At 45.8% G+C, this 284,941-nt stretch overlaps 7 protein-coding genes and 2 long non-coding RNA genes across 14 annotated transcripts; 3 read left to right on the forward strand and 6 right to left on the reverse strand.

The window, feature by feature from the left end:
- Positions 1-12,268: 12,268 nt before the first annotated feature.
- LOC135386953 (phospholipid scramblase 2-like) lies at positions 12,269-136,530 on the forward strand. 6 transcript variants are annotated; one of them, XM_064616425.1, is made up of 8 exons: positions 12,524-12,607; positions 13,036-13,075; positions 34,974-35,054; positions 42,122-42,211; positions 50,900-51,051; positions 52,322-52,495; positions 53,116-53,238; positions 60,930-61,296. In XM_064616425.1, exons 4-8 carry the CDS (start codon positions 42,124-42,126, stop codon positions 61,077-61,079), a joined length of 687 nt encoding a protein of 228 aa, XP_064472495.1. In that variant the 5' UTR covers positions 12,524-12,607; positions 13,036-13,075; positions 34,974-35,054; positions 42,122-42,123; the 3' UTR covers positions 61,080-61,296. The 6 variants fall into 6 exon arrangements, with proteins under 6 accessions (XP_064472493.1, XP_064472492.1, XP_064472496.1 ...); XM_064616423.1 differs by lacking the exons at positions 13,036-13,075; positions 60,930-61,296 and adding an exon at positions 136,238-136,530 and having other exon boundaries at positions 12,269-12,607; XM_064616422.1 differs by lacking the exon at positions 13,036-13,075 and having other exon boundaries at positions 12,269-12,607.
- LOC135386952 (uncharacterized) lies at positions 33,093-33,967 on the reverse strand. Its single transcript, XR_010420734.1, has 3 exons — positions 33,901-33,967; positions 33,309-33,386; positions 33,093-33,201 (listed from the first exon to the last, which is right to left on the reverse strand). It is a non-coding gene; the product is annotated as an uncharacterized LOC135386952 (long non-coding RNA).
- Positions 136,531-137,733: 1,203 nt separating the features above from the next.
- LOC135389400 (uncharacterized protein K02A2.6-like) lies at positions 137,734-139,309 on the reverse strand. The gene is made up of 4 exons (XM_064619453.1): positions 139,034-139,309; positions 138,548-138,891; positions 138,345-138,447; positions 137,734-138,300 (listed from the first exon to the last, which is right to left on the reverse strand). The coding sequence occupies exons 1-4, from the start codon at positions 139,307-139,309 to the stop codon at positions 137,734-137,736; spliced, it is 1,290 nt and encodes a 429-aa protein (XP_064475523.1).
- Positions 139,310-160,123: 20,814 nt separating this feature from the next.
- LOC135389401 (uncharacterized) lies at positions 160,124-173,472 on the reverse strand. Its single transcript, XM_064619454.1, has 9 exons — positions 173,399-173,472; positions 172,708-172,779; positions 172,580-172,646; positions 172,307-172,354; positions 172,180-172,218; positions 172,045-172,095; positions 171,773-171,969; positions 171,417-171,531; positions 160,124-160,359 (listed from the first exon to the last, which is right to left on the reverse strand). The coding sequence occupies exons 5-9, from the start codon at positions 172,208-172,210 to the stop codon at positions 160,124-160,126; spliced, it is 630 nt and encodes a 209-aa protein (XP_064475524.1). The 5' UTR covers positions 172,211-172,218; positions 172,307-172,354; positions 172,580-172,646; positions 172,708-172,779; positions 173,399-173,472.
- Positions 173,473-188,628: 15,156 nt separating this feature from the next.
- On the forward strand, positions 188,629-189,276 carry LOC135389402 (uncharacterized). The gene has a single exon (XM_064619455.1). The coding sequence runs from the start codon at positions 188,629-188,631 to the stop codon at positions 189,274-189,276; it is 648 nt and encodes a 215-aa protein (XP_064475525.1).
- A 24,260-nt stretch (positions 189,277-213,536) lies between these two features.
- LOC135389403 (uncharacterized protein K02A2.6-like) lies at positions 213,537-214,421 on the reverse strand. Its single transcript, XM_064619456.1, has one exon. It carries the CDS (start codon positions 214,419-214,421, stop codon positions 213,537-213,539), a length of 885 nt encoding a protein of 294 aa, XP_064475526.1.
- Positions 214,422-215,971: 1,550 nt separating this feature from the next.
- LOC135389404 (uncharacterized protein K02A2.6-like) lies at positions 215,972-216,376 on the reverse strand. Its single transcript, XM_064619457.1, has one exon. The coding sequence runs from the start codon at positions 216,374-216,376 to the stop codon at positions 215,972-215,974; it is 405 nt and encodes a 134-aa protein (XP_064475527.1).
- Positions 216,377-226,864: 10,488 nt separating this feature from the next.
- Positions 226,865-227,539, forward strand: LOC135386954 (uncharacterized). Its single transcript, XR_010420735.1, has 3 exons — positions 226,865-226,953; positions 227,031-227,101; positions 227,492-227,539. It is a non-coding gene; the product is annotated as an uncharacterized LOC135386954 (long non-coding RNA).
- Positions 227,540-235,842: 8,303 nt separating this feature from the next.
- LOC135389407 (uncharacterized protein K02A2.6-like) lies at positions 235,843-239,742 on the reverse strand. The gene has a single exon (XM_064619458.1). It carries the CDS (start codon positions 239,740-239,742, stop codon positions 235,843-235,845), a length of 3,900 nt encoding a protein of 1,299 aa, XP_064475528.1.
- Positions 239,743-284,941: the final 45,199 nt, after the last annotated feature.

A 284,941-nucleotide genomic window follows, 5' to 3' on the forward strand; every position in this document is an offset into this window, starting at 1 on the left:
TCAAATGTTTGGTGACCGTTTCCGACGGCTTCTCAAGAAGGGAATTTACCCGTACACCTTCGTCGACAGTTTCGAAGCGTACAATATGCCCGCACTACCGCCAAAGGAAGATTTCAAAAGCGACCTGAACGACCAAGAGATCACGGACGAGGACTATCAGTACGCCCTCGAGATTTTCGAATTGTTCAAATGCAAGGACCTAGGAGATTACACGCGTCTCTACGTCACGCTGGACGCTTGTCAGCTCTGCGACGTCGTACTGTATTTCAGGAAGATTGCGCTAGAGACGGATGGGATGGATATCTTACGTGCCATGTCCCTCGCCAGTTACGCGTGGAGCAGCGCTGTGAAGCTCACCAATGTCAAACTCGAGCTCATGAGCGATCGCGAGATCTATGAAACGATCGAGAAGGGGATCAGGGGAGGCATTTGTAACAGCTTCCACAGATACTGTAGGACTAATCACGAGGGGTGTGACGATTACGATCCCCACCAAGAAAAGACTTTTATCCAGTACCTCGACGTGAACAGTTTGTACCCGTACGCGATGCCTTTTCATCTCCCAACAGGAGGTTTTGAGTGGGTGGATCCTTTGAGGTGGAGCGAGATCGATTTTCTCAACATTCCTCACGATTCGGAAGTGGGTTACGTGTACGTGGTAGACTTGTCATATCCAGAAGAACTGCACGCGCTCACCAGGGATTTTCCCCTGGCACCCGAACACAGGTGCGTGGACGAGAACGAACTGTCCCCCTACCAACGCCACCTGAAAGATGCGTTGTCGCTGAACGCCCCTCCCACCAAGAAACTCTTGCTGACGTGCCACGACAAAGAACGCTATGTCGTTCATTATGCATTGCTCGCTCTGTACGTGAGGTTGGGCGTGAAAATAAAACGTGTTCACAACATCCTCTCGTTCCACCAAGACAACTTTTTGCGAACCTTCGTGCAGAGAAACGTCGCGTTGAGGAATGCCGCGACCACGAAATTCGAGCGACTTCTGTACAAAACCATGTCGAACAGCACGTTCGGTAAGTCGATACAAAATGTGAGACGCATGAAAAGGTACGCTATAGCCTACGACAAAGAAAGCGCGCTCCGAAAAGCTAGCTCCGTCGACAGTCAGCATTTTCACATTCTGAGTGATAAGTGCATCTTATACGAGATGAAGCAACGCCGCATCAAATGCACGCACCCCATTTACGTGGGCTTTGCCATTCTTGAAATATCCAAAGTCCGAATGTACAGCTTCATCTACGAGTCGCTCTTTTCTCGCTTGACATGTCCAGTGCAATTGATCTATAGCGACACGGACAGCATAATTTTTTCTCTCACGTGTGAAAGCCTGGAAGAGCAGCTGATGAAGATTGAGAGTGAGTTAGATCTATCTTCCTATCCGCCGGACCACCCACTTTTCAACGACGAGCACGCGAATCAGATGGGGTACTTCAAAGACGAGACGGGAGGTGGAGTTATTCAGGAAGTCGTAGCCATCCGAGCGAAAATGTACAGCATCCTCTTGGCTGGGACGCACAAACAGATCGCGAGAGCGAAAGGAGTTAAGAAAGACGTGGTGAGGAAACATTTATTGCACGAAGTGTACCGAGATTCTCTGTTCAATGAAAAGGCGGTCTCTCAGAAGCAGTGCACCATCCAGAGTATAAAGCAAACGATGTACACCATTTCGAGACTCAAGAAGAGCTTGGTCCCCTACGACGACAAGCGCTATCTCGTGGATGCCGTAGACTCCTTCCCTTATGGAAGCTGCGAATACGGTAAGCTTTCCTAGTGTTTTGACGCGTATAGGATTACGATAGTGCTCTCTCTCTCTCTTTGTACAGCAACGGAAAACCCGGAAGAGAGCCCGAGAGCGTCGTCGTCGTCAGGCATCGAGTAACCGCGGAACAAAGAGCTGCATGCGCATGTAATCGAGAATAAAAGTTCTAGTCAAGACATGCTTCTCTCTTTCTCTCCCTCAGACAGGAGAAGCACGGGTCATCGTGGCAGTGTGGTAGCGGAATGGGTGTACGAAAAGAATGACCATTCCGTCATCGCGCAATGACGGCGCTGCGATGAAGATTCCCCTTTTCTGGCACGTCTGATCATCTCGTTCTGTTCGTGAGATCAGACAAGGGAGGGAGGGTGCAGGCATCTATTGACCAAGTCCTTTGTATGTATTCAATAAAGATGTTTCAGTGAAAGAACACACATAGTCTCGTCAAAGTTATTCGGACTGTTTAATGCGTTGCATGTCAATAACCAATCGGTATTTCAATAAATCAATGACAAAATTGGCGATGTAGACTGCTTGCAAATGTCGCTGCTTCCGCAGGGCGTGCTTAATATGAGCGATGGCACGAGCCAGAAGGTCCACGATGTCTGCAGCGATGTAGTTGAATTCTGCGTTGGCCAAGCTCACAAATTCGCACATTAGTCCCAGGGGTCCGTCTGGAACCGTTATGCAGACGTTCTTGTAACGGGCGTAGATCCGACGCACCATCTCCTGCAGTGGCCCCGTCGAGATCTCTCCTATATTGCCAAAGCCTACCATGTCTATCACGTAGCGAAAAGCAGTGATGACGAGCTCGTTGCGGGGACTTTCGCCGTTGAAACATTCCTTCTCCACTTCTTCCCAAGAAGCGTGGGTGCGGGAACAATTTTGTAAAGAGTGGTAGCTGAACATCTTCACGTAGTGATGACGCGAGCGCGGTGCGCGCTGCCTTTATAGAGATAAACGCGCGCGCAAAGAAACGAAAGTGAAGCTCAGAAGCCACCCGTCGCCGCTAGGAGCGCGCGCAGCGGAGAGCCGAAACCGAAAACACCCGCGGCCGGCGCAGAGGGAGCTAGCAGCGCGCGCGCGCGCATGCGCGGACGGGTGGAGCAGAGGGCGCGCGCGCATCCATAGCTGCCGCTGCGCGTCGCCTCTCTCAGTTTCTCTCGGACCGTCGCGGAAGACGGACGTGCGCTCCGCGCGCTCGCTCACTTTCTGGCTGGATCTCGTAGAGAGCAGACGTGTGTTCTCCGCGGTCGCTCAGTTTCTGCCTGGAAGTTGCCGCGGGGGAAAAGGTGAGTGATTTGACGCGCTCCTTTTCTCGTATATTTGCCGTGTTTAGCGGTGACCGCGCTCGTGTTAAGCCTTTTCTCGCATGTTTAGACTTGTTTTGCGGTGTCCAAGCCTGTTGACGCATGTTTAGCGATGTGTGGTTCCCGCCTTGTGTTAGCTGCGTAGTGTTGAGGTTATGCCCAAGCGCGCTCCTTTTCTCGTATGTTTGCCGTGTTTAGCGGTGACCGCGCTCGTGTTAAGCCTTTTCTCGCATGTTTAGCGATGTGTGGTTCCCGCCTTGTGTTAGCTGCGTAGTGTTGTGGTTAGGCCTAAGCGATCGTCCCCCCGTAAGCCTTTTTCCCCCGATGTGTACTGTTTTCTGTTTAGCAGTAGCGGTTAGACCTTTTCTCTCGCATGCCTAGACTTGTTTAGCAGTGCTGTCATTTTTACCTGCCGCTAGTATCTTGTTCTCTGTCTCTCTCCTCTAGAGCTATGACGGTGGCGGCATCTGGTGTGATGCCTTGCAACTACGTGGTCACCTGTCGTCGATCTCTGCAACTGCTGGGTGCAAACTACCAACATGGCGGGCGCTGGTCACTCGGGTGTTGCGGAGCGGCTTCTTCGCCGCGGCATCGTTGATTTTCGAATAAATTGTTTCTCTCCACTCTATCTCTATCTTTTCATTTTATTTTCTACCTATTTTTTTATTTTTTATCAGCTCAACTAGCCCACAACTCACACAGTGGTCTGGACACGTCCTAGATGCGCCCCAATTAGTGTAATGACTCCCTGGTGGGTCCTAATTACTGTGGGGGGTCCCAATTAGCTCTAATTGCTCATTAATGGCGTCCAGGCCACTGTGTGAGTTGTGGGCCAGTTGAGCTGATACATTACTACTACTGCTGACATAGAATCGCTACTAGGCTTGCAGTGATAGAGCACCATGTCCAGAGCACTACCAGCGACCGCATAGATCCTACGATTCATATATATCTGCCGACGTAGAAACACAAACAACGGCCCGCTCTCTGCTAAAGAGGTGCAACCTGCGGAAGAACAAAAGTGGTACAAACCTGCGGGCCGCGAGAAGCCCAGCTTGACGCTTCTTCGAACCACGTTGAGAAATTACATGAGGGAATGCCAATTTCTCCCGAATCCAAGCTGTTCGAATTGGATCCTTTCATCGACGAGTAAGGGTTAGTGCGTATGCCGCAGATGTGCAGATCAAGCTGGAACATGCCGAAATGATGGCATGAATTAAATATCCGATCGTTCTACCTTCTTGTCATCGCTTCACTGAACTATTTCTAACCGGCACACACAACCGCATACTCCAAGGCGGAGTTCTAGAAACGATGACCGATATCATAGACCGTTTTTAGATCTCGCAGTGCCGTCAGCTTGTCAAGAGACTAATACGGAAATGTGGTGTGTGCAAGAGGCAGAAGTTGAAGGCGGCCACTGCGCCCAGGGCTCTTTTGGACAGCAAATAAGTAAACAAAGATCATCACAACATGTAAACAAGGTAGTCAAGTACAGCACATCATCAAGTAAACAAGGAACATCCCTTCGCTACACTGTAAATCTTTTCACACCTTTAAAGCTGTAATAACGTGCATGGCGTACGCCTTTTTCGGTGTAATTTTGGTAACATCATAATGGAGCACGGTTTCGCACAAATTTTCTGTCCTCTAAAAATTCAGTCTTGCAACATCTAAACATTGTTCAACAGTATTGTAGACACTTGCGCGTACTCGATTATCGTTAGCGATGCATATATGCATTAGCTGGTACTTACGATATCCAAGACATAATGAAAGCAAGATTTGCACTGACACTTGATCTTTAGTAATGCTTTCCGAATTTTGTAAAATATCATCCTGGAGGTGCAATGTGGCAACCAGGTTGAATGTGCATAGCGCACACCTTTAAAGGTGTGAAAAAGTTTACAGTGTACCGTGGGCATTGATTTTGCGGAGCCTCTTTACGTGGAGGTACAAGAGAGAAGAGCTGCATAGCCTTATTTACATGCGCAATGACACGCGCAGTACGCCTCGAAATCGTGTCGAGCCTGGCGACTAGGAAATTCATGATGGCTCTTCGTCGCCCTACATTGCGACGACGACTACCAGAGGTCATTTGCAGCAACAACGCTATGACATCTAGAACAACAGTGAAAGATGGTTCCTAAGCCTCCCACCCCGACTGAAAACATCACCAGGATTACTGTGGTGTTTCTTGATGTTCCTGGCGTTAACACTAGACTCTTTTGATGTTTGTAATGTGCACATCAAAAATATCTGGTGTGACACCAGGATGATTGTGGTGCTGTCGAGTTCTCCTGATGTCAACACCAGAGTGGCCTACTAAGACACCAGAATGATTCTGGTGCCTTCTAGAATACTTGGTGTGCGCACTAGACAGATATAGTGCGTTAATGTGACCGTTAGAGTGGTCTGGTGTGGTTCACAGACACCAGACCTACAGGCGTCAGAGTACAAGCACTACGCGTTGTTACCATGAAAACCGCTATTTATAATGATCATGAGTTCGTTAGCGCAACTTCTTTTTCAAAGGAATGATATTTCACATCGCTAACAATTCCCTCGAGTGTCGAAATTGACACGCTTTTGCGACTTTCACTCGAGTTTGAAAACGAAACTTTACGCTCCCATTGTCACCTAAGACAGCGCCAGTGTCATCGGCATTAGCGTCTCTTTTGAACTCAACAGGCTCGCCGAGGTGGTTGAGGTAGCGTTCCGTCCTGGTTTTCAAAATAGAAACCGCGCACGAATGTGAACAACTTTGAATATGTGTTAACTGAAGCTCTGCATTATATATCGTAGTTTGCTTTCCAACCTGTGCACAAGTGGAAGTATCAGAAAATATAAGCGATGCATTCGGGGCAGATGTGACGACCGGGTGTGACGTCCTTGAATGTGCGTTTCGTCCGGCACAATGTGGGCTGTGATTATTCATTGGATATGGACTAAAAGAAGAGAGAACGTAAAATGTGACGGAGGACACGATAGAGTATGTTTTCCTAAATCATAACTGTACCGCATGTGATGTATTCACACTTGCAGAAGAAATAACATTGCACCTTTTTGTACTTTTGTATTGTGGTGTGCAGAGGCGGAGAGTTTTCATTTTCCCGGGGGGGAGGGGGGGATATGTTTATTAAGAAAAAAACAAGAAAGGAAAGGTAAGCCAGATGGATGTCGGCTTGTTATTCAAAAATAAAAGTGAAAGGGGGAAGACAAAAAAGGCAAAGAAAAAAGAAAGCAAAAGGAAACAAACAGAAGAAAAGAAAAGGAAAAGAAAAATGAAGAACACAAAACTAAAGCTGAAGGATCACACACTCTGGCGGGATCCTATGATGTATGCAGAACTGGTATAGAAATAAGAGGAAGGAAGAACAGAAAAAAAAAGAAAAAACGGAGAGAACGTAAACAGTGAATGTGTGCACAACTGAAGGCATTACGCCTTTGAAAACTGAGTGCAAAAGGAACAAAATGCATTGAATCCTCTGTGTTTGACCCGAAATGCGCGCAATATAATGAATATGGTCAATGAAATGGAGCAGCGGGAGTTGAACCCGCTCCCAACGGATATGCGTTCCGAAGACTGGCAGCTGCAGGTGCCCTTTCGACTGCTTCGTTTCATTGATATGATTGCTTTGGGCGAAGTTCAGGCTATGTGTTGTGTCATCCTCTATGTTTCTTTGCCTCACTTTCTACTGTGATAATGAGTATGGTGGGCGGATACATATTTTACAAATTGCAAGATGCATTTTGTGGTTGGTGCCTCTTCGCTCTTTTGACCCGGGCGCGCCGAGCCCCAAAGGTTGGTGTCAGTCTCTTAGCGGGAGAGGCGGCGCCCCCCCCCCCCCTAGTTCATGTCCCGAGGTGCAAGGCCCCCGCGCTTTCCCCCTGCAGTCGGCGCCTATGGTGGTGTGCATCCTTCTCCTAAATGTGTATCATCAATGGCAGCGATAATATACACAGCTTTGTTAAACGTACTTTTCTGTTCCGGTTTCCGATTCTATTCAGAATACTACATGCAAATTAGTAGCCTGCTAGCAGCTGGGACACCTTTGGAGTGGAAAGAAACCTTTGATATCTTGTTGAATAGTTGATATCTTCTTGACTAGTGATTTCATGAGTAGCTAACCTTGATGAGTACATCCGAAGCAGCTTTAGCAACGGACTAACGAGCAGAGCGTGTTCGAATGTTGCATATTCATGTATGCATGGCAGGATCCCTTCGTGGTGTTTTCTGATGCGCGACTATTGAACATTATGCTGTTTCACGCGTTGGATCCCGTGAGGTACTTGGCTCCTTAGCGCTCTCACGAGGCTCTGAAAGCTGTGCATTGTTCTGAACGCTTAGAGAAAACCAAACAGGACAGCACTAGCACCGTGTCCCTGGTGTGATGCCGCGCTTCCTCTGTCTGCTTGCACTGTCCTGTTTCTCTCTCTCTCTCTCTCACGTCTTCAACTATTAACGTCGTTTAGTGCCTTGTGAGGTTCCTGAGGAACCAAGTATATCACGGGATTGAACGCATGAGACATCATAATGTTCAACAGTGGAGCATCACAAAACACCAGGGATCCTGCTGTGCAACACTAGAGCAGTGTTTCCCAAACTTTTGGTGGTGACGGACCCCCGGAAGCGATGAGAACCAATTCACGGACCCCCCCCCCCCACACACACACATACCGTCACAGCAAGTGCATAACCAGCAACCTCGTCAGCTGCTGCGTGCTTTCGATACAGCTTCAGAAACTATTCCGGACTGGTTTCTTCTTGTTTGTATGTGTATGACGCGGACAAACGTGCATTGCATACTATCAGAAATTAGAAGCTAGCCGTTGAAGCATGCTTGTAGCAATTTTGGAAGTTCCGGGTGTTTGGAAATCGGGCACTATGTACGAGCGCGTGTTTGTGGGGACGAAAATCCTCACTGAATGTGAGAGACGGTCGCGGACCCCCACGGACACTCTCGCGGACCCCAAGGGGTCCGCGGACCACACTTTGGGAAACACTGCACTAGAGCACACACATCAGAGGTCATGGTGTGGAACATCAGAGAAAAGACACTAGGAACGCCAGCGAATTCTGATGTTAACATCAGAGAAGGAATGTCCCAAATCATCACAGCCACTAAAAACACCAGGATGATTCTGGTGCTTTTTTCAATGGGGACGAGCGCTGCTTATGGCAGCTCCTGAGCAGCCCAGCTGTGCGCGACTTCTGTTGCCTCCACCACATCAGGTGGAAGTTTATTGTTGAGAGAGACGCCTGGTGGGGTGAGTGGTGGGAGCGTATGATTCGTACCGTGAAAACATACCAACGCAAGACTTCAGGCAGATCACGGGATAAATTATGAGAACCTCGAAGCTATAGTTCAGGTAGTTGAGACGATTGTCAACTCCAGTCCAGGTCACTGACAACTATATCGGCCGAAACGACGGAGATGGAGTCGCTAACACCAGCGCATTTTCTAATTGCATCTAATTTTCGCATCTCCATGCGTCCATCTCTACCAGTACTACTCATGCCGCCTGGTGCAAACATCGTCGAGGATATGAGATGCCAACTCCCCTATCACTGACGTGTCATAGAACAGATGGAATAGAATAGATGGCAGGCGCGGGTATTTGCTTCAGTTGCGATCGGCGCACCTTAAAGGGTTTAATCAATAATAACAATAATAATAATAATAATAATAATAATAATAAATTAAAATTTTGTAATAAAATAATAAATTAAATAAAAATAAATTAGACATAATAAATGAAATATTAAATTAAATTATTAACATAATTTAAAGGGTGGAGATGTTGTGATTTTTCATTACAGTAGTGCACCTGAGCTAAACTGGAAGATGGGAGAATTCGCGACCTGTATCTCGGGCGTGACAATAATGTTATGTCTTGCGAAGTAAAATTTCACAACGGCCACTTCCTCGAGAGAGCTGTGCAACACCTGTATCCTCTTGAAATGAGCAAAGCTCATTCGAGGGGAGGATGTGGAAGAAAATAAGCATGTTTCAAAAACAGCAGTGGAGATTTCTCTGGGGAGCGTTGTGTCACCTGACGCTTTTATGACCCAGGGATGTGGTCCGAAGCCTCCATTGGTGGCCGACTTCGCGGTCGCAGGGAGAGAAGCTACCATTTCCAGAAAAAAAAAAAGAACGCAGAATGCTCGTAACGGCGGACTTGATTGGAACTCTCTTCTTCATGCGAGCAGCACTCACTTGTACCCATTTTTGTTATCAAGCGTTTAATTGATGTATTCCTATCTTGGTTGCAGTATGGAGTACGGCTAGTAGAGACGCAGCGTGGGTACTGATGCCCTTTTCGTCGAAACTTTCGGGCAGATGACGTTATGACCTCGGGAAAGTGACCCTCGATGGTGCGTTCATATTTTACTCTGAAAGGTTTGGCGCCAGTCTTCCATTTCCGCGAGTACGAGCCACAGGAAGTTTTTCAGTCTGCCCGAAGAGGCTCACAGTTTATCAGTTGCTCACTTGTGGTGCACCTAATGCAACCAAACAGTGCTTATTAGTGACCGAAACTTGTTCTCTGAGGTAATGCGGATACAGATGTACCGTGAGGGATCTTTCAAGGAAAAGTAATGATCTTGGAGGGAAAGGACGGATAGTAGCAGAAGGTAATCTCCAGTAGTGTTGACCCATACGAGGCTCACAGCATGTTCCTTCTGGCTCACCGGCACGATAAACACGAATAGCTGCGTAAAGAGCAGAAACGGGTTAGCCATGTTAAGAACGTTGCACAGTGCACATTCCCGCCTCCAAAGCGTTGGTGTTGTTTTGAAGCACTGAGACAGGATATTGCAGATAACGTGGTTTCCGTGAGTGCTCAGTAGGGGCGGTGGGATGGGTAGTCGGAGAAGGTAATCTTCACTAGTGTTGATCCATCCGAGGCTCAGGAATGGCAGAGTGCCAGTAGCTGCGGTGGGTTGGACAGTAGGAGAAGGTAATCTTCAGTAGTGCTGATCCATCCGAGGCTCACAGGATGTTCCTTCTGGCTCACTGGCACGATAAACCGGAATAACTGCGTAAACGGCTGAAGCGAGTTAGACACGTTCCTTAAGAACGTTTCACAGTGCCCATTGACACCATTAAAGCCTAGGTGTTCTTTTGAGGCACTGACACAGGATGTTGCAGATAAGGTGGTTTGTGTTATGCTCAGTAGCAGCGCTGGAATGGATAGTCGGAGAAAGTACTTTTGAGTAGTGTTGATCCATCCGAGGCTCACAGAGTGCGATAAACAGGAATAGCTGTGTAAACAGAAGAAACGGGTTAGACATGTTGCTTAAGAACGTTCGACAGTGCCCATTGACGCCCACACAGGCTAGGTGTTCTTTTGAAGCACAGAAACAGGATGTTTCAGATGACGTGGTTCCGTTATGCTCAGTAGCTGCAGTGGGATGGACAATAGCAGAAGGTAATCTTCAGCAGTGTTGATCCATCCGAGGCTCACAGGATGTTCCTTCTGGCTCAGCGGCACGATAAACAGGAATAGCTGCGTAAACAGCAGAAACGGGTGAGACATGTTGCTTAAGAACATTCCACAGTGTCCATTGACGCCCTTAAAGACTAGGTGTTCTTTTCAAGCACTGAAACAGGATGTTGCAGGTGACGCGTTTTCCCTTGTGCTCAATAGCTGCGGCAGGATGGACAGTAGCTGAAAATAATCTTCAGTAATGTTCATCCATCCGAGGCTCACAGGATGTTTGTTCTGGCTCACCGGCATGATAAACTGGAATAGCTGCGTAAACAGCAGAAACGGGTTAGCCATGCTGCTTAAGAACGTTCCACAGTGCACATTGACGCCATTAAAGCCCAGGTGTTCTTTTGGAGCAGTGAAACAGGATGTTGCGGAGTATCAAAGCCTTGGTGTTCTTTTATTTATTTATCTATTTATTGATTGATTGATTTTATTGATTGGTTTATTGATTTTTATGGTGCCCATGAACAGCAGTTGCCTAGGTGATGCTGCACCCCCAATTCAAACACAATCAACAACATAATAGAAACTAGTAAAGGTAATAGGTGGCACATCTAGACCATCTGAGTTACTGAAGTAACGAAATACAGGGTGTGAAGCGGTGGCAGGGATGCGCAGTAATAGTAATTCTTTGTATTATAATACTATTACTGTAATACTTTGGAGTATTTGTATTATGTTTTATAATACTCACCTTTGAAATGTATTTGTATCTGTATTATAATGCACAAAACGAGGTATTACATGTATTATAATACTTTTGAAGGTGTAATACTTCCCCAGAGGTCGTAAGTTCGACCTGCAAAGTGTCACTGGTGCACTTCATCAGTAATTTTTCGTGTCCCACAAACATTTGAACACGAACAAGGCTCCTATTACAGTGTTCCCCTGCCCCAAATTATCCCAAAGCGAGTGACTTTGGGGCCAGAGGTGACAGGAGGTTTCCTCGCATTCCTTCCACTTCAGAATCCGTAAGGATGTGTCATACCAGTCCAAGCCCTTTGTCTTATGAAACAGTGCGTCCAGTGCAGCCAGTCACCCCTGTACGCGGTTGCACTATGGACAGTCACATGTTTTTGAACGGCCCACGTTTTATCGTCCAGCGTGGATGAAATCAAGGCTCTGCCACAGTGAGAGCAAGTTGTTCACTGCGATCGAACTGATCAGCGCTATCTGATCTTATTCGGAAAGATCAGGCCATGTGCAAAAATGTAAGCGTGAATAAACGTCATTGGAATATGATTGTCTCGATAAGTAATGGGCATATATCTAAGTAATTCTTCTGTTCTTTACCTTTCTTACTCGTGTAATACACAGAGGTATTAGTATTATACTACTCATTTTTGAAATGTATTTGTAACTGAATTATAATACCAAATTCTAGGAAGTATTATGTATTAGTATTATAATACGAAATATGAGTATTACTGCCCATTCCTGAACAGTGGTAAGTGAGCAGTCACAATATATTAATCTCAACAGAAAATCACACTAGAGTTACAATTGTAGAGATGAGAGATTTAAAGTACGCAAAAGTACGCAAAATCTTTCGCTTTTGACTCAGACAGTTGACACAGACGGTTGACAGTTGACACAGACGGTTTCCGTCATGCTCAGTAGGCGCGGTAGGATGGATAGTCGGAGAAGGTAATCTTCAGAAGTGTTGATCCATCCGAGGCCCGCAGGGTGCTCCTTCTGGCTCACCTGTGCGACGTCCAGTAATAGCTGCGTACACAGCAGAAACGGGTTAGACATGTTGCTTAAGAACGTTCCACGGTGCCCATTCTTATTTTCACCTAGCCCATTCCATGTTTTCACCTGAACCTTCAGCATGAATAACGATGTCATCGAAAAATATGGGGTTGATGGCATAACACAAAGTGAGAAGAAGAAGCCTAACATCGTGGATTCGCGAGATTGCATTTATGTGTTCGGACTGTGAAGGCTGTGTCACCAATTTTCGCTACTAATGCAAATACAATGTTAATGTCAGGTCAAGGACAGCCATCGTCGACGCAACCACAAGGTAAGTCAACTAGCGTGAGCCAACACTCCCCTTTTCTGGTTCGATTCATAGATCAGTCACCGAAGTAGGTTCAACGTGCTATCAACATCGTGTGTAAATTCGAGACAGCCATAACGCAAGCCTATTGAAAATAATTTCTGAGGTTACCTCAGAGTCTGAGGCCTTGAGGTACTAGGGGACATCTGACGTCTTAAGGTTACGTCAGAGCTTCAGGTCCTGAGGTTACCTCAGCGCTTTGGTTACTGGGGTTACCTTATGTCCTGAGGTTTCCACCGAGTGGACCTAAAGAGAAGAACACAGAGTGCCCTAGCACCACTTCGTGTTCAAATATTTTCTATTCCTATTGAGGTTACCAGGATCTAAATATTTTTTCAGACACTTTAATTTGCCATTGAGTGTCGAACGGACTATCTTCATTTTCTTTCTAGTTTCTTCACCTCGCTACGCTCTACTCTTGAACCACTGAAGGTACGCAGCCAGAAATAAAATTCAAATTACTATTACGGTAAACTGCATTATTCAAACCAAACCGACAGAAAAGCAATAGAAGGACAGAACATAAAGTTATATATATATACAGGACAGAATATAACGTTAACATAAGGCGATAACATACCGTTACCACTCGCTTAAGATACGTAAACGCTCACTTTATCCCGCGTTTGTTGCGGTACTGGCTCACGCCTTGAAGGTTTTCCTATGCGCTTTCGTTCCCTGCTGGCCTTGACGACATCCTGAGTGCCTACCACGAGACATGTAATCTATCTGAAGTGTATCGCACGGAATCGCACTGAAGTGTATCGCACGGAATCTGAAAATACAGTAATAAGAATATTAGGAATTTAAAGTTGCATCTACTTCTAATGTATCACGTTTCATTCACAAGATATTCACGAACGGACGCACACAGATACGCCATCTCCTTCCACGCAGTGTACACAGTGGCGAACGTGTCACAAGCCATACCCTCGACAGATCCACTGGAGGGAGTTGCATCAGCGATAGCTGAATTGGGAAGGAAAGTAGATGTCCTTGTCACCTCTAGCGCGTCGCAGAATGCACCCCATGCTAACATCCCAGGGTGCTACGGCAATCCGTGCGACCTCGCAAGGTCTTGTACAGGGGGTCCACGAGCACAGGCCCACTCCCGGTTTCCCACATATCTGGCAACGGGAAACTAATCGGCGTTCCTTGTTCGGCCTTGCTGGGAACGCCTATACAGCAGGCCACCGGTAACATGGGATGTCTCTCAATCATGATTACAGGCGCCGTTGAAGGTTCGCCAGTTAGGATGCTGCTAGACTCGGGATCCAGTATGACTATACTCAACGACGATATCTGGGAGCAGCTGCCAAGGCGTTCCCCCACACAAGCGATTCTTCTCCAGCCTGTTTACGGCCTCAATGGTAACCCATTGGACGTCGCAAGAGTTTGTGACATGCAGATATCTGTCCCGTGAACCACCACTACCGTTCAACCTGTTTTTTCGTTGTCCGGGGTATACCGCTTGTCTGCATTCTCGGCGTAGACCTCCTCGCCACACACCGTTGCATTGTTGACTTCGACCCTCGCACCCTCAGGGCTCGCTCGCAAACACAAACAGAGCCACAGGGAATCGTATGTCAGTCACTAGATCTCTGCTCAGCGGTCACTACTGTACTGCAGCCACATACGCAGCGCTTCCTGGATGTGAAGACTCCCTCTGCTGAGGCCCTGTCACTCTGTGGCGCAGCCGTTCTCGAGCAGAGACCAGATTTGTACTCCAAGAAAGGGATCTTCACAACCTGGTCTTTAGCGGAAGCTGGTTCGGGAAGTGTTCCCATCTTTTGACGATTCCGTTTACCGAACCCGTTACGCTGTATCGCGGAACTACGTTAGCCGGATTACACCTTCTGAGTAACAACTCGGGGTACTCCTTAGAATCGGACACCGCTAGGAACCACCACCTTGTTCCGGGGCCGTGACCCCGCACAGTCGTCCTTTGGACAAATCAGTACTTGCCTCGTCTATTTCTTGTTGCCCGGACCTGGACATCTATCATCGTGCGTCTCTGGTGGACCTCCGCACAGCTTCGATCACAAGGCGATTGGGAACTTCCATAACTCGTCACAATATTGACAAGGGTGAAGCCACGTCGATCAACCAGCGTCCACGTCGTATGCCTCCCACAGGCCGCCAAGTATTCGCCGAGAAAATTGCCAATATGCTGGACATGGGTTACGCCCGGCCTTCTGACACCCCTTGGGCGTCACCAATCGTAGTTGTTCGGAAAAAGGATGGTAGAATTCGCATCTTTTCGAATACCGTCATATCAACGAAGTTACTCGCAAAGACGCCTTTCACCTTCCGCATATCGACGATACCGTCGAAGTCTTGAAGGGTGCCAGGCACGTCACTACGTTGGATCTTGCTTCTGGCTATTGGCAAGTGCAGTTGGATGAAGCACCCCGACACAAGGCTGCGTTCACGACACATGCCGGTCTCTTCGAATTCAGTGTGCTACCTTTCGGGCGACCTCATGCAGCACGTTGTGGGGAACTCAAATTCTGTCTGTTATTTGGACAATCGTTTTCAGTAGGACCCCAGAACACCTGCGGCACTTCAACGCCGTTCTCTCCAGTCTGCGGTCGGCGCACCTCAAGATCAAACTTCAGAAGTGTGATTTTTTTAAGAACAACGTCTTGTATCTTGGGCGCCATATTGGCCGAGATGGCATTCATAGTTACCCAGCCAAGACTGAGAAGGTCGTGAACTATCCATCACCGTCAAGTGTGGAGGAGCTCCGATGGTTCTTGGGTTTAACATCGTGTTATCGCCGGTTCATCATAGATTTCGAACCATTGCTCTCCTGTCCATTGTCAACTCGAAAAAGGCATCGCCTTTGCGTGGACCGAGGACTGTGAGGCTGCCTTTGCCCACCTCAAACGCCTTCTGACAAACGCGCCAGTCCTCGCCTATCCAGACTTCAGCCTGCTCTTCTTTTTTGATACGGATTCAAGCAACAGTAGAATCGGCGCTGTCCTTTCTCAAGACGGGACCTAGTGAGTCATAGCTTACGGAAGTAGAGTCCTAACCAAGCCCGAGAGGGAGTACAGGAAGAGGAAGCAAAGAGCTGCTGTCACTTGTCTGTTTCACTCGCTTATTGCATCGTTATCTTCACTGCAAGCTCTACAAGCTCCACGCTCGAACAACTGAGTGAGTTTCATTTTTGTTCTATTCACTGACCGGGAACACAGCACCGTATTACCGACACCCTGTCGCGAATGCCTGGATCATCTGCGAATTTTGCACACCCAGCTTTCATGTCAACACACCAGTCGGCACTGTCCCATGCCGATTGATGTGCACACCACATGCATGACCCAGTTCTGTTTGAGGTCATTCGTGCACAGTAGGACGGCATCACGACCCCTTCTCTTTAAACCGAATCTAAGCACTACCTGCGCAACAAACGTTGTTTGGAAATCATCGACAGCTGTTTAGTGTGGAAGAAGAATCCTACCAATCTCCCCGTCCCTGTAGAGTCCAAAAACTTTGGTTTCTGAAATCCTCAAATCTGCACACAACAGCCCCTTCGAAGGCCATCTCGGCAGGAAAAAAAAAACTTCGGAGAAGCTTAAACACATATTCTTTTGGAAATAGCATGAAGTCCAGCGTCTCCGACTGGTGTACATTGTGACTGAAATGCTGCTCACCGAAACCGCCACCCGTAATACCTCGTTCTCCTCTGGTCGCACAGTTGTCTAGCGCTCCCTTTCAACGTGTCGCAGTAGATATTCTTGGCCCACAGCCGCTTACAGAACGCGTAGAGGGGTATAAACTTGTCGTGTCGGACTACTTTGCCAGATGGGTCGAAGCGCTTCCGATCCCCTCACAGCACACAGAAGTTATCGCCACCTGCCTCGTCGAGAGCTTCTTCACCCGCTTTGGCCTGCCCGTTTCGCTCCATTCCCACCAAGGACGGACGTTCGAAACCGCTCTATTCAAAGACATGTCACGAAAACAAGAACGACGGCCTATCACTTCCAGTCGGGTGGTCTGGTGGAATGGTTCACCTGCATTTTACTATGTATGCTCAGCGTTTACGTTGACGAACATCAACGCGGTCCACATGGTCATGATGGCGTACCATACGCGTTTCTGGTATACTTCTCCAAGGGAGTTCGACGCCTTCTTACGACCCAACAGATGCTGCTCCTCTGTCGTCTCCATACCATACTTCTGTGGAGGTTCAAAACTACCTTGGCTATGGGGTGTGCGGCAAGATAGACCAAGGGAAAGGGGTGAAGAATGTTGATAAGCGTCAGTGACGGACCCGATGTCCCTGGCTATCTGCCAAATTCAACAGAAGATTCGGGAACACGGCATTTGGATAACAGAAGTCTATTAACAGATAAAAGAAGATAACAGACAGGGCAATAGCTCTTTTTGTACGGTGTCCTATCATACAGCACAAAGTGCTGTCTTTTAGGAATGAGCTTTTTGTCTCTAGACGGAACAGTGCCATCGAGATGACGGATGAGAGTTGCAGCGGCCTCGTCCTTAAGTTGTTCGGAGGGAAAGGTTCGTGTGTCAAGTTGGGATAAGCACATAATATCTGCGCAAGAAAGCGGTGTGTCAGAGTTTCCGATTCCAAGCGAGCACGGAAAAGGGCATCAGCGTCCTGGTGTTGCCGTCCGGACTTATATTAAACGGTGAAGCCAAATTCTTGAAGCCGTAGAGCCAAGCGCCCTAGATGAGCAGAAGGATCCTTCAACGATGCAAGCCAAAATAACGCGTGATGATCGGTTATGACTGAGAAGTCCCGGTCATAGAGATACGGGCGGAATTTCCGTATAGCCCAAATAACTGCTAAGCACTTCTTTTCGGTTGCCAAATAATTCTTCTCGGCTTTAGTCAACGTGCGGCTGGCATACGCGATGACGTGCTCCATTGGTGCATCAGGAGGTATTTGCGCAAGAACAGCACCCAGCCCAGTGCCACTAGTATATGTGTGTAGTTCGGTGGCAACTGAGGGAGAGAAATGCCGGGACTGGAAAATGAGTATGGGACCGGATGTCAGGGGTCCTTTGAGGCCCTCAAATGGCATTTCAGATTCGGGATCCCATTCGAAGTTCTTGTCCCGAGAAAGAAGGGCTGTGAGAGGTCCCGCAATATGGGCATATCCCTTAATGAACCGTCTGAAATATGACGAGAGCCCGAGGAAACTTCGAAGCTCTCTGATACAGGCTGGCTTTGGAAAATTTTGCGACGGCCTTTTTTCCGGGTCCGCAGATATCCCTGTAGCGGATACAATGTGGCCAAGCATTTTAATTTGTTCAAAGCTGAAGTGACATTTTTTCCTATTCAACTGTAGACCTGTCTTCTCGAACGCTGTGAACACTGATTTGAGGCGACACAAGTGATCTTGAAAGCTGCCGGAAAAGACGACTCCAGCACATAACATAAGCACGTCTTCCACCGAAGCCCTCTCCGTACGGTATCCATCATCCGCTCGAACGTGGCCGGGGCGTTGCAAACGCCGAACGGCATGTCATTAAATTCGAAGAGCCCATCTGGGGTTACAAAAGCAGTCTTGGATTTGTCACCTTCAGCCATCGGTACTTGCCAATATCGAACGAAGATCAATAGATGGAAGTATTTAGCGGCCTGCATGGTGTCCAGGGCGTCATCAATTCTGGGCATTGGGTATACATCTTTTCGAGTAATTTTGTTCAGGCGACGATAGTCAATGCAGAAACGTATGAAACAATCCTTTTTCGGTAGAACAACAGGTGAGGACCATGGGCTTGATGACTCTCGAATTATACCCTTAGACATCATTTGCGTTACCTCGGTTTCAATATTCTGTCTTTCCGCGGACGAAAGTCAGTACGGCCTTTGACGAAGAGGTCTCTCGTGTCCTGTGTCGATAGTATACTCTACGTTACGAGCGACCTTTAATGTAGATTAGTCGGTGCCAAACAAGTGTGCATATTTTTTGAGGAGGGATACGAGTTGAGCCTTTCGTGCATCATCCAGAGAACACGACACCATCTTCTTGAGAAGTTCATCTTCAGGGGGAGAAAAGGACACCGGGGCATCTTCTGATGTGTCCTGAACGACGTGCACAATATCAGAATACATCTGTTCGTAGGTAACAACAACAAAGCCACGTGGTAAAAGCACAGGTTCCGACAGTGCATTCGTGAGAGGAAACAATGTGTCACCGATGCTCATACGTGATATGCAGAATGGACCAACAAGGCACCTTACTGTGGGGACAAGACGATGTCGGGCGCGGACGACGTTACTGGAAAGGAGACTGCTATAAATGATGTAGCACAGAGAGCAAGCACAGTGGCTTCCGTCACATATAGTTTAGGGGCGGTGCAGGTTCCTGGACAGTCGTAGGTGGGTTCCAGCGGCAATGTAATCTCGCTGTGAGCATGGTCTATAATAGTGTCGTTCTCCTCCAGATAGTCACAACCTAATATAACATCGTGAGAAGTCGTCGGCAGCACGCGAAATTCTACAGGGTAGCAAACACCAGAAATTGTGACCCGAGCAGTGCACGAGCCTGAAGTTTGGGCAACTGACTCAGCAGATTTGAGACAAGTTCCACCAAAAAATGTAACTGCGTAATTTCTTGCACATTGCTAAGGACAAAACCGAAGCTGAAGAACCAGTGTCTATGAGCGTGTCTATGACCATCAATCGTGACATGAATAGAATTCCAGGGACGAGTAGGAGGAACCTTTGAACAAAGCGCGATGTGTGCAGTACGACCTCAATTCATAAGCACACACTGCCGGAACGCACAAGGTCTCACAGGGCACGTATTCACAACGTCCAAACGATGAACAGCGATGCTAAAGACTGCCTTAAGCACTCGGTGATCTGTTCTTTTTCGTTTCGTACCCCTTAGAGGTCTCCCTTCCTTGTCCATCTTGCCTGTCTTGCATAAAATGCATAAAATGCATTAAATCAAATATCAGCGATGCGTCTATCCCGATCATCAAGAAGCAACTGCAAGAACTATTATTGACGGTGCCTCCTTTGTAAGACCTTAATTTCCAAGAAATATCATGTAAAGAACACGGTTACAGCAGCGTGCCCTTGCGAATGAGGGGCCAAATATATAGCACATCCACTGTACCTTGAACTCTATCTCCCCAGCAGCGCCAAGGTTACCTGCAAACAGAAATATAGTGGATGGTAACGGTGGTACAGCCCAATACATATACGTTATGATATGTTATGTACCTCAAACGATTAAAATGCTGAAGGCGAAGAGTGGTGGCTTTCAGATCCGGGGCTGACGACTTCACGCTTTGACGTCTCATCAATCTGCTGGTGGTTGGCAGAGTCGCTTCCACTTACAGACTGTGCAATGTCACAGGGTTACGACGACGATACTTTCATACAAAGACGACAATACCAAGCTATCACAGTGCTGCAACCACAGAGGAATAATTATTTAAAGTTCGAAATCACGCGAAGTAAGGGTGACAAATTCAACTAGCGAAAAACACGACAAAACCTGACGAGCTCAGGCTATCGAGATGTGGAAGCCGGAGTAAAACGAGTCCACACTAGACTCCGACAGAAAGGGGAAAACTGTGTTTAATGCGCGGTGCCACTTCGGCACTGCCCGAAAAGAACTGAAAGCTCGAGAGAGAACAATTCTTCGAGGAGTGTGACCATCGTTAGATGGCGGTGGCACTACAGGCTCCCCATCTGGAAGCACGGAGAGCGAGTACACACGCTGCGGTAGGCGGTTTCGAGTCCCAGTGGACCCTGCGAGTCGTTGACGAAACCGGGGTGACAGGGGAGAGGACCCAAGAGACGGGCCGGAAGCGCAGAGCGAGACGGAATGTCCATGTACGCGGGCTTAATGCGATTCGTTGAAACCACATCGGAGCGCCCGTTGATGAGGAGGGTGAAGGACCTCGGACGGCGACTTTGGACGAGGTAGGGGCCGTCGTATGGGTTCTCCAGGGGCCGACGATGGCGTCGTGGCGTACGAAAACATGTGGCGTCGTTGCCAGGTCGGGGTACACAAAGATGCGACAATTGGATGAGGGTCGGTAAGACGGCGCCCGCAGGGTGGCACACAATGAGGAGATGGCAAAATCTTGGATGGCAAATCCGGATGGCAAAATCTTGTGGGTCGGGCAGGGACTGAGTTTCGCCGGGAGCGAAGAATTGACCGGGAAGACGAAGGGGGCCGCCGTACAGCAAATCTGCTGCGGAAACACCACAGTCTTTCATGGCGCTGCGGATACCGAGCAGACCAGGGGCAAGTGCTCGAACCAACGTTCTGGAAGCACGGTGGTCTTCAGGGCTGCCTTGAGCTGTCTATGGAGCCTCTCCACGAGCCCGTTAGAGCAGGGATTATATACAGTGGTGAGACGGTGCCAGGCTCCCAGGAATCTGCATATCGCGGCGAAAAGGCCGAAAGGAAATTGGCGACCGCAGTCAGCGGTGATAGTGGGTGGCGCACCGAACTGGGAGAGCGATGTCGTGAGAAATGCACCACATACAGTAGAGTCGGTGATGACGGGAATGGGGTAAGCTTCGTGCCATAAGGAAAACCGGTCAACACATGTTAGAAGGTAGGTGTTTCCCGAAGAAGGTGGAAGGGGACCGACGAGGTCGATGTGGATGTGCCGGAAACGGGCTTCGGGTACGGGGAAAGGAGCGGAGGGCGACGACATCTGATGGTGCACTTTGGTTCGTTGGCATGCCAGACATGTGCGGGTGCAGTGACATACGTCGTTCTGCATGCTGGGCCACAGGAAGCAGGTGGAGATCTGCGTGGCACGCTGGCACGTGGCAGCGTGGACGCTGCGTGGCACGTATACTGGGTGGGCAAGGCAGTGGAACGCGTCGAGGACCTGGCGTCGAAAGGCCTGAGGGACATGTGGTCTGGGAGTTCCCGCTGAAGAGTCAGAGAGAAGGGGTTATAGCGCCGATAGGCAATGGGGCCGTTTTGATGGTTAGGTTGTTCGGCGTCGCGCAGATCTGCTGGAGATCTGGATCGTCAGCCAGTGCCAGACCAAGGGTAGCATAGTCAAGGGCTGGAGGTGAAGATGAGGCGATCGCCGATACATCCAGATGCGACCGCGTATCAGCTATACTGGCAACGCGCCTGGAGCACCTGCCTCAGTTCCACCTGCGCGGCCATGCAGATAGGCCACCGTCATCGCCTCTCCGTGGCATACCATCGCCGTCGGTCGCGACTCATCTAGACGAACTCCACCTCCTCTACAAACAGAACACTTTCCTAGCGCAACAAGCCAAAAACCGGTCTTGGGAGCAAAAGGAATAAAACGCTATTGATCATGCCATGGGAGACGAAGGACGAAGGTCACCTCCCCGTTCGAGAGAGAAATGGGGGGGGGGGGAGTTGACTGGCGTATTTGTCCAGCGCAACTTCGACACCCTGGCACTTGCTTAGATTTAGCGCTCGCGTTGTGTTTAAATTCAAAGCATTGCAGTTTTTTGGAGACGAAACTCCGTACTCGCAGTCACACGCATCAACATGATGTGTCAGGTGTAGGAAGATCGAGTGACCGAGGGCGCGCATGAAGCAGCATCCTATTCGACGAACACAAATAGCGTTACATAACATTTTGCCTGTCACTTCGTCGAGGCAGAAAAGAACTGTTTGCTTCGTAAAGCGGGCTAGTGTTCTGACGCTACGGAAAACTACATCAATAAATGATGCATTTGCTACATAAAAATGCATGCTACATAAAAATGATGCAATTTCCTTTAGCCCATGGGTGAACGTGTGGACACAGGGCACGACAACGGCGCACCGCCCATGCTGTTTTCGTGTTTTCGCTCATCGTTCAGTATGTCACGCGAACTATTTGGCTTCAAGAATGAGATGTGTTCGGCTGCCTCCGGTGGGCTGGATTTAAACATGCGCTTTCGTGAACAGAGGGCAAGGTGCTTCGTGTTTGTTCATCAGAGAAACAAGGTACACACATCTGTGAGAGACCAGCGGCATGGCCGAGAGGGTTAAGGCGTGCACTCCTTGGTGGCAACCAAGGTCGTGCTTAAGAGTGGGAGGTAGTGGGTTCGAATCCTACCGCCGGCTGTGTTGTCTTAGGTTTTCCCTGGGGTACAGAAGACTTTCCTAAAATCGCTAAACAACGCAATAAAAACATATTTGAGAAAAAAATACCATGCAAACTTTGCTCTCGGTCCGTTTGAAAGGCTTGTGTTAGTAGGCTCGTGGAATGTGCCACCTCCTTAAAGCTCGTACTTCATGTGCACCGCATGGGCGTAACGCGACTCCCATTTGAAGCTGCACAGATCCTTGTTCTGAAACAGTGTATTCCTGGCAAGCCTTTTAGGATATCAGCATAAACAATCACTAAGCAAATTTAAGGCAATCCACAAAATTCTTACAGGGCCTTACAGACGGGTCCTAAGATACCATCAGAATCTCTAGGATAAGACAGCCTTTTGCCTTTTCTGAGGCAACCCCACATGCTCTTTTGGTAACCCCAGGAGCTCTTGAGGTAACCTCAGAAGGTCCTGGGGTTATCCCAGCATTACCCAAGCTGTCCTGGGGTGACCTCAAAGACCCCAGGATTTTTTTTTGGGGGGGGGGGTTACCCCAGACGTATTTTTTTCAATAGCGAATTGATTGAAGACAGTCCCAGTCCCAGTTGCAACTGGACCAGTTCAGCTGGGACTGGGTGAGCTGTGTTATCGAACAGGGACCAGTTCGATCAACTGGTACCACTTGACCCAACTGGTTTCTGGCCGGTCCCTGTCTCAACTGGTACCAGTTGGCCCAACTGGTTTCTAACCAGTCTCAGCCTCAACTGGAACTGGTTGCAAACCTCATTGTTCGGCTGGGACCGGTTGAAGTGGCTTCACTTAGAGCGGCCTGTTCGGACAGAGGTTAGCTTGTATGTAACCGGTGCCCCTTTGCAGGATCGCTGTTCCCAGCAATGGCAGATCCAAAGAACTGCAATGCAAAATTGTATTTTATTTGTAGTCAAACATTACACATATTTTAATGTACATGTAGCGTAACTATAGTGTAATTAAATTATAGCAGTAGATGAACTACAGAGTTACATGGAATAGATAATACTTCATGGTTGATTGGTCCCTTGCTTGACTGCCTTGTGGACATCTTGAATCATTCAACAAAGTATTTGAGATGTTCTCAATAGCACACGATGGATCGATATTTTCCTTTGAGCCCCAGCAGCTTAAGGTTTCTGGAAAGTTGAAAAGGCACAAGTGAATATGCATTCAATCGCAACACGTAATTGTAGTGTGTGCCTGGACAGTCACTCAATTTGAGCAGTCGTGGCCCCGGAAAGTACGCGAATCTCTCAACATTTCCGTTGTGTAGTAGTTGGACCTTTCAACTAAGGGATCCGCCAGCTTTCGGGGGCAATGAGTACTACTCTGGCGCACTACGCTAGTTCGACAACATCCGTGGTGTGAAGGATCTAAAACACGAGAATGAACGAAAAAAAAAGCGAAAACATAAACATGAATGAAAAAAGTTGCTGGTAGCGTTACCATAAACCGGATGTTACTCGTAAAACGGCATGCACTTGCAGGTGCCACAAATGTGACGCGGGAAGAGGTTCTAGTGGAAGTAATATTTCTAAATGGTGCACAAGGCAAAAGCACTTAAGCATATAGTACTCACGATATAAAGCGGTCTCCACAGTTGTCGTCGAGTTGTAATCCTATAACACCCACCCGCCCGGCCGCTGGCGCTCATTGTACTGTCGCACTGTCGTAACCTGAAGACAAATCCTTTAGATTACAAAACCAACGCCTATGTCACACATCACGCTAAAAACATAACGGGCAAAAATCGCTGTACAAGCACGCTGCTAAGCAAGCGACAGTTGCACAGTAAACGCATCATTCATCGCGGGAGCAGGAACGCACAAAATACAAATAAGGGTTCCAAAATAACTTTCGTTAACAGGAACTTTACCAAAAATTGAAATATGACTATTTCTACTAATAAAGTTACTTTCTGATCGTTTTTATAACTTCATCTTGTAATCTTCATATTAACCTGTCCTGGCACTGAAACCGAAACTTCCCCCCAAATATGTAAACTAGTCCAGTTCGAACTGGCACCACCTCACTTCCAGTTGCTACCAGTCCAACTTGAACTGGTACCAGTTCACTTTCCAGTTGCCACCAGCCCAGCTTGAACAGGTTGCACACAGTGCCCACTTGCCACCAGACCAGCTTGAACTGCGGTACTAGTTCACTTTCCGGTTACCACCAGCCCAGCTTGAACTGATACCAGTTCACTTTCCAGTTACCACCAGCCCAGCTTGAACTGGTACCTGTTCACTTCCCAGTTGCTACCAGTCCAGCTTGAACTGGTACCACAAAGTCCCCAGTTGCCACCAGCCCTATTAAAAAAAAGAGGTATGTGGTCCAAAAAGATCCACTCGTATGTGATTATTGAAATGGGCCCAATTCATAGAAATCTTATTAGACCCCATTCAAGGGGTCTTATTGGGCCCTGGTACCTTACCTGTGTGATCTCATTTGTTGAGGTCTCATAAAATGCAATTAGGTGTACTCAATGTGGCCTAATGTGGTCTCACATTTTCCCACTGGGCGCCATTATTTAATATATATATATTCGCGTGGAGCCAATGTTGCCTTCTGCCGGAACCTACGTTCCAAGACCGAAGGCTACATCAGATCACGTTGAAGCAACTGATTCAACGTAAATTGCTGCACGAAGAAGCACAGAAAGTTGAAATATGCCAGCAAATTAACAAGTGACAATGAGCAATAAATTGAAATATTTATTGTATGAGCGTGAGACAGTCTGACTGCAAACGAAGACACTGTCTATGCAAACTCGTCTTACAGCAACGAAGGAAGATGTAGAAAGAAGGTATAGCTAAAACAATGAAAATACCCCTCTGCTTCATTAATTTCTAATGCACACTAATACCTATAACAGGTATGATAACAGATGTATGCTACATATATTTAGTTTACATGCGGTAACAGTGACAACACTGTGAGAAAATAATGTGATATCACACAATTTAATGCAACGTCTGGTGATACATGAGCGAAATGAGAAAAGTCACTTATCGGTCGCTCTTTCTCATTTGTCCGACAAAGTAAGTCCATGCAGTACAAGCGTGACGATGACACGTCACAAAAGCAGTTAAGATACCTATAAATAAATATCGGGTCACTACTACATTTCTTGGTTCAGATTTGAGACTTGAGGATATTCAAAACCGTCCTACCCACGCCGCTTACCCTTTGTCGTAATAATAAAGCTCTTGCACAAATTCAGGAACAAAATGCATAACGGAGCACTTCACTACACAAATGCAAAGACATTCACATTTTTATACTGTCGGAGGAGATGAAAGACAGGAGGAAACAACTAATTTACCAAGGTGCGTCTCAGACGCCGACACGCCAACAGAAATTTCTAAGTTCAAAACAGATCCTGAGTTGATGCCGATGGCGCTTGGTCGCATATAACGACAAGAGCATTATAGCTCTAGTTTCGGTTTGGAAGACAGGGAAAGCCCACGTCTCGCAGGGTAAAACCAGAAACAATCATATCGCATAATCATTTTTTTTTTTGCAACCTACTGAGGTAGGTGGAGTTGTGCGCATAACTTTGCACACTTTTGGATATTTATTTATTATTCAATTTATTTTAATTTATTTTGATATATTTATTTTATATTGAACCATATATGCACACATTTGTGCAACTAATTTCGGCATTGTTTGCTTTATATAAGCCCAGGTTAACTTAACAGCCAGGAATCTCGCCCAATCCAGCGTACTCGCTGGAGCATCCCATTTCCAGCTCTGCTCCAGCAAGGTACCATCCTGGTTTTCGAATGCAAGTTGGATGGTTCCAGAATGGAAATTAAAACTGCAGTAGACCCAGCATGGAAATAGCCTTGGCCAGCCCAGATCTAGCCTGGGATCGCTTTTCCAGGCTGGTTCCACAGTTGGTCCATTCTGTATTTTTTTTTTGTTAGGGATATCAAAATGCGTGTGTGCGAAAACTCATTACACTTGTCTTGTGTGTCCCGTGTGGCCGTCAACGGCCATAGCCAGTGCAAACTGTCGTTTTTTTTTACACGTACGGATCACGCTTCTTGAGCAGTCAACCTGTGCTTGTACACGTGAAATGTGTTCTGTATAAAACTACCTCCAATGACATTGGCAGTCGGCTGCTACTTTGCTATACCAATGTTCCACAGCACTTTTAAGCTGAAAAGCTAACGCACCGGATGGAAAGCACATTTTTAAGAGAAATTTTCTTTGTGTGTTTTCTGGAGGTAGAGCATCAGAGTTGAAAAAACAATTAGACTGAGACACGAATGTCAGAAAGTGATAGTTAAACGAGTCGCCCCGTGAAAATTCTGCTAGCACTTACTACTTTTCTGGGGTCTGCTAAATATAGTTTTGAAGGTGCCTCACAGAACGTAATGTGATGCAATTGGCTTCTTTGAGGTGACTCTTCAATGGGGTTCAGACTTGTGGGGTTCACCTATGGCACTTCAATGATACCCTATAAGCCTGGATGCACGGGATGCACGCTACTTGAGGTCACATACAAACCCCTTGCCTTGCCCTAATGGGTTGCATAAAACACCTTTCGGGTCTTAGGTGGCCCACCAGAAACACATTAAGCCTTATTCGATGATCTAATGGGATTCTAAAAGATTTTTTGATAGGGAGCCCAGCTTGAACTGGTACCAGTTTACTTTCCAGTTGCCACCAGTTGGTACCAGTTGGTTCCAGTTGACCACCAGTTGGTGCGAACTGGGAACGAGCTGGTACCAGTTGACTTCCCAGCTCAAATGTTCCTGGGTACCAACGCTTCAACAGAACCGCAGGGCAGGCGAAGAGAAAGGCGAATGGCGGTTGCCACGGCGTCCGTCGACACTTTGAAACAGTCTTGCGCTGTTCCTGCTTCAAAGCAATAACGGCGTGGGCGAACCTCGTGTGTAGATCTGTAACGCACAGAGCGTACTGATGCCCCCGCGCCGAAGGCGTATCGAAAGGCCCTATCACATCAATATTGACTGCTTGGAACGGGTAGTCGGGACGCGTAAGCGGCGCGATGGGGACGCGATCCGTCACTCTCCGGTCAGAATTAACCTGGCACCCATGGCACGTGCGACAGTGTTCGCGCACGTCGCCCTCAATACCCGGCAAGTAAAAACTAGCTTTAATTCGCGACAGCGTTTTCGTGAACCCCAGGTGTCCTCCCCAAGGGCTGTCGTGTGCGAGCTCCAGTACCTCTCGTCGCTTGCTCTTCGGCAGTACCAACTGCCTTACCTTTTGCCCGGCCACTTTGTCGTCATGGTGTAGCATGTCCTCCAAGCATTTCATGCCGTGCGAGCCAGCCGCTGCCTGCTGCCATGCCTGAGCTAAACTCGGATTTTCCCGTTGAGCGCTGCTGAAAGCTTTTCTTTGTTCGAGTCGCGTTAGCGCATCGTCATAATCATTCGAGACTGCGTTAACCATTATGCTGCCGGTTCGTTATCGGCTAGTTCTCCTTCGTCCCCGAACAAACTCCCTAGCATGTCAGTCGGGTCCTCGCAGCTAACTTCTCGCGTCTGTTCTCTGCCCGCCTCTGTCCTCTGATCTGCCCTGGTGTGGAGCGTTTAGAGCGTTCCACGCTGCTAGCGACAGCAAGCATTCTGTGCCAGGCCCCAACGTTTCTACAAACGCGCAATCGATTGGCACAATGCGATTTACATCACTACCAGCCTCCTCGGCTGCCAACGAAAGGGGTAGAATACCGAGCTTGGCACATGTCCGGTGACCGAATGCTGACACTAACCAAAGGTTGGCCTGTGCATCGCACGCGAACTTGGGGAACATCCTAGCGGGAACTGCTCTGATGTCGGCTCCACTATCAACGCGGGCCGCGAACTTCCGCGTTCCGCACAGGCAGTTCTACATCCCAGACGGTAGCCGTCTTTTGTGGGTCTCGAGCATCTAATCCGCTGACCTTTGCAACTATAGCATGAGGTGCCTCTACCCTTTCTTTTCAGTTGCCCGGCTTTGCGTTATCTCCTCGGAGACCGCCACCCGGTTTACTGCCCTTTGTTTCCCGTTTTCCGTCTGCGCCTCTTTTGGCTTCGTGCCCTTGACCGCCACATGTGTAACAGCCTTTCTCGCCGTTATTCCTTCGGGGCCGCCATTCTCTGCTTGCCGCCGGCGAAGGTCGCACCTGCCGCTCGTTTTCCGGCTGCGGCTCGTTTGCGGCTCGTTTTCCCCCTCACGGGATGACTCGGTGGTCCGCTTCTCTTTGCTTCACCCTACCGCTCTATTCCTTCCTTTTGCGTCCTCAAATTTCTCAACAAATTTAATAAGCTCATCTTCGGACGTCTTAGGCTTTACACATTGAAGCTTTAGGAATTCCTGTGCTTCCTCGCTGAGGGTCTCCAAAACCGATCGGCCACGATGAGCGTAAGGGAAGAGTCATAATCCTCACAGTCCCGCGCTTTTGCGTACGACCCATAGTAACTGCGCAAGCGAGCCCAAAAATTTGGCCATGTTTCGTCGTTCAACTTACTCGCTTCTGCGAACCGTTTGCGGTAGTCACCCGGGGACAATCTCAGCGCTGTCAATACCGCGTCCTTTACAGTCTCGTAAGCGTCTAGCTCCTCTCCTCTGTGGTCAATTTCGCGTAAAGGTGCCCAACGCTACCCGCGACGAGTGGCAGTATCAAGTGACTTTTGATCTCGTCCGGCATTCGGTACGAACTGAATATGGCTTCGATCCTTTCGAACCACACTGGCACCTCACGGTCAGCGGGAAGCAGAAACAGCACACTTTTCAAACATTTGGAATAGAACTCTAAGTTCTCTTCGTGCGTCCGCACGGTTGTTGATTGACCGGAGAGCGATCCCCCGTCACTGGCCCTAGCGTTTTCCAGTTCGATCCTTTTCAATCGAGCTAGTTCCAACTCGATCTCAAGCTGCAAGATCTTGATCCTTCTTTCCTCTGACGCGTTGCTAGCGGCAACCTCGCTACTATCTTGCTCAGTATTATTCATGATCACGGTTGCCTCTATTTTCTTGCTTTTGCTACGGGTTAACATACGCCACACTACAAGCCTCAACCCAACGCGGTGAGCAGTACTAGTTCATAGTCGCTTAGAGAAGCGGCAACAACAACTTCACCAGCACGCGACTTGGTGAAACACCAATCTACGAAATCTACGGTCGTCCTGACTAACGCGATGTACCCTGCGCGGCACTTCAACAAAAGTTCAGCACACGACACTTCCTCGCTCTACTCGGCGAGAAAAAAAAAATCTACAACCTAGTCCTACTCGACTAGCGCCTGACCTAACAAGGACCCTGGAACTAGTAAGGCCCACCTACCTCGCAGACGATGCTTGGTTCCACCCTCGGTCACTTTGTTGTCGTCTTGTGTCGACCGTCTTGACGCCCAGCGCCGCTTTTCCACACCCAGTGCGTCACAGGAGCCCAATGCCCTTCCGATGTCCGCCAGCTCCTTCGCCGAACTCTCGCAGCCCTGGTTTCGCTGCGCTGTCTCGTTCCTTCCCTGCTGCGATGTCACCAACTTGCCCTGGCTTCTTCAAGATACTCGCCGATGGCTTTCCTCACTCCATTTGACGATCCGATGGGGGATATCCTGTCGGCTGCGCCAGTAAAAGTTTCCCTTTCCGGGGGTCCGGGATGTTGAGATGGAAATCCCGATGATGGTTCCTTGATATCCCTGGAGTTGGACCAGTTGGAGTGGACGCAGGACGTCGACGGAACTGAAGTTGGCAGCTTGGTTTATTCTACAATAATTACAGCAGAGGAACGTAGACAGGAATCCGCCGGTGTTAGGGTTAACGACGAGGTCCTGGACTTCCAAGCTGCAAGTCCCCTGGGAGAGTTGTTTCACCAAGGCTAATTTAACATTTTATAGCCAGAGTCTGTGGCCCCGCCTATTATTTGCGGATCCGGAGACGGCCGGTAATATTCGTTCCGGCGTCTGCTACCATTGTTGACAAAAGTTTTTGTAAAGGAAAACATGCCTTAAGTGCCACGGTCCAAGAACAGGCCAAACGTCAACAGTCGTGTGCGTTATTATCCCTTTTTAGTTTGGCGCTGTTAATCCCCGCTATACAGAATGAGGATCCCTTTCAGTACGTCAGAAAGCTTCCAGCTGACCCTGAAGGTACACTCTAAAGTCCGTAACCCATAAATAGAAGTAAAAAACTTGCAAACTTTTTACCTCTATTTCTAGAGGTAACTATGTTACCTATACTCTGAATAACCCTTGTACACTCTTATTTTGATAACCTTAATATAAAGGTAAAAAATTGGAAAAATATACCTTTATCTATAAGTCTACACAGTTGCCTTTGGTTCCTTTAAGCTAGACGTCTACAGCGTTCCCTGGAGCGTCCACTATAGCCGCAAGCTGTCAGCTTACCTGCTTCGGCGCGAAGGCACCGCAGGAATACCGGGTTACCACAAGCAGCAAGTCGTAGTTCGAACCCCAAATGATCGCTAAGAATTTAAATGCAACGCAACCGACCGGGGAATTGTCGCGCGTCCGTTGTTCTCGACTTGTTCGCACGGCACACTTCACATGACAACGCACCTTAGTTGAAGAAAGATAAAGACTCACGTGGAGCGCGAGCGCTCGGACAAGTCACGCGGGCTGTTTTTAGAAGTTGTCACCGTTGCCTTTATTTGCAGGGAACACCGAATTTACAGGTGACGCTGTTTCGGAATGTATTAGGCACCTCTAAAAATGGGCTGTAACCTTTCGCGCCACTCGTTGTAACCGCAATATAGGACTGTAACCTTTCGAAGAGGAAATAGTACCTTTTATGCTAGAAGTTACAGCTTTTTATACGTAACGTTTACGGTTACCAGATTAAGAGTGTACACAGGTTAAGGCATAACCTGTAGTCACTTTCCACGTTGCTGCCCATGTAACTCTTACACATAGGTTAAAGTATAACCTATACCCACCCACTGCGTTGCTAGGTTTGTAACCTTTATCTTAAAGTTATTCAGTGAAGCCATCTACACAGGAAGGCGGAGTGAGGCGTCCCTGAGAACATTGCACGAACTCCTAATAAAAGAAGCACACCACAGAGAAATGTGTCCTAACAGTATTGGGTAATCATAACTATGCGCTCGCGGATGCCGATTCGCCTGCACCTGAAGCAGAGTAAGCTCGACAAGCGCACCTTTTTGGAAAAATAAAAAAAAATCACAATACTAACAAAAATTGTGGAGCTCAGTTGCAAAAAAAAACGAGTAAGAATGGAACCACTGAAAACAAATTAAACGCATGTCACGAGTTTCCAAAAACCTCACGGAACTAAATATCGTTCACTGCATGCCGCTATGTAAAGTATTTCATTAACTAAAAGGTTGTGACACGTTCTCAAGGACACCTTGCCCAATAAAACGCAGGAAATGCTAAACGAAAATATGAAGGTTTTCTTTGCAAACACAGCGTTACTTTATTATTAACGGTTCATACTACATAGTATTCTACGCAAAATACTCGAAAAACATACTGTAAAATTCTTATCATCTTCATATGACACATGAAAAGACCATTCAAAGAATGAATTGTAACATATTAAATAGGAGTAATATTAAAAGTTCAAGATGCAATACACTTTGCACTGAAAGTCAAAATCGAGTTCAAAAGTCTCTTCTTCAGTGGAGCAAAATATCTCCGAAGGATCATGCAGAGAAAAGGCATATATGAAATATCAGTATTACTAAACTGCAGAACACCTTGCACTGAATGTACATATAACGGAACTGAGTTGACAAGTCACTTTTTGACTTTAGCAAAATAGATAATTCGTAGTCATCTTCACATGACGTGTAGAAAAATTATCTAAGTGAAAATTTAATGAGATAAAGAACCCCAACGCATTTTGCACTTAAGGCATGTTACGAAAAATCAGGGGTTCCTCATAATGCAACTTCCGAACCTGATCTGATTTTACCAAAGTGGTGTCAATCTGCACACCCATTTCCTGAAACAATTCCTCTATGCTGCTTACAACGCAATCGACAACCACCTTGGGGCACATGTGGTGGCCCTCTGGGTTATGGCATAAATAGCCTTTTTTTTTTTCAGATTATTCTTCGAACTTTGATCTGTTCTTTCCATCTGCTCAAGTAGCTCACCCATACATTGTGTTGGCTGGCTCATCCTGTCATGTTATGTCATCCTGTACTCGTGTGCTTAACTAAATACAAAAATTCAAATGATGTATGTATCTTTAGATGGTTTCAAACGTTGTTCCACAAGTATCACAAGAAGGGAGAAAGCCACACCCAACACACTGAACAACGTGGTCACAAAAGCACTGGAAATACCTAGTCGACAATCTACAATGTTGGCAAATATAGGTTCGTACATGGCTGGCTGGCTGGGTTTGCGACGAATCCCGAGCTTGCGGAGAGTTGTGGGAAGGACCTGGTTTGCTACTATCTCTCTGAGCCTCTGCAGAGTTATAGACTGGGATTGGGCTGCTGCTGTATTTCTGCTGGACTGTTCGTATGTACTTCTGTGGCACAAGATACCTAAATATAAACCGCAACGTCAAAAGGGGGCGCGCTGATTATTTCATTTTTACACGTATCCCCACAGTTTACGAGTGCAGGAACCATTACCCACATTATTCACTTACCCTCTGCCACAATACTGCCAGGTAACTCATGGCTGTGTCCATCAAATTTGGAACCAGTGGAGCTGCGCTATGGGTTACCTGCGAAGAACAATCTTTTTTACTGCAATATTCTGCACAAATTGCAAGGCCATAATATATCGGGTGCTTTTAGTCCTACCACTTTCCGTGCTATTGCGCCGAATGCAATTGTAACGTTAAAAATGCTTTGCTCATGACGTCTCAAGTTCAAAACAACCTGCGAAGAGCCAAATGATAACGGTTACACAAGTCTGACGTGGAAACGCGCAGCTTGCTTATCCTCCTTTTCGGGATTCTATCATGTAGTCACAGGCAACCAAGTGATGATAACCGACATTTCAGTGCAATGACAGAAGAAGAAAAAATGACCATAAGCGACCGTTAAAATAACTGGTTAGGAATCGACTTAAACAATAGTGAAGGAAAAGAACGAATGTCTAATTCAGGACGAGGAAGAAGCAGTCGCAATTATGATGCGTCTTTGGGATCACTAAAAGCGAATGCATCAAGAAGTTTCACGCAACGCAATCACTTGCTCAACGCATGCATAAAGCGCGTTCCTCGTGTTACTAACCTGTTTCACTCAGTGCTGCATGCTTGGCTCGTGCATGGTGACAATAACAGCATGCTACTTCCAGTGCGTGTCCATTTTCATCCATTTCTCCAATAAACGCATCACGATCACAGCCGGCGTCCGTGCAACGTCCCTGTGTGAAACCTCGAATGTCTGTGTGCGTCCGTCACATCATATATATACCTGCGAGCTTCGCCCATGCAACATTGCACTAACATGAGAGTGAACTACGCAGGAATGTAATAGCAAATGCAGAAGGTTACTTACTATGTGACTTTGAATTCCGTTGTTTCCAATGCAACGGATGTCGAAGCGGCGAGGTACCACACAGCAAGCGAAACGCTCCTCCCGCTTTTTCCTGATACACGCTGTTGCCAACTGCCACTTGATGTGCAACCTCCACCTGCCGACTTTCGCGAAACTGCGGACCACTTCGCTTTTATAAGTAACGCTGGTAACTTCTCGAAAAGCGTAACGCCGTCCTTAGGGGTAACGCCACTGTTTCTCTCGCAATGTAACCGGTAAGAGGGCAGCGCACGTCCGCATGTAACCTTTGAATGGGCTGTAACCTTTACATCGAGCACAAATAACTTGTATTTCACAAGTTAGGTGCGTATCAGAGTAACGTTAGAGGGAACTAGATTAAGAGTGTATAGGGGATGTTATACAGCATTTCAACAACACAGGTGCCAGAAGTTAAAAGCAATTTAGCTTAGCAATAGCATAGATAAGGCGGGTGTCTGGCTACTTATGCCCCAGGTGGCTAGTGACCATGGGACAAAACCATCTTTGGACCACCTAGGCAAGGCTCGGGGGAAAGTGACCTTACAGAGTGCTAAACCGAAACAGAGGAAGTGAAGGTTATTATTCGCTATGTGGAATGCACCAACAAGCCGAAACAGCTGCCTGTTTAATGTTGACAATGTCGTCGAGGCGCGTAGCTGGAAAGTTAAGTACCTTCTGCACATGCGTGCATAACTGTCCCCTCCATAGTAACTTATGTTTCCCGACACGCAACATTATGTGGGAAGATTATGTTGCAGTGGAAGTAACGGGCGATAAATGTTTTACAGAGCCTGGACTAATACCAGAACGGACGGGTCTCGAGAGCCTGGCACCGCTCAACGTAGTGACAATCATACCCGTCAGGCACGGTGAGAAGAACTTGTAATCATCATCGTCATTATTCACATAATATATTTTCAAGGTTAGGAGGACGGTACCATACGGATAATTCGACTATCAGACACAATGAACCTACTGCAGGCTCGTCAGTTGTTTTATTAGGACCGCACAAATGGACAGAAAGAGAGAGGCCATCATGTACAGTATGTTAGTTTGCGTCCCTGGAGGACTTCCCGGGGAACTCCGCCGGCATCTGGAAAACTCAGAGAAACCTTAGATATCACCGCATGGGGCTACACTGAGGGATGTAAAACGGGTAGGAATACTCTATTACACTTAACACGTACAAAACTGGCTTCACTTGATCAGGTTTAAGAGTATTAGACATACAACAGGACATATGCACCAGTAAAAAGGGAGGAAAATAGAAAAGCAAAACACAATGGAAGACACTTCCCTAGCCGAGGGGGATGAAAAAACAATAGTAAATAAAAAGTATGCTAAAGTAAACAGCGAAGCAGACCGGACAGGACCAACAACTACAACACAGGGTACATAACAGGGGAAAATTCACAGCCCGGAGAGGCGAAAAGCGCAAGGAGACCTTTCCGATGCTCCCTTTACTCCGGAGTTTTGGGGAAGGCTCAAAGTCACTTGCGGACCCCAGCCGGCCACGCTGCCAGACACCTCTTCCTCGTCCAACGTTTCGGTACAGAGCATTCTTGTACGGCCATCTCAGTACACGGACGTTTCGCTACGCGGACATGTCGGTGCACGGGTATCTCCGTACACGGACGTTTGGATGCACGGACATCTTGGTACATGAACATGTCGGTACACGGGCATCTCTGGACAAGTATTGTGGCGTAGAGAAAATGTTTGCATGCCAGGTCGTCGCCATTACAGGTTCAAGCATGAGTCTCCTGTCTCTGCTAAATTTTCGCGTCTATCGGGTTCGCCGCCGAGGTTCAGGTAAACTCTCAAGTCAATTAATGTTATATCCCTGGAGTTTTTATTTATTTTTTCATTTTCGGGCTTAGGAGCGCACCTTCCGAACTATTCCAATATATTCGGTTTCGATTTGAGAGCAATCGCTTCGATTCAAAATTCCAAAGTAGTATTCCACATTCGATTCGGATTGTTTTTATTTGGCAATACTGCCGGTACATTTCGAGTTCAAGCGTTTACGTGATAACATACCCTCAAATTGGCAAATAAAGTAAAAACACCGTAACTCCACTCACAAGAAAACGACCTGTAACCACCATAAATTACACACAAGATAACATACAATAATAAACGAGCGAGAAAAAAAAAACAAGAAAAGACCCTCTGTCAGCAACGTTTCTATCCTTTGAAAAAGTTTGGAAGAAATCAGACGGACACAACAGCTGACGGAAGGGCACTCCACCCCTCGAGAGTTTTACAAAACAAAAAAGGTGAAAAAAGAGGAAGAACTCGAATCAAATACACAAGTATTTGATTCGAGTTGATTTGCATATTCAGTATACGCAAAATCCTAATATTAGCACCGCCCTAATAGGCAGAGTTACTGCAAGATGCGCAGGGTGTTTCTTGCAGACTTCTAGAAACTTGTTTCTAGAAACATCGGGAAAATTAGCCGTATTGATATAATATAATATAATATGGCCATACTGACATAAATATGACGGTTACATAATTGATGGAGGAGTCCCTGTGTTCCTTTTCTCCAGGAGATGGCCATGCCGAAAATAAATTTCGGGGCAGAGGTTTATTGTTGTAAAGTAGGCAGAAATGAGCATAAGTATTTTCGACTCATAAAATAACCTTGGTATTTGTTATATAAACATCTCGGTAAGATAATTTATTCCACACAAGTTTTAAACTCTTTTACGAACGCAACGAGCGCAACACACGCGTCCCGTTCCGCGCATGACTTATACCGAGATGCCCGTGTACCGATTAGTCCATGAACCAAGGTGTCGGTGTACCGAGATGGTTGTACCAGAAAGTTCTGTACCCAAAATGTTTTGTACCGAAACTTCCGTATACCAATCAAATAGTCTAAATTAAACGAATTTCAGGGTTAAGAATGTCGGATCTACAATGTAAAGGAATTGGCGTAACTAGACATAAATGTAGAGGGATTTATGAAATGACATGTTTGACAGCGTGTTTCACACTGATCTCGATTGTAAAAGGCTGGATCGCGGATAGGGAGCGCGAGCGTGAAGAAACCGGCCGCCATCTTACGGTACCCACAACAGTCGCCGCAGCGATCATGGTAACTTCTTGCAATTACGGTCGTACCAACCGTACTGGCAAGGTTACAGGGCCTAAATTTATACAGGTGAGTCACTCTTTATCGAGGAATAAATAGGCGTTCATTCTGTATATTTAGTTGACCATTATGAAGTGTTTTTTTGCCCAAAACGAGCACTGGATGCAGGTTGCTTGATCGCTCTTCCGACGTTCAATCGAGCACACTTGCATTTTACTCGGCGGCAAATACAGTTTGAGTGCATAATATGCTTGAAAGAACACGTTACACTACAAAGGTAGTGTTGTCATCAATATATGTGCGAGCACTCGAGCGCTTTTTTGCATGCATTGCTAGCATGGTACACGGTGTTCTCTGCGGAAGCAAGTGCCACATTCATTTCTTTGAATTACCTTCACGCACAAGTTCGGTATTACGTCATAATGAGACCACGATTGTCACCTTTTTTCATGTATTGGTATTGTTTTGTGCCTTGGTTTGATTTGTGACAAAGAATCCTACGTAACGGTGGTGTGGCGCGACTTGAATAATGCCTTTGTGTCTGAGCTGTATCGTCAGCTTGTTACGATAGTAATAATTTGTAGCGTGTCGTGCTATTTGAAGCAGTTTTTAAGGCAAAAGTGGTCTCTCAATACAGGTTTCGTCATGAGGGCTACCCAGTGAATAATCTGTGTAGTGTGATACGGCTGGGTGTACAGGTAAGTATCACGTTCCTCATCCACTGGTTTCTACTTTACAGGAAGGAACAACCTCAGTGCACGCACTGTGGTTAGCCTCTCTCAGTTTTGCATATTTTCTTAGATGTTCACATCAGAAACACACCTTATACTCTAGGCTCCTTCACCCAGCAATATAATAATTAGAGATTATAATTCTTTTTAGAAGAGTTCCCCATATTCTTTTTAGAATGGTTTTTCATCTTTTTTAATTTTTAGAAGATACAGGGATTGTAAACCATGTTGTAAACTGATGTATTAACATTTGTCCAATGCATTTATTAAACAACATATTCATCTTTAACTGGTTGCACCCAAACCAATGTTCTGATGTATTATTTCCTGTGTTGTCGATGCACCATAAAAATTGGAATAATCATCATCAATGCAGGTTACTTCACAGCTGCCTCGACATACTCAAGAAATGGGTGCAGAACCTGCGTAATGCCCACAAACTTTGATTACCACAGCACCTCAAGAAAGTATGTGTCACATGGGATTTTTAAATGTATTCACAGTATATAATACCTTGTATTAACTGTTGTAGATCTAAGCCGTCTCTACAGTACACTCTCAGAAATTAAAACCGTGAGAACTGTGATAATTGTTTCAGTTAATAGGGCATGCACGTATATGCTATAAGAAAATTATTTCTTGAGAATGCACTTCTCTGGCTACTGGTGTTGTTTACATCTACTGTTGATCACATTCATTTATCACATATTATATTCTTATATATATTATTATATTAGCACATATTTGATCACATTAAATTCAAAATTCATCATATATAAGAAAATACCAGGAGGGAAGTTGCTATTCACTGCTCATTCTAACCTAAAATTGAGTGCTACAAATTTAGAGAGAGTACCTGTCCATTGTCATTCCTAAAATATATATTGTCATTGTAGCAAGGTCATAAAACAATAAATGTAGTCTTTTGTGACCTCCCTGCACGTTCATTGTATCCTGAAACGCATAAGTGCAAGAAATAACTTGAATAAACTTGATGTTGTATAAACTTGATATAAAATGTTGAATGATATAATGTATGATATAAAATGTTGAATAATATAATGTACGATATAAAATGTTGAATAAACTTGAACTTGTATATTCTCTTTACTCACCATCAGTGATCTTCTTTACAAAAGCATATCGTGTTAGATTTTTTTATTTACGTTTCACAGACGGGGTACACGAGGGCCAAAATGACAAAATCACAACTGTTTCAAGCTCCAAATCGTCCTGCTGCAATTATCCTGTTGCAGACCATACGTGTGTAGTGCAAGAGGGCCCTTGCACATCAAAATGTAAGATGGGAGTCACAGTTAATGCAAAGTGGTTCCTATGAGAGACTTCGATGCTGAACAAAATTGTGCAAACTGCGGAAGGTGCCATAGAACATATTCAGAAAGCGTGTCTGGTCTCACAACGGTGCTACGACGCTCTCTTTTAGATGACGATGATACTCATTGGAGTTTCAGATGTGCAGCTGCATTTTTTCGAACGTGCTCCACATAACAAGCATGACAAAGTCAGCACTGGATAGCAGGCCCCCGTTCCTAAGCAGCTTTGTTCACGCTGCAGTTGTATTCAGCAAAAGCATGTGAGTACTCGAGAAGGACATTCAGTTTGGCACAACCGCCCCTGCAAATAATCAGAACAAATGAAGGAAGAAACAAACAAACATAGAAGGGCTGTACTTCAAAAAGAGGTAAATCTTGTGTCTCAAGGAGGTGTTACCACTTTTAAGTAACTTAATTGATTAAGCTTACATCACTACCTGATTAACTGTCCTAACGAGCGTGTTCTAATTGCGTGAAGCAATTAGATCACGCTCACAACGTATTTGGGCTGCTTCGGTGTGTCCATATTTGAGAGGCAAAGCACCGCAGTCGTTCACTAAAAGACACTTTCTGCGGCGGTGCTTGATATAAATCATACGAAACCGATACACGGCTAAAACAACGGCTGTGATTCTACAGAACGATCTCTTTCTGCCATGCGAGTATGTCCTTTCCCGGACCGTTCTTTATGGAACAATTTTTGTCCAGAACGCAGCACGGGATATTACATACATGGTGGTTGTTAACCTCACATCGTTTCTTGTTGAAATATTGGCTGGGAAACGTACTGTAGTACAATCCCCAGCGCTGCACTGCTGTGACGGTCTAGTTTCGGAATGCAAAACTCACGACGCTCGGGTGGTATGCTCACAGGAGTACCAAAGACCCCTTGCTGTCTGTAAGGACGACCCACGCATCAGGCACAGACCCGGTGATATGCCGCAGAGCGGCGAGCAGACCGAGCAGCTCCGCATCCGTGGATGACACAGTGTACGGATGTCGGAGGGCAAGGTGTTGCGAGTTTCCTGCAAGACTTAGAAAGCCGCTGCTGCTGATTCATTCGCTACCGACCCATCAGCATAGATGGCGCTGCTCGGCGGATAGGCCGAACTGAGATGTTCGAGCGCGAGCTGGCGGGCTACTGCCACAGGCACATCGTTCTTCCTCTGGAGACCGGGGATACTGGCACAGACTTCGGGTCTGTCGGGTCGGGTCTCGTTAGAGCATATGCGAAAAGGCGTGTAAAATGGCCATACTGTATATGCTCCTTTTTTGGAAGTTTGGGTGGCAGCTTTGGAAGTGTAGGTATTGACATTGATCGGTTGGTTTCTTGTAGAGGTCGGTGATAAGTTTGCTCGATTGTATAGATATATTAGCGTCGATGAAATTTATCGAGGTTAGAATAGTTACAAGTTGTATTGTGAATAGAGTCAACACTTCAAAAAACGAGCGCAGTGAAACTTCATCGCTAGACCAAATAACAAAAATGTCCATGTATACAAGAAAACTAGAGGTTTCGTCGGGAAATAGTCCAGTGCTTTCTGTTCGATTTGTCCTATAAAAATATTTGCAAAGATCGGGGATACATGTGATCCCATAGCTGCACCTTGTACTTGGCCAAAATGCTTGTTATTAAAAGCAAAGTTATTATATTGGAGAACGAGTTGAAGAAGGTCAATAATGACGGAAGTATGAAGGATCTCAGAAGGGAAGGAAGACAGGTAAGATTCGACGGCGCTCAGACTTTCCTCATGCGATATGTTAGTGTAGAGTAATGCAACGTCCATGGTGACGAGAGTCGTGTTACTAAAATTCATAGGTTGGTGCTTTAACGAGTTAATTCTGAACAGGGAATCATTGGTGTGTTTAATATACGATGGAAGAAACAACGGAATGTGTTTTACGCAGTGGTCAACTAGAAGGGATATGTTTTCAGTTGGTGCGTTGATGGCAGATATTATCGGTCGGCCAGGGTTATTCCCTTGATGTGCGCATGTGCACGGACGTCCACCTATGGATCTCCCACAAATATCCGACATACATCCATTTCGGGATATGGACGTTCGGATCTAATTTGTACGTCCGGCGGACATATCCGGCGGAGTGTTGTTAGGGCTGATGCGCCGCGGGAAACATGCACCGACGCCAGCTCGCCCTGCTTGGTCTTGGCGACCGCCTTCGGCGTCGGCCAGCTTTGGCGGCATCGCAGACATCGGTGTGCCGGCTTTGTGATGTCCAGCGGCTATAAACAAACAGCCAGCGCACATTAGCCATGCCATACATTCCGCGAGAGCATTGTTGTTGCGGCTCGACAATCACTTGGCTTTAAACATATACTGGAGAAGATCCATGTCTATTTTAGAGTTAGTTTGTACACTGAAGTCATAATTTTAGTTTGAGACAAAAAGATTAATCCGTTCGGAAAATTTGCTTTAAAAGAAATGATGTCGCATTTGCAACTACGTTTAATACTAAAATAACCAAGTTTAATGCTCTTTTGCACAACGCAGTTTCTAAATAAACTTTCGGAAGCGGAGACTAGCAAATTCCGAGAGAAATAAGTTAGGGTAATAAGTTTTACTGAAGTATTTGCGAGAATAAAAGTGTAAAATGTGGGTGGATGTTCCTCACTATCTTCAACGCTTTCTGACGTGTAGTGGATCGCTTTCCGGGCAAGGTGCAGAGTATTACGTGGAAAGACGAGCAGAAGAGAGTAAAATGAGCTACGCTCCACTTATTCTTGTTTTTCTTTTCCCTTAACAATGTAGCAATGCTGCCCTTATCGAGTGCACTTGTTCGCAAACCCAGGTTCATCGTGAAGGACTATTGGAAACACGACCTCTTTCGTCTAAATGTAGGTGAGTCACTACACGCGGGTGCAATGGTACAATATTTACGCTTTGGAATATATGTTAATAGTTAAGGTAATTATGGTCTAGGAGCAACGCGTACCAAATGCCAACATAAGAACTGAGTCACAGAGGCACGTCTTTGGAAAATTAGAAATTTAGGAACAAGACTCTTCGGGGAGCCCAAATTCGCGCACGCACCAGTGAGAATCACTCTGTTATTCGCTATACTTTAGAGCTATCAATGGAATTCCCTAGTTTGCTTGTTATAGTAAGTGAGGTTAGTCCAGGTTCTCACTCAACCACGGAGGGGTCCACGGACGTCGGATTCATGTCTTTGCATGCGTTAGTGGTGTTGATCATGCTTGTAAGCTGCAGGCAACGTTTGGCACGACTGATTAGTTTTATAACTACAACATCACCCAACATGTGAGCGCTTTGTATTGTGTTCCCGCAACCGATCCCGGGAGCATGATTCGCCCAGCAAGACCTATTTCGCCTCAGGAGAACCACAAAGGCTTCCGGGGTTGCAAACCAACTTTTAAAGCTACCAAAAGTAAGAGGGGGCTATTTTCCAAAAAAAACTAAACCAATACGAGCACCACGAGAAATCACACTACCACAGGTCCCATACACTGCATAGTGTTTTTCGTACAGGGAGTTCCTGGGTGCTGGAAGCATCTGCCACAGCGAAACTGTTTTGGCTATTACTGTCCAGGTAAAGGTCAGCTGCATGCGCTGTTCGTCCTAAAATGCATCGTCCTAAATTATTTTCATTCAGCTAGCATCTAGCTTTCGCTCTGTTTTAAAGCGGCATCCAAGTGGCATCCAATACGGCCAAAATCTGCTGTCATCTTGTAAAGCAGTATGTGCGGCGCAATTACTTTGCACAATCGCTGCCCGTGGTAACAGGTCGGAGCGCTCCAACTGCACCCCACACCCACTCGTGTGACGTTGGTAGAACCACCGTCTGCTACGAACATTGCGAGCTGTTTCTTTGTGACTGATATTCATTACCTGGTTTATAGCATGTTTTCTAAGAACAAAGCATGTGTGCATCCCGACAAAATAAGATTGCGGTCACAACAGTAATATCCGTGGCTTCTCTTGTTGTCGCTCCGCTGTATACAACAGTGGAGCGATGGACGGGCCAGTGAGCCGTTCAAAGCGAGATTATTCCGAGGCGTTTGCTGTAGGGAGTTTCTCCGACGTACTCGCTCATTCCGAGTTCTGGCGAAGTGTGTTTGATCTGTCGCGTACCTACCTACATGAACGAAGTCTGTGACCGTATAGCTCACCAGCGCGGAGTTCAGGATTGTGTGAATAAGAAAAGCACCGCCTGACTGTCGCTTGCACAAGGATCCGCCGAATCAGCCAGGCAAGACGCTCGCTTTAATTCAACGTCAGGATACAAGGTCTGATACAGACGTTCGAATATGCAGTCGATACGTCAGCTAGAGCGATTATTAATCACCGCCGAGCGTTTTTGTCGTACGCCAACGATTGAACAGGAACAGATATTCCCCTGCTCGGTCGGCATGGCCATGTATGCGCCGACACGCCCACGTACATACGTACACGCACGTCCCCATCAGTTGTCACGTCCCGCTGGTGTCGCTGAAGACCTCCCTGGTGCGACAGCACAGTACACAGTAACAGTACTGCACCAGAAAAAGGCACAGGGCGCACTCGCTGCTCATAAAACTCATACTAGCAGAAAGTAAGCAATGGCGGCGCTATTGTGGCGCCACCTGTTAGCCACTGAACTAACTGTGCAGTGAAAACGGTCAGCCAGGCCGCACACTGTCGGGAAACACTGGGGTATCGTCGTACAACCCACAGTAAGATTCGTCTGCGCCAATCGTTCTTCTCGTGGTGTCAGCGTTCCCAAAAAATCGAGGTTGTGTTGGTGACAGCCTTCGAATCATCCGTTTCGGACACTACGCAGCCGGAGGACGGGTAGCGTCTCCGAAGCGGTTGCAGACGCTCCCGTCGGCCCAGGACGCATACTAGCTCTCCTCTCCCCCACTCCTTCCTGCTGTCCTCTCTCCATCTGTCAACATCTGTACGCCGCTCATAGTCTCAGTTGCTTCGCGGCGCTAACATGGAATAAAAAAAAAGCAGATACTCCGCCCTGCGCGGTGTTGCTGACCTCGATCATGTGATCCCAGGTCCAATGAGGAGCGTCCCTATCACTCACGTCACATGGTGATGCGCGTGGCGGCGCTCATCACGTGTCTATCGGTGAAGGCGAAGGAGGGTGTTTCGCGCACGGGAAAGTCGGGGGGCTATTGCAGGCGTCCCAATTTCGCTACGGCTGTACTAATTGTAGGAAATCCATTTTAGGGCGCCTAACATTCCATACCGACCAAAACCGACGCCTCTAGACTGCTCCTTTAAGATTAAATGCTATGTGCTACTATATCAACGATAAGAGAAATCGAGTACTAATGTCCTGACTGCGAGCACGAAACTTGCGCGCCCAAGAAAATGCTGATGCACGTTCACAGCTACACATACACAATAAGTTAAGGAACAGTAAAACAAGCTACGCTGCCTTCTGTGCTAAACCGTTTCTCTGACGAGGGTTTACTTCCTCAAGGGTGCCATGACAGGACCCAGATCAGAGGGCAGGCGCACCTACCCAGGCATATTGGGGCTAAAATACAATAAAAAAAAGTTGAAATAGTTTCAACATTATTGGGAATACAGAAAAACCAAATGTAAGACTATTCACTCGACCAAAAACTGCCACTCAGTGTTAGTGAAGTCAACTCAACTTAAATTTTGGTGTGTGACGCAGCGCCCAGACCTCGACCAGATTTAGACTGAAACGAAGAAGATCGGAAGACCACTGCGGTGCTGCGCTGATGATGGCTCAAAATTAACCTCATACAGTGACCCATTGCAAATGCATGCAGTCCGATGTTCTCCGATTTGTGCTTTGTAAGCCGTGGGCGGTGGAATGTTGAATGTCGCCCCAAATGAAACTTATGCACTCCGCAAACGAACTCCGAAACGAACTCCGAAACTTATGCACAGGGCAGTTCCGATAACGTCACCCGATACGTGTTTTTTGTTTTGTTTCCGCAAGTTAAGGCTCATCTTCGACGCATGAGGCGGCACTGGAGTGCTCCTTCACCCTCTCAAATTGGAGGTGAAAGACTAGTCTCCGAAGATGCGCAATGAAGAAAATAAAGAAAAAAAAAGTGTTCCTTCACGAATTTTTGGCGGACGATCTACCGAACGGATTTTTGTTCTGAAAACGGCTACGATATCAGGTGACCGAAAAGAACAGATGTTCTCATTGGGACAACTTCGTAGCTTTTATAATTAAAAAGTTAATGAACGATTTTTAGGTAATTCGTCATTCCACGGTTGAGCAATAGATGGCCAAAAACGTCCACCGGCCCAGAGATGATAAAAGTGAAAACAGGATCTCTAGATCCCTTATAGTTTTTTATGAAAAATCTGTATCGAAAAAGACATCCTGTATGGGCACTTCACCGAGCTTGAAGTTGCCAAGTTAAACCAAGCCAACCAGCAGACGACCTCAACTGGCGCTTCGCTCCTCCCTGCCAACTATCTATATTTTATTCACTCAGTTTAAAAATTCAGTTTATTTCTTTTGAAAACGAAACCTACTCAATTGGTGTTTCGCTCCTGCAAACTACCAAGGGTTTGCCCAATCTTAAAATAAATCTTAGTTTCGCCCCTGCAAACTATCAAGACTTTCCTCACTCCAAATTTAAAATGTGAGCTGGTTTCTTTTGAGAACGAAAGTTTCTGAATTCCCACTTTGCTCCTGCATATTATTCGAACTTTATTTACTCCTAATTTATTATTTCAGCGTGTTTCTTTTCTAGGTGAAACCTTCGGAACTGGCGTTTCGCTCCAGTAAACTATCAATTTTCGCTCTCCGCGAATTGAAAATTTTAGCATGTTTATTTTGAGAACGAAGCCTTCTGAATTCGTTTTTGCTCATGTAAACTATCAATAGTTTAACATGAGAAGTCTGAAATGAGAAATCCATCTTCCATTATGAATAGTTTGTTCACTCTAAATTTAAAATTCTCTTAAAACAACACCGTCTGAGTTCGCGTTTCGCTCATGCTAACTATTGTTCAATTTAAATGTTGAACATATATAATTCGGAAACAAAACCTTTTGGATTCCTTTTTGCTTTTTTTTTTATGCTGCTTGACGGTCGCCTGTCGCTCGTTATTGATGGTTACGTCTCGGGGAGAAAAAAAAAAAGGATGATCAACTAGGGATGATCAAAGGATGATAAAAAAAAAGGAACATGATCGTAAGAAATGAAATATGAAGTTCATGAAATATGAAATATCGGAGTACATATCTACGTACACTGCTATAAAGTTGGCATTTCTGAGGAGGAGTTAGTGGCCCTTAATTGTCGCAAACCCGTATTACTGGGACAGTAACATAAAGTACCTAACATAACTTACATAACTAGTTTGGTAGCATATGCGGTTGCTCTAAATAATATCAACCGCACGCATAGTGCACAACAATCCACGACATCTCTTTTTTACGTTTTCTGCTTTGTTGGTTTAATGGTGGCGTACGCGCAGAACGTGGAACGATAAAGCTAATGTGATACCCATTTGGAGATGCCATCCAAGAGGAAAACTTCAAAAACAAAAACTGTCGCAAAATAAAAAATTGTCTTTTTTTCGTAAAGCAGGAAAAACATCGAATTCGCAACTGCCACATTCCTGTTGAAACTGCCCTTCCCTGTTTCACGTCTTCCGATGACGTCAATGGCATTGCCGGGGCTGATTGCAATCTGATACCACCTAAACATGAACACAGATGTTCTAGCGACTGTTCGGCAGCATATTGCGAGTCGGAACACCGCATTTTGTGACGGACAGCCTGAATTCATAACCGACTCCAGTGACGTCGGTCGCACACGTACTGTTACCTGGTTTCAGCCAGGAGCGCGCAGCCCGCTACAACTTCCGGTTAATTTCATTTTCCAATGTTTCCGACTGTTCGTTTCGAAACAAAATATTATATTCCAGTTACATGTATCAGGCGCCGACTATTCTGATCGCACCTTCAATTCAACAACGTTTTTTGTCCGGACACCACTTCTCAGCAGAACAAAAACAAAACAAACTCCTCTGTTTTATGTAATCGTGTGTTTTTTATGCGAGCGTTGCGAAATTATTTAAAAATATCTATTGTGCAACAAAAATAAATGCGTTTGGTTAGATTCATAATACAACTGGGAGCAATGTCCTCTATATTTTGGCTTCTACATTTTCTGTGTTCAGCTTATTGTCGATAACTGAAACTATCGATAATGTTGAACAAAATTCTCTATCGTCAAACGAGTACTCATGCCAATCACCGAGAGTACTATCGATAGTGTTCGGATGACTATCGCCCATCACTAAGTTCAAAAGACACGGATTGCCTTCCTTTTTCTGCTATCGCTAGCAGCGGTCGAAACCGTAACTGAACCGTAACCGAAAACCGCAAAAAATCGTTATTTTTGCCGAACCGAACCCGAACCGTAAACATTTTTTTCTGTCCAATTGAACGAACCAGAACTGAACCGAAAAAATATTAAGCGGTAACCGATTCGCCAGACGGTAAAAATGCCCACTCGACTTCCGCCCAGCAGCTCCCTACATCGCTCGGAATCTCCGCCGAATTCATAGAGCGGACAAATTGACAAACCTAGAAGTGAAGAGTCCATGCACCTCCTACAGCCTCACCTCCAAAAGGTTCACGACATCCCTGTACATTTTTGTGGCTCAGAGTGTTAAACGAAAAGAGAGAGATAGAGAAAGGTGTGCTACACGACAGCTACACTTCGCATTGTTGCCTGGGCTACTTGCATTCATTTAGCGTCGTAGTGTGAAGATAACATCCGCAAGCAACGAGGGGAAAGAGGTTGGCGTGTGGTCCGGACCCAGATCATGGAGGAAGGAAACAGAGGTGCGGCTCCCTCTTTTCAACGGGGAACAACGTATCGGCGTGCGCATGGGACACTGGGATACGCCAATCTACCACGTAACCGCTTTCTTTCTTTTTTTTTTCTTTAGAAACTGACGATAGCCTTTTACAAGTGAGCTATTGAATGGTATGCTAGCTGTACGCAATTTCCCAACACTTTTTGGTCCAGTAAAAAATTATCTGCTGTGAACTGCATGGTTCTTTGTACCTATGAATTGTAGAAGCGAGGGAGTAAGAGGTACAAAGAAGGTGCAAGCCATCGCAGGAACCTGATAACTAATTCTCACATGCCGTACACTGATTGCCACAGCACACGTAAACCGGTTCGAACCGATAAACATCGGTTCAAACCGCTATTTGGGTTGCGCTGATCCCGAACGGAACCGATAATCTTAAACCGGAACATGAACCAAAACCCAAAAAATAACGGTTTCGAACCCCGATCGCTAGGGATGCCGCCTTGGCCACCAGACAGCGATGCTCCCACTTTTATCAAGGGTCCAGCCACCCGTATCTCTTTGATTTATTTTCTAATGGTTTCAGTGTTCCTCATGTCAGACACCAAATGGCCCCGTCTAAGCCACTTTCAACTAAGCAACTTTCAAGGGGTCCCACTTCAGTGCATTATGATATCCAAGTGGTTTCAGTTTAACCCACAACGATTCTGGCTAAACGCATTCGGACGTCTAATACCCAAAACGCACTGTCACAGACAATCTGGATCGGTCGGTAATCCTGGTCGGCGCAATCCTGCTGGGCACGCCGTACCGTCCGCACTTCACGTTCGTGATCTTCGTTTTCATTTGCAGCCGTCTGGTGGACGCTTTGCACAATACTTCCAGAAGTTTCAAATTAAAAGAAAACACTGGTCCAGGATGTCTACTTTAAAGAAATTCACATTAATACAAATGCGATTTCATCTGTTTCGGCGTTTGTCGATGTTTGTCGGGCCGCTGTCATAGCCGCCATCTTGCCAACCCGGAACCGGCAGTGCGAGTAGCGAGAAAACGAAGAAGTTAAAGGAAGCCACTGCGCCTGCGCCAACCCTCCTCGAAGTGTGTAATCATGTTCGCGAACGGGGAACACGTGTCTGCGTTGTTGATCTCTGTCGCCGAGACTCGCTTTGTCCGCACTTGAGAACGATCACAATCGCTGCCTAATAACGATTGGATCCTGTGGATCCTGTATCAGTGCGTTTTGGGTATTAGTGGACACACTCTGACCACAAAGCTGTTCTATTTCAAACTACTTTGCCTTCAAACCGGTTCCATGTTGATCCACTTTGCTGGCCAAGTGGTTCCGCTGTACCCCAGTTGAGATTCCACTTTGTATTTGCAACTGAGGTGCTCCTGGCATCTTGAACCGCACTCTCCCTCCCGAACCGCATTCTCCGCGTCCCTTAGTCAGGTGGACACTCTCACCCCCTCTCAAAATTGCTTGGTCCCTGCCCAAATCCAGCCGACCAACGCTCCACCCTAAAAGCTCTCTCGACCTATTTGGAACAACATGACTTCGAACATTATTGTGAAGGGGCTCATTACTTCATTCCTTCCATCACCATCGGCAATGGATAGAGACTAAACTGCCCATGCCCATCCATCATTTTACAAACAAAGTTGTGTGCGTTTCTTACGCACCGCACATGACACAATTGTAGAAAAAGCGTGAAAGGTACTTGGTGTGAAACAAGAACACAAACATCAGACAAACACGGCAGCATGCAAGGAACATGTTCGCTTGGGCCGCATACTTCAAAGGTCACGTCGTTCCCAAGATTTCTGCAAGCAGCACCTGCTGAGCTGCGGGATGCGACGCGCCGTCCATCCCCTGTACGTTCAAGGGGTTGCTCTGCCGTACTTTTGAGATAGCGATGAGCGACACTCTACAGGGATGTCCGTTGCTCGTCCTAGCACGGCGAAGGCGTTCGCCTCAAGCGTGGACATTCGTGCTTCCTTTGCTGTCGTGTGGGCTAAGTTAGTGCAGCTTGTCTCATGGGGGGGGGGATATGTTTATTAAAGATAAAGAAAGGGGGAAAGCTTGTCTCATGGCTATGGTACACTGCCATGCCAGAGTGATTCTCTTCTGCTCTATGTGTGACTTGTCGTTTTTAATGGGCACCTTGCCAGTGCTGAATTTGTTCTTGTCCAATGTTAAGTATGTGGTTCACTCGCCAGCATATAATGTAGACCTCCAATTGAGTATGTCGCATAGGAGAAAATGCCTGGGGGAAGCCGAATCACCGTTAATGTGAATAGCTTAGGTGTTTCCCTGAGGAGTATGCAAGTGTATTCTAAGTATATCATTCGCAACATTTCAACACGCAACACGCAACATTTTCAAGCGTGAAACACGACAAGGCTACTGGGCGTCATAGTATGCCAGCCAGATTCGTCGGCGGAGTTCAAATGCAGGGGATAACTTGTCCCGAAATATGCATTCCTGGAGTATTCGGAAAACTTTTCTCGTTCTGGAGTTCCTTTTCGAGGTGCGTCTTCTTACTCGAGGCAATGTACCACATGTACTGATTGAAGAGCGCGTAGGACCTCATTTACGACTCTTCTGCGTAAACACATGGAAAATCATCCGCATGTGTTGCATTATGGACGTGTGATCTAGCCGTGCCGTAGAATGGGTTGTCCTGGACTCCTCCAAAACACTTACCCGCCAAATGTTTTCCACATGTACTTTTTTTATTTTTTAATGCAGTGAACATCTCATCATGCGACCATTGTTTTGGATCTGCAAACAGACCCTTCACTATGTCGATGTCACAACAGGACGGATGCGTGATGGCCTTCCACCGCCCTCTTCGACTTCAGAGTGGAATCAAAGGGTGCTTTTGTGGTTGCCTTGGACAGGTAAACAGCTTATAACACGTCTTCACGTAGAATGCGCATTTTTTGTTTTGGTTGTAAACAGCGTACTTAAGATGTTGCATAAGTGCTGCTGATACACCTGCTCTTATCGCGAAGCTACAATTAACGTGACAAATGACAATTTCAGATCCGCTGTCTAACGTAATATTAAGAAACATCGCATATTGAGGGGGAATGTCGCCGCATACACGACAGAATTGTCCAAATAACGTAAAATATACTCACTGTGAAACAAGAACGCAGACATCAGACAAACACGGGGGCATGTTGATACGCAGGATATCTTGAAAACGCCGCACGCCACCAATGCGAGCAGGCTCGAACATGTTCGCTTGGGTCGCATACTCCAAATGTCACGTCGTTCCCAAGATTTCTGCAAGCGCCACCTGCTGAGCTGTGGGATACCGACGCACCGTCTCTGCCGTACTTACGGATGTCAATGACCGACATTGATATCCATCAGTTAGTGTCGAGAATCAATACAGTTTTGATTTTGATTCAAGCTGTTGCCCGATTTACGTGTGCTTTTACCGCGGAGTCAGTGAAATTGAGCAATGGTTCTCAAGGATACCCTTTATCGGACACAGATGACATTTTTACGATAATGGCAATGCTTCCCAGACTCTGCTACTCTGTGATCTATCAAAAACATAAAATATCTCCTCGCGATGGGATATACGCGATGCTGCATGCTTTTGGCCTCCAGTGCATGAGCAGTAATGTACAAAACTGAGGCTGACATTTACTTTGACTCTTCCCATAGCGGGAATCGGCTGAAGGATAGAAAACAGAAGAAAAAAAAACGGCTCTCAATAGCAATGACTGTTCCTACTGGCTAATGTGAACGTGTGAGCACAGTTACTCATAACGGAAGTTGAAGAACGCAACTCTTACCTGGTGACTCGGCGTTGAGCTGCAACATGCACTTTGCTTACACCGTCCCCACAGGGAAGAGAACAAGGACTTTCCTGGCTTTAGTATCCAAGTGCGGGCACTTTCCTCGGCCAGAAATTCGGTACGTTTCTGCAGCTTTGCGAGGTCACTGGTCGCGACACCCTGGGGCTCCCACACCATATTGCACACTGCCACGTACATTTCCACATTGCCACACTGTCGCATTTCTTGTGCTCACGGCCAAGAAATGTGGAAAGGAGGCCGAACAGGGAAGAGCGTTTGGTCTTCTCGAATTTCACTGCGTCCGGCCGTCCTCTTCTTCTGATCTCTTCCCATTGTTCCCATTTTTCCGTTTTAGGAGATGGAGATTGAAGCCCCTCCCGGAAGAAGAATAGCCTTCATTTCCGAAGATTTCTCCATGTGGGGTACTTCTTTCACCATAACTGATGCCAGGGGAAACGCGATGTTCAAGGTCCTCGGCCCCGTTCTGTCCACCAGCTGTTTGAGCAAGGCGTCTCCGGACATATTACAGGTGCGCCACCGTGGAAACGAAAATCGTGGAAGAAGTCAGACAAACACGTTTGAGGCACCAATAATAACGATATCCTAATGGTAATCCACAAGTGTCACATGAGCGCCATTTCTGTGCTATTTCTGAGCGCCATTCATTTTTTCATGAGCGCCATGTACACACACCTCTTGACAATCGCCGTATCAGTGCTCTTTGCGGGTGGCTTCTTTGTGGGAACCCCCTCAAGGTCAAGGGTGAGAGAGGAGCTCCAATTATATCACTGATTCTGCTCTGCTGTGTGAGTTTTATCCTGGGTCCCCAGTGACAAGTGACAGTGGCAATACCCCCCAAAGCTAGCAGACTGCAGTATTGCTTCGTGAGTCAATAGGGAATACAAAATAAGCACCAAAGAAATTTCGACAAGGCCCGTTTCTATCTTGTTCCCTTTTCATCCCTATGCTAGTATTTGTTTGTGTGCCAATATGTTACATGAGGTTTGACACAGCATTTCAATTGACGTTCTGCAAACCCAATAAAAGCGGCAATGGAATGTAGGCTCTTCTAATAACTACAAAGCACATAAGTAAGGTTTCACTGTGGACAACCATGGCAGACCCATTTGAATTTACCATTATATTCAGGTGACAACAATGGGAGGGTTCCCAGTAGGCGAGATATGGATTGGTGAGCAAATTACGGTCTCCTTTCTCGTCAACCTGGATGTTCAGCTCAAGGGATGTCTAATCGCCTGTGGAATGCTGGCTGTAAGTCTTCCCTTTGTGTCGGCTCTGTTAATCAGACTGAATGACGTGCTGCGCTGAAGATGGACTATATCTCGTATCTTACGAAACCTAATTAATTTAAGCCATTGGAAACCAGGTGTCTGGCATTCTGTATTCTCCCAAAATATTGTAGTTCTATTTGACACGAAAGTATAATAACATTAATTTGTACTTTTGAGAAGTACGACTTCATATTGTGAGCAATTTCTGTCACCCTGAGAACAGTTGGTGACTGTCTTCCAACGTGGCACGAAGAGCTCGGAAGGTAGCGAGCCCAAAAAGTTTTGATGAACTCGCGTCTACGTTAGCCCCTTTACTGGAGGTGCCGAGTAGGGGCAAGTACCGGAGGAAATGGACTGCCGTTTCGATAGCTGTTTCAGCAACGAAATGCCGACACAGTTTTATTTTTACAGGAAAAGAGCGCTGTATGTGTTTTACAGCATCGTACAACGATATGGGGCGACTTGCGTTTTATCGATGTGTAACGCCGACGACGATATTATGGAACGACGAGTGATGTAAAACAAGATCACATTCTAAACCATTCTGTGGGACTCCGCGTTCTCCAGAAGGCTTCTTTGAATCGCAGACGCCCATGTCATGCAGCAATGCAATAGAGCTTATCATGCCGCGTTGTGTAGCCCGTCACATGCTGCTACAATCTAGCATGTGCTTTTTTATGAACATTGTAGCCGACCAATGTGCACGCGAAAGCTTCACATGCCATGCGATCGCTCACAGTGCAGGTACAGAAAACACCAGGGCACATGTTCGCACCTGCTAATGAGGTCTGAGAAGTGAGTGCATAGCATAGCTCTTTGAAATCAAATCAGAGGGTGCACTCTTTTTGCCTTGTCGAAAGCAGCAATATAAACCCGTGCATGAATTATATCCTGCTGCATAATGCTGTTTCAGCTTACAACTCTCAGGTGGTGTAAAAGTAATACATGCCATTTACATGGCTGCTGTCATGGGTGGCGTCCATAGGTCGGCAAATTCACTCATGATGCCCATCACTGACATCATTCACCATCACATCACTCAGAATGATGTGATGTTGAGTGATGGGCAATGATGCGATGTGATGTTTGATGTTGAATGATTCAATGATGTGACGTGATGTTGAATGATTCAATGAGGTGACGCGATGCTGAGTTTGATGTTGAATGATGGGTAATGCTGTGATGTGAGCTGTGATGTGAATTTGAATTTTATGTTGAATTATGATCAATGATATGATGGTGACAGTAATGTTAAGTGACGGGCACTGATTTGATGCTGAGTTTGATGTTGACTTTTGTGCGAAGATGAGATATTGAATTCGAAGACCATGCGATGGGATTTTCAAGTTGAAATCTGCGGTTTAGGGTGTGGGGTTGACATTAGTCGTGGGTGGGTGAGTGGGTGCATACAACTGCTCATAGAAGTATGCATTGCAAGTATGCACGACAAGACATGAATATGGTACCCCGTTTTCAGCGTACCTGTTCTCGTGCCCTGTGATAATCTGAGCTTAACGGTAGTGGCGGGAAGGCTTCAGTTGTATGTGTGACCTTGTTTCTCGTGGGTGGGAGGGAGAAAGGAGTTTGCAGTTCACGGTTATGTTCAGGCTTTGGAGTCGGGGTCTCAGTCGCTTGGGCGGAGCTGCACATGGATGAATGACAAGAAGCAGGGGACGTGGGCTGACCTCTGCGCGCACGCGCTCTTAGTTTTGCGTCGCCCCAGAGCAGGTGTGGTGTTGTGGGAATGGCTCCAGCATTGAGGAGCGGCGGGCTGTTATATCGGATGTATCATGCGTGGGTGAGGAAGGGCTTGCCGTTCAGCGTTGTATTTAGAGTTGAGGACTCTGTGGTGCTGCACTTGGATGTCATCCGTAAGGGACAGAAAATGTTGTTGGTTTGCATCGCTTCAGCGCAGGTGCGTTGTGGAGGTTGGCACCAGAGCATAAAGAAGCGGTGTGTTCGGGCTTATAAATCGGTTATGAAAATCAGTCTCTTGGCACTCCTTCCTGTTCTTTTTATTACTGCTGGCAAAGAAACATTCCTGGTGTCTGGGCGAATGAGCGAGTACATGGAAAAAAGGGACGGGTATTGTGCAGTATGAACTCGGGAAAAGTCACTGTCAGGTGAACAAAATGACACCATCAATTGCCCGACATCGTTTTGGGAAACAAGAGCAGGGTGTCGAACCGAAACGTTTTTCGTTCCGGTTTTCGTTCCGGTTACATCATAAACGATACGGTACCGGTTCTGCTCCGGAGCAAAAAAATAACGGTTCATACCGGTTTTAACCGGTTCCGCTTCTACTGGGAATATTCATCCCCATAAAAAAAATCAATGTTACAAAATGTAAACCCGTTTATTCCGCATACACGGTATTTAATATCAATAGACAGCTGTGAAATTGGTAGCTCCTGGTTCCTGTAGGTTACTGTCTGTTCAAATGGGCTTTCTCCTTTATTGAAACGCATGCTACAAACGGACTTGTTTGTTGTGATGTCATACGTAAAGTACTTTCTTGCTGGGTTGGAGCGATTGCGTCCCATCTGAAGGTCTGTTGCTACTGTCTAGCCAGCATGCACCACCGCACGAGTACGACGCAAATCGAGCAACACCTTCATTCACAACCGCGCTCGACGGCTCAGTTTTATTTTCTTCGTGTCCTGTCCACAAAAGAGTTGCCACTTTGCACGGGCTTGCCCTCCCGTATACGTAAATGTATTAAACTTAGCTGCTCTCAAACAAGGGACGCGTTGCGCGACATTATCGATAAAGAAGCCGTTATGCAGCCCCCTTGGGTCGCTGTTTAGTTGAGGAGAGTTTTGGGGGGATCAAATTAAAACGAACACTTCGGCACATTGCTAGAGAGTCACATGTACCTCGACGTCTGTGTGCGTGCGCGAACTATAAACCATTACAAAGGGCGCATAAGGGTCATAGTATACCGACATACGTTCCACCGTGACCGTAACCCTCGTATAGTATCCATGACATGACTTTAGAGCACACGACGTCTGTTTCATTCGCCTACCCGTAGTCCAAACCGGCGAAGTTTTTTCTTGAACCGAAAACCGTTAAATATATTTTTCGGTTTTCCTCCTGAGCGAAAAAAACGTATACGGTTTCGATTCCGTTCGGGTTCGCACCAAAATAGCGTTTTCTTCGGTTTTCGGTTCCGGTTCGCTCCGACACCCTGAACAAGAGCATACCAGCTTCCGCCTTATGATTTTTTTTTCAATTTTTTGCAAAAGCAAAATGTAAGCATAAATCAAAAATTGTCCACGGAAGTGTGGCATGAAATTGGGTTGCAAAATTTTGGTTTAAAACCACGCGTACTCTGCACACGTACAGCCGACAACCCAGTATGTTATGCTAAACAGCTTCGTGACGCAGCCCCAATTTTTCATTGCACACAATTTTGTTTTTGTGGTTTTGTTATCAGAGTAGGAAATGGAAAATAGGAAACAAAGTGACGACTGTGGTGGTCCGCAGGTATGGTCGGTGAACTGTATTCGACATGTCAATGAAGTACCTGCAAGATAGATGACTCACATAAAAGAAAATACCTGTAGAAAGAATACCTGTAAAAACGATTCGGCCTCACGTACAGCGTGCTCTCACGCCTGGACATTAATACACTTCGTGGCAATCGCATCGGTATATAGACACTTCGAACTGCCGAAACCGTTGTCCGGCCTGACCTTTCGAGCGCCGTGGAGTTTTTGGTACACTCCAGTTCTAAAATAGGATCACAGATCACTACGACGACCCCAATGGTACCGCGCATGGGTATGCGCGTTTCTTCTAGGTTTAACATAGAGCGTGACCCACATGATATTCACGTTGTTCGGCCCACGTCGTATAGACGATATGAAACCAAACCAACGATGCTTCTAGTCCAGAAAGCCCTTTGGTATCAGTGCTCAAAGCGAAAGCAGGCCCGCGTACTGCCGAACTAGTGGATGCACGAAACATGCCGCCAAAGAGGGTTCGCGCCGGTTGAAGCCGACTGTGAGCGGTTGAATGTAGAACCCAGTGCAGTGCTGCGTGGATGGGAAGCAGACTGGAGAGACGTGTCGGCTGTTTCAGGAATCACGGCTACCCATAGGCGTTCCCAGGATTTTTTTTCGAGGGGAGGGGGGAAAGTGCCAGGGGAGGCAAGCGTGCTATCGCCTACAACCGCTGTTTCTTGAGGCGGACGTTGCAGACTGTGCGGGACCTCAAAGGTTCTTATTATGACATCTGAAAATAATCATTACGAGTTATGTGTAAAGTAGAAACTAAAAAGTGGACACGTAGGTCGCACTGGTGCGACCAGTTGTTCCAGGACGCTTCAAGTGTGAATGATTTAGAAGATTATTTCAGCACGTGTGTCCTTGAGGTAGTTCGCCAGTGCACATCCATGAGACAAAATCCGCCAGACAAGGCCTATTCCATTATCTGTTGCAAAAGGATGCCACCGTGTTCACACATTCAGCTGGGAGATTCAGTGATACATGAACAGCGACTCATCGATAATCAATAAAGGTGTGCTCATAAATATGCAGTAAACTCTGCAGAAGTATGCATCCAACTATGCACAAAAATATGCGCTAAATATGCATTAAAAATTGTTAATGTATGTATTGTTCTTCGTCGTTTTTGGTGTGAAGGTATACAACAAAGAAGGCATCCACCACATACATCATCTGGTTTTTGTACCGTACCAGAGTGCATATTGAATACTAATTGGGAGTAAATTTGCGCGCATCGAAAGTTAGCCCATTTGTGTGAACAGATGCTGCACGTACAGCAGGGTAGGGTTACTGATAATTTCGACCACCCGCGGTACTTTAGACGTGCCAAAGCAATCTTTAACACACCGGTGCTGGAAGCAATGTTTACCGCTCCCACATTGCTACCATTCTCGGTCAGGATTGAACCCGTGATCATGAGTTCGCGGAAAGTGAACACGTTAGCAAGTGAACACGTTACCAACAGAGCAACTGAGGCCGGCAGTGCAGATTGAAATGCGAACGCGGTAATTTTCCTAACTGTGTATAGAAAGCGAAGAAGCAGAGTACGGCCCACCAGACTCAGACGCCATGCTGCTTACACCAGTGCATCTGGAACTACAACAAGACAAAGACACACGCACGCACATCCACACACACACACGTGCGCGCACACACAAAGGCAATTGGAGCAGATGGAAATATACCAAAATACTGTGCGAGTATTTTCCGTATATGCCGTAACGTACGAAACGTTCATTTATACGCACTATAGAACCCACTAATCGGCCCCGAACCATGACCAAACGTGCTTCTATCGTAGAGATACGACACTATATCGAGAGAGAGAGAGCAAGAAAACAAAACACGCATTTGCCTGAAAATCCGCCGTTTCACTGCTAGACATTTGCAATGCACCCCAATTCAAACATCCCAGTTTAAGAGTCCCAGTTCAAACAGCAGCACATAGAAACCTCTCGACTGGGAAAAGAAGAAAAAAAAAAAGGAAATCTCAACGCACGCAGAAAAACAGGGGCGAAGTCACGATACTCCCCTGCACCCTCTATTGGCATATGCCTCCTTCCCATCATGGGAACTGACTACCGAGCACCGACGAGCAGTTTCATCACCCCTCCCGCCTCCCTCCACACAACCGCCACCTTCCACATACGTAGCAGAAGACGGAAATATGCCAGCTCTATGAGCAGCCGTGCAGCGCCAAGAAAGTTGATACCATGAAGCCACCGATGCCAAGGCCAAGACCTGCCATGCCTTTCCTAGTATAAGGATATAAGCAGTCGATCGGCGCGTTTCGCAAGAACCCGCAAACTAGGAGGGCAGCGGCACACTAGCTGCTACGCCACTCGCCAAGCCTCACCCTACGCACCTGGTACCTGGTATTTGCATTCAGGCTTTCAGTACAACCCTATCGCCACCCCGCCCCGCCAAGGCTCGCTCCGGGCAGAGGACGGGCTCCCCGCCAAGCCCCGCCCACCATTGCGACACCACAAACAACACAACACCAAGGGCCCGAAACTCGCCAGTTCGTTTGCTTAATAAAGTGAGGCGCTTCATGCGTTTCACGTCATCGGACGTCGGAAAACGTCATAAATTGAACGTCATGGAGGCATCCGGTGGCTAGTGATTACTGATTGGTTCCCATGAGGATGAATTCGTTTTCTGAGCGATGATTGGCAGTTTTCAAATTTGTTCGCGAGCGCTCAAACAGGCGACAGCGCGTCGGCTGTGCCGGCTGGAACCGGCGTCCACGGACGCGCCGCGTCTGTTTCGGACGGCTCGTGTTGTGTAGCGCCTGGGTTGGACTCTGAGGTCTCATTTTTCCTGTTTAAAAACGTAAGCTGTATCATGTGAGTGTCCTCGAACAGTCACAGCTGCCAGGAAAGATGCCTGCGCAACATTTCTGTCCTGCTTCTTGGTGTAGAAGGCAGGGGCGCCGGAACAGGGGGAGCAGAAGGAGCGACGGCTCCCCCTCATTCACGAATGGGGGAGCACGGCTCCCCCAGTGTCAGCCCAGCGTCGTAATCTTGTACGGTCTAACGGAATGGCCCGTGCGTGAATGTGTTCTTTCGGCGGCCATAAATTTAGATAACAACAAACAGAGTGTGTGCGGAGACCGTTTGAGAAGAGCTACATACCAATGGTGTCAGGTTCACAGGGTTCAGGGGTGGGGGGGACAGAGGCGCAAACGGGAATCGCAAAAGGCACGCAAGACACCAGACATCTGGGGGAAATAAGGATACGAAGAAACCGCCCGGTTGAACACAGAGGGTTGTTATAATGGCGGTTTGCGAGGCGCAGCCACAGATTTCAGTCGGTTGTGGACAGGGTGCCCACTTCGAGCTGGCGTGTAAGACCTGTAATACGTCAAGTGCGATGAACTGAGACGAAACGTCGCACCGGTGTTGTGTTCATGTGTCGGCAATGGCAACGTCGAGGGAGCGCCACCAAGTCCTCGACTGCAGCAGCGTTACAGGATTATTAAATGCCATAGACATCGGAGAAGGCAACACCTCTGGAAAGAGATGTATCGCAGCTTGTTTGTTGTATTTTTGTGTATATCTTCACCCGTCATAGTAGAATATTCTAACTGTTAACCTGATTGGTGGCTCCTCGCTTTCCATCGTACCGATGTCCAAAATTCATCCGCTGTTTTCATTTATCCGGCTTTTCTTATTGAGTCGCCCGGGAGTTATAACGACAGCGTGACACCCAGTCAAAAGGCTGGGTGTCAAAGGGACACATTCTTGCTGAGCTCCAGACCAGCCCAGGAAAGTCTGGTTTATTCGCAGAAGGCTTGCTGATCAGACGATATTCGTTTCCAGTCCCGGCACACGTACATGCCGCGACGGCGATTCCCGGGGACAAGTCCCCGAAGTTCCCTACACATTACTTGCCATAGAGGTCTAGGCACTGCGCAGAAGTAAAAAAAGCCGGATGCACTGAACTCATACGGACTAACCCACCACCAAGCGCTATTTAATTACAGTACTTCTGCAATGTTACTTTAGATCTACTGTACAAATATGCACATGTCATTTGCTATAGTGCACGTTTACAGTTCGTGCAGCAATCATGTATAACGCCAACATGAGCCCTCAAGGAAAATAAGTGATGATGATGATGATGATGTTTAAGGTAGCACTTTTTTTCGCTCCCCCAGTGGAAAAATAGTTCCGACGCCACTGGTAGAAAGTATTCGAGCGTCCGAATGCCCCGTACCCGATACCCGGTCAACGACTGCCGACAGGTAAGTCACTTGTTATTGCTTGATGCCTTACAACACCGCATTCGCTTCGTGTATTGTGAATAAGTTGCTTAACAGTTTCCGTAAATCGGGACTGGAATACGCTGTGACCGAGAACGACAGCGTAGCTTTGCAGATACGATGGTAGACTATATTTCTTTTCGTGAAACTATTATCTAAATGTTATGATTACATACCCGCTCACGTCGTACTGTATAACGGTATGGCGCTACTGTAAGTCTGATTCTCGGTGATTTAGCTCGACAAGTTTCGTCCGACGTTGACTTAGTGTCTGTTCTGTACGTAGCGCCTGAATATATCATTGTGAAGTAGCGCAATAAAAGGTATTTTCTCTACTGTCGCTCATCACACCCCATGGCTGCGAGCTTCTCCCAACCCTACCACCGTTCTTGTTTTTCGCGTTCAATAGCACCTTTATTCTCTATATTTACATTGCAACTTTCACATGCATAGCTGTATATCTGATACTAATTTTCATCTTGCAGCCAGCTCCAGTCCCCAGTAGCAGTCCTTGCGAGAGACAGTCCGACATTATCAGGCTTCTTCAAGCAAATTCCGAAGCAATATTAATGTCATGTTGTTTTCGTTACCGCAGTCATGCTGTGTACGTCTTGCTTGCATAACCGTATATCGCACGATAAAATACTTCACGTGATAGAAAAAACCAAGGCTCCGTCGTATTCCTGTAACTCCCAATGCATTCCGACAAACGCGAACCAAAAAACAGTGAATAAAAAAAAAGAAGACGGGAAGCAGAGCACAGAGGAGGATAGCGAGAGAGAAACGGATGACACGTCATTTACGTCATTCGTGACATAATAAAAAAAATAAAACAATAGGTGGGCTAGTCCTCAGTGATTGGTCCAGCTCCGGAGGTCACGTGAGTTTTCAGCTACAATAGATTTCTACTACAGCTTCGCGCCCCTGACAACACTGCGTAATTTACGAACGTCACTGTAAACGGCCGCCACCCAAAAGATGACATCTGCCCAGGAGTCGGGACGCACGGTCAGCGAAGCCCCGAAGCCAAGTCGTCGCCGAAGCGCAAGCATGCGCAGTATACAAGGCCCTCAGTCTCATAACCGGTCCCTGCAGTTCAGTTTCAAAGTCCATCATACTCAATGAAGTTAAACTCAGAACGAGTTCTGAAGTTGAATGCTGACCTATGATATGATGGGCTGTGATGTCGAATGATGAGTAATGATGTTATGGGCTATGATATCAAATGATAAGTAATGATGTGATGGGCTATGATGTCGAATGATGGGTAATGATGTGATGGGCTGTGATGTTGAATGATGGGCTATGATGTGATGCGTTGTGATGTTGATGTTGAATGATAGGTAATAATGTGAGGAGTTGTGATGTTGATGTTGAATGATGGGTAATGATATGATGAGCTGTAATGTTGATGTTGAATGATGGGTAATGATGTGGTGAGCTGTGATGGTGATGTTGATCGGTGAGTTATGATGTGATGGGCTGTGATGGTGATGTAAAATGATGGGTTATGAAGTGATGGGTTGTGATGGTGATGTGATGTTATGTGCTAGACCGGACATGATGTGATGTTGAATGAGTATTTCGAAAAATGGCAACCTATGGTGACGTCAGTGGTCATCCTGTGAATTAACTCTGTTCATAGAAATGTTTGCACAATGCGGCAACCATTATCTAACGTTTACCATACAAGGAATTCGCCGAATGTCAGGACCTCGCGAGATGCAACCACTCTCAAACATTAGACTACCGCTTACCTTAGTTATACCGTGTGTAAATAGGGGCACGTGTTACCACATGACTCGCAAGAGTTCTTTGTCTTACAGGGTCTGTGTAACTTCACATTCGTTTTTTATATCTCGGCGCAGTACAGTTCCAAAATTAACAAACTGCCCACGATCAAAAATCTCCACGTATCTCAAGAATGGGGCCATATAAAACACTAATAATAGCTGCGTCGAAATGGGAAACCAAAAAAGGAGAAACAAGACTGTCAAGGAGCCCACGATGAGGGAATCACGAACGTAACGTCAGTGTTACGTTACTAATAATAGCCTGGACGAGCAAAGCCACAAAAGGCGAGAAAATTGTGAATAATTGCAGTTCTGATATGTGCAATTATGCGCAATTAATAATGTAACACGTTGCATGATTACGTTGACTGTACGTCAGCTGTAGAGCACCTTTCCATGACCTTATCCGATGTGGCTGCGCTTCTTGTACACGATATGTCTGTCCTTGCACACTCAGCGAGTTAGACCTCACCGGTTGCATCCGTGCTACAGCTGTTTTGCTACCCAACTTCACTAGTGCTGTCAGCGGATAGGAACCTCTTGACGGCGAACACAATGGCACGGGCTTCTTTTTCGACTTGGGAGTAGTTTTGCTCCGTACTTGTTAACGCCGAACCCCTAGTGGTCGAGAAACCCCTTACTCACTTCCTGTAACAATATCGAACACAAACCATACTGAGAAGTGTACCAAGTTAACCGAACAGGCTTACTCGAACAGTGCAGTGTTAGAACATTTGCAGTACACGGCAACCTTTCTGCCGTCTGCAGACTGTTTATACTTTATACAGTCTTGATTCCGAACCCATGGGCTGTCCTTCTCCAACAATTTATCCAATGGCTTCAAATGTAGAGCCAAACGTGGGAGAAACAGCGCATGCACATTTAAGATGCCCACAAAACTACGCAGCTCCGGAGCAGGAGCCCCGGTGATAGCTTTCACTTTATTAGGTCCATACTTTTTGAGTATAGGACCCAAGCAGTTGAATTCTTTCACAAAGAACTTGCTCTTTTCAACATTTAGCTTTGCACAATGTTAAGCAAGTCGTTGAAACCCTTGTTTTACATTAAAAAAAACATTAATCATAGTCCACATCTTCAACTACCAAGTCATCAATGTAGCATGCAACCTGAGGTAACTCATGCTAGATCTTCTCCATAGTGTCTGGAAAAATAGCAGGTGCGCTAGACATGCGGTATGGCAAGCACCTGAACTCGAACAATCCCAGATGGGTATTGATAGTGATAACTTCTCTAGCACAAGCACCGAGCCCAGAGTCCGGGAAAACCTGGTGACCTTTTGAAACAAATTTCGTGCAACAGATACGTAAGCTCACATGCTGTATGCAAATTCCACCTTACAAAATGACACGGTTTTTGAGAAACTGATTCCTCTGCCGACACCGGGTTTCAGTTTTCTCCCTCGCATACTCCTTGCCCCATCTGTCCTTTATGTACGTCACCCCTCACGTGACCATGCAGTCACCGCGCACTGCGGATGTGCGGTGGTTGTTGCTGTGTGGGATGTTCGGTGGAATTCAGTGCATGCGCGATATGTGACGATGGTGATAAGCGATCTTTGTATTGTAGTGATCGAGTAATTTTGATATGCAGTTTTTATCTACTCTGTGAGGTGAGGTGTTCTGTCCGATATGTGTAGTGAACTAGAGGAACATTGTAGTGAACTAGAACATCGTTATACCTGTATTTACATATACGCTACTCTGCATGACGGGTAACGGTGTAATTGCATCTCGAAGGCATCATGATGGGACATTTCTGCAGTACTATCTGGTCTGGCACAACTACGCCGTTTCTAACCAGTAGTGGTGACAAGCTGGTTGCGGAGAGACCACGCCGCTGAGAGGATATTCGTCCGTCACACTTTTGTTGCAACGTAGTGACTGTCGCTGCCAGCTCAAGTCCTCAGCATTAAGTGGCAGCTCAATAAAAAATAACTCAGACGCAACGCATTTTTAATAACCACAGAGCAAGTGATTAGGGACACCATTAGGGAGTTCAAAAGCGCGATTGGAACCATAGGCAATAGAATCTTTCATGCAAGTCTCCCAAATAGCCATCATATGAATGCAAAAACCATTAAACGAAATCCATGCATCAGGTGGGTGTCCCACTCAGAAGTTCAGACATCATGCATGTACTCTGATGCACTCTGTACTCTGATGGCAACTGATGCTGCAAAATCTGCGATTGGCGCGGTCAGTGTACCTGTCGTATGCACTCTAAGAAAAAAATGAGTACTTTTACTCCTTTTGGGGAGTAATTGCATTGCCACAAAAAATAGTCCCTTTCGGGAGTAAATGCACGGGAGTAAATGAATGTCACAGAGTGAAGACCGCATTTCACGCGCTGTTGTAAGAGTCCCAGGTACATAATTGGTGCGCATGCATGAAGATACTTTGAAGCAAACCGTCAACCGTGATATATCGAGTCATATAAAATATTGCCCCATACTAGGGCACAATTTGCGAAGAAAGATGCGCTAACTGTTTCTTACTCTGTGTGGCTGGAAAATTGCTACGTTGTGTGAATTATACAGCCTTATGTCGTTCAAATTGACCAAGCGCACATATTTACGTAGGCTTTTGCATTCAGAAGACCATTCGCGAAGTTTAGTGACAATTTTCAGTCCTGTGGAGTAAACGTTGGGACTAAATGTTGGGTTAGGGGACTAAAATGGGGAGTAATTGCAGACTAGGGGAGTAGAAGCTGCAATTACTCCCCATTTTACTCCTTTTTTTCTTAGAGTGTGGGCTTGCATTGCTCCTGGGCCATTTCAGCTATGGTTTTGGTATAACTTGGGTGAAATTTGGCAGAATTATTTCAAAGCACATGCTTCGTTCCTGACATATCGTCACTCAAATGGATATATAGAAACGTTTGCAGTTAGTTTTGCTAGTCCTGTTTTTGCAGCAAAGACTAATTCGGACATGCTGGAATTAACCATATTAACTGCACTGAGAAAATGTCCCTCACAGTTTGTCTGCCAGGAGATAACTCGTATTTCAAAAGTGCGTGTTCGTCGCCCTTTCAGTGAAAGGACAGGCATGTGCTCCGAAAGTTGTACTAGTGATATTAATTTGACAATAAATGAGTTTTTATCAGACAGTTCTGTAATAAACACTCAAGAGTAGTTGTGCAGTTGGCACAAACTGATAATGAAGGCAGCTTAAACACAAATAACCAAACAACGCGCCACATACAGCCGCAGCTTTCAACCCTTCTACTAGAAAATCACATGAACGAATGTGTCTTGGGGTGCGTTCGTTCACGTGGTGTCCTTTTAAAAGGATTGAAAGTTGGAGATCTATTGTGTGCTGTTCGTATTTGTGTTCCCGCCCCTGCATTGTGATATTCCTGTCATCGATGCGACAGTTAATATCCCGAACAACCAGCATTACCATGACATCACCTGTGTCATAGTCGACGTCCAGGAAATGCCCTCAACGTCCCAGCAATGATCTCCTTAAGACAACTTATGGAGGTTTATGGTTTAAACCTCCATTTGAGAAGACATCTTGATCAGAAAAAGATGGGACATTTCTCATTACGTTTTGCGCACATCATTCGGACGTCCATGAAAAACCGGGATGTCGGGATCATTCCAGGACGTAATTGGGACGTCGGTGGTTGTAGTACCGTTCAATATCCTTGTTACACCAGTGTAGGAAACGTCTGGAGCATATTATATTTTCGAACATTGTCTCGCATCTCGGATAGGCAGGGTTCCTTTACAAACATGATTTCGCAAACAGAAACAACAACATGGTTTTCAAAGCGGTCTTGGTGGACACAGTGCAGGACTCTGCGTTCATTACTGACCAACGTGAGGAAGTAGACGTTATATTAATTGATCTCTCGAAAGCTTTTCGTCCCGTATTACACCCGAAACTCCAATTTCAAATAACGTCAGACCTTAGTTGTCTGTCCGCCATAAAAACCGGAATCATCATCATCATCAAATAACGTCAATACTAGTGAACGAAGTACTTAATTGGTTAAAGATTTATTTTTTTAAGGAGGCAGTGTGCCTCATTTGAAGGTTTTTCTTCCAAACTGCTACCCATGTGCTCGGGTGTTACACAGGGCTCGGTCTTTGGTCCGTGCTGGTTTTTCTTCTTCTTCTTTTTTTTTTTGTTATTTACTAGAGACGGGACGAATCCCGAATTTGCCGAATTCGAATTCGAATCCGAATTCCAGGAAGGTTCTCCGAATACGCGTATCTTACGAATCTCGAATCTTTCGAATCCTTTCTTAGGAAGAAGTGTAAAGACAAAAAACAAAGTAAAGAACGCTTTCACTGAAAAGTGCTTCGAAGCTGAGACCTTTGTTTAATGACAAGCAAATTAAATAATAGTTCACTTTCAGGAGAAAAAATACCCATATACTTAAATGTAATTTGTACAATTATTTAACATGTTGTTCATCGACTACACGAATAAACTACATGAGTAAATTATCGATTCCGAATTGTTTACATAAAACAAAGAAACAATCAAAAGTAAAGCTATGTTACTGTTAAACTTGTAATGTAAGAGTTCCTCCCTGAACTCTTTCAGTCCAGAGCAATGTGGTGGTGGTGCTGGTGCTGGTGGAGGTAGAGGTGACGAAAACAAGAAAACGCCCGCCAGTCAATCGGGCTTTCGGCGAAGTCCGGAGGCGCCAATGTTTAAAAGAAACAGACAAACGTGGTTGGTGGATTCGAAAGATTCGATTCGCCGTTTAGGGCACTGGGATTCGTATTCCCGAATCTCGAACCCCAGCCTAAGATTGGAGAATTCGCTGATTCTGTTGGCACATCCCTATTATTTACGTAAACGGCATTGTAAAAGGGTTGCCAATTGAGCTTCCTTCATTTGAGACTGATTGTGCTCTATGTTCAAATATTAGAAACAGAGGACCAGATACAACTGAACTATTGCATAAGTAAGATAAATGACTGGTGCAAAAAGGTGGCAGATGAATCTGAATTCCAAGAAATGTGCCGTTCTGATAATTTCCCCTAAGAAGAAACAACTCATTTTTGACAACAATGTCAAGGAGGCTTCCCCCCCAACCGTGTTCTCACCAGACACGATCTCACGACATCCCTTGAAACGGGGCTAGCGGGACAAAAGTCGTCCCACGGACACCATTTTGTCAGCTCCTCGAACATCCAAGTGACTTCCCACGGCGGTCCTGTTTGAAAATGCGGGATGCGTGACGGACGACTGACGGAAGTACTCTCTCATTGTGAAATTTAAATGATCTGTTCATTTTAATCATTAATATTATATTAATTGAAATATAGAAATCACTATGACAGACAGAAGTGATTTATTTTTACGCCAGATACATATCCAAGGCACTTGTGTTGCAAAGATGCTTACACCCCGCAGCAGTACCATCCATCAGATGTGCTGCAATATACGGGCGAAAATTGTTTACAAGTTATGCCCGGCGTCACAACTATGGCAGTGACAACCGGCGGCGTCACAACTGCACGCAGGATGAGACGAGACCCAAGGTACATCCTTGAAAGAAGATTCACACAAATCACATTAGGAAATCTAAACCGCACTAATATTCCTCCAAGGTGGAATGCTGGCATATGCTGGTTTTCATGTGTGCCTCTTGATTGAAGAGTGAAGAGACGCTGCTTGCCATAGGCACTAAAATAATTCTGCAGTTCCCTTGAATCATGCGCCTGAAGTGTCGTGCAGTATGATCCTCCTATAGAATAAATTCAAGGGAAATCGAACCAAGCAAAAGATGTACACCAGCATGAAGTTCAGCATGACTGACATTATGACAAGGGAGAATTGCTCGTCTTACATGAAATCAGTCAAACGGGACATTGGTGCTAGCGACTGCAAGCAACTCACCTGAAGTATCCCAGTAAACCAGAAATATCCCAGGTACGTCCCACAAAGGTCGCACACTTCACATATGTCCGCCACGTCTATGTGACGTACATGTACGTCCACAATGTGACTTCAAAAAAGTGCCTTACTTTCTATATCCCTGGGACATCTGGTAGATGTAAAAAGCAAAGAGCAAGCGCGCGTTATGTTTCGGAGATATCTAGGACACGTGACTCCTTGTGGCATGACTTAAGAAAACTGGTAAAAGTTTTGGTTTACTACTTTATTTACCAAGTAGTCACATTATAGGCAGTAGCTTGAGTTAAAAACACGATAATTGCCAGGATGGTGTGTCAGAAACGTTCGCAGGTATACGCTGACGTCGTTTGTAGACTCACAAGTTAACCGCAAAGATGTTCTCACCGTTGCAAGCGTGATACGCCACTGCTAACTACATTAGACCAGAGTCAGCAATGTGCACACACGATGTGTGTCCACAGACAACAGATACTTGATGAACGTACTCCTACAATTTGTATTTCAGTATATGTTCGCTCTGGTCTCTCGTGAAATCTGCGTACGCATTGGAGGGGCCAAGAAGGCAGCCTGCATCTCATATGGTGAAACGCGATAGGACATTTAATGATGAAGGAACGAATAACCGAGAGACACGGGACACGAAGACTCGGTCTCTCGGTTATTCGTTCCTTCATCATCATGCACGAGTTAGTCTGCGCCCTATCTCTTTTAAGGACATTTAATAACGCGCGGTGTGCATTGGTCTTGGATTATGGCCAAAAAGTCGCTGAGCACCCATACTCAAGTGGGGTGTGCTGACAAAAATAGATGCCTTTTGCTTAATTAGTGCGTGCAGCATTCATTTGCTATATCAATCATACTACCATCAATTACAAATTTATTGAAAACAATATAGCATTAATTTTAAAATATCCCTAGAACATCAAAATATCCAAAATAGATGTCTATGCGACGATTCTGGGATATGAAAACTGTAGGAATCTGGCCAGTCGCATGGTTGTACTTTCTACGTAAACGGGCTCTCTGTGAAGCTCATATGGATATCCTAACATTCAATTTGCGATATCTCCAGGATATACCTGGGATGTATATGCCGTGTTTAAGAACATAACATCACTATTTAACCAACTCAAATTCACAGGTTTTCGCATGTGTGTTCAAGTTGTATTAGCGAACATCAACCACATTTTCGCAGCTATTTGACTTAGCAGGGCAGCATGTTGGTCAGTTCAGTATCATTCGGTTGGTTAGTTCGGCGTTTTCAGTGTTATGTGTAGGTTAGTCATAGTTCGCCGTTGGCACATTCCCGCGCGCGACTGTGCATTTTATAGTCAGATAGCATATATTTACACTAGTCAGGTTTTGCCAGTTTCAGTGCACGTTGATACGTCGGCGGGTCCAAACTTATACCGGTGCTGTCGGTCACTGTGTGGTAACCAAACAAAAGGCGCCGGGCACGAATAAAATCCAACTTGCGCGTTTGCGTCGCCCGCGTTGGGAGTCTGCATCGGCTAATTCTCGTTTATCTTGATGATTCGTAAGTTGACCATAAATTGTGGTGGTTTTATGACATTGCTTAGCTATGTGTTGGTCTGTGCGACAGTCAATAGTTGTTCAACGCCTCCCAGTAAACCACTAATATCCCTAGGATATCCCTACAAGTTCGTGAACGTCCTGAATATTTGAAAATCCATGCGATATCTGTGGGACATCCTAGGACAACAATCACGTTTCGTTTCTACCTAGTAAATAACAGATGTCCCAGGTACGTCTGTAGGATATCGCGCTTTGGGTGTTTGAAAGTGAGCGGCCTGCAGATCCCAGGGGTATCCGTGCAAGATATACCCAGACAGAACATCGTGTCCCATAATATTCCCAAATCGATCATCTATGTCCGCATCCTTGGCAAATGTCCTAGGGAAGTCCCATACGGATGTTAATATCCCCCCATTCAAATGGCTGTGATGCTTGACATGTTGTTTCGACGGCAACACTTTTCTTGAGCTCAGAGCAAGCAAAAACTGCTGTGAACATTAAATAGATATGGGGGAACTAGTAAAATCTTTATATATCTATCGTTCACGTCCTGCTGGCCGTGCAACGTATTTATCTGAGCGTAACACCCGACAAGCAACAGAGGAATTCGATCACTTTTGCACCTCCACTCAGCAGGTAATCACATTATAGACAATTGCCTGAATTGAAAACATAATATTAGATAGGAAGGAATGCCAGAAACGTTATTGATCATGCCTTGAATCTGCAGATACACGAGTTAATTGCAAAGATGCACCCCCTCACCTCTACAAATGACTTACGCCCAATGTATTATAATAAACGTGCACAACAATTTGTATTTCAGTGTATGTTCCGGCCATTTCGGCAACAGATGCTATTGTGAATGCTGTGGTTTCTCTCCAAATGCGCGCGGTGGAGGTGTCAAAAAGAGAGACTGCTCTTGTTTTAGGGTGAGAGCACCTTTAAACGCCCTTCGCGTATGTTTGGTAGGTATATCACCGTGTCATCATCACTTCTGATGTATCAAGCAAAAGCCTGGCACGGAAACTTGAGTAAAATTTATTACATTTGAAAAGCAATTGTAAGTAACATCCCATATTTGTCAAAAAGTCTCATGGCGACGTCGTGGGGATGTTCCTGTGATCTACAAAAAGTGCCGGAATCCTGGTCTCCTGGGTCGCCCCTGGATATCCTGGGGATCTGCAGGGTGCTCCCTGTGATATCCTGATGTCCAAAATGGGATATCAAAATCAGGTCGTCCAATCCACGTTTCCACGGAAGACGCAGAGACCGCTCCATCATCGCACTTCAAACCTATTCAAACCGCACGGGCGGTTAGTCTGGTGTTAGGGGAGCATAGCAAGCACAAGTTTCGTACTCACGAAATTTGCAAATGCGAAACATGTGCACAGACACATATTAATAATATCTATTCGTATTCCAGCATAGTGTATTGCAAAATAAATTAAGGAATGGCAAAAAACTCAATCTTACCCTCTACCACCACAATTTCGATTCCGAAACTACACACAGATTAGCATGCCGCATCGTTTCGATTGCGCAATGACTGCACTTCAGAGTGCAACGTGCAACGACCGTGGCGACCCGGCGACACAGCGCAAGTGCATCCGTTTCCAGTCCTGGACGGATCATCCCCGGACAGCTTAAGCACGGCCTAGGGTGAATATTCACATCCGTATGGGACTTCCTTAGGACATCTGCCCAGAATGCAGACATGCGCCATGATCGATTTGAGAATATGGGACACTTAATGTTCTGTCTGGGCCATGTCTGCATTCTGTGCAGATGTCCTTGGGAAGTCCCATACGGATGTGAATATTCCCCCTTGAAAGGCGCGTGCTCAAGCTGTACGACGATGATCCGTCCAGGACTTGAAACGGATGCACCTGCGTCGTGTCGCCAACAGTCTTTACACGTTGCACTGTGAAGTGCATTCATTGTGCAATCGAAACGATGCGGAAGGGCGTAACCTGTGTGTAGTTTCGAAATTGAAATTGATGTGGTAGAAGGCTGGTAGAAGAACACTGTGGTAGAACATATTTCAAAAGTGCTAAGGTAAGATCAGGGAGGGAGTTGCCTCAGGACAGAAGCCGCCGATATTTCGAACAGAGTCTGTTCTTCTTCTGGGCACCGTCCTCGTCATTGGCATGGTATTTAAAGGGTTATGCGTGACGTGTTTAAAGGTTCATGCGAATTGTGGGTCAACAGCCCGGAGGGAAGAAAGGGTCCGTACGGGTTTTTACGGCCGGAGTGAATGGCTGCTTTGTTAGAGTGTGGAGGGGATTATGTGAACGTAGTGATCTAGGCCACAGACCGGTTACAGAAAAATGGAAGGTTCACGAACACGTGGACGAAACGGGACAACCGGCAAGAATTGGCAAGCAAGCGAAAGATAAGGAGGTTAGTGGTTTCGTGGGGAAAATTCCAGAACGAGCAAAGTTTTTTTTTAAATACATATATATATATATATATATATATATATATATACGCTAAAAACTGGAGGTTCGAACGACCAGGATGTTGTAGATAGATAGAGGAAAAAAGACACCAAAGACTGAAGTAGGGAGTGGGGGAAAGTTATTTATTAAGTTGGCATTTAGATTAAGGGTCTGGGGAAGCCTACGTTTCGGCGGAAGCTCCGCCTTCTTCGGGACTAAGACGAAAATCTATGTACAAGGTCTTTTAAAAGGTTACAAAAGTGTCGTCACAGCCGGTACAATTCCACTGTGAGGCAGTCGTCAGTGAGTCATGTTCTGGAAGGCTCCGGAAGGTTCCTGGGTCATCGGCCGGGGAGATTACGTGTCAAAGCCTTGGAGTTCCAGAGAGGTCTGAGGTCGCGCTCGTTGAAAACCTGTTGTCCGGGGTGTTCTTAGCGTCATTGTGTCCAGCTGTAAAGAAACGAAGAAAAGAGGCAGCGGCCACTCCCAGGACACACAGAAAAAAAGTTATCCGCATATGCTTCTTACAGTTGAATGCACTCCTTTATCCTCATTTATTAGAGAAAGGAATTTGTAGATCAAGTACGATTCGCGTTGCTCTCTGCAGCGATCGGATGTGAAATTTGATTCTAAAATAAAGAGTGCGACGTTACTAATGGAATGACCGGGTCGACTAAAATGGCGGGAAACCGGGAGGCTACCTTTTTTCGAAACATCTGATCGGTGGTTATTGAATCGAATCCTAAATGAATTTTTACTTTGACCTACATATTGCGCGGAGCATGTTGTACATTGAATGATGTAAATAATGTTACTGGAGTTACAGTCAAAGTCGCCAATGATTTTAAGGGAGAAGTCAGAGTTTGTACTCTTGACCGCTGCCGTGCTTTGCATTGATTTGCATATTTGGCATCTTTTACCATTGCATGGATGGCATCTCGCCGTGGGTGTTAATGGTTTGGGAACTTTGGAGTTGACTAGTCTATCTTGAATGTTGCGGGCACGTCTGTAGGTAACTCGTGGCTCCTCGGCAAATATTTGTCGTGTCCGTTCAGATTGCAGAAGGATGCTATGGTGGCGGTGGAGGATACTGTTAATATTACCCGCGCCTGCACCAAAGGTAAGGACAAGGTTTACGCGGTCGCCCTTGGGTTCGTCGTTGCGTTTACCGAATAAGTTCCTCCGGTCTGTTTGTCGTGCTTTGAATAGGGCGTCTTTTACTAGACTGGGTTAACGAAGGTCTGCTCCAATTCCGCGAGGTTTTTGTTTAGAACATCGTCGTCCGAGCAGATCCTCCTGTATCGGAGTGCCTGGCTATAAGGAATGGCGAGTTTAGTATGGCGCGGGTGGCAGCTGTAAAGGAAAGGTACTGCTGAGCATCACTTGGCTTTCGGTACAGGTCAGTGGAAAAGCCCTTCTCGGTTAAGGTTACTTTTACATCTAGGAAGCTAACAGTCGTTGCCGAGAAGGAGTGGGTGAACTTGATGGCGGGGTGTACCAGGTGTGACGACACTTTTGTAACCTTTTAAAAGATCTTGTACATAGATTTTCGTTTTAGTCCCGAAGAAGGCGGAGCTTCCGCCGAAACGTAGGCTTCCCCAGACCCTTAGTCTAAATGCCCACTTAATGAATAACTTTCCCCCATTCCCTACTTCAGTCTTTGGTGTCTTTTTTCCTCTATCTATATATATATATATATATATCTATAAATATATATTTGTAATACAAAGTTGTGGCATGCAATAAAAAAAGCAGAAGCAGTGGCCATGCAGAACATAACAGATGATAATGCAGGTAGAAGGGAAAAGCATATTTTATTTGTGAAGTGTTTCTAGGGTGCCTTGTGATTTGTTGATACCGGACGGGTGAAGAGCGTTGAACTTGTATATGAGATAAGACTCCCTATCACGTCTGTCACGTGTGGATCTAAACCTGGTTTCTAGAATATATAGTTTAATGCTGTCAAAATTGTGACCAGGAACGTTAAAGTGTTCGGCGACTGCTTTGGGGAGTTTGTTGGACTTGTCGGTTCTGTGTCCGGTAAAGCGGTTGTTCATTTGTTGGCCGGTTTCACCAATGTATTGCATAGAGCAGTCGCCGCATTCAATGCAGTATATGACATTGGAGCTTGTGCATGTGAATGCGTGGTTAACGGGGTGGGTGTAATTGCTAGCAGTGCTTTTGATGGAGTTAGCGTGTTGAACGTGCTTGCATGTTTTGCAGCGCGGGAGGTTGCAGGGTCGTGTTCCCGTGTACGGGGTGCTCGTTTTACTGATTTTGGCATTGACCAAGGAGTCTGCCAGGTTTCTTGCGCGTCGGTATGTCACCTGTATGGGATTTGTGAATATGTTGCTAAGTCGGTCACTGCTTTGGAGGAGGGGCTCGTGCTTCTGTAGAATGGCTTTCATGTTTGGAAGTGCGTTGGAATATCTTGTGATGAAGCTTATTTGGCACGCGTCGGGATTTTTTCGGTTTTCCAGAACCTCGTTTCGATCGAGTGTGAGTGCCTTGCGACGGAATTCGGTTAGGAGGGAGTCTGGATAGTCACTTTGGGCAAGTGTACTGCAGAGTTCGTCAAGCTTCTCAGCGTAATCTGTGTCGTTTGAACAAACTCTGCGTAGTCTTACACTCTGCCCATTAGGAATTCCAGTGACGCGGGTGGTGACTCTTGAAGTGAAGGTATTGTTGTTGGTCAGTTGGCTTTTTGTACAGGGTTGTGATGAGGTTGTCGTTGTCGAGTGATATCGTGGTGTCGAGGAAGTTAATTAAGTGAGTTGACTGTTGTGATGTGAACTTTATGTTGCTATGCGCGGTGTTCAGTAGAACTACGAACTTTTGAAATTCATGTTCCCCGTGTTCCCATATTATCAGTATATCATCGATGTATCGAAGGTACACCGTGGGTTTTAATGAGAGGGCGCTGAAAACTTTGTTTTCTAAGAACTCCATGAAGATATTTGCGTATGTTGGTGCAACAGGTGTGCCCATACTTGTACCGTGTACTTGTAGGTAGTATTCGCCATTGAACTCGAAGTAGTTCAGTTTAAGGACCAAGTCCATTAGAGCGAGTATGGTTTCCGTGTCTTTTCTGGTGTTTGTTGTAGAAAGGGTATTGCAGAGGGCTGTGATTCCGTCGTTGTGTGGGATGTTAGCATACAGTGATGTCACATCCAGCGTGGCTAGTATTGTGTCCCTACCAAATGTACGAGTGTTTTTTATATCTCTGATTATTCTGAGGAGGTGGGGTGTGTCTTGTACATGCGATGGCAGTGTTGTCGGAATATGGTTTAAATAGTGGTCCAGGAATTTCGAGAGTCTTTCTGTTGGTGTGTTGTTTTGGCCTGCCGGGGATGTCAGCCGTATAGAGCTCGTTGGCGTGTACCTTGTGGATTTTGGGCAGTAAATCGAAACGACCTGCGCCTGTGATGGGGTGAGATATCTGAGGTCATCACGTGTGATGAGCTTTCGTTCGTGGAGGTCCTGTATGGTATGGGTTATTAGAGCCGTGTACTCCTTTGTTGGGTCATGGTCCAGTTTGAGGTAGTGTTGCGTATTGTTGAGTTGCCTATGAGCTTCAGAAATATATTTATCTGTGGGCCAGATGACGATACTCCCACCCTTATCTGCGGGCTTGATAATGATATCATCTCTGTCAGCTAGCGCTTTGATGATGTCACGCTGTGTTTTAGTGAGGTTGTGACCACGCGAGCTTTGGGAAATACCGCGAAGGATGTCGTTGCTTACTTGTTTAATGTACAGGTCTAATGCGGGTTCTCGGCCGTGATTTGGTGTCCAGGTTGATGGTAGTCGGAGGTCGTTGTTGTTTTCTTGTGTTGTATGAGCGAAGAATTCTCTAAGGCGTAGCCGTCTCGCAAAGTCCGATATGTCTTTGTGGATTTCGTATTCGTTAACAGAATTGAGTGTAGGGCAGAATGTTAACCCCCTAGAGAGGACTTGTAGTTCGTCGCTGGTTAGTGAGCGTGATATATCTATTACGGTGCTTGCGTCAGCGTTTTCTCGGGGTGGCTCAGCGATGTTGCGGAGAGTTGTGGTTGTGGTGCTGGAAATGATTTGTTCGGCTGCTGCGTGTGTCGTGTTAGTGGGTCCGGTATCCGTGTCGTTGTTGGAATTAGGTTTTTTGAGTTTTGAGTGTTCCTTGTTAGCTAGCCCGCGGTTGAGTTGTTGAATCTGTAGTTCGAGAGTGTTTGCCTCCGCGTCGGCGAGACTGATATTGTTCATATGGGCATGGATCGTAGCGAGTTGGGCGTGGCACTGTTTCTTTAATATTTCAAGAAACGTACTGGCTGTGTCGTTAAGGGCTGATGCCCACTCTAGCTCTAGTTCAGGTGTCAGTCTTCCTAATGCAGGAACTGTTTTAGGGGTGAGGCCTTGCCAACTGCGTTGTGAGCCAGGTGGTGGGTGTAGATCCGTAGATGATGTAGGTATCGGCTACGTTTCTCCATGAGTTTTCGCATTCGTAGAAAGTTCGTTGACTGCATGGTAGGCTGGTGATTAGATAGTCAACGGTGTTTTCTGCGTGATGTGCGCGTGCGTCGTGTCTGTGGGGTCGGTGGCTGTGGGGTCAGTGGCTGTGGAGACTCGCTGTGTTCCTCGATGTCATCTGTCTGTGTTTGCGTGCTTGTGGTTTTCCGTGTCACAGTTTGCGTGAACTTTGTGTGTGTGCGGGTTGTGTTTGGAGTGTTGTCGTTTGCCGCGTGTGTATGCGTGGGTGCAGTGGTCGTTGTGGTCCCCTTTGATGCCATCGTGTGTTCTGGCGTGTTTGCGGTGCTGGCACTTAAAGTGTAAGCTGGTTGAGGATGTTGTATTTGAGCGTTTGTCAGTGCAGAACGGCATCTATGGACCATTAGGTGTTTGATGTTGTGTGCCATAGCTCGTACGTCTGCGTGGTTTGGGTGGATGCCGTCCCGAGAGAGATGTGCTTCAGCGTGGTATTCGAAAGCTGCGTGTGTGATAACCATAACGTTGGTGTGTACCTGACGCATGTGGATGAGGTGGTTGTTGACAGCGTGCGCCTTCCTGTCGAACTCGTGTAGCCATGTGTCCTGGTATATGTATGCTGGGTGTTTGTTCTGTCTTCGGGGAAGTATCGTTGTCAGTACTATTTCAGTGCCTGGTCTGTTTGTGATGAAGGAAACTAGTGTTTCGAATTCCTGGATGACATGTGCTGTCGACCATGCGATGTCGTTGGTCCCTACGTGGAGTATGAAGTGCGTGATGTTCGGTGGGGCGGCGGTTACATGTGTCATGATGTCTCGTATTCTTGCGCCGCTTGAGAAGTGTATGTGAGGTCCGTGTTCTCCGTGCGGGATGTGTTCGTGTATGTACTTGTAACAGCTATCCCCTAGGACTGCGACATGTGAGAAAGAGAGGACGGGTTGCTCACCTCCTGAGGCCATCGGATCGTCAGTAGCGAACGTAGATGGGAAGAAATCCAGTGAACCGGTAGAGATGTAGGAAGGGAGTTGCCTCAGGACAGAAGCCGCCGATATTTCGAACAGAGACTGTTCTTCTTCTGGGCCGTCCTCATCATTGGCATGGTATTTAAAGGGTTAGGTGTGACGTGTTTAAAGGTTCATGCGAATTGTGGGTCAACAGCCCGGAGTGAAGAAAGGGTCCGTACGAGTTTTTACGGCCGGAGTGAATGGCTGCTTTGTTAGAGTGTGGAGGGGATTATGTGAACGTAGTGATCTAGGCTACAGACCGGTTACAGAAAAATGGAAGGTTCACGAACACGTGGACGAAACGGGACGACAGGCAAGAATTGGCAAGCAAGCGAAAGGTAAGGAGGTTAGTGGTTTCGTGGGAAAATTCCAGAACGAGCAAAGTTTTTTTTTTTTTCATCTGGCCCACAGATAAATATATTTCTGAAGCTCATAGGCAACTCAACAATACGCAACACTAGCTCAAACTGGACCATGACCCAACAAAGGAGTGCACGGCGCTAATAACCCATACCATACAGGACCTCCACGAACGAAACATAACACGTGATGACCTCAGATATCTCACCCCATCACAGGCGTAGGTCGTTTGTATTTACTGCCCCAAATCCACAAGGTACACGCCAATGAGCTCTATATGGCTGACATCCCCGGCAGGCCAATTGTATCTAATAACAACACACCAACAGAAAGACACTCGAAATTCCTGGACCACTATTTAAACCATATTCCGACAACACTGCCATCGCATGTACAAGACACACCCCACCTCCTCAGAATAATCAACAAGAGATATAAGAGATATAAACAACACTCGTACATTTGGTAGGGACACAATACTAGCCACGCTGGATGTGACATCACTGTATACTAACATCCCACACAACGACGGAATCACAGCCCTCTGCAATACCCTTACTACAACAAACACCAGAAAAGACACGGAAACCATACTCGCTCTAATGGACTTGGTCCTTAAACTGAACTACTTCGAGTTCAATGGCGAGTACTACCTACAAGTACACGGTACAAGCATGGGCACACCTGTTGCACCCACATACGCAAATATCTTCATGGGGTTCTTAGAAAACAAAGTTCTCAGCAAAGATACATCGATGATATACTGATAATATGGGAACACGGGGAACATGAATTTCAAAAGTTCGTAGATCTACTGAACACCGCGCATAGCAACATAAAGTTCACATCACAACAGTCAACTCACTTAATTAACTTCCTCGACACCACGATATCACTAGACAACGGCAACCTCATCACAACCCTGTACAAAAAGCCAACTGACAAACAACAATACCTTCACTTCAAGAGTCACCACCCGCGTCACTGGAATTCCTAATGGGCAGAGTGTAAGACTACGCAGAGTTTGTTCAAATGACACAGATTACGCTGAGAAGCTTGACGAACTCTGCAGTACACTTCCCAAAGGGACTATCCAGACTCCCTCCTAACCGAATTCCGTCGCAAGGCACTCACACTCGATCGAAACGAGGTTCTGGAAAACCGAAAAAATCCCGACGCGTGCCAAATAAGCTTTATCACAAGATATTCCAACGCACTTCCAAACAACAAAGCCCCGCGCTGCAAAACATGCAAGCACGTTCAACACGCCAGCTCCATCAAAAGCACTGCTAGCAATTACACCCACCCCGTTAACCACGCATTCACATGCACAAGCTCCAATGTCATATACTGCATTGAATGCGGCGACTGCTTTATGCAATACATTGGTGAAACCGGCCAACAAATGAACAACCGCCTTACCGGGGATCCGGACAAAATGTCCCCGGACAAAACGTCCCCGGACAAAACGTCCCCGGACAAAACGTCCCCGGACGAAATGTCCCCGGACAAAACGTCCCCGAAAATGTCCCCGGACAAAATGTCCCCAGATGCCGTCCGGTTGCACAGCCGTTGGTACCTCAAATGTGACAAATGTTTTTCATGCTATCATGTGCAGGGTTGATTGATTTAAATCAGCCAGATTTAAATCACCGATTTTAATCGCGATTTAAGTCATGAATATTAATCAAGATTTAAATCACCTCCCTTATGTTATGTTTGAATTCGAATAGTAACATTAAACTGGAGACGCTGGGGAAGATGAGACTGAGCCTGGAAATGAACCACAGCCTGAAATATATTATACTTCAGTGACCTTTAGCCCAAACAGCGTCACGTGACCTCTTCAGTTGCTCTCCGGCACACTGGCAAACAATTTGGTTACACATGGCGGGTGGTCATTCCACGAGCGTAGAACTTTTCCAGTTATTTCTTTTTCCTATTACTATTCGGTGTAATTCATAATATATACTTTTCAAATAGAACGCCATTTGCATTAGCTAGTAACTGTTAGCCGCACTGTTAGAAGTCTAGACGCTCTTCTTTGTATGTGCTCAAAAAGTGATTTCGCTACTACGAGGTGGCACACGGAAGCCATGAGGTGAAGATCTGTCTTAGAAGACAAAAATCAACTCAGTGATTTAATCAATATTCATCATATTTAAATGAAAAAAATCTGAATAATTTGATTTTTTAATCACGATTTTTTAGAACCCTGATCATGTGGAGGTAGGCCGTCAGGGCAGTTTGACTTCTTATTTATGACGTACTGCTCTATGTGCGGTTGGGCCCATGTAGTTAAAGCTCCCTCTAAAGCCAGTCTTGGGACTCAAGCAATGAAACATATGTCAAAAGTAGGAGCTTACCAGTTATTGCGACAATGAGTATGGAACTGAACTAACCAAAGCATTTATTTACAATTATTTACATCGCTAAACCAATCTCTCCAAAGTGGGGATGCTGGTCTTGGGACCCATACAATGGAGCATCTCTCAAAAGTAGGACCTTAGCAGTTATTTACATTATTTACAGTTATTTACAATACCGAACGTCTCAGATTACTTCAGCTTGCGATCTAGAAGCGGATCGTCCGGGCAACACCTCGTAGAAATTCTTCAATGTTTTTTTCATTGTTGACGTACTGGCTGCTAAGGTTCCGCAGCCGTGCTTCCAGCTCCACGGTTGCTGGTTTCAGTGACGGCAGCTGGGGGCATTTTGTCCGGGGCCTTTTCGGGGGACATTTTGTCCGGGGACGTTTCGTCCGGGGGCATTTTGTCCGGGGACATTTCGTCCGGGGACATTTTGTCCGGGGACATTTTGTCCTACACCCCCTTACCGGACACAGAACCGACACGTCCAACAAACTCCCCAAAGCAGTCGCAGAACACTTTAACGTTCCTGGTCACAATTTTGACAACATTAAACTATATATTCTAGAAACCGGGTTTAGATCCACACGTGACAGACGTGATAGGGAGTCTTATCTCATATACAAGTTCAACGCTCTTCACGCGTCCGGTATCAACAAATCACAAGGCACTCTAGAAACACTTCACAAATAAAATATGCTTTTCCCTTCTACCTCCATTATCATCTGTTATGTTCTGCATGGCCACTGCTTTCTGCTTTCTTTATTGCATGCCACAACTTTGTATTACAAATATATATATATATATATATATATATATCTTGAAAAGTTGGAGTTGGATCGGACGGCTACGTAATTATAGTTGAAATAAATGGGAGACAGAAGACGAAAGTAGGGGAAGTAACAAAAAAAGAGGTTTATTAAAACTTAAAAATCATAAAAGTTAGGGAGGATGTCTACGTTACGGCGGAAGCTCCGCCTTCTTCAGGACAAAAGAGCTAAATGTGGCCACGAGGCTGATAAGGGGCTTGAGAATGACGTGGTCGGTTGGGGGAAATTCCCGCCACCTGGCGGTTGTCAATTGGGGAAATTCCAGAGCGTTTTTGTGTCAGGTCCAGGAGTGGGGTCATCGTCCTTGTGGGTCAGTGGGGATTTTGATCTGGCTGAAACAAGAAAAGGCAACAGGGTCTTATCTAGGTTGTTAGACTTCTTATTGTTGACAGCATGCCAGGGTCCTCGTTGATGGCCGATCGTAATTTGTAAATTAGGTAAGATTCCCGTTGTTCCCGGGAGCGGTCGGAGGCAAAGTTCGACTGAAGAATAAAAACTGAGGCTTCGTTGCTTGAATGTTCTGGTTGTTTGAAATGGCGTGAGACTGGAAGATTAGGTTTCTTGGTAACATCCGATCGGTGATTGTTGAATCTAATTCGGAAAGAAGTTTTTGTCTGACCCACGTATTGGGCCCGGCATGTGTTGCATTGGATTACATAGATAACGTTGCATGAGTTACAGTCTACGTCTGCGTTGATCTTTGCGGTAAAGTTGGAAGTCGTACTTCTGACTGTTTGTGCGGTCTGCATTAACTTGCAAATCTGGCATCTCCTGCCATTACATGGATGACAGCCCGCCGGAGGGCTAGTGGGTTCGCCTACTTTAGAGCGGACCAAGCTATCTTGTAAGTTACGTGTACGTCTGTAAGCGACACGTGGTGGATTAGGAAATATGTTTTTCGTGCGTTCTGACTGGAGAAGGATACTGTGGTGTGTGGATACAAGTATATATATATATATATATATATATATATATATATATGTACTTAAAAAAAAACTTTGGAATTCTGGAATTTTCCCCACGAAACCACTAACCTTCTTATCTTTCGCTTGCTTGCCAATTCTTGCCTGTTGTCCCGTTTCGTCCACGTGTTCGTGAACCTTCCATTTTTCTGTCACCGGTCTGTAGCCTAGATCACTACGTTCACATTATCCCCTCCACACTCTAACAAAGCAGCCATTCACTCCGGCCGTAAAAACCCGTACGGACCCTTTCTTCCCTCCGGGCTGTTGACCCACAATTCGCATGAACCTTTAAACACGTCACACCTAACCCTTTAAATACCATGCCAATGATGAGGACGGTGCCCAGAAGAAGAACAGTCTCTGTTCGAAATATCGGCGGCTTCTGTCCTGCGGAGGCAACTCCCTTCCTACATCTCTACCGGTTCGCTGGATTTCTACCCATCGCGCCCAGAGCGCCACCCAGAGCGCCCCCTTGTGCGAGGCTGTGGTGGCGCTGCGAGGTACAGGACATACGCTCTCGGTGGCGGCTCTCCACGGCGTTGTTATGGTCTCGTGACCGCGATACGCGGCGTCGGCGGCAAAAGGGTTTTGGGTCCAGCGTTGTGTGTGTACGAGTCTTTGAGCGAGTTTATATTAATCTCACTCCATTTATTGTCCAACTGATGGTTGTTGTTTGAGAATTCAATTGCTATGAAAGATGAAAGACAGTGACATTCATCTTTCATCGTTGATTTCTTAGGCAATTTGAGGCTTTGTTTGTATCTGTCCCTTCTATGTTGTTCCACCCTCAGAACATCAGTTTCTCTCTTGTTCAATTGCTATGCTGTGAGATTGGGGTGTACGGCACGCATACGGCATACGACAATATAAATAAATAAATATAAACAAAAGGACGTGCACGATAAATTACGCCACATTATTATGGCTTCCCATGTTGCTACACTTTGCATTATAAAGGCGCTTTCGCGAACCAGTCCGTTCACAAACAGCCGTGTGCATCCCGTCGTGTATAAATTAGACTTGGATACTTTCCTTTTAATTGCCTAATAACGCTTTTGCGACTCGAGCGCGTATATTAGCAGGCTCCAGACTCGCGCAATATTATTTTGGTGATGGTGCATATGTTCCGACAAGAGCGGAGGAAAGTTGTTCCCCCCTATTTGCTTTATGTATTTATTCACTTCAGTATATCATTCTCACATACTAGTTTAAATTTAATTAGCGATAAGTAATACCGCAGTATAAACAATTTAGCGCACTACAGTGCTGTAAGATATCTTGTAAGCACCTTATGGCTGCAGAATCACTGGGTGGATATCTGTAAAATTTTAGTGCCTTCTTTTCTGTGGCGGTCACTGTAACTAATAGGGATTCAGTTAAGTGTTGTGGCAATTCCAATGTAAACAGTCATCTGCTATATTGGAAAGTGAGTGATTATGGTCAAACAAGTCAAAATAAACATGATACCTTCTACAATACCATCTGTGATTGCTAAATGTCAGTATGACAAGGTATGAAGAAATGTTAACGTAGTGCATGCCATTCAAAGCAAGTTCTTCCACATCACCCCCCCCCCCCATCTACAAACACCCACAAAACAAAAAAAAACAAAAAACGGGTCTTGATTTTGCCTCTGGTAACATAATTTAGCTACACAAATGCAGATATGTGCAGTCAAACACATTTGCAATAAGGAAAGCATAAAGATTATTGCAGTTGCAACGGTCATGTCAGTAGGTCATGTACATCTTGGTATTTTCGAAATTTCTCAAACATTTCCATGTCTTTTACATTCAACATGCTGGACATCTAGTGTGCAACACCTGATGTCGAATCAAAATCTGAGCCAGTATGGGGTCATGAACACACCGGTGTAACATGAGCAACAATAAGGTAGACGGCATGTCAACAAGTTGCAAACCGCTGTTCCATCTTGCACATTTGTCATGCTCATCTAGGTATTTTTGAAATTTCTCAAACATTTCCATATCTTTTATATTCAACGTGCTGGACATCTAGTGACATCCAGCACGTCTAGATGTCTAGATGTCCAGCACGTTTAATATAACAGATATGGAAATGTTTGAGAAATTTCAAAAACATGTGGTCTGCCTTATTGTTGCTCATGTTACACCGGTGTGTTCATGACCCCATACTGGCTCAGATTTTGATTCGATATCAGGTGTTGCACACTAGATGTCCAGCACGTTGAATATAAAAGATATGGAAATGTTTGAGAAATTTGAAAAATACCTAGATGAGCATGACAAATGTGCAAGATGGAACAGCGGTTTGCAACTTGTTGACATGCCGTCTACCTTATTGTTGCTCATGTTACACCGGTGTGTTCATGACCCCATACTGGCTCAGATTTTGATTCGATATCAAGTGTTGCACACTAGATGTCCAGCACGTTGAATATAAAAGATATGGAAACGTTTGAGAAATTTGAAAAATACCTAGATGAGCATGACAAATGTGCAAGATGGAACAGCGGTTTGCAACTTGTTGACATGCCGTCTACCTTATTGTTGCTCATGTTACACCGGTGTGTTCATGACCCCATACTGGCTCAGATTTTGATTCGATATCAAGTGTTGCACACTAGATGTCCAGCACGTTGAATATAAAAGATATGGAAACGTTTGAGAAATTTGAAAAATACCTAGATGAGCATGACAAATGTGCAAGATGGAACAGCGGTTTGCAACTTGTTGACATGCCGTCTACCTTATTGTTGCTCATGTTACACCGGTGTGTTCATGACCCCATACTGGCTCAGATTTTGATTCGATATCAGGTGTTGCACACTAGATGTCCAGCACGTTGAATATAAAAGCTATGGAAATGTTTGAGAAATTTCAAAAATACCAAGATATACATGACCTACTGACATGACCGTTGCAATTGCAATAATCGTCATGCTTTCCTTGCAAATGTGTTTGAGTGCACGTATCTGCATTTGTGTAGTTAAATTATGTTACCAGAGACAAATCCAAGACCCGCTTTTTTGTTTTTGTTTTCTGAGTGTGTGTAGATGGGGGAATGGATGTGGAAAAACTTGGTTTGGATAGCATGCACTACGTTAACATTTCTTCATACCTTGTCATACTGACATTTAGGAATCACAGATGGTATTGTAGAAGGTATCATGTTTATTTTGACTTGTTTGACCATAGTCACTCACTTTCCAATATAGCAGATGACTGTTTACATTGGAATTGCCACAACACTTAACTGTATCCCTATTAGTGACAGTGACCACCACAGAAAAGAAGGCACTAAAATTTTACAGATATCCACCCAGTGATTCTGCAGCCATAAGGAGCTTACAATATATCTTACAGCACTGTAGTGTGCTAAATTGTTTATACTGCAGTATTACTAATCGCTAATTAAATATAAACTAGTATGTGAGAATGATATACTGAAGTGAATAAATACATAAAGCAAATAGGGGGAACAACTTTCCTCCACTCTTGTCTGAACATACGCACCATCACCAAAATAATATTGCGCTAGTCTCGAGCCTGCTAATATACGCGCTCGAGTCGCAAAAGCGTTATTAGGCAATTAAAAGGAAAGTATCAAAGTCTAATATACACGACGCGATGCACACGGCTGTTTGTGAACGGACTGGTTCGCGAAAGCGCCTTTATAATGCAAAGTGTAGCAACACGGGAAGCCATAATAATGTGGCGTAATTTATCGTGCACGTCCTTTTGTTTATATTTATTTATTTATATTGTCGTATGCCGCATGCGTGCCGTACACCCCAATCTCACAGCATAGCAATTGAGCTCACAAACAACAACCATCAGTTGAACAATAAATGGAGTGAGATTAATATAAACTCGCTCAAAGACTCGTACACACACAACGCTAGACCCAAAACCCTTTTGCCGCCGACGCCGCGTATCGCGGTCACGAGACCATAACAACGCCGTGGAGAGCCGCCACCGAGAGCGTATGGCCTGTCGCTCGCAGCGCCACCACAGCCTCGCACAAGGGGGCGCTCTATTTCGCATCGCCATCCAATGCCTCCCGCTATCTCTCACCATACTCCCCGAAGGAGCAATGACGTCATCCGCGGAATGCGACAGCAGCGGCCCCTAGTGGTGAGGCGTTGCTCGTAGCGCCCTCTAGTGGTGTACCCTACACAATGGCTAATCCTTCTATTCATCGGAGATAATCCGTCTATTGGGGGCTGCATTGGAAACAACACCCGTGGATTGGGCCATAATTAACTTACTGAGTGTACCAAAATTTCAGCTTTCATGGCGTTGCTTCTCATGAGAAAAGTCGTGGGTGTGGCCCAATTATGGCCCAATCCACCACGTTGGAGGAATATAAGTACATGTGCTTCAAATTTGATAACGTCATTGGCGTGCATCTTATTTGAAGCTCAATATACCAAAAAAATCTTCTACAATCTGAAGCTACTTTTGATGTTAGGTTTACTTAGGTTACTTAGATGCTAGTCTACTTTTGATGTTAGGCTGCTTCACCTGCCATGACGAGAAGATTCCTGCACAAGGTACAATGCAACGTAGAAGCAATCAAGTCCTGCTTTACAGGATCCACCAGAACACCTGTCGCGAAAGATTTAATGAGTTGGCTACAAGGAAGCACCAAGCTGCACAAATCGAAAGGACTGTACGACTTATTAATGTGTCAGTATGTGTGTCTGTGCAGCGGAACATTTGCGTTGCATGTTGAGCACTCCAATTGTTTTGTCCTCTCGAAAGATGCTTCGAATCGCTTGTAAATATTTATTTCTGGCAAATTTAGAACATACTTTCGCTCTGATAATTTCGGGTGTATTTGGGGAATCGATACTTAGGGTTTAGCATACATTGAGCACACATTTTCCACAAACACTTTTTGTTTCGTTGAAGAGATTCAAGAGCATGTTCATGATCTAGCATAATATCAAGATTTCATCGTTTGGAGTGCTATGATTTTTCATTCGTTATGAGTCAGCTCATATACTTTGCACAGGTTCAGTTTGGCATACGTCGCGGTAGTATTTGTAAATAATTATAAATTACTTCTTTACTCAGCATTATACGCATATTTCTGTGTGTGGGACCGCAAAAATATATGACATACGTGTGCTGGGAATATTGTTCTTCTGTTGTATGTGGTTCTGTTACTTTGTCACAGAAACCCGGTGAGCCCCGGCTTAGAATGCCGCTGAACATGACTGTGGCCGTTTGGCGATCGCACCAAGTGGTCCTTCCCCTCCAACTAAATTCGTGGAGGGCTGAGATCTAATCCACTGGCAATCGCCACGCAACTCCACAGTCGCAAACGCCACCGATTCAGACAAACTCGGAATGGATGAGCAGACTGTCCTAGGTCGGGTGACGTATGCACATGGACAACACACAAAGAGACAACCAAGTCCAGGTGCTGGTAGCAACAACAGAGACATGAACGTTACGGGAGAACTACATTACAGATTACAGCGTTCAAATTGATTTCTAGCATAAGTCCGAATGGGGGTGGTGAGAACAGTTCCAAATACCAAGAATAACAATTAAAGACTTATCTGTTACACTGAAGGCTTCGGTGACGTTTTCTTTTTCTTTTATTTCTTTTGCGTGTTAGCGCCGCGAAGCAACTGGGTGACGTTGTCTTCAATCTTGCGGCGGTGTTCCCGGTCGATGATCTCAGCCCCTTCACCCAATCACATAGGTACAAATGTCGACCGGGGTAGGGTACTGTTTGGACTTACAACTTTGAAGACTATTTCCTAGAGCTGGTTCGAGCACGTCCGTCTCAGGTTACATTTTTCTACTGACCACCACTCAGGCGCGAATGTCCCTGGTTTTATTGTGCAGCCAAACCTTTCTTCTCAAACCATTTCCGTTTCGTTCCATTGAGTTGACTTTTGGGTGTTGGGACACTTAGCTCCAAGAACGGCCCAGTCTGAGTGCATTAGTGGGAGGTGCTTAAAAAGGGGGGTTACTTTGGCATTTCCCTCATATTTTGAAGTTTGGCTATCGTAGAACGTGAAAAAACAACGTGGAATTTTCCGGTGATAACGACTCACAAGTAAAGAGAAAACGGTTGAGAGCACTAAACAGTTTAATTTGCGAAAAAACGAGACTTTCGTGCACCGACGTCTGCACTTTTCAGGTTTGAGGACCTGCTACAAGTGGTCAAGAATATATCAAACACAAGTCACAAAGGAGTAGAGCGCGAAGGTTGAGAAGAATACAAACAAACGTACTAGAAAGGAGGTGACTAGATAAGGTGACGAAGCACAACATATGGATGAACACAGCGGCCAGTTAGGTACAAAGCACAAAAAGACCCTTAGACGTGCGGGGAATTAGGGCTCAAGGACGAAGGGTTGAGGACACCAAGCATCTGGCTGGCAAAGAGCTTCCAGGCCCCGGGAATATGGTGCGGATTGCTTGGTTTACTATTTGGGCAAGATGATGTAAAATGTAAAAGAATTCCAGACTTGTAATGCGGGGCGTATATGCAACAAGCAAGAAAAAAGAAAGAAATCAATTCACACTTTAAAGTATTGTAGTGAGCCGCCATACACATTGATGCCGTGCGGTTGCAAGGTTGCGAATTTTGAAATGAAATAGGATTCTCCGTTTTTGCGTTTCATGTCATTGTTGTAACCGGATTCCAAGATGGTAATAAGTAGATCAGTGTATGGGTCAGGTCCCGGGAAGGGTTAAAATGTAATGCTACTGGGGTCGGCTGGTGGGGCACTACCAACTGTAGTGCCTCTTCTCCGCTTTCTCTGCTGGGACACTTACGTAGAGCTCTTCTATAAGAGTGTGCACGTGTTGCCGCTTCTCTGTTTCGTTCCTTTTCTGATTATTCCCACTTCAGCGAAGCACTTCTGCAGCGTCTCGTATTCCTTTCGATCGCGGGCAAAGTCGTCGGAGTCAATCCCCACCGCGAGTTCAGGGACCTTTAACTTGCGAAAAGGTGCGGCGTTTTCTCTCGTCTGCTGGCTAGTAACGGCGTGGACTTCCAAGTCTACTCTTTCTTCGTTTTGGCGCGGTGTTTTAGCTTCACCTCCGCACACCTTGTGCTGTTCGTGTCCTTCATGGGTGCTCGCGGCTCTCGAACGAGGTTCCTCCCGCACGAACGTTGACTCCTCGTCGTATTCCCAATAAGGGTCTGGATCCTAAGCACCTCGTACCCCTTCGATGTTGCGCAAGACGAGGTCGTACATGGGGTTGTCCATGCACCTGGCTTTTACGCGTCCGGAGAAATACGGCGTCTGCACTGAGATCTCCGCTTCAGGGAGCGTTCTGATAGTCCGATCAATGAGGAAAACAAGAAGCACTCCGTCAGTGCCGCTTGTATCACCGGATATGACCGCTTGGCGTTTCCTTCTCTGGTCCTTTTGTCTGATCATCTGCCCGTGCCCGGCCATTCCAAGTTGTCTGGCCTATCCTACCACATCGTTTACATTTCGGGGTTGGGAAATTTGAAGCCGACCTTCGGCAGTCTTGCGGGCTGTGCCCGATTCAGTTAAAAATATAACAGCGCGGCCGAGCCCTTTCCTTATTTTTGGCTGGTTTCTTCCAGACCTAAATTTTCCTGTCCTGATGATTTCTGCCCTCTTCTTTACCTCCCTTTGCTTTCTTCCTGAAGTTTCTGAGGTGGTGCGCTTCTACATATTTCTCGGCCCTCGTAACGAGCTCTTTTAGATCCTCTCCCTTTCTCTCTCTCTCATATACAGAGTCAGCTTCTCATCGCTGTGTGCGAATAGTTATTGCTTCAAAAGTAACTTATTTACGTCGTCATACTCCTTCTGAGTGTAAGACAGTTCAATCCACCTTTCCCAGCAATTTTCAAGGCTTGTGATATACTGAGACAGAGTCTCGCCATCCTTGGGCGCGGAGTTGCGAAACTTCTCTCGGAAACCGTCCTCGGTCATTCAGAACCGGCGCAATAAGGCCTGTTTCACATTACTGTAATCTATGCAATTGGCCGGTGTCATCGGCCATACACGGATAGTGCTTCTCCCGTTAGACAGGTGCGAAGGGCATTTGTCCATTGGTCTGTAGCCAATTTTTGACCCTCTGCGACCTTCTCAAACCGTACTAGATATGCGTCGAAATCGTCCTTGCGCTCATCGAAGGGTGGTAGGAGCTTGTGGGGACCATTTTGACCAGTCTGAGCTCTCAACAACAGAAGTTCATTCTCTTTTTCCAGTTCTAGCATTTTGCTCTCGGACTCCTCCTTTCTCAGTTCGCGCTCGGTAGCTCGATCTTCTCGCATTCGATCTCTCTCTTCTTTCACCCACTCCAAGAGCTCCCTGCCCTCAAGACCCATGCTTTCGCTCAGGTTGATTAGCTCTTCTGTCAGTTCAGTTTCCATTGTTCCACGCGGACGCTCGAACCCGGCAAATGTCCGAAGCACCTTTCCTTCCATTCAGTGTGTGTCCACAGCCCGTCCTGTCGCGGACGCCAGTTTTGATTAGTCACAGAAACCAGGTGAGCCCCCGCTTAGATTGCTGCTGAACCCGACTCTGGCTGCTTGGCGATCGCACGAAGTGGTCCTTCACCTCCGACTAAATTCGTGGAGGGCTGAGGTCTTATCCACGGCAATCGCCACGCAGCTTCACATTCACCACATTCAGACAAACTCGGAATAAATGGGCGGACTGTCCTAGATCGGTCCACCTATACACATGGACAACACACAAAAAGACAACCAAGTCCAGGTGCTGGTAGCAACAACAGAGTTATATTCAACAACAAGTAAAACATGAACGTTACGGGACAACATCATTACAGATTACAGCATTCAAATTGATTTCTAGAAAAAGTCCGAATGGGGGTGGTGAGAACAGTTCCAAATACCAAGGATAGCAAAATTAAAGTATATCTGTTACACTGAAGGCTTCGGTGACGTTGTCTTGAATCTTGTGGCGGTGCTCCCGTTTTATCATCTCAGCCACTTCACTTCACTTCAATTCACATAGGTACAAATGTCGACCGGGGTAGGATACTGTTTGGAGTTGCAACTTTGGAGAATACTTCCGGGAGCTGGTTCGAGCACATCCGACTCAGGTTACATTCTTCTACCGACCGCCACTGTGGCGCGAATATCCCTGGTTTTATAGGGTAGTCAAGTCTTTCTTCTCAAACCATTTCCCTTCCGTTCCCTCGTGAAGGACGGCACAGTCTGAGTGCATCAGTCGTTTGAGGTTTTTAAGGTTTAAGGTGGTTAATGAAACAAAACAAAAAAGAGGGAATGCATTCTAGCAGCTGTCTCCACTTTGCTCCCATTCGTCATGCCACCTTGCAGAGTTCGTAAGATCACAGACCTGTGCTCTCTGTGCCGTGTCCGACTAGGTTAGCCACCCTCTTCGCCATCTCGAAGTAGTTAAACTGAAGGTTTAGCGCCCTCAGGGTAAAGTCGGGAGTTCGAGGACGCTAGACGAAGGACTCCATTTTGCCCGTTGAGGCGTTGTACAAGATCGGAGGCCGCATAACCGAAAACAAACTGTATGATTCAGTCACATACTTGTCTGAGAGTTGGCGCGCTCTGAGAAAAGGCCCATTCAAACATTGCCTTTTTATGATTGTGTGACATTGTGTGGAGTTTGCCCAAATTTGGCATTTTACGGGACTGTAACATATTCTTGTACCTATATCTCATGCTCTCTATGCATGACAGTATAATTTCATGAGTAACTGTCCTAATGATTTTTGTGAAGTGGAAAATTTGGAACCAAACTTCAAAGACCGTGCACAAGTGGAGCGTACGGGTGCCCGCATGAAAATTTGCATGTTTTTATATCATTGTCCCACGGGTGCTCGGTAAAAAATATCGGAACAATTACTTGTAAAGTCTGCCCAGGAATATGCCGCGACACTCGCAGGCAGACCTTTTGACTTACACCACTGACCTCTTTGTCGTGTTTGTCATTGCACGACACATTTCCCTGATACTCATTCCATTACTTCTGTGTGATGTACAGACATTGTACACATTCATGTTCTGTGCCTCACGAGACTGGATATAACTTTTCAGCAATTTTTCCCGTGTATATTGCAGCACAAACTCTGATTGACGATACTGCTGCGGGGTGTAAGCGTCATTGTGACACAAGTGCATTGCATATGTATCAAGAGTAAAACTAAATCATTTCTGTCATTTATAGAGATTTCTATATTTTATTTAACATAATGGATCAAAATAAACAAAATAAACAAATCATTTAAATTTCAACATTAAAGAGTAGTTCTGTCCGTCGTCCGTCACGCATCCCGCGTTTTCAAACGGGACTGCCGTGGGAAGTCACTGGGATGGTTGAGGAGCTGACAAAACGGTGTCCGTGGGACGTCTTTTGCCCGCTGGACCACTTCCGCAGGATGACGTGAGATCCCGTTTAAAACATCCGTGCGACCTCCATGGAATCGATCTGTTCTGTCTGGGAAGTAAGTCGAGAGGTCTGCCTATGAGTGTCGCGGCATGTACCTGGGCAGACTTTACAAGTAATTGTTCAGATATTTTCCTCGAGCACTTGTGGAACCATGATATAAAAAGATGGAAATTCTCATGCGCGCGCCCATGCGCCCCGTATGTGTACGAGTTGTAATTTTGATTCAAAATTTTCCATTTTACAAAAATCATGAGGAGAGTTACTCACAAAGTTACACTGTGATGCATAGAGAGCATAAGATATAGGTACACTAATATTTAGAGCCCCGTCACACGTCAAATTTGGGCAAACTCCACAGAATATTGAACAATTAATCATAAAAAGGCAATGTTTGAATTGGCCTTTTCTCAAAGCGTGGGAACTCTCAGACAAGTGACAGAACAACATACAGCAGCACAATGCCACATATTTTTGCGGTCCCGCGCCCAGAAATATGCGTAGAATGTTCAGTAAAGAAGTAAATTATAGTCAACTGCAAATACTACCTCAACATATCCCAAACTGGATCTGTGCAAAGCATAATGTGAGCTGACTCAGAACGAATTAAAAAATCGTAGCTTTTCCAAATGATGAAATCCTGATATTACGCCATAGGTCATGAACATGCTCTTAAATCTCTTGAATGACAACAGTTTGCGGAACATGAAATCCTTAATGTATACTAAACCCTAAGCATGAATTCCCCAAATAGACCTAAAGTTATCCGAGCGAAGGTGTGTCCTAAATTCGCCAGAAATAAATAATTTACACGCGATTCGAAGGATGTGTGGAGGAGGCAAAACAATTGGAGTAATCAACATGGAACGCAAATATTCCTCTGTGCACACACAACCACAGACACATGAATGAGTTTTGTACAGTCTTTTCAATTTGTGCAGCTTGATGCTTCTTTATAGGCAACTTATTAAATCTTTCGCGACAGGTGTTCTGATGCATCCTCTAAACCACCACTTAATTGCTTCTACGTTGCATTCTAGTTTGTGCAGGAATCTTGTCATGCAAAGTGAAGCAACCTAAACATCAAAGGAAAGTAGACTGCACTTGATATTGTACACTTATTGTTGGTACGTCGTGCTTCAAAGAACATCCACGGCAATCACAATATCAAATCTGAAGCACACGCACCTATATTCCTCCAAAGTGGCAGATTGGTACATAATTAACTTACTCAGTGTGCAAAATTTTAGTTTTACTTGCGTTCCTTCCGATGGGAAGAGCCGTTTGCCTCAACTGTGTCGGCGGCGTTACAACTGCACCCAAGATGAGATCAGATCCAAGATACATCCTTGAAAGAAGGTGTACACAAATCACACTAAGAAATCTAAAACACGCACTTATATTCCTCCAGGGAGGAATGTTAGTATAAAACTTGCAGCTACACAGCGTTGCTCAAACAATGCCACGATATCTGCTTTTCATGTGTGCCTGTTGATGTGAAGAGTGAGGAGACGCTCTTCATTCATTACACAAAAAAATCATTCAGCAGTACCCTGGAAACGTGCGCCTCATGAACCGTGCAGTGTGATCTTCCTATAGAAGAAATCCAAGGAAAATCGTAGCAAATAAAAGTTGCACACCAGCATGAAGTTCGACATAACTGACATTAAAAACAGCAACCGATGGTAGGCCACTAAGGCGGGCGAAGTTGACTAGTTGACTACCACAAAGCATTACCCCAAAGTGATCTTACATTAGCAATTTTGAAGTATGTTCTTTTCTTTGTGGTTGAAGCTTCATACTACAGCACATGAGCTGACAATGGAGAGTCGCTCGTGTTGCATGAAATCAGTGGAACGGCGCAGGCTAGCGGAAAACAACTCACCTGAATCGCAAGACTGAAAAGCGGATTCCGGAACACGTCAGTTCAATTACATTGAAAATCAGGTCGTGCAATCCACATTTCCATGCCAGATGCTCTCCATCATCGCACCTCAAACCCATTTAAACCACACGGGCGGTTAGTCTGGATTAAATGGAACATAGCAAGCACAAGTTTCATCCCCACGATATTTGCAAATGCGAAAAGTGTGCGCAGACACATAGTAATCACATCTGTTCTTATTCCAGCATGGAGTATTGCAAACTAAATTCAAAAACGCCAAAAAACTGAATCGTGCCCTCTACCACTACAATTTCAATTCCGAAACCACAGACGGATTATGCGCTGCCACATCGTTTCGACTGCACAATGCACTTCACAGTGCTGCAATGACCGTTGCGACCAGGCGACGCGCAGGTGCATCCGTTACCAGTCCTGGACGGATCATCGCCGGACAGCTTGAGTACGGCCTTTGAAGAGGTGAATATTCACATCGGTACGGGACTTCCCTAGGACATCTGTCCAGGATGTGGACATGGATGATCAATTTGGGACAAAATGTTCTGTGTGGGTAACTACCCAGAGCAGTTTTAAAGTATGTTCTTTTCTTTGTGGTCGAAGCTTCGCACACATGACCCTTTGTTGTCAATGCGCCATTAAACTTCGAGACATCACCATCATCATCATCAGACACATGACCTGACAAGGAGGGGTCGCTAGTGTGGCATGAAGTCACTCGAACGACACATGGATGCTAGCGAAAAACAGCTCACCTGAATTGCAAGACTGAAAAGCGGATTTGGGAATACATCGGTTCAAATACATTCAAAATCAGGTCGTCCAATCCACATTTCCACGCCAGACGCAGAGACCACTCGGCAGACCGTTCCATCATCGCACCTCATACCGATTCAAACCGCACGGGCAGTCTGGATTTAGTGGAACATAGCAAGCACAAGTTTCGTACTCACGATATTTACAAATGCCAAACGTGTACGCTCAGACATAGTAAAAATATATATTCGTATTCCAGCATGGCGTAGTGCAAAATAAATTAAAAACGCAGGAAAAACTCAATCCAGCCCTCTACCACTACAATTTCAATTCCGAAACTACACTCAGATTACGCCTTGGCGCATAGTTGCATGATTGCACATTACAGTGCAACGAACGCGGTGCCACCAGGCGAGACGACTCACGTGCATACGTTTCCAGTCCTGGACGGATCATCGCCGGGCAGCTTGAGCACGGCCTTTGAAGGGGGAATATTCAGATCCGTATGGGAATTCCCAAGGATGCGGACATGGGGGATCGACTTGGGAATATTATGGGACCCTATTGCAAGATCTAAAATAGAATGTTCACGTCGAGAGTATCACCGGAAAGCGTTTGTGGTTTTTAATAAGAAACTTATAGCATGCAACTTCCTTCACGAAATTGACGGCTTACAAAACCTATAGCCGTTTCATTCAGGAATATGCACACATTCTACGGGGCCCTTTTACAGAGGATCTGACGAAAAAGGTCGAAAACGTAAAAAAGAAGGCACTCCGGTTTATTTTTAATGCCTATAGAGGAAACTACTCAGTAACAAGCCTACTTATGCGGGGAAGAAAAAGCGGGGAGCCTACTTAATCAGCCAGGGTTACTTTATCTGACAGGCACCGTATTAACAAACTGAAGTTATTTTAAGAAGTAGTTCATGAAAGGGTCCGAATTGCGTCAGACTACCTTTAACCTTTGAAAGAGCTACCTACAAAAATAAAAAAAATATAAGAAACACAAGTGACAGTTTAGGGGATTTCTCCTCAAACTGAGAATTTAAATAGCTTTCCCCCCGCCCTCATATAGATGGGAATAGCTTGCAGGCAGATGCTGTCGATGGCGACAACATATGGGCTATTATTGGCGGATTAGGAGGCCATAATTATGGTGGAAACACATTTTTTCACATTTCTGGACGGTGAGCATATGTCATTGTGTGAGAGTAAAGCACACTTGCTCCACCAACTGTTCCGAGATCTCTGTTGTTGAGGCGGACATCGAAGGAAAGAGGCTGCTGTGGCAACCTTAACCTGGCTTCAGGCTATCAATACAGTGCAGGAACGATGCCACCTCCATTCGAGCTGCATCTGGTTTTCAGGGATTTTGTCGCTGTAACTACTGGTAGGAAGGAGCAGCCTCTCCAGCTTTGTTGCCTTTGTGCCATTAAACGCATAATCTCTCTCTCCAGCTTACATTGACTGTTGTGTCCTTCCTGACAATTAGGCTCTTGTGCACAAGCTCGACATTACAGCCTTCCTCAAGTTTCCAACAGGTGATATTGCCGTCCACACGTTTGACACGCCATGAATCAAACCCAGAGCAGTCCTGCGGAGCAGCAAACCAGGCTGTTGCTTCTCTGCTGCCATCAAGTCAGCAGTGAAAGGACAACAGTCCCATATCTTTTTCACGAAGGCACGTGTATATCAGATAGCACAGAGAAAGCTGAACTGTTTAATTGTTACTTTTCATCTGTGTTTCAATCATGAAACGTATCCGTTCTCCCAGAGACCACTGAAAATATTACTAATATTACTTCTTATATTAGGTCTTTTAGCTATGAGGGAATTCTGCATTTGTTAGAAAATATTTGTGTTAAAAAAGCAGTGGGACCTGATGTCCAGTGGGACCTCCAGTCATTATGAAACGTTGTGCGAGCGTGATTGAGTCCAATTGTCACGGATGAAAACAGACGTGCGAGACGGCGAATAATCGGCGAGCACTTTATTCAGCTGCCTAGCTGCGCACACACAAGAGCGGTAGCTCTCAAACAGAACCAAGCTAAAGAATGCTCCGACTGGGAGCTCACAAGACTTTATACACAGCGGTGAACATTGTACAAAACACACGTCGGTAGAGAGGAGGAAATACCGAAGCTTCTCCAAGGCCGCCGGCCCGTCCTTGAGATTGATGCGAACGAAGGAGCAGAAATGCTTCTGGAAGGATCGCTTGCCAGTCAGTGCGGCGTGTCGTGGATCTCAGCACGTCGCTCGACGCCTCGCCGTCCGTTGTTACTGTTCCGTGTGGTCGCTTCAAAGATGATACGTGGCTATACCTTGTCATTTTGTATAGTAAGTCTTTGCGTGACAATGCTATGCCCAGCGAATGGAAATTAGCAAATATTGTCCCTCTTGGTAAGGTTGGCATCAGGCATGGCGTTGCTAACTATCGTCCAGTTTCTCTTCTATCTGTGTCCTCCAAGATAATGGAACATATATTTTTTTTCGAGTATGATCAAGCATTTAAGTGATCACGATTATTTTTCCAAAGCTCAGCATGGTTTTCGCCAAGCTTACTCAAATACCACGCAACTAACTGAATTTTATCATTACTTAGTTTCATCCTATGATAACTCTGTTCAAACTGATGATATTTTTGTGGACCTTAAGAAAGCGTTTGATATGGTACCGCACGCATATATATTGCACAAACTTTCTTTTTTCAGTATTGATAGAGGGGTTTTTCTGTGACTTAAAGGGACAGTCGCATTCTCCGAGGTCAATTTCGAAACTAATGCGAATTCTAATTCCTTGGCGACCACTGAAGTGGGCCCGAAAATATCATTTCGATCGCGGCGTACTTTTCGCGCAATCCGATGAAAAAGAAACCGGAATCCTTGCGCCCTCGCTCTCTAAAAGTGGGAGGAAACGTCACCCGGATAAGCCCAATCAGCGCGCGCCCTCGTCAAATGCGAGCCGCGCGCCTGTTTGGCGATCGCGAAGCGAAGGGAGCAAACATGGAGTCGGAAAACGAGAGTGATGTTTCTCTGTCTGGGGGAGATTCTGAAGAACATGTTAGCGGTAGCGGCGACGAGTTAATGCTGGGTGATGACCCATACTCTACGGACCCAATGCCTCTGGAATCCGCCGACCATCCACGAGATGTGACTGCGGCTAACCCGCGGGATGACATTTTTAGGTGACGTATCTCTTTGCATGGTTGCCGTCGGATGTGCGAAACAGTTTGGAATGTTGAAATCGGCAGGTGTCTGTCTGGAGTCTGCGACCCACAGGAGCCTGACGAGAGCCTGTGTTGCCATTCTGTTGCCAGGGTGGTAGAAATGTGCAACAGTGCCGCCGTGCAGTGCATAACACAACACCCATTACTCAGGGACATCTGACTCCGTAAAGAGCTTCTAGTGGTGTACGCGCCTCAATTCTGCCGCTATGATCAACATTTTAGGCGACTCAGTCCCCAGGACCACAGGTAAGCCTGCTGCAGTGCTCTCCCGTTTGCTATATGATTACGACCGTAATGAATTTTTCGGTTGAAATGACCCCCATCAAGATTCGGAAACGTAAACTCAGGTGTCGTTGGTTATGCAAATTGTCGCACCTAAAGTGGACAAGGGCTGTATACAAAAGGGCGACTATTTTCAGCAGCCTTTTGGCCTACACAAGTTTGTCCCCCATAAATCGTAAGCGTGGTGAAGCGTGGTGAATCCAGAGAATGCTGGTCCAACAATTCCATTAGGAAAAGTGAAGCAACACAGCCGCCTCAGCTAGTGTCGACATGCTCTCAATTATGCCAGTTAGCCATGGCCTGACTGGCAGCACAAAACCGATTGATGGGCAGATATCCAGTGGGAATTTTAAACTTTGAAGGAAAGTCTTACAAGTCTGAAAACAGAAGCATTTGAGGTGCCAATGAAGAGGGGAAGCATGTTACTGAAGAATGTAAGAGTAACGTATTTTGGGAGAAATTGGATTTTGCCAAAATTGGAGGGAAGCTGGTTTGGGAGGGAGTTAGCAGATCGGGCTCATCCTGAAAGAGGCGGACATTTTTTTGTTGTACTATGTTGTACATCTGCAAACCTTCCACATTCAAAATGCGGTACACCCTGGAACTAAGGCTTTGAACTCCAAGGTTGGGATAGTGTCTGTTCTTCTGTTCTGGCCATTGTCTTCCCAACACTGCGGAAGATTTGGCAGGTGTGCAAATGCCCACAAGATATGATGCTAAACAAAAAGAAATGTCATGTGGAGTTGTCTTTTCCAGCTGCCTGAGGTTCACGGCATACTCGTCATTCAAAAGACGGCCTGGATGCGTTGTCCAAGCAATCAGGAGGAAGTTCCCGTCTACGTCTTATCAAGGCTATCAGCGTTAGGACCATCGAAACAAGGGTGTCTTGACAAGAGAGACAAGCTGGTGCGTACTGATGGCTGGAACTGGAGACATGTAGTGGCAAGATGAAAATTTTGCTGACATAGGCACACTTCGTGCAAGTAAGCCCTTGGTCGTCCCCCTTGCCTCCCATCAGAGGTTTTCGAGAATACTATAGGTGTGTGGTGTTCTCGAAGACCTCTGATGGGAGGCAAGGGGGATGACCAAGGGCTCACTTGCACGAAGTGTGCCTATGTCAGCAAAATTTTCGTCTTTTCGTCATTGCAGTGTGGGATGTTTTGTCTTGTCACTCTGTATCTCCAGTTGCAGTCAACAGACTGTCTACCCGTCTGTACAGCAAAAACTACTACACGTGGCAGTATTAGCTCTGGCATCAAATCCAGACCGCACTGCACTAAGTTAGTGCCGAGGTGGGAATATTTCGAACTCTGTGCAGATTGTCAATGCGGTGTAGTGACGGGAATAAAGAATGACCCTATAATTGTATCGATTTATTGTACAGTGGAGTATGACGGAGTGGGAATAACAAAATAGCTTAGGTTTATTTGCCTCCCATTATGTATGGCAGGCAAATAAAACTAAGCTATTTTATTATGTTGTGCTGTGGTTCTAAATTAATGTGGTGTGAAGTCTGGGTGGTTACAGGTATGCTGCCACAATGATGTTAGGAGGGTTCATATTGGCAGATCCATATCTGGTGTACTAATACGCTATGCAAGTGTGCGTCCTTTGTTTTCCTCTTCCTGGAATCAGGGGATAACAACCCCCTTGTGAGATGCGCCGTGAAGTCGGTGCCCAGCACTTGCTTCAGCCATGACCTCCGCATCTGAAATATGGTCTTGAGTGCTAACACTGAAAAGAATATGTTGAGGGCCTAGCGGGTACAATAACAAACATAAAAATGACTATGCAAATAAATCTTCCCCTTTGCGGTCCCTGTTTCACTGGCACAGTTATTTTCCTGTCGACATTACGTTATAAACGCTGGCAGCCGCATCACACAAGATTCCTTTCACAGGATTCGACAATTTTCAGGGCTCGTACATATCCATTATGTTGTGGGACGTGCAAAAAGAATTGCAATATTTTCGTGGCCTGACAAAACATACCAAATCCAGTTGATTCCGTTGACGTGCTTGCTGCCGCCTGAAATAGAGCCAGAAATTAGCAACAAGGCTGCAGTAGAATACTGCAACGTGAAGTGTCTCGGACGTAGCCAAACACAGATTGCGATGTTTCCACATCCCTGAATGCTGCCATCAGGCTTACACTATGAACTGTAGAAACATCCACTAGCTGCAATAACATTAGAATAACGCTGTCATGTGGGAGTGTTACGTTACTCCTGCATAATACAGGCGACAATAAGCACAGCAACAACACACCAATCTTTTTTCTCGAGAGTACGCGTACTATTGCGTCAGGATGCTGCAATCATTGTAATAATTTGTGTACATTAGTAGGCGGTGTGACTGTGACGTTACAATCGGCGGCGAGGCCAGGTGTTCGCGATGATGTTTACTGTGACAACTGATATTTTTCATCGCAGCGTAGCTGTGACCACGCAGGATTGTAACTTACCTCCGTTACTGGTTCCTGCCCGTGTACCTGATCGAATATGGTAGGCACGGCGTCAATCTTCAGCCGCTTCCGTTTCTGCCGTAGCCCGAGCCGAACTTGCAATACATCTTCATCAAAATAGGCGTCGTCGGCGAAATGACAGGAACAGACGCGTGAAACATTCAATCCTTGGGCCACACCACAGTAGTGGCTGGCGATCGCTGCGTCCCACTTTCGTTCCGTCTCGCCATTGCGAGGTCGGTGAAATGTAAGCTCGGGATTCGCGTTATAAGTCTTTGTGCACCCGGGAACGTAGCACCGGTTTCCTGGCTGTGATATCGCACGTCAACGGCGTGAAATCCTAGGGCACACGCTGTGGTTCAAAGGACTTCAAAGCAAACGCGACAAGACAACAAGAAAAAGGGTCAGACGCGCGCTCAGACACACACAGAACTCCGGCGTGAAGGAGCGCCTCCTGATGGTTGGTTTATCCGGGTGACGTCATCCAGTGTCGGCGCCTTGCGGGGATTGCCGTGCGCGCCGGCAGCGCGAACATTTAAAAATCGTTTCTGAGTCAACCAAGTGGATTTGTGCGGATAAAATTCGCCGGCGTACATTATGAACGACAGGGAACATGACCATAACAGTTCCGGAACACGCTTTCGGATGCGACTATCCCTTTAAGGACTACCTGAAAGACAGAACACAATGCGTAGTAATCCAAGGTCAAAAGTCTTTGAAGTGTCATGTGCGCTCAGGTGTTCCACAGGATTCAGTTCTGGAGCCTTTACTATTTCTTATTTTTATTAATGATATTACGTTCTCTGTTAGTTCCAAAATTAGGTTATTTCCCGATGACTGCGTATTATATAGGGGTATTAAAACTGCTTCGGACGCGCAAATACTTCAAGATGACATAAATGGCATTGTTTCTTGGTGTGAGAAGCGGGGTATGAACTTAAACATAAACAAATGCAAAACAATGAATGTTACGAGAAAAAAGAGTAAGATTCCGTTCTGTTATAAGTTGTGCTCTTCCAACCTAGAAATAGTTTCGGAGTACAAGTATTTAGGTGTTATTTTTAGAGATGACCTCAAATGAATCTCACATGTAAACTATGTTTCTGCAAAACCTATAAAAATGCTTCATTTTGTTTATCGCAACATAAGGCAGGCTAATTTCAAGGCTGAAAGCATACAGTATGAGATCCTCACGAAGTTACATGGATTCAAAAACTTGAAAGGGTCCAAAACATAGCTGCAAGAATGGTATTTAACTGCGTGGGTGCAGAAATAGTGTGGCTGAATTAGAGACAAACTTGGGGTGGGAAACCTTATCGTTGAGAAGAAGGCAACTGCGACTTAAGTTTTGAGGTGATATCGTAAATGACAGGACTGGTATTTCAAAGGATCTGTATCTGGGCCCTCCAACGTTTATCTCTCCAAGATTAGACCACCACAGGAAGCTGAGGCCCTATCACTGCAGAACAGATGCTTTTAGGCACTCATTTTTCCCCAAAACTATATATGACTGGACGTACAGTGTGGAGTAAACTTCATAGACTAAACCTCTCTCCTCCTTCATACTCATACAAGAAACAGATTTTACTTTCAATAATACAATGAGCACTGACTGGGTTCATGAAAACTGTATCGGCAGTGAAATGTATCATTTTAGTTAGGTTTCTCAGCTTTGACGCGTGTGATATACCTTCTGTAACTAAATATTGTCTTCTATGGACAATGATTATTTACATGTGCAGTGATTGTTGTAATATTATGTTCATCTTCATTCTTCGTTTTGTACCCCCGCTACTCTATGCCGCTAGGCGATGTAGCGTAACAAGCATAAATAAAGGAAAAAAAGTCCACGAGGGACGTCAACATCTTCCTCATACTCGTTGACATGCTCTTCGTGTCTTTCCTTGCATAAGAGTCAGCTGTGCCTGATTCATCCACTGCGACTTCGTTTCTTTATCGTCTTCTTCTCTCTCTTTTTTTTTTTTTTTTGTCTTTGTGTCGCCCTAACATACAATGTCACCAATCAGCCCACTATGTACTTCGCAGTTCTGCGCATATCTCAAGTCATCGCGTATCGCGTATCTGAGTCAAGCCACATGGCTTTTTTGCCCTGATTTCCAACACCTTGACTGTGGAATAAAATTATCTATCTCTCTTCAGGCGGTTTGCGACCGAGCTTGACTGGGTTGGTGGGTACAGTGCAGACTTCAGATTACATACCTTCAACGGGCTCAGACAAAACTGATGCAGTAGTAGAAGAGGTGGAGCCTGCAAAAAGGACACGTGGTGTGTAGAGAATGTACGACGAATGCGTGTACGAGCGGTCACTCACAAGTCGCATAGGCACGTCACTTACCCCTGCACTGCATGTCGTCGTAGTCGAGTACGACGTTAGCTAAAACACACAGTACAGAAAAACCATGTTGGGTAGTGAAAAGTCCATATAACAAAAGCAACTTACGTCCTCCTACCCCAATGTCGAAGCTGCCGTCGATGGCGGCAACTGTGCTCGCGTCCAAAGTGCCGACCACTCGTTCCTCAAGTGGTGTAAGGGGCGGCACGTCGGCGGCGGCACCACCTCTAGTCCTTCCGAGACTGCGAATAACGCTGGCACCTGTTTAACAAAGCACGAGTTGTAAACCGAAACTATTGCATATTCAAAAGCATGCCTCACCGACGTACCTCCGCAAGCTGTACACATCATTGTTCGTATACGTATATACGGTCAACGAATGAATCCTTACCTCTTTTCTTGTTGGCGCTTTTGTAGTCCGTCCACTTAATCTCTGCCGTCGTCCGTTTGATTCCTGACACAGCGAAGACGCTCTCGGTTATCCCTTCCCATGCCTTGCTCTTCGCAAGGGATCCTTGTGGGCCATCGCCAGAGGCATCGATGATAGTTTTGTTCACTTGATACCCCGCTACCAGGGCTTCAATTTCCCGTTCAGTAAAATTCGACCGCCGAGCGTGTTTCGCAGGAGGTCCCGCTGTCACCGTACTGCCATTACCGGCACCGTCCATCATGACAACTAACGTAAGTTAGCTTTACAACAAAGCACGTGAGGGAGACGGGCTCTCATTGGTAGAATAAGTCAAGTTGCTATAGCAGTAGCATACTCTCGGACACCGCCGTTCTTGTGTTGCTGTTGAATGTGACCGGAAACCACCCACTCGCCTACTTGCGTGATTGAATGCTTCTCTCTCCACAACGATCGCGCTGTGAATCCACTTTACGACTTTCTCTTACGCGCTTCGTAAACAGCGACATCATACCGAATCTTACGCTCGTCTTTGTGAATCCGGCCCCTGCTCAGCAGGAGAACCAGACCTCGACTGAGCTCGGGAGATTTTATTCCTCGCGCTTTTCGGCTCTAGTGGTCTTGTCGATATTGCCGTCACAGTGCCCGTCCCCCTAACGAGTGGCTGGTGGAGAGCGACGAGTGATATCTCGTAGAGGGGCTGACCTGGCGACGTGTCGGGTTGTAGCCGTTGAAGGAGGCGGGTCACAAGGGTCAGAAGTGGGGAGGGAAACAGCGAGGAGAGGCGTCGAGCGGGCGAGTTGGTTATCGACGTAGGCTGGTTTCATGCGCTCGGTTGCAACAGTGTCAACGTGAACAATAATGCAGATGGTGAAATGTTGATTGGATTGCTGAAGTGAAGTTGCTTGTTAAGTGACCTATGTTGATGTCCTCCATCATGTAATGCCTGCAAGGGCCTTTCAGGTATATTCATAAATAAATAAATATCAAAACCAGAAAAAGATGTAACATCTCTATGTGTGAATGGTACACAAACATTCTCAGAAGGTACGTAGTCACCCTTTGCCTCATTGTGCCTCAAGCCTGGTTCCACCTCTTACATCATCTCCACATCTTCAATCTCTAAAGCAGTACAAGGCTAAAGTAATCAGATGCCACAAAAAAAAGAAAAAGAATGAGGTAGCTGGAAGGAAATTTAAAGCTGGCACATATAAAATTCAAAGAAACACTGGTGCTTTTACAGGGTTATTCATGGCTCAGTCCTGGATCAGATCCTCATGGGAAACAGCTTTTCTGAGCCTCAGTTATAGATTCCCTTGATTGCCCTGACTGTGAGGCACACCTCATTGGCTTGGTGGCAAGTGGGCTTGCGTCTGATAGTGTGGTTTGGAATAAAGGCAGCAAGGAGGGAGCAAAGGGAGCATCTCTCTACGGTCCTAAGAAGGATATGAGCATAACCTGTCAAGGCACAGCATTTCGTACTGCTTTCAGTAAGTACAACACTGCTCATAGAAGTTGCGACCATTCATGTTGGGAAAGGATGCTGAAGTTACCTCAGGTAGTGCATCCTGAGTGCATCAGGTAGGACTAAGAGTCAGGTTCATAGAGAGCATCTGGTGAAAGGGGCAGCGACAGTGTCCAGTGGAGACTCTCCATGAATTTTGTGTAGGTTTGAGGGTCACACCTTTTGATAGCTCTCATGGAAAGCAGAGTGTGTGAAAGACTGACCTCTGCTGGATGAATTATTGTTGTTTATAACCAGGTACTCATGTTCTAGTTATCTGGAAAAGCCTTCGCTCTCTTGCAGGAAATTGCTAATGAATCTGAGTGTCTTTTGTAGAAACAGGTTGTAACTGCCTTTCTGTCCACCGTTCTTAGTTGCCCTAGCAAAAGGAAATATGTAATGCTGCACACCACGTCTAATGCTAGCACGCTAATTGCTTTGAGTGTTCTCAGGCTTAATTCTGAAATAGCGCTACCTCGTGCGTCCGCTGTGCCATGTCGGTAAGAACATAAATCAAATTGCCTTTACTTTTGAAATTGGCCCTTCAGTGCTTCATGTGACTGCAAGAATGGTATCCCCGAAACAATAGGCAATACGAATTATTTTTGTAACGTAATGAGCTTTGTAAAACTGAAAATATATTCCAAAAGCCGGGTGGCGACCTCACAATGTAACACCCTTTACCGCAAACACCGGCTTAACAAAACAATTAAAAACAGATATTAGGCTAGTTTGACCAACACGCGACCATAAAGCACAGTGTCAAAAGCCCTTACAAAATAAACAAATACTGCATCTACAATCTACAGAAATAAAGGAATAAAGACAATTTAAAATGCTGTGAACGAATTCCAGTCTGTTAATTTTGCCTTAATACCCGTTTTCTAAAGCCATGCTGGAATTTAAAAAAAAATCAAAATTGATATACGCGACATGGTTTACAGCGTACTAGTATATGATGTGCTCTATTAGTTTACGGGGAATCTTAAAAAGCGGAGCTTGTTAGTAGGTTGAAGCAGCATAGTTGTCTCCTCTACTGAAGACAGGAATTAGCTTGTCACCTCTCTGCTCGACTCAGACACGTACAAAGCACCTTCCACGCAGATTAGCGCATGTTCGTTCAAGCACTTTCACCTTCAAATGTTCATCGCTGTTGAGTGGTCTGTCATCCTTGTAATACAGATTCTAATTGAAATGCAGGGGCGTATGGAATGCTCTGAAAGAAAAGTGTTTTGTTTTAGTCCTGCTAATGTTCCCGAGAACTAAAATAAACTTCACAGTGACTATTCTTCTGAAATGAGCAATTTCAGAATGAAAGCAAAAAATATATCTCGCCATATCATTGTGTCTGTAGCAGCTGCATCGCCAGTCCCTGACATCCAGCACCTGCTCCGTGGCTCGAGTAAATAAACATCCTTTGGCCAGTTGGAATCTGGTAACCGACATCAACGGACTACTGCTTTGTCTCTCCTCTAATTTCAACAATTGGTGACCCGGACGTTTGACGTTCCACGCCATTCACCATGTCTCCAGGGGACGGTCACGTCACCACGACTCCCGGTACCCCCAGCATGGTACAACAGCCCACTTCCGTGACCGCCGTTAGCATTAAACTTCCACCGTTTTGGGACCGGAACCCAGCCACCTGGTTTATTCAGGCCGAGGCCCAATTTCATCTGTCCGGCATCACAGCCCAGACCACGAAATTCTATTACGTCATCGCAGCGCTCTCTCCATCCGCCACCGACGAGGTCTATGATGTCATCGCTTCACCACCTGCGGACTGCCCGTACGACAAGCTGAAATCCGCACTTCTCAAGCGAACGACCTGTTCCGACCGCGCACGTCTTCAGCAGCTTCTGTCTGCGGAGGAGCTCGGGGACAGACGCCCCACGCAGCTGTTAAGGCGCATGAAGCAATTGATCGGTGACGGAGCTGCTTCCACAAGCGACCGTTTCCTGAGAGAACTCTGTCTGCAAAGACTTCCGAGAAATGTGCAGATGGTCTTAGCCACTACGACAAACCTTTCCATGGACGAACTCGCCGCCCTCGCCGACGCTGTAATGGAGGTTGCTATTCCATCACCCTCCGTAATGCATGTGGAGACACCACACCCTCCTTTTCCAGAGCCCACACCTTCAGCCGTTTCGCAAGTATTTACCCCCGCACCAACGCAAGACACCTCTCAGCACATAGCCGCCATTGAAAGCTTGACGCAGCAGGTGAACAACCTAACCCATCTTGCCGCGACACTGGGAGCGCGGAGCCGTTCGCCAAGCCCCCGGCGCTTCCGCCGACGATCGTTTTCCCCTCGCGGCCGGCACAGCCCAAGCCCTCGGTCCAACGACATGTGTTGGTACCACCAGCGGTTTGGCGCCGAGGCTCGGCACTGTTTCCAACCCTGCTCGTGGTCGGGAAACGCCCTGCCCAGTCACTAATGGCGACAAGTGCACCGGGTCAAATCGAAAGTCGCCTTTTCTACGTTGTAGACCGTGTGTCAGGTAGACGCTTTCTCATAGATACCGGTGCCGATGTCAGCGTTATGCCCGCTAGCAAAGCCCATCGCAGCCGACAACCATGTTTCACCTCACGCGCCGCCAATTCCACCACCATCCCGGTATTTGGCCAGCAGTCCCTCACTTTGAACCTGGGCCTACGACGAGACTTCCGATGGATTTTTCACGTAGCCGATGTCTCCCAGGCCATAATTGGTGCTGACTTTCTGACGCACTTCCGGCTCCTCGTTGACGTCGCTCGGAAACGCCACCACCCATCTTCAGGTTCACGGCGTCCGGCCTCGCATTCCACCCTGCCACAGCCTTTCTTACTGTGGGTGTCGCCCTACTCCCATATTCTGGAAGACTTCCCTGAGCTCACCAAGCCCCCTCCCTGGACTCGCTCGGTCAAGCACCACGTCGTACACCACGGTGCCACTCAGGGCCCGCCCGTTCACTTTCGGCGGCGTCGCTTGGCTCCCGAAAAGTTCTCCATCACTAAGGCTGAATTCGAGCACATGCTCGAGCTTGGCAATATCCGACCGTCAAGCAGCAGCTGGGCATCCCCACTCCATATGGTGCCCAAGAAGACGGGAGACTGGCGCCCTTGCGGTGATCACCGTGCTTTAAACCGCGTAACGGTGCCCGACCGATACCCCATCCCTAACATCTTAGACTTCACCGCTAACATCGAAGGCGCCACCGTTTTCTCTAAAACTGACCTGGTGCGCGCCTACTACCAAATACCCATGGCGGGAGATCAAGAGCAGCATTCAGGGACACCCCCTCTGAAACTCTGCTTGACCTGATAGCAGAAGACTACGCAAGGAAGCTAAGTTTACAGGGTGGTGCGTGAGTACGTGAGGAGGAACAGATCTGGGCACGGAGAGTAGGACATATCTGAGGCGAACAATTTCCTTTTCGCGCCCCGACCTGATAACAACACCGATAACACGCCCGGGAGCATTCGCGTAAGATAACGAATAAGAAGTGATGTATAACTGTGGGGACGAGCATGAGACTTTCCAGACAACGGGAGATTGCAGGATGAAATTGGCAGGTTGGCGCCTGTGATAGCCCCTCTGGACGACAAATTGACTAAATGCGAGTTCTAAGAGTGCAGCAAGGGCAGCAGCTACGGTCCGCAGACGACACACAGACTACGTAATTTTATGATGATACCGTCAATATCAAACTGGTATCAAGAGTTATTACGAGCTAAAATAGAGGAAACTGACAAATTGGCGCCAGTGAGAGCCACTTGGGCGACGATTTGGCAAAATGTCTGAAGTACAGGGTGTCCCAGAAAACGTGTCATTGAATTATAATAAAAAAACTACGCCACCGAAAATCATGCGGTCAACAGCATTTGTTCTTATTAGGTTTTTACCACCACTTAATGTGAATGTCATGTACTCCAAGTTTAATTATGTAAATATTTGCGAACTGAACTCGGAAATTTGCCAAGTAACGGTCACTTTTTTACCCCACCAACATGAAGAGCGTGCCGAATTCACTCAAGTTCATGATAATTCACAGTGGTATTCCCGAGCTATCCCATCGGAAAAAATAGCCGAATATCATGCTTTTCGGAGCACCTGACCATAGCGCGCGATGACTTTTTGAGCGCAATTGCTCTCAGTGCGACAAAAGGAGGTTCCGAAGCCAGCCCACAGAGTGATAGTAGAAAAAGTAACAGTTCCTAAAATTGGGAGACGGAAAGCATTATCCCAGCAAAAGTCGGACGTGATAAGCCGTTCCTGTTTTATCTCTTTCTGCGATGTCGGGGAGGGCTGGGTGTCCAACCTGAAAAATTCATCGTGCGCTATTCTGCGCGACCTCCGTAGAGCATGATGTTCGGCTATTTTTTCCGATGGGACAGCTCCTGAATATCCCTGTCAGTTAACATTAATTTGACTAAATTAGACACGTTCTTCACATTGGTGGGGCAAAAAAGTGACATTTACTTGGGAAATTTCCGACTTAAGCTGGCAAAAATTTACATAATTAAATGTACGTTACACGACATTCACGTCAGGAGGTGGCAAAAACCTAGTAAGAACAAATGCCGTTGACCGCATGAGTCTAGGTGGTGTAGTTTTTTTATTATAATTCAATGACACGTTTTCTGGGACGCCCTGTACAGATTGGGCTGGCTGGTGTAAATCCACAAGCGACCAAAGAACAAACACGAAACAACAACAGAGCGACTTGTGTGTGATCTTGTCTTCTGTTTGTTCTTTGGTCCCTTGAAAATCAATGATTTGACCTAACGCTACTTCGCAGGTTCTAGCAAGGGAAGCAGGTATGGGCCGCGGACTCATAGCTATTAAGCATGGATATAAAAACTACTTAATTAAGTGATGACATCTTCGACATCACGTTTATATCCAGAGTTATTACTAAATGAAATGGATGATATTGACAATTTGGCGTCTGCGAGTGCTGTAGCGATGCGAGTGGTGGCGTCTGCGAGTGGCAATGACTTGATCAAACGCGACTTCTTTGGAACAGAGATTTTGGAGCAGAACTAAATACCAGAGGTGGAGGTGAAGTTTTTCATTGACTAATTGTATATGCGAATGCCTAATAACTATACCGCTCAGCTGTTTACGCTAAGGTACTTTGCTATAATTGCGGTCCTTTCCAGGTTCATTACCCCCACCACCCAGGGAGGTGCACACTCCCACTGAATTTTATCAACCACTCCCTGTAATTAATGTCCTCCCTGTTTATCACACACTCCCTGTAATTCATGAGATTTCCCGATACAGCTTGGCCACGTGGTGGTGGTGATGAATGTCCCTGCTTGCCGTATTTGGCCACGCCAGAGCGGGCAACGTCACGACTATCGCAGAAAAAAAAAGAAAGGAGGAAAGGTTGATGAGCGGAGTTGGTGACGATGTTGGTGGTGAAGAAGAGGGGGAGGGGACCTAGGCGAAGGCCACCGCAGATGTGTCTCTAAAGGCGCAGGAGCAGGTTTGCTTCCCTAAGAAAGGCAGCCAAGGCAACTATTCTCTGGCTTCTTTCCGCCGGAGTTGTACCGCCGAAGAGAATATCCTTCGCAGTCCAGGTGCTGTTGGCGAGGTTAGGGACGTGTTTAAGCCTGTGTTGCTGGAGAACCGTGCACTGTAGAAGAATGTGGTCATCAGTCTTTGGCTGCAGGTCGCAGCTCGGGCACAGTGAGGAAGGCGAAAGATTGAAGTTGTGCAGCCAGCTGAATGTGCGCGCGGTGCCCGTGCGAAAGCGATGCATCACGGTGGCTGCTGCGCGGTCAAGAGCTCTTGAGGGAAGAGGGTAGCGTGCATAACATGGAGGGGGCCAGTGGGTCGCACGTCTAGATGCGACAACTTGCTTGATAAAGTCCTTGTCAGGGCGATCTGTGGGGACTGGGAAGGATCGTGCCGGTGAGGAGTGGGCGAGTTTGGCTAGCCTGTCTGCCTCTTCTTTGCCTGGTAGTCCTACGTGGGAAGGCACATTGCAGCTTGATAGTCACTCCTTGTTCAGAGGCTTGGCGTAGAGCAGCACGGATGGACCGGGTTAGGATATCTGAGTTGTCAAGGTCCATGATGCGATAGATGGCTGCTGTGGAGTCAGTGAGAAGAACGGCTTTTGCTTCTCCACTGTTGGTGGCTCCGACAGACGCGTGGAGAATGGCGCACAGCTCGGCGGTGGTGGAGGATGGAGAGGAGGTTCGAAGGCGAGCGTACCAGCGTTGGCTTTTTTCTGGGATGAAATAGGCGCTCGATGCTGACTTCGCAGTGACGGATCCGTCAATGTAAATGCAGAGATGATGTGGATAGGTTGAGGCTATGTAGTCCAAGGCAGTGCGACAGGCAGCGGTCGGCGCAGTTGCTTTCTTAGACCGGAGTCCGCGGATGGTTGTGGAAGCTTCGGGAAAGAATTCAGTCCACGGAGGGGAGGGTGAGGGAGTGTTAGGCGGTCGCTTGAGAGGAAGCTTATTCGCTAGTTCCTTGCAGAGCCTGCCAGTTCGGGTGGAGCGGCATTTCCTGAGTTGAGAAAACAAAGTTGGAGCAGTGTCTGCTCGGTGTATGCGAGCGAGATTGGAGAGGACAGCTTCCTCGGCGTGAAGATGAAGAGGGAGGTCGTCAGCTTCGACAAGCGTTTCAGCAGTCCCAGAGGCTTTGGGAAGCCCTAGTGCTAGGCGCAGCCCCTGGCGGGGAATCTTTCAAGCTGCTGCATCCCGGTTGTAGATGGTTCAATGTAGGGGAGGGCATACTTCAGGTGACTAAGAATCAGGGCTTTGTAGAGTGCCAGCATGCTTCTGGGGTTGTTGCCCCACGATTTCCCGCAGAGGTGCTTCAGAATTATAATAAGCGACCGGCAGGTGGCAGCCAGGGAGTTGACCTGCTGTGCCCACTGTAGGCGGGAATCAAAAGTTATCCCGAGATAGCGGGCGTGTTTAACTATGGCAACTGGCGTGTTGTCGAGGGAGGGCGTGGGGGATGAGTTGCCGATGTGTTTACCAGGTGCAGCACAAACCAGGGCAGATGTCTTGCTGGTGGATAGTTCTAGACCCTTCGTGGACAGCGTGGACTGTAGGTGATTTAGCGTTATTTGTGCGGAACGTTGAAGGGCCGGCTTCTGGCGACCTTGAAACCGTACACAGATGTCGTCTGCGTAGATTAGAAAGTTTGGGGAGCAGGGTGAAGCAGGTACATTCAGGTGAATGTCGGTAAGAGACAGGTTGAATAGCAGAGGCGAAAGGACACCGCCTTGGGGGAACACCGCGAAGGAGGAGCCTGGTCGTGCTGGTGACGCCTTCCATTGCTACTGCCATGGTGCGATTCGACAGGTAGTCTCGTATGCATGCACCTAACCGTCCGGTGATGCCGTGGTTGGACAGGAGATCGAATATTGATTGGTGTGAGACATGATCGAATGCCTGTTTAACGTCCACGAAGAGGACGACAGAAAGACACCCCTTTACTGTGGCCTGCTGTATGCCAGCTGTGATCGCGGTGAGAGCATCAGCTGTGCCTCTGCGTCTCCTATACCTGCAGAGGTGTTCGGGAAGCGCGTTAGCTCTGTTTAGAGCCCAGGTAAGCCCGCGGTGCACCAGCCGTTCGAACACCTTCCCCACACAGGAGAGGAGAGCGATTGGCCTGAAGTTGGTGACGCTGGTGATCGGTTTTCCACGTTTCGGGATGGGAATGATCTTCGCCTGTTTCCAGTCGTACGGAATGGCTCCAGACGTCCAGATGTTGCAGACATCTAACAGCTTCATGAGGGCTGGGCGGCCCAGATTTTGAAGCATCATGTAACTAATTCTGTCGCTGCCGCTGGAACTGGAGCGTCGGCAATTCTTCAGTGCTTGGCATAGTTCGTTGAATGTGAAGAGCTCATCTTCAGGTCCGAGCGGGAGCGGCGTAGTTGCAGTGGGGAAACTGTCGGGTAAGGGCATGATTGACAGGGTGTCAGCGAATGACTCCGCAAGATCGGCAAGCGTTTGATTGGAGGAAAGGGCCAAGGACGCCAATGGTGTCTTCACTCTGAGTGTACCTTCGATTGACTTGACAATGACCCAAATTTTGGACGACGGCGCATGTGGAGTCAGTGAGGAAACGAAGGTGCGCCACAGATGTCGCGTAAGACGAATGGCGTGCCTGCGGAATGCAGCAGAGATCTTCTTGTGGGTGACGATGTCATGTGGGGAGCCAGTGCGCTGGGCCCTTCTCTGGGCTCTACGCCTAGCAGCCCGTAGACGAAGCAGCCTGAGATCGGGACGTGGCTGCTTCGGTGATACTGTGACTCTCTTGGTGGAGAGCTTTGCTCCCAATTTGATGGACTCGAGAATGTCGCCTGTTTCGCACAGGAGTGTGGTGTGTTTGCGGAAGAGATTCCAATTGATGAGGCTGACTTGGCGGAGCTGTTGGCCGGTGGAGTGTGGTGGAAGCATCCTTATCGGGTAATGATCCGATGACCAAGTGTCTGGCTGTGTTACCCATTGGAGCGCGATGCCGGGGGTACACAGAGTGACGTCGATTGCACTGTGATAGCTGGGGGGCCTGTGGAAAGTGGGGCGGCCATCATTCATTAGGACAAGGCTAGTCGAATCCAGCCAATGAACGAATTTGATTCCGTTATGGCAGTTTTTTGCATTGCCCCAAAGCGTGTGCTTGGCATTCAAGTCGCCACCGAGGATGAGAGGTCCGGGGCAGATCCGAAGGAGTTGGTCAAAAACGTCTGCTGGGAACGACTTGTGGCCCCAGCGATAGAAAGAGATCACCGTGACGTCGTTTGGTCTCTAGCTTGCAAGCGGCGAACTCGACATCCCGGGAGCACAGGTGAGCGAGGCGGATTTGCGAATGTACGATGTCCGTTCGAACGAACACAGAGGCACAAGGGACGGCCGTCGGTTTGGCTGGACGCTGAATGATAAGCAGCATAGGGCGAAAGTCTGAATTGAGAGTCAACGAGGCTCTCTTGGATGAGCAGGGCGTCGTATCTGCGCTGCGCGATTTCCAGATATAAGTCATGGGTCTTGTTCGATAGACTGCGAGCGTTCCATTGTAGTAGCAGTGGGAGAAGAGGCTTGGAATGTAGTTCTGTTGCGGCGGCATGGGATGGCTGTGATGCTGAGGTGCGTTGTAATTGTGCTGCAGATGCGGTATCACTCATGGTGGGTTGCAGGGTTCAGTGGTGAGATCATTGCCTCACGAGATGAAGTGGCCGGCTGCTTATTTTCCAAACAGGCCTATGAGGGTGGTCTCCAGGGGAAGAACTAGTGATAGTACAGAGTGAAGACCGGCAGGTAACCAAGTACATTTCACCAACCAAGTGCCTTAAGCACGGTGATGGCAATATGGATGAAGTTCCTGATGGTGCTGAACTTGGACTCGGGGTCGCGAGGAGCAGAAAGCGATGGATCATCAGTCGCTTGCGAGAACTTGGAAGCCGCATCCCTGCTCTTCTTGCTTGAAAGTGCGGACGTTGGTGGTCTCAAAGCAACAGAGTTGGGGGGCGATCCTAGTTGAGTTGGTGAAGGATGAGGTGATTCCTGGTTGACCGTCTCAGGTCTCTGCTTGCCACGCGCGGCGTTGCAGTAGGAGAAGCCTGGTGTAGTACCGGTTTCCGACTTTCGGGTGTTGTCACTCATAACGGCAATGGGGCCTGTTGTTGTAGGGGGTCCATTCAAGACCTCGTTTGAGATTGTCTCACTGCGTAGCTTATTACGGAGCACTTTGCGAGCTGTGCGGGTGTTTACCTTGTGCTTGAGGCTGTATCTCACAGCAGCTGTTTCTCGTTGCTTGACTGGACAATTATTGTCCAGCCAGAGTGGTTGCTGCCGCAGTTGATGCACTTCACATCGCTTTTGCGAGGGCACTCGTTGGCACTGTGGTTGTCGGAACAGATCACGCACGTAATTTCTCGCTCACACGCGGAGCTTGAGTGACCAAAACGGCAGCATTTGTGACACTGTAGAGGTTTGGCCTTGTAGGCCTTCACTGGGAATTTTACAATGCCAGTATGAACGTGATTGGGCAGAGGGCCGTTGGAGAAGGTGATTTTGACGGATTTGCTGTTTTTCCCAAGTCGTCTAACTTTGGCGACTGGGATGAATGAGCGAAGCGAGTTGCTGATTTCAGCATAGGTAAGCGTGATATCAATGACACGTATTACTCCGGTAGAAGCACTTGGTGATGCTGGAGGGAAGGCAGTGACCTTGATGGTACACAGTCGTGTGAGAGATAAGAGCTTGTTGATGCCGGCAGCTGTCTTGCAGTCGACGGCTATGATGGCTTTTGCAGGGTTGATTCGAACTTCTGTAACCTCACCCGGTGCTTCCGTGTTGAGAAATTCCTCGAGCTTTTTCACAGGGAGCGTTGCGACGTTGTCGCCTTGAACAGTTGGGCGAAACAGCACCGTCAGACAGCTCGCCAGTCTCACAGAGCGTGCACTCTTGACAGTTCCGTTGCTGGTATCGCTGTCGCGACGTTCAGCCTGGCGCTTACGTTTGAGTTGGTGGCGCGAGAGCTGGTAACCGCCGTCGTCAATGGGAATCCTGAACTCGGCGTCAGCCACGAGGGAGCCGTCGTCGCTGTGAGAGTCAGGAGTGTCGCGGTCCCAAGGCGGGACAGGACCCTTTCCGAGTGGCTCAGTTATGCTTGGTGCAAATGCTTCTTGCATGGGGGCTGGGGACAGCAGTTGACCTCCTGAGCAGTGGACCGAGTAGCGTAGGTATTCCCAGGCGCAGAGCCCGGTTAAAGCCCACACAAGTGGCGAAAGGCGAAAAGCGTGCAGGTGCACGGTAAACGCGTACGTAACGCAGAAGAATGCACGCTAGCTTGTCCTTGAAGGGAGCGAAAGCAGAAGCAGCCGTTCACCGCAGCGACGAGATAGCGAGCGAGCTTGGCCACCAATGCATCTACCCATAGATATGTATCCATATAGATATACCACCCTATGGTTCGCTCCACTCGAAATCACGCAGACATCTTATCACGCCGGGTACCGCATCTTGGCTTCTATGCGCATTGATGATAGTGCCAGCCGCAACAAGAATGACAAAGAAAAATTGTTGTTCCTGTTCGCTGCTGATACGAGTTGCGCAACGGACTAAAAGCTGATACCTTCCGTTTGAATTCAGCATGAAAGAGCCGCGACGATATGGCAAGGAAAAAAAACTTGCCAAGCTACGGGGCACAAAAGTGAACTTGCACGGCAAATCGCCGGCAGTCCGAACATTTACACGGCAACAGACACCAACGAGCACTGGTGCTAAAGTCTGAGGAAAAGACATCATAGATGAAAATACATATCCGTTACGAAGCCATTTGAATTTCACTGTTCATGGTAATCAACCAATTTTTCTCGAAGTGCAGCTCGCATAAAGAAGTCCATGATTCGCTTACACGTCGACCTGCAAGAAATGACCCACAGTATCCTTCTGAAACATTGCATCACTTGCCAACTTCTGTGAGTAAATAGTAAATAGTAAAAGTAAATAGTAACCTTTCTGCAACCCCGATGATGGCAGGTGCAACCAAGGAATACACCACAATGAGTCACTGGTGCATTCTGCATAGCGAAGCCATTATCAACGACTTATACTAGGCCCTTGTACTGGGATTTTAACAGGGGTGACCGCAAAATTTGGAAAAGGCGCCGGCAGAGCCCTCTAAAACGGGCAAAACCCTTTGTATCGTGGTGCCAAAGGCATATTCGAGACGGCTTATGCTATTGCCCTTCCCACTGGGATTGTAACGGAGGCGACCGCAAAATCCGTAAAAGACCGCAGTAGAGCCCTTTAGAACGGGCGAAACATTTTTAATCATGGTTCCAAACAGATATTATCAACGGCTTATGATGCTCTTCTACAGGGATCGCAACAGAAGCGACCACCAAATTCGGAATAGGCAGCAGCAGAGTCCTTTAAAACGTACGAAACCCCTTGTATCATGGTACCAAAGGCATGTTCATGATGGCTTATGCTATGCCTTTCTACCGCAATTGCGCAAGAGGGGACCGCAAAATTTGGATACGGCGGCAGCAAGGCCTTTTAAAACGGGCTATACTCCCTGTATCATGGAGCGAAAGAAAGTAAGTTATCAGTGGCTTGTGCAATGCTATTCTGCTGAAGTTATAACACAGGCGATCGCCAAATTCGGAAAACGTGGCAGCAGAGCCCTCTTAAACGAGCAAAACCCCTTGTGTCATGCTACCAAAGACATATTATCAACAACTTATACTATGTCATTCTACCGAGGTCATAACACAGGCGTCCGCAAATATCGGAAAAGAATGCAGCATAGCCCTTCGGAACGGGCGAGACCCCTTGTATGATGCTGCCGATGACATGTCATCAATGGCTGGTGCTATGCCCTTCTAGTGGGATTGTAACAGAGACTACCGCAAAATACGGAAAATGCGGCAGCAGAGCCCTTTAAAACGGTCGATACCCCTTCTATCATAGTTCCAAAGTCATGTAAGTATACGCAACGGATTATGCTATCGCCATTCTACTGGAATTATAACGGATGCGGCCACAAACTCCATAAAAGGCTACAGCAGAGACCTTTAAAACGGACAACAACCCCATTAATCATGGTGGCAGACATTTTACATCCTTCTCCTGTAATAGCATCGAAAACCACCGCAAACTTTGGAAAAGGGCGGCAGCAGGGCACCTCACAATGACTCCAATGATATGCATCATGGTAGTAAAAAGATACTATGAACGGCTTGTACTGGGATTGTAACAGAGGCTACCGCAACGTACGGCAGCAGATCGAGTCCTTTAAAACGTGCGAAGCCCCTTTAATCTTGTTGCCAGGGCGTACATGGAGAGGTCGCGTTTGAAGAAACTGCTTCCAAAACGACACTCGCTAAGCAAAAAGCGTCCTAAGCTGATTTTGTAGTATGTATATGTGAAAGAAAGATCACGGGGTTTGAACCCCGTACCTTGTTCCCCTGTTGCACCCTGAGAGGGCGCGTTTTACAAAATCGCTTCCAAAATGGCACTCGAAATGACCAAATGGCCTATTTCATCAACTTCGTGGCTTAATGTATTTTGACATAAAAATAATATTAAAGATGTCCTAAACTAATTTTTAATATGTATATGTGAGAGTAAGATCAAGGGGTTTGAATCCTGTTCCTTGTTCCCCTGTTGCACCCTGAGAGGTCGCGTTTGACAAAATCGCTTCCAAAACAGCATCGAAATGGCCAAGTGGCCAATTTCATCACCTTCGGGGCTTAATATCATTTGATATAAAAACAATATTAAAGATGTGCTAAACTAATTTTGTAATATGTATATGTGAAAGTAAGATCACGGGGTTTGAACCCCGTACCTTGTTCCGCTGTTGCACCCTGAGAGGTTGCGTTTGACAAAATCGCTTCCAAAACTACACTCGAAATGGCCAAATTGCCAATTTTGTCAACTTCGGGGCTTAATATCATTTGATATAAAAATAATATTGAAGATGTCCTAAGTTAATTTTGTAATATGTATATGTGAGAGTAAGATCACGGGGTTTGAACCCCGTACCTTGTTCCCCTGTTGCACCCTGAGAGGGCGCGTTTTACAAAATCGCTTCCAAAATGGCACTCGAAATGACCAAATGGCCTATTTCATCAACTTCGTGGCTTAATATATTTTGACATAAAAATAATATTAAAGATGTCCTAAACTAATTTTTAATATGTATATGTGAGAGTAAGATCAAGGGGTTTGAATCCTGTTCCTTGTTCCCCTGTTGCACCCTGAGAGGTCGCGTTTGACAAAATCGCTTCCAAAACAGCATCGAAATGGCCAAGTGGCCAATTTCATCACCTTCGGGGCTTAATATCATTTGATATAAAAACAATATTAAAGATGTGCTAAACTAATTTTGTAATATGTATATGTGAAAGTAAGATCACGGGGTTTTAACCCCGTACCTTGTTCCGCTGTTGCACCCTGAGAGGTTGCGTTTGACAAAATCGCTTCCAAAACTACACTCGAAATGGCCAAATTGCCAATTTTGTCAACTTCGGGGCTTAATATCATTTGATATAAAAATAATATTGAAGATGTCCTAAGTTAATTTTGTAATATGTATATGTGAAAGTAAGATCACAGGGTTTTAACCCCGTACGTTGTTCCCCTGTTGCACCCTGACAGGTCGCGTTTGACAAAATCGTTTCCAAAGTGGCACTTGAAATGGCCAAGTGGCCAGTTTCGTCAACTTCAGGGCTTAATATAATTTGATATAAAAATAATAAAGATATCCTGAACTAATTTTTTATATATGTATACGTGAAAGTAAGATCACAGGGTTTGAATTTCGTACCTTGTTCCCCTGTTGTACCCTGAGAGGTCGCGTTTGACAAAATCGCTTCCAAAACAGCATCGAAATGGCCAAGTGGCCAATTTCATCACCTTCGGGGCTTAATATCATTTGATATAAAAACAATATTAAAGATGTGCTAAACTAATTTTGTAATATGTATATGTGAAAGTAAGATCACGGGGTTTTAACCCCGTACCTTGTTCCGCTGTTGCACCCTGAGAGGTTGCGTTTGACAAAATCGCTTCCAAAACTACACTCGAAATGGCCAAATTGCCAATTTTGTCAACTTCGGGGCTTAATATCATTTGATATAAAAATAATATTGAAGATGTCCTAAGTTAATTTTGTAATATGTATATGTGAAAGTAAGATCACAGGGTTTTAACCCCGTACGTTGTTCCCCTGTTGCACCCTGACAGGTCGCGTTTGACAAAATCGTTTCCAAAGTGGCACTTGAAATGGCCAAGTGGCCAGTTTCGTCAACTTCAGGGCTTAATATAATTTGATATAAAAATAATAAAGATATCCTGAACTAATTTTTTATATATGTATACGTGAAAGTAAGATCACAGGGTTTGAATTTCGTACCTTGTTCCCCTGTTGTACCCTGAGAGGTCGCGTTTGACAAAATCACTTCCAAAATGGCATCGAAATGGCCAAGTGGCCAATTTCATCAACTTCGAGGCTAATATCATTTGATATAAAAATAATATTAAAGATGTCCTAAGCTGATTTTCTAGTATGTATATGTGAAAGTAAGATCACAGGGTTTAAGTCCCGTATCTTGTTCCCCTGTAGCACCCTTAGAGGTCGCGTTTGACAAAATCGCTTCGAAAACGGAATTCGAAATGGCCAAGTGGCGAATTTCGTCAACTTCGGGGCTTAATATCATTGCATATAAAAATAATATTAAAAATGACCTAAGCTGATTTTGTAGTATGTTTATGTGAAAGTACGATCACGAGGTTATCTTGTTCTCCTGTTGCACCCTGAGAGGTTGCGTTTGACAAAATCACTTCCAAACCGGCACTCGAAATGGCCAAATGGCCAATTTAGTCAACTTCGGGGCTTAATATCCTTGCATATAAAAATAATATTAAAAATGTCCTAAGCTGATTTTGCAGTATGTATATGTGAAAGTAAGATCTCGGGGTTTGAACCCCGTATCTTGTTCCCCTGTTGCACCCTGAGAGGTCGCGTTTGACAAAATCGCTTCCAAAACGGTACTCGAAATGGCCAAGTGGCGAGTTTCGTCAACTTCGGGGCTTAATATCGTTGGATACAAGAATAATATTAAAGATGTTCTAAGCTGATTTTGCAATATGTATATGTGAAAGTAAGATCTCGGGGTTTGAACCCCGTATCTTGTTCCCTTGTTGCACCCTGAGAGGTCGGGTTTGACAAAATCGCTTCCACAACGGCCAAATGGCGAATTTAATCAAGTTCGGGGCTTAATATCATTTGATATAACGATGACAATAAAGATATCCTAAGCTGATTATGTAATATGTATATGTGAAAGTAAGATCACGGGGTTTGAACCCCGTATCTTGTTCTCCTGTTGCACCCTGAAAGGTCGGGTTTGACAAAATCACTTCCAAAACGGCACTCGAAATGAATAGTTTTATCAAATTGTATAGTTTAATATAAAAGGGATATAAAATAATGGTTCTGTGGGATGCGTAAGAAAGCATACGCATTACACAACAACTACGAGAATGTTCGGATGCAGTTGCATGCTTTTCAGTGCGTGGACTTGGAACTGAAAAATAAATGTGCTAACCTTGTTGAAACTACTGAAACCGTCAGTATCACACGTGAGCATACTTGGTTTCCTTAGAATTCAAATTCAAGTTTGCATTACATCATTAGGTCCCGATGCTCCTTTGAGATGCAGCAAAGAGAATTTTGCTGAGGCGAGTGACTGCCGTTCGTTGCTTCGCAGCATATCAAGAACAGCACACCGCAATGATAGGTGAAACGTTCAGAATATGGCGAACTACTCCAACACCAACCCAATGACCCGAGAAAAGCAGGATGAGCCGGGAATTACATAAGTTCGAAGTTTGCAAGCTCGTGATATGGCAACCATTACAGCTGACTGGATACGGAAGCATATGATACGCTGTGAAAAGAAAATCGTAAAACCTACTGCAAGTGTTTAATGCAGGGTATATTTTTCTCTTTGAGACTCTGTAACCAAAACATATTAACATGTAAATGCAATTTCATAAAGGAAATTGACAGGGTATTGCGTGACCACGTGACGCGTTTAAGCCAATTGTGGGTGCTGCCAGTGGCTCTCGTGTTGAGGTCATCTTGATGGTGGGCCGGGGTGGATATTCTATATAAACGCATGTTTTCTCGGTTTCACGCTAGGCGTGCTGCGCTCGATTAAAGTCGAATGTTTGAAATTCGAGTGTAGAGAAACCGTGAGGCTTTAATGCATGAATTTTCGCATGGAGAGTTCTTGTTGGGTGCTTTATCGACTGCAAGTACGAAAGAGCTCCCACAACTTCTGGTCAGAGTCCCTTTAATGGTCATGTACACTAGTTACAAGTGGAGACATTGCAAAAGCTTTAGATAGCTATATATCTCGGATTACTGCACGGAGACTATGAAAAGGGATCTATTGATATTTTTCTCCAGATGCGTTATTCTGAAAATTCTGAGTTCAAACAGCTCAGGGAAACCATCTGCTGACACCAGGTATCATATCTGGGTCTTCTGATCTGTGGTGGGATATTCTAACCGCTACACCACGGTTAGTATATCTGAACGGAGATCAGAAGGCCCATAATCGATTCATAGCGTGCGCACCTCTTTTGCCTGACTTGATTGAGTTCGCTAATTTCTCGGAGTTTGAAGCTTACCTGTCTGTGTCGTTCTTAATGTGTCTGCCTCGGTAGATTATCGTTGCCTATGTAGGTAACTCGAGCATGAACAGGAGAAAACAGCGCGCATATACACGCAAACACCGACACATTGAAAAACAGCAACTGTACCAGAATGGCAACAGCAACAAAAACTAGAATGAAAGGCTACCAGCAAAGACAAAACCACACATATCATGATGACATAATGAATGACATTGCTAGGTCGGTGCCCGAGCTGGATCATGCGCCCGTTGCCACCCGAACAGTGCCAGGAATCTAACGGTTTTAAACGCTTGGATTACGCTAAGGGCGTCGCGGTCGCTCTCTTCGGGTTCAGTCGTTTGCTAACCCACGCGATCTTCGACGCCACGCTCGCCAACCTCGCGAAGCGGATGTGACGACACCGGATGTTGTTGGGCAGTCCAGTGTTCGGTCGTGTGGAGGCTGGGCGGAAAAAGTGCTAGCTCGCAAATTCCTGGCCCTCGGAAGGCGCCACGTGAACAAGCGAGGTCTAGCGAAACCGGCAAGAACAGGCGGGATGTGGCAAAAATATTGCTACGAAATGACCCGAATTCGCATTATGATAGTCACATAACCAATCAGTGTGATAGCGAGATGTATAAAACCACCAGAGAAATCATTCAGGCTGAAAGATAGCAGAATTTGGAACGTCGTGTGTTAGCACCCCGTTTTTGGCGCTGTCTGATAAGGAACCGGCTTTACAGAGAATTCAGCTGACTGTTTTTCTGCAGAAAAAGTTGCACTGGCTCGAGCATGCATGTCCCAAGGCCGCTTCAAAAAAAAAAAAAATTATTGCGCACTTACGTTTCATTGGTCTTTCGGTTCACTCTCCGCTGTTTTTGTCTTGAACCATGGAGTGCGAGAGAGAAAGGAGAGTTTCACATACTGGAATCATAGCTTGGAGCCTCGCAGAGGAAGTTGCGCACTCCATTCCCTTGTTGCAAGCGGATGCGAACACATGAAGGATGAAAAGAAAGCGAAAAAGAGAAACATACTTTTGAATTTGCAGCTGCTGCTCTGTGACTAGTGCACGTTATCAGACATATGCCAGCTCAGTTCCCTTAGAAATCGACACAGGACACAAACTGCCCTGGAGTGTTAGTCGTGACGTTGCTCACCTCTGTAAGGCCTCACAACGGCGAGCCCTTTTAGAAGCCCCACCACCAGCATAACTGCATGCTCAATAATGTCTGTGTGGATTACACTCATTTCGTAACGTTCTATCGCATACATCGGAAGAGCCAAGTGGATCCACCCTTGCTTGTAATCCAAAGGAATAGTAGCGAAATAACAAAATTATCTGCGCTTGTCTTCTTGCCTCCAAAGCATTACAAACATTATGAATAGGAACACGGGGCCGCCATATTGTTTGCGAATTGACGTTCGTACAGCGCCGCCTCTAGATTTCAGGGATTTCTTCTGCCGCCGCCGCTGGCCTTTATCGCTAAGGATTTAAAAATAAGTATCCGGGAAGCATGCACTTAGTCAGACGCGCGTCAGCAGTGACCGGTGGCCGTGGCGCATACGCAAAATCGCACAGACTGCGTCAGCGTGACTGCGACTGCGCTTGTGTGACTGCTGGAGTGCGGATGGCGAAAAATGGAACATGTCCTATTCAGAGCGGGCGACGCCCTAGCGCCAGTGTTGCCACACGTTAAAAAAATTTATGTGTAGATCGGAGTCCGAAAAATCTGTAGATCGAGCTAAAAATCTGGAGCCACTCAAAACTCAATGACTTGAACGTTTTGCCTTCGAGTCTGGAATGTCTGCCTGCGTCTCTAAACTAGTGGAAGTGCAAGCGCTTATCTCGTTCCAGTGTTGAACACCACAGCCGTACTTTAATACTGCGGCGCGCTGCCATTACATGTTGTAACTTTCGGTTTCGGTTTGTGATGTCGCGTTTTTTTGTGTGATTGCAGTGGACTTGAGTGTCCGCTAAATCACAACAAAAAGTGTCACTGCACATAGGTTTGTTTGTTTGTAAGGAAAAAAACACTTAGGTTTTAATACTTTGACATGTGTACTCACACCAGCTGTTGCGCTCCAATGAAAGAATAAAGTATCGCGTGTAGTAGGAACATTTTTCTCGCTCGTTCCACCATCACAGTGATGAGTGAGGATGACAATAGACCACAAAAACAATAAAGCTCGATATATTAATTGCACAGACATAACGGAAGCATACATGCGTGACACGAATTATAAACGTTGTGATTTCACTTCAAAGCCAGCGAAGTCAAGTCTGTGAGGCAAACTGGTAATGCGCACACAAATACTCAAGAAAACTGATTTAGCGTTGAGGCTCGCCGATGGTTCGTTCGCTGTAGACGTCCTTCTCCTCCGGCGAGTCCCGCCAGCTTCGTGATCGACGGATTAAATCCTTGTCAACGGCGAAGACTAAGCAGCTTGACCCAGCAGCACGCGTTTTGTGTGCAGGAGGCCAGTTGTGGTAGTCGTAGAGAAGCTCTTTTCTTTGCTTCGTTCTCATCAAGTTAACTGCAGAGAAAATTCTAAAAAATAGTCTGTCAACACTCATTCCTGCGTTCTACTGACGTTTTTCACCGTCGTTTAGTGCACTGATGCTAGACACGTACCGCACGTACTGTGTCGAGTGATCCATTCGTTGGAGCCATGCAACACCAGTGATCCATGATCCACGCACCAAGCGCCGCGCGTGGGCCATTGCCGGCGTCCTGCCACCTACGTATACTACTCATGCTGCGGTTGTTTGCTACGACATGAACAAGTTCGTCAACAGCAAACAACATCAATGGGAAAAACAACCGTAAAACCACCCAAGCAGGATATGCTACTGTCACTCGCGCTTGTCGCCTACCTTTCTCGTATGGTTTGCCGGGGAAAAGGTACGACTTTGCTGCAGGAATACGGCCCCTCGTTTTCTTCAAGCTATTAGAGCAGTTTAAATTACAACAGTATTCTGTACCCAGCTTTCTTTCCTTTGGTAGAGATGCCATCGCAGTAAAGCGGAACGGCGCGAAAAACGACACACACGATGAACTAGTACGGCAGCTGCACAACAGGGGCCTGGTCGGCGCTACGGTCGCCAAGCGAAACTTTAGTGGAACAGGCCGATGAGGACTGTGCGACACACTGGTGCACCGCGATGCCGCCTCCGGAGAAAGTACATTGCGTGAGAGCCGTCGGGTAGGTTGTCCTGTTTAGACGTGAAGCGCAAGTCTTTTTTTCTTGCCACACTAGAGCTGTTGCATCGCTAGCTGTGCAGACACCTAAAAGAACTCTTCACTAGGAACAAGATGTTTCATTACCTGTGATTTCTATGCCTCAAATCCCAGACAATCATGAATGTCCCAAGGACATCCCAGTTTGGTCATAATGTCCACATCTATGATAGATGTCCCATGGATGTCGTACAATATCCATAAATATCCTAGATTTATTCAGTGCTGACGCTGCAAGCTGGACGTCCCTTGGATGTCCTGTAGATGTATATTATTGGACGTGTCGTGAAACAGCCAATGAGGCTAACAGCTTGAATAACAACGAAGGTGTGATGCACTCTGGGCGCGACTACAGGTTTTCCCGGCGATTTTAATCCAAGCGCCATCGAAATTAATCCACATGCCATGCAAACTTTATGGGGCATGGATTAATTTGGCTGGCACTTGGATTAAAATCGCCGTGAAAACATGTAGTATTAAGTACATGCGTAAAATTACATAACCCAACATTTTGATGCGGGATCTTAGCAGCTATATTTTGATTGGCATCCTGCGAGTAATATTACACCAGTTTCACTTAATCAATAGCTCCATAAAATGATGGTGAACAAAATGGAGCCCGAGAAAGGGACAGAGGAGGGACGACACGACACAACACGTTCTCCTGTCGAGTCGTCCCTCCTCTGTCCCTTTCTCAGGTTCCATTTTTTCACCATGTACCAGCTGGCTCGCACCCTTGCCCTTTTTCCATAAAATCACCTGCTGAACTGCAACAGTACCAACCGTAATGCGCGCTAGACTCCCTGGGACCAAAAAGCAAGAAACGTTGCCCTCCGTTCACTGCTCAGCGTCGTCTGCTGCATTAACTTGCACCGCCGCGCAAAGGCGGAAAGCCCCATGAGCATCGACAATAGCGCACGTCGTCATCATCACTCGCTCGCCACTGTGACTGTTTGCATTCTGGTGTGCAGTTCTAAAGGAGCATGGAAATGATCGGAATAAAATATGACAGTAGCAGTAGAAATTCTGACTCTGAGCCCTGTGATACAATTCGCACAAAAAGTTTGAGCATAGCACACAATCCTGGCGCGCGAGGGAGCTTTGAATCTCGCGGCAGAAATGCCCCTCTCTCTGCCGGAGACGTCATGTGGTCGCGCCGTTTTCCTCTTTCATTTTTGCGATTTCTCCAGCGTCAAGGCGCCGGCAAGCCGACCGAGCAGGACACGTTGTTGTTCATCGGACGTCGTGGAGAGGACAGGTGATGAACTGAACACTTTTTAGGCAACACGTCTGCTCTTCTTGACGAAACTTTTTATGGAGTTGGAGTCTAAGCTCCGCCAGCTTCGATTTCGCCGGAGGCTGGTAAGTGATGCTGTTAAGCGTGAACAAACATTCGGATTGAAATATAGTGCTTCTTCTTGCATAGAAATGCATCGTCATGAAGACGCGACGCAGTGACCAGTGTTATCATTTGAAGAGGTCGTCGACCATCATGACTTCTCCGTGTTGTGGTCAACACTATGGGCTCTGAACCGCATGAACACTGACATCTCTGAGGCGAGAGAGGGGACCGGTGAATGCATAGCTGTGTAACATTGCGCTTACCATATCTTACTGATACCAAGAGCGCAACGTCTCCACAAGCACAATAACATGGATATCAAAATGAAGTCAGAAGAGTTCGTATGCTAGCGGTCCGTGGGAAACCCCAAAACATGGCCAAATAAGAGTTTTCTTTTTCGAATGGTCATACGCAGCATACAACAATGGCACATGGAATAAATGTCAAACTGACAGGAATGTATTTAGTCGAATCATATATATATATATATATATTGCACACACAGGCACAATACTGTTCACTAATTAACGACACCTCAGCACAATCGCCACCACAACCGCGTACGATCCACCTCAACCCGGGCCGTCACGGCAACACAGAGGCCTAGCCACACCTTTTACACTGCTCGCAGTCTTGTTTTATGCAAAACGTACGAGACGAATCATGTAAGAACGCAAGTGAATGTCAAACGCAAATAAATAGCAACAGCGTCTCAGTCGGTAAGTCGCCACGATTCCGGAGCTAGCAGACGATTCTGGCGGGGAGCGGCCGCTTCGGGCAGCCAATGAAGTGCTCAGCCGTATGACGTCACCACACGCCAGACTCGGCTTGGGGGAGACTGTTGCCGCGGAGCGCATTCTTACAAACTAATTTCTCAGGATATTCGCGCTTTTCGAAGGAAATATTTTGCGTGACAGTTTATGAAGGTAGCATGTTCATATCTAGCGGTGAAACGTCTTAGTAAACATGTTGATTGAAAGTGATGAGAACTGTAAATCCTCAGTAGTTCCTCCAATCACCCGTGGCTTATTCTTCAACGTCAGAGGGTGCTGAACAGCTTGAACTAAAAAGTACTTAACGTGATTTCCAAGACAGAAGAGAACCGGGCCCGGTTGTACATGGTTCGTTGACGAAGCGATGTAAATCAAGTACCACAGGTTTTCTCTTCTCTGTGAGCGTAATTTAATGCATTCTGCTATCAGTGCCATCATCCCAAATGACAGCGTTCACGCCCGTGATATTTTTTTTTTTTTAATTTCGTGTTAGCGCCGCGAAGCAACTGTGGCTATGAGCGGCGTACAGACGTGGACAGATGGAGAGAGAACAGTAGGAAGGAGTGGGGGACAGGGGGGTTAGTGTGCGTCCTGGGCCGACTTCAGGGGGAACTGTGCCGACATTCGTCTGGAAAGTCGCCCGTGATATTTTGAACAAGGGAGGCGTACGCCTTTTTTGTACCACTTATAAATTTTATAATTGGTGCAATAATGGCAGCGCCTGCGGTTTTAACAAATAAGGGGCGACAACCCTGCCATTCGGGATTGTGGTTGGCTAGGAGCGGGCTATAAGGTAAAGTTCGTTTTTAAGAAAACAAAATATTCGTCAAAAGCTGCACAAGTTTGCCTAGAAGGAAATAAGACTACCAAGAGGTACCAAACACAAAACGAAACTTAACAGTGTCGACCTGCGTTCCTTCTTACTGTGTTTTTTTGTGAAATTTTTGATTTGGTGTATTGTTACGTATGCGGCATCTTTTGAACTTGTGAACTTTTGTGACATTTACAGGGTGTAGTTCTTTTAGCTTAACCTATGCCTGCTGTTGGTTGTGTTCTAGTATAGTTCCCAACAAAAGTTAACAGAACACGCGAGCTGGATACTTTTTCTCTGGTGCAGCAGCCAAGCGGTCTTCGGAAGTGGTAGAGTTCTTTGCTGAGACAGGCGTGGATGACTGTGCTGCTCGGAACTCGCTACGATAGTTTCGGTTTGCTTCTGTTGAACGTGCCCACGAAATCCGTTGGGATCCTACCGCCGGCTGTGCTGTCTGAGGTTTTCCCTGGGTTTTCCGAAGACTTTCCAGACGAATGTCGGCACAGTTCCCCCTGAAGTCGGCCCAGGACGCATACTAATCCCCCTGTCCCCCACTCTTTCCTGCCGTCCTCTCTCCGTCAGTCCACCTCTGTACGCCGCTCATAGCCACAGTTGCTTCGCAGCGCTGACACCCAATCAAAAAAAAGAAAAAGAAGTCCGTTGGATTTCACTGCATTGCTGTCCACGTAACTGAAATATTGTGTATGTAAGCTGTCATCTGATCACATCTGATATTTATTATAATCACAGCTATGTCCCGTAACGATTACTTCGTTTAGAATGTATGGAATGCTTCTTCGCTTTTTAATACGGGCAACACAGTATCGGGTTTCCACAATGACTTATTCTTGTGTCCCTAATGATAGCGGAAAGCCACCAGTCTTCATAATCTTTTAGTGACGCGGCGTTGCAGAACACTGCAGTGGTTTCGAACTCACTTCGCAGACACTATCGTGAGAAGCAATACCGGAACTACCGCAGTATGTAGCTTGCAACACGGTCATCTACCCCTCCGAAACAATGACCTCGCTCCAACTCACCCGCTTCTGTCTGCCGCTCGGGTGTCTTAGCGGAGAAAAATGCGCAGGTCGCTTATTCCATACACTTCTGTCGGGACCTGTACCTTTTTAGGAAATTTCTAATGATGTTGGCTAGTACATACTTGGTTGCTCGCATTCGATATGCAGCGGCCAAGACAGCTATGCAAGGTGTGCCGGGGACACTCTTTCACATGAAGTGTCGGCAATGTGTAACTGTGATATACCGGTACCTTAGTCTTGGGCAACTCCCTCTCCCTCCCCACTCATAAGAAAGCAGCTGCAAGTATTGTTTTCTGCACGACACTTGTGAATGGTTTTGCTACCCAAACAGTAGTTTGCTATAAGTATGCCTTGTTAATCAAATTAGCACAATTGAGTTCAAAAATTTGCAAAGCAAATGTAATCTTTTTGCGTTAATTAGAGGGCTCATGGCCACAACACACCATTGAAATAACAAATATAGGATGTTTCTCGATGTTTCTACAAAAGTTTGGCCCCCCAAAACACCCAACAACCGCCATAAAAACCTTTCAGTGGCAAAATATTGAGTCCAATTAAGATAATTAGCCTAATTAATGAGGTACACTCATGCAAACCGCCTGTTTGGGTGGCACAAAGCTTCATAAGCGTCGTGGAGAAGGTTTCCCGTTTTTATCTCACGTAATTTTTAAAAAATAATGGTAAGGGCGACTTCCTCGCGCAACACCCTATATATACAGGGTGTCTTTTTTTAGGCGATACAGATTTTTCATAAAAAAACTAAGGGCTATTGACATGTTGTTTTCACTTCTATCATCTCTGGGCCAGCGGACGTTCTTGGTCATATGTTGCTCAACAGTCAAATCACTAATTACCTAAAAATCGTTAATTAACTTTTTAATTATAAAAGCTACGAAGTTGTCCCAACGAGAACATTTGTTCCTTTCGGTGACCTGATATCGTAGCCGTTTTCAGAACAAAAATCCGTTAAGTAGATAGTTCCCTTTCACATTGGGGGTGAAGGAAAGACGGGTGTGCGAAGAAGAGCAAGGTGCAAAATAAAGAAAACACGGTGTTCCTTCACGATTTTTTTTTTTTTTTTTGCAGACGATTTACCGAACGGATTTTTGTTCTGAAAACGGCTACGACATCAGGTCACCGAAAGGAACAGATTTTCTCATTGGGACAACCTCGTAACTTTTGTAATTAAAAAGTTAATTACCGATTTTTAAGTAATTAGTGATTTGACGGTTGAGCAACATGTGGCCAATAACGTCCGCCGGCCCAGAGATGATAGAAGTGGAAACAGCATGTCTGTAGCCCTTATAGTTTTTCGATGAAAAATCTGTATCGCCTAAAAAAAAAGACACCCTGTATCATGACAAACGTTTCATAAATGTTGCTGTACTGTACTACGTTTTGCTGCGTGCCTTGCAAACTCCTCAATAAATTGTTTTTCATTATATATTTAAACTCTTTCCTATTGTATTGTTGCACATGCAAGCACCAGAAACTGTGAGGGAAGAGATCACCACGTGACCTTATTTCCTAGTATGGCGCAGTAGATTAGAAATACTAAAGGGACCAAAAAGTGAATATAAACCTATCGAAACTTTACGTTCAGCAAAAAGCTTGAACCTTCAAAAGTTCAAATATCAAAATACTCCGCTGAAAGCCCACCCTGACACAAAAGGGATAGGACGCCACTACTACTACTACTACTATACGCGCACTTCCGGGCGCTAATCCGGCGACAACGAAAATGGCAGTGGGCATTTGTGACCAATTTCTACGTCGAGAATGTCGAGCCTCTTGAACATGAGTGCGCTAGAATTCCACATTCGAGAACTGTCGCTCACACAGAACTGTGGTTCGTGCGTTAGCGTGCTGGAAAGTGTTTTCTTCGCAGCAGAAGATTCCTCGTCCAAAGATTAATCGGAGTCACATTCGTCCTCAGCAGTAGCTCACCGTGCCGTGAACATGAACTGCTTTGTGAAATTTCCATGTATCAGGGAGAAGCACTTGTGTAAGCCGAAACAAGCGCTGTTTTTTCGTCGTGCAGGTGTTCATGTGTGAAATGCAAACCGACGGATACTACGGATGGATACTACGGTTTTTGCTGCCGAGAGGTAGAGAATGCGTGTGAAAAGCCGACAGACAATTGCATCAGAACTAACGAATATTTCGAAATACTGTGCCTTGACACCGAAGTACTGCAAGTGTCTTTTACATACATCCGAGAAAACGAAGAGCATGACAACATACACGGCAGCGCCTTGCGGTCTTTACCCGCTACTTGAACGGCAAACTGGACGGAAAACCCTTATTTCTGCAGGAAATTCCGTTATACCGCCTGTCGGCCATTCACAAGATGGATATGGGGTGCTCCGAGAAAATACAATAGAAAGTGCTCCACTGGATCTCGATCTGCGTCATGCATGCTATTAGGGATGCTTTCCCAGCAGTGCGCAGACTTGTAGAAATGTTGATGTCAGCATATTTTCATTTCTTGTTTGCTGCAGCTTTTTCTCATTGCTTTTTCTTTGCTGTCACAGCATATCATAATTACTAGTTTGTTCCTGGAGGGTTAAGTAACCTGTGGGCATAGATGTTGTAAGAAGGTGTTGTGGGAAGGACTTCCGATTGCAAGCTCAAGGACACTGTGCACGTATTGCGAGAGAGCTTTGTGAACTCACACCATCCCACCACAAAGATGAATTCGCTCTGTTTGTTCCGCCTGACGATGATGTCCACTCTCTTCAGCCTCGTTACCAGAAGCCGTCACCCCGTCAGTATCGTCGCTACTGTCACAAGAAACTGTACCATCTGGCCAACCACAGGCTCCGTCTTACCCATGCGCCGCCCGGAGTGTAAGAAAAAGGAAGCTGATGTTTCTCCCTTGACGCTCGTGGCCTGTGAGCGCTTCACCCGCAGTTGTTCCCATCGTCATCCGCACAGTCGGTCTTAGTCATCTGCCATTAAACGTTACCTAAAGCTTGATTCCTGCTCCTTTCCAACAGATGTATTTGTAGGTTATACTGAATTGTATATGTGAGGAGTAAGTAAGATAATTTTCATCAGTGTCATTCAGCTGAACTGTGTTCATAACCTTTTAGTATACTTCTTAGTGACTACGTTTCCAAATGTCAATTAATATTTGAACCAAGATTGGGATTTAACACTTAATTAACTCTGTTTTGCTAAACGGAGTACTTGTAGATGATTCATTATCACGTCACCAACTAACATTTGTAAAGAAGGACTTGAAGGCTGACTTCAAGTATTACTAACCCTTGATCTCGGTTCAAAGTTAATCATGCACCATTGGTGTGCATAGTACTCCGAAATGGCTAAATAATTTATAGCATAAGTTCTCTGTTACTGTAATTGAGATGTACTTTTGTAAAGTAGTTTTGACAGCCCTGCAAATTGAAACTGGCTTCAGTGTACACTACAAATGCATCGTAAGGTTTAATTGAAATATAATATAAGAGCAGAAGCAACATTTTGTCACAACTCAAACTATATCTTTCTTTTTTATTGTCCAGGGATTTAGGAAACAGAGTAGGACTTCCTGCCCTTATTAGAGTTGTAAAACCTGCAACAAAATAAACAAGAGAAGTATAAACAGTTTCGTCTTTCCCTTTTGAATTTAACAAGTTAGTTATATTTTACCATTTGTGCACTTTTGTGTTCTCTGCTGGTGAAAACATTACAGGGACAATAATGCTGCAGATCCAACAGTGACCTGTCATCTTGATGAAGATAGGAACTTTTCTTCATACATGCTAAGTGAGACGAAAGAAAAGTACAATGAAGGTTGTAAAAAAACAGCCAATCTCTGTCGACTAAAATTTTATATATGTGGATGTTACCACATCGTGTAGTTTCCATCCAAAAGTAGGACTAGGCAACGTTGTTTGGTTGTTGTTGGTAGGTTATTGGCATGTTGATGTGCTATACCGTTATGGCACACCAATATAGATAGAGGCAAACACAGTAGACAGCGTGATGGCTGCAAACTCTCAAGCGATGATTTATTCAACAGAGCCAGAACCTGAAAGCATGAGTAGAAAAGGCAGTGCCCATGCAATGCATGGAGAACAACATTAATCTCTGCGAAGATAGGATCGCGAGAGCAATAAAGAAAAATGACGGTTGTGTCTGAGATAGGGGAACTCTACAAATTTAGGACCAATATGGTGTGGTAACATTGCATGGCTCACTGCAGCAGTGACACACACTGAACAATTCCAGTATTGGGGCTTAAAAGACAATAAACTTTCACTGTTTCAATGGTCATTCAAGTGTAGAGGATGCATCTCTAGAAAATCAATCAGCGTTCCTTAGTCATAACTACACCTCTTTACACGGGAAGTATTGTTCTGCCATTCAAACAAGGTAGCAGTTACCATCGGTTTCCTCTGCTACTGTTGACGTCGTACTAATATTCTGCACCTGTTCAAGGTCTCCATAAATGTCACAAAGTCTGCAACACCTAACAAATCTACTGCTTCCATATCTGGACTTTGCATACCTGCTTTCAGCTATTTCTGTCATGTCAACTTGAGTGCCTGGATCACACAACACGTAGTAGTCTGGCGTCACTTCAACACTGGAAGGCCCCTAAAATTAAATTTGTTGATGTTGACAATATTGAGTACGGGACAAGCAGGACAACATAAGTTAAATGGAATACGTCATCGTTATATTGTAATTTATACATGTGTGACGCCTGTACATACCTAAGATACGTGATGAACTCGTCACCTCGGTGAAGCAAAATCACTGGTTACCGAACGGCAGTTTGCTTCGAACACCTTCGCAATTCGTCGTCTACGGCATCTTCATAGTCATCGGCAGCAAAATAAGCTCAGCGCACACGACACGACTGCTGCATCTAATAGCCGAGTGTTTCGAACCACATTCGTTCTCGCGCTCTCTCTTCTTGTGGCAGAAAACGAAGATGAACGAACATGATTTTTGCACCCCCGAACACCAAAACTACACCAGGCATATGTAGGTATCCTGAATACGTGACACAGCAGCCACGAACATCCACTTCCACTTACTATTTCGCGCGACCAACATGACCACCTACGTCGTAAACAATAAACGCGATAACACAGACGGCCTTGGAGATGGCGCGGTGGATCGTAGCCCGTAGCGGCGAAGTAGGTGAATGCTTCATTAACGTAGAAGCTATGGAAGTGAGCGTCATTTTTAAAATGTCGTTTAGCTGTAAGATCCTGTGCGTCAACTTTGTTCTCTGTAAAATTAGCTCTCACGTGGTAAGGATTGACCAATCCCTGGGAGGCCTGGACCGGAAACCGCCAAAACCCAAGTTTCTCTTTTTCGCCGTTTGTTGGCAGCACCGTCCATGTTCCGGCAATGTTCAAAATATTTATACGTAAAAAATATGCCGAATTGAGAAGTAATGCGTTCTGTGTCTTATCAAGCAATGATGTTGTGCACGACAGTGGGCAAAAATATGGTGGTTATTTTTCACTTTTCGGTCCCTTTAATGAAATACGCGAAATATAGGTCCATATAGCGTAGGTGGCAACATCCTGGTTCAGTCCTCCAAATGTCGTACATGACATCCTGTGGACAAACAGGGGACGTCCATGGATGCACCTTTGACCGTCTCGCAGATGTCGGAGTTTTATGGATGTCCTCAGGACATCCATATGTCCAGAGATGGACGTGATGGATCCTGAGGATATCCTAAAGACGTATATGGTTGTCTGGGAAACCACCGAGGGCGCTATAGTGGCAGCGAATAGCGATCGTGACGCGCGTTCGGCCATTCCATGAGATGTGCACAACATAAGCGGATGCTCATACGAATAAACATAATGAAGCGTAACGTTCTAGTGGATGAGGTCAGTGTTCAACAATGTACAGTGTTAATCGAAATGTAATTGATTATTTTCCATCTTCAGGTGTTTATGTTTGACAGGGATTGGTGCATTACCCATGCCTGCTGCGAAGCCCTCTTGATACTGTACGCCTATGTGAGGTCTCAACGCCGGTGGTTGAGGCGACAATGATTCGTCCAAGGCCAGACCGTTACGAAGAGGCTAACAGGGAGAGCCATTCAATGCAGATAACGGTCTCGTGGTGCATGAGCATGGCACACAATCTGCTCCAAGGGTGTCCAGCTTCAAGTATTCACCTGTATTGGGCTACGTCGGAATACCCAGCAGTTATGCTTTGCGAGAAAGTAATAATAAAACAAAGCTGCGGCACTCTCCACAAACAACTGTACGTAGTGATACAGGTGCGCATATTTTTATTGGTTCCTTTTCTATCTGCAAGATGGCGGTGGCTACGGGAAAAAGCTACAACGTGTAGATGAACACACTTAGGGTCGCGATGTCGCGTGAGAGTGGTGACGAGATCATTACCGTTCTTCGTCTACATGCTCTTCTTCGAGTCGCGTGTCGTTCCTCTGTGTGCCTAGACTCCGGCTTTTACATTATGAAGTTGATCCACCAGCTAGCCTGCATTTACGCTATTTTGTCAGTGACGAAATCATACATGGAACCAGACCACGATACGACAGAAATGCACTTTGTGACACAATCGAGAATAAAAGAACATAATGAAATGAAGAATATAAAACCACATATGGGAAACAACCAACTATATTTTGTTAACTTCCGACTTGCGAGTGGAAATGCTCAAAAAATCCCTTATTTATATTTGTATTTTTCACCTGGGTAACATGATTAATTGCGTGGAATTTTAAAGGAACATTTTTCAAAATTAAATCTGCAAAAAGTACTATCTGCATTATTTGCATATCTGCTTGTGTGTGTGTGTGTGTGTGATTGTTTTGTGAACCAACGCGTCCTCTAGTACGTGTCCCCAATAGTTTGCCGGTGAATAACACAGTGGCAGAGCCAGAAAAATATTATAAGAGGGGTTCTCTGAGGGACCTTATACGGGGGAGGAGTACCTCTCGCACATGCAAGCACCACAAAATATTCGTGGCGCAAGGAACCCCAACCCACACCCGGGCGCTACGCTTCTTGGACAACTACACCACAATTAAAAGCTTCATATGTGTAGTGTCCTGGAGTCTCCTGAAGACCATTTCAGTCAGAACACCGGACGAAGCCACAGACCTTCCGACCAGTTTATTGCTCAAACGAAGAATGACCAAAATGTTCCCCTGCACGCGCTCACGCTTTCCTTTCCTCATCGTCGCCTTCTGTCACGTTAATCCAAAATGTCCTAAACAACAACACTACATTCCCCCCGGTTTCCAATAAAGCTTTCCCCATCAATTGTAAACAAAACAAAGACATAAACCTTAGTTCAGTACGGTGCCACATTGATCACTCAATTCAAAACAAAATATCCGTATCTCTTCGGCGGCTTCGCACGTGAAGACTGTTCAGGGTACCGCCTTGTTGCCGGCTGTGTTGCCTCATTAACGACGGGGACGGCTCGCGTCATTCGGTGGTGTCTGTTCCCTCGGAGACCCCCGGGCTTCCGCCTGATCCACACTGGGTGCTTCATCACTGCGTGGCCGCGCACAATCGTCGACTACGTCCCAGTAGTCCGATATTCGGGGCTGATTGTGGGGAACCCACTTGAAATAACTTCCGTTCCTGACGACTGTTCTGTCACCACATGTAGCTGTGACGGCAGTTCCTTGGACCCTTGTAACCGTATACGGCTGCTGTTCATACCGTGCGTCATGTGATAGGGTTGAAGATCGCTTGAGTAAAACACAGTCACCACGCTGAAGTTGATGAGGTCTCGCGTGTCTTTTCTCGTCGGCGTAGACCTTTATATCCTGCGTCTTTTGCAGGTCAGGCGTTTCCAATTTTCCGTAATGTCGTGTCTCAGGCAGTTGCGGTAATTTTGTCTGGATCTTGCGACCGAATAGAAGTTCTGACGGGGGTATACCAGTCGTCGTGTGTGGCGTGGCCCTGTAATTCAAGAGGTATTCCTGAACCTCTTCCTTCCACGAGCGTCCTTGAATACCCGCTGCCTTCAGAGTCGTCTTTACGTTCTTGATTAACCTCTCCACCTCACCGTTCGCTTGAGGCCATAACGGTGTTGTGCGGTGATGCCGTTATGTGCGGCAAACTCGGCGAACTCCTTGGCGAAAAATGGGGGACCATTATCGGTCTTTGACCTACGTTATTACATGTACCGCGAAGATTTGAGTAAGCTTTGCGATGACCGTTTTTCCAGTCAGCGAAGACAGAGTTGAGACCACTGGAAATCGTGAATACTTATCCACGACGACTAATAAGTACTTGTTGACAGGCAACGGTCCCGCAAAATCTGCAGCAAGTGACTGCCACGGTCCTCCTGGAAGAGGCGTCATCATCAACGGCGAAGTCATATTCTCTTCGACTGTTCTTTGGCAAGCTTCACAGTTCCTGACGGCGCTTTCCACCTTCTTGTCTATTCCAGGAAACCAGACATTTTCTCTGACGAGCTGCTTAGTTTTCACAATGCCCTGGTGACCTCTGTGTACGAGGCGCACGATATCAATCTGTGCTTTTCCTGGGATCACAAGCCTTGTCTCTCTCAACACCAAATTGCTCTCCGTCACCGTCAACTCTTCCCTGATCTGGTAAAAAGACTTCAGCAGTTCATGCCTCCACAGGCCGTGCGCAGGGCCGTGAGTCCATCTGTGGGTCTCCTTTGTACGCGTTTTCAATGTCTTGCGCCGTTAAAGCTTTTGGCGTAGCTCAGTTCAGCACAAAGCGTACGTATTCTTCTACGGCGCTTGTTTCTTGCGTCGGACTACCCTCTCCGCTTGCCACAATCGGGTGCCTCGACAAATAATCTGCCGGATTTTCTTTGCCCGGCATGTGCTGTATGTCAAAGACATAGTGCTGAAGTCTGAGGCTCAGCCGCTCCAACCGCGCGGAAAGCTTGGCGCTGGAATTTCGCAGTAATACCGGCAGGTGGTCTGTCTTCACCAGGAATTTTCCTCCCGCCAGGTATACTCGAGAACGCTCCACGGTAGACACGATGGCTAGCATCTCTTTATCAACTTGGGGTATTTCTTCTTCGTGGGCGATAACGCTCGGCTGTAGTAGGCCAAGATGCTGGGTCTGTTCCAATCTTTGGCCTCTTGAATCAGGATTCCAGCTATTCCATGGGTTCTGCGTCTGTGATGATGCAGGTTTCCTTGTTGATGTCGAAGTACGCAAGAGTCTGAAAGTGTTTAATCAGTTTAATCAGGTGTTTAATCTTGTTCAGGGCTTTCTGGTGGTCTTCAGTTCATCGGAATTCAACCTCGGAGCGCGTTAAGCGTCTGAGGGGTTCGGCGATTTCTGCTAGGCGAGGGATGAACCGGCTGCAATAGTTCACCATGCTTAGAAGGCTCCTGACCTCTGCTTCTACCTTTTCAGGGACGACACTGATTCCGTCGGCAGAGAACGCATGTCCGTGTTAGGATAGCCCTGTATCTTGAAGGCTCATCAGGACCAGACGCAGTCTTCGGTCATGCTCTTCCATCGTGCGTCCGGAAATCAGAATGTCATCACTAACGTTGATAATTCCGTTTTCATCTGGTAGGATCTGTCGAATGGCGTCTTGAAAGATCCCCGCTGCTGCGTTAACTCCGAAGAGCAATCTCTTCGTAACCCACAGTGGGTGGAAAACGTGGTTATAGCTCGCGAGGACTCATCCAGCTCCAGCTGGTGGTAGCCTTCGTTTAGATCTAACTTCGAAAAAAAAAAAACGCTGCTCCGTTCAGGATGCTGATGATGTCCTCGACCGTGGGCATAACATAGCGTACACGAGCGATCGCCTTGTTATCTTCTCTCATGTCAATACACATCCTGACTGCTCCATCAGTGTGTGGCTTAGGCACAACCACGATTGGCGAGACCCAAGGCGTCGGCCCCGTGACGTGCTCGATCATGTCTAATGCTTTAAGGCGTGCCAACTCCGCTTCTAACGCCTGGCTCATCCGAAAAGGAATCCGCCGATGCTGTCGTGCTACCGGGCTAGCATCGCTCGAAACCTCCAACTTCACTTGAAACTTCTTCAGCACTGAATAGTTTAGGAAACTCCTTCCGAGCGTCCACCGACGTCTGCTCAGCAACTGCTTGCACGATGTCAACCAGCATGAGTTTCCTGGCTGTCTTGTAACTGAGCAGCGACGGCTGCGGTCCTTGGACGACATGCACTTCTGCTCGAGTGCTGCTGAGTTTGGCGCTGAACATAGCCGTGAACTTCCCCATTAGTGGCATCTTTTGCTATACTCCGTAAGGTACTAGTCGAGTAGTTATTGCTTCCAAAGGGAATCTCAACTGCGTTCTCCAGGTTCGCTCACCAACAAGGTTGACCCCGCACCCGCATCCAGGAAGAACTCCAGGGGCTTCTCGTTTAATGTTATCGTTACTATGGGGAGCTTGCTTGCCGTGCCGTGTACATAAAAAATAGACTCGTCTGAACTTGCAGGTCGTAGTGCTTCTGTTGTCGCAGACGACGTAGTTAAAGAGCGTATCTTCTCCTTTAACTCTCTGGCGCTTCTGCACCACTTTGCGAAATGGTTTCTTCTCCCACAGTTGTGGCAAACTGCTTCCCAGGCTGGGCAACTTGTCTTGCCGTTCTTGTGCGGCCAGCTTCCTTCGCACCCCGAACATTTAGCTGTTTGTCTCTGTTCAGAGCCAGTTTTCCTGTGGCATGTTCTACGACGCTCGTACTTCTTGGCGTCGACTTTCTGCACTGTAGACGTTTGAGGTGGAGACTCGATACTGGATGCCTGCAACTCCGCCGTTTCTATACCGCTCCCAAGCGCGAGGAGTTTCTCTAGAGTGATGTCGGTTTCTCGCAGTGCTGCCCTGCGTAGCTTCGCGGACGTGGTGCCCTCAATAATATGGGAAACGAGTTCTTTCTCTAGGTCCGTGGACTCTCATGTTGCTGCGAGTCGCCGGAGCCTAACCTGGAATTGTTCAAGCGTTTCTACTGCATCTTGGTGTTCTTGGCGGAGGATGTGACGTTCGAAGACAGCATTTTTCTTGGGGGCAAAGTATTCCTTTAACCGCGTGACGGCGGTATCGAAGTCTGTTTTGGTGTTGGGCTGCGTCTAGAACACATCACTTCTTCACCTGCATAATGCAGCAAAATCGCGCGCTTTCGGGCTGGATCTGTGATGTTTGCAGCTAGCAGAAACTTTGCAAAGCCGGCAATCTACGTCAGCCATCTCAGTGAGAGTGATGAAACGTCACTATGTGGGTTGAAGGGCGGGAAGGTCGGCAAGAGCGTCTCTATGGCTGCCGTTCTATTAGGCTTCTCTGTGCTTCTTTCGTCTCGTGGGCCTCCTCAATGCGTTGCTTGCTTCAGCAGTCTGAACCTTCGTCGCCAGAATTCGTAGTGTCCTGGAGCCTAATGCAGACCATTTCAGTCAGAACACCGGATGAAGCCAGAGACCTTCAGACCAGTTTATTGCTCAAACGAAGAATGACCAAAATGTTCCCCTGCACGTGCTCGCGCTATCCTTCCCTCATCGTCGTCTTCCGTCACGTTAATTCAAAATGTTCTAAACAACACTACAATATGCACAGAGAGGATTTTGGGGTTCAACTGCCCTCCTCCCGAAATCATCCCGTATGCAAAGTCTCCATCGAACTCCTCCCGAAATATATATATATATATATATATATACAGGATGTCCCAGAAAACGTGTCATTGAATTAGAATAAAAAAACTACGCCACCCAGAATCATGCGGTCAACGGCATTTGTTCTTATTAGGTTTTTGCCACCTTGTAAAGTTAATGCCATGTAACCCAAGTTTAATTATGCAAATATTTGCGAACTGAACTCAGAAATTTGCCAAGGGAAGGTCTCTTTTTTACCCCCCCCCCCCCCAATATGAAGAGCGTGCCGAATTCACTCAAATTCATGATAATTGGCAGTGATATTCACGAGCTATCCCATCGGAAAAAATAGCCGAATATGATGCTTTTCGGAGCACCTGACCAAAACGCGCGATGTCTTTCTGAGCGCAATCACTCGCAGTCCGATGAAAGGAGGTTCCGAAGCCAGCCCACAGAGTGATAGTAGAAAAAGTAACAGTTCCTAAAATTCGGAGAGGGAAAGCATTATCCCAGCGAAAGTCGGAGGTGATAAGCCATGCCTGCGTTATCTCTTTCTGCGATGCCGGGGTGGGCTGGGTTTCCAACCTCCTTTCGTCGGACTGACACAGATTGCGCTGAAAAATTCATCGTGCGCTATTTTGTGCGACCTCCGTAGAGCATGATGTTCGGCTATTTTTTCCGATGGGATAGCTCCTGAATATTCCTGTCAGTTATGAATAATTTGAATAAATTAGACACGCTCTTCACATTGGTGGGGTAAAAAAGTGACTTTACTAGGCAAATTTCCGACTTAAGCTCGCAAAAATTTACATAATTAAACTTACGTTACACGACATTAACATGAGGAGGTGGCAAAAACCCAGTAAGAACAAATACCGTTGACCGCATGACTCTAGGTGGTGTAGTTTTTTTATTATAATTCAATGACACGTTTTCTGGGACACCCTGTATATATAGATACTCATGGAACGATGCGGCAGCACCAGAGGACACGTGTTTCGCCGTGTTTGCGGCTCGTCGGCCCTGGGTAGCTGCGCATCGTTCCGAATTGGCAAACCAGGGGTCACTCAGCGAGCGATATACACCTGGGAGGGTGACTGAGCACTCCTCAATGCCACAGTGCAAGCCAGTGAATTGTAATGCAGGAAAAAAAGCCATTAAAGAAACAAATAAATGTTACTAGACGTGTTTGAATTTCAAACTTACAGATTAACATGTGTAGCAGCAGCGTCATAATCATCACCCGCACCGCCATCGGTTAGCGCAGCACTGCGCCAAAATTATATATTAAGATGGCTTCTATGGCTGCACGCAGAGAAACAGATACTCATGGAACGATGCGACAGCACCAGAGGACACGTATTTCGCCGTGTTTGCGGCTCGTCAGCTCTGGGTAGCTGCGCATCGTTCGGAATTGCCAAACCAGGGGTCACTCAGCGAGCGATCTGCACCTGGGAGGGTGACTGAGCACTCCTCAATGCCACAGTGCAAGCCAGTGAATTATAATGCAGGAAAAAAAGCCATTAAAGAAACAAATAAATGATACTAGACGTGTTTGAAATTCAAACTTACAGATTAACATGGCTCCTGGCTTGTTGAAAACAGGGGCGTGTTGAAAAAACAGTGTCAATCGGGACGATGGTTGGTCAGGGGATGAACTTACTGCCATTCCGTTTAATGCATTAAGTTTTCCGGTACTAGAAAGTAAAGCACCAGCAACACTCATGCTGGTCAGAATGAAAAGAACATGCCAAGCTGGCTTTCTTTGTGAATTTGAAATAAAAGAAGCAAAAACGATACTGACACAGTATCTAAAAATCGCATGCAGGAAAAAAAGCCATTAGAAAAACAAGTAGATGATACTAGACATGTTTGTTATTCAAAATTATATATTAAGATGGCTTCTATGGCTGCACGCAGAGAAACAGATACTCATGGAACGACGCGACAGCACCTGAGGACACGTGTTTCGCCGTGTCTGCGGATGGGTGTGAACATTCACAACATGACGGATAACGGACACCCATTTTGCGAGCAGCTCTTCTCCACTGTCCCCACTTGTCCGTGCACACCAGTACAGGTGTCTAACAATGCTCTCACACCAGAGGGCCACATCTCGATGATGTTTGATTTTGCTACTGCCAGCATTTTTTTCTTTATACCTAAATTTTTTGAATTATGTTGTACTGTACCAAACCATATCTGTCAAGAAACAGTAATGTAGAGATAAATCCCTACCCTTTGCCACGTGCCAGACGTCGAAATGATGACGAATATTGGTGTGCTTTGATTTCAAGAAAGCCTTGCCACCAGTGTGTCTGTCAGTGACAAGCAGGTCCGTGGACAGTTCATGTTCATCAAGAAATGCCAAGGCCTGCTCGAGTCCTTTCTTTTCCATGTTGTTGCTGTAGACAACCTGTGGGGACTGGAACGTATGTTTTTATTAGTAGAGTTTCTCTCCCTCTAGTGATTACACAAGATACCAAAACACATTTTTGTCAGTTATGTGGTTATTGCCACATACCATGATCAATTCAAAGTGTAATATCTTGTTGACGGATGTCTCCAGTAGAGTGTATGTCCCCATGAGCGCGTTGTGGCCTGGAGAGTCACACCGAGCATCCCTTGCTAACATTAGTTTTCTGCCCCTCACCCTCTGGATGAGTGCCTGTTGCTCAGAGAGCCACGCCTAAAAGAAATGTATTTTCATTAGCATGCAGAAATAATGCAAATATGCTGAAAAGGAAGTATATTTATTTATTTATTTATCTTGGATTATACGTTTAGGGCGCTGTAAGGGCATTACCTATCGCAATGGGACACAAGTATACATCAATAAGTACTTAGACAGGAAATGTCATACAGGATGAGCAGATAATAAATTTCACAATGTTACGAAGGATACCACAATGGACAATATAGCTGGCATGATTTTCACTTTCACCAGTACATTACAGTAATGTCTCTATTATAATGTGAATGGGATCATTCTCGTAATAAGTAATGTAACTCGCTCGATGCAAAAATGTTTATCGAACAACACTGAATGGCCAAAGCACCTCTACCTCAAGCTTAGATAAACATCCAACTTTTTTTTACTTTTTTTAACTGGTCACCTCACTAGAAGTTGTTCTCCACTACAGAGGTGGTTGTGTTTGAGGATATGTTCTCCACTGGGAACATATCCTTCTCAGCTTGTTTCCAGCTTATGTTAACATGCAAGATTTCATTTGAATCAAACAACAAATGCTATCGCAGACAAGTCAGTCTACCTGTTCTCATCATCCTCATCTTCTGCACTGCAGCTTGGCTGCTCATCAGTGTCGGCACTGGGAGGCCTGGAGAAATATGCATTACAGTGGTTACAAGGAAATTCTTAATAAGCAGCTTGTAGATGGGGGGGGGGGGGCTCATGAATCTTCATATCACAAATGTGTGAAGCAAAGAGAGTAAACACAAACACATGGGTAAACAATGCATAGTGTTGCAGCACCTAAACTGTATTTAAATGATAAGAATAACAGAAAATATACTTTATTGTTTGAACCATTTGTCAATGAACCTTGCAATTGAAATATGTTATTGTCTACAATGCTTCCTGAACTGTACTCTAATTAGCTTCCAACCAACATGCAGGAAGTAAGTGGCACAAAGATGTAACATTTGTCAGAGACTGTGAAACCTCAGAAATTTCTTGCGAAGCAAGGACGCCATGCATTGTTCATGGATCTACTTCTTTCGCTTTTTATGTGTGTAGCTACATGGTTGCTTTTCAGTTGATATACACAATATAAGCAATATAAGATTCCTGCCTGGGAAGACCTCTAAACAAATTAGTGTCCTTAGAGCGCTTTGTGGTGTGTTTTCATGTTGTGTGTAGTATGTCTGTGTGTATCTACCTACTTTAAAGTGCTCTGTTTTGACCGCAATGTTCCCTTTTCATTATATAGACTAGGTGAGGCATTGACTCTATTGCGGCCAGTGAACTTGTTGTGAAGTATGGAAATGAGGTTAAACTTGAAAGGGTTCAGCAACATAAATTTAGTTGACTTAGCATGCTAATTCTGAATAGCTTTTTAGAAATGATGCAGAAGTGGGTGGGAAGGCTAACGGAATTGAAACACTGGAACCATCTCACATGTGTCTGTTCCTTCGTGTGTGCTTCAGCATAAAAATGACTACTTCCTTGTACCCAACCTGAATGACATGTGCATCTGTGTAACTGCAGTGAACAAAGCAAACGGGTAGTGCACTTACAGTTCCAGCATATCAGGGTCCTCATGTGGGGCCTCAAGCGGGGCTTCAAAATATGACGACTCCAATGTCCTATGAAAATTCCATAATGAGGAAATACCATTAGTCCCATATCTACCCATGTACAAATGTGACATTGAAATGTACCATACCCATCTGTCTGGTTTGGAACGTAGCTAGCATCATTAGGATCCAACATCCCGCACAAAATCAGTATGCAGGTACACCTATGCACTCAGAAATGGGCCGCATGAACACAGAAAATATAATCCGGTATAAGTGTACATAGACCTACTCTGCCATGCTGTCTTCATCATCAGAATGGGGACCATCATCCATGGGAACATCATTCATGCGGGGACCATCATGGATGACGGGACCATCAGGAGGGAGGATGGGGCCATTAAAAACTGGAGTTGAAGTGCGTCGTCATAGAATACAACTGGCTCTGTCTGACAAGATGCGTCACTGAGCTGAGGAGGTGGTCGTATTTGTACCATGACTTGTGGAACTAATCAAGAAAAGTAAATTTGCAGATAGTATCCCTATCCATATTCCCATGAAAAGCAAAGAAAAGTTACCACTGTTCTCCAAAGTTTGTGTTCCATGCTCCGTGTATGTTGGCCTGACTGGAAACACAGGTGACACTACCTGAGTAGCAGGTGGGGACAACGGTGCTGTCTCCACATCGCCACCAGTGTCACAAATGACTCCACCGATATCTGCGAAATACGTTCAGTGTATTTCGTGATAGCGAAGCCAATATCGCATACAATGCAACTAAGTGAACACGAAACGTAACAGCATCAAGAACACTCATTCACAGTGTTCTTCCAACTGCAAACTTATGCTGCACTCACCACATTCGGCACTGAAGTGATCTTCCGCATCCGTGTTTGGAGGCGTTGTGGGTGTGCTCAGCTGGTACGCACTGAGTGCTTGGTCGACAAGCTGCACACAAAATTAGCAAATTTTATTTTGTGAACACACATTGCAAATTAACCTCACCTCTTTCCGCCTTTGCTCGTCGTGCGATGCACGCCCAGGTAGTTCCATATGCCTTCCGAAAATCGTGGGCACGGCGCCGGGCACGAGAGATCGCCGTTTGTTGCTGCAGCCCATATTGAACATGAGTTCGGTCGAGGGATCGAACATATCGGGACTGAAGTGTTTGGAGCGAAGTCTGCTGTGAGTTGTCGGATGCCAACTCCTCGTTTTCGGCGGAATAGCGGCCACCCACTGACGAAAACAATGACTGCCTTTCGGAAAGTGAAATAACGAAACATCGGGCGTCGTCGGGTGCTTGCTTTTGCAGCCTTGAGTGCAACGCATTGTCCCAACCATTCCGCTCGGTGAACGTCTTTCCTCTGCCACTGACGGCACAGGAATTTGAAATGAAAAATGTCACGCAAAGTACTCGCCAACGATAGAACAGAACGAAGCAGAAGAAACAGAAAATAGCGCGCTCGACAAGACTACCGGTGACGTGAAGCACAGTGTTGCTAGACTGCCATTCCATGGAAAATCGCCGAATCAATCGATGGAAAAAAATCGTTTTCTAATTATCTATGTCACATGGAGATGAGATATTGCGACCACTGAAACATCATACGATATAGATTGACGTAGCATTGTGAGTTCATAACGCTTTTGGTGCGGAGTCTCCTTTTAATACTTCACTGGCTTTGCACTGGGCTTTCAGAGGTGAGTTTTTTACCCTGACGGGAAGACATCACATTCCACGTGGCCTTCCGACGCCACTCGCTCAAACGTCGCCCACCTACGCATTGCTGATGAACGCCCAATAAGGCCGAAACAGCTGTCCAATGCTGGTGTGGCGACGTTTTGGACTTACGAACATATATATATATATATATATATATATATATATGTATATATTCTAAAGGCTTTTCCAAATATATTTTAAAAAATGTTCGCACTTGGCTGGGACACCCTGTATACCTGTAGCTTACGTGTTTTGCATCACACACACACAGCCTAACAATGCCACGCTGTAGCGAATAAAAGCTGGCGGACCCGCTTTTTAGCATCTTTCTATGGAGCCTCTATTGCATAGTGTCTATTAGCACTTCCCAATACATACACTGTGGCCAATTTGGAATTCGGAGTTAATAGGATTTCTACAGAACACCGGCGTTTTTATAGTTTAGACATATGTTCAACGCGCAGCGAAAGAGCCTCTGCTAATTTTCTTCCCTTAATATTTCACTGGCTTTGCACTGGGCTTTCAGAGGTGAGTTTCTCACCCTGACGGGATGACATCACGTTACGTGACCTTCCGACGCTACTCGCTCAAGCGTCGCCCACCTATGCATTGCTGATGAAGGCCCAATCAGGCCAAGCTGCGTAGCTCAGGCTCCGAATCTGCGAAGGAATCGTTCGTCATTTGGAAGATCAAGGTCAAGATTGCCAGCCAGTGCGCTACTACCTTAGGAAGCAGGCCCCGGATTCGCCGTTGTCGTCTCCCGGGGCAGAATGACATCGCTTTTGGCGCCCAGCAAGGAATGGGCGTTCAACGTAAGTGTGACTGCTGGCGCTCTCGTTGACGGCATCATCGATGCAGCGGCAGAAATAGGAGGTGTTGACAACATCTACTGTGTTCAACATCTGGGAAGCACCGTTTTCCAGGTGGTAGTCTCGTCGGCGTCAGCCATCCGTTTAGTAAATGAAAAGGGTCATCGGAAATCGGAAATGAGCAGGTTAACATCGAACCCGTTGGACCACGTGCCGTTATAGTAACATGTAGGTACCTGCCTGCTTATGTCTCCTCGGAACAGCTCGTCCGGGCATTGCAACCGTATGGCAAAGTACTTGATGTCAACTTCGTAATGTATAAGGACCGACCTACCGTAAGGACTGGCGACAGAACCGTGAAGATGGAAATGTTAGAAAACAACCCAGTTCCCAACTTCCTGCGGGTAAACGGACACCGCGTCACCTTTAATTACCGAGGAATGAGGAGGGTCTGCAGGAGATGCAAGCAGGAAGGTCACCATTCTGTGACCGTTGCTTCGTGTTTGGTCACGCTGGAGAGGGCTGCAGTGCCCCATGCTGACAGTGCGATGCCGCCCACGCGTCGGTGGACTGCACCAAGCGTAAGGCGTACTCGGAGGCTGTGAGGATTGCAGGATTTTCCGCCGCTACCATCGTCTGCACCGGCACTGGAACCGGTAGCAGCAGAAGGGGTCCACGACACCCAGGTTACCTTTAAGTCGATTGTCGTTCTGGACACGGGGTCACCTCTTTCCGAAGATGCCACTCCACCTCCTGCTATATCCAAGGAGCGGAACGCATGCGAAGATATGTCAGTAGTCATGGAGACATCGAACGCAAGCGAGTCGTCCTCCTCGGAAGAGGTTTACCTCATCCGTGTAGACTGGTCCGCAGCTGAGGCCGTGCACCCTCTCCCGAAGCAACATCAGCTCCAACTCTGATTTCATCAAAGGTCACGGTTCCCCGCCGTCAGGCTGCGTCGACAGCAGTGGGAAGCGAAGATGAACACAATCTAGAGGAATCCAAAACTAACGACAATTGTCTTCGAGTGGTGACAACACGACGGAACAACTTGAGACCATGTCAAGCAAGCGTAAAAAAGTGATCGAAGTTTTTGGTAGATCAACATTTGACAATGAATCTGAATCGGACTCGAACATGGACTAAGTGTCTCATGATTCTTACTGTATTATGAGTCTTCACATGATTACGCTAAACGTTAGAGGGTTTCCTAACGTCCATAAGCAGATCGATGTGTTGCATTGGGCTAGATCTGTTAATTGCGATCTGCTGTTTCTGCAAGAAACCAATTTTCGTTCTGTGAAAGATGTTGCGGAATTCAAGTCTCGTTTTGGTGTAGAATGTTACTTTTCACTCGGAACAGCCAAATGTGAAGGCCTTTGGCCTAGAATTTGGCCTACTTTGTTTCCCAATACCTTTGTGATAACGGGCGAGCTGTCTGTTTAGATCCCACTGTTTTCGGCTCATGATATCGCTCCATCAATGTTTACGCCCCCGCTCAAAGAAATGCCAGTAACCCGTTTTTTCGTCATGTAGATGCCTTGATGTTGGATTCGCATCCCATATTTGTCGTTGGAGATTTTAATTCTATGCTCAATCCCAACAGGGATGCAAGAGGCCCTGGGTTGGGGAGGAGAACATGCAAGTCCCAGGAATTGAAACGTATAATCGAGCAGTACACTTTTAAGGATGGCTGGGTATGCTTGCACGGGAACAGGTTCCAGTACACCTGGTCACGCGAATCCATACAAAATCACCGATCTCCAATGCATGCGAGTGATGGGTCTGGTCGTACAAGCCCTTCCTTTGAAGTTGAGCCTCTTCAGAGTTCGAAGTAGCCTCGACGCGTGTACATTGCATGTCCAATAAACGATCTGTGAGTGACAAAGTTGTCAGTGGGCGGCATAGCTGGGCGAACTCACTCATGAGGGCCCTCATGAGTGCCCCTCACCCTCACCTCACGCTTTTGCGGTGAGGGTGAGTGAGGGCAAGCCCGCGATCAGGCCATCCGTGAGTGCACTCATGAGGCTTTGCCCCTCATGAGACCTCCTGTGAGTGCACTCATGAGGTCTGAGGGGCGCCAGGTCTGTGTGAGTGAAGTCACTGGTGAGGCCCGAGGGGTGTGAGGTCAGTATGAGTGCATTCAGAAATGAAGTAAAATGACGCTTACGACACGTGGGCAAAGTGATGAAGGCACTAGTGATATGGTTTCAGTGACCCAGCTACCGGCAGGGTGCACTTTAAAGGGCTGGTGTTCCCGTTTTTAGCAATTTCGTCTATATCGCGCTGGGAATACAGCCAAGCGTCCTGAGCTGACGGATTAGTTGGGGATATGGTCTCAGTGACCCATCTGCCGGCAGCGTGCACTTTAAAGCGCTGGTGTTCCCGTCTTTAGAATTGCGTCTACGTCGCGCTGGGAACACAGCCAAGCGTCCTGAGCTGACAGATTAGTTGGTGATATGGTTCCAGTGACCCCTCTGCCGGCAGCGTGCACTTTAAAGCGCTGGTGTTCCCGTTTTTAGAATTGCGTCTACGTCGCGCTAGGAACACAGCCAAGCGTCCTGAGCTGACGGATTAGTTGGTGATATTGTTCCAGTGACCCATCTCCCGGCAGGGCACACTTTAAAGGGCTGGTGTTCCCGTTTTTAGCAATTTCGTCTATGTCGCGCTGGAAACAGAGCAAAGCGTCCTGAGGTGACTGATTACTTGGTGATGTGGTTCCAGCGACCCAACTACACGCAGTGTGCGCTTTAAAGGGCTGGTGTGGCCATTTTTTAGCAATTTTGTCTACGTCGCGCTGGGAACAGAGCAAAAGCGTCCTGAGCTGACTGATGACTTGGTGATGTGGTTCCAGCGACCCACCTGCACGCAGTGTGCACTTTATAGGGCTGGTGTGCCCGTTTTGAGCGATTTCGTCTACGTCGCGCTGGGAACACAGCCGCATATTCTCCGCTGACTGATTATTTGGTGACATGGTTCCTGCGACCCAACTACAGGCACGGTGCACTTTAAAGGGCTAGTGTGCACGTTTTTACCAAGTTCGTCTTTAAAGCCCTTTAAAGTGCACCCTGCCGATAGTTGGGTCGTTGGAACCATATCACAAAGTAATCAATCAGCTCAGGAGGCTTTCCTGTGTTCCCAGCGCGACGTAGACGAAATTGCCAAAAACGGGCACACCAGCCTTTTAAAGTGCACCCTGCCGATAGTTGGGTCGTTGGAACCATATCACAAAGTAATCAATCAGCTCAGGAGGCTTTCCTGTGTTCCCAGCGCGACGTAGACGAAATTGGTCAAAACCGGCGCACCAGCCTTTTAAAGTGCACCCTGCCGGTAGTTGGGTCATTGGAACAATGTCGCCAAGTAATCAGTCAGCTCAGGTCGATTTGCTGTGTTCCCAGCGCGACGTAGACGAAACTGCTATAAACCGGCACACCAGCCTTTTAAAATGCACCCTGCTGGTAGTTGGGTCATTGCAACCACATCAGCAAGTAATCAGTCAGCCCAGGACGCTTTGCTGTGTTCCCAGCGCGACGTAGACGAAATTCTAAATACGTGCACACCAGCCCTTTAAAGTGCACAGCCGGTAGTTGTGTCACTGGAACCTTATCATCAATGGCTTCATAATTTGCGCACGTCTAGTTGTGTCATTTGACCTCATTTCTGAATGCCCTCATACTGACCTCACACCCCTCAGGCCTCACCAGTGACTTCACTCACACAGACCTGGCGCCAGTGTTGCTCGGCTCGTCAGCTCTGGGTAGCTGCGCGTCATTCCGAATTGGCAAAGCAGGGGTCACTCAGCGAGCGATATACACCTGGGAGGGTGACTGAGGGCTTCTCAATGCCACAGTGCAAGCCAGTGAATTATAATGAGGGAAAAAACATTAAAGAAACAACTAAATGACACTAGACGTGTTTGAAATTCAAAATTACAGATTAAGATGGCTTCTATGGCTGCACGTAGAGGAACAGATACTCATGGAACGATGCGACAGCACCAGAGGACACGTGTTTCACCGTGTTTGCGGCTCGTCAGCTCTGGGTAGCTGCGCATCGTTCGGAATTGGCAAACCAGGGGTCACTCAGCGAGCGATATACACCTGGGAGGGTGACTGAGTACTCCTCAATGCCACAGTGCAAGCCAGTGAATTATAATCGACGAAAAAAAAAGCCATTAAAGAGACAAGTAAATGACACTAGACGTGTTTCAAATTCAAAATTGCAGATTAAGATGGCTTCAATGGCTGCACGCAGAGAAACAGATACTCATGGAACGACGCGACAGCACCAGATGACACGTGTTGCCAATTCCGAACGATGCGCAGCTACCCACAGCTGACGAGCCGCAAACACGGCGAAACACGTGTCCTCTGGTGTTTTCTTGAACAATGGGGCGCATTAAACTATGCCGAAATATGGAAAAGTTGTCCTGTACGAGCTTCCTTCTGACATCTACATATACATCATTTACGCACTTTCATTGCCTGGTGTTAGAGGGGAAGCATTGGTCTGCCATCCCAAGGGCATGTCGAGTGAAAATAAATCTAGTGACGTGGTGAGAATTCAAGAACGGAGCACATTTTGGGTCAAGTTTACTATAAATTTCCTGCAAATTAGCATTCTTGAAGGATCCTCAGATAATTTACGCTTGTAAACTGCTGCATGGAGATTAGATTCACATAAAAATGTCAAGATGATCTATATTCATTGTTGAACCAAGCGTTCGAGAATATCAAGCTCTTGCAAAAAATGACAAATTTTTTTCCGATAGTGTATTCACATGTAGGATCATCTAAAATAAATCTTCCCCTATTTGTATAACCAGTTTTCTCCTATAACATATTGAAAATCTACAGGTTTATTTACTTTAAGAAAAACAAAAAAAATGTCACCATAATGTGTTGCAGCTTGTTCATCAGTCGTCTAGGAAGCAAAAAAAGAAAAAGATACCTTTGTGGCTGTCGCCCGCGAAAATCGACACTCTGCTTTTCCATTTTGAGAACTTACAAGTGTATTTGTTTTTACGCAAGAAAAATGTTTCGTCAGCTCATTCTGTTATGCCCAGTTCTACAGATTAGTTGCAGTCGCTGCTTCATAACAACTTTGTCAACATCTATAATTGTTTTCAGATACCTGAAGCCATCGGGAAAGTGAACAAATCCCATAATTTCAAGAACAGATCCTCTCCTATAGCATGTTCAAAATATGGTGGCATGTGTTTCCTGTAGATCTTATCGCATCAGCTGACCATATCGGCCCAGATCATGTCAGAATGCGACGTAACAGCTTTTGGAAACCATTTATTATGATCTCGTGTGCCTACTCCCACAACAGAAAAAAAAAAAAAGGTCAGTCTTTCTTTCAGTGAAAATAGGTGTTTGTTTCTGCTGCGTTAACAGAAGGTGGCTCAAAGTAATAGTACCTCCTTGTGGCCTGGGTGGAGCACGCCTCACTGTGTTTTATGTCCAGTAATTTCTTCTCTAACCGTATGTCTTTGGCAGTGAGCCACAACGTATGCAGTCTCCAGGCTTTCTTTCACCCAGAAGAACAGCTTACAGTTGTTAGGCATAAACAGCTTACAGGCATCAGTATATCTGCAAACAATATGGGGCAGCAATCTAGCCCTATAGGTGAAACTTTTTAAATGGTACTGCGAACACAGTCATAGTCCCCTTTATCACGGCACAAAGCATTTATGCCAAAGTCATGCTTGTGGAGGCAAAGGTTAACAATTGAATTTTCTGTTTTTCTATGCCGTGTATGTGCTTTTATTACGCACTTGCTGAGTGTATGGCTTCTGCTTTAAGCTGCAACAAACCAATAAATAAAAAAAATATTAGGAAAGAATTGTGCCACCTTCCGTCGCCATCGACTAAGCAAGATAAGTCAATAAAGGTGGTGGTTATTCACTCTGCTATATGATTGTGTTCATATTAAGTCACCTGTTTGGACCTGGTAGTACCAGCTAGATACCTTGTAATGCAACATGTATGTGACCGCATGGCGGACAAAGAAGCGGAATTAGCTAGTCTGGGGTATGAGCTCACACTAGCATAGCTGAAGAAAAAGAAAATGCGGGCCATACATCACATAAAACACAAATACGAGTATGTTTTCAGCAACCACTGGTTGATTTATAGTTGGCGCGGTGCATATAACGTGTCCATAGACTTGTTTTTATTCTAAGAGAAATTAGGTCTCGTTTAATTACTGGAAATAGAGGGTCGGTGCAAATGTAACATCAGTTTCTTTATGTGCCCCTATAGTTTTCAAAAGCGCGCTGCTGATCCTTTAGCGCCAGAACGTGCCCTGTAATAATGATAGTGTGAGAGTAAATCTCGGAGCGTTCTTTTTGCCTTTTCACTTGAACGTGAGGGAGAAACAACACTGCAGACCAGCACATTTAATGTAATGTCGCGCAAGATGCAAGTTTTATAGCGATTTCAGTTAGTTATTGCTCTTGGTTTTAGTCCGTTCCGACATCAGATAACCAGAATTTGCACTGTATATCCACGCGAATAAAAAAGATGCAAAAATTTCGTTGAGAAAATTTCATGCTTTTTAAGACATTGAAAATGGCATTCTTGGGTTCTAGGGTATTCAAAGACCAGTGAAAACAGAGTGTTTAAAGTATAATGTATGGGACATCTGTTGCAGATTTTGCATGGCAAATCAATGTGGATGTTCCTCAAATCAGAACCTTATTTCGTTACGCTTTGAGGTTACCGTATGCTGGTTACAGAAAATAAAGGCACCTCTACTGACGTAAGTTCTTCATCCGAGAGAAAATAGGTTTTACTTGGAAACAAACAAACAGTTTCTTCACATTCATGTGCAATTTATTTGCAGAAAGTCATTTCGAGAGTCTGTCCAGTACCAGTTCCTTCCATTTATCAGAACATAAGTTCCCAAGGAAAACCGCACGCAGGAAAGTACGCAGGCACGTTCCGATTTCACGATTCTATGGTTCTGAGGCTGGAAAACACACAGACGGACAAACACAACACATGCACAAGGTACCGGTATCGGGCTTTTTCGTCGATCGTCATTTTCCAACTATCCGAACTAGCCCTGGAGGACCTGACGATGTCTGGCAAAGTTCAAATTATAAGGCGTCTGGAGTAACCTGAAGCAAGATGTTGAAACCACAAGACCGACTTGAACGAGTTGACTCATGGCTTGAAATCGTTATGGAATAACTGAAGTCAGTTCGAACTTGACGCTGTCATGAAAGTTCAAACTATAAAGCGTCTGGAGTTGCCCGAAGAAGATGTTGAAATCAGAAGACCGACTTGAATTAGTTGACTCATGGCTTGAAATCGTCATGGTAGAACTGAGGGCAGTTCAAGGTTGATGCTGTCATGAAAGTTCAAATTATCAGGCAACCGGAGCCCTGAAGCAAGATGTTGAAACCAGAGAGTCGAACCGAAGTGGTTAACGGTCCGGTTCGGGTTTAGGTTCGGCGATAAGGGTTCGGTTCCGGTTCAGCTCCATAAGGCAATTATAATGTTTCAAACCGGTTCTTTCCAAACGGTTCGGTTCACGAACCGGTTCAGGGGGCGACGGGTGCGAATGAAGCACAACAGGCAGGTTACAACAAGCTTCTATGTTTGTTACAGTGCTTGAAGTAGAGAGGAAGGCGTCAGTGGTCGTTCAGGTTTTTGAAAGAGTTTGTGCAATATGAAAGACAAGGTTAGCAGCGGTTACAAGAGGAGCATAGCCATGAATCACTGGTTTGGGTTGACTTTCCCTGCACGCAGCTCATGTCGGGGGGGGGGGGGGCTTAACTCACCCACCGGGTCGTTCGCAGAATCTCACCAGGAATAACAGTCAACCAAGCCTGCTACCTTGGCCTAAGTTATTTAAGTAACTGAAATTATTCATTACCAGTCGAATACACGTTAATCAGCTCACGACACTACATGGCGTGTAGTTGGATTGGGATGGTGCGATCTTGCGCTCAGACTCTTTATGTGTAAAGAGCACGTTATTGTGTCAGCACTGACCGCCGCCGTGCTACCATGTTGGCGTTAGAGTGAAGTGTCTGTGGAACAAAGACAGAGCAAGTGCAAACAGAGAGTTCGACTCATTTTCGACCCATTGGCGATTTTTAGATACTGTGTCAGTATCGTTTTTGCTTCTTTTATTTCAAATTCACAAAGAAAGCCAGCTTGGCATGTTCTTTTCATTCTGACCAGCATGAGTGTTGCTGGTGCTTTACTTTCTAGTACCGGAAAACTTAATGCATTAAACGGAATGGCAGTAAGTTCATCCCCTGACCAACCATCGTCCCGATTGACACTGTTTTTTCAACACGCCCCTGTTTTCAACAAGCCAGGAGCCATGTTAATCTGTAAGTTTGAATTTCAAACACGTCTAGTATCATTTATTTGTTTCTTTAATGGCTTTTTTTCCTGCATTATAGTTCACTGGCTTGCACTGTGGCATTGAGGAGTGCTCAGTCACCCTCCCAGGTGGATATCGCTCGCTGAGTGACCCCTGGTTTGCCAATTCGGAACGATGCGCAGCTACCCAGGGCCGACGAGCCGCAAACACGGCGAAACACGTGTCCTCTGGTGCTGCCGCATCGTTCCATGAGTATCTGTTTCTCTGCGTGCAGCCATAGAAGCCATGTTAATTTGTAAGTTTGAATTTTAAACACGTCTAGTATCATTTATTTGTTTCTTTAATGGCTTTTTTTCCTGCATTATAATTCACTGGCTTGCACTGTGGCATTGAGGAGTGCTCAGTCACCCTCCCAGGTGGATATCGCTCGCTGAGTGACCCTGGTTTGCCAATTCGGAACGATGCGCAGCTACCCAGGGCCGACGAGCCGCAAACACGGCGAAACACGTGTCCTCTGGTGCTGCCGCATCGTTCCATGAGTATCTGTTTCTCTGCGTGCAGCCATAGAAGCCATGTTAATTTGTGAGTTTGAATTTCAAACACGTCTAGTATCATTTATTTGTTTCTTTAATGGCTTTTTTCCTGCATTGTAGTATATTTAGTATATATGTAGTATATATATATGTAGTATATTTTTATTATATGAAGTATATTTTCCTTTTGTATATTATATTATATATGCATAGTATATTTAACTCAAACGTTGCCTGCCTGCGTACTGTTGATGAGGCCCAACAAGGCCGAAACAGCTGTCCAGTACTGGCATGGCGACGTTTGAGTTACAAACATATGCTATACGTGCAGCCAAAGAGCTCTGGCTATTTTTTTTCTTTTATACTTCACTGGCTTTGCACTGGGCTTTCAGTGAGTGAGTTATCTCACCCTGACGGGAGGAATCACGTGTTACGTGACCTTCTGACGCCATCCACTCAAACCAGTGGAGTGCAGCTGTAGCCTCCACAGTTTCGCCACGAAAACCACCGCCCCCCTTGACCACGTGATCATCCGTAACGAATCACGACAAAATAGCCGGAAAACGGCGCCAAAAAGCGCGCGCTGGCTGATCGAACTGCGCATGTGCGCTGGCGTGCCCTCTCCACACCCTCTCACTCATCCTCTCTACCCCCCCCCCCCCTGTTCCGAGCGCTTCGCCAGGCCTTCTGCTAATATTATCGGGAAGCAGAAAATGAAAATCCAGAAGACGAAGGAATTCACATGTACAAATTTATTGACACGGTAAACATATACACAAGAAGCAACATTTGAATGCAAGTAAATTTACACGATTATTACAGAATACTGCAGAATAAATAGAGAATAAATAGTGCCGAGCAACAGAAAGCGTGACTATCATATTATACAATCCTTAAGGGAACCTATTCGGTTTGGAGAAAGTAGATATTATTATACATATATATAGCACGTGATGAGTCGCAGAAGCCATCCGCTTCATCCCAGCACAACTGTCGAATTTTCTGGTGACAGGGGCCACATGCTCGCGGATCGCAGGGCCACGAACAGCTGTCGGTGTCTGAATGAAAAAGAAAAAAAAAGACAAGGGAACCTGTTAATAATATGGTAAACCCGAGCACAGGCAACGTTAATCGGCTGAATACGCTCTGTAAGACATGCCAGCGTTACGCGCCTAATGTCGACTAATGGCAAAATTGGAGGAGCCCTGCGTACGCGATGCACGCTGTTTTCCTTTTCATGCACACCAGTGTATTAAACATCAGACACATTTAAATAGCGGAACAAAACGCAACAAGTAACGCCACGCAGAATCATCAACCAGATCATGACTGATAACCGGCAGAAAGTGATGTAATACGGGGCAAGGCGTACCTCCATGCACACAGTTAGGCGACAGTATTAAACGTCTCATCACTGACATCCATCATACGTTTGTCTGCTTACCTTTCATTCAGGCGTCCGTCCATGGCTCGAAGATCTTCGAAATCCACGAAACGAAATCACCGCCTGCTCACATACGTAGACGCGCGCTACACAACGGTCAGACGGGTCGGCGCCTCGGAGAAACGAACGCGGGCGAATCCACCGGTTAAATGAGCCTCAGCCAATCATGATCGAGAAAGGTCACGTGGGGGACCGGAGCCAATGGAAAGTAAATAGCCGGAATTTGGCGGGAAATGCCAGCGGCGACACTATTGTCGCGGCGGCGAAACCGGCATACTGTGCCTCCTCTGCTCAAACGTTGCCTGCCTGCGTCCTGTTGATGAGGCCCAACAAGGCCGAAACAGCTGTACAGTACTGGCATGGCGACGTTTGAGTTACAAACATATGCTATGCGTGCAGCCAAAGAGCTCTGGCTATTTTTTTTCTTTTATACTTCACTGGCTTTGCACTGGGCTTTCAGTGAGTGAGTTCTCTCACCCTGACGGGAGGAATCACGTGTTACGTGACCTTCGGACGCCATCCACTCAAACGTTGCCTGCCTGCGTACTGTTGATGAGGCCCAACAAGGCCGAAACAGCTGTCAAAACAGTACTGGCATGGCGACGTTTGAGTTACAAATATATAAGTTGAAATAAACGAATGCGGTTGACCACGAAAAATAAAGGTATTCAATAAAATTTTTGTTCCCATTGCTGTACCATTGACCTGTATGTAGTGTTTGTCGTCGAATTCAAAGTTATTGCATGTTAGGCTCAGATTCAGGAGTTCCGTGAGGACATAACCCTAACCGGGTTGATTCTTAAATGCACACTCTGCTGCTGCTGTTCCATCTGAATTAGGAATGTTAGTATACAGTGAAGTGACATCTAGGGTTGCTAACAGACAGTTAGGGGGAACGGTTATTTTACGTATGTCTTGAAGGAAATGGTTGGTATCCTTTACGTATGAGTCGAATTTAGACGGGATGGGCTTGAGGAGATGATCCACGAACGATGAAAGATTCTCAGTGGCTGTACCCATGCCCAAGAACTAGGGACAAAAGGTAAATCAGGCTTCACCTAAAACGGCTCCAATAGAGCCTGTGTATTCTGGAACGAAAATCGCGTGCTACATATTCTGCTGGCAGCGCTTTTCATTGCGTTGCGTTGCGCTTTGCATTTGCGTTCTCTAATGGCATCTTGCCTCTGCCAGGACAAAACTTTTGAGCAATTTTTTGGGCATGAATAGCGGCATCTTCAAGGTTCCATTCGGGTTCCAAATTTTGAACCTGTAGAGGAGCCCCATCGTCGCACGAGCAGGTTGCGGCGAAGCCTACGTTCAATGCCACGCGCAACCACAGGTTTGGGAAATGGCTCAGCGCAGAAGAGACTACAAGAGAAGACAAACAAGAAATAACAATACGGGGAGCAAAGATTTGTGTGTAATATCACGTGGTAAGGGTATAGGACATAACAAACTAAAAACTTGGCAGCCGTTAGGATAGGAGAACTAACATCGTTAAGGTTGTTATAAGGAGCAAACATGTGTAGATTATGGCTGTGACGAAGTCTGTTGGCATGTGCTAAACTGTGAGCAATCAAACAAAACTTAAAATAAAGGTGTGGTCGGAGTGAACGGCACAACAACAACACCACCAATAAATGATGACGATGAGATGGGGTGTTTCACTGCGGAGGTGTGTACCCTACACCACTGCACGTGGAACGTTATGTGAAGATGATGAAGGAAGGATGCAAATACAAGAAATAACTAAAATGAACGGCAGGAAATAGACCAACGACAGCTTAAGAAGACATGTACTACTTCGCACAGGAAAATGTGATATCTGAGGTTCTACGATGTGCTAAGGTTGTCAAACCAAGTTTAAGAGGATAAGTTCATAATTATAGACACCAATTGTCGGTCATAGAGAATGTACAATGACTCCAAATGCTTCGATGCAGTCATTGGGTCAATTTTTGAAAATTAGTGAAGCTACTTAAGTATACCATTTTAGTTAGCCATCCCGCACTGATGCGACCGGCTAAGAAAGATATCCGAGAAGCTTCGTTTTTTCGTTTCTTCTTTGTCGCTCTGTCCTTGTTTCACTTTTTTTTTCGGGGGAGGGGGGCGGGGGCTTATTAATACCTGAAGCCAATTTATGATACAGCTATAGAATGTCACGCTTCCTCGTGAACGCAGGAGCCTCTCTAGCGAGGAAAACGCAATTGTAAAAGGCGGTCACTTGGCCCATTTGTATTATAACGCATTACTCTGCTCTCTTTTGATCACAATAATGCTTGTTGCCTTGTCAATGTCATCTGCATTTATTAGATACTGTAGATTTGTCGTTCACCTCGAAACTACAACAACAAAAAAAAGTTAAGAGATCACGACTTTCTGTTGTCTGAGTTTGAGTTTCATTTGCGATTTTCTGGCGACTTTCTGTTGCTGTCATCTTTCAAAATGTATCTATCAAAATCCATCAAAATAAGCACAATTTCAGACAACGAAAAAAAGGAAAATATTGTTCTGCGTTCCTGTCTTTTATTTTCCATACTTAATACAGCCGTAGTGGATCAAATCTATCCCTATTGCAGCCTACTGCCGTGTGTTTTTCGACAGCCGTACTCTTGGCTCTTCTTTTCGTCTGTGGAGAGGGTGCTAGAAGCCCAAGCAGCACAATGTACTGAAAGTCAGGTGCAATAGGGGTGGACGGGTATGCGGAAGACCTTGAACATACTCATGAAACTAAAGAACATAAGACACGTACCGTCCACCCCTATTGCACCCGACTTTTAGTGCATTGTGCTGCTTGGGAAGTGTGCTGTCTTATCAGCGTTCTTCTGAAGATTTACAATCTTGATCCAGCCGTACATGCTCGCGCTTTCAGCAGACTATTTGGGACTGTGTTGTTCGCTATCGCGTCTTTTTTCATTCGTACATCTTTGTTTCTGTAGGTGTGAAGAAAAGTTACTTATTGACTGGTTGATAAGCAACTGCGTGCACCACGTAAAAGTCAGTTGTGTAGCATCGATTGCTAGTACGTATGAGTCGAATAAATACGAATGAACCACGATGAACATTTGATTTACACATCAGAGTTAGTGACGTCTTCATGTTGGGAAAAGCTTCGCATGGCTGCATATGCGAATGTCCTCCTTTAGCTTTGAAGCCAAAATAAACGGGGACACTTCCAACCACCATACTCAAACTGTGACGCAACGTTTGCCTCAGCTTGCCGTCGTCTGGATCTTTGGATGTCGTTCCCGATTTCCGTTCTTAGCTCACCTCGCGTCATAGAGTCCACATCTAACATGCGTGACACGCGCTGTTCGAGTTCGAGTTCGACACTTAAACGGGGCCTCTTTCCTCTAGTCTCTTAGATGTCGCCTTCTTCGGAGTACGTGATGTCACGTTTCTGATATCTCCTAGCCTGCAGCGCAGATGAATTTTCTTCTATCCTGTAAGACATTTTAGCCCATCCCATGCCGCGTCCCTTTTGTTTGTTCGACGATGATGTAGGTTCTCTATGGCGTAATTTTTCTTTTCTAGTCCTTGGCTAGAAAGCCATCCTAGCCAGAGCTGCTTCATGTGGCTCAACGCGGCGTGATGCGAAAAAACATGTATATACGGAGTCACGCTCTCCTGTCCGTACCCCTTGCATTTGGTTCCCAGATCAAGAAACATACTTAGGACGCTTAACGTCTCCTGACGCAGATCTTTCCCTGCAGTATCTTGCTCAAATTCTTTTACCACACCTCTGAAAAGATCCCATAACAACTGTGCTCGTTAATCTCTGGTGTCCGAGGAGAGGACTAGGGTCACAAGGCGTGGTAGATTCTCTAGAAGTAAATCGACATTCTTTCCTGTTAATGATCTGAATTTAGCAACTTCCGTTTTGCTGTCAGTGAGCAGTCTGACATTCGCACCAGATCCTTTTATAATGTCCACCAGCTTTCTCACGGACGTGTCTTTTCCTTTCGGGTGGCACACTTACTAGCAGTGTATACGTCCTGCATTTCCAAGAGCAGGTTTTCAAGAAGCCGCTCGACTATTCGTACCTTCATGTGCAAAACATCAGGGACAATGATGCGGGTTCTATGGAGAACAATGGGGGATGCCGCACTGAGGTTTTCATGTTACCATCACCTCAATCTGCATCTGCTTTCCACTCGCCGAATAATAACTTGTGTTTGTGTCACAATGATTATTGTTTGACAATTGATTATCATAATAATTCCTAAGAAGATCGTTAATCCAAGAGCTTATATGCATTCCATTACCGATGCCAAACAATTTAAGAACCGTTTATGCGACCGCTGGAGGGGCGGGGGGGGGGGGGGGTGACGTGGAAATTCGAGCGATCTGCCTGCCTACACTGGCGGTACTTTGCTCGGTGAGGGGACGAAGAGGGGGAGATGAAGAGGAAGGCTGACGCGTCTGGTTGACATGACCGTTGCGCTGCATAGTAATTTTTCAATTTCCATGTCGTATGTGTCGTCATTGTTTGTTCCAGGTGACCAAAATGTTTCTTGTACTTGTTTGTAAATAAATAAATTAGTCTGTAGGTCTCACAGCACAACAACCGTCCACCTTCCGCGTACAAATTCTTTTAGAGCGATAAATCAGCTTCTTTTGCGGGACTCGCCGATGTCACGCAACTACTGAAGTTTCTCTCTCGCTCTCTCTGTTCCCTTTTTTTTTTCTTACAGCGGCCGCAAACCGGCCACTGCTGCACGGCTCATGATGTACTCGTACCGGGGCATCAAGCGCGGAATTATTATTCTGTCTGTTGTTAAGCGCATATACGAAACATGCTTTCCACTGAAAAAAAAATTTAAACCAAAGCGTGCCAGAAAACCATGGATTACGTATGAACTTCTAGCACTAATTCGAAAAAAGTATGCGATGTATAACTCATTCCTTCAAACAAGGGAACCTCTTAAACTAATGGAATTCAAGAAATTGAGAAATCACGTTAATATCACGTTACGAAAGGCAAAGAAAGAATATTGCAATCGTCTCTTTGACGAATCTTCTTGTAAACTATCGGAGGTGGTTTGGAAAAATTTGAAGGGTATCATAGGCTGCACACGGAACACTAATGATATAGAAAGTATAGTGTTAGATGGACAAGTTGCCTCAGGGAGTGACTTGGCGAACATTTTTAATAATTATTTTGTTAACGTCGGAATATCATCTATCATTCCTGATTGTGACACATTTGACATTGACCACAATGTAGATTCACTATTTTTATTTTGTACAGACGTAGCTGAAGTACGTAGCGTCGTCGTTAACCTCAACAATTCTAAATCTACGAACACAGACGCCTTACAAATTAGACCAATTAAATTCGCTGTTGATCACTTAGTGTTCCCGTTGACGTTTATCTGCAACCTAGCTCTAAGCACTGGGAAATTCCCAGATTCCATGCAAATAGCCAAGGTAATGGTGCTTTATAAAGGAGGTGACAAAAGTGTGCTAAGAAATTATAGACCAATTTCTATACTGCCTGTATTCTCAAAAGTCCTAGAAAGTATAATCCATACGAGGGTTCTGAAATTTTGTGATAAACATAAATTGATTGTTAAGGAACAGTTTGGTTTTCGAAATGGATTACCAACTGAACATGCACTTCTCTGTCAAAAAGAATATATTTTAAACAACCTTGAGAGTCGCCTGTTCACATTAGGCATTTTTCTAGATTTCAACAAGGCTTTTGATTGCATTAATCACAATATTCTTGTAACTAACTTAAATTAATATGGAATTAGAGGTAAAGCACTAGAGCTTCTTAGTTCTTACCTTGGGTCTCGAAAACAAATGGTATGTTTGAAAGCAGGTACGTCTGTTACACTAGATCTGAAAGCCGGCGTCCCTCAAGGAAGTATTCTCGGGCCTTTGTTATTTATTTTATATATTAATGATATTGTCTCTATTGACAGGGAGGTGCAGTTCGTTATATATGCGGATGACACCACGATACTAGCTTCAGCTACTCAAGTGTCTGAGTTAGTATCGAAAGGTAATATTTTGTTAGAAAAATTGAAAGTCTGGACTACGAAAAATTGTTTGCATGTAAATACTGATAAAACTAAATATATAATTTTCAGACCCAAAAATAAGCCTTTTTCGTTGGTGTCGCCGTTATTTTTTGGAAACTTAAATAATCAATATGTGTTAATAATGTAAAATCTCTTGGCGTAATATTTTCTTATAATATGTCATGGAATGATCATTGGCAATATTTAACAAGTAAACTGTGTAAGGTAAGCGGTATAATAAGTAAGTGTAGACTAATCCTCCCAGCAAACGTGAAGTTTATGTTATATAATTCTCAATTTTTCTCTCAGCTCAGTTATTGTATCCTTGTATGGGGCACAACATCAAAAACCAATTTGCATAAGCTTGATGTACTCCAAAAGAGAGTCATGCGTATGGTTGAGGGATTGAATTCTACTGATCATTCAGAACATCCCCGTTATTTTATTCCCCCAATTCCATGCAGCAATGGGGTAGAGTATCGCCTGTGGCGATGAAACTCCCCACCCTCCAAGGTCGAAAATAAAGTTGTTGTTGTTTGTTTAACGAATTTGAGATTTTAAGAGTGGGCTCACTGCATAATTGCCGCCTACTACAGCTGTATGCACGGATGGTCAAAACGGGGAATTCAGGTTTGCGTGTTTTTTCTTTACAATACACAGAAAGCGTATACAGTTTTAGGACTCCTCCGTCATTTATCCCTCCATTTTGTCGGGCTGGATACGGGTTGCAATCAGACACACATCGACTGCCGTCATTATTGAATGATAGGGCATTCAGAAACATCAACATTGCCATGTTAAAGAACGTCAGCATCAAGAGATTGTTTCTTTGTTAGAAAACTGCTTATATGTAATTAGTGTTGTTTTTCCTTTGTTTGTGTTTTGCTTGCTTTTTCACCTATTATGCTTTGCCGTTATGATGATGTCTATGTAGTCTATTTTATGTCATTGCTGTCCGAATGTAGAGAAGCTATGGCCTTTGTCAAACCACTTGGGTTTTTTTGCCATAGTTTCTCACACCATGTGTGAAATAACATTCAATTCAATTCAATTCAATCTGTATCTTGTAGAGTTGCCCGCTTCATCACGGCTTCCGCGTTAACCACATGACAGACAGGAAGGCGAAAGCGATTACAGCAGCTATCAACGAAACCCGTACACAAAAGTAACGACTGACTTATTGTGTTGTTTGATTTTAGTGACTTTTTTTTTCCTTCCATACTTCATCCAATGAAATCATTCCTTGTTCATCAAGGTACCTACTGAAGATGATAGCACTGCGGTCTTGTCTTGAGTAGGAAGCATGCTAGGACGTCGCCAAAGCTTCTTCGCTCTACGCGGGTTCCTGCCGTTATTCTTGTATGTAAGAGCTTTTGTGCCCGTATAGCTCTGCGGCTGAGAATTCTGGGAGTCTGCGACGGGAGTACAAACAGATGGGCTCTCCTATATGTCCTCAGACTGCCTGTATGCCGTAGAACGAATAATTGCTAGAACGGTAATCCATAATCTGTATGAGAATATGCAAGTAATATATTACACATCCGTGAGAAAGCTGGTGGACATTATGAAGGGATCTCGCGCAAACGTCAGACTGGTCACTGACAGCAAAACGGAAGTTGCTAAATTCACATCATTAACAGATAAGAATGTCGATTTACTCTTGAGAATCTACCACGCCTTGTGACCCTAGTCCTCTCCTCGGACACCAGAGATGATCGTGCACAGTTATGGGATCTTTTCAGAGGCGTGGTAAAAGAATTTGAGCAAGATACTGCAGGGAAAGATCTGCCTCAGGCGACGTTAAACGTCCTAACTATGTTTCTAGATCTGGGAACCAAATGCAAGGGGTACGGACAGGAGACCCCGTATATACATGTTGTTGTTTTTTTTGCATCACGCCGCGATGAGCCACATGCAGCAGCGTTGACTAGGATGGTTTTCTAGCCAAGGACTAGAAAAGAAAAATTGTGCCTTAGACAACCTACATCATCGGCGAACAAACAAATGGGACGCAACATAGGATGGGCTAACATGGTATATGTTAAGGATAGAAGAAACTTCATCAGCGCTACAGGTGACCCCACGCACTGGGAAGAAGGTGGCATCCAAGAGACAAGACGAAAGAGGACACGTTTAAGTGTCGAACTCGAACTCGAACAGCGCGTGTCACGCATGTTAGATGTGGACTCTATGACGCGAGGTGAGCTAAGAACGAAATCGGGAACGACGTCCAAAGATCCAGACGACGGCAAGCTGAGGCAAGTGTTGCGTCACAGTTTGAGTAAGGTGGTTTGAAGTGCCCTTGCCCCTGAATTTTGGCTTCAAAGCTAAAGGAGGACATTATGATCGCATATGCAGCCATGCGAAGTTTTTCCCAACATGAAGACGTCACTAACTCTGATGCGTAAATCAAATTTTCATTGTGCTTGATTCGTATTTATTCGACTCATACGTACTAGCAATCGATGCTACACAACTGACTTTTACGTGGTGCACGCAGTTGCTTATCAACCAGTCAATAAACTTTTCTTCACACCTACAGAAACAAAGATGTACGAATGAAAAAAGACGCGATAGCGAACAACACAGTCCCAAGTAGTCTGTTGAAAGCGCGAGCATGTACGGCTGGATCAAGATTGTAAATCTTCAGAAGAACGCTGATAAGACAGCACACCTGCTAGCACCCTCTCCACAGACGAAAAGAAAAGCCAAGAGTACGGCTGTCGAAAAACACGCGGCATTAGGCTGCAATAGAGATACATTTGATCCACTACGGCGTTAACTGTATTAAGTATGGAAAATAAAAGACAGGAACGCAGAACAATATTTTCCTTTTTTTCGTTGTCTGAAATTGTGCTTATTTTGATGGATTTTGATGGATACATTTTGAGAGATGACAGCTACAGATAGTCGCCAGAAGATCGCAAATCAAACTCAAACTCAAACAACACAAAGTCGTGATCTCTTAACTTTTTTTTTGTTGTTGTAGTTTCGAGGTGAACGACAAATCTACAGTATCTAAAAAATACAGATGACATTGACAAGGCAACGAGTGTTATTGTGATCAAAAGAGAGCAGATTAATACGTTATAATACAAATGGGCCAAGTGACCGCCTTTACAATTGCGTTTTCCTCGCTAGAGAGGGTCCTGCGTTCGCGAGAACGCGTAACATCCTATAGCTGTATCATAAATTGTCTTCAGGTATTAATAAGCCCTCTCCTCCCTCCCCTCCCCCCCCCAAAAAAAATGAAACAAGGAGAGAGCGAGGAAGAAGAAACGGAAACGAAGCCTCTCGGATATCTTTCCTAGCCGGTCGTATCAGTGTTGGATGGCTAACTAAAATGGTATACTTAATTAGCTTCACTAATTTTCAAAAACTGACCCAATGACAGCATCGAAGCCCTTGAAGTCATTGTACATTGTCCATAACCGACACATTGGTGTCTATAATTATGAACCTATCCTCGATAAGCTTGGTTTGACAACGTTAGCACATCGTCCCAGTAAACCATACCTGTCCCAGTGACATTCTCAGGCTATCCCACATTGGATATTAGGATATCCCAGGTAGCATTCTGTAGAGCACAGCGATATCCCTGGGAGATCCATGAGACCAGCATTTGGGCCTCGGTTGAACTTCGCAGGAATGTCCCATTGACGTCGCTTTTAGCACTGCTGACCAACATGGGATGTACGTAATTCCTTTCGTTTACTTCAGCGTATACCGTAGTTACAGCTGTTTTAGGTTCTATTTCATATATGTAAATGATTATAATGATAGGGAGGTAAAACTGACACCGTGTAGAACAGCTGCGTGGGCTTAGGCGTCCGCTCGTTGGTGGTAACCAAGGTCGTGCTGTAGACTGGGAGGTGGTGGGTTCGAATCCTACCGCCGGCTGTGCTGTCTGAGGTTTTCCCTGGGTTTTCCGAAGACTTTCCAGACGAATGTCGGCACAGTTCCCCCTGAAGTCGGCCCAGGACGCATACTAATCCCCGTGTCCCCCACTCCTTCCTGCTGTCCTCTCTTCGTCTGTCCACATCTGTACGCCGCTCATAGCCACGGTTGCTTCGTGGCGCTAACACGCAATCAAAAAGAAAAAAAAAAGAACAGCTGCAGACGCATTTATTTACTGCAATTGCAATACTCTTGCATCACCATAGTGACAAATGAAAAATAAGTACACTAAGTATGCTCAGTAAAAATAAAATGTCAGTTTACACATAAAATAGGTGCCTCGCAGTTCAGATAATGGCATTCACTACACGTAAAAATGCTACAAGTTATGCAACAGATGATGTGCATGTGCTGCCAAAATAATCAGAAGAACATTGTTCTCCAAACGCTGCTGTAATGGCACACACTGAGGCACTCCAGTATAATATAGAGAACGTTTCACACAGCTTCTGTGTGCCCTTTATGGGAACGCCAAATTTCCGGCGTACATTTGTGTGAATCCAGGTAAACAAATTGCAAACAGTGCTGCATCTCTGCTACACTGAAAATGGCGAAACATACATGTACAGTGCTCGTTTGCACTTTAGGAAAACAGAAGTGAGCAAAAATGTTGTGTACTCTGCATCAGGTTCGAGAAATATTGAGATAAAAATATATATGTATGCGGCACAAAACAGAGAACCTTCAAACATCGTAACATACATTTGATTGATAGATGTGACAACAAACAGTGGATATATGTCCGTTCATTAAACAAAGCCGGTTAAGGTGACGTTGAATATTAGTAGCAAGTGAACGGTTATCGCTTGTCTCTGTCTATTTATACGGTGACAATTATAATTCACATGCCATTTGAGAAGTGAAACAAACATTTCACAACTAACAAACCTCGGATACAATACTTGTGGAATGACTATCAGGTACAGCATGTAGACATCAACTACATATTTAAAATGCAAACAAAGAAATGTCAAGGTCGAATATGATGCCGGGTTGGCAAGCACTCTGAACAAAATTGCACTTCCTTTTTCTTCGAACAGAAATGTGTGATGGCTGCACAGGCACTATTTTTACAGTCTACTCATACCAGGCAGAAACTTTCTAGTAGGCCTTCTTTGAGAGTCAGCTTTAACTGTAACGAATGGATTTTGCATGTCACAAATGGATCAAGCACAAATTGTCAATATGCAAACCGATTGTTATTGGTGATCGGATCCGCATAAAAGGCAAAATATCGATCCCGCTTACACTAAACTGGAGCAGTAAAAGTATTCTGAGCTGAAAGACGCAAGTTGGAAGGTACTTTACTGGTGAAGTGAGGGCTACGGCACAATAAATGTGCAGTACTACAATACATACAGGTTGAAGAAACCTACTTGATTAAAGAAAGTGAAGAGGTTCTACATAGAAGTGGTAAAAAGTTACGTGTGCAGCAAAACAAAAGCAGCATGCACAGCAAATCAGAAAGAAAACGAAAAGCATATGCACCCTATGTCACTTATCGGCCACGAGGCTTAGCAGGAACAAACAATCTCTGAAAGGTGACCTTACATTCGAAACTGTTATTACTTGTGATAGAGTGCTTGACTGTCTTTGGCTCATTTTCTTTCCTGCGATAATTATAAAGTCAAATGAAGTATTGATTACCTGCTTTGACCCTTTGATCGTTCTGCTCTTTCCCTTGCATGTCGTAGCCACTGTTTGATTTCCTGCTCGACTTCGTACCTTGTAGTTTGCGACAGCTTTTTGTGGGAGTGGATTGTTGCCTATATGAAAACAGGAAATGCAATATGTTGGTGCAAAACAAATACACATAGACCGAAGCGAAAATGACAGCTGTGTGGTGCAACGAAACAAATTCTTTGTATGTTTCACAATATCGTACAACAAATGAATTATGCAATATCTGTTTTTACTGGTGCCACAGACACACAAAAAATCGAATCTGAACAGATTTATTGTAGTTCTATAATTCTACTGTAGTCTAAAACAAGTGAAGAAACTGTGCAATCATGTAAGGGGAAATTAAACAAATAGGGGTTTATGAGATTTAAACTGGAAAAGTTAAACTAGGGGAAAACTAAATAGAGGATAGGTTGTTTGGGGTGGTTGATAGGTCGTTTTTTGTCCGCTAGTCTCGGACTTTTAAGTTATGGATCTGTACCACCAGCTCGCTTTCTACCTCTCTATTCTCTCGATAGGTTGACGTTTTGACAGCAGCGGTCTTCCACAAGGCTTCCACTTTAAATATAATAAAGCCATAATTTCCCTTATACGGTTTCCAAACGTCTTCACTTGTTATAGGAGTATATTCTATCACATCCATCTGTCGTAACCTATATTTACACTTCATTATACTGTAGTGTATGTAGATAGAAGTACTGGAGCACCAGTGCAAAATTATGCTTGGAAGGCAGAGGTCCTCGAATGACAACTTGCCCTTCTTCCCTTCCCAGCTGTACTGCTGCCCCAGGTGGTTTGTAAGAACGTATGCCATTATGCGACGCACTGCAAGCTTTGCTGCATTGTCCCCGAGGAGGGAGAGCTCCAGTATCTGTAAAAGAGATGTGCACACTCAACACTGCTGTGGTTTTGAAGCTTATCATTTGCTGGCAATGTGGCGGTGGTGATTAAATCTGATGTGAGGACACCTACTACTTTGCCATTATCTATTCTATTATTATTCTATTCTGCCATTATTCTATAATGCCGCCAAAAATTCTGAAATTCTGAAGTGTGACACTGTTCTGGGAATGTGTATCAGAAAAAGAAATACCGGAAAATTAGTTACTCACCAGCTGTTTTTGACGTTCCGGTGTAAGTTCCTTCTCAAATAACTGCAGTTCTTCCACAGAGTTAAGTGGACTTTCAAGCAACTTTGGAACCTCAATAAGGGAAGTCTGTAGAGGCACGAGGCTGGACAAAAGCTCGCTTTCTTGTTGCATTCCAAGACGCAAAATGTTTAGGCTCTTTAGGACCTGTTGTTGGAACTCTAACAAAGAGAAAGGCATCCAATTAGGTGCTGTAACTACAGTATATACCAACTTAAAAATGTAAAAGCAGGTACCGTAATATGGCAATGCCTGATGTCCCCTTGTCACGTGTTTGCTTGAACCACCTGTAATGCAGCGAAGCACACACGCATGCAATAGTGTCATATTTTCACAGCGGCAGTGCCACTTTTACTTCGCCACAATTTTACCTTCAGCTGTTGTACCTGCTGGGGTTTGCATATAGAGGCCTGTCATGACAAAGCATGCATTATTCGAGGTATGCAAGACTTGCTGCAGCATGCACACTGATCAGTTAAAATAAATTAAGCTAGATACCTTCATCAAGTTCACAGGTACGCTTGCTGCTTTCAGATGGTACACCACCTGCATAAGAAAACTCAATGCTGTTAATGTGGCGTCCATATATGGTACAAATTTTGCGTAGAATTCCATGACCATAACCAAACGCAGATATCAAACCATGTCTGTAACTGAGTTCTGGAAGGAGTGTGTTCGGCCCTTCTGTGCTCGCAATATGTGCACATGTATAAAAGCAATGAACCACTAAAATGGTAATCAAAAAAACTGCTATGGAAATAGATGGCTTACTGGGCAGTACAAATGGCTGCGACAATCAGTGGTTCTGTAGATCCCGACCTAGGAGGAGATTCTCCCCCTGAAAAGGTGTACATGGCGAGCTTTACCATAATTTATCGGCAATAACCTTGCGAGAATACCTGCATAAGAGATGTTTACGTTCGTACGATGTAGTGAAGGTTCAAAAGCAGGATGCTTTGCAACTTGTCGCCCTGCAATTTATATATCATGCAACTGAACATGCTGCATATATCAGTCTGATTTGCGCACTTGGAAGGTAGATTCATTAATCTTTTCTGTTCTATTTTGCTATTTGTGCTGTTGGAATTACTGAAGCACGAGTTCAAAAAACACATAACATAACACAAAATTACAGGGACGGCACAGTACAACATGACTGCCTTCTAACAGCTAACAGACGTCTGCTTTAGGTGTTTGTGGGGGTAGTAGCTCCACATCTCGCGGCGTCACCCAGAAATCCTAGTTCTTTCTTTGCGAGGTCCGGGACTGACTGGCCTCCATTATCTTCTGGGCCATTTTGTCTCTGTGAAAGGCCACGCAGTGCGCAATAGGAAAAGAAAACGGGAAAAAAAAAAAGGGATTTCTAGGTCTCTCGTCGAGACGTGGCGCCATGGCCCAGGTTGACACCTGAATCTGATATCGGTCAAATAAATTCGATTGTCTTGTGCTGTCCATGTAATTTTGTGTTACGCCATAAGTTTTGTGGATTCCAACTAATTCACTCACGCCCGAGCTTTCTTTGAGGAAGTGCGTTACAAGCGAAAATGTGGCTAGCATATATCGACGCACACCCTGTACTTCTGGATTTACCTGCATGCTGTGAGCCTCCATTGCGCTGTGGTAACTTGGTGGTGGAGCATTGTGTGCCAGGACGTGGTGTAGCTGCAAATAGTATTCAAACAATGTTCATGAATACTTCATTAACTTACCTTACTTAACGTTACCTCTACCAAAGTTGTCTGGTACCCGCGGGAACTGGTCTTCATCGTCTTCCTCGTCAGTGTCGATCACTCTTGCACGTCGGATTCTTTTTGACTGTAAGGGGCCGTCGTTCAGGTCGGAGTGGTACTCCGCACGAGGGAGCATTTTTCGTGCATCATTCCAGCTCGCTTGAAATAAAAATTTCTTTTATCGTAACATTTTCGAATTTAAGGAAATATCACTTACTGAATAAGCCTTTCACTTGGATTTCAAGGTCGTCACAGATGTCTCCAGGAGGAGAAGATTTTTTCACCATCTTGTCGACAATATGTGATGGATGGTTTGGCCACTTGCAGCGATTGTTGTGTATCCATGAACAAGGAACAATTCCAACCTCGTCTCGTTCAATGAAATGAACAATGGCGTATGCCATCTACAAGAGATGTTAGCATGTGCATAAACTGTCACACAGTACAAGTTCAAGTCCAAACTGATGGCACTAACATACGTAGACTGCAAGCTACTACTAAAAATGTAACACAGGCATTGCCACCAGATCTTGGCCATTGGGCAGAAGGACTAGCTTTCTCACATCACTAAGCGGCCAGACTTTTAAGCATGGATTTTTTGACACAATGTGAATGCCAACAAGAGACGATGAAAACGGCTTCTGATACAAATCTCGACTTGGAACAAGTTCGCAGCCCACAACACAAAGCTGCCCTGTGTGCCGCATAGTGGCAAAGTTTGCTATTTCAAACATTTGACCATTTCTCATGGCAAACCGATCCGGACCGCTTGTTGTCAGCGTGAATTTATTTGTTTCAAACGCATCGTACTGCGGCAGGGTGCACGATGAAGGTAATGGACCACGACTATGAGCAGATCTGGCACCTTCCATTCTCGGCTTCGATGACTCCTTGATACGGGCATTATGTTTCTCACTGAACCTATTGTAGAGCTGTGCAAGTGTTGACGATGATGGTTTTCGAAGCTTTCGTTTCAGGACCTGCATGTTATTTTCAATATCGAATGCACTGAATGAATCGAGGGGGCCGTGATTCAAAACATCCTGTGCCAAATGCAGAAGGTCATGAACGTTGTATGATACAAGATGATGTCCATACAACTCCGCGAACTTTCGCACGAAAGTGGAAAGCAACGCAGCAGCGTACCCATTTTCACTTTGGCAAAGTTCGTGCTTTGTGAGAATTAATGTCGCGCAGTGAAGCGTTAGGAAGTTGACATACAAAGACTGGGGAAGGACACCCTGCAGAATGACTGGCCCTGTGTACAGGAGGAAGAGTCTCAACTTCGTTGCCTTCCACCTGTCGATCTCCTCTACAGCCCTTGGCTTCCGAGCAAATTCTCGCGGGGTGTGGGTTTTCAAATTTGAGCATTTTGTGCTCAAAGCATTCCTTAGCGCGGGGGGCCAAGCCGCACTGACAAGGGGCCTCACAGCCAAAGCAGTATCATTTTCCTAACTACACCTAGGCACACCAGGTGCATATAATCTAACGGTGCAGTGCTTATTATGTCAATTGGCAGCTGCGTTAAGAGGGAAATGCCACGGTGGTGCTCAGGATCAAGCTGGTTTCTGAATGTGTGATCAGTTCTTAGGGATGACATTTCAGTGGCATAATATGACCGATTCATGTCGTACTGTCCCTCGTCTGTGCACTTGGCACAACCTGAGAAGCCGGAATGCCCCTTTATACAATAAATGTATGAGCGTGCCGGTGCGTCGCATATCATGCTTCTAAACACTACCCGTACCGTACAGCCACGAACAGAAATTCCTTCAGCAAGTAGGATCAGCATCTCATCAACAAATCTGCGCAGGTAATCTGCAGGAGAGGACGACTTTGATGTTCCTGAATAGGCACCGATGACGAAAGGTGGGATGGTGACAAATTCCTTAATTTTGCATTGAATGGGCCACAGCTCCTGTTTGGAGCTTTTGGAAAGTGGCAACCCATCTATATTAAAAACTAAGGAAACCTCAGCTGGGATCAGGGTTCGTGGTTTTCGGCATTTTCCGAAAAATGCCGGAAAAGACCCCCCGAATGATTTTTTTCAGATTCGGAATATTCCGAAAAAATCCGAATTTCTCGTATCTTGACAGCTGCCATTCCTGGAACCGCAAAGGGAAATCCCCTTGGAATCTCCCGTTGTCGACTGTTTCTCGAGCGTGGTATTATCTTCGGGCTGTGCCCTGACCTCAGCTCTGTTGTGCGGTCCGTGACCGCCTTTTGGCAGCACACGTACTTAGTGTCACACCTATCTTTAGTGAACTTACTATTCAGAACCTTTGTGGTCTGTTGTTGTCCGGTTAAAAAGAGATCACGAGTGTACGGAGCTCCCAAACGGTTTCAAAAGCCGATCGCTCATCCCCTGCCCTAGCCTTCTAGATCATTTCTGTGTTCTTTGTATTCCTCTATCTACTCCCTTCCAGTTACGACTTGGATTGACCCTTGTTTCCGTTCGTGAGGCACTTCAAGGCACTTCGAGGCACTTCACTGTATGAGGACTTACTCTTATTTGTTCTACGAGATGAATCTCGTATGGATGATACAAAAGCGCGAGTTTTTCGAATATGCTGTATGCCCTGCCCCTCAGGTGGATATATCTCCTATTCAGTTTTGGACGGCCCGTTCCAGCACATGGTCTTTGTTATCGCAGTGCGCCTTAAGCATACTGGCTATTCCTGTTTGTAGCGCTAATGTTGAGCGTGCGTTCTCTAAACTGAGTGTTATTAATCGCAAGGAGCGAGCCGCTATGACAGATGCGAGCATGATGATGTACGCTTGCATCTATTACAACAAGAGGTAGTCTCCTTGTTTGCTGGTTTGGCACAGGCAATAAAAGACATTGTTAATGAAACCATGAATCGATTCACTTCTTTTCGGTTCGTCGTTACCTTCGCGCGCAAAATAGGCTTTCCTTCATGCGAAATAAATAGATGCCCGTATTCGGGCATTTATTTTTTGGGCGGAATATAGATGCCGAAAAAATCCGATTTATAGTCCCCCATATAAATGCCGATAAGCACCCCCCGAATTGGGTTGAAAATAAATGCCGAAAACCACAAACCCTAGATATCATTTACCGCTTCTAGTATGTTTCTAAGGCAAGACGTGAGGCCGAAGTGAACATACTCTCCTGGCGGTAAGCTTGTTAGATGCTTTGAGCTGCTCCGTGGGGTGTGCAACAACGTGCGAGCATCGCTTGGGATGTCGCGGAAGCAGGAGTGCTTGCGAAGGATTTTTAGGAGAAGTGACAACAGGCCCTGTGGGACATTCCCACAGGTCGCCCATGCCCTCAAGTCATCACTTAACTCTGCGGATGTAATATCACTACTGTCACTACTTCCAGTACCGTCTGATTCGTCGGATAGACTGCGTCCATCCGCAGTCATGGGGGGCGCAGAAACGCAGTTTTGCATGAATGTTGCATATGCGCCGTCCTGACCAGAGCTGGAGCTGGCGACTGCTTCGTACGTGATGTCACCCGAAAAAGACGCCGAACCTGCGTCGTCCTGATCTGAGCTACAGCTGGCGACTGCTTCGTACGTCATGTCACCCCAAAAAGCCGCCGAACCCGCGTCGTCCTGACCTGAGCTGCAGCTCGCGACTGCTTCGTACGTGTCGTCAACCGAGGAAGCGGGCGATGCGGCATGACAATTTGTTGATTTTAAGCACACACAGCTCACATTGCAAAGTTGCAATTATTCCACGGGCTTGCGCGGAAGCCGTACGCTGTAAGTATTTGAGCTTGTGCTTCGGCATCTTGCTGCATATACGAATGGACGCAAGGGACGAAAAACGCTGGTTGCACTTGTCAATGGCAAACAACGTAGCGAACAGCAAGAAAGCAGTAAAACGTCATCGTGGCCTTGCTAACGTGGCACTCCGTATTTTACAGGTGGTAATGTTTAGAGCATATATCAGAGCAAAACGCAAACGCGAGCAGGATTGCAAGTTTGGCCCAGCGTACGTGCAACCGAAAGTTTCACGATCCCATGAAACAGGGCTATACAGAACTGAGAAAGTAGTATTTACATCGTTCCTGCCTTCGTGCATACCAGTGCACCACCTGATGTTCGAAGCAGAAAACCGAGCAAAAGGCAAATGCAAGGCGAATACAAGGCAACACCACACACGCTGGTACATCATCACAAGCCGTCCCGCTACTACCACTGCCACTTTTCCTGGCTCTGGATATGGAGATAAGGAGAAGCCGGAGAGGCACGCTAGCGTTGAGGGACGCCTAGCGGCGTGACTGGCATCAAATAAATTATGCATAATATTGTAAAACCTGTCAAACTAATAAAGACGAGAAAATAAGTTAATAATGAGTTAAAATAATTTTACGAATGCGTTGCGTGCTGCCGTCGATTACCAACATCAAGCATGAAAGTGAACGGACGATAAAGTGCACTCACAAAAGTGTTTTACTTACTACTTTTTCATTATATTGTACTATGTTTCTTTTATTTTTGTTACATTATCATTTTGTACGTCAATATCGCTGCAGGAGAAGCCTCAAACAGCACTTTTTTCTAAATACAGTGCATCCATTTGACGTCGCGTGGACGTCTGAGACAAATGTGACGTATGAGACCTTTCTGGGACGTCACTGGGACGTATATGGTTTACTGGGGTAGAACCTCAGATATCACATTTTCCTGTGCGAAGTAGTACATGTCTTCATAAGCTGTCGTTGGTCTATTTTCTGCCGTTCATTTTAGTTCTTTCTTGTATTTGCATCCTTCCGTCATCATCTTCACATAACGTTCCACGTGCGGTGGTGTAGGGTACGCACCTCCGCAGTGAAACACCCCATCTCATCGTCATCATTTATTGTTGTTGTTGTTGTGCCGTTCACTCCGACCACACCTTTATTTTATGTTTTGTTTGATTGCTCACAGTTTAGCACATACCAACAGACTTCGTAAAAGCCATAATGTACACACGTTTGCTCTTTATAACAACGTCAACGATGTTAGTTCTCCTAACAGCTGTCAAGTTTTTTAGTTTTTTATATCCTATACCCTTTCCACGTGATGTTACACACAAATCTTTGCTCCCCGTATTGTTATTTCTTGTTTGTCTTCTCTTGTAGTCTCTTCTGCGCTGAGCCACCTGTGGTTGCCTGTGGCCTTGAACGTAGGCTTCGCCGCAACGTGCTCGTGTGGCGATGGAAGGCTCCTTTGCAGGTTCAAAATTTGGAACCTGAATGGAACCTTGAAGCTGCTATTCATGACCAAACTATTGCTCAAAAGTTTTGTCCTGGCAGAGACAAGATGCCATTAGAGAACGAATGCAAAGCGCTGCCAGAAGAATACGTAGCACGCGTTTTTCGTTCCAGAATACACAGCCTCTATGGGAGCCGTTTTAGGTGAAGCCTGCTTTATGTTTTGTCCCTAATTCTTGGGCATGCATTACAGGAAACAATCGGCCTTCCGGGGTTACCCAGCTTATAAGCCCTGTAACCCCGGAAGGCCGATTGTTGTCCTCAGGGAACTCCTGAATCTGTTCCTAACATGGAATAACTTTGAATTCGACGACAAACACTACATATAGGTCAATGGTACAGCAATGGGAACAAAAATGGCCCCTAACTATGCAAATATCTTCATGGCATCCTTGGAAGAACCGTTCCTGAGAAATTGTGCACTGAAGCCACTCCTATATAAGCGACTCCTAGATGATATATTCATTATTTGGCCCCACTCCGAATGCGACCTTCAGTTGTTTGTTAACGACTTTAAACCAAGTACTTCCCCAGTATTAAATTTACATTCAATTACTCCTCCTCAGCTGTTAATTTTCTGGATGTGGAAGTTAAACTACATAATGGAATCATCGAAAGCCTACCGACTCCCAACAGTATCTGTCGTTCCAGAGTTGCCACCCCAGGAACACTAAGCTAGCTATCCCTTATAGTCAAGAGCTGCGTTACCGGAGAATATGTTCTAACGATGATGAACTAGACAATCATCTTGAGAGCCGTGAAGAAACTTTCGCAGATAGAGAATATCCTAATCAGGTCGTAAAAGATGCCATAGCCAGAGCTAGATCAACCGATCGAGAGAACATATTTCAAACACAGCCCCGAGCCGCTAAGAATTCTTCGGTAAACCTCACTATTAGCTTCAACGGTTATGCCCCGGACGTAAACCGCATACTTAAACGGCACTACGCAATCCTCACCCAATCTCATCGTATGAGTCAGGTGTTTCCGGAACCACCCCGTGTTACTTACCGTCGATCAAGCAACATCCAAGACAGACTTGTGAACGCCAAGTTAAACAAGCCCTCGGAACACAACGGTTGTCAACTATGCAACGGACGCAGATGCCAGATCTATAAATTAATGGAAACTGCTACCAGAGTAGAAAGCAGGAATTCTAACTATCGCACAAAAATTAAAGGACGTTAGAAGAGTTACAGTTAAATAGACCATTATCTCCTTCAATGTAATGAGTGCAAGGCCCAATATATCGGTCAAACAGCTACATCCTTCCGAATCCGCTTCAACAACCACAGGTCCGACGTATCAAAGAAAGCTAATCTACCAATGTCTCGACATTTTAGTAAACACGGCCACTCAATTAACGACATAGCCATTTTCGTTCTGCAATCGGGTTTTCCATCTCAACGCCTTAGAGAACAAAGAGAATCGTTCCTGATCTACAAATTTAAAAGCCAGATTAACGAGGACCCCGGCGTCCTCTCAACAGTTCGCAACCTAAATTCCTAATTCTCTCAGAATACATACACTCTTTTGTATCTCTTTCAGACTCCCCGGTTGGTCACCCCAGGAAATCATTGCCCTCCGGCGAAGAACATGACTGCCTGTGATTCATTGTACCCCTTTACTTTTGTTTGACAGAGCACGTGTGCTGCCTTCTCCCCTTGTACATATTCCCCTCTCATTCCTTGGAATTCTCTTGCGTCACCATAGTATCCCATTCCTGTTGAAGACAGCGCTGCTCTCGAAACGTCGAATGCCCCATCTTAGTTTTTAATAAAGCTCCCCTTTTATTCCTTGTCCAGTAGAAGCACCGTCTCCATTACTGATCTTTATTGACCTATAATAATACCTAAGACAATGGATAATTTGCCTTGCTGGCTTGCACTGCGGCCTCCACAGGTGGCGTCGTCACCGTGGAACATTGACGTCTCGCCGAGACGCACTGTTGTGCCGACCCAAGATCGTGTCACTTCCCTACGCCAGGCTGACGAGCTCCAAGTAGAGCGAAACAGCTGTCCTTGGCTGGGAGTGCACGATCAAATTGTAAATATATGTATATATATATATATATATAAAGAGGGGGGAAAAGCCATTAAAAAAATAAGTAAATGATGCTGGCTTGCACTGTGGCATTGAGGAGTGCTCAGTCACCCTCCCAGGTGTATATCGCTCGCTGAGTGACCCCTGGTTTGCCAATCCCGAACGATGCGCAGCTACCCAGGGCCGACGAGCCGCAAACACGGTGAAACACGTGTCCTCTGGTGCTGTCGCATCGTTCAATGAGTATCTCTCTCTATATATATATACCACCAGCACCAGAGGACACGTGTTTCGCCGTGTTTGCGGCTCGTCGGCCCTGGGTAGCTGCGCATCGTTCGGGATTGGCAAACCAGGGGTCACTCAGCGAGCGATATACACCTGGGAGGGTGACTGAGCACTCCTCAATGCCACAGTGCAAGCCAGTGAATTATAAAAAGGGGGGAAAAGCCATTAAAAAAATATAGGTATATATATATATATATATATATAGGTTTTCAATAAAGGTCAGAAGTTGAGACGGTGCTTCTAGAGGACAAGGAATAAAAGGAATAACCCATCTGTGGTCATGCAGTCCTGCTGTGTCGAGAGGATGTCTTTCCAGTCGTAACCTAGATGAACTGCCAGCGAGGTTATCATGTTTGAGAGATTCTGTGTGCTCGGAGTTCGCAAGGAAGCCTCACACTTTGAATGAAGTGGACAGGTGGAAGGCAACCGAGTTCAGTCTTTTCATTCTGTACACTGGCCCTGTTGCTATCAGGGGTCTGCTAAGAGATCAGCACAGGGATCATTTTCTGTCTCTTCATGTAGCCATTTTCTTATTGTGTCACCCAAACTTGTACATTGAACACAACTAGTTTGCAAAAGACCTACTTCACTGTTTCGTTTCTCAGCTTGCTGACCTCTGTGATCAGCAGAATGTGACATGCAATGTCCATAGTTTGGTACATTTGACAGACGATGCAATGCGTTTTAGACCACTAGATCATAGCAGCGCGTTTAATTAGGAAAACTAGCTACACCGTATCAAGTCGTTTTTGCATGGCCGTCGAAGCCAGAAGCTTAGAACGACTTGTTCACAGAACTGCTTAACACAGGGAAATAATGTGCACAAAGATGGGTTCTACAGGTGCTCGTGCAAAATCCCTCGGCCTTAAAATACCACTTGACAAAGGTCCAACAGTGGGCCGTGACATCGTCCAGCAATACTGTAAGTTGGTCCTCGCATCATTTGAGTCTGAGTTGAGGAATGAAAAATGGGTGCTGCCTGCTCAGTGACTGTTCTGTTGTTATAGCTGAAAATGTTGTTACTAATTGCAACAGTTTTATTGTTGGAAGAAAGTTCTTTGAGATGTCTGAGCTTTACTCAATCCCTTGTCTATTATCTTACCTTGGTATGGTATCCGTCAGGCATCTGGCCTCTCGGACTTGATGCAGTGGCCGTTGTCTGATATTGTATACAAAATTTTCAGCTTCCTATAGAAAGTAGCAACACTTTTGCAGTCATGCCCGTAATCCACACAAGCTCATAAGCAGCATTTTCCTCCATCCTCAACTGCAGTATGTAACCTAGCACAGTTTGTTTTATCTGTACTAGTCTGTAACTACTGTTTACAATTATTGTCTTGTACTGAACTGAATTCAGTAGTTTGTAGCATTATCTGTCATCAAATTACTTTTTCATATACTCCATCACATTTATGCTTACATTTTACTGATGGATTGTTTCTCAGGTCTTGCCCTCACAGTCCCGCTTTGTGTACATTTTTGCAATATTAACTAAATAAAGATTTCGATTACGATGCTCTGATGCCGTATCTGATTGTGTGTACGATGCAGTTGCATGTTTCTGTCAGATCTGTGGTCACAATAATGCTGTTATATTGATTGTACTTTTGTTTTGTAATACCACATATGTCGATTGCTTTTTTTTCATCTTTTCATGTAGCATCTAAAATATAGATTTTTTATGTAGCTTTCTATTCATCTTTTGATAGTGTATTTCATGCTTGTAGGACACATTGCACGTGACTGGGAAGTCTGTGCACGTATTCTCATTATGAGCAGTTAACCCCTTCATTCCTCCATGAGTTACTTCATGTTCAGCCTACATCTGCATATTTAGCTATTAATTACTTCTTCAGTGTTCTCATTGCATGTGTTCACACGTGGTTTAAGTTACGTTACATTACAAAGTTTCATAAAAAATGCTATGAAGAAATGTCACCAGAAAATGTCTTCATTGCGTAACTTTTCATGTGCATTATACAACCTTTACTTGAACCTATTTGAGTGCTGAAAGAGGAATAAAAAGTTGAGCCAGAGCTCTGATGTTTCAGTATTCATTTTGTCAACATTTGTACAGTTGAAATAGTACTGTTATAACACGAAGGTACTCTGCTGAGTCCCTCTTCGACGGGAGAGTGTGTTACGTAGAAATAGAAGAATTTAAGGGTTAATTTCAAATAGAGCTCTTGTATACATGGGAAAAAATGAAATTTGTACTTGCTGGTAATAAGCAGACTTTTACCAAGAATGTCTTGCACGGAAGACGCCTTTCACATCCAACCTCCTCCACAGCTGCGGAACTCTATGCCATCCTTTTCTTTCTACAACACATCGCTGATTTTCCACCCCGGGAATGGGCAGTCTTTACAGACTCCAAATCTGCACTTCAAGCAATTGAAACTTCCGGCATACGAGGCCCATCCGCACCCCTAGTCACAGACGTGTTAATGGCTTACCACACTATCTACGCCGCAGGCCACAGGCTAGTTCTCCAGTGGGTTCCAGCCCATTGTGGTGTGGTGGGGAACGAGCAGGCCGACAGCGCCGCAGAAGCAGCACTCTCGTCTCGGAACCGGTCCCGTATTGTTCTGCTCAGAGGAGACCGCCGTTCAATTCTGCGACGTCTAGTGACACCCCTGGCTTCCCGCCAACGGACAACCGACATTCTTCCCCCCTCTATGTTGAACAGAGTTGATCCCACGCTCGCTTTCCGCATGCCACGAAACACATCTCGTCAGGATGCTGCATTAATCCACCGCATGCGCCTCGATGTGGCCTTTACAGCTCAGTGGCGTTACCGCTTGAGACAAATTGATTCTCCCACCTGCTGCCACTGTGGTGCTCTTGAGGATCTGGAGCACATTCTTCTTCATTGCCCTCACTACGAACCTTCCCGAACCACACTCTCCGAGTCTCTTCGTCAGCTGGACTCTCGCCCTTTCTCCCTACCGAAATTGCTTGGTCCCTGGCCCAATCCAGCCCAGCAACGCTCTGCGCTCAAAGCTCTTCTGACATTTCTGGACACCATCGGACTTTGATCGTTCTTTTAAAGGGGCTCGTTATTTTATTCCCCCCATTCCACCAAGCACTGGGGTAGAGTATCGCCGGTTGCGATGAAACTCCCCACTCTCCAAGGCCGAAAATAAAGTTGTTGTTGTTGTCTTGGGCTGGAAGGTGTCGTGTACATTTTTTTTGTATATATCTAAATAACATCTAAGACTGTAGAGGTCTAGTAGATTTCTAAATTTAGATGTCTACATGATATCTAACCCCGTAGAGGTCTAGTAGTCGACTACTTTTAGACCTGGCCCTAAAGTCTCAACTCATCCTAGGTTTAGACGCTTATTATCCCACCATGTGCTACATGGGATATCATCGCTTTGGTAAACCTCGCAGCAGTATACCTCACAGAGCGTCTCATGATGTCGCCACTTGGACCGTACTGGTCAACAACGTCAGTGTGGGTTATTGTTCACGCACCGATAGCCCCTGTGGGGTGGTCTCCTCAACCCGATCCCCGAATCTTTCAGATAACAGTGTCTTGAAGACGTCCACCCTGAAGAACCACCGGCAGTTTATTCTCCCGGGGAGCTATCCCGTCCTTCTCCACTGCGCAAAGTACCGCAACTTCATCGTGCAACACACCGGTCTGAACCACTGCATGCTCAGCGCTTACTCCAGGAGAACTGCGCCCCATTGGCCAGAAACGTCCACCCCAGATGTCTCAGGAAGTCTTAGTGGCCCGTGAACTGATCCAACGTTTCGACTTGCAACTTCTAGCTCCGCAGGATCCACCAGCTCCCGAAGATATCCTGAGAGTGTACGAGAAGAGGGAGAGTGCCCCGATCCGCTGGTTCCCCCCATGCATTTGTTCTTACTAGGTTTTTGCCCCCTCCTGATGTCAATATCATGTAACTGCTTGCGAGAGAGCCTATGAGGACATACCCTGTGCAGAGACGTCTCAGGCACTCACGAAAAAGTTTCCAGTTCGTGACAGGAATCAGTCCAGTAGTTGCTGAGAGGGGCTGTCTGTCGTGCGAAATATATACAGGAAAATAATCACCACCTCTAGTGTCCACATCTGTTCCGCACGACAGTGGCGAATTATGTCTGTTGAGCACCAAGACAGGTTCAATACATTGACTGACGTTGAGGATCGCATGTAAGATTGGCTCTTCATTGTTCAGCAGGCATACGGGCGATTCCATGCTAAAACGTCCAGAGACCATACTCGACGACCGCATTTTTTTTCTAGAAAAAATCTGAGGTGTCTCTGGTCACATGTGATGTGTGATTACAGAGTATTTCTGTGCTCATGCTATGCGTCCACGATCGAAAAGTGCGCGCTTTGTAGCGGACACTGGACAACGACAAGGATGGCCACGCGCATGGAGCACCCGCTTCTCAGTTCCACCGGCGCGGCCATGGAGATAGGCCACAGTCATCGCCTCTCCGTGGCATACCATCATCGCCGGTCGGGGCTCATGTAGAGGAACTCCACCTCCTCTACATTTGGTGACCCGAACTACGAACACCTCAGTTCGGTGAGCAATTCGGCCCTTCACCATCCCAAATTTGTGACGACACCATCGAGCAGCACTACCTCCGGCACACACGAGCTTCACAGATTGAGCCGCCTTCACTCCTGCCGCATCTCTGCGCTTTTCATCGCACCCAACGCTTCTCACTGCCGGCCGCAACACTCGAGCCTTGCGCTCACCTGCCGGTCGCGGCAGCCGACGCCACGGCACGCTTCAGCCCATCTCGGCATCTCACCACGGCTCGCATAGCCTCGCCTGACTCACTTCACCTGGGACTCTCGAGCTTCGGCTCCCATGCCGGTCCCGACACCCCAGGACCACGACACCGAGCGCCTCACTCTCTCTCGCTCGTCTCTACCTGACGGATCGCTGTTCCCGTCCTCACCATCTGTGACATGCCGCCGACGTGTGCCGTGCCGTGCACCTGTTCGACCATACACGTATACCATGGTCGCCCTCACCTGCAGCTTTCCCCAGGCACATTACCTGGACTCCAGCTCTTGCGATGCGTCCGCAACGCATCTGACGGCAGGGGGACCCCTGTAGCGGACGCTGGACAACGACAAGGATGGCCACGCGCATGGAGCACCCGCTTCTCAGTTCCACCGGCGCGGCCATGGAGATAGGCCGCAGTCATCGCCTCTCCGTGGCATACCATCATCACCGGTTGGGGCTCATGTAGAGGAACTCCACCTCCTCTACACACTTCGACAAGACCACTATACGTGAGGAAGACAACTGGGGCACGCTGAAAGCGTGTGAAATGTTGACGTTTTTTAATCGCATAGAAGAATGCCTTCTCTATGTTTGTGCTAAGTAACGGGCGTTCAGGAACTTTTTCAGTAACAATTTATCTCTTCAATTTCGCTGATAATTTTTTGTTGTGGAGAGGTTATTAGTCGCTTCAGCATAGAACTGTTTAGAAACTTTAATCTGTATTTGTTTTTGTGGTAAAAATTGCCAAAGTTGACACTTTTTTTTTTTTGCGAAAAGGGGCATAAATCAGCCCAGAATACGGTATGAAGAGGTCGGACCAGGAGCGTGAAATTGATATAAGATTATAGAACAGTCCGACTCCTAAAACATATAAAAAAATGTCGAGGGCATTTTTGGATAAAGTCGAGAAAATAGTTCTGTTTCCCGGAAGACAGTCTGCCACTCACTCCAGTACAGCGTCGACCGGTCTTGTCGCCGTACAGGGTGCTTTTTGTGTTCTCTTCCTTGCCCGCCGCCTTATGCGCAGTGCTACAACGGACACAGCAACTCGCGTCATAGTCGTAAGAAACTGCACGTCTTATCGCAGCCAGTAAGTTGACCAGGTACTCGCTAAAGTGCTGGTAACCTCTCAGACATTGCGTGACTACGCGTACTCGAAACTACGCATCATTGACAAGTTCCCTGCACCTTTGACTGAGGCACAAAAAGGCACAGGCAAGGGATACAGTCACAATCTATTGCCACCGAGTATAGCGTCACAGCGCAAGACGTCCGTGACCAGCTTCTTGGATATGTGCACCACCTTGGATCGCACCATACAACATGCACAATCATCAGCGTCATCGAACCACCGTGCAGCCACAGAAGTCCAGCCTCGCATTCAAGGTCCAAGTAATGCGTCCTTCAAACCACAACCTGCAAGGTCACGTAACTCGCACCCTTCAGCGTTACCAGAGGGCAATCGCAACACTGTTTTTCAAACTGCACCATGCCCTTCTACTAGCCTCCACCGCAGGCGGATAATGGATCTGTCAAAAGACAAACAGGAAGCTAAGTATCAGACAATTTCAGCAGACAATTATGGTGCTCCAGCATTCCGCAGCGGACAGAACCTATCCCAAGCAGTCTGTTACAAATGCAAGAACCTTGGTCATTTGGCATCAAAGTGTCCCTCTCGCACAGTCATCTGCCCAAGCCCTCCTCCTCGACCTGTAACTCACTGCCACCTGCAAGACCTCTTGCCTTACATGGCAGTACAGGGACGTTTGAGGGTTCATTTTTCACAGCCACTATCAGTAGCATAGGTGAATGTGAAGCCTTTCCAGACACCGCATCACAGATCGTCATTTTATCGAAGGAAAGAGCCAATGGTATGACACTCATTCATTGGACCCAACCACTTCTAACTGTTGCAGGTGGATCAAGTGTTTTGCCAGAGGGCACAGTTTGTCTCAAAACCACTATGGGCTCCATCTAAGGTGTAGTCGAAGCCGCCGTCCTCTGCAACAACTTGCTGTCCCTTATATTGGGTGAAGACTGGTTTAGTGCAAGTGGATCCCGCCTCATTTTTAAACCACTACATCCAGCCGAAATTCATCACCCCACCTCTACGACCACTGTACAAGCGCAGCAGAAATTGTATCCTCGTTCGGCATGTGCTGTGTGCCCGTGCCATTCGTACTTTGCTCAGTCCGCTGTCCAGCCCATGCTAGCTTTCCAGGACACATCATTATTGGATATGGAATCACACTGAAAACCATTACGTAAAAGTCAGCCAGAGCCATCTCCAGGTACCATTTCGGCACCTTAGCGAACAACAGCTATACCTATTCATCAAGATCTTCCACCAGCTTTCGTGGGTACCAGCTTTCCAGCAGCACAATAAGTATAACTTGCCAGTGTTCTCTCTAAACATCACGAGACATTTGCCCATAACGCCGACGACATTGGGCATCTCAAGAAAGTTCAGCATGCCCCTGACTTAATCCCAGATGCTGTGCCGTATAGCAGAACACCGTATCGCTACTCCTGCTACCGGACCATGGTCATTTCCAGTTACTGTTGTAACGCGCGGTGCAAAGAAGCGCCTCTGTGTGAACTATTTTCCTCTGAACAAAATGACTATTAATGTCGTGCATTCTTTTCCCCATGCCGATGACATAATGCAAGATGTAGTTGGTGCATGCTATTTCGCCTGCATGGTTTGTCTATTGGCAAGTAAGTCTGAGACCTGAAGATTATGCCAAAACGGCTTTCATAACACACAATGGCACTTACATGTGGAAACGACTGGCATTTGGGCTAAAGAACGCTCCAGCAATATTTCAGTGCACCATGCAAGTCGTCCTCGGAGATATTAAAGTGCCTCAGAACTCTGGTATTAGAGTCTGCTTAGATGACATTCTCCTATTTGCATCTCACTTCCAAGACTTCGTGGGATTGCTTGACGTAGTGCTTCATCAAGTGCCAACGCATGGACTCAAAGTGTCGCTCGAGAAGTGCAGATACGGCCTTTCACGGATTCATTTCTTGGGTTACATCCTATGTAGCGAAGGCAAGCTCCCCGACCCAAGCAGAGTGAAGGCTATGCTGTGCATACCCCGGCCTCAGAATCGCAAGCAGCTGCTATCCTGGGTACAGACGGCAAACTTTTACCGTCGCTTCATCAAAAACTTTTCACGAATATCATCGCCACTGTACCCTCTTGTAAAGTCCCCAGAATGGTACTGGAACTCATCATGCGAACATGCTTTTCATACATTACGTATGGCCCTTACAGAAGACACACCGGACGAAAAGAAGCTCCACAGTAATGCCTGGGAGTGCATCGCAGTCCATTGGGCCATTACTCAGAGGTGGCGCCATAATCTTTTGAACAGAAAGTTCCGCCTCGTTACGTACAATTGGACCGTCGCCTGCCTCTAGAGTAACGTCCGACCATCTCGCCGCTTTACATCCATGCTCATAGACCTTACAGTCACTGTCGAACACCACCCCGGACGCCAAAACGTAGTCGCAGACCACGTATCACGTCTTTCACTTGCTTTGACATCGGACAGTCAATCACTTGTTGCACTCCAACAAGAGGACCCGCAGTGATTCAAGCTCGTCAGCGCATGGTACAGGATCCACTTTATCGGACTTTGTCGACATGAATAATGTCCTGTACAAGAAGTCATCCGTTGGACTTTTAGCAATAGTCGTACCAGCACGATTGCGTCCTTCTCTACTTACCACAATGCAGGATGGCGCAGGTCATCTAGGTACTGAACGTGCACTACAAAAGCTTCGTGACAGGTACTGGTGGCCCGGCCTTGCCACTTCAGTGAGGGACTATGTCTCGCCATGCGTGACATGCAAAAAATACAACCGTCCCACGTCCAAAAATGTTGGCCTTTACGGGTCAATGCCTCTGTCTGAAGTACCGTTCTCCATCATTGCCATTGATCACGTCATGATGCCGCCAACGGAGAATGCTCACTACATACTAAATGTGATTGACTTCACTACTCGTTACATCGTGCCCGCCGCAGTTCATTCCACGAGCGCTGTGGAAGTTATTCAGCATCTCCCCTACGTGTTCTATCACTTTGGCGCACACGCATTGCTCACCACCGCCCACCATAGGTGGGCATTTTGGTGAAACCTCACTCGCCCTCACCCTCACGGCCCTCACCCTCACTCGCCCTCACCCTCACGGCCCTCACGGGCAAATGCCCTCACACCCTCGGCACTCACAAACGCAAGCCCACACCCATGACGGTCTTACCCTCATAAGGTCTCCCGTGAGTGCACTCATGAGGTTTTGCCCCTCATGAGACCTCCTGTGAATGCGCTCATGAGGTCTGAGGGGCGCCAGGCAGTGTTGCCACACCTACAAATGTATCATGAGATCTACCTACTTTTTGAAAAATCTACAGATCTACAGAGATTTCTGAAAATCTCATGATTTTTTTTGCTCCAACGAATGAGTCAGTCGACACAGTGTTTCGCATCAGTGTGTGGTGACTGCCGACGACGAAGCCGGCCAGCTGGCGCCGCCAACGCATCGCGCCTGAGCGCGAGGCCGTGCAGAATAAATCATTCTTTCGTTTTTGGGCTCGCTGGCCGGACGTGTCTTTTTTATCTATAGCTGGGATAGTTTCCCACACGGGTGACCCGAACAATGGAACACGCTGCGCCTCCGACAAGGGCCCACAACGATACAAGAGACCGCAACGACCCTGCCTCTCGCCCCAGCGTTGGACACATAGCAGTACGGCTCCCGCCCTTCTGGAACGCCAACCCAAACATTTGGTTTTCACAAGTAGAATGCCAATTCCATCTGGCTGGTATCACTTCATAAGCTACGAGGTACTCTCGTGTCGTCTCGGTATAACCCCCAGACATTGCTACAGAAGTCGCTGACATCCTCTGTGGTACAATCCCTCCTACGCCGTACGATACACTAAAGGCGGCCATCATCGAACGCACTACCGCCTCAGAACGCAAGCGCCTTCAGCAACTCTTCTCCGCAGAGGACCTTGGGGATAGGCGCCCATCGCAATTCTTGCGTCACATGCAGCGCCTTCTCGGCGAGCGTGCCGCCAGCTTCGATGAACCCTTGCTCAAGGAGCTCCTCTTGCAGCGACTCCCACCAGCTGTCCAGATGCTACTCGCAACAGCCAACACCCTTCCCATATCTCAACTTGCGGAACATGCCGATAAGATCATGGAGGTGGCAGTTCCGGCTATCTCAACGGTCCACCTTTCCGAAACTCACACGCCGTCCGCCGGCTCTGTCCCATGCCCGCTCCCGTCTGCAACAGCGGACGATTACAATAGCGGCCGTCGTACCGCCCTTCAAGACCTGCTGGACGAGGTGCGGAACATAACGTCCCTGCTGGCATCCGTTTTGCCACATGTGCAGCCCAACACAGATACCCGCAGCGTCGCGCGTCGCCGTCGTCAGGCAAGATCCCCCCGCGTAGCCCATCGTTCCTCGCCGGAGCCGGAAGACAACCTTACGCAGTTCTGTTGGTTCCACTGGCAATTCGGCGCCAGAGCTCGAAGGTGCCAATCACCTTGCGCCTGGCCGGTAAACCGCCCCGGGGGTCGGTAACGGCGGCGTGCGCATCCCCATCAACCTGCAGCTGTGGTAGCCGCCTTCTTTACGTCTCCGACAGAACGTCCCGACGCCGTTTCCTGGTTGACACCGGAGCAGAAGTCAGTTTAATCCCTGCTACTCGAACAGAACGGTTACGACAACCCATCTACCACCTCGCAGCTGCAAATGGCACCGGCATCCCTGTTTACGGTGAATGTTCGGCGACGTTGTCTCTTGGCCTACGGCGCTCCTTTGCCTGGGTATTAAAAACTCCTGCAATTGAGCACAACATACCCGGTGCCGATTTTCTGCACCATTTTGGTTTGGTCGTCGACCTCTATCGCAAAGCCATCATGGACCCAAAGACAACCTTACGTACTCCCGGACATCCCTCTATTGTCCGTCAGCCTCCTTCAGCCGTCACAATCTCCTCGCTCCAATCGCCTTTTGCCGCTGTCCTCAGCGAATTCCCGTCTTTGACGAGGCCTCCGGATTGGACCCAGCCAGTACGTCACGATGTGGTTCACCACATTCAAACAACCGGTCCCCCCGTGCACTTTCGACCACGTCGGCTTGCGCCTGAAAAATTCAACATCGCCCAAGCTGAGTTCCAACACATGCTTGCTATTGGAATTGCGAGATCTTCTCAAAGTGACTGGGCCTCTCCTTTGCATATGGTCCCTAAGAAAACGGGTGATTGGAGACCTTGTGGGGACTATAGGGCACTCAATGTGGTCACCAAGCCGGATCGATATCCCTTACCCAATATTCAGGATTTCACCATGAATTTGGCCGGTGCCCGTCTCTTCAGTAAAATCGACTTGGTAAAAGCGTACCACCAAATTCCGATGGCTGCCGAAGACGTCCCCAAGACTGCCATAACGACGCCTTTCGGGCTTTTCGAAATTCTCAGGATGCATTTCGGAATGAAGAATGCCGCGCAGACGTTCCAAAGATTCGTCGGCCCCATCTTGCGAGGTTTGCCGTTTGCTTTTGCCTACCTGGACGATATCCTCGTGGCCAGTGAAACCGAGGAGCAGTACGCGCAATACCTCCGCCAGGTTTTCGCACGATTACAACAGCACGGCATCGTCATCAACGCCCAGAAGTACGAATTCGGCAAGCTTTCGCTGGAGTTCCTCGGGCATCACATCTCTGCCGACGGAATACTCCCCCTTCCCCAAAAAGTGCGAGCTATCAAAGAGTTTCCGCTGCCAACCTCTGTCCGCCAGCTACGTCGTTTCCTTGGGCTGGCAAACTTTTACAGACGTTTCGTCCCGTCCTGCGCGATACTACTCCGACCCCTCGAAGAATCGCTGAAGACCAAACCAGCTTCCTCTCCCACGGCACCTTTGCCCTTGAACGAAGACCTGCGAGCCGCCTTCAACTCCGTCAAAGACGCCTTGGGTTCGGCTACGTTGCTTAGTCATCCACGGCACGACGCTCCCACGGCCCTCATTGCTGACGCCTCGGATAACGCCATTGGCGCGGCTCTACAGCAAGAGGTCGACGGTGTCCACGTGCCCCTCGCGTTCTTCTCACGCAAGCTCAGTCCCACGGAGTCAAAGTATAGTGCCTTCGGGAAGCAAGTCCTCGCGACGTACTCTGCAGTACGCCATTTCCGCCATTTCTTGGAGGGCAGAAGCTTCACCATTTTCACCGACCATAAGCCTCTCGTCGGCGCTTTCTCGTCCGCTAGCACGAAGTACAGCCCTCGTGAGATTAGGCACCTCGCTTATATTTCTGAATTCACCACTGACATCCGCCATATCAAAGGGCCCAGCAATGCTGTAGCGGACGCTTTGAGTCGTGTTCACGATGTGACCAGAGCGACAGTCCTCAGCGCCGACGCCATTGCCCAAGCACAATCTGAACACCCTGAGATCGCCCACCTTCGTAACGGTCGTTCAACAAGCCTCAAACTTCAGGATTTGCCCTTGCCTGGCTGCACGCGGCCCGTTCTGTGCGACGCTACCAATGCTGAGCCTCGTCCAGTAATTCCTGCTACCTTGCGGAAGGCTGCTTTTGACTCCCTCCATGACCTCGTACACCCTGGAGTCCGCGCCTCCACGGCGTTGATTCTTCAACGGGTTGTTTGGCCAGGAGCGCGCAAGGACATCCGTCGTTGGGTGCGCACTTGCATTCCTTGCCAGCTCAGCAAATGCCATAGTCACACCGTGTCTCCTCTCGCCACCTTTCGGCCTCGCAGCGCCAGGTTCAGCACGGGCCTCTACCATCACAGGGCCACCGTTACCTATTGACCTGCGTCGACAGATATACGCGCTGGCCCGAAGCATCCCCCATGAAGGACTCGACTGCCGAGACCATTGCGGTCACGTTCCTGTCCACCTGGATTTCGCGCTTCGGCGTCCCAGAGGAAGTGGTCACGGACAGGGGACCGCAGTTTGAGAGCCACCTCTTCGCAGCTTTCGTGCGCCTCCTCGGGACCGAGCGCATTCGCACTTCCGCCTACCACCCGGCATGCAACGGCCTGGTGGAACGTTTCCATCGTCACCTCAAACAAGCCATTATGGCCCACGGTGATCGTGCGAGCTGGTCGGATCACCTCCCGTGCATCCTATTGGGCATCCGCGCGGCAGTTAAAGTCGATCTTGGCTGTTTGTCGGCGGAGCCGGTATATGGAACCCCGCTCTGCCTGCCTGCCGACGTCTTTGTACCTTCATCCGTCACCTGCACGGATCAGCCTGCTTACCTCCCCGCCTCAGACGAGCTTTTGCTACGCTTCAGTTCACCCCGACCCGAGCGGTAGCATCATCACCTCCCTTCGTCCCGTCGGAATCGGGTACTACGTCCCACGTTTTCCTCCGGACGGATCGTCTTCGTCCCGCACTTGAGCCTCCGTATTCTGGGCCTTACAAGGTTCTGCGCCGTTCCCCCAAGACTTTTGTCATCGATGTCCACGGCCAACATCAATTGGTCTCCATCGACAGGCTAAAGCCTGCATCCTCGGAGAACAAGGAGCAGTCAAAAACAGGTACAACGACACAAGAAGACACACAAACAGAGGAGCCTCTGTTTGTGTCTTCTTGTGTCGTTGTCCCTGTTTTTGACTGCTCCTTGTTCTCCGAGTCATGTACCAACAAGCCCATCAAGCTACTCTAGTTAAAGCCTGCATTCATAGACCACGCTCCTCCCGTTTCCTCCCTCTCCGGACAAGCCTTTCCAGCGCCTCCTACGCAGGTACAGGTGAAGCACGTCACCTGGGGTGACTACGTACCCCATGCGCCCTCTCATCTGAAGACATGATAACCTTCCCGTACCATCAGCACACTGAGAGGGGGGGCAGCTGTGGTGACTGCCGACGACGAAGCCGGCCAGCTGGCGCCGCGCACGCATCGCGCCTCAGCGCCAGGCCGTGCAGAATAAATCATTCTTTCGTTTTTGGGCTCGCTGGCCGGACGTGTCTCTTTTATCTCTAGCTGGGATAGTTTCCCACACGTGCACAAAACGACAACGATGAAAAACGTTCGGAGAACGCAAGAATGAGTGTTTTACTGACTATTTTTAGAAGATTTTCCACAGTTAATTTGACGAAAACGAAGCAAAGAAACATCCTTTCAACGACCACCAACTGGCCTCCTGCACACAAAACGTATGCGGTTGGGTCAAACTGCTTCGCTTTCGCCGTTGACAAGGCTTTGACCCGTCGATCACAAAACTGGTGGGGCTCGCCGAAGGAGAAGGACGTCTACTGCGTCTGAATTATTGGCGAGCCTCAACGCTAAATCAGTTTTCTTGAGTGTTTGTATGCGTGTTACCAGTTTGCCTCACAGACTTGACTGGTGTTGAAGTGAAACAACAACCTTTATAATTCGCGTCACGCATGTACGCTTTCATTATGTCTGTGGAAATAATATATCGACCTTTATTGTTTTTGTGGTTCATTGCGATCCTCGCTCATCATTGTGATGGTGGGACGAGCGAGAGAATTGTTCCTACTACACGCGATGCGTTATTCTTGCATTGGAGCGCCACAGCTCATGTGGGTACACATGTCAAAGTATTAAAATTTACGTGCAGTGACACCGTTTTGTGATTGTAGCAGACTTGAATACGCGATATCGCAAACCGAAAGTTCCAACGCGTAATGACAGTGCGCCACAGCAAAAAATTCCGGCTGTGGTCTTCAGCAGTGGAACGAAATAAGCCCTTGCTCTTCCACTAATTTAGAGACGCAGGCAGACATTCCAGACTTGAAGGCAAAACGTTCAAGTCACTGAGTTTTGAGTGGCTACAGATTTTTAGCTCTATCTACAGATTTTTCGGGCTCGGATCTACAAATAAATTTGTTTTACGTGTGGCAACACTGCACTTCGCTCTTCCTCGCCTGCGTGCTGCGTATTCCTTCGGCGGTTTCATTTGAAGTGTGAACGGTGGACGCCGGGTCAGCGGTGTCTTTCGTTGGGAGGCAACTGCGTTCGCCGTCATATCCGTGTGTTATGGTGTCTTTGATCGTGTTGTACTGTTTCTCGACACAACCATCGGTCTACGAACAGCCATTCGGATTTCAAACTGAAGCGTTGTCGTGAATTCTGGCTCGATTAACATGTTAGCTGTAGTTCGTTACCAGAACCACTCGTTTTTAAAAACTTGTGAAAGCGTGTGAAAGGTAAATATTGCATAGAAGTGAAAGAAGTTCATATACTGAATCTAAAAATGTAAGAATTATAAAATTCTGTGGACTAGAAGTTTTTTATAGGCATTTCAACAACACCATCTGATTCACTTTTAGCACAGGAGAAACACGGGAATGCTACGCCTAACGGATTCGGAACTTGCAAGAGAATTGGGCTAAATCGCCTCGGGTGCCTCGGGTTAGGTCAGAAGGTCTTCAGCCAAGATAGCGCATCGCCATCAAGAAACGGGCGATAAGATTTAATTTTTATACGTTTCACGCAATATACGAGGGTCATTCCTGTTTAATTTCGTTCCTAATTTGCTCCTGCTTCAGGTAAAAACATATCATTTACCTAGTTATTTTCTTTGGTTACAAAAACGCAGTGGTCCCGGTAACGAGCTACATCCAACATGTTCGACCGCCGTCAGATCTGCATAGCGGCGACAAGAAAATAAGATTCATGAAGCAGCATCATTTTATGCTTGACGTGTAGCGGGCAAGGACTTGATGATCAAGAGATTGTGCGCAAGTATGTGACAGTTGTTCGTTGCTGAATGAGCGGTGTCGATATCCGTGATTTGCAAGTTTGAACTTTGTTGCAGTGTGCTAGGAAGCGCTACGCAATGGACTCAGTAAACTCAGTGCATGTATATGCGTCAACCTGCCGATTGCGTCAGTATAATGACTCAAATAAATTTCTGTTCATTACGACACTTTTCACAGTTGTTTGGGAATTACGGAATAACTTTACGGCGTGCATAAAAGCTAGTAGACTTAGAGGTGAGGGGTAGCCGGTACAAGCCAGTATGGAAAGCAGAAGTCAGCAACTGCCAGAACCGGCCGGGCTGCGAGCCAGACGGAAAGACTTCTGATTGGAGGATTGAGGGAGCAATCGCTGCATTCTCGTTGGTCGTGTGCCCAGTGTTGTGTGAATTTACCTATACTATGGGCTCTATTGGGAGTTGGTGAGAGCTGTCTGCGCTGGGCGCTGCTGCCTGCTGTCCTCCTCTCTTTCTGCTCCACGCTTTACTTTTTCTTGCAGCGCTTGGAGGAAGGAAAACTAAGGAGGGACCACGACCGTTTCTTTCCGAATCACAAAAGTGTAGTGGAAGTGACGACATATAGTACGCATCATGAGGACGTCATATCGATCAGGTGACTGGAGGCAGCCAATCTGCGGTGAGACAACTGGAACAAACAAACTGGGGCAGCTGCCGGCGTGGATGGCGTTTTGTGGCGCCCGGCGAGATGCTAGAGAGCTGGGAGAGGAGAATTGTTTGTCCGAGTTGCTTCTCCTCACCCAAACTTCCGGAATCGTGCAAAATGACGTCACACTCCCTGCTTATTTTCCTCCCTTCATGTTGCAGCGACAGCGACCGCCGGTCTCTGGAGCACGTGTCGTAAGTCGTAAGGAGGAGAAGGAGCACGCGCTGTGCGGGAGGCAAAAATGCGTGTACAAGCCGAAGAGCGGGGCGGAATGTGTTTATTGGGAAAAAAACGGGGGGATGGGGGTGTACATGCCGAGCACGAACACTTTCAGTTTCACAGCATTAGCGTTGTATCTGCACGCAACAACAACTTTAACTCTAATAATAACAATTGGGTGTTTACGTCGCGAGAAAACTGAGATCATGACCGACGCCACAGCGGTCGGTCTGTGGATTGCTTTTGCCCACCTGAGTGTTCTTTAACGTGCGATGAAAGCTCATCACACGGCACCCCGTATTTAACGTCCCTCGCGGAAGACGGCTTGTCTAAGCAACTTGTACCTTGCCACCAAGTTGCTGGCATCCTCGGCCGGGTTCGAACCCGCGATCTCGAGATCAGAAGGTGAACACGCTACCAACTGAGCCACCGAGGTCGGTAAACTTTAACTCTATTTAATGATGTTGAATGGGGGATTCATCGCCAGAGATGATACTCTACCCCATTCCTGGTGGTCATGTGCTGGCTGATGTACTGCATGTAACATACACACTTTGCTCCATAGATGGGTAGAAATCCAGCGAACCGGTAGAATGTAGGAAGGGAGTTGCCTCTGTCCTGAGGCAACTCCCTTCCTACACTTTGCTCCAGTACTTTCTCTAAACTGAGCTGAGCCCCTTAGTAGGACATCTGACTTCCAAACTTTACGCGAATTTTATTGTCACCTTCCAATGGGCGGGGCACTGAACAGTGTTGCACCGCGTGACCCTTAACCTGATATTCTCTGAGTGACAGTTTTCGGGTCGCTGTGATTTCGAGGATGCCACTTATCAGGAGCCGGCCGGCTAGACACAAGAAGCGTATTCGCGTCAGAAGTCGGAGGCGAGAGATAACCATCAGTAGGACTGTAGCAGTGCAGGTTCAGAAGTGCTCCTCAAGATCGTGAACGTTCCGGAAACTTTTTCCTCACCTCACCTCAACGCCCTTCTTGGAATTTTTTTCTCACCTCACCTCACCTCATTGCTCGGGGAGATTTCCTCGCTCCATCTCACCTCAATGTGCGTGAGGTGAGGGTGAGGTGAGGATGAGGCCACCCTCACCCTCATCCGCCCCCTGTGAGGATGCCCACATCTGGTGAGGAGCCCAGTTTCACCACCTCACGCTTTACACTGTGAAGTAGGTCAGACAACACTTCGTTGAAGAACGAGCCTTTTTCGGATTTCTGCAGAAAATGTTCACGATTGTCTTCAATGTCTTCAAATGTCTCCAATGATTTCACGGAGTTTCGAAATTAATGTACCGCTATGTAGAGCCACCAGGTTGCAGTCCCAGCACAGCTGGCAGTGGCGGCGGCGCCGCAGAACAATAAGGCCCGCATTACGTGAGGCCGACAACGGCAAGCCCTATCACCACCACCACCACCACCACCATCACCCGCATTTCGAACCTTTGCGTGACAATATGACATGCTCCGTACTTCCTTCTTCTTCCCCACATGTGCCGCGTGCTTTTTCTCAGACATCTGTATATATTTTGCGACATGGCGCACAATGGCGCAGAAGAAGAAGCGCCACTTAGCGGAATGGCTAGATTCGTGACCGGAATATTTTGCATTTGTCTTGTGCTCGTGAAGTGAAAGAACACAAGATTTAAAAAAAGAAAAGGAAAATCGTCTAGATTCCTGATTGTCTAGCCATCGACCTCGGACGTTTCAGCTGGAATGAGCGTGCTAATCTAGGCGGCCTAATGACGTCTCCAAATTTTGTTGTTGTTTTTTTTCTTTTTTAGACCAACAAAACATAACCCTCGAATGTACGGTGATAAAAGCTGCTCTGACAGTACGCACGGATGTAAGACACAAGGGAAATCTTGCACAATGGCAATTATAATAATAAAATAAATATTATTATTATTATTAAAGGCAGTAGTTTGCCTAGTGGTCAAATGTTGAACTAACGTTTCACCAAAAACAATGAGATTAATATGCCTTCTTGAACACTCTAACATGAACAGTTCTCGTCATGGACGTCCTGAAGGTCATAATACTGCTCCTGCTAGCGGCACTCATCGCGATAGTAACTGGAATGGGTTTCCAGTTACTAATAGCTGGGAACCTATGGGGGGTATCCCTCTGCTTCCTGGCCCTCATCTTGTACGCTGTACATGTATGGTACAGCTTAAAAGATGAGGGGCCTAACCAGGAAGCAGATGTTCCGCACATCTTGGAACTGGGATACTCCGAATCCATAGGTTCCAGCTAACCGCGGGTTAGTTAAAACTGGGTGGAGCCTGCTTTACACCATCAAAGCAGGCGGGCGGTTTGGAGGGTCCACAACCCGCGGAAGATGGCTATGGTAGATGCAGTGTTTGTGCTCAAGTCGGTTTCAAGTTTCAACATCTGGCTTCAGGCTAAATAAAGGTGGCTTCATGTTTGAACACTCGCTAGCTAACTCCAGTTGGTTTGAAGCAAAGGCAGCTTCACATTTTTATTCAACTTGGCTTCAAGTTTCAACATCTGGCTTAAGGATACCACACACGCCTTAAAACTTGAATGTGTGCGACAGCATGAACTTTGGACTGACTTCACTTGTATCAACACACAGACATCAAGACACGGGTCAACTAATTCAAGTCCGCCTTCAGGTTTCAACATCTTCCTCCAGGCTACTCCAGACGCCATATAATTTGAACTTCCACGACAGCATCAAGCTTGAACTGACTTCAATTATTCCATGATGATTTCAAGCGATGAGTCAACTAATTCAAGTTGGCCTTCAGGTTTCAACATCTTGCTTCAGACGACTCCAGTCGCCTTATAATTTAAACTTTCGTGACAGCATCAAGCTCGAACTGACTTCAGTTATTCCATGACGACTTCAAGCCTCGAGTCAACTAATTCAAGTTGGCCTTCAGGTTTCAACATCTTGCTTCGGTATACTCCAGATGCCTTCTGATATGAACTTTCATGACAGCATCAAGCTTGAACTGACTTCGATTATTCCATGATGATTTCAAGCGATGAGTCAACTAATTCAAGTTGGCCTTCAGGTTTCAACATCTTGCTTCAGGCTACTCCAGTCGCCTTATAATTTGAACTTTCGTAACAGCATCAAGCTCGAACTGACTTCAGTTATTCCATAACGACTTCAAGCCTCGAGTCAACTAACTCAAGTTGGCCTTCAGGTTTCAACATCTTGCTTCGGTATACTCCAGATGCCTTCTGATATGAACTTTCATGACAGCATCAAGCTTGAACTGACTTCAATTATTCCATGACGATTTCAAGCGACGAGTCAACTAATTCTAGTTGGCCTTCAAGTTTCAACTACTTGCTTCCAGCTACTCCACACGCCTTGTAATTTGAACTTTCATGACAGCATCAATCTTGAACTGACTTCAGTTATTCCATGACGATTTCAAGCGATGAGTCAACTAATTCAATGAAAGATGAAAGTCACTGAGCCAGTTCAACCTCAGAACATCAATTCTGTCATGTTCAACTAATTCAAGTTGGCCTTCAGGTTTCAACACCTTGCTTCAGGAACTCCAGACGCCTTGTAATTTGAACTTTCATGACAGCATCAAGCTTGAGCTGACTTCAGTTATTCCATGACGACTTCAAGCGATGAGTCAACTAATTCAAGTTGGCCTTCATGTTTCAACATCTTGCTTCAGGACTCCGGTCGCCTGATAATTTGAACTTTCATGACAGCATCAACCTTGAACTGACCTCAGTTCTACCATGACGATTTCAAGCCATGAGTCAGCTAATTCAAGTCGGTCTTCTGATTTCAACATCTTCTTCGGGCAACTTCAGACGCTTTATAGTTTGAACTTTCATGACAGCATCAAGTTCGAACTGACTTCAGTTATTCCATAACGATTTCAAGCCATGAGTCAACTCATTCAAGCCGGTCACTTGGTTTCAACATCTTGCTTCAGGTTACACCAGACGCCTTATAATTTGAACTTTGCCAGACATCGTCATGTCCTACAGGGCTGCCTTGGTTGCAAAATCGAATAGTTGAAAACTGGCGATCGACGGAAAAGCAAGATGCCGGTACCTTGTGCATGTGTTGTGTTTGTCCGTCTGTGTGTTTTCCAGCCTCAGAACCGTAGAATCGTGAAATCGGAACGTGCCTGCGTACTTTCCTGCGTGTGGTTTTCCTTGGGAACTTATGTTCTGATAAATGCAAGGAACTGGTACTGGACAGACTCTCGAAATGACTTTCTGCAAATAAATTGCATATGAATGTGAAGAAACTGTTTGTTTGTTTCCAAGTAAAACCTATTTTCGCTCGGATGAAGAACTTACGTTAGCCGAGGTGCCTTTATTTTCTGCAACCAATTTCAATTTTCAATTTCAATTCATCTTTATTTCAATGCAAGTCAAAGTTACATAGGGGTGGCCAAAAAACAGCATCATGCTGTTTGACGAGGGCGCATCCCCCTGATTTAGTGCAGCAACAGCAAGCGGAATATACTAATTGTGAACATCAATATTAGTCGTGAAAAATACTACAGTGAAGCAAGGAAACGGAATAAATACATATATACATCATAGAAAATTAGAATCATCATAATAGAAAAGAAAAAGAAAAATAAGAGACATCATTAACTAGAACATAAACATAATACTAGAGCATAAACATGGCCCGTAGTGCAACAGCGGAGATGGATTTAAGATCAATTCCCTTCTTTAAATAAGAATTCAACAGCTTTGCGATGTTATGGGGTAGCGACTGATCTTCGCATATTGTTCGCGTCCTTGGGACTTTCCAAAATACATCCTGACGTGTTTTGCTAGCTATTCGACCAGCATACGGTAACCTCAAAGCGTAACGAAATAAGGTTCTGATTTGAGGAACATCCACATTGCTTTGCGCACCTTCTTAGACAACGATTTGCCATGCAAAAGCTGCAACAGATGTCCCATACATAATAGTTTAAACACTCTGTTTTCACTGGTCTTTGAATACCCTAGAACCCAAGAATGCCATTTTCAATGTCTTAAAAAGCATGAAATTTTCTCAACGAAATTTTTGCATCTTTTTATTCGCGTGGATATAGAGTGCAAATTCTGGTTATCTGATGTCGGAACGGACGGAAACCAAGAGCAATAACTAACTGAAATCAGAAGTGTGAGAAATGAACGGCACCCTCTGTTGTATTTGTTTGCATTCCTTTCTCTCCTGTGATCTTCACATTCAGAAATCCCCCAAGTACGTTTATTAACAGATCACTTGCTATGATAACCACCCACGCCAAGAAGAGTTGCATACCACTGCATACTTCATTGTATGCAATGGTACCCCTACTCCTGTTTTTACAACTTATAAATATTGTGTGCTGATATATGAAATTGCTATAAAACTTGCATCTTGCGCGACATTGCATTAAATGTGCTGGTCTGCAGTGTTGTTTCTCCCTCACGTTCAAGTGAAAAGGCAAAAAGAACGCTCCGAGACATACTCTCACACTACCATTATTACAGGGCCACGTCCTGGCGCTAAAGGATCAGGAGCGTGCTTTTGAAAACTATAGGGGCACATAGGGAAACTGATGTCACATTTGCACCGACCCTCTATTTCCAGTAATTAAACGAGACCTAATTTCTCTTAGAATAAAAAAAAAACTGTCTATGGACACGTTAAATGCACCGCGGCAACTATAAATTAACCAGTGGTTGCTGAAAACATACTCGTATTTGTGTTTTATGTGATGTATGGCCCGCATCCTCTTCTTCTTCAGCTATGCTAGTGTGAGCTCATACCCCAGACTAGCTAATTCCGCTTCTTTGTCCGCCATGCGGTCACATACATGTTGCATTACAAGGTATCTAGCTGGTACTACCAGGTCCAAACAGGTGACTTAATATGAACGCAATCATATAGCAGAGTGAATAACCACCACCTTTATTGACTTATCTTGCTTAGTCGATGGCGACGGAAGGTGGCATAATTCTTTCCTAATATTTTTTTTATTTATTGGTTTGTTGCAGCTTAAAGCAGAAGCCATACACTCAGCAAGTGCGTAATAAAAGCACATACACGGCATAGAAAAACTGAAACTTCAATTGTCAACCTTTACCTCCACAAGCATAACTTTGGCATAAATGCTTTGTGCCGTGATAAAGGGGACTATGACTGTGTTCGCAGTACCATTTAAAAAGTTTCATCTATAGGGCTAGATTGCTGCCCCATATTGTTTGCAGATATACTGATGCCTGTAAGCTGTTTATGCCTAACAACTGTAAGCTGTTCTTCTGGGTGAAAGAAAGCCTGGAGACTGCATACGTTGTGGCTCACTGCCAAAGAGATACGGTTGGAGAAGAAATTACTGGACATAAAACACAGTGAGGCGTGCTCCACCCAGGCAACAAGGAGGTGCTATTGCTTTGAGCTACCCTCTGTTAACGCAGCAGAAACACCTATTTCCACTGAAAGAAAGACTGGCCTTTTTTTTCTGTTGTGGGAGTAGGCACACGAGATCATAATAAATGGTTCCAAAAGCTGTTACGTCGCATTCTGACATGATCTGGGCCGATATGGTCAGCTGATGCGATAAGATCTACAGGAAACACATGCCACCAGATTTTGAACATGCTATAGGAGAGGATCTGTTCTTGAAATTATGGGATTTGTTCACTTTCCCGATGACTTCAGGTATGTGAAAACAATCACAGATGTTGACAAAGCTGTTGTGAAGCAGCGACTGCAACTAATCTGTAGAACTGGGCAGAACAGAATGAGCTGACGAAACATTTTTCTTGCGTAAAAACAAATACACTTGTAAGTTCTCAAAATGAAAAAGCAGAGTGTCGATTTTCGCAGGCGACAGCCACAAAGGCATCTTTTTTTTTTTTTTTTTGCTTCCTAGACTACTGATGAACAAACTGCAACACATTATGGTGGCATTTTTTTGTTTTTCTTAAAGTAAATAAACCTGTAGATTTTCAATATGTTATAGGAGAAAACTGGTTATACAAATAGGGGAAGATTTGTTTTAGATGATCCTACATGTGAATACACTATCTGAAAAAAATTGTCATTATTTGCAAGAGCTTGATATTCTCGAACGCTTGGTTCAACAATCAATATAGATCATCTTGACATTTGTATGTGAATCTAATCTCCATGCAGCAGTTTACAAGCAAAAATAATCTGAGGATCCTTCAAGAATGCTAATTTGCAGGAAATTTATAGTAAACTTGACCCAAAATGTGCTCCGTTCTTGAGTTCTCACCACGTCACTAGATTTATTCTCATTCGACATGCCCTTGGGATGGCAGACCAATGCTTCCCCTCTAACACCAGGCAATGAAAGTGCGCAAATGATGTATATGTAGATGTCAGAAGGAAGCTCGTACAGGACAACTTTTTGATATTTCGGCACAGTTTAATGCGCCCTCATTGTTCAAGAAAACACCAGAGGACACGTGTTTCGCCGTGTTTGCGGCTCGTCAGCTCTGGGTAGCTGCGCATCGTTCGGAATTGGCAACACGTGTCATCTGGTGCTGTCGCGTCGTTCCCTGAGTACCTGTTTCTCTGCGTGTAGCCATAGAAGCCATCTTAATCTGCAATTTTGAATTTGAAACACGTCTAGTGTCATTTACTTGTCTCTTTAATGGCTTTTTTCCGCTGATTATAATTCACTGGCTTGCACTGTGGCATTGGGGAGTGCTCAGTCACCCTCCCAGGTGTATATCGCTCGCTGAGTGACCCCTGCTTTGCCAATTCCGAACGATGCGCAGTTACCCAGGGTTCACGAGCCGCAAACACGGCAAAACACGTGTCCTCTGGTGCTGCCGCATCGTTCCATTAGTATCTATCTATCTATCTATATATATATATATATATTTGTAAGTGCTCAAACGTCGCCACAGCTGTTTCGGCCTTCTTGGGCCTCATCAGCAGTGTGCAGGCAGGCAACGTTTGAGCAGATGGCGTCAGAAGGTAACGTATAACCATAGATTGAGAAGTTCCCCGTCAAAAAAAAAAAAAAAAACTCGTTACGAGTTAAGTTACCCTGTGAAAAATGAAACTTAAGTTAATAACGAAGTTCTTCAGCCTGAAATATAACTCGCAATTACGGAATTACTTAAAAAAAGAACGAGTTACTTCCAAGTTACTTCGGACACAAAATAGGAGTACACAGGTGGAGCGCGCGTGAGCAGTTAAGTTCGACCTTGAGTTGCCTGTGGAGGAGTGCTACACGCTTAGACCGTTTTCGTTCATGTCCAAAAATTCAAACGCTTTGCATCTTACTCCTGTGGGCGCACAATGGTTCAGCTTTATTTCAATGGCAGCGGTTCTTACGTCTTGAATATAATACTGTCACTGTTTGAATATCACGTTCAAAGGCATAAAATGCCATGAAAGATCCGGAGAGAATGCAAGAAAATAAGTGGACGTGAGTGAAAAGAGAATTAAAAGTAACTTGGAACTCAGCATAAAGGGACTATGAAATGATTTTTTCTCGTTTTCATCAGAAAGAAAGCCTCTTTCCGAGTCTAGAACCAAAATTTTACCTCCATCATGCGAGGAGTATTCTCGGGAGCAAATTTAAACGGAGCGGCGAAGGAAGGACAGCTGGCGCCGCGCCGCGGCGAGCTGCCGAGCGAGGAGACAGCGGGCAACTTGATGGGACCACGGCCGGTTCGGCAACACGTCATCGTGACGTGATGCCGAGCCGAAGGATCCCGCCAGGAGCATGCGCCGTAGGATCCCACGCATGCGTTCATCGGGAGTGGAAATCTCCATGACGGCAGCTTCCGTGCGAGGGTCGAAGTCAGTGTTGCCATACCTAAAGATTTATCATGAGATATACCTACTTTTTGAAAAATCTACAGATCTAGAGATTTCCGAAAATCTCATGATTTTCGGCTCCAACAAATGAATCACTCAACCCAGTGCTTCGCATCAGTGTGTGGTGACTGCCGACGACAAAGCCGGCCAGCTGGCGCCGCCCACGCTTCGCGCCTCAGCGCGAGGCCGTGCAGAATAAATCATTCTTTCGTTTTTGGGCTCGCTGGCCGGACGTGTTTTTTTTTTTTTATCTCTAGCTGGGACAGTTTAGCACATAGATAGATTGCAGATAGAAAGCACAAAATGACAACGATTACAAACATCAGCAGAACGTGGGGATTAGTGTTTTACCGACTATTTCTTATAATATTTTCCGCAGTTAATTTGATGAAAACGAAACAAACAAACTGCCTCTCAATACCACCATAACTGGCCTCCTGAACACAAAACACACGGAGTTGGGTCAAGCTGCTTCGCCTTCGCCGTTGCCAATGATTTGATCCGTCGATCACGCAACTGGCGGGGCTCGGCCGAGGACGTCTACAGCGACTGAACCATCGGCAACGTTAAATAAGTTTTCTTGAGAGTTTGTGTGTGCGTTACCATCTTGCCTCACAGACTTCGACTGACTAGCTTTGAAGTGAAACCACAACGTTTATAATTCGCGTCACGCTTTCATTATGTCTGTGGAAATAATATACCGAGCTTTACTGTTTTTGTAGTCCATTGCGATCCTCGCTCACCACTGTGATGGTGGACCGAGCGAGAGAAATGTTCCTACTACAGCCGATGCGTTATGCCACGGCTGATGTGAATGCATATGTCAAAGTATTAAAATCTACGTGCAGTGAGACTTTTCTTGCTCTTGACCTTTCTCTGTAGCGGACTTATAAGTACGCGACATCGCAAACCGAAACCGACAGTTCCAACGTAATGCCAGTGGGCTGCAGCCATAAATTCCGGCTCTGGGCTTCAGCAGTGGAGCGAAATATGCCCTTACTCATCCATTAATTTAGAGACGCAGGCAGACATTCCAGATTTGAAGGCAAAACGTTCAAGTAACTGAGTTTTGAATGGCTACAGATTTTTCGGACTCGGATCTACAGACAATTTTTTTTTTTATTTTACGTGTGGCAACACTGGTCGCAGTCTATTGCTGTCGCATATAGCGTCCTCGATAAACTTGCTCCGGAATTGCCCCGAAACCACAGTGGTGCGTGGCGCTCTACACTGGCGGTGCCCTGGGCGGAGGCATTATCGAACATGAAACTGCACTGCACTGGTGGATCTGATGGATACTAGCATGCGCCACCTAGAGATCTGTGCTCGTTGGGGCTCGTAGGCTGCGCGACCCGTAGCGGGAGGCACCTGGCGAGCGGCACCGATCGAATGTCATGCTGTCTGCTGCTACTTGCCCGGCTACACCTGGCTACTTGCCGCTTCCGCCTTCCTCCGTGCTTCCGGGAATCGCGATGCTTCTTGGGATTGCACTCTGGCGCTCGGCCGATTTTCTTGGTGTGGGTTCGGGGCAACTCAGTGCTGCACTGAACGGGTGCACTCCTTTAGTCGAGGACGTTCAGTGCGCACCAGTGCAGTTTATCGAGGATGGCAAGCCGCACCAGGTCGCACCGGGGCGCACCGGTGCAGTTTATCGAGGACGCTAATAGTCGCATCCTGTGGTTTTCGTCGACATGCCGAGACGATGTTGGATAGCTGGTTGCCCTAATTTACGTCAATATTCGCCTGGTATCCAATGTCTCATGCTTCCCAGTGACGAGACGGACAGCTTTTGATGCCACGAAGCTATCGGACTGCCATAGTGGAAAGACGATGTGGTGCCATCCACTGATCGTGTTTGTAGCGGACATTTGCATGATCGAATTTACGAAGGGCACGCTGAATCTTCAACGTACTGGATAACGAGCTCAGTGTCGTCTGAATCAAGGTGTAGCGCCATCACAATACCTGTCCACACCGGGGAAAGAACATCCACTTAAACGGCGCAAAGGTGTGAGTATTTTTCGTTATTGGGGCTAACAAAAGTATCTCAATCCGTGGTTCAAATGCTATCACAGGTTTCAAGATTGCGTGAATGGGTTAACTCTCATCTGCGTGACTCTGAGCCTTGCCGCTGCTTACCGCACAGAGAGAGTAAAAAAAAAAAGAGAAGTTACTGAATCTAGTCCCTAAACTCAAGTGGTGCACTGTTGATAAAAGTACACTTCGCTTAGCATCATCTTAGAAACCATACTTCAACAGAGTATTTATCTAATGTGTTGAACATACGTATCCGTTATTTTCTCTTCACTCATCTGCTTTCATATTTACAGGTGACTTCCTCGGCGTAGCCTGAAACCACTTAGGTGAGACAGCCTGATCATTGTAACCCACTATTCAGAGCAGACAAATGCTGTGCACCCTCTTTCCAGATTCCTCTTTAACGCAGTGTCTTGCATACTACTCGTGCTGTGTATATTGTTCACAATTTTTTTTATTACCTTTTTTGTTATTTGATTTACAGTTTGCTTTATCATGTGCACAAGTATGATATCGAGGGGGACATTTTCTTGTTTACACTTCTTATCTTATAATCGTTGCTCAGTTAGATTACATCATTTGCATTTCCCAGAACTGGAGTTGTATACTGTGTTATTTTCTACTCTCAAATCAGGGCAGCCCATGTGTATGGCGGCTGAAGTCTTTCATCAGGGTAACATACCAGGACAACTGCAGCAAGTGCTCTGCAGGTCACCTCTAAGTTAAAGGGACCGAAAAGTGAATATAAACCTATCGAAACTTTATGTTCAGCGAAAAGCTTGATCCTTCAAAAGTTCAAATATCAAAGAACTCCGCTGAAGTCGCTGTAGTTTTTCTGTAATCGAATTTTCCATAATTGCATGTCCAGGGACTTAGTAGGAAACCGAGCAGTCTGTCAACAATTGCATGACCCCGCGCCATCTGTCGAGGACACATGTAATACGCGCACTTCCGGGCGCTAATCCGGCGAAAACGAAAATGGCAGTGCATTTGTGACCACCTTCTACGTCGAGAATGTCGAGCCTCTTGAACATGAGTGCGCTGGAATTCCACATTCGAGAACTGTCGCTCACACAGAACTGTTGTTCGTGCGTTAGCGTGCTGGAAAGTGTGTTCTTCGCAGCAGAAGATTCCTCGTCCAGAGATTAATCGGAGTCACATTCGTCCTCAGCAGTAGCTCACCGTGCCGTGAACATGGACTGCTTTGTGAAATTTCCATGTATCAGGGAGAAGCACTTGTGTAAGCCGAAACAAACGCTGTTTTTTCGTTGTGCAGGTGTTCATGTGTGAAATGCAAACCGACGGATATTACGGTTTTTGCTGCCGAGAGATAGAGAATGCGTGTGAAAAGCAGACAGACACTGTGCCTTGACACGGAAGTATTGCAAGTGTCTTTTACATACATCCGAGGAACCGAAGAGCATGGCAACATACACTTCAGCGCCGTGTGGTCTTTACGCGCTACTTGAACGGCAAACTGGACTGAAAACCATTATTTCTGCAGGAAATTCCGTCATACCACCTGTCGGCCATTCACAAGGATATGGGGTGCTCCGAGAAAATACAATAGAAAGTACTCCACTGGATTTCGATCTGCGTCATGCATGCTATTAGGGATGCTTACCCATCAGTGCGCTGACCTGTAGAAATGTTGTCAGCATATTTTCATTTCTTGTTTGCTGCAAGTTTTTCTCATTGCTTTTTCTTTGCTGTCACAGTATATTATAATTACTAGTTTGTTCCTGGAGGGTTAAGTAACCTGTGGGCATAGATGTATTTGTAGGTTATACTCATGTCTCAATTGTATATGTGAGGAGTAAGTAAGATAATTTTCATCAGTGTCATTCAGCTGAACTGTTTTCATAACCTTTTAGTATACTTCTTAGTGACCACGTTTCCAAATGTCAACTAATAATTGAACCAAGATTGGGATTTAACACTTAATTAACTGTTTTGCTAAACGGAGTACTTGTAACTGATTCATTATCACGTCACCAACTAACATTTGTAGAGAACAACTTGAGGGCTGACTTCAAGTATTATTAACCCTTGATCTGGGTTCAAAGTTAACCATGCACCATTGGTGTGCATAGTACTCCAAAATGGCTAAATAACTGATTGCATAAGTTCTCTGTTGACAGCCCTGCAAATTGAAACTGGCTTCAGTGTGCACTACAAATGCATCATAACATTTAATTGAAATATAAGAGCAGAAGCAACATTTTGTTACAACTCAAACTATATCTTTCTTTTTTATTGTCCAGGGATTTAGGAAACAGAGTAGGACTTCCTGCCCTCTGATGTTTTGACGTACTTGATAGAGTTGTAAAACCTGCAACAAAATAAACAAGAGAAGCATAAACAGCTTCGTCTTTCCCTTTTGAAAACAACAACAACACTTTTGAATTTAACAAGCTAGTTATATTTTACCATTTGTTCACTTTTGTATTCTCTGTTGGTGAAAAGATTACAGGAACAATAATGCTGCAGATCAAACAATGACCTGTCATCTTGATGAAGATCAGAACATTTCTTCAGGCATGCTAAGTGAGAGAAAAGAAATGTACAATGAAGGTTGTACAAAAACAGCAAATCTCCGTCGACTTAAACTTTATATATGTGGATGTTACCACATCATGTAGTTTCCATCCAAAAGTCGGACTAGGCAAGGTTGTTTGGTAGGTTGTTGGCATGTTGATGTGCTATACCGTTACAGCACATCAATATAGATGAGGGGCAAACACAGTAGACAGCGTGATGGCTGCAAACTCAATGAAGTTTATTCAACAGAACAAGAAACCGAAAGCATGAGTATAGAGAAAGGCAGTGCCCATGCAGTGTATGGTGAACCACATTAATCTCTGAGAAGGTAGGATCGGAAGAGCAATATAGAGAAATGACGGTTGGGTCCTAGATAGGGGAGCTCTGCACATTTAGGACCAATATGATGTGGTAACCTTGCATGGCTCGCTGCAGCTCTGACACACATTGAACAATTCCAGTAGTGGGGCTTCAAATACAATGAACGTTTGCTGTTTCACTGGGCGTTCAAGTGTAGAAGATGCATCTCTAGAAAATTAATTAGCGTTCCTTAGTCATAAAGTCATAACTACATCTCAACAGGAAGTATTCTTGTACCCTTCAAACAAGCTAGTAGTTCTCATCGGTTTCTTCTCCTGTTGTTGAAGTCATACTAATGTTCTGCACCTGTCCAAAGACTCAAAAAAATGTCACAAAGTCTGCAACGCGTAACAAATCTAGTGCTTCCAGCTGTGGACTTTGCATACCTGCATTCAGCTATTTCTGTCATGTCAAGTTGAGTGCCGGGATCACACACACACGAAGCAGTCTTGCGCCACTTCAACACTGGAAGGCCCCTAAAATTAAATTTGTTGATGTTGACAATGTTTAGTACGGGACAAGTGGGATAACATAAGTTAAATGGAATACGTCGTCGGCTATATTATAATTTATACATGTGTGACGCCTGTACATACCTAAGACGTTGTGTTGGACTCGTCACCTCGGTGAAGCAAAATCACTGGATATTGAGCATCAGTGTGCCTCGGACGTCTTCGCAATTCGCCTTTTACGGCATCTTCGTAGTCATCGGCAGCAAAATGAGCTCAGCGCACACGACACGACTGCTACATCTAATAATCGAGTGTTTCGAACCACATTCGTTTTCGCGCACTCTACTGTTGAATCTTGTGGTAGAAAACGCCCGCCGACGATGGTGAACGAACATGATTTTTGCATCCCCGAACACCAAAACTACACCAGGCATATGTAGGTCTCTCGAATAATTGACACAGCAACCACGAACATGTCATTCACTTCTCTTCGCGCGACCAACACGACCACCCACGACGTAAACAATAAATGCGATAACACAGACGCCCTTGCAGATGGCGCGGCGGATCGTAGCTCTAGCGGCGAAGTAGCTGAATGATTTATTAACGTAAAAGCTATGGAAGTGAGCGTCATTTTTAAAATGGCGTTTAGCTGTAAGATAATGTGCGTCAGCTTTGTTCTCTACAAAATTAACTCTCACGTGGTAAGGGTTGACCAATCCCGGGGAGCCCTGGACCTGAAACCCAAGTTGCTCTTTTTCGCCGTTCGCTGGCAGCACCGTCCATGTTCCGGCAATCTTCAAAATATTTATACGTAAAAAATATTCCGAATTGAGAAGTAATGCTTTCTGTATCTTATCAAACAACGATGTTGTGCACGACAGTGGGCAAAAATATAGGGGTTATTTTTCACTTTTCGGTCCCTTTAAAGCAACCTACCTTTGATGCACTATGTCCTAATGAGATTTTGTTCCTGCTACAGCTCTGCGCTTTGTTTCACCTTACCAAAAAATAACCCTACCAACCATTATCATACCAGTGGTGTACTGCTGTGTTCAACCAGTTCAACTTGCTCGGGGCATCCTGCAAGGCCATGCAGCTACTTCAGCCCTTACTTGCTGGTAACACTTGTGCCAATACAGTTGTTACATGAGCTGTGTGACAGTGTAAAATAGAACATATCCTGTGTTCTATTAAAAATAAAAATTATGCATGTATAGCATACAATGTGTATGTAGATGTTAGGTCTTAGTTATTGTACTATTTTAGCTAAATGTCAACATTTCAGCTGTTTGAGCCTGAAGCCCTTGTCCTTGCCGCACATACAAGTGTGCCCACATCTTAGGAGGAGCCTGCATAGCGAGGACTCTGTCCCGGTGGCAAATGGAACAGTTCTTTCACAAAGAAAGCAGATTTCCGCCAGAAGACCAACAAGCAGTTTACTTGAAAGAGTACCAATTACTTGTCGTTTTTCTAATCGCAAAATATTGGGCATGCTACGTCAGTACTGGGGTTTTTGCTTCTTTCCAGTTCACTCAACTGGTGACTTCAAGCTTACCTAACACAATAATATAAGAGGGCAATGAAGCAGGCGAACAGGTGTCGTGAGAGTGTCCCCCAGTCTTAGGGTTATGGATGTATTACACAGCATTGGAAACCTGGTTTAACAATAAATTTGTTAAACGACTGAAGTAGACCAGACTACGTGGGTACAATGTTTATTCCACGGAAGCCAGAACCCGAATGCCAGCTGACTAGCAGCTGCTCACGAGACTCGCCAGTCTTCATCCTCAATATCGCTGCCGGTGGAACTGCAGCGCCACTACAATTTCCCCCCTTTAAGAGGATCCGTAGCGCTCCGGTTTACAACGCGTGCGCGTTGGATATCGAGCTCCGAAAGTCTTTAGAGGGACAGCAGAGTTTGCTAGAGGAACTGCAAAGTCTGCTGTCGCTGGAACCGGGCACTGTTCGCTGTCTCCTTCAGGTTCAGTCGTCTCAGGAAACACAAGAAGGAAGCCTTCAGAAGCATTGTTCCCTGGAGACTGCAATGGCTCTCTGTCGTGTTGTGGGACATGCGGGAGCCACGTAGTCGTTGATTCCCGCCGCTTTAAATGATCCTTGTGGACCCGGTGTTCTTTGCCGAACCCGTCTTTCGCAACATAGATTGTGGAGCCCTGCTTGTTGCCGATCGTACCAATTTTCCAATGGCCTTTTTTGATGGGGTCGAGCATCCACACTTTCTGGCCGATTACGAAGCTGCGATCGCAAGTTCGAACGTCGTGGTTCCTCTTCTGTCTAGCACGTGCTTTTCGCGAGGACTCCGACGTGCTGAAGTCCTGAACCTTGTCCGGACACACCAGATCCAGCACCGATCGATAGTGTCTGCGATTTAGAAGTTCACATGGTGGACGACCTGTCGTTGCATGAGGAGTAACGCGATATTTGAAGACGAAATCGCGCACTCGATCCCGTTCTCCTCCCTCCGAAGTAGAACGACGAACGGCTGTCTTGAACGTTCGTACAAAGTTATCTGCGAGGCCATTCGATTTTGGATGGTATGGAGGAGCGAAGAGATGACGGATTCCCTTTGCTCGCAGATAGTTTTCGAGAACCTCGCTGGTAAACGGGGGTCCGTTATCCGTAACAAGGACGTCAGGAAACCCATTCTGGGCAAATACGTCAGCCAATGCGTCCACTGTCTTGCTGGCGGTGGTCTTGGACATGCATTTAACATTTGCTGAATGCGTCAATGACGATTAGGTAATGGACTCCTTGCAGTTCAGCAAAATCCGCAGGTTCCCACTGGTTGTAAGGGTACCGGTACTTCTTGAGCGGCCACTGCCGCACACGGGTCGCAGTGCTTCACCTTCATCTCGATCGCCTTGTCCAACCAGACGTATGAACGTGCCAACATATTCATCTTAGTCTGTCCAACGTGACAGTCATGGAGGATGTCTAGCATCGCTTCTCTGAATGTAAGGGGAATAACAGTACGCAAGCCCCATAGGACACAACCCTTGTGGACTACCAGTTCTGTCTGCCGCTGAGAGTATGGAGCCAACTCAGCGGGAACACTTGCGGGCCAACCCTTCTCGATGTAGTTTACCACCCTGGAGAGGAACACATCGCTGGCCGTAGCTTTTGCGATGTCTTCAGCGGTTATTGGAAGGATGGACATGCTCTCATCTTGGATGGCGTCGATTTCTTCTCAATGAACGCTGAAGATTTCGTGTTGTCCGGACCGGTCGAATTCTGCATCCGGGCCTTCCGGAAGACGAGATAGACCACCTGCATTAGCGATGTCTTTCGTTCCTTTGAATTCGATGTCGTAGGTGTAGGTCATCAAAATAAGTGCCTAGCGCTGTAGACGACTCGCTGTTGAGGCTGGTATCCCTTTTCTTGACCCGAAAATGGTGGTCAAGGGCTTATGGTCGGTATAGAGGACAAACCTCCTTCCCCATAGGTATTGGTGAAATTTTCTCACACCAAAGATGATGGCAAGTGCCTCTCGCTCCATCTGAGCGTACTTCGTCTCTGCCGACGTGAGTGTCTTTGATGCGTGAGCTACCGGTCTGCCTTTGCCATTGATACGGTGATAGATGACTGCGCCGAGTCCTTTCGAAGAAGCATCAACCGCTAAGAAGATAGGCTTCTCCGGATCGTAGTGAGTCAAGATCTCGGCGGATGTCAACATTCTCTTGACAGTCTCGAAAGCTTCTACACATGCGGCTGACCACTTCCACGCCATACCTACCTTTAACAAGTCATTCATCGGTGCGCAAACATCTGACAAGCTCTTCAAATACTTGCCGTAATGTTGGACCATTCCTAGAAATGAACGCAGCTCCGACACCTGAGTGGGTGGAGGCGTATTGAGAATTACTGAAACCTTCTTGGGTGATGGTCTAAAACCCTCGGCATCCACAACATGGCCTAAGTACTCCACCTGCGGCTGGAGGAACGCACACTTCTCTCTCTTCAAAGTCAAGCCGAATTCCTGTAGTCAAGTGAAAACCTTGTTCAAGTTTGTGAGGTGCTCTGCGTCATTTCTTCCGGTGACGATAATGTCGTCAAGACAGCAAGCTACCGATGACAGTCCAGCAATGACCTGTTCCATCGCGCGTTGGAAAACAGCTGGTGCTGATGCGATACCAAAAGGCATCCCGTTGAACTGGAACAGGTCCTGGTGTGTGTTGATGACGAGTAACTTCTTAGCCTCTTCATCAAATTCCATTTGTAGATAGGCCTCAGACAGATCTAGCTTCGTAAACTTCTAGCCACCGTTGAGGACTGCCAGTAGCTCTTCCGGTCGTGGCAGTGGATACTGCGAAATCGCCAGTTGCGGGTTGACAGTAACGCTGAAGTCGCCAGATACCCTTACGGCTCCATGTGGTTTCGGCACCACAACGATAAGCGTCGCCCATTCCGAGACCTCAACTGGTTGCAGTACTCCATTGTCCACTTGCCTCTGCAGATCCTTCTCAACGGCTTGCCTTGTAGCAAACGGAATGGGGCGAGGCTTGAAAAAAATCGGCTCTGGCGCTTCCTTGAAGTGCAGGTGAACCAAACTTTTCGTACACCTTCCCAAATCTGGACGAAACAAATCTTGATACTTCTCTAGGGTCTCGGTCAGAGACGGTTCCTCGGCGCTTACACTTCCAACAAAGAGCGAATTCATGTCGATGCGAAGCGCTCGAATCCAGTCCCTCCCTAGAAGATTTGTGTGTTCAGTTCTTGTGAACAGAACTTCCAACTTCTCACTGCGTTTTCCCAAGCATACTTGAAGATGTGTCTGTCCGCGCAGCCCAATGTCGGCCTTGTTGAAGCAACGGAGTTCGTATCTTGGAGGACGTAACTTAGGACATCTTAGTTTGAAAAAAGTCCGCTCATCAAGCAGGGTTGCGCGAGATCCGGTGTCCACGTGAAGGAGGACATCATTTCCTTGGATCCGGCAAGTCACAAACTGTCCATCGTGTTCTTCTGCTATGTAAACATCAGTGACGAGCTTGACCTTGCGGGAGCGCCTTCTCCTTCTCGACGGGGCTGATGACATCGCTGAGGAGCTGCTACTGCGGCCCATCTTCGCTATGTGGCCCTTCTTGCCGCAAGAACGGCAGTCTTCGGATCGGAACCGGCAGTCGTCTGCGCCATGGTTGGTGTTTCCACATCGAAAGCATCGAATGTTTCGGTCAGGCCTCAGCAGGTGCACGGCGTTCCTTGAGCACAGCTGTTGAGATTCAGTTGCCGCTGCCAAACAACTTTCCGCCAACCGGAATCCAATGTAAGGTCCTTTTCATGCACAAGCCGTGTCCGGAGTCGTTCGTCTCGTAGTCCAACGATGAACGCTGTTAGCAACGAGCAGGTCCGAAGATCCGTCTCGGCTTCGTACAGGCAGCGACCGACGATAGCGGATAGCCGTTCCATGTAGTCCCTCACCGTTTCTTCCTTGTCTTCACGGGTGGAGAACAACTTCAGCCTCTCGAATTCTTTGAATCTCTTCGGCGTATAATGTTCTTACATCTTCTTGAGAAGCTCGGTGAAGGGGACCTGGGCAATGTTGCGTGGCTGCAACGAATGGTATAGTCGCTTGAAGACTTCTGGACTCAATGAAGATATAAGTAGGCTGCTCTTGTCTTGGTCGTCAGAAATCCTGGCCACACGCAAGGCAGCTTCGAACCTCACGTGATAGAGGTTCCACTCCTCTTTGCCTGGGTCAAAGGTTCCTGAGCTCCTGAAATGATGTATGCCCTCCGCAGACCTCGCGGCAGTTGGTGACGGAGGCGTCTCCTGGAAAGACATTCCTGGAAACATTCCTGGAGACGTTCCGGGAAAGACACTGTAACAGCTCGTCGCCAGTTGACGTAGACCAGACTATGTGGGTGCACTGTTTATTCCACGGAAGCCAGAATCCGAATGCCAGCTGACTAGCAGCTGCTCACGAGACTCGCCAGTCTTCATCCTCAATATCGCTGCCGGTGGAACTGCAGCGCCACTACAACGACAAACACTTATCAGAAATAAATACGATCTGCAGAATACTTTTTGTAGGCATGACGGTTAGCAATGCTAAATGTTAAGATTTACGACGTGCTCAACATTGAATACAGAATACGTGACGTGCTCATAAAGAAATTCTTGCATGAAACATAATCTTAGGCAAACAAGAAGTCCTTCGACGGAAGGAAATGCAGCCATCTGTAGAACAATAAATGCAGAGTAAATCAAACTTGCCTGAGAGCACGGAGATGCTTTGAATGATAACAGCAATGATGAAGAACATGAGTTGAAACAAATTAAAACAAAACATTAGACCACCCAGTCTTTTACGATAATTCGTGCAAACAAATCGAACAACAAAGGGGGCATCTTCGAAATATCACAGTCGCACTTCACCAAGCACTTCATTTGTTGTCAGATTGCCAACACGTAAACATAACTGCAACTGGCGTAAACATAACTGCAATGCCAAGCAACCACCAGACATTTTCCATTGGTGACGGCGATACAACCAATACACGTTGCGGTGAATCGCTAGAGGCCCGCGTAACTCGTCAGCAAAACCCTCAAAGCCACGGAGGTACTTGAGTTCCTTGTTGTGACCGGTCGCAGAGCAGAGGACGAATACATTCGATGAAAAAGTACAGCTCACATGTCATACTTGTCAGCTCAACTCTAGCAAACGATTCACACGAAAAAAGCTGTTAATTATAGCGTGTTATCCGAACGCCTCCAACCAAGAAAACGTAATGCTTCAACTTCAACCCTCAGACGGGCCCAGAGACCTTGTGATCTTGTATGTGCGACTGGACGGCGACACTCGACAGCTCGGTGGCATTACTTGCCATTGCGCAACACCGTTGACGTAACAGGGCACAGAAGTCCGGTCCGTACAGTTACACCATCGACGGGAGAATGTGCGCGGGAGAGGAGGAACGCGGAAGAGACATCTCGAGCGCGCGCTCCCCGCAGAGTGGAGCGATTTCGTCCGGAAAAATTTGTGGCATATCAGTTTCTCGGCGGGAAGAGCAGTTGCCAGCGAAAAAAAGTATGGGGGTTCGGGAAATTTCCCAAGCAGCAAAATGTACTGAAAGTCGAGTGCAATAGGGGTGGACGGGTAGGTGGAAGGCTTTGAGCAGACTGATGAAACTAAAGAAGATTGATAAGACACATACCGTCCACCCCTATTGCACTCGACTTTCAGTACATTGTGCTGCTTGGGTTCATAGTCTCTTTAAGTTACTTTGGCAAAGTTACCTGAGAAAGAAGCTAGTTCCTCTGAACGTTACCACGGCGCAAGAGTACCGAGTTAAGTTACCAAAAAAGGAACTTACAGGGTTAGTCTAGCAAACTTTACACTTTTCGACTGCATCGTAAAAATAGAAAATGGGGTTTAGTCAACCCCGAGCTTCGCAGACTGATAGCCATTTGTATGAAGTTTTGTTGGAATTTTTTGTGACCGTTATGGTCTTGTAGAAGAAAAATTAAAAATCAAGCAAAATCTCACTCTATGCATTTTCTATGGACTATCTCACTCAAAAGCCACAATTTTCTCCTGTGTGCGCTTCAATTTCATTTCATCACACACAGGTGGCGCCAACATACAAAAGAAGAGGATTGGTGCATAACGTCAGAATGGACATGTGACATCGTTGTAGGCAGCGCCGCCTGTGTGAGGTTATGTGAACGTGATGTAGACACAAGAACGCAATTCGGGGTCCTTAGTAAAACGGTATGGTAGGACACCTGCACAGAAAAGGACAAGACCAAACCTGAATCATTAGTATCTAACGTCTACCGCAAAGATGTCGCGCGGCCTTGAGTCAGATGCGGGTGCCTTACCTTTCGTCCACACTTGTCGAAGCGGCCGTGCTGTGTGCACAGCTGGACACAGCAGTTCCCAGGCATGGTGACCAACCGAACAGAAACACGTCGTTATTTGCATAAATGTATCACGGCCGACAAGTGTTGTGTTGCTGGCTGTACTTAGCAAGGAGCACAGAATCCGCGCTGACCGGGACTCTTCAACAATGGCGGCGGCACCCTAGTTTCCATTGCGTTCCGATAGATGGCTCTGCCCCATGGGCTGTCTTGCAAAGCGCCATGCATTCAAAATGCATGGGACGAGATTTTGCTTGATTTCTTTCTACATGACCATAGTGCTTACAAAAAATTTCAATGAAACTTCAGACAAATGGTTGTCAGTCTTCAAAGCTTGGGGTAGGCTAAACCCCGTCTTCTATTTTTACGATGCGACTGAAATGTGTAACGTTTGTTAGTTTAACCCTGTAGTTACAGTAACGAGTTATTGTAACGAGTTGCCTCGAACTCTGCACGTAACACGTGATTCCTCCAGTCAGGGTGAGCTAACTCACCACTGAAAGCCCAGTGCAAAGCCAGTGAAGTATATTAGTGAAAAATAGCCAGAGCTCCTAGGCTGCACGCATAGCATATGTTTGTAAGTGCTCAAACGTCGCCACGCCAGTACTGGACAGCTGCTTCGGCCTTCTTGGGCCTCATCGGCAGTACGCAGGCAGGGAAAGCTCATGAGGCCCAAGAATGCTGAAACAGCTGTCCAGTACTGGCGTGGCGACGTTTGAGCACTTACAAACATATGCTATCCGTGCAGCCAAAGAGCTCTGGCTATTTTTTTCCCCTACATACATGTATGCTGATGAATCAGGGGGGGTACGGGGTATGAATCAGATAGACACGTAAGTACATAAGCACAGAAACGGTAAAGAAGGGATTCAGAAGACTTGAGGGAGAGTTAAAAATAATAATTTATTACAGCCAATAAACCATTTCCGACAACGCGTATGCGCATGCCCAGCCCTTGCGTCCGCCATCTTTGAGTGGAAAACATCGCTATGGACCTTTTCCGAGTAAGCCTATGGGAGATAATTCGTTTCAAGGTTACGCCGACGTTTGAGGTCTGCATTTGACAACTCTTTGTACTGGTAATGAGTACAATGCGCTTTCACTCTTTCCGCATTCTTTTTCCAATCTTCTCTTACCACTTTCCCACGCGACGTGCCAGTCCGAAAACAGTCACCATGTTTATTTGTGGGAAAGTCACGACGTTGGACATTCCGCCGCCAGGGAAGACGCGAATATGGAAATGGTCCATTACGGGAGATAACTAAGGTTTATTTACATGTTACAGGGGTCGACGTTTCCGCACAGGACTAAGGGGGATTTTAGTGGGTAATCGCATATAAAAGGGCGGGAAGGGCTACGGGAGAGGAGGAATCCGCACGTGGGACGGGTGCTGACCTTTGGGGTTTTCCAGGAGCTTTGTCCTTGGTCGTCGCTGGGGAGTGGGGATCTGTAAAGGTAAAAGGAAAAGGCGGCAAAAAGAACGGAAGTGGGTCGACGTGCTCAAATCTTATCATGAATTCAGGCTGCGGACTGACAATATGCCCGGGTCAACAACAACAATATGCTCGGATCTTCGTTTATTGTGCGTTGGAATTTATGGATTAAATAAGACTCATGTTGTTGTCTGCTGCGGTTGGATGCGAAACCTGACTGTAAAATGAATACAGTTATGTCGTTGAAGGAATGGCCGGATTCGCGAAAGTGTGCAAACTACTTGTTGTAGTTTGACCAATGTACTGTGCATTACAAAAGTTGCAATGTATTAAATATACGACGTTGGACGTCACCTCGCTGTACACTTACATTCCACACGACGATTTCACCCGTGCAGTAATCGACGTTTTTAACAAATTGTCCGATAACCCGCTTCATTCAGCTCTCCTTGAAACTCTGATCTCCCTGATACTTAGTGCAACAATTTTAAATTCGACAACAAGCATTATCTCCAAATTAGTGGTACAGCTATGGCAACAAAAATGGCCCCCAGCTATGCTAATATGTTCATGGGCAATCTTGACGAACGCTTCCTAGAAACATGTTTGCTCAAACTCCTTCTATACAAACGCTTCTTTGATGACGTATTCATGTTGTGGCCCCATTCTGAGGAAAGTCTTATCATTCATATATAATTTTAATAACGTTCACCCTACTATAAAATTTACCCACACTTATTCTAAAGAGGCCATAAACTTTCTGAACGTTCATGTTAAGATTTGTAACAACCCCATAGAAACAAACTTGTACCGTAAACCAACAGACTCCCAGCAGTACCTGTCATTCAACAGTTGCCATCCGCGACATACTAAATTAGCCATCCCTTACAGTGAGGCCATACACTACAGAAGAATCTGCTCCCATGATGACGAATTAGATGCTAACCTTGACAGCCTCGAAGAAACTTTGGTTAATCGACAATTCCCGCCAGACCTAGTGAAAAATGCACTCAGTAAAGCCCGCCGTACGAACCGCACGGATCTCATGAAAAATCAAAGCAACCTAAAGATGAGGAATGTGTCAACCTCACTCTAACCTTTAGCGGTAATATACCTGACCTTAAAATATCTTACAACGGCACCAGCCCCTTCTATCTCAGCCGGAACGTCTAAAGGAAATATTCCCTACACCACCCCGCATAACATATCGTCGTGCGCGGAACATTCAGGATCATTTGGCACACGCTAAGATTAACAAACCGGAACATACAGTCACAGGCTACCACCCTTGCATGGGACGTAGATGTCAAATTTGTAATTTGATACAGACCGCGGATACAGTACAAATTGTAATTTCCATATAAACTCATATACAACCCCTCTAACGTCGTATATTTAATACAGTGCAATTTTTGTCATGCACAGTACATTGGTCAAACTACAACAAGTTTCAGAATTCCATTCAATAATCATAAATCTGATGTGACAAAGAAACCAAATCTCCCGGTCTCCCGCCACTTTCGCGAACCCGGCCATTCCTTCAATGACATAACTGTATTCATTTTACAGTCAGGTTTCGCATCCAACCGCAGCAGACAACAACGTGAGTCTTATTTAATCCATAAATTCCAATGCACAATAAACGAAGACCCGGGCATATTGTCCACAGTCCGCAGCCTGAGCTCATGATCAGATTGGAGCACGTCGACCCACTTCCGTTCTTTGTGCCGCCTTTTCCTTTTACCTTTACAGATCCCCACACCCCAGCGACGACCAAGGACAAAGCTCCTGGGAAACCCCAAAGATCAGCACCCGTTCCACATTCGGTGAGGCTGCACGTGCAGCCATGGAGCATTCGATCATTTTTAAATTTGTATCTGTACTTAGTGGCTTTGCACCGCGGCCTCCAAAGGTGTTGCTAACACGCTGGAACATTGATGTCTTGCCGAGAGACAGTGTTTGCGCCGACCCAAGAGCTGTCACATCCCTACGCTGTACCGATGAGAGCCAACAAGCCCGAAACGGCAGTCCACAGCTGGGATTGTGGCACGCTTGACTTGTAAATATACAGGGTGTTACCCTATAAAAGTCTACCCGCGCCGGCATGCCGTGCTCGCCAATTACTCAATGCAGGCGGTACAATGTGTTGCCTACGTATAAAACTCATAAGGACATTCTATCATGGTAAATATCGAAGTGATTGAGCAATGGCAAAAGGGCACAGGTGCAGGCCAGCTGGTATATGGTGAAAAAATTTGGAACCCGAGAAAAGGACAGAGGAGGGACGACACGATACGTACTCGAAAGTACGTAAGTCGAGTACGTGTCGTGTCGTTCCTCCTCTGTCCCTTTCTCGGGAAGTGATTGAGCACGTAACGCAAAGTTATAGCGCAAAACGTGAGGTTCCCGTAGTCAAAACAGCCAAGATCGCGCGTCTCAGTTAGCAGACGACATCCCTTTTGGGTGTCGTCTGCTGAGTATGCGTCAGCATTTTTCGTTCCTCACGTTGCTTACTTCTGAGCAAAATACGACAGTTACACGAAAGCGAAATGAAAACTGCAGTTCCATCCGACTGGCAGGACATGCGACACGTTGTCGTGTGGGGAGCAGCATGTCAAGTGCGCTTCTCAACGGTGCCATCTTGTTTGTTTGACTATGACACGTTTTGAGTTATAACTTCGTGCTGCGGCACCCAATCACTTTGAAATTTACCAAGATTAAATGTCCATATGAGCTTTATATAAAGATCACACAATGTGCCACCTCCATTGAGTAATTGGCGAGTAATTGGTAATACGGCATGGCGGCACGCGTGGACTTTGATAGGGTAACACCCTGTATAGTATATACTATATATATATAGTCGTACGTCACTCGTTAATATGGACACTTTCGTCCCCGACCAAAGTCGTCCATATTATCGAATACCAAGGAAATAACAAAGACAACGCTGAAGGTTTATTGAAAAGAATTTCCGAATTAGTGCCTGCTTGAAGGTATACTTCGTTGAGCATTAGCAAAACGTCGGCAACACGTAGAGCTTGCTGCTCATTGTCCTCAGAGAATTTAAGAGTCGTCCCTAGTTCCGCTTGAGCCATAGCAGACGTCCATTCGTTTGGCGTTGCTGATGTCGTCAACGCCAGTGCCTGACGACTTGCCTTGACAACTGTGCCGCCTCTGTTCTCGTAAGCTGTTGAGCGACTGCACTATGTTTAACTAAATGCACAACTTCTTGCACCAAGATCAATCGCCAATGGACGTGTTGGGAACAGTCATGGCGTCAAATAGGATTTTCCAGGCTCTTCATGTCCGCAAATAACCCCCTTTCATCTTATAGTTCCTGTAGACGGTTGCGAAGGAGAGGGCATAGCTCCCTACGCAACGCAACGTGTGAGGTGGGCAACCGGGCATCGCTATACTTCCTCCCTGACAGATTTGTTGGCCTTGTAGCATGCTATGCACCGATAGTAGCTGATTGAAGGGTCTCTCGGATGCTTTGATTTGAACGAAAACTCCAGTGCAGAATTCGTCCATCTCCTCTCCTCCTTTGGTACTGAATGATGTCGTGGGTCCTATTGTGGGAAGGCAAATACGTCGGGGCACTCCAGTTAGAATTCATACAGAAATTGCAGATACGCACAAGCTGGCCACCACAACCATACTGAGCAGAAGGGCAGTGGTCGTAAGGTGTTTAGCCGATGAATCGCCTTCAAACAATGAAGTCGACGCGTGTGACCTGCGTAGGTGGCATGTCAGACATTCGGGAGGAAATATTCCAAAGGGCAGAGGGGCCGACATTGTGAAGAACTATTGAACTCCAAAAGGTACAGGCTCTCGCATGGCCTGGCACTAGCGATGTCTATCTCATGAGGGGCGAAACCTCTAAGTGAATTTTGTTACGTTATGTCGGAGCTCTCAACTTTGCCATTATTGTTGTTATCTATATCATCGGATACTTCGTCTCGCATTGTATCTTTCCTCCCGTTGGATCCATGTTCCCGTTGGATCCTTGTTTCTGTTGGATACTTGTTCACGGTGTCACGTGACCCGATTGGATCATCCTTCTCGTTGGAAACTTACGCTCGTTGGACCCTCGAGCCAGAAGCGTTCCTGTTGAAGTCCTCTTCACGTTGGATCCTCCGTCTTGCATTGGACCCTTCTTCGCGTTGGATACTTTTTCACGCTGTCACGTGACCCTGTTGGATCCTCCTTCTGTTTGGACCCTCCAGCTCGTTGGACCTTTGAGCCACATGCGCTGTATACCTTACCTCCAGCTGTCAGATGCCTACTGGGAAGAAAGGAAGAGAAAGAGAATAAGGATGGGTAAACAGCAATACGAGGCCAAGTTAAACAACACATCATTGGTGGGGACATCAGAGGGGATGGAAGGGTCACACCTTGACGCAGAGACACGTCATTTGTTCCTTCCCTAATATTGTGTAATGGCTATGGTCATTTCTGTTTGTCCCGGCCAGTGATATCGTGTCCTACTTGGGCTCGCATCGCTGTTTATCCATCCTATTTTTTCTCTCTCTCATTGTTTTTCTTCCCACTATATATATATATATATATTCAACACCCAGTATATATTCAACCAACCAACCAACCAACCAACTCCCAGTATATATTCAACCTTTATCCCCACTCCTTCTTCACGCTTAATCTTAGCAACCGGTCATTGTGGCATAGCAACACACCACTGACATTTTTACTCCCTTTCACGAGTTTGTTGCATGCGTAAATGCTGTAGCATTTTACCTTGTCACTAATGTTCATATCTGTTGCGACCCGCTATATACATTTTGTGTAATGTTTGCTATCAACCTTTCTTCGTTATGTTTCAGTTTAAGTATGTATTGAGGTGCACCAAATCAGAAGGAACGACGGGTCATCTCTGAGCACCGTGGCATAACTAAAATTAGTATTGGTATTATCTGTGGAAACCTAACATTGCGGCCTTTTGATCGTTGTAAGTAATGCAAAAAGTTAGTTCAATGACAAAATAAGGATTTCCACAGTACGGTTATGCAAATGCCCCAAGGTCGAAAATAAAGTTGTTGTTGTTGCAAATGCCCATTAATAGTACAATGAACGTGGACATACTGACATTGCAGTTCAATGTGAGACTCATCTCGGATACATTTATGCGAACAAATCCACGTGTACTCTGCTGGCCATCCAATGGTGAAGTTGCACTCTGTGTAGCCATAGGCCTTGTCATATAAAGCTATGAGCTTTATATATATATATATATATATATATATATATATATATTTATGCTATATATGTCAAATAAAGCTATGAGAAACACACCCGTTGAGAGGCCAGCAAGTACAATGGCACCCACGAAGGAGCCAGAGGGCGTCGCACATTGTTGGGCGGGTGTTTTAGGGCTGTTGGGCCATGGATGGGACTCTGTGGAAAAGAGGGTCACAAACATCGCTTTCCAAAATGAACATTGCACGACCAGACCGTAACCAAAGAAAGAGCGCCGTTAGTATATCAGTGACAGGGCCGTGAAACATATTAGACACTCACCTCTCGAGGGGCAGGGACTTCTGAAGTTTGCGCACAACAAATCCTGCTATGTATGTAACTATCATTCCCCCGCATTCTGAAATGTGCCCGGGATCAGGACAGTAATCGTGGTCGTCATCAAAACCCATCAAGTTTTCTTCACAGCTTGGCAGCAGTTGCCTTCGATCACTTGTCCCATTCAAGACCTCTTCAGAATGATCCGCTCTTGCACTGCTCCCATGGAGTATCGCAATGTGCTCCTGTGGCAAGCAGTTGCCAGTGGTGATGTCTCTGACTTCGTTTTGCACAATCAGTCGCTTGAATGCTGCGGCAAACTGTTGGGCACTAGGATTGTCGTTGCACCGTCCATGGGATCTGATAGCACCAAAGAAAAGTTCGAGATGATCTTGGCTCACCTTATGAGATGGTATGTACATCAGGACCTTTTTCTTCACAACCAGTTCATCATAGAGAATAAGTAGGCTTTTCATTACAATTTTGAAGCCCAAGAATCCAGTCTTCCGATTGGTCTTCAGTAGTGGGATGCCATTTGGATGTTCTCTCAAGCTGGACAGGTAAGTGTCTGCAATGTTGAGCAGGGACTGAACGGAAGAGATGTTAGCTGAACACATTGGCTTTTTCCAGTGCTTCTGATACATACTTCTTGAGTTTAGGACGTCAAAAATATTATTAATGATTTGGAGAAACTGTTCTGTGTCTTGACTTTCTTCAAATCCATACATCCCTTGTGTGCGACATTCTGCAATGGCATCCGCAAGAGACATACTTAGAACTTGAGCTGCCAAACTGACTTTCATTGGTTGTCTTCGCCAATCGATATGTGAGCTGCGGAGACGGTTTGCCAGGTGCAGTCCCTCTTTCTGTTGCAGACTGTACAGCTTTTCGATGAAATTCCACTTGATAGCATTCCCGTCTGGACTCGTTATGATCTTCTTGTCACACAGCGCATTTCTCACGAGCTTCAGCATATGACAAGGATCCATGAAAACGACAACAACTTCACCTGTTTCAGGGTGCTGGAAAGTTGTCTTCAAATTTTTGGGGTCACTGAAGTAGCACCCAAGCTGTCTAAACATTCCGAAGTTTGACGGTGCCCCATCACAAGTTAAGGAGACAACAGTCGCTCCCACATTATGGGCAAGGACAAGACTGCGTTGTACTAGGTCAGCCCTTTGTTCACCGCCAAGTCCATCAACAAGAAAATAGCCCAACAGGACCTTCCACCTTCCTTTAATAGCCACTGCCATTATCACGAATGCTGCCTTAGCCATTGGTAAGCAATCGCCATCTGTTCCAGTGCCCATGTCAACATAGCCTGGGAATTTTGGGTTTGCCGTCCCATTGGAGCTGCTGTCTGATTGAAATTTCATCTACCATGAGACTGCATAATGTTGGAAAGCCTGACTTGCTATTCGCTGTTGCTTTCATTTTCAGTGCATTCAGAGCTTCTTTTGAGAACCCTGGCCTGCCATCAACTGATTGGTACCATTTGCTCAATGTTTTTTGGATGAGGCAGGCAGGTGTCGAATACACTCCGCACATAGTTATAGGCCCGAGGTGAATAAAAATGTAAAGTCAATGCAAATGCTCGCAGCTGAGGTGAGTACTGTGTGGGGAGGGGATTTCCTGTGCGTTTTGCAACCTGTCTTTTCAATAATTCTTGATTTGTAGCACCAAGGCTCTCCAAAACTGCAACATTCTCCTCAAGCAGGATCTTCTGTCTTGTTAAATCCTTAATTACACCTTTCAGCCCCGCATTTCTTTTCTTTAAACGTCGATTTGCCTGTTGAAGTCTCTTTATCTGTTTGCTGCTTTTGGTATGTAGGGACGTATACCACTTGACCCGTTCTCTTAAGAAGGCTTTCTCTGGAGTATCAGCTGTGTATTTGGCCTAAAACAGATCCATATACAACATAAATTTTTGTGTTGCACATTTTTCCATTTTCTGACTTGGTATGTCCTTGTTACAATCTTGTGACGATGGGAAGGTTTTATCCTACAGCACACTTTGCCATCTGTGCACAGGACCCGTAAACTGACTCAAACCGGCACACATGTATATGGTGCATGTATACATGATGTCTACTAAACCTCTCCTTACTGTTTTCTATCATTTTAATAGAATTGTCAGGTCTACTTGAAACGACCACGAGTGGGAAGGAAATTTAGTTTCTCGTAAATGTTATATCCTTGTCTTCGAAATGATGTTGGGCCATGCCTCGTGAATATGTATACACACCAGTATGTGGTCTGTAAATGCCTGCTTCTGGTACTGCTTTTTGGGCTTAATTTAATTCAGCCAGGTCACATACTCACAATGCTTTCTAGTCCCCACAGTACTCCAGTTTACGAGCTGCAGATACATAACCACAAGTCCGTTTACAGGGCTTGCGCAAACCACATTGTTGTACTTGATGTCGTCACAGGAATAAATGGGACGTTTCTTATCATTTATTCATTGAGAACGTGTCGTCTCGTCTTTTTTCTGTTCCGTGTCTCAGGTTTTATCGTCGTTTTACATTGTACCAGCTCCCCTGCATCCTTGCACTTCTACGTTTCTTTTCAATGTTCAGACCTCTTGCAGGTCATGACAAATATTGATGAAGGGAGGCTGTTCTTGCAGTCCTGGCCGTTTCAGATTAATATTTTTCCCAATATTTAGAAACACCTCACAGATAAAATTACTGCACATATTACTACTGTTCTCCCCAACAATTCCAGGTTCAGGAGGTTGGTCATCCTGGTATAGTATAGCTGATATGTGCCCTCAGACTACTGTTACAGGCTTATAGTTATATAAAGAAAATGGGGTTCACATTTAGCCTGCAGTACGCCGTCTATAATATTTTAGACAACAATTATACTAGAGAACTTTCCATTCTATTGCAAACTTACCCCCTGTTGTAATTTGCTGTCATGATTCCTATTTAGAACAATATGGTTTAATAGCTAATTTACATATGAACAGAAGGGACATGTAAATATAACTATTTTGCTAAAAAACATGTTCATCTTCTGTAAGGTGCATAATCTCAGGGTAAATAGTCACACATGCTTGATTTCAGAAAAATTCATTTGTTTATTGATTCACATAGAGGGGTACATTGTGCAGAACAGAGTCAGTAGATGTTAGTAAAATCATCATTGAATCATCAGTCATAAGTGTTTAGTATACATTTTATTTGGAGCAGTTAGGTTAAAATGCATGCACATTCTGCAATGTGAGAAGAGAATCAGTATGGATAGATTTAAATGCAGATGCGGCTATATGCACCTGCTTTGTAACCTAAAATTACTCACCATGCAAGACAGAAGGATCCGGGGCTTTTGCCGAACGATGAATGTCTGCGTAATGCTAGCAGCTGTGTGTCTGCAGCTCCTACACACGGGACTGAGCTTACCCATAACATTTGCACACTTGTATAAGGGCCAGGGAGATAAGTAAATCTTGCCTCTTCAACTTAAATAGGTAAAAACATTTAGAATATCATTCTTTGTGTCACAAGTGTTCGCATTGGAATGCTGTTTCCTTTTGGAGCCCTATTATGCCAACATGCTTGCAAAAAACACTGACAGCTAGGGGCTGTGAACATAGAATTCACCATTCATACCTGACTTGCATGGTTTCCAGAACCAGGGGATGAGTCTTCCTCGAGTGCAGATCCACTTGTGCCCTAGAGTTACCATTTGCTCAAATAAATTGTAACGTGTAAAATTTGCATGAAATTTTCATGTGGTGCCCTTTCAGAGAGCCACATGTACTCTGAGAACTCTACTTGGGACCCCATTACGACAGCACTCAACAGTAAACTTCAAATGTGGGAGCTTAAGGGCTACTATATTCTGTGGTTTCCAAGGGCACTTACGTCACATTACATGAAAGAGCATATATGCACAACTAGGTCATCATGGCATAGGGAGATGATGATACCCCAAGTGAAGTTAAGGGGAGCTCTACACTGTTTTCCTTTGTCAGAGCAGAAGTACTATGTACCTCTCGTGGTCCTTCAGCTTCCTCAGTGTCCACTCTGACAAGAGGGTCCCACAGGAGTTCAGAAACATGCTACATTTTCATAAAAACATTTACGTAAAATTTCACCAATCCAAGCTAAATGTTGTCTGGCATTATACCTGTTCCTTTTCCTCCATGTATTCTTGTGATAGCACGGGGGATTCCTGCAACAGGAGCATGACATGATGTAGAATTTACTTCATTTATTTTGAGTATATAAGCAAAACATCAAGCTTTACAACTGTTAACTTGTATGTCAGAGCCAGTGAACAAAGGAGAACCCAGATAAGCACTAAACCTTGGCACTAATATTTTATTCTGCACTTTATGGCCTGCTTGGTGGGGTGCGCAGTGCATATAAATAGCTGCAATGCGTCTGTACACTGACTTAGCTTAAGTCACTGCATCTGGTCTGCAACAGGTCTCATTAGCAGTTGTAGAAATATTTAACACGCTGTGGAAACAATTACTTAAGGCAAATTTCTTTTACCTGTTGAACTTGCTCCACAGAGGGTGCACCTCCCACCACAGAACTAGAACTCTCCTGTAAAGTGTAGAGAAGAAAGTCAGCCTGCATATTGCCTAATGGATGTAAATGAAGGTTTACATATTTCATTTCTGCTGAGCAAGTGCAATAGAATACCTTGGTAAACTGAACACAAAATTAAATTTACAGCCTATTGAGTAGCACATAAGCTGGATAATATATTACCGCCTGCATGTCAACCAGAGAGCCACAGGGAATTGGTGACGTGCCGTAGAATGTGAGGAATGCAGATACATAAGGCACATAAGTTCACTCCTCTCCAAAGGCTGCTGTATGTATTCATTTCACCTTTTGTGTCACGAGGTTCATCAGTGATGGTGGAGCCACTACCTGCAAAATTAATTCAGCATAGCAGCTAAAATTTCTTTAGAGCATGTAACTCAATACATTAAAAAAATTCAGGACGTGTTTGTGCACTGAGCTTGCACCTTGATGTATAATATGAAGCATGTACCCAGGGCCGGCATCTACCTTTCACTTCCAGGGGGACATGTGGATATTTATTCCCCCCTGCATTCGTGTTGCCCAAGCTCTGTCTTTTAGGCAGCCCTTTCCACGAACTCGAAGGGGGGAGGGGGACAGTTGCGCTCCCCCCAGTAGACGCTGGCCCTGCACGTACCGATAGCTGCGAACTAACTATTAGTGTCTTGTGTTTTGGAGGAACCCCTTTCTACCCCTTCTCCCTTTTGCATCATTGTCACTTAGGTTAAAACTCTGAAACACAGGGCTATGACCAATATAGGTATAGACCAAAGGTAGTCCTGAATTACAGGCACTGGAGAACACTGTACATTCAGCATGGCCGTTGTGTGTCTTGTGTTCATAAAATGAGAAGCTCCCTCTGTTTCATTTTCTTCCTGATATCACATGAGATTACACTGCGTTACAGTTAATGGAATATGACCCAACTCTACACCCCCATTTTTCAATATAGAGTTCGACAACTTTGTCAACTTTTCTGCACATGTTGAGCATATTTCGTATCATATGCAAGTGCAATATCGCATGGTAAGCAGGAATGACGCAATGTGCATATGTTGGTGTATTTTGTACGACAATTGTGAGTGTGCCTTTATGGTCTGTTAGGAAGATGAAATATACATTCTTGTGGCAGAAGATCAGGAACACAACTTTTTTTTTGCTACTGGATTGTCACTTTAACCAAGTGTATACCTATGTACCTAGTATCTACACTCATATACCCCCACATGTGGTATATTAATTTACAATTGTGTTACCTGGCTCATTTGGGACACCAGCTCAACAGGGAGGTGTTCCGTGGAAGGACTGCAACTATCCTGTGAAAAGCACTATGTTAGCTTGCATAAAAAAGTAAGCGCTTGGCTCAGTGCTCTATGGGTTCCTTGCCATGTGCCCAACTGTCATCGCTGTATTCATTTTGGGGATAGCGAGTTAGCCAGCTATGAATACGCACCACTTGAACTACAAAACGAGTCTAGGAGAAACTATAAAAAGTGATGCATTACCGCTTCCATAGTGGTGAGAGGGTCCCACAGCAGCTCAAAGCTAGTCTGGAATTTGAAAACACCTATGAGCCCACAAGATGCACTATTCAGATTACTATGCAATTGCATCACTAGGGGCCTGCCGTACACACTGGGTGATGTGACGGAAGGGGGTGATGTGCTGGAGCAGTATTACACCCAGGCAGAAATCTGGAATGGGACCATTTCAAAATGGTTTAACGAACTGGTCCCACTCTGGTCCCACCCTAGTAATGGTCTCACTCTGGTCCCACTTGCCAAGTGGTCCCATGGGGGACCAGTTCGTTAAACCACTTCAGAATGGGACCACTCTGGAGTGGGACCACTTCAAAGTGGTTTATTGGACAGGTCCCACTTTGAGTGTGTCCCACTTACTGACTGGGACCAGTTGAAAGTGGAACCAGATTCACGATGGTCCCACTTGAACTGGAACCAGTGGAATTGATCCAGTGGTCCCCTCTGCTAAGTGGTCCGGGATCCGGCCACTTAGCAGCTGGGGCCACTGAATGCATGACTGAAAATAATGCGTAAAAATGCACATATTGCTCAATTAAATACCGTTTATTCTGCTAAAAGCATACACTGAGCAGAAAGAAATAATCAATACATCTCTACATGTACATACCACGTAGTATAAGTCTGATCACTCACTGTGTCTTGACAAAGCATATGCCTGACTGTGCGATGCACTCACGGACCACAGGGAGCTTTCGTTCGTTGGCCACCTCACATCTTGTATTTTCTTAGAGAAGATGACACATGACACTCCTGTTTTCCATGCAGGTCGCGACACCCCCTTCCTCTTCACCGTACGTTCGGAATCTTCTTATCCTGTTTCTCTTCCAAGTTCCACCTAAGTTTCTAAAATGAAACATGTATTAAATAGCAATCAGAACATCACGGTCATCACTCATACCTGCAAACATTCGCGACGTGCAGTCCGATTGGCGTTTCACAGTGCGTTTTGCCTCTACGCCGTTTAGGTCTTCTTGGCGTCAAAACTCTTCCGGGAAATCGACAATGTGTTGCACACCATCCTTGCGACGGCAACTGAAGACCAAACCAACTTGCTGCGACGCGTTCAAACGTTCAAGCTCTCCAACTGCCATGCCGCCATGCCACCTGCCACTCTCGCCTCTCTCGCCCTCTCCTCTCCCTCTCGGCTCTCGCTGTTTAAAGTTTGAATTTGTAGCCGCCGAGGCGTCTCCACATTGCATCAGCCTCTGCAGTTACCTTTTCTTTTTTTTTCGTTGTCTTTCTTCTAGTTATTTAGCTTAATTTTTGTTGTTGTTGAGATGTATTTTTTACCTTTCTCTGGTACTTAATGTGTTATGATATGCACCTTCAGATGAGAATATGTGCTCGAATTGGATTTACAGGGATACAGCATATATTTGGTCGCAGACGCACGCACCTGGATAAACAGCAATAAAAAGAGATCATGCATGTGCTAAAATAGATCAGAGTAATAGACCAAACAAAACCAGAAGGATATATGGCGAGTGTGGACAAGATGAAATCTCAAAGGGGAAAGCTGGGAAGCTGCCCAACTTGGAGTCTCAAGTGACCATTCTGGGAACAAAATGGTACCTGTGAGGCTCCAGCTGGAAGTGCTGGAACCACCTGAGCCCAAAATGGAACCCACTTAAAGCCAGAGTGGGAACCACACACCACTTTGGCACCCATCTGGGCCAAGAATGGAACCCGCTTAAAGCCAGAGTGGAAACACTGCACCACTTTGGGACCCATCTGGGCCCAGAATGGAACCCGGTTAAAGCCAGAATGGGACCACTAACGCCACTTGAGGACCCATCTGGGACCAGAATGGAACCCGCTTAAAGCCAGAGTGGGACCATTAATACCACTTGGGGACCCATCTGGGACCATTCAACTGCAAATGGAACCACTTGGGGACCATTCGGGAACCAGTCCTGATTTTTGCCTGGGCACTTTCTGTACAGTAACATATATTTTTATGTATTGCAGACCATGCTACTGTGTACAGTGTATCAAGTAGTAATAGACGGTTGAGAAACTACAGGGGGGCGAAACTACAGGATCCCTGCCCTGAGCCCTGCGCGTATTTTTCCCCGCGCGGCGCATTTGCGGAGACTTGTCCGCGCAATTACAACATGCAGAGATATGCAAAGAAGGGTCATACACAACAAGTACAAGTGAAAATATATTTATTAATGCCAATCAAGTTGCCAATTGTAAAGCCAATAGTACCGGGAATTGTGCCAATTGTAATGGGTGAAGGAGAAAAACCCAGCCGAAAAACCTTCACCACCTGTAATAGAAGAAACAAAAAACACAAGACAGTACATGGGGATAATATACAAAATTTATTATATCCAGTCCCTAGATTCTGAAAGAAAACATAAAATCAACATTCGTCAAACTGCTTACCAATTGATCACTTACAGACACCCACACAAGCGACCTGAAAGACGACTTATCGTTATATGACACTATATTCGCATTCAGTAATACATACAATATTGCGGCCACACGGGATAATCTGGAAAACATACATTTCATTATCATCACACTGCCATTATAGCAACAATAATATCAATGATACATACATGATGCTGGTGGACCCCAAGCGTCTGAAAGAGAATCTCATTTAGTATCATAATCATATCCTATAACTTTAACTCACATTCCTGGTGATGTGGTCGTTCTTCTCTGGTGTCTAAAAAATATACATGCAATTAGTAATAACTAAACTTAGTCATATGTTAGTACATACAAGACCAATCGGTAGATCCAGCAAAATCATCTGAAATGGAAGTCATATATTAAAGTCAAAATTAAACAAATTTATTATATACATCTTGGCGGATGTGATTCATGATCTGAAACAAGAAATAAAATTTGAATACTTTTTTCATATTCATTATAAATCCTTACCGTTGTCAAAGAAAAACAGGGGGCTTGTGCTGAATACTGAGAAAAGACAATATTCATGAGCAAAAACAACAACAACACCACAAAGCAAAAACTTACTGTCGTGGTCGAGGTGTGTCCGCCAGGATGAGAGCGCAGAAGAAAGCGACCGTCTCCGAGAGAGAGAACACGTTGAATGCTTTATTGCCCCAAAACCACACCACACGCGCAGGCTGCTCTGCGTTAAGTCAACGTCGTCGTCTTCACACGACACCTTCCCCTTTCAGTCTGAAAGTCTGATTCTTTCACTATGTACAATAGCCGTATCTGTCTGGCTTCTTAACCACTCGGCCAGCCCGTGTCTTGACCACGCCTTGGTCCTGTTGTGTTGGCGCTGTTGGAGGTTTGCCGACTGTTGTCGGCTGTTTCTGTCCGGCTGCGGTTGAAAACGACTCCTGTAGGTGTCTCGTGGTTCGCCTTGTGGGGCCACCCTCCGTTCGTCCCTCCGTTCATCCCAAGAATCGTCCCATGTGCTCCGGCGCCCGCCAGGATGCAGACCGTTGTACCGCTCCGCAGCTCTGGACGCTCCGCCACCCGGTGTCGCGAGTCATACACAGTTGCCCTTGCGACCTGTTGTTTCCGATACCGTCTTCGGTATGTGTGGAGATATGGCCACGAAGGGATGAGGGATTTCGGGTTCACAGGGACGTTCGATTGGAGTCGTCTTCCCATCAGGAGTTCGGCCGGCGCGTGCCCACAGCTTCCGGGTGTCGTCCGGTGTGCTAGGAGGGCGCTGTTGACGTCCAGTTCCTTTTTCAAAAGGGCCTTCGCCGTCTGGACCGTGCGTTCGGCCTGTCCATTGCTTTGCGGAAAATGTGGGCTCGACGTGACGTGCTTGATTCCTTGCGTCGACAGAAACCGCTGAAATTCTCCTGATGCGAATTGAGGGCCGTTGTCCGACCGAACAACGTCAGGCACGCCAAACCGTGCGAACATAGGCCGAATCTTCGCAATTACGTTTGCGCTCGTTGTGGTCTTGAGTCTGCTCAGCTCAAAAAACTTCGAAAAATAGTCGACGACTACCAAGTAGCTTCGTCCATTGGCGTAGAACAAGTCCATGCCTATCGTCTCCCACGGTCGTTGCGGTAGCGTCGACTGCATTAGTGGTTCCACCCCCGGGATTCGATGCTCCTGGCAGGTCGGGCATCGACGTATGTAGTCCTGTAGTTCCAGACTGATTCCTGGCCACCACGCTGACTCCCGAGCTCTCGCACGGCACCTCGTAATCCCCTGGTGTCCTGTGTGCAACCTTTCCAGGATTTCATTGCGAAGAACTGGGGGCACGACCAGACGAGACCCACGTAGGAGCAGACCTCTGACGACAGAGAGCTCCCCGGAGAGGCTGGCGTACCTACGCAGATCGGCTGGGAGGGTGTTGGCAGGAGGCCATTGTGTTTCGCAGTACTCCATTACTCGGCACAATGTTTGATCTACCCGCAAAGCGTTTCTGATGCGCGATAGCATGTTGCGTGATGCCGGCAGCAGGTCTACGGTGAGGACCTCGAAGTCCTTGACAGCCGACTCCAGCATGTCATTATTGCCGTTGACGTCGGGAACCGGATTTCTGGAAAGCACGTCGGCAGTGTACAACTCCTTGCCGGATACATATGTGACTGAGAAGTCGTACTCCAAGGTGCGCATTCGCAGTCTTTGCAGACGAGGAGTCAGGTCATCTAGCCTCTTAGAAGTCAGGATCGGTACCAGAGGCTTGTGGTCCGTTTGTACTTGAAAAGGGAGGCCCAGCACGTACATACGAAATTTCTCACACGCCCACGTTACCGCCAAGGCCTCTTTTTCTACTTGCGCGTAACGCTGCTCAGTCGTAGTCAGTGCTCTGGAAGCGTACGCAACTGGATGACGTTCGCCATTCGACTCGTCCTGTAGGAGTACCGCTCCGAGACCATACGACGACGCGTCTACTGACAGCGTATGTGGGCGCAAAGGGGAGTAGTACGTGAGAACAGGGGTGCTCGCGAGCTCTTCTTTTATCTTCTCGAAAGCTTCCTGTTGCTGAGGGCCCCAGTACCACGCAGCATCTGACGCCAGAAGATCGCGGAGGGCTTTCGTCTTTTCGGCCATGTGAGGAAGAAACTTTGCAAGGTGGTTGAGCATGCCGAAAAATGAGCGCAGCTCGCTAACCGACTGCGGTGCTGGCATCTTCCGAATCGCTTCGGTCTTGTCCGGGTCTGCAGAGATACCGTTAGCGCCAAGTATGTGCCCAAGGAAGTGGATTCTGGATCTTCTGAATTGACACTTTTCCTCGTTGAGAGTCACGCCGGCATCCTTTAGCGTACGTAGCACAGCGTGCAGTCGCTTATCGTGCTCGTCTTCGTTCCGCCCGAATATCAGAACGTCGTCCATGTGGCACACTGTGCCTTCGAGTCCTTGCAGGATCCGGAGCATCTCGCGCTGGAAAAACTCAGGGGCAGTAGCAATTCCAAATGGAAGACGCAAAAACTGGTATCTTCCCAGTGGCGTTATAAACGTCGTCAGTTCGCAGCTTTCTGGGGAGAGAGGCGCTTGCCAGTAGCCAGCATTGCAGTCGAGCTTGCTGAAAACTTTTGCCTGTGTGACCTTGTTGAGATTCTCTTCAACTGTCGGCATAAAGATGCGCTCGCGGACAACCTGTGCGTTTAGTTCGCCGTAATCTACGCAAATGCGCAGGCTTCCGTTCTTCTTTCTGACGACGACCATTGGCGCACACCATTCCGTAGCGTGTTCAACCTTCTTGATGACGCCAAGCTCTTCCATCCGGTGCAACTCGGCTTGAACGCCCGGTAACAGTGGCAGTGCGACCCGCCGTGGATAAGTGACGGCGTGTGGTCTTGCATCTTGCTTTAGTCGGATGCTGTACGTAGCCTTCATTCGCCCCAGAGACCCGAATAGGCACTGAAACTCCGATGGGACTGCGTTCAGTCCGACATCGTGGTTAACCGAGAGTAGCTGTGGAAGCACATCCAATGCTTTTATGGCAGGGCGGCCCAACAAAGCATGCTGGAGACCCTGAACGACAAAGATCTCCTGGGTCGTCGTCTTCCCATTCCAGTCGACTTGAGCTTCTACTTGCCCAAGGGTATTTATCTTGGCCCTTCCAGGACCGTAGAGTGATTTGAGAGGCTGAGTAAGAGAGTTGCGGGCTTGACTAGAAAGCGCAGTGGGCGGCACAGCCGTAACATCCGCGCCAGTGTCGACCTTGAAATTCACAGGTTTACCATCAACTTTGGCTATGATGTACCATGCATCAGAAGACGATGGGTTTCGGATGTCACCAAGGAAAACCTCTTCAACCGCTCGTCGTGCTTTGCCTTGCTGTCGCCGACGAGTTCCGGACTTGTGTGACGGGGATGCTGACTTGCATACCGAGGCGAAGTGCCCTAATTTCTTGCAGAGATTACAAGTTTTCCCTTGAGCCGGACAGTCAGTCCTTTGATGAAACTGGCGTGAACCGCACCACTTGCAAGGTGCAGATTGTACTTCAGGGTACCCAGTACGTGGCTCAGTGCGGGACCGGCTCCCCTTTGTCGCTCCAGATTTCGCCGAAGTCAAAGCCTCCACGACGGTTTCCGAGGTTGGGCCATTTCCGCGAATGAGACTCTGTTGTCCCTTGACGGTTTCGGAGTTCCGGGCCATGCTCACGGCTTTCTCCAAGGTGAGACTTGCGTCGAGTTGCAGGCGTTCGCTCAACGCCCGGTCTCGTAGGCCGACAACAATTCTGTCTCGGATCAATTCGTCCTTCAATGGACCGAAATCGCAGAACTCTGCCAGACTGTGAAGCTCCTTCACGAACTCTTCCACAGTTTCGTGTTCCATCTGGGATCGAAGGTTGAAGCGCGCGCGCTCGTATATGACGTTCTTGCTCGGGACGAAGTACTTGTCGAAGGCCGCCTTCAGTTGCACGTAATCGTTGGCTGCTTCCTCGGTCAGACGCAACGAAATGAGCACGTCCTCTGCTCCGCTACCCATCGCGTAGAGAAACGTGTTGATCTGAGTTGAAGCGTCCTGCTTTTGGAGTCCGGATATCACTCGGTAGCGTTCCCATCGTGTGGCCCATCGCCTCCACCCCTCTGGCCGCTTAAAGTCAGACTTCCCAGGAGGTTCCACCGCGAACGGGTTGAAAGGCGGTGCCAGAGGGCCGGTTGTCGATGCGCAGGCAGCTTCTGTGAGTCCTTGGGACGTCATTGCAGCGTCGCTCGATCGTACAGCGGCGAAGAAGGACACGCGTCGCCTTGACCAGCTATCCCACCGCTGCCACCATGTCGTGGTCGAGGTGTGTCCGCCAGGATGAGAGCGCAGAAGAAAGCGACCGTCTCCGAGAGAGAACACGTTGAATGCTTTATTGCCCCAAAACCACACCACACGCGCAGGCTGCTCTGCGTTAAGTCAACGTCGTCGTCTTCACACGACACTTACCACTCTCGTCCGTCGTCTTTGAACTGATGACAGGAAGGAACTTTCACTTTAAATGTCCTCAACCCTCATTATCATACAACCTCCTCTCCACTCGTTTCCATTTATTAGATGTGGAACAAGGTCAGCTCCTCATTTTCCTATTGGTTCCCCAAACTATCAACTTTCTCACTCCCAAAAATAACTATGTGGAAGCTCTTTCGCCAATGTATTGGAAACGAACAAGAGGAGGAGGAGGAGGAGGTTGAGTCAACCGAAGAGAAGAAATGGCGACTGAAACAAGAAATTTATGAAGCGAAAGCTCATGCTATCAGGCGTGTTTTGTCACACGAACGTCTCATTGCACTCAAACGACAGTCGGCGAAAAGTCAATTTGATCAAATCGATGGTTGGGGGAGCACTGCATGGTAATAAATCTAGTTTTCAACTCATCTTATTTTCAGTTTCATTTCTACCTCTGCGACACAATGTCAGACATAAGACCGTTTTCTTTCATCCACCCGGCGCGAATTATTATATGTGGACCTTCCATGTCAGGAAAAACTTACCTAGTTCATAACATCCTGAGAAACTTATCAGTATTCACGGTAGTCCCCGAACAAATATTTTATGTCAGTAAATATGATGCTAGCTGGCAGAATGAATTCACTAAAATTACATTTAGTAAAGAATTACCAAAGACATGGGATGAGAACATACCAACACTGATTATAGTTGACGATCTCATGACTGAAAAGAATGTTATGCAGGATATGGTTCATCACTATACGCGAGCATCACATCACAAGAATGCATCAATTATTTTTCTCTGTCAATACTTATTCCATAACGACGTAAGCTATCGCACCCTATCACACAACAGTACATATATAATATTATTCAATAATTTAAGGTCTCGAACGCAACTCGAACTTCTAGGACGGCAAATCTATGGGAAATCGCAGTTACCATACTTCATGAATGCATTTGAACAGGCAACAGAGAAACCATTTGGTTATCTAGTAATTGACCTACATCAACTTACACAGTCTGATAAAAGATTGCGAACGGGTATAACCAAGCTCGAGTCACAATTTGTTTTCATACCAAAATGAAAAGTCCACGTCATCATTTAACTTTCCTTAAAGTGCTTGCAACTTGTACTCCAAAAGAACGGGAAAACATTTTGAGGGAGGCTCCTCCACACAGCATTGAAGCTCTTTCCGAAGTTTGCAAGAATATATTGAATGGTAATGTTAAACTTTCACCGAAACTGTACAAAGATTTAAAGAAATATAAAGCGACCATTCGCTACATTGCATATAAAACATTGCACAAATCGCCAAAAAAAGCTACAAAAGTTTCTATATCGCCAACGAGGCGGTTTGGCTCCCTTGCTCCCACTGTTACTAACAGGTTTGACCAGTATATTAGGTGGTGTAGCAGGGCGGGCTATAGCTAAAGTAGCCGGTGTTTGAAAATGGCAACAAAAATCGTGGTATTATGGAATATATATATATATTATGGAAGCTATTTTGGAATCTAATGAAAGTGATGACGTAAAGGTAAAACGTATGCTAACAGCTATGTACTACACCATAAAAAATCAATTGAAACCAACAATAGAATCAGATCCGCCGATAATAAAACCGCTACAAATGACGGAAAGCATTAGTAGAAAATTCGATTATGATTCTCTACCAGATGAAATACATATTAAAAAAGTAAGACGAATAGTGTCAACGCTACCAAGGAGTTTGTCACGGAATGAAAAAGGAGAAATCATTCATAACGGCAAAGCCATTCAAGGCTCCAGTATAATTGGTCTTGTACCTCTCCGGTCATAATCGAGTGAGACCCGCTTGGTTTGTAAAGGTTTCAAAACTTCTACCATCGCATAAAATCAGACAGAAAAGAAAATCAAAGAAGAAAATACTGTGGGAGACCTACAAGTCGCCGCAGAGAACAAACTTTGCTTTCATCTTTTGGACGAAGAATATTTCTCAGAAGAAGAATGAGCTACAGGTCATCTGACGGTGGGCTCGGAGGGGTCAAACGTTATCAAAAGCACGGAAAATCACAAGGAAAGAAGCACTACAAGAATTACAACGCGACGATGTCTATACTCTCCACAAAGATGCAAGACGCAGATTTAAGAGAAGGAAAGTCATCTCACTCCACCTGAACGATCTCCACCAAGCAGACCTCATTTCATTCATTCAATACAAGAAATACAATAAAGGCTTCTCCTACATACTGCTTGTGATAGACTGTTTGTCGAGGCAAATCATGGCCACACCTCTCAAGAACAAGTGAGGTGAAGATGTGAAGAAAGGATTTATGAAGCTATATCGAAATAGAGGGGAAAAACTCCGACTAATCCATGTAGACCAGGGGCGTGAGTTCTTCAACAAAGTTGTGCAGGCTTGGTGTAAGCGTCATGGCACCCTATGTATGCGACTAGGACTAATCAAAAAGAGTTGTTGGCCGAACGCGCGATTAGAACAATTCAAGGTCGCCTGTTCCGACATTTCCGAAGTAAAGGACACCACAAAAACCTTAAAATTCTTCCAAATATTATAGAAGATTATAACAATTCTTACTATAGAACTATTAAAACGGCACCGAATGAAGTGAATGAAAGCAACGAAGTTGAACTCTTCAATAGACTAAACAGTAAAAAAGATGATGACATCACAGTACCATTCAAAATTGGCCAGCAAGTGCGTGTTCTATTAAATCGATCAATCTTTGACAAGGGGTACACGGGACACTGGTCTCACATAATCTATACAATTTCGAGGTATAAGAAAACGGATCCCCCTGTCTTTTACATTGCAGGCCCAGATGGTGTAGAAGAGAGGGCACATATTATGCAAACGAATTGCAACGCGTTATCAAAGAAGCTGATGACCCATATCCAATTGAAAAAATTATATCCAGTAAGCAAATTGATGGAGTCACTCATTATAAAGTGAAGTGGGCTGGTTATGACGATTCATTTAATTCGTGGGTTCCAGTGCAAGATGTTGCCAGGCTCTGAGTTTTATATGTACCTCCTATCCAATGACTGTACTGAATTATATCCATCAAATACACTGGACAATTTTACAGTTGCTTTGAATGCACCCCTACAACTGAATGGAAAGTATGAAGTTGGATTACAAGAACTATCCATTTGCAATCTATTCTATAATATACCACGGAGTGATGACAGTGTCATGCAGATTGATTACAAAGACTTTGCAGAGGTTTGCGAGACTGTCATCGTTAATAGAACATTGGAAATGGCCCTTCTAGAGCTTTTTGAAGACTTGAACATTTCTTTCAGTTAGAATGATGGGAGATATGTATTTCATTTGCCACATTCTATTCGCTCAATTAAATTTATAGATGAAAACATACAAGATGCTATTGGACTGCCATCCATTCAAGCCACTACTATAATAGGCTCTAAGGTATCGCGCCAGGATACATTCCTTCGAGAGGAATTCGCTTCGCAGCTATGCATACAAGAAGAAATTTCTATTTTTACTCCATTTGGCTTGATTCCATTCATTCCAGGTTGCTCTGTCAAGACCACATTAAATCGTTTTTTTAGAACGCACAAAATTGAAGCAAGTGTAACATTCCGAGAGAATAGTTATAGATTGTCACAGTCATTACACAGTCTCTTTACTATTCCAGAACAGCTCAAGAATCTCCTCAGATTAAATAATTTTATATTAGAAGGTGATACAGCCCACTACCATGGAGACCAGTTTCAACACACTTATGATTTGATTATAGAGAAAGAAGTATATGTTACAAAAAGAATAACTATCCCACCAAATCGCTACGAAACTCCAGAATTACTACTCCATACAATCAACAATCAGTTATAGGGCAAAGCGCTACTCATATATAGCAATGACACAAAGCTCTGCACTATCAACCCAATTGATGGTGTTACAATTCATCTATCAGAATACCTCTCTAATATGTTGGGTTTTGCACCACTTAGAACCTTTGCAAACATTGCGAGTGGAAACACGCACCTCAGGCTTACACCATTATTCCATCATTTTATAGTTTATTGTGACATTATTGAATCATCACATTTAGGTGCAAAGAAGTTTCCCATATTAAAATTAGTCCAATACTCTGCAAAGGAAGACAATATCATTAATTATGCATTCCAAAACATACAATATTTTAAGCTATTGAATAATGAAATAAATTTCATTTCAATTAAGTTGTGTGACGACTCTGGTCGACCCCTCCACTTCAAAGGTCCAGGCAAAACAGCTTTAGCTTTACACTTTAGACATGATTCTTAAAGCAATCCCAGAAATCCACTATGGGAATGGATTTGGTGGCTTTACGCCATACTCAGGACCAATGTTCCAAAGGGGTAGTGGATTCTTTAAATCATTGCGCAAGTTTGCATTACCACTCCTGCGCCGAGCACAACCATATGTTACTAAGACCGCAATGAATGCTGCAAAAAATCTCTCACGGAAATTATCGTTATGAAAGAAGCTATTAGAAACAGTGCATCTGAGCTTAAAGCACAAGTCTTAAAAGATTTCGCCGGAGGCGGCAGACGGAGAAAAAGAAGAAGAAAAGATGTCTTTGACAAGCAACCCGATTGGAGTGCGGAATAAATATTTTCGTCAATGCAGTTGTCCATTGTTTGACTAGGAAAAAGGAGCCGTCCAAGGCTTGCAGTGGGGGCCAAGATATGGCAAAACGGCAAATAAGGCAAGATAACTGATTGCGGCGGGCCGTTCGCGACATGGAACAAATATTTTCGTCAATGCAGTTGTCCATTGTTTGACTAGGAAAAAGGAGCCGTTCAAGGCTTGCAGTGGGGGGCAAGATATGGCAAAACGACAACAAACGGCAAAGACAACTTTTACAATCGCATTCGGGTTCAGTGCCTGCGATATGATACGAAGCCTTCGCGAAAAGCGGAAATAAGAGTCATATAAGTGATCTGACAAACCCTGAAAAAATAAAACAAAGGAGAGGGTGATACTTGTATTCAGTCGCAAACATGTCACTGGTCAATGTAGTCCACGCCCAGTCCGAACTGGTTTTGAAGGGAGAGTGTGAGCTATTTCAAATCCCGTCAACTCAAATCTCTATAGAATCATGTGAGAATCAATTGTTCTACCCTATATCACAATTACCGGTGGCGAATCTACAATTGAATGGAATATAAGCAATCTTTCTAATCTCTATCTTGATGTTTCTAGCATGTACGTTAAACTAACTATGCAGATATTGAGGAGTGATGGAAGTAATCCATATACAAGAACTGTGGATGGCGTAGTCAATGATGTTGTATTCCCTGTGAATAACTTGGGAGCTGCAATGTTCAAGTATATTAACGTATATATCAATCAGCGATTAGTATCATCAAATTGTCTGAATTCCTGTCAATGTATGCTTGACACTTTGCTGCACACGAATACTCATCTTCAGAAAACAGTAGATGATTGTGGTTTGTATATTTATGATTCAGGTGAATATGCTGCAAATGATCCAAATTCCAAAGTTGCTAAACCACTCATTTCTAGAACAAGTGGTGGTAAACTATTTGAAGTTGTCCTGCGTGTTAATACAGATTTGACAGATCAAATTAAGCTATTATTACCGGGATTAGATGTCAGGGTATCAGCCGTGCACGCTAGCGATACGCATCGCTTATTGACTGGTCCAGGAGAAACACACCAACATCAAATCAAGATACACAATGCAGTATTATCATTACGCAAAGTCACTAACTCAACTTTCCTCTCTCACCAGTCTATATTAAAGAAACATCCAGCATGCTATACTATGCGAGGTTTAGAGAGCAAAATTAAGACATTAACTGCCGGCTTGGTGGATTGAATTTTTGATAATCTATACACTGACCGCATTCCAGATCGTACCTCAATGGTTATGACACGAACCGAAGCCTATCAGGGTGACTTCAAATTGAGCCCATTCAATTTTGAACATTTCAATGTGAGTTCAGTAATGCTAACGATTGACGGACATAGAAAACATCTCTCATACGATTGGGACAATGATCTATGCAGAGGGAGCTATTATGAATTCCTATCTCAACTGAATGATAGAAGCGTCGAGCTACGTTATCAGAATTATAAAACTAATTCATTCATATTGCATTGGAACCTCAGTGCAGACGAGTCCCTGGGTGGTTATTTTAGTCCCACACGTAAGGGAAATTGTAGAATTGAACTTAAATTTGCAAAACCATTGCCTCACGCGGTGTCGATTATACTTATAAGTGAGAGCCCCAAGGTACTGACCGTCAATGCCGACCTTGCAGTTTACTTGGATTAAATCATGGACGTTCTAGACCTTGAATTATTGTTTTCAATGAATCCTCAAACTGTGAGAATGTATCGAGGAACTTACGCTGTCGACAGAGTTTCACCACTTCAAGAAGAAGGTTTCATTGTCATTAATACACATCCACACGACGGCCCGGGAGAGCATTGGTAGTTGTACATGATGGATCGTAATGATAGATTCATCTATGTGGACAGCTTTGGTCTACCACCAATTGAAGAAGAACTGCTAGATCTACCTGTTGACGAATATTGTGACAAGTGTATACAGCGTCTCTACAGCTCCCACTGCGGTCTCTTTGTTTCCGTATTTGCTTCCCGTCTTTGCAAGAATTATTCACTCAAAAGCATTATGTCATTATTTGACAATAACCTTCTACATAACGATCTCAATGTAATAAAAATGACTGAAGAGGAATACCTCGTTTAAAAAATTGTTTTTATTTGTTCAATGTACAAGCTCTTTGAAGATAATCCTCCAAACTCACTATCTTGCGAGAGCCGTCTTCCTTTCGCTGGACGATGTAGTGCGAATGTTGAATGTAATAATTCCGAAGGATTGGTCTTCTCAAACCGGCATTTATAAGGGCCGGTGAAATCTGTTCACCATCGCGATAGCGTCTTAACAAGTCACATTTCACGGCGACAAACTTTTGCAGTCTCTTCCTTAGTTGTCCACGTCTTGTTCTGAGTTGATGTGGTAAACTTCGCAAGATGAGTTTGAAGTCACTCTCAGGTCCGTTGCAGTTCAAGTACGAGTTTAATTTCAACAGGTCCCTGTACATCATCCACTGTATAGTCAATTGAAATCTCTCAGCCGAGTTCATGCTGATTCCGAGTTGGGGTGGCATCCAAGATATGGCCTGATATTACGATCTAGCCAGTCTGATGATTTTGTTGAAATCAATCCACCGCAGCGACATCTTCTCATATGGTCACCATTTTGTATAAAGAAGCGTCTGGGTGGTGTCTTCAATGTTTGAACAATGGGCAAATCGCCTGTCAGGAGGCACTCGTAATCTAAAACAACAAATCTCCTTAGAGTAAGTGGAATAAGATAAGAAAGCCGTAAACTCACAGTCCTCCGGGCAGAGTGAATAGCACACGTCTGTTTCCATTGTTGACAATAGAGAGAATGCGATGGAAAGGATGCCTATTGGTTATCTGTGGTATGCCATTGGTTATCGATTTTCTATACACAATTTTCGAGTCAGTCCGCCCACACTTACTATAACATACTGGCCGATGGCTTGTTTTTTCCCACCAAGTTCTACTGTCCTGGTTGCTTGTTTCATTTGTGCTGCTGTCGGAATCTTTGAAGAGTAAGTCTCCTTCTTGCGTATTATTCCTATTTTAATTTGCGGAATATCTGTTCTAGTGCCTCGCTGTGGAATCTGTGGGTACGATTGCGTTGGGGAGGTAATTCGTCGTATGGAGGAGGAGGCTAACGTTCCAATTTTAGATCCTGCTTTGTGTGACGAAGAGTGGGATTTAGAATGTGATCAGGTTTTGATGGATGGAGTTTTTGATGATAATACGCCGGCAGATGCTGTGCAAAATCCAGAGCCTGTTGTGAACGATCTCGCGGAACACGTTTTGGCGGCTCATCCTGGTGTTAGCATACCATACTTTCCATTCTTTGAATCCGCTGCGGCCTTTGAAGGGTACCTTGGACGTTACGTCCTGTTGGCGTCACCGTATGATGACTTTGTCGAGGATCCGTTCGAACACTTGGTACGTTACCAGCACGATATAGTTTCCATATTACAGCAACACCCCATACCTTTTAAATTTTATATGCGCGTGAAAGTATTGATGGTGAAGCAAGTTGGCGATTCGATGAGCAGCCACTTTGCTTTTCTAAGTGCCGTGTCGCGAGAAATTCATAGTCTCGCGGATATAATGGTTGCGCTAAATGAAATGATTAGCGAGTTAGCGCGCAATCTTGAAAATTATCAGGGTGAAGGTAGCGGTTATGTCTCCCGAGACGTATCCGAAATCGAATTGAACATAAGCATGATTGAAAAAAAGAAGATTGGTTGTGACACTAATTCTTGCCGAATTGAAAAAAAGAAAGAAAACATTCACAAATGTAAAATGCCCCGACAATGGGTGTTTCAAATACAACACTTTAGCATTGTTGCATCCTCAAAAAAACAGATGGAAATGATTGGAAACGATATCGCAAGTATCTCGTGGATCTCGAATCGAATCCCGCAGCTAGAGTCAAATGGTGGCCCGACGGTCCGGTATCATATTCGGAGATTGCAGAATTTGAATAAAGGAATCAAATTGAAGTGTATGTGTACTCATATCAGGATGGGAGTATCCACACTTCCCGTGTTCCGCGTCTCGCATTTAACGATAAAGTGCAGTTATTGGAATTTGATAATCACTTTTTTGGGATCAGGAATTTCAGTACCTTGTTGGGTTACAAAAATAGATTTTTTTTGTGAAACGTGTACGAGGGGATTTAGAACGCAGGAAAACCTGTTGTCACATAGGAGAGTGTGCAGGAATTTTGATGAGCTTTTGTTGGAGTTCCCTGAGCCAGGTAAGAATGTTCTAAAATTTGACAAGTTTGGTCACATGTTTGCATTTCCATATATTATCGGACTCGATACAGAGTCTGTCCTCGACCCTAATACGAACGTGAAGAGTGCCGTACAGAAGCATGTTATGAGTTCCTTCGGCTGCATTCTAATCAGAACCTATGATTCGAAAATACTCGCAAATGAAAAATATTTAGGCCCAGATGCCGCGTCCAGATGCGTCGACTGCCTGTTACGTTTTCATAACGAGGTGGTCGATATCAATCGTTGCCCTTCCCCCATTAAACTCACAGACGAAGAAACTCGTAGCATATCGCTGCAACGCACTGCGAGTATTGCGGTGTGTTATTTAGTGTTCGTAAGAAAAAGGTGCGTCATCACGATCACAGTCGTGAAGACAGTAGTCAGCAACTTTTTGGCTACCATTTATAACGAATGTAACATCAGTTGCAGCAATCGCGGCAAAATTCCAGTGCTCATCCACAACCTTCAGTACGACATCAGTTCCCAATTGCATTGCTTCCATGCTATGAAGTTGGAACACCCACCCAAGCTCATCGCGACGAGCTCGGAGAGGATTCGGAATTTTGAATATGGGAATCTCATATTCAGGGACACCACTCAATTTTTAAATAGTTCCATTTCTTGCTTGGTAGATAGTTTGAAAGTGTCGGAAGGAATTGAAGCATTTAAGTGCCTACAACAAGTGTATGGTAATGACTTTGCACGTTTAACCAGGAAATGTGTTTACCCTTATTCATGGATCAAAAGCTTTGAAGTCTACAGGGAAGAATGCCTGCCAGCCAAGGATGGTTTTTATGATGATTTGAATGGAACACACATCAGCGACGATGACTATGCTTTTGCTCAGGAAACATATGATCATTTTGATTGCAAGTCATTGAAAGATTATACTTTGATCTATTTGGGATGTGATGTCCTGCTCCTGTTAGATGTTATGCAGCATTTTAGACAGCTTTCTATGAAGACATATGGATTGGAAGTGCTGGACTTTGTCAGTCTACCTGGATTCAGTTGGCAGGCTGCACTCAAGTATACAAAGGCCGAGATCGAGCTGCTTACAGATGAAGATATGTATCGAACCATCGAGTCTTCTATTAGAGGTGGTATTTGCCAACAAGGATTGAGGTATGCTGCTGCCAATAACAAATATTGTGCAAACTTTGACCCAGAGAAACCGCAGGGTTACATCTCCTATTGGGATGCAAACAGTCTGTATGCCAGTTGCCAAACATTGCCATTGCCTATTGGAAGATTCGAGTGGGTGCCAGAATCTGAATTTTCGAGTTTGGATATCATTAACCATCCTCAGGATGCAGAGTATGGCTACATTTACGTGTGCGACCTCGTCTACCCACCAGAGCTACATCAGAAAACCAGGTATTTCTCACTAGCTCCCATGAAGCAAGAGGTTGACGAGAGTTGGTTTTCAGAGTATCAGTTGGCTCTAAAAGATCAATTGAATTACAAACCTGCAGCACAGGGTAAGTTACTTCTCACATGTAATGATAAAACAGAGTATGTTGTACATTATCGTTTATTGAGTCTATATTGCAAGTTAGGTATGCGGGTGAGCAAAATTCATAGAGTGTTGAAATTTCGTCAGGGTACGGTCTTTGGCCCGTACATTGAAATGAACATTAAGCGACGCATTGCAGCGCAAACGGACTTTGATAAGCATATATTGAATTTAAGCTGTAATGCCCTTTGCGATATGACACTCCTTTCCCCCAGGCGATTTAGATAAATTAAGATAGCATTCAGCAAAGAAGAGGCCCAAAGATATAGCTCCTCAAACGACTGCATTCGATTTGAGATTTTGTCGGAGAATTGTGTGTTGTATGAGATGAAGAAAATGAAGGTAAAATGTAGCTTTCCATTACAGATTGGTTTTTGTATTTTAGATTATAGTAAGTTGGTAATGTATGAATTTGTCTATTGCACTCTCTTGGAAAAGTTGAATTGTCCCATTACCATCATGTATTCGGATACCGATTCTATCATTGGTGTGTTTCATACGTCAGAGAATGAAGAGGAAATCAAAAAGATTGCAGATGATCACCTCGATCTTTCATCATATCCCACTGATCATCCACTCTATAGCAATAAAAGTAAAGGGGCTCTGTTCCGCTTCAAGGACGAGACTGGAGGTAGGATAATTGAAGAGGTGGTTGCCTTGAAAGCAAAAATGTATTCTATCCCATTGAGTGACGACAGTCAAATTGCTAGAGCAAAAGGTGTTAAGAAAAGTATTGCCCGTAAGGAATTGCATCACGATGTATATAAAAATGTTTTGTTTAATAGTGTGAAGGTACGTCATCCACAAAGGACCATATGTAGTAAGCGCCAATGCATCTATACATAGAAACAACTAAGCTTGCACTCATGCCCTATGATAAAAGATATCTCTTTAATGCTATTGAGTCATACCCATATAGAAGCTGTGAAATTGGTAATGAGTAAGTATGTTCTTTATTATGTGTATTGTGTTTCTTCTATGACAGGTGGTGAAGGTTTTTCAGCTGGGTTTTTCTCCTTCACCCATCACAATTGGCACAATTCCCAGCACTATTGGCTTTACAATTGGCAACTTGATTGGCCTTAATAAATATATTTTCACTTGTACTTTTTGTGTATGACCCTTCTTTGCATGTCTCTGCATGTTATAATCGCGCGGACAAGCCTCCGCATACGCGCCGCGCGGGGAAAAATACGTGCAGGGCTCAGGGCGGGGATCCTGTAGTTTCGCCCCCCTGTAGTTTCTCAACAATCTATTACTACTGTATCACATATGGAAAAAGATTCATTATGGGAGAGGGGGATGACATGCAGCCTATACTGATGCCGCTGCTGCTATTGTACCTCTATGGCTCTCCTCTGTGTTTGCAGTGGTGCTGCAAATGATGTAGAAGCAACCTGAAAAACTAAAGCCCACATGAGTGAGGCCTTACACGTCCTACAGCTTCATTGTGCATAACTCCACGGTGGCACAGTTGCACGTCACAGCTCCTCATACCTCTTCTAGAGGGGGCTCTTGTGAAATGTGTGACAGGGTGCTGTCTTCAGTAGGGATGTCCTGTGGAGCATATGGAATCAGTTATTCTCACAGTTATCATATGATAAACATGGGTCTTTCTCATTCGGTTTCTAGCTATAAGCTGTCACGTGAAAAACATGCATACAGGGTGTCCCAGAAATATGTCATTGTATTCTGATTAAAAAACTACGCAACCTAGAATCATGCGGGTAACGGCACTCGTTCTTACTAGGTTTTTGTCACCTCCTTACGTGCATGTCATGTATCCTATAAGTTTTATTATGTAAATTTTTGTGAAGGTTAACTCTGAAATTTGCCAAGTAAAGGACACTTTTTTACCCCGAAGTGCATGCTGAATTTAATCTAATTCATGATAATTGACAGTGATATTCAAGATCTATCTTATCGGAAAAAATAGCCGACCATCACGCTTCTCGGGGTGCTTGAGCATAACGCACGAGGACTTTTTCAGCGCAGTCGCTGTTCGACGAAAGGAGGTTGGAAACCCAGCCCACAGAGTGATAGTAGAAAAAGTGACAGCTCCTGAAATTTGAAGAGGGAAGGCATGCATGGTCCCCAGCCGAAGCCGGACACGATAAGCTATGTCTGTGTTATGTCTGTGTTTATGTAGATTTTGCTGAAAATTTCCTCGCACGCTATCCCGTGCGAGCTCCGTAGAGCATGATTTTTGGCTATTTCATCCAATGCGATAGCTCCTTAATATTCCTGTCAATTTTCATGAATTTGAGTAAATTCAGCACTCTCTTCACATTGGTGGGGTAACAAAGTGATCTTTACTTTGCAAATTTCAGAGTTCAGATCTCAAAACTTTACATAATTAAGCTTAGGACACATGATATGCATAGCAGGAAGTGGCAAGAACCCAGTAAGGACAAATGCTGCTGGCCGCATAATTCTAGGTGGCGTAGGTTTTTTAAATTAAAATTCAATGACACGTTTTCTGGGACACCCTGTATCTTCTTGCTGTTGTACACTACAATACAAGATAAGCATGACTATCTCACCATGGTGCCTTCCACTGTCCCAGGCAAAAATCTAGAGTGGGACCACTTCAAAGTGGTTTATTGGACAGGTCCCACTTTGAGTGTGGGACCACTTGAAAGTGGAACCAGCTTCACCATGGTCCCACTTGAAGTGGAACCAGTGGAGTTGATCCAGTGGTCCCCTCTGCTAAGTGGTCCGGGATCCGGCCACTTAGCAGCTGGGACCACTGAATGCATGACCGAAAATAATGCGTAGAAATGCACATATTGCTCAAGTAATTACTTTTTATTCTGCGAAAAGCATACACTGAGCAGAAAGAAATAATCAATACATCTCTACATGTACATACCACGTAGTATAAGTCTGATCACTCACTGTGTCTAGACAAAGCATATGCTTGACTGTGCGATGCACTCACGGACCACTGGGAGCTCTCGTTCGTTGGCCACCTCACATCTTGTATTTTCTTAGAGAAGATGACACGGCACTCCTGTTTTCCATGCAGGTCGCGACATACACCGCATTCCTCTTCACCGTGCGTTCAGAATCATCTTAACCTGTTTCTCTGCAAGTTCCTCCGAAGTTTCTAAAATGAAACATCTAATTAATAGTAATCAAAACATCACGGTCATCACTCATACCTGCAAACATTCGCGACGTGCAGTCCGATTGGCGTTTCACAGTGCGTTCTTGCCCCTACGCCGTTTACGTCTTCTTGGCGTCAAAACTCTTCCGGCGCCGTTTACGTCTTCTTGGCGTCAAAACTCTTCCGGGAAATCGACAATGTGTTGCACAGGAACCATTGTCATCGCATTGTCTTACAAAGCGCACTGAAACACACGTAAATACTGCACAGGAGATACACCATCCTTGCGACGGCTACTGAAGCAAAACCAACTTACTGCGACGCGTACAACGTACAAGTTCCAACTTCCAACCAGTCCTCCTCAGGTAACCGAGGATGCGGCATGCGCAGGCTCCCATAGCTCCCCATAGAGCCCATAGTTTGAGATAATTCAGGCAACATTGGACATGCAACCAATCAAAATGAACTATGATGCCTACCTTTCGGCCAATCAGGAGTCTCTCAGTTTGGCTCGGCTTTCGGCCCGGTACTGGCTACCATCGGTTTTTACTTTTACTGGTTTTCATGCCCGACGCTTGTTATTCCGTATTCCAGAACAACTAGGCAAATTTTTGACAAAATACACATTTATTTGAAACATCGTACTGATTCAATAGTTTGCACAAATATTCACCGTGCCTACAGTGTCCAAATCGTTGCGTTCGTTGACCAAGTTCGAACTCGAAAAAAACACACACTCTACTCCCAGAAGTGGGCGACGCTCACACGATTTCACGGTGAGCATCTCCTTTCGTTGGTTGCAGTGCGAAGGTTTCAACGAAGCGGGAAATGCTTGTCGCACGGACACCGAATCCTGTCTCCGTTGTGACTACATTTGAAAATGCGACGGCGCTCACAAGTGTTCCTCAGGCGTCAGCTCAGCACTGCATTCCAGTTCTGAACTCGAGAGACTGTTCGTACGTAGCATACTTGTGTCGGGGAAACATCACAACACGCGCTCAGTCACTTTGACAAACAAACAAATCTGGGACTTCTCTTTGAACAATGCCATCATACCGTGGCGTCAACTGACATCGTCGAGACGCGAGACGCCGCTGCTACTTCTCTCCCTTCTCTTCTCGTAACTGCCCGCCTGACAGGCAGCCAGCGAAGGAATGCTCTTTTGAAACGTTGCCAACCAATAGCGGAGCGCGCAATGTCCTTTGGCCAATGGGTATCAACTATGATGCCTGACGGAGTAATACCACGTGTTTATGACGTGCAAATATTTTTTTAGAGCCGCGAAGAGGGGGAGCTGTTGAGGCCTGGCATGCGGCTGTAGAGTATGTACCACTGCGCCAATCTACAACGTTGCAAGCTCATTGGCCCAGACTGCGTGCGCGCTCCGATTGGTCGACAACGTTTTGAAATCGCATTTTGTACGCGCGCATGTGTGTGCAGCGTCCCGGCGGCCGTTTCAGCAGTTTCAGCATAGTTTCGAAATAGCTCGCATCGGTCGGCACGGCGTCCGTCCTCTTGTGTTCCGTGTTTCGGTGATGTCAATCGGCAGAACAGTTTGTGATTCCACGCGTGTTGTGCTGCTCCTGGACACGACTATTATCCCACGTACAGTCTATCAACTACGGAACTGGAATGCTTCGTGGGCTGGTGCGGTTGGAGCGTGAAGAACGCGTTCGGGCGCCGTCGGATTTTGAGGCCTGACAACAAAGACAGGATTACGATTACGTGCCACACAAGCGCCTTTTCCGCTCTGCAAACAACGAAAGAAGATGCTCGTCATAAAATCGGCCGGCAAGGCGTCCTCTTGTGTTCCGTGTTTCGGTAATGTCAATCGGCAGAACAGTTTGTAGAAGTGTTCGCTGGTTTATTCATGCGTCGATGTGATTCAACGTGTGTTGTGCTGTTCCTAGACACGACACGACTATTATCCCACGAACAGTCTTTCAACTCCGGAACTGGAATTATTCGTGAGTTGGAGCGGTTGGAGTGTGAAGAACAAGCGCGGGCCCCGTCGGATTTGGAGAGCTGTGTTCGTTTTGCTTCAAGTTCGAACTTAGTTACAGTGCGTCAGCAACGCAGTGGACATTGTATTAACAGTGCATCCATGTATCAGATCTTTGAATCAGTGCTTTGTGTCAAATAAATATTTCTTTTAGCCAAAAGAAGCTTCAGTTATTTTGAATATCGGGTAACGGCGGTAGGCGTGAAATCCGGTAGAAGTCGATGGTAGCCAGAACCGGTCGAAAGGTCAGCCAAAGTTAAAGCTCCTGATTGGCCGACTGGCATTGCATAATTTCTACAACGTTGCACTCTCATTGGTCGTGTGCCCAGTGTTGTGTGAATTATCTCAAACTATGGGCTCTATGGGGAGCTGTTGGAGCCTGCTTCCAACCCTTCCAACTGCCACCTGCCACTCTCGCCCTCTTCTCTCTCTCTCGGCTCTCGCCGTTTGAAGTTTGAATTGCCGTGGCGTCTTCCGACTTCACATTGCATCAGCCTCTGCAGTTACCTTTTCTTTTTGGTTGTTGTCTTTCTTCTAGTATTTAGCTTAATTTTTGTTGTTGTGGAGTGGTATTTTTTTACATTTCTCTGGTACTTAATATGTTATGATATTAACCTCAGATGAGAATGTGCACGAATGGGAGTTACAGGGATACAGCATATATTTGATCGCAGACGCGCGCACCTGGATAAACAGCAATAAAAGGAGCATAGCTGTGCTAAAATAGATCAGAGTAATAGATCAAACGAAACATGGCAAGTGTGGACAAGATGAAATCTCAAAGGGGGAAGCTGCCCAACTTGGAGTCTCAGCGACCATTCTGGGAACAAAATGGTACCTGTGAGGCTCCAGCTGGAACTTCTGGAACCATCTGAGACCAGAGTGGTACCACTGATGTCACCAAAGTGGAACCAGCCACCCCACTTGGGAATCCAGCTGGGACCATCCACATTCAACTGGAACCATTCCGGGACCATCAAACATCCAACTGGAACCAGACCAGATTCAACTGGGACCATTCTGGGACCAGTCCAGATTTTCGCCTGGGGTAGCTTCAGCCCCACTTGTGATTCCAGCATGCTAAAGAAAATAGAGGACATCTGTTAGTTTGAAATATTTCCTGAAGTATCCAGAGCGCAGTACCTTGCGAAAATACAGATCAATGGTTTTCTTCTTTTTTTTTCTTCCTGTACCACTGAGCGTAAAGTACGATATATTTATATCACGTGCGACATGCAACCAGCGTGATAACTAACAAGCACTCAAGCTAAACTGCCCATTTGACGATGAAAGCATTAAAAGTATCACGTGCGCGCTCTGCGTCGTTTATGTCGTCCTACCTCATGTTGCGGGAAAAATTTGGGAACTGCACATGGACGAAATCGGACGAGAGACTGCGTTTGGACGAAGTCGTCTGGGTGAAAGTGCTTCGAGCAAACTCGGCTCCACTCTGGCGGCACCCAGTTCACGTCTTTCCCCAAGGCCTCGACCCATTTTGCTCTTAGCTGTGGGTTTTTTGGAAACCTACACAGTGACGAAAGCAATAATCAGCCGTAACTTGAAGTCCAGCATTTCTGACTAACAACTTTCAGTTTCCTTGCATATGAATTGATCATATACTCACGAATGGAATGAAACTCCAGGCTCTTTGTGAAGAGAGCGCGATCTGCAGCGTTGCACGCAGCAGGTCGACATCTCCTACACGCTGAAGAATGTAAATGAAGTTTCAAGTGCAACTGCAGCAAACACACGCAATTCAAGATCCTTGAAACGCACGATCGCAAACCAAAACTCGCACGCACAGCTCCTCTGACAGCTGCGGAGAGCTGGGAGAGGAGAATTGTTTGTCCCAGTTGCTTCTCCTCACCCAAACTTCCGGAATCGCGCAAAATGACGTCACACTCCCTCTTATTTTCCTTCCTCCATGGTTCTCCTCAGTCAAATGACTTTCGCCCAATCAACGGGAACGAAACTGACGCCAGTTTTTTTAGACCAATGAGCATCCAAATATTTATACATATAATACGCAGCCAATGAGAGATCTTCCGAGCTGGCATTCCGGTGGCGACAATATTTTCGAGGCGGTGCGTTTCGCTTAGAGCCGGCGGCTGGCGAAACTATGTGTTCGAGTACCAAGTACACCACAACATGCAAGCACATGCCTGGACTCTGGCGTCTCTTTCTCAGACGCCTGCTGCGCTGTGCGCTGCTGCCTGCTGTCCTCCTCTCTTTCTGCTCCACGCTTTACTTTTTTTTTTTTTTTTTTTGTAGCGACAGCGACCGCCGGTCTCTGGAGCACGTGCCGTTAGCTGTAAGAAGGAGAGGGAGCACGCGCTGCGCGGGAGGTAAAAATGCGTGTACAAGCCGGGGAGGGGGGCGGAATATGTCTATTGAAAAAAAAAACGGAGAGAGGGGAGGGGGTGTACATGCCGGGCACGAATACTTTCGCAGCATTAGCGTTGTCTCTGCACGTAACAACAACTTTAACTCTATTTAATGATGTTGAATGGGGGATTCATCGCCCGAGATGATACTCTACTCCATTGATGGTGGTCATGTGCTGGCTGATGTTCTGTATGTAACATACGCACTCTGCTCCAGTACTTTCTTTATAAAGAGCTAGGCCTTTAGAAGCACATCTGACTTCCAAACTTTACGCGCATTTTATTGTTCCCTTCCAAGGAGCGGGGCACCGAACAGTGTTGCACCGCGTGACCCTTAACCTGATGTTCTGTGAGTGACAGTTTGCGAGTCGCTGTGATTTCGAGGATGCCACTTATCAGGAGCCGGCCGGCTAGACACAAGACGCGTATTCGCGTGAGAACTCGGAGGCGAAAGATAACCGTAAGTAGGACGATGTAGCAGTGCAGGTTCGAAAGTGCTCCTCATGATCGGGAATGTTCCGGAAACTTTTTCCTCACTTCACCTCACTTCAACATTATTGTCAGATAGCTTTCTTCACATCACCTCACCTCAGCTACCTTGTTAAAAAATTTCCTCACCTCACCTCAACCTCCTACTCGCAAATTTTCCTCACCTCAGCTCACCTCAAACTTCCTTTGGGGAATTTTTCCTCACCTTCGAAAGACGTGTGCGGCAGTTGCTCCGACTCTTTCGTTCCAAAGGCGAAAACGATAACGTGTTCGGGCTTATGTGCGAACCGGTTCCATCTATTTTGTGTCAACGTAGCCCCAGCGGACCTGCAGTTCCTGGTGAAGAACGGAAAATGTATTTGGAAATGTGAACAGTGCAGTCGTCAGTCGAGGCTTAACGCCAACGATTCAATCCCGACAATCATGGATACCTCAAGTAAGCCTATTACAGAGCATTTGCCGGTCGACTCCGGTTCGGCGGCCATGTGCCTGATTCCTCGTGCTGAGTTCGACATCCTGATGTCAAAAATTGACGAAATGGTGTTAGAGCAGAGACAGATGCGAAGTGAAATTGTGTATCTGAAAGATCTTTTGTCGCGATTTGTCCCTTCTGATGCCAGTGAGCAGATCAATTATGGTCCGTACACCTATGTCGACGCCGCAAAAAAACCAGCATCGACACTTCATTCAGGTGCCGTGAAAACGGCAGCATTGTCACATTACGGTTCCTCCGACAAACCCGCGACAGAAAAGGATGCTTTCGACAGCCCTTTGTTGAAGACACAGATGAATGGACGACCCCCTTTGGGTCCCGCTACGTCGCCACATCAACAGGATATGCGCGCCAAAGATCAGGATTTTATAACGGTTCAGAGAAAAAAACGTGCTCCGGTAATCGTGGGAAAGGGAAGTTCAAGCAAGATGAAGTCAGTTCCCCGTGGACCACCCCTCAAATCCCTGTTCTTATCAAGAATTGTGCCCACCACCTCTGCCGCCGATGTGAAATGTGTTGTGGATGACCTTCTAGGTCACAAGAACGCAATCGTGAAACAACTAAGAACGAGGTACACCACCTATACTTCTTTCCACATCACCGCTGACGCTGCGGACTTCGAGCGTTTAAATCGCGAGGACGCTTGGCCGGAAGGCTGTATCTTTAAGGAATTCTGGGGAAGACTTGACAGCTCACGTATTTTGAACGATCCTGACTTAAACAATGACTGCGCGACTTGAAACAGCGTGCGATAATGGAGGGGCATCCTGTGGTCATCCCCATGGTTCAACCTTTGATGCAATCAGTGGGAGGAGTGATGTTAGCAATGATATTTCCTTGAATGTGTTACATGTTAATATACGTAGCATTCGTAGAAATTTTGATGCGCTGTTGACCCTGTTATCCCAAGCGTCTGTAAAATACGACGTGGTTTGCGTTTCTGAGTCGTGGTTGCATGAAGATGAGTTTTATAATTTGCCAGGCTATTGCTTCCTGTCATCCCCAAGGAAATTAACAGCTGGCAGATCAAGAGGTGGTGGTGTTGCCATCTTTGTAGTCGACTCTTTAGCGTTTCGCATTAGGCACGACATAAGCTTTTCTGTATCTGACGTATGTGAGACGTTGTTCCTAGAAGTCGAAGGCCATGGCATGGTTGGCTGTATATACCGATCACCAAGTTGTCCAATGCAGCTTTTCCTAGAGAACTTTGAGAATACGCTGTCTCAGCTAAATATAATAAGGAGGCCTATCGTCATAGTCGGCGACTTTAATATAGATCTGTTACGGAATACAATTTGTGAGTATACCATCCTCTTGGAATGCTATGGTTTATGTAATAGAATCAGCACCCCCACAAGGATCTCCAGTAACTCTAGGACATTGATTGACCATGTTATAACGCCAATATCTGCTGTGTCAACATGTGGTGTCTTGGACTTGGATATCAGCGATCACTGCCCTGTATATTGTCACCGTAGTGATGGTATTGGCCGTGTTCGTAATGGTCAGCTTACAAGGGTCGTCCCGCGAACTGACTATGGAAAGCTGCATTCCCTCTTGTCGTCTTTTGACTGGAACCAAGTATATAACGAGGATGTGAACCGCGAATGTGATGGGTTCCTCACCGTACTTCGAACTTGTATCAGTTCCTCAACTACTTTTGATTGTAGCCGGCGGTATGCGAGTCCTATCTGTCCATGGATGAACTCTCACCTTTTGCTTATTTTGTCTCAGAAAGCATTCTGGTATAGGAAGTTCAAGCGTCATCCAGACAATGTCACGTTTAGAGACAAGTTCAAACATTTACGTAATCGGGCTGCAAAGTTGACCCGCAATCTGAAGCAAAAATACTATTCTGAGAGGCTGTTGAATTGTCATGGTGACTCACGGAAAGTGTGGTCTGTAATCAATGCAATCACGAAATCCCGTGAACAGAAAAAGATCCTGCCTAACGTAGGAGAGTCAACAAAAAATTTGTGTGAAACATTCAATAGATGCTTTGTTTCGATAGGGCAAGAACTCGCCTCTGGCGCGTCGATCCATGTTCTTGATTCTCCAACGTCTTTCATTAGGGAATCCGTTCCGAATTCCTTTTTTATAATGCCTTTCACTGTTCCGGACATTATCGCAACGATACGCGGCATGAAAAAGAACGTTGCTATTGGTCATGACAATATTTCTATACGTGCCCTCAAGACGTGTGCTGATGTTTTGGCTGCTCCACTGTGCCATATTTTTAATCATGCATGTGGCACAGGACTGTATCCGGACACTCTAAAAATTGCGCGGGTTGTACCTATTTACAAGTCAGGCGACAAGAATTTGGTCGAAAATTACAGGCCTATTTCAGTTCTTAGTACTATCAATACTCTTTTTGAAAAACTACTGTGTAAACAGATTTCCTCATTTTTGAAAAAATATAATGTACTGAGTTGCTCTCAACATGGATTTCGAACTGGAATGTCCACCGCTACAGCTGTACATGCCGTCACCGATGGAATCAATCAGGCTTTAAATGAATCTCATGTTGCTGTTGGCCTGTTTGCCGATTTGCGCAAAGCTTTTGATACTGTCGATCATCACATTTTGCTACAAAAGCTCTATTGTTATGGTTTTCGTGGAGATATCTGGAATCTGCTGAAGAATTACTTGTCGTCTCGTAGAATGTTTACTCGGATCGATGGGGAATCGTCTGTGTCTTTGCCTGTATGTACGGGTATACCCCAAGGTTCTGTCTTGGGTCCTGTGTTATTTTCGATTTATGTGAACGATCTTCCATCGGTTTCCGACAGGCTTTCGACTTTCATGTATGCGGACGACACGTGTTTCCTCTTCAGCTCTCCAGATATTTCCGAAATTGCGCCGACCGTGTCCCATGAGGCAAACAAGATTGCTCATTGGTTTGCTATTAACCGTCTGACATTGAATCTGTCTAAGACAAAGTTTCTTGTCTTCTGCAAGCCTTCTGCCAAATATGTCAAAATGAGTATCTCAATTCATAACAATGTTATAGAACAAGTACATGTTATTAATTACCTAGGCGTGACCTTAGATTCTCATCTCACGTGGAAACCACACATTGATAAAGTTGCTAAGAATATTTCCAAGTCCTGTCACATTTTATTCCTTGCCCGTCAATATTTTCCACTACATGTTTTACGTCAATTGTACCTCTCATTTGTGCAGTGTCATCTAATTTATTGTGCCACTTCTTGGGGTACTGCATTCCCAACATATCTGGATCGTCTGTTCAGGCTTCAGAAGAGAGCTATAAGATTAATTACTTGTTCTGGCAGTAGAACTTCCTGTATTGAGTTTTTTAATTCGCTGAATATTCTCCCACTGCCTGATCTTATTCGAGAGCGTCGTGCCTTACTTGTAGAGTCAATTGTAAAGAATAACGTTCCTTTTAATAACAACATATTTAAAAAATGTCCAAGAGGTAACCGAAGCGTCATGTCGAATGACTTTATGTTATATCGGCCAAAAAATATGTATGGTACCAGATTGACAGTGTGTTTTGGGCCGCGACTCTGGAACTCTATGCCTCTTGAGGTTAAAAACAGCCAGTCATTCCGCAACATGCTACGACGTTACCTTATGGACACTTCAGCCTATTTGAACCCAGGAATGTAACTGTTTGTTGCATTATTTATCTCACCTGTTTTTCTGTTCCATTTACCCCGCGGGGCATGAGCCTGTACTAGCGAAAGCTATTGGACACGCCCCACGGTTTTTCTTGTTCTTTGTTTCCTAGTGATGACAATAAACAACAAACAACAACCTCACCTCAATTCATTGCTCGGGGAGATTTCTTCACCTCACCTCAATTCATTGCTGTGGGAGATTTCTTCACCTCACCTCAATGTGCGTGAGGTGAGGGTGAGTTGAAGGTGAGGCCACCCTCATCCGTCCTCGTGAGGATTCCCACCTCTGTGAGGAGCCTAGTTTCACCACCTGACGCTTCACACTGTGAAGTAGGCCAGACAGCACTTCGTTGAAGAACGAGCCTTTTTCGGATTTCTGCAGAAAATGTCTCGATTTCACGGAGTTTCTAAATTAATGTACCGCTATATAGAGCCGTCAGGTTGCAGTCCCAGCACAACTGGCAGCGGCAGCGGCGCCGCAGAACAAGGTGGCCCTCCATGCGAACCTTTGCGTGAAAATATGACATGCTCCGTACTTCCCTCTTCTTGCCCACATATGCCGCGTGCTTTTTCTCAGACATCTGTATATATTTTGCGACATGGCGCACAATGGCGCAGAAGAAGAAGCGCCAGTTAGTGGAGAAGCGGCTAGCTTCGTGACCGGAATATTTTGCATTTGTCTTGTGCTCGTGAAGTGAAACTACTCAAGATTTAAAAAAAAAAAAAACGAAAAATCGTTGAGATTCCTGATGATCGAGCCATCGACCTCGGATGTTTCAGCTGGAATGAGCGTGCTTGTCTAGGCGGCCTAACAACGTCTCAACGTCGTAACAACGTCGTTTTTTTTTTCTCTTTTAGACCAACAAAACATAACCATCGAATGTACGGTGATATGAGCTGCTTTGACGGTACGCATGGATGTAAGACACAAGGGAAATCTTGCACAATGGCAGTTATAATAATAAAATAAATATTATTGTTATTAAAGGCAGTAGTTTGCCTAGTGGTCAAATTCTGAACTAACGTTTCACCAAAAACGATGAGACTAATATCCCTTTTTGAACACTTTAACATGAACAGTCCTCGTCATGAACGTCCTGAAGGTCGTAATACTGCTCCTGCTAGCGGCACTCATCGCCATAGTAACTGGAATGGGCTTCCAGTTGCTAATAGCTGGGAACCTATGGGGGGTATCCCTCTGCTTCCTGGCCCTCATCTTGTACGCTGTACATGTATGGTACAGCTTAAAAGATGAGGGGCCTAACCAGGAAGCAGATGTTCCGCACATCTTGGAACTGGGATACTCCGAATCCATAGGTTCCAGCTAACCGCGGGTTAGTTAAAACTGGGTGGAGCCTGCTTTACACCATCAAAGCAGGCGGGCGGTTTGGAGGGTCCACAACCCGCGGAAGATGGCTATGGTAGATGCAGTGTCGTCAACTTTGTGCTCAAGTCGGTATCAAGTCTCAACATCTGGATTCAGGCTAAATAAAGGTGGCTTCATGGTTGAACACTCGCTAGCTAACCCCAGTTGGTCTCAAGCAAAGGCGGCTTCACATTTTTATTCAACTTGGCTTCAAGTTTCAACATCTGGCTTAAGGCCACCACACACGCCTTAAAATTTGAATGTGCGTGACAGCATGAAGTTTGGACTGACTTCACTTATATCATAATGGCTTCAAGAAACGAGTCAACTACTTCAAGTCGGCCTTCAGGTTTCAACATCTTTCTTCAGGCTACTCCAGACGCCTTATAATTTGAACTTTCACAACAGCATCAAGCTTGAACTGACTTCAGTTATTCCATGACGACTTCAAGGCACGAGTCAACTAATTCAAGTTGGCGTTCAGGCTTCAGCATCTTGCTTCAGGCTACTCCATCGCCTTATAATTGGAACTTTCATGACAGCATCAAGCTTGAACTGACTTCAGTTATTCCATGACGACTTCAAGCCACGAATCAACTAATTCAAGTTGGCGTTCAGGCTTCAACATCTTGCTTCAGGCTACTCCAGTCGCCTTATAATTGGAACTTTCGTGACAGCATCAAGCTAGAACTGACTTCAGTTATTCCATGACGACTTCAAGCCACGCGTCAACTAATTCAAGTTGGCGTTCAGGCTTCAACATCTTGCTTCAGGCTACTCCAGTCGCCTTATAATTGGAACTTTCGTGACAGCATCAAGCTAGAACTGACTTCAGTTATTCCATGACGACTTCAAGCCACGAGTCAACTAATTCAAGTTGGCGTTCAGGCTTCAACACATTGCTTCAGACTACTCCTGTCGCCTTATAATTTGAACTTTCATGACAGCATCAAGCTTGAACTGACTTCAGTTATTCCATGACGACTTCAAGCCACGAGTCAACTAATTCAAGTTGGCGTTCAGGCTTCAACATCTTGCTTCAGGCTAGTCCAGACGCCTTGTAAGTTGAACTTTCATGACAGCATCAAGCTTGAACCGACTTCAGTTTTTACCTGATGGTTTCAAGCGATGAGTCAACTAATTCAAGTGTGCCTTCAGACTTCAACATTTTGCTTCAGGATAGTCCAGACGCCTTGTAATTCGAACTTTCATGACAGCATCAAGCTTGAACCGACTTTAGTTATTCCATGATGATTTCAAGCGATGGGTCAACTAATTCAAGTTGGCCTTCAGGTTTCAACATCTTGCTTCAGGCTACTCCAGACACCTTGTAATTTGAACTTTCATGACAGCATCAAGCTTGAACTGAGTTCAGTTATTCCATGACGACTTCAAGGACTTCAAGCCACGAGTCAATTAATTCAAGTTGGCGTTCAGGCTTCAACCTCTTGCTTCAGGCTACTCCAGACACCTTGTAATTTGAACTTTCATGACAGCATCAAGCTTGAACTGAGTTCAGTTATTCCATGACGACTTCAAGCCACGACTCAATTAATTCAAGTTGGCGTTCAGGCTTCAACCTCTTGCTTCAGGCTACTCCAGACACCTTGTAATCTGAACTTTCATGACAGCATCAAGCTTAAGCTGACTTCAGTTATTCCATGACGATTTCAAGCGATGAGTCAACTAATTCAAGTTGGCGTTCAGGCTTCAACATCTTGCTTTAGGATACTCCAGACGCCTTGTAATTTGAACTTTCATGACAGGATCAAGCTTGAACTGACTTCAGTTATTCCATGGCGATTTCAAGCGATGTGTCAACTAGGTCAAGTTGGCCTTCAGGTTTGAACATCTTGCTTCAGGCTACTCCAGTCGCCTTATAATATGAACTTTCATGACAACATCAAGCTTGAACTGACTTCAGTTATTCCATGGCGATTTCAAGCGATGAGTCCTCTAATTCAAGTTGGCGTTGAGGCTTCAACATCTTGCTTCAGGGTACTCCAGACGCCTTGTAATTTGAACTTTCATGACAGCATCAAGCTTGAACTGACTTCAGTTATTCCATGACAATTTCAAGCGATGAGTCAACTAATTCAAGTCGGTCTTGTGGTTTCAACATCTTACTTCAGGCTACTCCAGACGCCTTATAATTTGAACTTGGCCAGACATCGTCAGGTCCTACAGGGCTGCCTTGGTTGCGAAATCGAATAGCTGAAAACTGACGATCGACGGAAAAGCCAGATACCGGTACCTTGTGCATGTGTTGTGTTTGTCTGTCTGTGTGTGTTCCAGCCTCACAAGCGTAGAATCGTGAAATCGGAACCTGCCTGCGTAACTTTCCTGAGTGTGGTTTTCCTTGGGAACCTACGTTCTGATAAATGCAAGGAACTGGTACTGGACAGACTCTCGAAATGCCTTTCTGCAAATAAATTGCATATGAATGTGAAGAAACTGTTTGCTTGTTTCCAAGTAAAACCTATTTTCTCTCTGAATAACTTACGTCAGCAGAGGTGACTTTATTTACTGTAACCAGCGTACGGTAACCTCAAAGCGTAACGAAATAAGGTTCTAATTTCAGGAACATCCACATTGCTTCGCGCACCTTCCTAGACAACGATTTGCCATGCAAAAGCTGCAAGAGATGTATCTAGACATAATACTTCAAACACTCTGTCCTCACTGGTCTTTGAATACCCTAGAACCGAAGAATGCCATTTTCAATGCCTTAAAAAGCATTAAATTTTCTCACAGAAGTTTTTGCATATTTTTTATTCGCGTGGATATACAGTGCAAATTCTGGATGTCGGAAGGGACGAAAACCAAGAGCAATAAATAAGTGGAATCACAAATGTGAGAAATGAACGGCACCCTCTGTTGTATTTGTTTGCCTTCCTTTCTCTACTATGATCTTCACATTCAGAAATCCCCCAGTACGTTTATTAACAGATCACTTGTTGTGATTACCACCCACGCCAAGAAGATTTGCATACCATTCCATACTTCATTGTAAGCAATGGTACCCCTACACCTATTTTTACACCTTATAAATATTGTGCGGAAATATGAAGTCGCTGTAAAACTTGCATCCTGCGCAACATTACATTAAGTGTGGTGGTTGCAGTTCTGCAGTGTTGTTTCTGCCTCACGTTCAAGTGAAAAGGCAAAAAGAACGCTCCGAGACCTACTCTCACACTACCATTATTACAGGGCCACGTCCTCGCGCTAAAGGGTCAGGAGCGTCTTCTTGAAAGCTATAGGGGCACATAGGGAAACTGATGTTGTATTTGCACCGACCCTCTATTTCCAATAATTAAACGAGACCTAATTTCTCCTAGAATAAAAAAAGATCAGTCCATGGACACGTTATATGCACCGCGCCTACTATAAGTTAACCAGTCGTTGCTGAAAATATACTGATATTTATGTTTTATGTGATGTATGGCTCTCATTTTCTTTTTGTTCAGCTATGCCAGTGTGAGCTCATACCCCAGACTAGCTAATTCCTCTTTTTTGTCCTCCATGCGGTCACATACATGTTACATTACAAGGTATCTAGCTGGTGTACTACCAGATCCAAACAGTTGACTTAATATGAACACAATCACATAGCAGAGTGAATAACAACCACCTCTATTAACTTATCTTGCTTGGTCGATGGCGACGGAAGGTAGCATATTTCTTTCCTAATATTTTTATTTATTTATTGGTTTGTTCCAGCTAGAAGCAGAAGCCATACACTCAGCAACACTCAGCAAGTGCGTAATAAAAGCACGTACACAGCATAGGAAAACAAAAAAAATTCAATTGTTAACCTTTGCCTCCACAAGCATGACTTTGGCATAAATGCTTTGTGCCGTGATAGAGGGGACTATGACTGTGTTCGCTGTACCATTGAAAAAGTTTGCACCTATAGGGCTAGATTTCTGGCCCCTATTGTTTGCAGATATGCAGTATGCAGTTTGCAATATGGTCAGCTGATGCAATAAGATCTACAGGAAACACATGCCAGCAGATTTTGAACATGCTATACACTCTTAACTCGGTACCCTTTATTGTAACTTTTAGCAATGGGTAACCTTTATATAGACGTAGATTTCAAAATATCGTAGAGGTTACACGTCCGACACCTCTATTTAGAGGTTAAACACAACTTGTAACGTGACACTGTAGGAGCAATAGAGGTTACCTCAGAGTTCAACGGAAATCCAATCGTCGTAACTTATAAATGTACCCTTTATAGGAACGTTGTAACTTCTAAACAAATTCCGCGTTTGAATTTCGTTCGTTTTTTTTTTTTGTTTGTTTGATAGGTAACCTGTATAAAAGGTGCTGCTCAAAAGCCACAATGTTCTCGTTCAAGCCGCACATTCAATCATTTAGTACGAGGAGGAGGAGGGAGGAGGAGGAGTGTCGTTGGGAGGAACCCGAGAGGTCTGCCTGCCTGATTAGGCGGCATGTTTCTCGGGAAGGGAAAGGTGGTGGAGAGGAGGAGAGGAAAGGGTGAAGTGGAAGACCGAGCGGAATCCGTTCGGGGGGAGGATAGCTGCGTCCATGGGCCGACTTCAGGGGAACTGTGCCGGCATACGCCTATTACACATCTGAGGGAAACCCAGGAAAAACCCCAGACGGCACAGCCGGCCCGCGGATTCGAACCGCGGACCTCCCAGTCTCCAAGCGCACGCGTTACCGCTGCGCCACCGGAGCTGGTATTTAGTACGAGAGTTTCGGATCAGTGTGCGTTACGTTATCAGAGAGTTTGAGTGTACCGTGCGCTATCACTTTGCGTACGTAAGGGATAGCGTTGGTGGTTCTGCGCACTGCGCGAAGCTCTCTTTCTCTTATGGGCGTGCGCAGAACCACCAACGCTATCTCTTACGTACGCAAAGGCGATAGCGTACGATGTACTAAAACTCTCTATTGTGTCTCTGCGTCTGTACGAGCTGCGGATCGTGTTCAGAATTGTGAAGAAAGCACAAGGTTGAAGTGATGGAACTTTATCTGGGTATTTCTACGGTATGTTTACTACAAAGTTTACGTAGTTACCTTTTTGCTGGACAGTCTCGGAACACTAATCGCAGCACAGTCCATCTCTTCAACGCGGTTCCACGGTTCAACACAGTGTATGTGTTCCGTTCGCTATTTGCCTAGTCCTTTGTCATCCTTCTGTTTTACTTCTTCGTGTGCTTGTGATTAACCATAGCCGCGTCGCTGATGTATAATTCTGACATATCAGAGAGGAATAGAAATGCTTTCGGCGTACTGGAGAGGGAGTTGCAACATCGTGAGAACTGCAAAAACTACGCTTCCTTGAAACTGAATCTCGTTCACCACAGCTGAAGTGTTGGTACTGTTACGTCCTTGTGCTCTTGCCTCTGCTGTAGTGCCAGGATTGCCAATTAAATAATACATATGTTCCAGTTGTAATTATTTCTTCTTTTCATTTGTTGTGCATGTGAATCTGTACATGTAGTGATCACTCGTTTTTCGCGACTGGATGCCTTTAGATGAATTACATATGTTATAGCTATATGTTGCGAATGACAGTATGCGTTCTGCACTGATGAGAGCTCATTTTGAGCACCATTTGTTCTGTAGCGTCTGTGAAGAGGCGGCCGTCTTACTGACAGCCATGCCTGGCGAAACTAACTTTTACGTCGGTGTGGCGGTTAAGAGCCAGTAACCTGTATTTAGAGGTGATCTGGGTAACGTTTATAGAGGGTATTTCCCATAGGTTACAGGGTAACCTCTGAAACAGAGAGTGCAATTTTTGAAATTTTTACCCTTTATTAGAAGGTACCAGATTTAGAGTGTAGCAGAGAGTCTATCCTTGAAATTATGAGATTTGTTCACTTTCCCGATGACTTCAGGTATGTGAAAACAATCATAGATGTTGACAAAGCTGTTATGAAGCAGCGACTGCAACTAATCTGTAGAACTGGGCAGTACAGAATGAGCTGGCGAAACATTTTTCTTGCGTAAGAACAAATACACCTGTAAGTTCTCAAAATGGAAAAGCAGAGTGTCGATTTTTGCAGGCGACAGCCACAAAGGCATATTTTCTCTTTTTTGCTTCCTGGACGACTGACGAACAAGCTGCAACACATTATGGTGACATTTTTTTGTTTTTCTTAAAGTAAATAAACCTGTAGATTTTCAGTGTGTTATAGGAGAAAACTGGTTATAGAAATAGGGGAAGATTTCTTTTAGATGACCTATATGTGAATACACTATCTGAAAAAAAATTGTCATTTTTTGCAAGAGCTTGATATTCTCGAACGCTTGTTTCAACAATGAATATAGATCATCTTGATATTTTTACGTGAACCTGATCTCCATGCAGCAGTTGATAAACATAAATAATCTGGGGATTCTTCAAGAATGCTAATTTGCAGGATATTTATAGTAGACTTGATCCAAAATGTGCTTTGTTCTTGAGTTCTCAACACGTCAGTACATTTATTCTCATTCTTCATCATCATCATTCTACATGCCCTTGGGATGGCAAACCAATGCTTCCCCTCTAACACCAGGCAATGAAAGCGCACAAATGATATATATGTCAGAAGGAAGCTCGTAAGGGACAACTTTTTCATATTTCGACGCAATTTAATGCGCCCCCATTGTTCAAGAAACCAAAATAATGAAAAGAAAAAAGGGTTTACATTCTACGAGCGGTGTCCAAGCCAAACCGGGACTTTTCAGTTTTCGCAGAAGTAAAGTGAACTTACAGGCGAGAAATTAGTTTTATTTTTCAACGTAATCTCCAGCAGCACTAATGCACTTGTCCTAGCGTTTCACGTGGGCTTGGATGCCAGCAGTGTAGAAATCCTTACCGGCGCGTAGCAGCCATGATCGGACCACATTCTTGACCTCGTCGTCGTAGCTGAAGTAGCGGCCCCAAAGGAACGCCTTCAGTGGCACGAAGAGGTGGAAAACTCTGGGGGCGAGGTCTGCACTGTAAGGGGGATGTGGCAGCAACTCCCAGCCAAGTTCCTGTAAGGTGCGTGTCGTGAGATGCGCGGTATGCGGGCGTGCATTGTCCCGTAGCAGGGGGACTCCTTTGGTGATGAGGCACGGCCGCTTTTGTTTCAGCGCCTTATGCACATCCCTGACAACCTGACAGTAATATGCACTATTGATGGTGGTGCCACTGGGCAGAAAATGAACATGAACAACGCCAGCCTTGTCCCAGAAAACCGTAGCCATCACCTTACCCGCAGACGGGGTGCTTCGAAACTTCTTGGGAGCTGGCGAGCCCGGATGCTTCTACCCTTTTGATGCGCGTTTAGACCCAGGAGTGAAATGGTGCACCCACGTTCATCGCACGTGATGATCCGATGAAGGAACGGCTGTCCTTCAGTGTCGAAACGGTACCTTAGCTCGTGGGAGATTTCCTTTCTTCTCTGCCGGTCAAACCCGAAGAGTTACCTCGGGACCCAACGGCCACTAACTTGCTGAAACTGGAGGTGTTCATGAATGGTAGAAAGGACCGTCTTTCGAGCCAGTTCGAGACCAGACTGTAAAAATTACTTTTCCAAAGTAATTGAATTAGAATTACAATTGCATGTTCACAAAAGTAATTAAATTACAGTTACAATTACTCATTTTCTATTGTAATTCAATTACGGTTACAATTACTGAAAAAGTAATTGCATTACACTGAATTACATCCACAATGTTGACTGCAACGGGCAAACGACGTGCAAACTGCAAGATTTGATGTACACATTTATTGCACATGTTCAGAAAGATGGTGGTAGTTGTCGTTGTGGTAGAAAAACAAGTTAGAGAAGATTACACAAGGACAAGTCTCTTGCCACGTTAAAGTAACACCGAACATCACAGGCAAAGGGCTTTCTTTCTTCAGGTATGTGAACAAAGTGCAGATCATGAATGCAGCTTCTAACGTCCATTGGCTTTCAAAAGTAAGGTATTCTCAAAGTTATTGTCTGTAAGGCTGCCACGTCTCCTTGTCATAACAAGACCACCAACCGAAAACAGATGCTCCACTGGTGCACTACTGGGCAGCTCAACATTGAACACCTCGAGCACACAAGGAAGATCTTTCAAGCACACTAACGACTCTGAAGTGCTGGTCGATACCCACAATTCGTACTCCTCTTCCCATGGCGAAAGAGTTTTTCTCCTTCCACATTCAAATTTTAAAAAATCTGTACCGAGAAATGTACCGATCTGAATCCAGTCTTTGGGTAACCACTGTGAAAAAGAAAAAATGGTGTGGAACCGGCCTAAACTTTATACATTGGGCCTTCCCAGATAGCGTTCAAAGTAATTCCGAAAGTAATTCAAAATGCGTTACGCGTTACTTGTAAAAGCAATTCAATTACAGTTACAATTACATAAAACCTAATGTAATTCCGGAAGTAATTAATTAGTAAGAAAGTATATAATTAATTACTAAGTAGTAATTACAGTCAACCCTCGATTTATGAACCTTCGATTTATGAATTCCCTCGTTTTATGAGCACGAGCACGAGGAACCAAACTTTTTACATGCATTTTTCCCTCGTTTTATGAACCTCGATATTCGAATAATGAACGGAATTTCTGGGAACCAACTAGGAGTTGCCCAGCGTTTTTGCCCTCAATTTATGAACAGATCGTTCCGAGGTCAACAAAAACCTTCAAAGGGATTGTTTCGTGGTCTTATGAATGACGCCTGAACGGACAAAACGTTTTCCAGGTATTGCACCCTCGGTTCTTAACTCCTCGAAATCCAAACAACAAACGGGTTTTCCGGGGTCGCACAAAGGGCGACCAAGTCTTCCTGACCTCAATTGATTGGCCGCTGTCACCCGGAAATTAATAAACGGAGGTTAAAAATCCCTGTGGAAATTCGAGACCAGTCGAGTGCAAATGTGGTGACATCTCTTCTTTCCAAGATTGACACAGCGGAAGGCATGGTCCAAAGCAAAACTAAACAATTTAGTATAAACAGAGTGTGAATGCGCTAAGGTCTGTTCTTTGTGAGATTGATACAACAGAAGGCATGGTCGAAATCAAAATTACACAATATATTTAATTATAAACACAATCTCAACTCGGAAATGCTGTTCCATTTGCTCGATAGTACTCACTTAACGGAATTTTCGATTTATGAATCCCTCGATTTATGAATGATTTTTCGGGGAACCGAAGGTGTTCATAAATCGAGGGTTGACTGTAATAAGAACGTAATTAAATGCAGTAATTCAATTACTTGTAATCAATTACTTCCCGTTTCTGTTGTGATGTGGCAAAATTCGTTGTGAAACGCGGTTCGCCAACGAAGTGTCCCCAAAATAGCCACGAGTAAAAACTTGCAGCCAAAGAGAGGACGGGACACAACGGTAGAAACACACAACAGCGGGAACTGCACTGTTGTGTGTTTCTACCGTTGTGTCCCGTCCTTTCTTTGGCTGCAAGTTTTTACTCATGGCTATGTACCAACTACCCCAAACTTCTACCTTGGTCCCCAAAATAACCGAGAATAGGCCATAGAAAATGCATGGGGTCAAAAGTTCGAACAATTTTTATCTCCTGTGTGCGCGAACAGACGACGTCCGCAAGGAATGGTAAAAAACTTCAGGAAAATGGCTCTCACTGTGCAAAATTTCAGGCATCAACTGTCGCACGCACAGCCATCCCGAAAGCAATCTTCTTTGATGCAACCACGAATCCAGAGGAACATTGCCCACTCGCATTAAAGGAGCATGGAAAGGAAATTTGAATGGCTGAAAACCGTTTTTAATTTGTCAAGCAGTGTGTAAAAATCGTTCTCGTAAAATATTTCGGCTGAACAATGTTTTGTTACAGCGCAATTCGATTTATCAAATCGCTTCCGTGACGGGAGGCTCGTGCGCTCCAGCCAAAAGCCACTCCCCATTGACTGTGACGTCAAACGTTAAAAGTGCTCTCATTCGCGACGGAAAATTCGTCTACTTCGGACACCGCATGCTCCTTGTTGACAGCGGTTCATTACGTTCTGTTGGTTTGAGGCATAAAACAGAGGTGCAAATGAACAATAAAACATTACGCTCATAATGGTAACGCGATCGTGTGTCTTATAGTCATTGTTTTTGTTTATTATATACGTCTCCAACTAACGAAAAGTGACAGTGTCTCACATGAGGCAATACGCAGGTGGGGGTTCGTGCTGTTCGCGAAGCGATGCAACATAACGCGGCTCACCTCGTATTCGTTCCAGGAAAACAAGACAAACAAAGTGCGTTCTTTCTGTTTGCAACTTATTGAAGTAGTTCAACGATCGCAACTTCCACTCGCACTGCACCTGCACGTCCCCATTCCCTTTTGGAGGAGTGCTGACTTCAATCCACACGCGAGTTCCCAATTTCGTTGCACTGCGTGTCTTCGCCGTGCAACCGAAAAGTATCGAAGAAAGTTCACTGGCGGCAGACTGATCAGACGACCAATGTTTCCGACGCCATGTTCTGTAAAAAAAAGAAAAGAAAAAAGAAAGGCAGCCGTTTCTGATGCGAGCGAAAGGAGCCCGCCGTCACCTTGACAATTCACTCTTTATGCAATAAGGGGATAAGTCGACTTATCCCCTTTTTACTATTTTTGCTGCAATGGCATCTACATACCAGTATGTACCTGCCAAAGAAAATTTAGGACCGTATTGCAATTTATTGGCCTGCTACAGGAGGGTAAGAAACGGGAAATGCATGTGTGTCAATGGGACGGACAATCAGATCGGGCCCCTTTTCTCAGTTTAGGATTTATCGACTTATCCCATTATTGCATACAGAGGTTCAATTGTCGGTGTCAGATCGCAGCCGAGGTCTCTTGCGAGCCCTAGGAGTGGACGCAACGTACAACGTCACATCATGACGGAGGTGCCCGTCATTTCTCACGTGTCTTCCACAAGAGTAGGAGAGAACTCTCCGCACTCGTGAGAATCAGTCGACTGCTGCGCGCGATATTTTTCTGCTACGCTCATATTTCTTGAGTGAAAACGTTATTTAGTGATCGGACATTCCATCACGATCAAAAGCTAATTTTTTTTCTCTCGGTCTTAGACTGCTCCTATAAGTACCTGTACCTTGAACTGCAAACAGTTTGGTGTATGCTCCACAAAACGGGAACAGCTTATTGCTGATTTCATGGGCGCGGTCATGCGACCCGAGAACGACAGTTCAACGTTCAACAGAGGGACAATTTTAGCTGAGTTCGAAGGTGGTGCTACTCTTCCTTGCAACAATTTCTACAGTAGGGTTCGGAATCCCGTGCCGTGTTTACAGTCCCGGGATTTGGGGATTTCGAAATGTGGATCCCGAGATCCCGGGACGGGATCGGAGCTTTTCGCAACTATACCCAGGATGTCGTATAGGACTGTATCCACTTGCACAACCATGCAATCACAAATTGCGATATGGTTCACGTCTTCTGTCATCCCCACGGCACATTCTAGTGAGAAAAAAAGCGAAAAAAAACTGCTAACGGGACAAAACCTGCGTATTACATTGAGGATTCGCACCGTGCCGGAATGTCGACTTTGCAATGAAATGCGTCTATTCTTGTCGTCTGCAACGGAATATCTTCTGGCTGCGCCCCAGTATATTTCCCGCAGTTAGTAGTGCACGAGAAGATACATACTTACGACGCACAGCAATTCTACTTACGTAGCCGCTAAAATCAATTACGTATTTCGCATCATCCGCTGGAGTATTCTGGGGAATGTCGCTTGTGGGAATACATGGAATAGTGCGTTTTGCTCTTCCTGCCTTTTATTCATCCACAGTGACTGTTGTGTTCTAATCTGCTAGCCGAGTCTATAGTTTTCCGAAAAGGTTGTCTCCATTTTCTGTTTCTACTTTCAAATAAATAAATAAATATATATACATATATATATATAGAAGTGAAATAATAAGACTTGGACTACAGATTACAGGAACGTTAACAAAAACTAATTTATTTAATTGGCAATTTAACACATAGATTAAAAAAAAAAGAAAGAATGGTCGACGTTTCGACAGTGGCACTGTCTTCGTCAGGACAAAAAAAAAACATTTTTTTGTTGAATTGAGGAATAATGCACAAACACGTGCAATCTTGCGAACTATTTTCCAAAGCGGACGAGGTAGCATGTCCCGCGGCGCGGAAAACATGTAGCAACTTGCTCTGGGAGGTGTTGCACGACGCACTGTCGCAAAGCTGTCTGAGAGGTCCCCCCAAACCCCTCAGGGCTACATGAATGATTCTACAACGTCTTCCAGATTTTCTTTAAAAGCAGGGTGTCGGAGCGAACCGAAAACCGAAAAAAGCGCTATTTTGGTGCGAACCGGAACGGCGTCGAAACCGTATACGTTTTTTTCGCTCAAGAGGGAAACCGAAAAATATATTTAACGGTTTTCGGTCCAAGAAAAAACTTCGCCGGTTTGGACTACGGATAGGCGAATGAAACAGACGTCGTGTGCTCTGAAGTCATGTCATGGATACTATACGAGGGTTACGGTTACGGTGGAATGTATGTCGGCATACTATGACCCTTAGGCTCCCTTTGTAATGGTTTATCGTTCGCGCACGCACACAGACTTAGAGGTACATGTGGCTCTCTAGCAATGTGCCGTAGTGGTCGTTTTAATTTGATCCCCGCAAACTCTCCTCAACTAAACAGCGACACTAGGGGGCTGCATAACGGCTTCTTTATTTGGTAATGTCGCGCAACGCGTCCCTTGTTGGAGTGCAGCTAAGTTGAATACATTTACGTATACGCGAGGGCAAGCCCGTGCGAAGTGGCAGCTGTTTTGTGGACAGGACACGAAGAAAATAAAACGGAGCCGTCGAGCGCGTTTGTGAGTTACGGTGTTCCTCGATTTGCATCCTACTCGTGCGGTGGTGCTTGCTGGCTAGACAGACATTCGGATGGGACGCGATCGCCCCAATCCAGCAAGAAAGTACTTTACGTATGACATCACGACAAACAAGTCCGTTTGTACCATGTGCTTCAAGAAAGGAGAAAGTCCATTTGAACAGACAGTAACCTACAGGAACCAGGAGCTACCAATTTCACAGCTGTCTATTAATATTAAATACCATGTATGCGGAATAAATGGGTTTACATTTTGTAACATTTATTTTTTTTGTGGGGATGAATATTCCCAGCAGAAGCGGAACCGGTTAAAAACCGATATGAACCGTTATTTTTTTGCTGCGGAGCGGGACCGGTACCGGATCGTTTATGATGTAACCGGAACGAAAACCGGAACGAAAGACGTTTCGGTTCGACACCCTGTTTAAAAGGTCCTCTCAGACCCCTCTGTGCTGCCTGAAAAGTCCTACCAGACCTTTCAAGATTTCTTGAAAGGTCCTCTCAGACCTCTCAGGAAATTTTGAGAGGTCTCTTAGACACATTTTCGATAGGGGGGCGCCCATGGAGGAACCGGACTCTGTGGGGCGTCGGACTACGTGGGGCAGGTGTTGTAGGGCTGTTGGGCCGTGGATGGGACTCTGTGGGAGAAGACGTGGAAAAGAGGGCCACAAACATGGCTTTCCAAAGTGAACATTACACGACCAGACAGTAGCCAAAGAAAGAGCACCGTTAGTGTAGCCGTTACAGGGCCGTGAAACATATTAGACACTCACCTCTCGAGGGGCCACCAAGAAGGGCGCCCACGGAGGAGCCAGAGGGCGTCGGACTCCTTGGGGCAGGTGTTGTAGAGCTGTTGGGCCATTGATGTGACTCTGTGGGAGAAGATCTGGAAAAGAGGGTCACAAACATGGTTTTCCAAAACGAACATTGCACGACAAGACCGTAACCAAAGAAAGAGCACCGTTAGTATAGTCGTGACAGGGCCGTGAAACATATTAGACACTCACCTCTCGAGGGCTCACCAAGAAGGGCGCCCACGGAGGAGCCAGAGGGCGTCGGACTCCGTGGGGCAAGTGTTGTAGAGCTATTGGGCCATTGATGTGACTCTGTGGGAGAAGATGTGGAAAAGAGGGTCATAAACATGGTTTTCCAAAATGAACATTGCACGACCAGACCGTAACCAAAGAAAGAGCACCGTTAGTATAGTCGTGACAGGGCCGTGAAACATATTCGACAAGAGATAAACTGATGTTCTGAGGCTTGAACAACATAGAAGGGACAGATAGAAACAAAGCCTCAAATTGCCTAAGAAATCAACGATGAAAGATGAAAGTCACTGAAAAGGTTAGCCAGCTGTAGGGATCGAACCCACATCTTCTGGATTACCGGTCCAGGGCTCTACCAATTGAGCTAAGCTAACACGCCTCTCCAGTGACTTTCGGGGTGCGTCATCTGAATGGACGACAAACCAGCCACTCACTCTCACTCACCCTCCTTTCGCTCTTACATTTTTCCTCACTCATACACACATTCATAAGACGGAAATCGACGCAAGCGGCACCTGTTGAACAATAGATAAACTGATGTTCTGAGGCTGGAACAACATAGAAGGGACAGATACAAACAAAGCCTCAAATTGCCTAAGAAGGCAATTGCCAGGTGCCGCTTGCGTTGATTTCCGTCGTATGAATGTGTGTATGAGTGAGCAAAAATGTAAGAGTGAAAGGAGGGTGAGTGAGAGTGAGTGGCTGGTTTGTCGTCCCTTCAGATGACGCACCCCGAAAGTCGCTGGAGAGACGTGTTAGCTTAGCTCAATTGGTAGAGCCCTGGACCGGTAATCCAGAAGATGTGGGTTCGATTCCTACAGCTGGCTAACCTTTTCAGTGACTTTCATCCTTCATCGTTAAACATATTCGACACTCACCTCTCGAGGGGCCACCAAGAAGGGCCCCACGGAGGAGCCAGAGGGCGTCGGACTCCGTGGGGCAGGTGTTGTAGAGCTGTTGGGCCATTGATGTGACTCTGTGGGAGAAGATGTGGAAAAGAGGGTCACAAACATGGTTTTCCAAAATGAACATTGCACGACCAGACCGTAACCAAAGAAAGAGCACCGTTAGTATAGTCGTGACAGGGCCGTGAAGTATATTAGACACTCACCTCTCGAGGGGCCACCAAGAAGGGCGCCCACGGAGGAGCCAGAGGGCGTCGGACTCCGTGGTGCAGGTGTTGTAGGGCTGTTGGGCCATTGATGTGATTCTGTGGGAGAAGATGTGGAAAAGAGGGTCACAAACATGGTTTTCCAAAATGAACACTGCACGACCAGACCGTAACCAAAGAAAGAGCACCGTTAGTATAGTCGTGACAGGGCCGTGAAACATATTAGACACTCACCTCTCGAGGGGCCACCAAGAAGGGCGCCCACGGAGGAGCCAGAGGGCGTCGGACTCCGTGGTGCAGGTGTTGTAGGGCTGTTGGGCCATTGATGTGATTCTGTGGGAGAAGATGTGGAAAAGAGGGTCACAAACATGGTTTTCCAAAATGAACATTGCACGACCAGACCGTAACCAAAGAAAGAGCACCGTTAGTATAGTCGTGACAGGGCCGTGAAACATATTAGACACTCACCTCTCGAGGGGCCACCAAGAAGGGCGCCCACGGATGAGCCAGAGGGCGTCGGACTCCGTGGGGCAGGCAGTGGCGTATCTAGAGAGGACGGCGCCCATGGCAAGCTGTGCAATTGCGCCCCTGTCGCAGCGTATCCCCATGATGTTGTTCGCGATAAAAATGGAATACCGCTCGCTTGTCGCCTATGTTTTTATTAACCCAGAATACGCACAAAAACGACATAAAAAGAAAAACAATTGTCAGATTGGACAATTACAACACTATTTTCCAAGCCTTTGCTGCTGTAAGACTGTCAATGATATCATCGATATCCATTTTTTCAGTGTCATGTCTCTCTGTGCTCAGTAGATCAATATCGCAGAGCCTTCTTTGACCCATGGAAGCTCTCAAATATGAAAGTATCAGTTTTAATTTACTGAAAGACCTCTCACAGCTGGCGAGTGGCGATAGAAACCGCTATCGTTAGCATCATCTGGATCGAGATACGAAGATTTCGGAATTCACTCATGTCTCCACACCGAACAATAAATTCAAGAAGGCCCTCAGGACTCGTTATCTGCAGGCTGTAACGACCTCACAGCAACATTCTGCAGTCTAAAATTTCTTCATATAGTTGCTCCCCATCAACATTACAGTCGTAAAAACTACCGAAGCAGCTACACTTCTCCTTCAGGCTATCTGTGTTTGTGCCATAACATAAACCCTCGATATCGAGAAGGCATCCGAACTGACGTCAGCATCACGCAAACGGGTGAATCTTTCATCCATCTCTCTGCGAAGACGATCACTCACTCACCATTTTTGCCACCTTAGTTAGCGCTTTCGGCGCCCCCCATGAAACGTCGCCCAGGGCAAGTGTCCCCATCTGCCCCACCCTAGATACGCCTCTGGGGGCAGGTGCTGTAGGGCTGTTGGGCCATGGATGGGACTCTGTGGGAGAAGATGTGGAGAAGAGGGTCACAAACATGGCTTTCCAAAATGAACATTACACGACCAGACCGTAATAAAAGAAAGAGCACCGCCAGTATAGTCGTGACAGGGCCGTGAAACATATTAGACAGTCGCCTCTCGAGGGGCCACCAAGAAGGGCGCCCACGGAGGAGCTTGGATTGCAAAGCCGTAATTTAAATAATAGTAATAATTCAGGACCACTGTGGCGACGTAAAGCCCATAATTAATATTACTTTGGGTGTATGGTACCAAGTCGGTGGTTTCTAAGCATTCTGTCATTTTTAAACAGTTTAGCGCTATAGAGAAAAGAAACTGAAATGGACACCGTTATGAAGCCCACAGATATTTCGAAAAAAAAACGTCATTTTGGAAAAGCGCGACAGTAATGATCACGCCGCAGCCGTCATCGGCGTCACGGCGTTTCACGATGTCTCCGCAGCCAAAAAAGGGCCCAACGCCGCTGCTGACAAAAAAAAAAAAAAAACAAGAAAAAAAAAACATCGAAGCACACCTTTACGCGCACCTCTACCTCTACTACAGTGCCCTAGAAAGTTAGAAAGTTATCTTCAAGGGCACTGTGCCTCTCCGGCGAGCACAAGTGCACAAATTGACCGCCGGCGGTAGCCTGGCGGTACGACGCGCACCTCTACCAAGGACACGAAACTCGCGAGTTCCTTTGCGGGATAAAGTGAGGCGCTTCATGCGCTTTCACGTCATCGGACGTCAGAAAACGTCATAAATTGAACGTCATGGAGACATCCGGTGGCTAGTGCTTACTGATTGGGTCCCATGAAGATGAAATCGTTTTCTGAGCGATGGTTGGCCGTTTTCAAATTTGTTCGCGAGCGGTCAAACAGGCGACAGCGCGGCGGCTGTTCCTGGTGGAACCGGCGTCCGTCTCGGAAAGCCCGTGTTGAGTAGCGGTTGGGTTCAGGGGCGGCTTTAAAGGGGGGCGACCGCCTCCCCCCGATACGACTGTGTTCCCTATGTAAAAACCCTATCTCCTGGATGATGCTGTGCCGCAAAGCACGAAAACGCAAGGTGTACGATGTGAGTGTCCCCGAACAGTCACAGCTGCCAGGGAAGATGCCTGCGCAACATTTCTGCTCTGCTTCTTGGTGTAGAAGCGATTCCAGAGTCCGAACGCCTCGTACGCGATATACCAGGCCAACGAGTGTCGACGGGTAGATAATTTGTTATTGCTTGTTGCCGTACAACAACGCATTCACTTCGTGTATTGTGAGTAACTAGATCAACAGTCCCTGTAAATCGGGACTGGAATATGACCGAGACAGTCAGCGTAGCTTTACAGTTACGATTGTAGACTATATTTCTTTTCGTGAAACAATATAATCTTGATGTTATGATTAAATACCCGCTCACGTCGTGCTGTCTAAAGGTATGACGCTATACTGTAAGTCTTATTTAGGTGATTTCGCTCGACAAGTTTCGTCCGACGTCGACTTAGTAGCTGTTCTGTACGTAGCTCCAAAGCCAAGTTTGTCAGGCTATTCAGCCTGAATATATCATTGTGAAGTAGCGCAATAAAAGATATTATATGTACTGAGGTCGCTCATCACACCCCATGGCTGCGAGCTTCTCACAACACTACCATAATCGTTCATATTTTTCGCATTCAATAGCACCTTTATTCTTTCTGTTTACATTGCAACTTTCACATCCATAGCTGTATATCTGATACTAATTTTCATCTTGCAGCCACCGAGTCCCCAGTAGCAGTCCTTGAGAGAGGCAGTCCGACATCGTCAGACATGCTGTGTACGTCTTGCTCGCATAACCGTATGTCGCACAATAAAATACTTAATGTGACAAAAACAGCCAGGGCTCCGTCGTTTTCCTGTAACTCCCACAGCATTCGGACAAACGCGAAAGAAAAAAAACAGCGAAAGGAAGGAAAATGAACAACAAAAGACGACGGGAAGCAGAGCAGAGAGGAGGAAAGTAGTGAGAGAGAAACGGGCGACACGTCATTTACATCATTGGCGACATAATCAAAAAAGAAATAAAAAGAGAGTGGCTAGTCCTCAGTCATTGGTCCAGCTCCCTTGGTCACGTGAGTTTTCCGCTACATAGATTTCTACTACAGTTTCGCGCCCCTGCCTCTACCTCCCCTGCGTGGGGTTGTCTATTTGCCGGGAGTTAGCGTCGGGAGAGGGTTACGTGAGCCTCTCCCCTTCCTCCGTGGTCTCGCCTCTCTCTCTCTTGGCGCTCTCTCCGGCTTCCTCGTGCTGTACTGTACAGTGCACCTGCATGCCGCACGCACCGACGGCACCGTGCATACGGAGTTCGCACTAAGAAAGACTCTGAATGTTGACCCCTCAATACAAAGGAACAGAGGTGGCACAGCTTCGAAGTACGTAGTAAGGTAAGGGAGGCCGTTGCTTGTGGCTGTTTGCTGGCTGCTTGATGGTTTAGTGTACAATTATAGATAAATGCTTATGTCATGTACATAGAAATGCTCACGTTTTGCAGTTAAACACTAAATTCCTTACAAATATGTACTGTCTTTTGTGTATTCATTTCATCATTTCATTTTATTATCCTCAATCGCAAACGCATTACAGAGGGGAGTGAGGCAAAAGAATACACAAAGCTAAAAATAGTATGAAAATAACAATACAATAACAAAGAACAATGCTATAACAACAGGAGCTGAGAGACTGCTTTGTGGAATGCATCTGGGTTAGTTATCTCAACTATGTTACGTGGAAGGTGGTTCCACTCAGTTGCTGCACGCGGGAAAAAAGAATGAAAGTAAGAATTAGCGTTACATGAAGGAATATGAACTTTACAACAGTGATCAGTGCGGGACGAGAGGTAAACGGGGCGAGTGATAAATTGTGTACTCAATTCGGTGTGCGGATAAATTTTATGAAAGAGACAAAGCCGATATATTTTCCTGCGTATCTGAAGCGGCGGCAAACCCAGAGATTCTTTCATTGATGTGATGCTGCTACTGCGATGGTTGTTTGATAGTATAAAACGCGTAGAATGGTTTTGTATCATTTCAATGGCAGTAGTTAGTGTGGAAGAACTAGGATCTCAAATGGCAGATGCGTATTCCAGTTTCGGAGGAATTAAAGTCTTGTACATTGTTAGCTTGATGTTGGCAGGGGCCTTTGAAGAATTATGCCGCAAGTAACCTAATGAACGGTAAGAATTATTAGTGACGTAGTCCACATGGCTCTTCCAACTGAGGTCACAGGTATGCACACCAAGGTACTTCTAAGATTGAACAGTTGATAAGGTTGCGTTGTTCAGTATATAATTAGGCGAAGTTGAATTAGTACGTGAGATTCGCATGACTTTGTATTTATTAGTGTTCAGAACCATTAGCCATTTGCTGCACCAATCGGCAACGCTGTTATAAGGTCGGACTGTAAGTCCGATCGGTATTGTGGGGGACATCAAAAATTTCAAAATTGGGATTGACAGTCAGTTTTACCGTGCTCTCCTGTGCCGTTCGACGAAAACACGATGGACACCTTTGCATTTGGTGTATAATTCTCATTTTCCGGACTTTCTTTTTCTATGAGAATAATTGATTAATAACTGAATAACTGAGTCTCTGCGCCTGCAAGACACAAAAATGAACAAGAAAGAAAAAAAAAATACTTCGAGGTCCATAATATACGATATTCAACACCGCTTTGGAGAACCACGAAGCTTGCGAGTTGTTTTAGCGGTTGCACTATTTGCCCGTACACTTACGCTCGACGCACGAGAACCGGGTGGGCCAGAGATGTAGAGAGAGCGCGGACGACGAGAGAGAGAGACACCACAGAGGAAGGGAAGAATCCCTCGTGACCCTCCGCCGACGCTAACTCCCGGCAGATAGGCAGCCCCCCAGTGTTGCCACACCTACAGATTTATCGTGAGATCTACCTACTTTTTCAAAAATCTACAGATCTACAGAGATTTCTGAAAATCTCATGATTTTTCGCTCGCGAACGAATGAGTCACTCGACCCAGTGTTTCGCACAAAACGACAACGATAAAAAACGTCAGCAAAACACGGGATTGAGTGCTTTACCGACTATTTTTTAGAATATATTCCGCAGTTAATTTGACGAAAACGAGGCAAAGAAACAGCCTCTCAATGACCACCATAACTGGCCTCCTGCACACAAAACGCATGCTGTTGGGTCAAGCTGCTTCGTCTTCGCCGTTGATCCGTGGATCACGAAACTGGCGGGGTTCGCCGAAGGAGAAGGATGTCTACAGCGATTGAACCATTGGCGAGCCTCAACGCTAAATCAGTTTTCTTGGGTGTTTGTGTGCGCGTTACCACTTTGCCTCACAGACTTGGCTTGACTGCAGTGATTTATCCAGGCCCCCCTACAGCCCCCTAACACCCCCCATATGTTCAGTGACACCCCCTAACTTTTTCACCTGTGTACCCCCTACAGGGGGTGCCCTTGCGATTCCAGCTTTAAACACATGTCGGTAATGATATGTTAAGCTGTAATGACGTAACTATAATAATGTCTCCCCTCCCCCAATTTTTTGCAACAACCCTCCATGCTTGGGATTCTGGATAAACCACTGCTTGACTGGCTTTGCAGTGAAACCACTAAGTTTATAATTCGTGTCACGCATGTACGCTTTCATTATGTTTGTGGAAATAATAT

The sequence above is a fragment of the Ornithodoros turicata genome, chromosome 3 (assembly GCF_037126465.1).
Source record: "Ornithodoros turicata isolate Travis chromosome 3, ASM3712646v1, whole genome shotgun sequence".
NCBI lineage: Eukaryota > Metazoa > Arthropoda > Arachnida > Ixodida > Argasidae > Ornithodoros > Ornithodoros turicata.

What these genes read in the sequence shown, in the direction of transcription:
- LOC135386953 (XM_064616422.1), top strand. Translation starts at nt 12,562, where the DNA reads ATGTTAATGTCAGGTCAAGGACAGCCATCGTCGACGCAACCACAAG. An exon ending in ATCGTCGACGCAACCACAAG is followed by an intron (nt 12,608 to 34,973) that starts GTAAGTCAACTA and finishes AATGTTTTACAG; the next exon opens with AGCCTGGACTAATACCAGAA. An exon ending in AATCATACCCGTCAGGCACG is followed by an intron (nt 35,055 to 42,121) that starts GTGAGAAGAACT and finishes TTAACAATGTAG; the next exon opens with CAATGCTGCCCTTATCGAGT.
- LOC135389400 (XM_064619453.1), bottom strand. Translation starts at nt 139,309, where the DNA reads ATGCTAGCCATCGTGTCTACCGTGGAGCGTTCTCGAGTATACCTGGCG. An exon ending in CAAGCGCCGTAGAAGAATAC is followed by an intron (nt 138,892 to 139,033) that starts GTACGCTTTGTG and finishes TCTTTTTACCAG; the next exon opens with ATCAGGGAAGAGTTGACGGT. An exon ending in GTTATGGCCTCAAGCGAACG is followed by an intron (nt 138,301 to 138,344) that starts GTGAGGTGGAGA and finishes ACGACTCTGAAG; the next exon opens with GCAGCGGGTATTCAAGGACG.
- LOC135389401 (XM_064619454.1), bottom strand. Translation starts at nt 172,210, where the DNA reads ATGCAAACCCCAGCAGGTACAACAGCTGAAG. An exon ending in TCAGGCATTGCCATATTACG is followed by an intron (nt 171,970 to 172,044) that starts GTACCTGCTTTT and finishes TCTCTTTGTTAG; the next exon opens with AGTTCCAACAACAGGTCCTA. An exon ending in CGGAACGTCAAAAACAGCTG is followed by an intron (nt 171,532 to 171,772) that starts GTGAGTAACTAA and finishes TCTCTTTTACAG; the next exon opens with ATACTGGAGCTCTCCCTCCT.
- LOC135389402 (XM_064619455.1), top strand. Translation starts at nt 188,629, where the DNA reads ATGTGGAAACGACTGGCATTTGGGCTAAAGAACGCTCCAGCAATATTT.
- LOC135389403 (XM_064619456.1), bottom strand. Translation starts at nt 214,421, where the DNA reads ATGTCCAAGACCACCGCCAGCAAGACAGTGGACGCATTGGCTGACGTA.
- LOC135389404 (XM_064619457.1), bottom strand. Translation starts at nt 216,376, where the DNA reads ATGAATTCGCTCTTTGTTGGAAGTGTAAGCGCCGAGGAACCGTCTCTG.
- LOC135389407 (XM_064619458.1), bottom strand. Translation starts at nt 239,742, where the DNA reads ATGACGTCCCAAGGACTCACAGAAGCTGCCTGCGCATCGACAACCGGC.